General features: G+C 40.2%; 1 protein-coding gene across 1 annotated transcript; it reads right to left on the minus strand.

The window, feature by feature from the left end:
- Positions 1-16,870: 16,870 nt before the first annotated feature.
- Positions 16,871-213,199, minus strand: PDE10A (phosphodiesterase 10A). The gene is made up of 22 exons (XM_068153032.1): positions 212,377-213,199; positions 132,950-133,078; positions 96,603-96,631; positions 83,111-83,231; positions 81,259-81,308; positions 71,755-71,895; positions 69,238-69,393; positions 65,548-65,598; positions 63,944-64,002; positions 60,800-60,851; positions 57,213-57,355; positions 55,057-55,149; positions 54,257-54,443; positions 49,787-49,929; positions 48,948-49,031; positions 44,832-44,982; positions 43,798-43,953; positions 40,531-40,703; positions 38,548-38,659; positions 31,378-31,458; positions 27,134-27,222; positions 16,871-21,552 (listed from the first exon to the last, which is right to left on the minus strand). The coding sequence occupies exons 1-22, from the start codon at positions 213,197-213,199 to the stop codon at positions 21,435-21,437; spliced, it is 3,141 nt and encodes a 1,046-aa protein (XP_068009133.1). The 3' UTR covers positions 16,871-21,434.
- Positions 213,200-288,358: the final 75,159 nt, after the last annotated feature.

Genomic DNA, 288,358 nt, shown 5'->3' on the forward strand with positions numbered 1-288,358 from the left:
TGATGGAGAGGGGTGGGAGCGTGTTGGGGAATATATGAATATGTACGTTTTAATATATTAATATGTATGTTTGCTGTCTATATCAGTTCACCTCGTGTTGTCGGGGTGCGCCTCTAGCAAACTTGCTATGCAGCCAGCGCTGTGTTGCCTTTATTTTATAATAAACTTCAGCAGTGAGTTCATTTCTCACACTGGGACAGTTGTGTTTTATTAGAAGCATCCACAGCCTCTGTGAAAATTGCAGCTGAAGAACCTCTCCATAGCAGGCAAAGATGCAAAAGCTGCCAAGCCCTGATCTGCAGGGACAAGAGCTGCTCAAAGCCCGAGCACCAAAGATACCTCAAATCACAGCCTGCCTGGACAGCCATATAATCTGCCTGCCTACCACGTGCCAGGGATGGATCCTTCACATGGAAGCCTCTCCCCAGCACAGCAACATCTGTGCTCAGACACCACTGCCGGCTGGCGTGAATTCAAATGTGCCACACATTCTTGGGATTATAAACGTAGTAACTGAGTATACTGGACTGAAGCGATTTGCAGTGAGTAACCCAGCAAAACTGATTTTTATAGGCATCTGTTAAAAGCTTCTGTTGCCCTAGTGAGTTCTAGAGCTCCTCCCGCCTTGTGGGCAAAGCTGGCATGTTGCCAAAGTTGTTTTCTATACAGTTTAAATTACTGTTTGTTGTTTCTGGTTTTTCTTTTGCTAATATTGTTTAAACTGTTACATGTTTCTGGTGGTGAGAGACCTTTTCCAGGACCAAATATTTCAAACAAGTAAATAGGTTTTATTAATACTTTCTGCAGGAATTTTTTAATTAATAATGTTATTTATATTTTTATTCTTTGTTCTGCCTATTAAATATTAATAACCATAACACCTCTTCAGAACATAAACTGGGATGGCCCTGAAGGGAAGTCTAGAGCTGGCTGGGATAAGTTCATACTCAAATGCTGTCCTTTCATTTTGTTTCTGGGAAGATCATGGTCATCTGAAAACCTTGACACAAAAGCAGCCTTGAGTTCAGCTGTCTAAGCTGAAGCTTTAAGGTCTAAGTGGATGTGAGATTAGGTAAAGCACAGAGCAAAAGCAAGCAAATTGTTTGCTATAAAATGGTTTTCTTGAGCAGAGGTTTCATAGTTTCATAGTTTCATAGTTTCATTCAGGGTTGGAAGGGACCACAAGGATCATCTAGTTCCAACCCCCCTGCCACGGGCAGGGACACCCCACACTAGATCAGGCTGGACAGAGCCCCATCCAGCCTGCTCTTAAACACCCCCAGGGACGGGGCCTCGACCACCTCCCTGGACAACCCATTCCAGGGTTTCACCACTCTCATGGTGAAGAACCTCCTCCTCACATCTAGCCTGAATCTCCCCACCTCCAGCTTCATTCCATTCCCCCTAGTCCTATCACTACCTGAGATCCTGAGAAGTCCTTCCCCAGCCTTCCTGTAGGCCCCCTTCAGATACTGGAAGGCGACAATTAGGTCTCCTCGGAGCCTTCTCTTCTGCAGACTGAACAGCCCCAACTCCTTCAGTCTGTCCTCATAGGAGAGGTGCTCCAGCCCTCTGATCATCCTCGTGGCCCTTCTCTGGACACGTTCCAGCACCTCCACATCCCTCTTGTAATAGGGGCTCCAGAACTGGACACAGTACTCCAGGTGGGGTCTCCCCAGGGCTGAGTAGAGGGGGAGGATCACCTCCCTCGACCTGCTAGCCACACTTCTCCTGATGCAGCCCAGGATCTGATTGGCTTTGCGGGCTGCAAGTGCACACTGAGAGCTCATGTTGAGCTTTTTGTCCACCAGCACCCCCAAGTCTCTCTCCTCAGGGCTACCCTCCAGCCAGTCACTGCCCAGCCTGTATTTGTGCCTGGGATTGCCTCAACCCAGATGCAGGACCCTGCACTTGCTCTTATGGAACTTCATGAGGTTGGCCTGTGCCCACCTCTCCATCCTGTCAAGGTCCCTCTGGATGGCCTCCCTTCCCTCCAGCGTGTCTGCTGCACCACACAGCTTGGTGTCATCAGCAAACTTGCTGAGGGTGCACTCAATGCCACTGTCCATGTCCCCCACAAAGATGTTGAATAAGACAGGTCCCAGGACTGATCCCTGAGGGACTCCGCTTGTCACTGGCCTCCACTGGGACATGGAGCCATTGACAGCCACTCTTTGGGTGCGGCCATCAAGCCAGTTCCTTATCCATCTAGTGGTCCACCCATCAAACCCATGTGTCCCCAGTTTGGAGACCAGGATGTGGTGTGGGACAGTGTCGAAGGTTTTGCTCAGGTCCAGGTAAACGACATCAGTTGCTCGCCCCTCATCTATTAATTTTGTCACCTGCTCATAGAAGGCCACCAGGTTGGTCAGGCAGGATTTGCCCTTGGCAAAGCCATGCTGACTGTTCCAAATCACCTCTTCACTATTCTTTTGAGCGAGTAGTGACTCCAGGAGGATCTGTTCCATGATCTTTCCAGGCACAGAGGTGAGACTGACTGGCCTGTAGTTCCCTGGTTCCTCCTTCTTGCCCTGTTTGAAGATGGGGGCAATGTTTCCCCTTTTCCAGTCTGTGGGGACTTCCCCAGACTGCCATGGCTTTTGAAATATAATAGAGAGGGGTTTAGCAACCTCATCTGCCAGTTCTCTCAGTACCCGTGGGTGTAACCCGTCGGGTCCCATGGACTTGAACACTTTCAGGTTCTTCAGATGATCACGAACCTGATCTGCACTTACAATGGGCAGTTCTTCCTCCCCGTCCCTGGCTTTGACTTCCATAACATCAGGAGTGTGGCTAGAGGCCCTTGCAGTGAAGACTGAGGTAAAGAAGTTATTAAGTACCTCAGCCTTTTCCTCATCACATGTGACCATGTCACCATTTTCCTTTCTGAGGGGGCCCACACCTTCCCTAGTCTTCTTCTTCCCATTAATATACCTGTAAAAGTTCTTAGTATTCCCTTTAATCTCCCTGGCTAGATTCAACTCAAACTCTGCTTTGGCTTTCCTAACCAGGACTCTTGCTGCTCGGGCAGCTTCCTTGTATTCCCCCTGTTCTACCTGTCCTTCCCTCCACTTCCTGTAGAGTTTCCTTTTAAGTAATAGTGTGTCCAGTAGCTCCTTGCCCATCCAGGCAGGCCTCCTAGCATTCTTACCTGCTTTTCTCTTTGTTGGTACACAGAGCTCCTGGACACAGAGGAGGTGGTCCTTGAATACTGACCAGCTGTCCTGGGTCCCTCTTCCCTCCAGGGCCTTGTCCCACGACACTTTGGCTAGCAGATCCCTGAAGCGATCAAAATCTGTACGCCTAAAGTCTAGGGTCGTGAGCTTGGAATACTTCCTCCTGATTGCCCTGAGGATGTTAAATTCAACTGCTTCATGGTCACTGCAGCCAAGGCCATCTATGAGCCTCACATTGCTTACCAGCCCTTCCCTGTTGGTGAGAACAAGGTCCAGCATAGCACCATTTCTTGTTGGTTCCTCCACCATTTGGAGGAGGAAGTTGTCTTCTATGCAGTCCAGGAACATCCTGGATTGCTGGTGCCTTGCTGTGTTGTCCCTCCAGCAGATGTCCGGGTGGTTGAAATCACCCATGAGGACCAGGGCTTGTGACCTGGAAGCTGCTTCTATTTGCCTATGGAGGGCCTCATCTGCTTGGATCTGCTGGTCAGGTGGCCTGTAGGAGACCCCCACAGTAATATCTTCTTCCCCTGTCCTGCCTTTAATTTTGACCCATACACTCTCAACTAGCTTATCATCCCTCCCCAGTTGGAGCTCCACTGATTCCAGCTGGCTATTGACATAGAGGGCAACACCTCCTCCTCTCCTTCCCTGCCTATCCTTCCTAAAGAGTTTATACCCATCTATCCCTACATCCCAGTCATGGGATTCATCCCACCAAGTTTCAGTAACAGCCACTATGTCGTGGCATCCCAGCAGCACAGTGGCCCTTAACTCATCCTGTTTGTTGCCCAAGCTGCGTGCATTCGCATAGAAGCACTTCAGCTGGGCTGGCCCTGTCCTCCTCTTGTGCCAAATCCCCTCGGTTTCCACAGAATGTCCTGGTGGATCATTCGTGGCTTGCCTCAGGGTAGCAAGTTGAGAGCCCTTACCAGCTCTCCTTCTCTCTACTGCTGGTGAGCTGCCCCTCTGTTTGTCACCAGCCAGCAGGAGACTATTAACCCCTTCCCCCTTCAAATCTAGTTTAAAGCCCTATCAATGAGCCCTGCCAATTCCTGCCCCAGGATTCTTATCCCACTCTGGGACAAGTGTGTCCCATGAGTTGTTTTCAGCTCAGGTGCCTTGAAAACCAATCCATGATTGTGGAACCCAAAGCCCTGTCGATGGCACCAGCCCCTGAGCCATGAATTGATCTGTCGGCCCTTCCTCAGTGTGTCCTCATCCATTGCTGACGTTAGAGGGATGGCAGAGAACACGACTTGAGCCCCTGATCCCTTTAGCCTTTGCCCTAAGGTTCTGAAGTCTTTTTTAATAGATTGTGAGCCTCTCATTGTTACATCGTCACTGCCTACCTGAAAGACCAGCAGTGAGTAGTAGTCCGAAGGACTCACGAGGTTGGGAATTCTATCTACAACGTCTTTTACTTGGGCACCAGGGAGGCAGCTGACCGCTCTATGAAATGGGTCTGGTCTGCATATTGGGCCCTCTGTTCCCCTCAGTAGGGAGTAGGTTCTGCAATTTGTCCCCTTAGTGACTGTCAATGAGCAGATAGCAAAGGTGAACACCTCACGCTTGTGTTTCCTGCTATGGGATATGTCAACATCCTGCCACTATCAGTTCCATTGGTAAGTGGGAGGCCAATAAGAAGGTAGAAGTTTCTAAAAGCATTGGGCAACGTGCTGCGCAGCACAGGCCTTTCCCTTTCTAAGGCTATCTCCACTGCATGTAAAAGCAGTCTGCCTCAAAAGCTCCATCCTACCATGCCTCTAGAATCAATAGTAAAAGAAAGTACTACTCTGAGGAGGAATTATGGCTTTCAACATGTCTGTATAGCATCAATACAAGTACAAGAGGATGAGAAACAACATGCTTAACAAAACACAGGGTATAGAAAAAGTAGTCTGAGGGATGCTGAAAGGATGGTGGAATGGGCCAACGGAAACCTCATGTAGGTTGTCCCAGTTTAGGCTGGATGTCTTTAAGAACCACCACAACTATGACATAGGTTAAAAAGAAGAAGTACAGTGTGTACAGCTGGGATGGTCTAACCCCACATACTTGTGCATTCTAGAGGTAAACTGAATAGGTAGCAGCTTTGTGGAAGAGCATTTGAGGGAGCCTTTTGAGCAAGTTGTATAAGAGACAATAGTGTGGCTTGCGATGAAGGCAGCTAATCACATACCAGGCTACATAATCAAGTGCACAGCCAGTAAAGTGGTTATTCCCCACTACTACACATTGGCATCACCACACCTTAAACAGTGTTCACTCTCAGGCCCTACAAACCAAGCAAGACATTGACAAACTGAAGAGAGTCCAGCAGCAGAACACCAAGATTGCTGAAGGGCCTGGAGCACAGGCCACCATATGAGAACCTTTTTTGTATAACCCAGAGATTAGACCAGCAAGAAAAGGCGTGAAAAAAATTGCAATGACTGATAGAGAAGAGAGTGTCTTCTCAGTGGTGCACAGTGAAAGGGCAAGGGGCCACAGCCACTGGTTGCAACAAGGGAAAACCAGGTAGGATGTAGGGAAAATAATCTTCCCAGTAAAGATGGGTCAGCACTGAAGCATGTGCCCCTTTCACAGAGAATCTATGAAATCTCCACTCTTGGAAGTACCTGTATCTTCGCTCTGTAAGGTCCTGAGCCTCAGATCAAACTTTCTTAGCACAACATGGAAGAGGGCTGGACTGGGTGAACTCAAGGTACCTTTCAACTTAACTTTTTCTGTTTCCAAGAGCATCTTCAAGTTTGCAAATGAAGCACTATAAAGTCAGGAACTAGCCTGATGCGCTTCTCCCTATCTTCTCTCTTGTGCATTCAGTCTTTGAACTGCAGGTGGCAGAGAAGCAACAGGAAAGAAGCAGCATTTATGTAGTTACAGTGAGGCAAGGTCTGTAGGAAGAGGTAAGCTCTTTTATCAGACCAATTGATGTAGTTAGAAGAACTTGTATGGGATTTCAGGCACACAAATGCTTCTTCAGTCCAGAAATAGAATCAGCCCACTTCAGTGCTAAATTCAGGTTGACAACAGTTACTCTGAATTTAGCTAGCTATATTTATCAACTAGACCATCTGAGAAAAAGCCCACATGATTGGTATTGGCAGAGTAGAAGAGATGTTAACTATATTTTCATCATTCCTCTTTACATACCTTCTGAGAGAGGCAGGGGGATAATTTTGCCTATAGAACATGAGGGTGGAAGAAAGGTTTGAAGGGTGACAAATCAGCTCAACATGGATGAGCACAGCTTCCCAGGAGTTGGGGAAACTTGGGATGAACAAAGCAAAACACATGCACATATATCAGAGCCTAGTGTGAGGTTTTGGACAATGTCACTGAGAGGGGCTGGCTCCACAGCATGTCCCACACCAATCCCTGCTGGCCAGTATGAACCGTAGAAACAATGCTTAGCTTTTCCTGCCACGATGCACTGAATTTAGGGAGTAGAACCTCAAGCAATGCTCAGCTGATAGTAGGAAATGTTTTAGCTCTTGTAGGCCACAGACCTTGGGAAAAACTGCAACTGTGTAGAGAGAAAAAGCCTTTAGCTGATTACCGATGGCCATTGTAACTCAGGAAGCCACACAACTACCTGAGAATAAGAGCTGGTAAACATTGCAAGAAAGTCTTTTGTCTTCTCTCTGAACTTAGATAAGAGATGCTTGATCGTTTGCCTTTTGTCTAACACCTGCCTGGGCCATGCCCGGCGATGTGTGTTCCCTGGTCTTTTCTCGGCAGCCAATCACGAATCTGTAACTGTCGGACGGACACATTTAATTGCCAATCACTAGTTGCTTTTGATTATGTTACCCTATATAAAGAAAAGACTTTGTACAATAAGGTAGACACTTTGCTTGCATCAAGCATTGTCTCCATCTCTCAATCGCGGTACTGCCACACAGAAAGTCCATGCATCAATTGCAGGCTAGGCAAAGGCCTCACCCACTGCATCCCTGGTAGCTTCTTTACGATACACCAAATGCGCCACCTGGCCCTTCAGACACAACTAACTGGCTGATAGGAAACAATGCCTCAGTCCTGAGGTGCTCATCTGAGCCTCTATCAGTTGAAGTACAGCAAGAGATGAGTTATAATGGGAAACAGGAGATTTCGAATTTATGTGTAAAGATAGCAAAAAACCTACCTTATTTTTAAAAAAAACTAAGAATAATGATGCAAACTTATAGAAACCCAGGCTTCATCAACTCTGTGAGGGAGAGAAATACCTGTTTGGGAACATAGCGCAGGCTCAGGCCCTTTGGGTAGGATTTCACATCAGCTCTTCACCTGTGGGTTCCACCAGTTATTATCAACTGGAGCAGACATTAGCAACACCATGGACTCTTCTCTCAGGGGTGTGTTTGGTTTGGTTGTTTTGGTGATTGCCACAGATTTTCTAACCGTTGGTACTTACCTCTTCCTTGTCAAACAGAGGGAACTTGCAGTCATACTGAGCACACTCAGATCCTACTAACACAGTGACAGTGACATGGGTTAGATTGCCCTAAAAAGACAGTGCTAAGTGAGGTGCATGAAGTACCACATAGGCAGATACAGTTACAAGAGAGAAAAGTGACTGCAGCTTTGCTAAAGCTTGCCCTGCCTGCACCCCATTTCCATCAAGCTAGGGATCTGCCACTGTTATGGATTTATGGATTTATTAATATTTAATAGGCAGAACAATTAATAAAACATTTAATAACGTTATTAATAAAAAAGTCCCATGGAAAAATATTAATAAAACCTATTCAGTGGTTCTAAATCCTTGGCTGTGGAACAGACACCTCACCAGCAGGAACATGTAACAATGTAAACAATATTAGCAAAAAAAACCCAGAAACATCAAAGAGAAATTTGAAGTGTAAAGAAAAAAAAAACTTTGGGAACATGTCAGCTTTGCCCACAAGGTGGGGGGAGGGAGGAACTCTAGAATTCTCTAGGGCAACATACCTTATAACAGATGCTTATGAAAATAAAATTTCATAGATTACTCACTGCAAATCTCTTCAGTACATTCAGTCACAATGTTTATAATCCACAGATCATGGTACCACGTGGCGTGTGTGGGTATTCAAACAAAACCAAAAAGGCATCAAACAGGTGAAAGCTGCAGGAGTACAGTTTCACTTTCTGTTGGCTTCCGCAGCTTGTTGCTGTAGCACATAGGGTTTTTCTCTGAAGGCTTTATGGCTGAAGGCTTTGTAGAAAAGTGGTTACTTGCAGGGCTTCTCAGCTTTGTAGCTTTGCCTGTTTTGGAGAGGTTCTTCCAGCTGCACAGTGGTTCTTGTTGCTTCTTCCAATAAACCAAAATTGTCCCAGGGTCTTGTCTCCTCCAGGATTTGTCTCTCGGCCTGGCAAGACACATCTGTCTGCTCTTGGGCTTTACAATGTGTTCCTGCGAGCAGCACTTGTTCCTTTCTGGGTAAAGTGGGGCACAGCATGGATTCCAAATTGAAAGGCAAGAAAGGCTTGGCTTCTCAGGCTTGCAAAGTAAGGCTCGTGGCTTCTCTCCCAGATCTTGGACAAGGCAAGGCAAGGCAAGGCACTCACTCTTTGGGCTAGTATTTATAGATTTCCCGAGACAATGATGGCTAATGACAACAAAGATTAAGAGTTAGAAACCTGATACCTTAACCTATAGAATCAGGTTTTCTCCAAACGTGGCCAAAGGCACATACACCTTGAACCCCTGGGCATGTTGAGACAAGCCTGGGCAACTATAGGCAATCTCCTGAAAAACCAGACCTCCTGGCTCCTGCCCCATTGTCTGGTTCAGGGCATATTTGAGGCTTTGTCCCTTCAGGACAGGCATATGCTAAAAGCAGTTGACAAAGTTATTTCTAAACATTTCATCATTTTAAACCACCAATGTTCTGCTTTCTGTATTTTTTTTTCTATAGTTTATCCATCTCTGTATGTTCACAGCCTCATGAGATTACGTTATTTCCAACAATCTTCTGATAGCTATTTGAAGTCTATATTATCTGGAGAAGTAGTTTCCAGGCAGCTTAATATCAAGTTAAATGCAACTGTCCTCAGAGGTTTTTTTTCTCACAACATCACTCCATCTAATGGAGTTTTCACAAGCACTTCCCTCTCACCATATTTTGTCATGTAGAAATTGTAGCCTGTTACATTTTCTCATAGGCTGCTTGTGTTTGAAACATACACTGAATGAAGCATAGGTATAGTGCTGGAGAACTGTACAGGTATGGGATCTTCACATTTTTAAATGTGTGCTTTTTTTATACATACACACACACACGTGAAAAAGCACACAAAAGATTTGGCTCAGCATCACGTGGAGAATTAGAAACCTAGAATCATAGAATTGTTAGGGTTGGAAGGGACCTCAAGGATCATCTAGTTCCAACCCTCCTGCCATGGGCAGGGAATTACACCATTCCTGTTTGGTTTCTCATCTTATGTGCATATTCTATGTATTTCATTTTTTTCCCAAGGTGAAAGTAACACCAGTGAAACTGATCATAGAACCATTAGAGGACACAGTCTCAAGCTGTGCCAAGGGAAGTTTAGGCTCGAGGTGAGGAGAAAGTTCTTCACAGAGAGAGTTGTTAGCCATTGGAATGGGCTGCCCAGGGAGGTGGTGGAGTCACCATCCCTGGAGGTGTTCAAGAGGGGATTGGACATGGCGCTTGGTGCCATGGTCTAGTAGTCATGAGGTCTTGGGTGACAGGTTGGACTTGATGATCTTTGAGGTCTTTTCCAACCTTGTTGATTCTATGATTCTGTGATTTCATTTGTAAAAGACCTCTAAGACCATTGAGTCCTTCCGTTGACCTGACACCACCCTGGCCATTAAACCATGTCCCAAAGTAACATTTCTACACGTTCCTTGAACACTTCCAGGGATGGTGACACCACAGCCTACCTGGGTAGCCCATTCCAATGCTTGACCACTCTTTCAGTAAATAAATTTTCCTTAATATTCAATCTAAACCTCCTCTGATGTAACTTGAGGCCATTTCCTCTTGTTCTATGACTTCATGCTAAGAAGAGACCACTACAACTTTGTTTCAGGCTTTATCCTCAGCCTGCTCTTCTCCAGACTAAACAATCCCAATTTCTTCAGTACCCTTCATAAAATGTGTTCACCAGGCCCTCTACCAGCTTTGTTGCCCTTCTCTGAATATGCTCCAGCAACTCAATGTCCTTCTTGTAGAGAATGGCCCAAACGTGAACACTGTATTCAAGGTGCAGCCTCACCAGCGCAGAGCAGAGGTGTAGTATCACTTCCCTGGTCCTGCTGGCCACACCATTCCTGATACAGGCTAGGATGCTGCTGGCCTTCTTGGCCATGTGAACACATTGCTGGCTCACATTCAGGTAATTGCCCACCAGCACCCCCAGATCCTTTTCTGCCAAGCAATTTTCCAGCCACACTGCCCCAGGCTTGTAGCATTGTATGGGGTTGTTGTGATCCAAATGCAGGACCTCGCACTTGTGCTTGTTGAATCTCACACAACAGACCACAGCTCATCAATTCAGTCTGTCCAGATTCCTCTGCAGAGCCTTCCTACCCTCAAGCAGATCAACACTCCCACCCAATTTAGTGTTGTCTGCAAACTCACTGAGGGTGCACTCAAGCCACTCATCCACATCATTGATAAACATGTTAGAGAAAACTGGCTCAACTACTGGGCCCTGGGGAACACCACTTGTGGTCAGCTGCTAAGTGGATTTAAGTTTATTAGCCACCATTCTTTGGGCCAGGCTTAAATAAGTTCAGAAGTGCTTAGGAGCTTAAATTAAGTTCACAAACCCCAAATCCAGTGTCAGGCTATTTGCACAAAGTCATAATGGAAATCTGTCATGGAAAAACTTAGTTCCCTTATGTCCAGAAGTAGTATTTAAAAATATTTCCATTGTCTTTCTAAATGTACAGTAAACATTATTCTCTCAAAGTTTCAGTACTGAATATTTATTTTGTCTCTACAAGCCAGCAGCAGAAAACAACTTGGACATTGCTATTTGGATATAACTTAATTTATCACAGGATCACAGAATGTTAGGTGGTGGAAGGGACCTCTGTAGATCTTCAAGTCCAACTCTCCTGCCAGAGCAGGACCATAGAATCTAGTGTAGGTCACACAGGAATGCATCCAGATGGGCCTTAAAAGTCTCCAGAGAAGGAAACTCCACAACCTCTCTGGGGAGCCTGTTCCAGTGCTCTGTGGCCCTTGCAGACCTGTGCTGTAGTTTACTTCCATTGCCTCTTGTGTTATTCCAGGGTGCAAGTGAGAAGAGGCTGTCCCTTCCTTTCTGACACCCAGCCCTCATATATCTCTATATATTTATTAGATCCCTTCTCAGTCTTCTCCCCTCCAGGCTAAAAAGCCACAGGTGTCTCAGCCTTTCCCCATAAGGCATGTGCTCCAGTCCCTTAATCATCCTTGTAGCCCTCCGTTGGATTTTCTCAAGTAGATTTCTGTCCTTCTTGAACTGGGGAGCCCAAAACTAGATGCAATATTACAGGTGGGGGCCTCACTAGGGCAGAGCAGAGAGGGAGGATAACCTCCCTTGATCTGCTGGACACACGCTTCTTAATGCACCCCAGGATACCATTGGCCTTCTTGGCCACAAGAGCATATTGCTGTCCCATGGATAACTTGTTATCCACCAGGACTCCCAGGTCCTTCTCCACCAGGCTGCTCTCCAGTAGATCACCTCCTAACCTATACTGGTGCAGTTTATTATTCCTTCCCAGATGCAGGACTCTGCACTTACCCTTGTTGAACTTCATTAGGCTCCTCTCTGCCCAGCTCTCCAGACTGTCCAGGTCTTGCTGAATGGCCACACAGCCTTCAGGTTTATGAGTCAAGCCTCCTAGTCTGGTATCATCAGCAAACTTGCTGAGTAGACACTGTCCAGTCATCAGTGTCATTGATGAAGATGTTGAACAGGTCTAGACCCAGCTCTGATCCCAGGGGAACTTCACTAGTTACAGCTCTCCAGCTGGGCTTGGCATCATTGACCATCAGTCTTTGGACTCTGTTTTGTAACCAATTCCTAATCCATCTCACAGTCTATTCTTCTATCCCACACTTCCTCACTTACTCACAAGGATGTTACAGGAGGCAGTGTCAAAAGCCTTACTAAGGTCAAGGCAGACTACATCCACTGGTCACCCTGCATCTACCCATTCAGTTACAACATCATAGAAGGCTATCAGACTAGTCAAGCAGGATTTCCCCTTGGTAAATTTATGCCAAATGCTCCTGATCATCTTCTCTTCCAAGTGCCTAGAGATGACCTCCAGAATGAGCTGCTTCATCATTTTTTCCAGGGATGGAGGTGAAGCTCACTGGTCTGTAGTTTTCTGGAACCTCTTTCTCACCCTTTTTGAAGACTGGAATGACAATGGCTTTCCTCCAGTCCTCAGGCACCCCTCCTGTCTGCCAGGATTGTGCAAAAATTATGGAGAGTGGCAGAGTGACAACATCAGGCAGCTCTCTCAACACTCTTGGGTGCATCTTATCAGGGCTATTGGACTTGTGCATATTCAATTTGTGTAATTGATCTCTAACTCCATCTTCAACGACTAGTGGAGAGTCTTCCCTCCTCTAGGCTTTCTCTCCTTCATCCAGGATCTGAAGTTCACAGGGGCCAGTCTTAGGAGTCAAGACTGAAGCAAAGAAGGTATTTAGCAACTCTGCATCCTCAGTTATCAGAGCTGCCACCTCATTCAGCAGTGGGCCCACACTTTCCCTATCCTTTGTTTTACTAATGATGTATTTGAAGAAGCCCTTCCTGTCCTGTTTTACTTCCTTTGCCAGTTTTAGTTCAAAGAGGGCTTTGGCCTTCCTTGTTGCCTTTCTACATGCCCTGACAACCTCTCTATAGTTCTTTCAAGTGACAAGTCCCTTCTCCCATGAACTGTTTCTTCTTCCATGAGATTTCCTTCAGAAGCTCCTTGTTCATCCATGCAGGTCTCCTAGTACATCTATCTGAATTTTAACTCAAGTGAATGAACCTATCTTGGGCTTGGAGAAAGTGGCATTTAAAAATTAACCAACTTTCTTGGGCTCCTTTACCCTCCAGAGTCTTAGACCATGGGATTCCTGCAAGTAAATCTTTGAACAGTATAAAGTTAGCACTGCAGAAGTAGAGGGTCCTAGTCTTACTTACTGACCTGCTTCTACCTTGCATAATACAAAATTCCACCATGTCATGATCACTGTTGCCAAGGCTGTTCCTAACCTTAATGTCCCCAACCAGTCCTTTATTAGTTAATACATGGTACAGCAGTGTACCTCTCCCTGTCAGTCCTTCCACTGCCTGCATCAAGAATTTATCATCAATATACTGCAAGAGTCTTTTGGACCAAATATGCTGTGTGGGCTTTATCACACTGCTTCTCCTCTTGTCCAGTAGCACTAATTCCAAACTACCCATCTTGACCACTGCACCACTTTCACTGATAACACTGACACAAATTTCAAAGAATTCTGAGAGATACTGACTCTTTGGTGCTTCCAAAAGTTTTTCTTTTTCTTTTTCTGTTTTTTTGTTGGTTTTTTTTTAAAGTATTTTACAAGATCTGTTTTTTTCACTTCTGTATGCATATTAAAGAGTATTCATTAACAGTTTATGTTACATTATCACAGTATCGCCAAGGTTGGAAGAGACCTCGAGGATCATTGATTCCAACCTGTCACCACAGACCTCATGACTAGACCATGGCACCAAGTGCCACGTCCAATCTCCTCTTGAACACCTCCAGGGATGGTGACTCCACCACCTCCCTTGGCAGCCAGTTCCAATGACTAATGACTCTCTCTGTGAAGAACTTTCTCCTCACTTCAAGTCTAAACTTCCCGTGGTGCAGCTTGGGACTGTGTCCCCTTGTTCTGGTGCTGGTTGCCTGGGAGAAGAGACTAACCCCTTCCTGGCTACAACCACCTTTCAGGTAGTTGTTGAGGGCAATGAGGTCTCCCGTGAGACTCCTCTACTCCAGGCTAAACAATCCCAGCTCCCTCAGCCTCTTCTCATAGGGCTTGTGCTCAAGGCCTCTCACCAGCCTTGTTGCCCTTCTCTGGACACATTCAAGTGTCTCAATGTCCTTCTTAAACTGAGGGGCCCAGAACTGGACACAGTACTCAAGGTGTGGCCTAACCAATGCAGAGTACAGGGGCACAATGACTTCCCTGCTCCTGCTGGCCACACTATTCCTAATGCAGGCCAGGATGCCATTGGCCTTCTTGGCCACCTGGGCACACTGCTGGCTCATGTTTAGGCAGCTGTCAATCAGTACCCCCAGGTCCCTCTCCGTTTGGCAGCTCTCCAGCCACTCTGACCCCAGCCTGTAGCTCTGCATGGGATTGCCGTAGTCAAAGTGCAGCACTCGGCACTTGGACTTGTTGAATGCCATCCCACTGGACTCCGCCCATCTGTCCAGTCAGTCGAGTTCCCTCTGCAGAGCCTTTCCACCCTCTAACTGACTAACATCTGCTCCTAACTTGGTGTCATTTGCAAATTTGCTGATGACTGACTCAATCCCCTCGTCCAGATCATCAATGAAGATGTTAAAGAGGAAGGGGCCCAGCACTGATCCCTGGGGGATGCCACTGGTGATTGGCCGCCAGCTGGATGTGGCACCATTCACCACCACTCTCTGGTTGCTTCCATAAGCAGAATAACTCCAACTCAAGGAACAGGAGTAGCTGCACAAGTATCATATTCTTAACTATATTCACAGGGCTTACATTGCTGTAGGAAAAAAAAAAAAAAAAAAAGAAAAAGAAAAAGAAAAAAAAGCCATACGAATATTAATAGACAAAGTGGTGAAAAGCCTTTAGTCCCTCCACCAGCGGAAGATGGAAAGTATTTCCTCTCCAGTATAAAAGGAAAATTTGCCTGGTATAATTTATCTTTTCAAAATTCTTGAGTGTCAGATTTCCCCTTTCTTTCACATGACTTTTAAACCACAGGTCTTACATAGATAGTAAGTACCTTCTGAAGAATTTCTTTATACCTCATTCTTGACCTAGGCAAGCAATGTTCACAGTACAGTAGTACTTCCTAGAGCACCACTGAAACCCACTTAACAAAATCTTTTCATGCTAATCTGAGGAAATGGGACTACAAATGGAAGATTAATTTCTTCTTCGTAATTGTCTTCAACAAAATAAGTACAACAAAGTGATTTCCAACACCTGTTGAGTTGGAGAAATCCTTTGAAGTCATTTCTGACAATTCACACAAATGAGTACAGGATCTTACAGAGCACTTGGACACTTTCAAACAAGCCTAATTCAAACCTCCTCAAAACCAAGAGAAATACTCCTTTCCTCCTCAAACTTCAGTGAGCTTCAGTTCAGGTTTCTATTTCACCACTGAAGTTAGGCACAGCGGCACATCCTTGCAGCAAACAGAGCTTTCTGAAGGACTGATCACAATAGTACAAACTGAGGTGCACTCTGCAAATTTTTTTGACAATTCTAGGCAATAGTTAAACACTTGCCCTGGAAACTTGTTCTAGCAATGTTGAGTGCATTCAGCGAGGAAGCAGATTAGCAACATTTGGAGGCCATGCTGAGAAATAGAGACAGAGCTCAGGTTAAAATCTCTATTCAAGGCTCAACACCTTTCTCTGAGAATGAAAAGGTCATACAGAGTCCTAAAGATACAAGGCCTCTTTGAGGTCTATAAACAGCAAATACACTACTTACTGAGCATGAGCACTGCAAGAGATCTTTGATGCAAATCATTGTATTAGGTAGCTACATAGGAATTTATTTTTGCCCCCTTCCCCACCCCCCCCACCCCCCCATTTTATAAATCATAGAATCAGTCAGGGTTGGAAGGGACCACAAGGATCATCCAGTTCCAATCCCCCTGCCATGGGCAAGGGCACCTCACACTAGATCAAGCTGGCCAGAGCCTAATCCAGCCTGGTCTTGAACACCTCCAGGGACCTCAACCACCTCCTTGGACAGCCCATTCCCAGGGCTTCACCGCTCTCATGGTAATGAACTTCCTCCTCACGTCCAGCCTGAATCTCCCCACCTCCAGCTTCTTTCCATTCCCCCTAGTCCTATTGCTACCTGATATCCTGAGAAGTCTCTCCCCAGCATTCTTGTAGGCCCCCTTCAGATACTGGAAGGCCACAATTAGGTCACCTGGGAGCCTTCTCTTCTCCAGACTGAGTAATAATCTGATAATGTGTTGTTCAGAATTTTGCTTTACATTTCCCTGAACCTACCTTGTATTTTCAGAATATTGGCAACTGCCAGAGACCTACATTACTTTGGACTACCAATATTTTAAAAAAATCTGGGTGTAGAATTATTTTTCTGCAGTTCAGCATCTGAGTATCTCCAGAATTTCCAAAAGGTAGCAAATGATTCTGCAGTAGTGCGTGACAGTAGCAAAGCACAGATATGTGTGGAAGTACCTGTCAACAGCAAGGCATCAGGAGGGCAAACAGGAAAGTGGAATCCCTTTGCAGTTTGTGATAATGTGAACTTCCAATAAATGATAAAATAGACCTATTTTTTAAAAAAAGAAGAATGACCTTAAGCTGGGAAAACACAACATAAACAGAAAACTGCAATGACAGGGAAAAGCAGGCACTGCATTGTCAAAGCATTCCATTATGGTTTGAATCACTTTCTCCTGTGGTTTACTTGTGGTACAAACACACATATATGCATACACACTTCCCATCCTTCACTTCCACTCCCAATAATAGCAAAAATAAACATGGAAAATAATATTAAAAAAAAACTCTGTATTCAGTAATATTCACACCAAAGTATGTATAGATATATCCATTAAAATTATGAACATTTCTAAATATATTTTATGTATCATACATATATTTATATGTATAATTACATATCCACAGAAATAGTCTTGCTGTGCTAAAGCCAGCAGTGAAAGCAAAACCAGGTTTCACAATAGGACACCCATATATGCATATTTACTGTCTGTTTGATTTGTGAATTTATTTACAACTGAACTATATCATAATAAATGCTTACTGTTCTATTGTACAAACGTAATAGTAAAGGTTCAGGTTTGTTGTTTCTTTTTTAAATACAAAGACTGCAAATGAATACATGAAAAAAATTACACACCATGTACAGTATTTATAATTTATAAATGCAAAGTTAAGACCTCTTTAAATTATTGCACTTGCATATTTTTGTTGTGATTTTTTTTTTTACAAAGACTGTTTATATGTATCATATATACGTGTGTGTGTCTGTGTGTGTGTAAATATATATATATAAAACAAATTCTTCAGCTCACTAAATGTAGTAAAGTTGAATGTTGATACCTTGAAGTCCGTTCTTCACACAACAGCCCAATCTGAATTTTGAATATATATGAATCTACTCTACAAATCAGTTTGATCTATCCCACAAAGCAGTCTGTTATTTCAGGGCTTTTTTTGATGGAGTATACACCCGTATTACAACCAAGCACAGTTTTTGGTCAGAAAGCAAAATGAGTTACGATGTGCCTTTGCTAGATTGGGACATATAACCTAAATTTGGTACATGAACTAGCTTCCTTGTAGTAGAGTGTGCAGAAAGTCCTTTCCGTGTTTAGAATGAAAAAAATAACTGTTCACTTCACAGAACTGCTCCTATATCACAGTGTTTGAGGCAAATGCATTATTTCAAGAGGGTCATAATTGTTTTGAGCATCTAACAATCTCTGGTTTTTAACACGGTATTTGCTACCCCTACAAGTTTAACACAATGCTCTAAATACAGTCACAGCAAACTGATTGTATTGTTCTAAGTTTAAACATAGCAAAGAAGTCTGTGCCATATAAAAAGATGATGTCTACACTGCATGTCCCCTCCAATGTAAATGTTTTATCAAATAATCCAACTATAAAAACCCAACCAATTAATGATTACTCACTAAAAAATCCCAAATTACTACCATGAGTTGAACCATTACAGGAGAATGTTGCATTACAACACAAAATTCATAGATTAACTATAACAACGGTGTTTCTGTCAGTGCTGTAATAAAATATGCAAGATCCCAGATGATTATCATGCTATGTCAACTATTTTTCTCACTTAGTGCATACCTTTCAGGCACCATTTCAGAATACATGAGAAATGCTCAGCTATGGCTTCAAACAGTCCTTTTATATTTACTGGACTTAGAAGGGAAATAAGAATTGTTAACAAAAAAAAATGTATTTCTGGGAGTAACATGGGTAAGGAGAAGTCTGTTTGGGTTTTTTTATGCATGCCTGTTGATGTTGGGTAAGATCAGTTTTAGCAGGATAAAAACGTAAGAAAGAATGGCTTTTGGCAGTTTAACTTAATGAGCCAGATGTCTTACAGATCAAGATCTCTTACTCTGTTGAGTTCAAGCATCAGGTTTCAATCCTTGGTGGTTTTGACTTTGAAGTTTGGACACATCTGCATCTGACCTCTGTAAATGGTAAGACAGACTAAATTTGTTTAGAAAATACAGCCCATTGTAGCCATTTTTGTTGATCTAGGTACTAATAATGAGTAATATTTTGTTGGAATCTTTCTCCTTTTATACACCAGGAAAATAAACCAAACCACAAACACTGGAACTAAACGTTTTAATACTAATGGACATTATACTATAGCAAGCATAAATGTTATGTGGTTTGGCTAGCTCTATCAGAAACAACTTGATTGACTTGGGACACTAACAGAACTACTTACTGCCAATATGACAAATTTGCTAGGGCAACCTGCTCTGTATTACTATTAACAAACTTAAAAACATTAAATATCATGTGATACTGCCAAATATTTTGAATGGTACATAACAGAAGTAGTAACATTATGTTTGCTCCCACTAAGCACAAGACTAATTCAAATCTTTCCATGACAAATACCATTTGATAAGGAATATTTCTGCAATACTTGTAAGATCAGCATCCAAAGAGAGAGAGTAACAGCAAATTTACTTAACCCATGAAGGGAAAACATTCTATCCAGTTGTTGGGGCACCTGAATTTCAGAGACCATTTTTATAGTCAGCATAGATGGTGTCACCATGTATGATGTTTGAAGTACTTAGTGGATGAAAGGTTGCATCTGTGCTTTTTAGTTTAAAACAGAACTGCTAAGGAGTAAAATTGAAGACACAGCATGAGATACTATTTATTCTGCTTTGCTGTAATTGTTTCCTGACTGTTTTGGTTTGTTGGATTTGTTGTTGTTTTGTTGTTGCTTTTTGGGTTTTTTTTGGGTTTTTTATGTGTTTGGGTTTTTTTTATTATTCCAAAACAGTAGTAACGATGAATTTCTGCACTTTGAATTCAAAAGGCAAATTGAAAAAAAATTACAGGGCTGCTGCTGTGTGACCTGTATTGTTCAAATAAGATAACCTCATATTGAAATCTCAGCCTCTGGAATATCTGCATTACTGCAAAGGCTTGGGGGCATTTATACATTATGCAATTATGTATCACATATTGTACACATGTATAGATACTGATATGTGCTTGACCATAAGAAGGCAAAACTCGAGAGGCCAAGTCATTTACACAAAACCTGTAAGATGTCATGCTTATAAGAGCAATACAGCTCAACACCCTTGAGATGGAAAATGATAAACTGTGTCCTGTCTTTAAGTCAACACTATAATTTGTTGCAGGTATAAAAATGGCCTTTTTATCAAAGAACCCTACATTACCTGTGAAAAAGCATATAATGCAGCATAGGCTGTATGTGAAAGGTATACAAAAAGGTTGTGTTTTCACTTCCTGTGTGGATCAATATGAAGATTTTTTTTTTCTCATTATTTTAAAGAGAAAAATGAAGGCAAAGTAATTGTGGTTGAAACATATCCTGCACAATTGCACTAAATTTAAAAGAGTAGCATTAAATGTAATGTTTTAAAGTCTGTGCCTAAGTTTGTAAGGCTGAAGATGAAGTCAGCACAGAACTGTAAACACAGTATTTTTAGAGTACTTCAGTCAGTTATTCTTTCACTAAAAAAGGCAGTTCAAAGCCTGGAAATTTTGCTGAACTAGGGGGAAAAAAGCCAACAGACAAAATAAGTTTCCTAATTTCAGTCATCTTGGGATGGGGAAAAAGAGCAGTAGAAGACATGCAATGCTACTGTACAACACAAAAACTAGTCAATACAAAACCAATTTTGATTTATGGTGTCTTATTGTATTATTATAGTATTTGATGGTATCGTATCTGACCTGACTTTTCTAAAAAGGCTTTTGCTCCTAGCAGATAGCATACTTCAGGTATGTCTCTAATGCCTTTTAAATTACAACTCAGCAGGTAGAAATAAAAATGATGACTTGATTGTGTGCTACACAAGGAAATCTTTGCTGTCACATTTAAATTTTGATTCTTCTGTCATTATGGATACAAAAACTCCAACCTGAAACTTAACTCTCATATCAGAGATAAATATGCAGTACTTCCAGTGTTTTAAGGGAGGAGTTTGTCTAGGTTTATAAATCCTTCTGAAGAACAAAGCACTGTCACTAGTTCTTTCAACACTTGCCTTGTGAATAACAGACAGTTTGCATCATGATGCTTAATAAAGTACTTTAAAACTTTAACCTGAATGTCAGTTATCCTTTAGTTTGCAGCAAGAGAAATCATTGTAATTTAAGCATGAATTATAGTCTCTAAGTATTCTGCTGGAGTTCAAACTGATTACAAGTAGATCACACATAAACATTCACAATAGCAATGGGTATATTTTCTATTTATAGCCAAGAACTCCCAAGTGACACTGGTGTTAAAGCCAGCCACAGTATGGTATAATAAAAGTACCATTGAAACCTCTACTAGAAAGATACAATTTAGAAGTACCCCCTAAGATTCCACACCCCTACCTGTCCCATCCAAACCCCTCCCTCTACCCCCTCCCCCCAACAGTTTTAAATTAAGGCCTCAGCAATGTAGCCCATGAGATAAGGCCAGTCTTTTAAATTCACAACTTCTAAGTTCTCTTTTGATAGCTGACTTCAAAACATTTTGGTTGTCGTTTTCCCTCTGATCACGTTGTGTCATTGGTGTAGGTCAGGAGATTGGCTGCCACAGTCATTCAGCTGAGGTAACTCCATGGGTGTTACCTCCCTTAAGCAGATCTGCTTCTTTGCTAGCATTTTGTAGCTTCTCTTCTTCCTTTTTTTTCCTTTGTTTGTTTGTTTTGTTTTCAAATAAAAATGAAACAAAAGAAAAAAACATCTTCAAATCAAGAAGGGATGCTTTTCAGGTTAAAGAAATCTATTGTTGCTGCTTAGTCATCAATCTTCACAGGGGGTGAATCCGAGGTCCCAGGAGCAAGGGACTGAGAGGAAGTCCATATAGAGGCCTCCTCACCTCTCGTTACTTTCTCCCACTGGTTGAGATTGTCCCTGTAGATGCAAAAAAGTCAGAGGTAAAGCACTAGCACACAAGAATTAGGTCCCAACAATAGTGTCTGCTGCACTATACTTTGAGGTTAAAGGCTTTTATCACCTTTACCATATTTCATCTGTCACCTTCAGTTACCCATTTTGTAATTCTATGCAGCTCATATATATGCTCAATATGTCTAAGCCTACAGCACACCTTCCCCAGAACAAGCCCGGCGCTGAAGGCCAGCATGCATTTCCATTACAAAGTTCTTGTCCTCATGGCTGAAAAGAAAATCAAGCTGTGACCCTGAAGAGACATGCCTGTGGAGATGCTGAAACAGCAGTCTAGAGACGAGCAGCCTTCCTCAATGGGGACTTGAGGGATTTTACCTCAGCATATTTTGGACCTTTTCAAAACCACCGAAGATCAGGCCTCTTGCCAGGAAACATCCTTCATTGAAAACCACAGAAGGACATTAAGCCTTCCTGCACTTAAGTGGCCTAACAGTGTATAAAATGTTGCATGACAACTCCTCAGTGTAAATTTTCAATTACAAATGTGGTGATCATACTATATGTCCACTACATTTAAAAAGTACCCCTTTCTTGAGAAATGTGGTCATTTATTAATTATTTAGCCAACTCCCAAATCCAAGCTTTGGTTCAGAAGCCATAAAATGATGATAAATTAAGATGGTAATGGTCTAACAATCTGAAGGGAGTACAGATTGTTAGACCCATAATCTTACTTGCTTTAAACTAGAACCACTCCAATAACTTGGAAGTCTATGTTAATGATATCAAATAGGAGCTCATACTTGGAACCTATTGCCAAATCTAGCATTCAGCCTTCAAACACAGAGATAAAGAGAGCAAGCTCAACTGTTTCATTTTACCTCAGCATATCAGATACCTAGTTCCTAAACCAACAGTTTTTAGATAACTTTAGTAAAAAAACCAGGATGGTGAAAGTACTAAGGCCTCATGTGGCGCATGTCATATTATCGCATTACATTGGAATTTATGTGGCAGAGCTCTTCTGATTTCTATGTCACAGCTTTGCCAAAACAGCTGATAAAACAGCTACTACTGAGCTGAAAGCACAGAGAACAGGCAAGAAAAGAAAAAGCTGAATTATCTGTGAATGGGTGAAGGCAGGATCTGATGAGTGTACTGAAGGAAGCTGGTGCCCTCTAGGGGACCACCTACACCATTTTCTCCAGGCAGATGGAAACTGATCTGCCTGTGAGCCAAGCCAACTGGAAGTCCTGAAGCCAGCGTTAATATGGCACCCCATCTCAACTAACAGAATCACAAAATGGGTTTGAAGTGACCTCTGGAGATCATCGGGTCCAGCCCTAAGCCTACCGCACCAGTACAATCTAAATTAAAGAACACACAAGAGCAAGGCAGGGAGTTGTCTGTACAGAGTTGTGCCCAGTCTGAAGACTGCCAGGGTAGCTTTCAGAAGTATCATCATTTTAACTACAATCAGAATTCCAAACAAAACCCATAACTTCTAGAGCAGAAAAGGTTTATATAATCTCTGCCAGAAGTCTCACTGCTTATACTGGAGACATCACACCTTCTGCAGAGAAATTCACAGTATCACAGTATCGCCAAGGTTGGAAGAGACCCCGAGGATCATCGAGTCCTACCTGTCACCACAGACACATGATTAGACCATGGCACCAAGTGCCACATCCAATCTCCTCTTGAACACCTCCAGGGACGGTGACTCCACCACCTCCCCGGGCAGCCCATTCCAATGACTGATGACTCTCTCTGTGAAGAACTTTCTCCTCACCTCAAGTCTAAACTTCCCCTGGTGCAGCTTGAGACTGTGTCCCCTTGTTCTGGTGCTGGTTGCCTGGGAGAAGAGACTAAACCCTTCCTGGCTACAACAACCTTTCAGGTAGGTGTAGAGGGCAATGAGGTCACCCCTGAGCCTCCTCTTCTCCAGGCTAAACAAGCCCAGCTCCCTCAGCCTCTCCTCATAGGGCTTGTGTTCAAGGCCTCTCACCAGCCTTATTGCCCTTCTCTGGACATGTTCAAGTGTCTCAATGTCCTTCTTAAACTGAGGGGCCCAGAACTGGACACAGTACTCACTCTTGAAATGGTGTTTATGCTTAATCTTCAGAATCATGAAGAAATTTTCATCTAGAACACATATGCATTTGTTCGTTTTATACTCTACAGTACAACATTAAATCTCTGCTGAGTGGTGTAAGATGGACCGTCAAATATCACAAGTCACTTTTGCAAATAAACCTCATTTGGATATCCATCTTTCCAGAACTCTGGTGCTGAAATAGATATTGTTCAGTCTTAATCACTCAACCTAGTTCCCATTAAGTGGAAGAACAATGCTAACTTCTTACCAAAGGTTCTGGTAGGTTTATGCAAATGGTCTACAGTAAATACAAACCCATGTTTAAGACCTCCCATACGACTGTGCTAGTAACAACTCTTCTGACATCCAGTGCTGAAGTTGCATTATTAATCAGACTCTGCAAATCATGTTAAAAGTACATAGATACTGATCTGGGGAGTTAAAGTACACTCAGATGTTGACAAACAGTAATTCAAAAAAGTAAAAATTGTCACATATATAAAGCAGTTTCACAATGTTTGTTAGCTTGAGCAGAAACAAGTAACTGAAAATACTCATGTTAAGTCCCTCTGCCTTCCTAATGATGGATATTATAGATGATATGCTTAGACCACATAATATAAAACTCTGACTGAAAACAGTTTTGCAAAGGACAATCTGTGTTCTGGTTAAGTGGGTTGAATAATTAATTGACCATTTAGCTTTCAGACATCAATACAGCTGAAGCCACATACCTTTAAGCAAGGATTACAAAGAGAAAGAAATTAGAAAACTTTCAAGACCTCAGACTACATGTCTGTAAATCATTTGTATGACTCACAACCTTCCTTGGAAAGACTGGAAAGACTACAAGCAGTTCTGTAGTTTACTTCATGTTCTCTGATTTCACACTGAAAGCAACTCTTCTTTATTTGTCAGACTACGTATTACTCAGTTCTCTAAAATCAAACTATCAACATGTATATGTTAGGTCAACACAGCTCAGGAAGTACACATTCCCGTAACTCTGAATTCCAAACCAGTATTTGGACTTTGATACCATTTGACAGTAACACACTGAAGCCATTTTGAAACTAGAGAAGAGTTTAATGCTGTATTGCAACTGATGGAACCAGTAAAATGTGCACTTCAGAGTATTTCCACGTTGTAAGTTAGTATCTATTATTTACCAGACATTGTTACTTTCATAGCTTCTAAGGCAAAAAGACACTACTCTAAGGATCACCTAGCCCAATCACTTGAAAAAGACAGGTCTTGGCAAATTTCATCACAATACTAATGTACTTAATTTCATGTTATTTTGTATAGAGTGGGAACCCTTCTGTTATTTCACACTGCATATATTCTACATAAACAGAAAAGTGACAAAGTAGGTAGATCTGCCATAGAGGGCAAAGAAAAAGCTCAATGCAATCTGGAATTTAAGGACCAAGAGAAAAAAAAAAAAAGAATATGAGATGTGCTAGTAAAAGCATACAGATCTCCTTCTACGAGCAGGTGACCTGCCTGATGTGGGGAGGCCTGTGGATGTAGTTTACCTGGACTTCAGCAAGGCCTTTGACACCGTCCCCCATAGCAAACTCCTGGCCAAGCTGTCAGCCCATGGCTTGGACAGCAGCACTCTGAGCTGGGTTAGGAACTGGCTGGATGGCCGAGCCCAGAGAGTGGTGGTGAATGGTGTCACATCCAGCTGGCAGCCAGTCAGTAGTGGAGTCCCCCAGGGATCAGTTCTGGGCCCCATCCTCTTTAACATCTTTATTGATGATCTGGATGAGGGCATTGAGTCTATCATCAGTAAATTTGCTGATGACACCAAGCTGGGGACAGGAGTTGATCTGCTGGAGGGTAGAGAGGCTTTGCAGAGAGACCTCGACAGGCTGGACAGATGGGCAGAGTACAACGGCATGAGATTTAACACATCCAAGTGCCGGGTTCTGCACATTGGCCACAACAACCCCATGCAGTGCTACAGGCTGGGGTCAGAGTGGCTGGAGAGCAGCCAGGCAGAGAGGGACCTGGGGGTGCTGGTTGACGGTAGGATGAACATGAGCCTGCAGTGTGCCCAGGCAGCCAAGAGGGCCAATGGTATCCTGGCCTGCATTAAGAACAGTGTGGCCAGCAGGAGCAGGGAGGTCATTCTGCCCCTGTACACTGCAGTGGTTAGGCCACACCTTGAGTACTGTGTCCAGTTCTGGGCCCCTCAGTTTAGGAAGGATGTTGACTTGCTGGAACGAGTCCAGAGAAGGGCAACGAAGTTAGTGAGGGGCTTGGAACACAAGCCCTATGAGGAGAGGCTGAGGGAGCTGGGGCTGCTTAGCCTGGAGAGGAGGAGACTCAGGGGTGACCTTATTGCTCTCTACAACTACCTGAAGGGGGGTTGTAAAGAGGCAGAGGTTGGTCTCTTCTCCCAGGCAGCCAGCACCAGAACAAGAGGACACAGTCTCAGGCTGCGCCAGGGGAAGTTCAGGCTGGAGGTCAGGAGGAAGTTTTACACAGAGAGAGTGATTGCCCATTGGAATGGACTGCCCGGGGAGGTGGTGGAATCGCAGTCACTGGAGGTGTTCAGGAGGAGACTTGACAGGGTGCTTGGTTACATGGGTTAGTTGATTAGGTGGTGTTGGGTGATAGGTTGGATGCGATGATCTTGAAGGTCTCTTCCAACCTGGTCTATTCTATTCTATTCTATTCTATTCTATTCTATTCTATTCTATTCTATTCTATTCTATTCTATTCTATTCTATTCTATTCTATTCTATTCTATTCTATACAGTCCTCTCTTTCTTTCCTCTGCTGGCAATTTATGAATCAAATACTTTTCTTCAGAGAATAAAAATTAAACTGAAACTGGAATATTTTCAAGTTTTGTCAGGAATGTTTGCTAAAATCCAGGATATAATTATTGGGCTGAACTATTTACAAAGAGATCCACCATCATACCAGGGTAACAACAGCCAAGCAACATCCCAGCTGGTGGATAGGAGATGAAATTATGTGTGCCTCTCCGACATCCCAGTGGTACTACTCTTATTCTCCCAATTACTGAATATTCTGGAGATCTTCTAGTTTTTAATAAAAATGTTTTAACATGAAATAAAGCCACATGTCAAACCCACATTTTTTTAATTGAAGCCAAACTCTAGCCAATCTTATTTGTGAGAACTATGCTAAAGTAAAAAGGACACAGAGAGAATTTGCACTGAACCAGACTAGACAGGGATACATAAGCACTGAACCCATTTATCTCTAAATGCTTTTAGCACCAAACACATTTTAATCAGCTGTGTCTGTAGATCTGCACCAGATAGTTCCAGCCAGTACTTACTGCCTCTGCATTTCTGAATAGATTAAGGCAAGATGCAAATCCCTACTTATCTGCATGCAAATTCTAAAATCAGAAAGCTGTATTTCCAGACAAACTTGCAAAGCATATTTGCATGTTTCTTTCACCAAGCTATGTGTTCTGCAAAAATCTGCACATTTACCCACCTGCATGCTCGAAGTAGTGGCCCAGTTGGAGGAAAGATCTGTGCAAGTGTGGTGTAACATGGGATGGCTACAGCATTGTAGAAACCAATCTATGAGAAACAACAATGAAAAAAAAAAGAATAATTAAACATTGCCATACTACAACACTAACAGTTAAGAGACAACTAGCCAAAAGTTGTTGGCTGCTTACTTAATTACTACATATGTTAGTACTTCATATTTCTGCATCTTCACTTAATATCTGAATACTTCACAATTATAAACCAGAAGTGAAATCTCTGGCAATTACAAGTTGTTTACATGTCTCTCTTTTACAACTAATATCACTGTTTCTAACAGGATTTTCTAGAGAAGCTCTTAATTGATTTGACTGATTTGATCAGAATCTGTCTTTTTGGTGTCACTAGTGGCAGAAAGTAGGTGCAGATGGTGGGGCCATTTCTGCAAATATTATTCTTGTGTTGAATTATTTCCTTTGAAAAGGAAAGTTGTGCAGCATTGCTAAACTATGGTTAGATTCTGGACTATGTCCTCCAGACTACGCCTTTCATAGTTAAATTTACTTGAGATGCTAGGAGCTTGGCACTTTTGCAAAGTTTCTAAAAGGTGTGCACTGTGATCAATAACTGGTTTGTAATCTCTTCTCATGTATGTGGTTCAATTATGTATTTTTACCATTATCATACAAATCTATTTAGAGAACATCAAATGAGCAACTTTTTAAGGATATGTGCTTCATACAGGCTTAGGGGCCTATGACAGCTACCATGTTGCAGCTCAACTGTTGTGACACAAGGGAATTTTTAGAAAATGCTACTTATATTATCAAGGATAACAGGTTACGTTCAGATCCATTATAACATCACTCATTTACCCCAGACTTTCATTATAGTTACAGTAGTGCACTGTGACCCTTCTATTGGTGTGGAGTTTTTACATGCCTTTTAGTGAATACTATGCATCACACCATGACTAAACACTGGCCCTTATTCAGAAATCAAAGAGCAACTTTTGTCCCCACCTCCATCAATATGGAGATTCCTCCCATATTGCTATGCAACCAAGTGCATTCTGCACTTCAGAAAACAGAAGTCTCATCATGATGAAAGAGCAAAATAGAAATATAAAAAGAAACAGAAAGAAACTGCAGCTGCTGAGAAGGTAAGGCTGCACACATCTGTGATGTCAGCTAATCAACAAAAAGTTTGCTGGTTTGCATAGCACAAAATATATATTTTGTGAGAATGTCCAGTGGAGTGCTATAAAGGTGACTAGGGGCTGGAGCATCTATCTTAAGAGAAAAGGCTGAGAGACATGGGCCTCTTTCACATGGAGAGGTTTGAGAGGGTGCCTTATCAATGCTTGCTGGTGCGGGTAGGTGTCAAAAGGATGGGCCCAGTCTTGTTTCAGGAGTGCCCAGTGATAGGACAAGGGGTGACAAGCACCAACTAGAACACAGGAAGTTCCACCTAAACATAAGGAAAAGCTTATTTGCCTTAAGGGTGATTGAGCACTGGAGCAGGATCCTTCTCTGGAGACTTTCAAAATCTGCTTGGCTGTACTCCTGTGCAACCTGATGTCAGTGAACCTGCTTTAAGCAAGGGGGCTAGATGATCCCTAAAGGTCCTTTCCAACCCCTTCTACTCTGTGATTTTCTTTTCTTCCTACATGCTTTTTTCTTGTGGTTTGTTTTGGGGTTTTTTAAGGGTTTTTTTAATTTTTTTTTTTTTTTAATTTTGCAAAATGCAAAAGTTTTCAATCAAACTAAGTTCATCTGCAATATATTCCAAACAACCTTCTCTTTGTAATTCCAGTATTTAGAAAAAATGTTTCATTTAAGGTCCTGAAACTTTTTAAGTTAAAAAGCACATCAGTCAAGGAGGAAAAACCCTAAAAGGCTCAATGGATTTAGGTTTTGCATAAAGCCAAGCTTATTAAAAATGTTCTCTTGCAGGAAATTCCGTATCTGGCCAGAGAAAACTCACTGAAATCCACTTTGTAAAAGGTCTAGATTATCAGGATAAATTAATCCTGACTGATTTTTCTGTTGCTGTGGCTTGGCAGAAAGCCTGGAGTTCACACAGTTACAAGCAAACTATTGAAGTCACTGCAGGAAAGGCAGTGTACGTAGATCTGAAAGATGCATGAGCAAGATGAATGGAGAAATTACCTTTTGTTTCTGAAATAAATTGTTCTTGTTTCTCCAAATATGCATCCTAAACATGATAGCTTTAAGAGGGGGATCTTTAATGTTCTGATAATCCTAAACATTTTAATCCTTGCTGCATAAGAATAAACTTTATTTTCAACTTGAAAACTTTATTTCTGGGATAAGCTTTGGCTGGCTGAAGCACACAAACCATTCCTTTCTCCTTTCATTACTCAGGATGGCTGGATTTGTTTTATTAAAAACGGCTTTCAGTTCACTGCATAAATTTGGCATTTCTATTTTTCCTCACAGGTTCCAAAAGGAGAGACAGAAAAGAGGGTGATGGAATACTACAGTGCAGGCGCCACAGTAGCAAGACACCAAACTAACAGACCTTATATGAGCTGTGTTGCAAAGAGTAAAACAGAACCAGCTACCCAAGTGAGACAAACAGCTAAGTACAAGCTGTTCTTACCAGAGATGAGTAGAGGCAAAACTAGTTCCTTATTTTTTCAGAAATTACATTTATATAAATCCTCGTTTCCTACACATTGTCATTTAAACATGGTAATAATGTTTTCACTAAAATCCACATAAAAATACTCATTAATTCCTTCCCTTAAAGGCCAAGGAAATGGATGATAATGCTATACATTAAATTCTTCAGTGTCTACATAAATACAAGAATGGTTACCTTCACAAGGTAATACATTGTGTAAATCTTGTATTTTGCTGTCATACTGTAGGATAAAGCAATTACAACTATAGTAATGAAGTTGGCTTTTAGCATTCTATTTTGCTTAATATTTGTTAATACTATTAAGAAGAACGAAACAGAGCACAAAGTAGAAAAGGCATTACCTGGAACAACACTTATTGTGCTTTCCAGTTAAAAAATCCAGCTTATTTCTTACATCTGTGCTTTCATCTCATTAACAATTCTTTGACAAATGTCACAACGACTATGCATTATAATGTTGTGTACATTTCAAGATGTTCAAAGATAACTAACACAGTGCCTGGAAAAGTAAACCAAATGCAGAAAAGTATTTCTTCTTTTTTAGGCTTAGACTAAACACACACATTTAGTAAATTAATTGGTAATTCTTTACCATAGTAAGGGTAATAGATTTTATGCTAAAAAAAATGGTAGTGTGTATGGAATAAAGTGTCAGAATATAAAAATTTCCAGAGTCTTGCTTATCAAGTAATTAATCTAGAGTGACTTTGTGACACATTGCAATTTCTGATTTATTTTAAATATCATTAATTTCACAGTTCATTAAATGCCTTGTGAGTGCAAACTACTGACCATTAAGGGATCAGAGGTCATTGACATAAAAAACCCTACCTTATATCTATATATGCATAAGAATGGACAATGGAGAGTTTAAATGCATTTTATCTGCTCAGATGACCAAAGGTCAAAATAGCTTTTGTGTTTACCCTCAGAAGTTAGTTCAAAGACTTTTTTTCCCCTCAAATTTATGTTTACAAAATACCAATTTTCCCTAAATGAAAGCACACACACACACAAAGATCAGACATTTCTGCATATTTGTGCACAAGAAAATAAGTAGCAAAGATTTTGAAAAACAGACCATTGAGACACACTCAAGAAATTCTTCATGTTATTATTGCTACGAAATGAAGAAGTGTGGGTCAAAAATCACAAATACTTTGACATTTGAACCTGCGTATTTTAACCAGCAACAGGTGATGAAGTTCATTTTGCATTACAGATAGAACAGAGGAATCTTTCAGCTAAGAGCTGAAGCCACCACTTACTAAGCTGAAAATTTGTTATTGACACTTCCAAAAAGTGTAGACAACTGCAGTTTTAGCTAAAGTCACGAGTCCAAAGAAAGGAACAGGTGCAAACAACAAAGAGCACATTGTCATTTAAGTAAATATTTGAAAACAAGTTTTCCACTGCTACTTAAAAAAATAAACCCCGTTTTACACGCAGAACATAGAATTCAGCAGCCCACACATCCCGAGGTCATATGCAACATTCATTAATGTATAAAATGTTTTTCCATACATGTTATAGCAATGCCAGACACATGGATCATTTTATTGAAAGAGCTCATACCTGACCCTGAGGGACTTCATCTTTCTTATCTCTGTCCATCATAGGAATAGGTTGAATACCCGTTTTCTTCATTTCGTCACCCTGGAAAAAGCCATAGAGAGAGGTCAGGAAAACAAAAATTAATCTTCTATTTTATGCCAGTCTAAAAACCCAGAATTTAAAACAGTGTATGCTATCAGTCTAAAGCAATAATAAACCCATGGAGGGACTTATTTTATACATTAACATAAATGAATAATTTAAAAGCAGATCCTGAACATGATATTTTTGAGTCAATATACACACATTTTCCTTGTTTCCAAGGGCTTCTCCAGAATAAAAAAGAACTGGAAGAATAAAGCCAAATAAAACAGTTCATTTTGTTCTGTTCTATTCATAGTTACTCTCATCTTTTAAAATATTACTTGTTTAAAACACTGTAATACAACGACCAGTGAAGCACAACTCACCTCTCAAATGAAAAGCTGAGTAAATTAGATGGATTTCTAATGTGCCCTCTTTGTCAACAATCCAGTCTTTTTGACCATGCTGCTTTGAAGAAGCTGCCTGTCAAACAGCCTTATTTTATAAGTACATTATCCCTCTACATTAATAAGAGTATTATCAGGAAAGATGCAGTACATTCAAAGATCAGATAAATGTAATGTAGAAGAGAAAACAGTCTCCTTAAGTTTCACCTGTCACCAGGAGAGCAGCCAAAACACATTCCTGAGCACTATGCTGGGCCTGAACAAAATTGCTCCTTAGTAGCTGGCTACTTTCTGTAACAAACTGAAGTTTTCCAATAGTCTTATGCTTCAACTACATTGTCAAAACATGTTTATACTTGAGGTTATAAAAGCAACTACAATAACAGCAATCATTTCCTCTGGCCACTGCTCATGGCCAAGATTCCAAACTCAGTGGGATCTTCAAACTGCTAACCTTATGCATTGCGTTTGCAGAGTAAGGTTTTGGTAGCCAAAGATATTCAGGGGTGTCTTCTGTGAGAAGACAACAAAAGCTTCCCCCATGTCCAACAGAGCCAGTGTCAGCACTATGAGGGCTGGTATAGGAAAAGCTGACTCCATCCCATCCATATCCAATATATAGCTTAGTTGGGAGAAAGTTTATGTGGGATAAGTGCTCATACAATATTTTCTCATCTGTGTCCTTTAATGTGAGATTCAGATTACAGAGCTTTAGCTATCTGAAAGTCAGGACATTTCCTAAATCCATGTCCTTTGCTTTTGCTACAGTCAGTGAAGGTCTCTCCTCATAGAAAAACTCAAGAAATGAGGCATAGATGACTGGTCAGTGAGGTGGGTTGCAAACTGGCTCAACAACAGAGTTCAGAAGGTTGTGATTGGTGGCACAGAGCCAAGTTGGAGGCCTGTGGCCAGTAGCATTCCCCAGGGATCAGTACTGGGTCCAGTTTTGTTCAATATCTTTATCAATGACCTGGATGAGGGGATTGAGAGTACCCTCAGCAAGTTTGCTGATGATGCAAAACTGGCTTTGCAGCCATCCAACATGACCTGGACAGACTGGGGAGCTGGGTGCAGGCAAACCTCATGAAATTTAATAAGGACAAGTGCAGGGTCCTGCATCTGGGGTGGAATAAAAACAGGCACCAGGACAGGTTAGGGGCTGTCCTGCTGAAGAGCAGCGCCAAGGAGAAAGACCTTGGAGTGCTGGTGGACAGCAAGTTCTCCATGGGACAGCAATGTGCCCTTGAGGCCAAGAGAGCCAAAGGTATCCTGGGGTGCATCAAGAAAAGTGTGTCCAGCAGGTCTAGGGAGGTTCTCCTCCCCCTCTACTCTGGTGAGACCACACCTGGAAAACTGCATCCTGCTTTGGGCTCTCCAGTTCAAGAGACAGGGAGCTGCTGGAGTGAGTCCAACGGAGAGCCATGATGATGATTAGGGGACCTGAGCATCTCCCTTATGAAGAGAGACTGAGACCTGGGGCTGTTTAGTCTTGAGAAGAGAAGGCTGAGAGGGGATCTCACCAATGTGTATAAATATCTGAGGGGTGGGTGTCAAGTGGAGGGGGCCAAGCTCTTTTTGGTGGTGTGCAATAATAAGAAAAGAAACAATGGGTACATACTTGAACATAGAACATTTCACCTCAACATGAGAAACTTCTTTACAGTGAGGGTGACAGCGGTCCCTTCCAACCTCTAATGTACTGTGATACTGTGATCTCCAGAAGACAATTTATTACATCTTTCTCATATTTTATCAAGCCATGTTTCAAGTGCCAACATGCCCTTCCAAGGGGCACCTTTACTCAAAGAGAAGATTGCAATATAACAAATTGATTCTGGTCTGAACAAAACGTCTTTCTCTTTTAACTGCCTTGCAACTACCTTGAACACAGAAAAGATAAGGACTTCCGAAAGTCAGTTCCCTCTTGCGTATTTGGCCTCAGCATCACTTATTAACTACGAATCTGCTGAATTAACTAACAAGACATATAATCAGGAAGCTATTTTTTAATTGCTGCCTGTACTATTGTCTCATATCACATATTTCTTTCAGCAAGTAGTAAGGCTAGAATCACTTAAACTAGACTCTTTTAGACATTCTACTGAAAGGAACAAATCAGCTCCTACCTGAGCTGATTAAAAAAAAAAGATTCCCGTAACAATTCCAAACACAAAAATTCAGTGGATTGTTATTTAGGAAATCTAAGCAGATTTTCTTTTTATCTGTCCCCAGTAAATAACATTTACTTTTTATTCCATTTGCTTGAAGTACTGCAATTGATCGATCCAGGACTGCCTGCAGCTACCATAGTCTCAATGATAAAAATATCAACACTAAACCATTTAGTATCTTACTTTTTTAAGCTCTTCAACTTACATAATATCAAATACCAGAGAAGCACTTGGAAGTCAGAGCTTTTAGAAAACTGTTCAGCCTCTGACTGATTATACCCAAACTGAATAAAGCTCAGATTTATGTTCACCATTTCACCTTACAAGCAAAAGGTAATCACAGAATGGTTAGGATTAGAAGGGACCTCTTGGGATCATTTAATCCATCCCACACCTACCCCAGCAAGATCAGCTACAGAAGGTAAACCAAGGCTGTATCCATGCAGGTTGTGAGTATCTCCAGTGATGGAGGCTCCACAACCTCTCCAGGCAACATGTGCCATTAGCCAATCACCCTTACAGTTAAAAGGTATGATGTTTACATGGAATATATGCACTAGAAACACAAAAGTTTTCTTGTGTTCAGTATGTGTGAACACATATGATACATGGCTGTAAAAAATACTGCTTTTATCCTCATAGCTATGACCATAATCAGAAGCTTAAAAGTTGACATTTTAAGCAGTTTGCATAGTAGTTGTAATACAGCTATAACAAGTGGCTTACAAGTCTCTCTAAAAACACTGCAGAAAGAGTTTAACAATTGCCCAGTGTGTCATATCTCAAAAAAAACCCAACCAAACAAGCCCACAAAACCAAACAAAACCCCAACAATAACAGCAGATAAATCTTATACAAGCTTGCAATCATATACAATTGATTAGCAAACATATTTTGCTTGAGTCGCAACACTGTGGGAGAGCTTTATGCTGAGTGGTATCAAGGTAGATCTTAGCTGAAAACACTAGGTATACTAGGCTTTGTTTAATCAAAAAGATCAATGTGACATGACATAAAATTGTTACAAACTCTTCTGGCGTTACCACTGTAGTCAATGATTACAGAAAGAAGGAATATTATGAAACTGTTCTGATTAAATCATTCAACATATTATGATTACAAACTCAAGTAGTAATTGGAAGCAACATTCTAAACTACTTTTCAAATGACCATTCAATCTAGCCAAATACATTTTCTAGAGTTTACCTTTTTACCAATTAAATAACATTTTCTCCAGTGAAACACAGCATACGCTTTCTGTTACTTTAGCTTTCTCAGGATTTTCTCTATGTCTGTTTCAATCTTTCCAGCTTCCACAAGCATTTGGACCTGTGACTGGCTTTGTCAGCCATTCTGACTGGATCACAACATATCAAACTTCTGCCACGTACCAATTAACCTCTTCTTAAAAAGGATTCAGTAAAACACCAATTACAGAATTGAGTTTTTATCAATACCTTCCAATTTACATTTGCTTCATAAAGTAACAAGATCCACTTTTATTAACTCCTCCTTAGATTACAAAACCGGTTAAACTCTACACAGGCTCAATTGTCATAGAGGTAAAGAATCATAGAACGGTAGGGGTTGGAAAGGACCTCTGGAAATCATGGAGTTCAGCTCCCCTGCCAAAGCATGATCACCTAGCACTGACCACACAGGAATGTATCCAAGCAGGAGAGTCTCCAGAAAAGGAGATGTCACAACCTCTCTGGGCAGCCTGTTCCAGGGCTCCTTCACCCTCTCAGTAAAAACATTTCTCCTTCTTATCTTCCAGATTATGTCTGTCATGCTATCACAGGCACTACTGAAAAGAGACTGGCCCCTTTTTCTTGACATCCACCCTTCATATATTTGTAAATGTTAGTTAAGATCCCCTTCTCAGCCTTCTCCAGACAAAAGAGCCGCATGCCTCTCAGCCTTTCCTCATAAGACAGAGGTTTCTGTCCCTTAATCATCCTTATAGCCCGCCATTGGACTGTCACCAGTAGTTCCCTCTCCCTTTTGAACTAGGAAGCCCAGAACTGCACAGAATCTTTCAGATGTGGTAGCACTAGGGCAGAGTAGAGGTGGAGGGGAACATCTCTTGACCTGCTGGACACCCTCTTTTTAATGCACCCCAGGATTCCATTCCATTTGCTGTGCCATGTAATCAGTGGGGTACATCAAGATTATACATCTGTTACAGCACTCGTAAGGACACTCGCTTTCCAGTGCTGGTATTTTAGAAAGCAAGAACTGAACTAGAACTTTGCGCCTGTACAGTCTACATTGAAGTCTGAACTGTTCATAATTAAGAGAAAGAGAACATATGAGTACAAAAAACACCCACAAGCCATGCACATCCTCCCTTTCCTAATGAACATGCAACAGCCAGAACAACAGTCTCCATACTAGATGCATGCTACATGAACTCTGTGGGTCTGATTTCCATTTTATACCTGTGTAAAATAGAAATAGGCCCACTGAATACTGCAGACTTCCATAGGGCACTTAACAGAAAAGAACATTTTATAATACACATGCACAGTAGCAGTTCTGAAAATAAAGTGTTGAAAATAGAGTTGAACTCTGTATTTCAACTCTATACAACATCCTCAGAATTTGTCCTTTATTCCTAAAGTAGTCACTCTCATTTTAACAATGGAACTATTCAGACACTTATTCCTCAGTGTAAGACATGTGAGAGACTGTGTGTTATTTATTAATGTGACTGCATTAGCACAACTCAATGCCTTGTTTCAATTCTTAGTACACCTTATATCCTTCTGTGATCAGGTACACCTGATCTCCTTATATGATCAGGAGACCCACGTGGTGGATGTGGGGGGGCCTGTGGATGTAGTCTACCTGGACTTCAGCAAGGCCTTTGACACCGTCCCCCATAGCAAACTGCTGGCCAAGCTATCAGCCCATGGCTTGGACAGGAGCACACTGCGCTGGGTTAGGAACTGGCTGGAGGGCCGAGCCCAGAGAGTGGTGGTGAATGGTGCCACATCCATCTGGCGGCCAGTCATTAGTGGTGTGCCCCAGGGATCAGTACTGGGCCCCATGCTCTTTAACATCTTTATTGATGATCTGGATGAGGGCATTGAGTCCATCATCAGTAAATTTGTGGACGACACCAAGCTGGGAGCAGGAGTTGATCTGCTGGAGGGTAGAGAGGCTTTACAGAGGGACCTCGACAGGCTGGACAGATGGGCAGAGTCCAACGGCATGAGATTGAACACATCCAAGTGCCAGGTTCTGCGCATTGGCCACAGCAACCCCAGGCAGAGCTACAGGCTGGGGTCAGAGTGGCTGGAGAGCGGCCAGGCAGAGTGGGACCTGGGGGTACTGGTTGATGGCAGGCTGAACATGAGCCTGCAGTGTGCCCAGGCAGCCAAGAGGGCCAATGGCATCCTGGCCTGCATCAGGAACAGTGAGGCCAGCAGGAGCAGGGAGGTCATTCTCCCCCTGTAGGCTGCACTGGTTAGGCCACACCTTGAGTACTGCGTCCAGTTGTGGGCCCCACAGTTTAGGAAGGATGTTGACTTGCTGGGACGTGTCCAGAGAAGGGCAACAAAGTTGGTGAGGGGTTTGGAACACAAGCCCTATGAGGAGAGGCTGAGGGAGCTGGGGCTGCTTAGCCTGGAGAGAAGGAGACTCAGGGGTGACCTTATTGCTCTCTACAACTACCTGAAGGGAGGCAGATGTTGGTCTCTTCTCCTAGGCAACCTCCAGAACAAGAGGACACAGTCTCAGGCTGCACCAGGGGAGGTTTAGGCTGGATGTTAGGAGGAAGTTTTACACAGAGAGAGTGATTGCCCATTGGAATGGGCTGCCCGGGGAGGTGGTGAAGTCATTATCATTGGAGGTGTTCCGGAGAATATTTGATAGGGTGCTTGGCTGCATGGTTTAATTGATTAGGTGGGTTGGATTAGTTGATAGGTTGGACGCAATGATCTTGAAGGTCTCTTCCAACCTGTTCTGGTCTATCCTATGCTATTCTATGCTATTCTCTGTGGAGTAACTTTCAATATATTGGAAAACCATCTATCTGACGCCCAGCTGCTGAACTGGCTCACAAAGAAGATTCAAATGGTCAGATCAGAACAATTTTAAGGTTTGTTATATTTGTTTCAGCATCTCTTGGACTCATACTACAGCATCTCTAAGTGTGTTTCAAGGCAGCTGACACAGAGACAGGTGTCATATTTTTGATTTCTAGAATACAAATAGATCCTTCACAAGACTACAGTTAGAGACTCTAAAAATCTTACAGATCTATATTTTGTTGCTTGGTCATTTTATGCTACGATATATTTTATAAACTTGTCTTTAACATAGAGGAAAAACACTGCCTGAAAATTAGGAAGTTAACTCAGACCTTTACACAGCTTCAGAGTAACCAACAAACACGTGCATGCACCAATGAATACTCTTTACATCAAGCACACTAAGGTAGTAATTGAAAAATATTTGTAGCGGTTTTCTTCTTCTTGGGTACTTCCATTTGTAAAGACAATAAACAAAAGAAACACACATACCTCAGCCCAGAACTCCGCATATATATCATTGGCTGTCAGTCTGGTAACCGGCCACAACTTTGTTACAGAACACAAATCACAAGCCGTCATCATCAGACCAATCACTCTATCCCTAAAATGAAATAACATGAAATTGTAAGTTTGGTAAAGAATTAATCATCACACTGCAAAGCCTTTATTTGCCTTTCTTCAGTTCAATTGACAGTAAAGCATATATACCACAAAATCTCTCCCACTTTGCTTGTTTCTTCCTTACTTGTTTATGATTCACTGGTCAGGCATGGCAGAAATTGTGTAATATATTCCCTGCAGTATTCCCTGCATCGTTTGCAACCAGAGTTCATCGACCACCTTCTGCACAATCACATTCATAGAAAAGCACACAAGAATGCCTGCCTGTTAAAACACACACATGCCCCTCTCTTAATTTTCTGAAAATACAGTGCAAGTCTATAAAAAAGAAAGACAGAATAGCCTGTTGCTGCATTTTTTTACGTTCTTTAAAGAGAGAGGAGCATATGTTCCAAAAACAAGAGAAGAAACTATTTCTGAGACTCTTGCAAGGTATTCTGTAATTTCTTTGCTGGAATAAATTCTAAACCTGACATAACTCTGTCCTACACAATGATGAACCCATTCACAAAGTAACTGCATAAGTAGGACTATAATCATTACAAAGAGGCACACACACACAAAATCTCATTTAAACCATTTTCTAGCACTCATCTACTACCTGAAACTATACTTTATTAATTTATGTTTACAAAAAATATAAATGAAAACCAATTAATGAATTCATGTGTTTTCCACTCAATACAGAATTTAAGATTACATTTAATGACACCTGCACCTTTGTCAGTAATGCCTCTTCCATTAAAAGAAACCCAAGCATACAACTTGCTAAGTTGCAGACCAATGTGATGGCAGTCATTAGAACTGTACCAACAGACAAATATACCAGGAAAAACACACATATACACAATACAATCAAGAGATAAATGGTAAAGTGCAATTTCCCTGAGTTAAGAAAGAGGATTCATCAGCCATGTAAGGGTCAAATTTAGCATTCCACTGCATGTACAGATACCAATTAGAAGTCTTGGGTTCTTTAGCCACATTACAGACTGATGTCTTATCTTTGGGCATGTGGCTTTGCACTTTAAATATCGAGGGCAGGTAAGATTAAAACACTTCAACCAAACAGATCACAGAATCTCACACTTAATGGCTGTGACCTTATTCAAATTTTATAAACCCTAATTCAAAATTTCTGGTAAATTTAATTCTGAGGCTATCAGAAACTACTCTATCTTTTGGTTTTTAAGATGTTGAGGTTAATTTAAGTCTGATATGCTTCAGTTCCATACTTGGAAAATATGCTTTTAAAAACTGCCCTTCCTACAGTGTTGCAATAATTTATTAAAAAACCTGTCCTTTTGAAATCAGAGTCATGACTCAGTATTTTCACATTCTACCCTCTAATTTTTCCCTGTGTAAATTCATGACAGGATCCACTTGCCAGTAAAGAAGCTCTGAAGCCTGCTATGAGACACATCTCTCACCCAGAGTGCACATTTTGCTTACATGGACTAACAGAGTCATGTATTTATGAATAAGAGAGTATATGCACATAGGTTTTTTTTAAGCTTAGAACTATCTTAATTCATAAGAAAAATATTGTCGTGAAAATAAAACTAATGATTATTGTGCTGTATCTTTCCCCACCACTACCTAACTGCCTTTGTGCTAATTTTCCTCTGCAAATGATCTGTCACTGAACTGTGCAGATGACATTCAAAGTGAGTGACATGCAAATATAAAACACTAGAAATTACTGTTACATATTTGGAATTTTACACACAGATGATCTTAGAAATCTCATATGTAAGAAAATCACTGTGTACACAAAAATTTTCTATAAAAAAGTGGTTTTCCTTCCTAGGACTAATGTTATTATGAGCTAATACCAGTTTGCTGCTTTACCTGTGTGCTTGGTTCTTAAGGTTTAATGCTCCTGTCTGATGAAGCTCTTCAAGCTGCTTTCTGTTTCCAAAATATAGGGCCAGGTCTGTAGCAATGATGGCTTTCCGGATGATCTCAAGTACTTGCTCATATTCACTGGAGCTCAGATTGGAGAAGACATTGTGCCCTTCCAGCTATGAAAAAGTAAAAAACCAATAAAAAGCACAAGCTCTAATTCTGAGATGATTTCAGTCTTTACTTCACCTGACAGGTTACAATAGTTTTACGCCCCAATGACAATTTTTGTTGCAAATTCAAATGCTGATAAGCCTTAAATTCCCATTTTTATCATTCCCTTTAAAATACTGTCACAAAACCTATGACTAAGCCACTGATTTGGTTTTGAGACTGCTCCTTCTGAAGCCTAAATATATTAATAGCAAAAAATGACAGCTTTTTCTTCCCTGACTTATAACAACTACAGACACAGCACTTTCAGAAAGGAGTAGTCCTGATCCAGAGTGCTGTATTGCCAGGCTGAGAAGCTGAACATCTGATTTACTCTTAAGCATAATTCCAATACTAGGTAACACATAAAATGGATAAGAAATTATCCACAGAAACTTACTGAAATAATTTTGTGTTCATAGTGTTCCAAATGAAATGTGCCTCGAAATACTACATATATTGTTACAATTTTCTCTATAGAAATAAGTTAATTACACTATTTTAATGTATATGAAAATGTAGGGGGAAAAGGCTGCTTTGTTCAACCTTGAGTGGACTGACTCGTGAACTAAAGACAGTGGTTTCTACCAAGGAGACTCTGGCAACTGTCATCCCTTTTCAATTCTCATTATGTATTATTGAACATTTAACTGACAATATCCACGTACTGTGATCACTGCTATCACATGTACTGTGAGGCTGTATCACATTTTGAAAAATCAACACTATTTGCTGATTCTAAGATTTGGAAAACAACTTGTCAAAACTTTACCTACAGTTGAAAGGAAACAGAAAAATAAGAATGAGCCAGCCACGTCAAGGACTTCACATTCACAAATAGAAAATATTATTAAAATATACCAAATGCAGATGTGTTTTGACATTAATTGTCAGTTAGGCTGAAGCTCATAAAAAATTCCCTTACTTTTGTCAGGCATTTACATAATTTGTTAAAAATAAATCCTCTGTGGTATGTAAATATCATTTTCCAACATTTTTTACTTGGACAACTAGATTTATTTTTGTGATTCCATGAATATAATGGATAGAAAATACAACCTATCTATGCCTCAGTGCCCCTTTGACAGACTCTCAAGTCATAGAACGAGATGTTTGAAAAAATCATTCATAACATTTTAAGCCATGAGCAGCAAATTCCTACTAGCAGTTGTGATTTTGGGAACACTTTCCTTGCCAAGCTTACTGACTTTCATACAAGAGAACAGGCTATTAGTCCTAGTTTAAATTCTGTTCTTTAGGCTTTAGAAGCTTTACTATTAGAAAGACCACTATGACAGCTTCTGTTCATACTACTAGAAAAGAGCTGATTCTTTTATGCACTGATAGAAGCTGCCATTTCAGAGTATGTCACTCAGGCTTTTGAGTAGTATATACAAAGTATAGCTCCTAAGATTTTTGTTCTTGATCTGCTGAGCTAAAGCTAGTGAATGCAATCCCCTGTATTCTTAAGTATGGAGCACACTAGAACTGTAGGTGGGTGAGCAAAGCATCTATAAAGTTTCAAATAGTGAAATGTACTGCAGGTTTCTAGCACAAGAATAAGATTCACGGACAGAAACCCTAAATAGTTTGTTGTGTCCATTGTTTGTTTTCTATTTTTTTAACAGTCCAGAAATTCAGTACAGCTTTTTGATTCAAAATTAAAAAAACCAGTAAGTCTAAGGCCACTCTAATCTGTTGTCATTGCTTATCACCACCCATGGGCACCTGGGTAGCCTGCAACTAAATCCACTCTACAGCTGATCACCTATCTCCCTTTCCTCATTCACAGTATGGGAAAAAGCCAGGAGATAGCAGAGAAGCAAGAGTTCTCTTCCTGCCTAGCAAATGGGACTTGAACAGATGACAACATTTCTGCAGGAAAAATGCAAAATGCTTTTTGAAGAATGACTGAAGTAAGCTTCACATAGCCATAGTGGGACAAAGAAATTTTAATGACTGAGGGACTTGCTCACTGTGCACAAACTCAAATGGAGAGTGAACACTCATAATCTAATACCATACCACCACTGAAGGATTCAATTACAGCCTCCTACATGGAGGAATATTCAGAGATAAAGCTTCCATTCTCTGATGAAATGTATATGATACCTAAAACCATAATCACAAGATGTGCTTCTGAATACAACACAGAATATGTATTTTTCCTAAAAGGTGATTAGGTATTTAACAAAATAAATATCTTCCCCCTGAAAGACCAGAAAGAAAGAAAAGTTAACAATGAATTAGTGGCACAGCAGCATGGCATAGTTGTGCATTGAGCATGTGCATGGTGAACTAAAACCAGTGAGCATAAGTATGTTATGGACTGGCAGTGGTTTCATAGGTAAGAGTATGAAAAAAAAAATTCACTGAAGAGAAAATATCTGTGTGTCAGCAGCATAGATGAATTTCCCAAAACATGTCTGCATGCTTTCTGGTAGCTGTGCATTCATTAAACATACAGACACCTCACTCATTTCTCTTTTGAATTTCAAAGTGAGTAACACAAAAGCACACAATAACACAATGGAGCAAGTTTCAGCTCTTCATGCATCCACAATTAACATTTCCTCCTTCATGCCACACATTTAATGTTCACGGAATTTATTACAGCAGGTTTTCAAGCTTGCCACACAAAATTCTGCCAGTACTTGAGATTTTATTCAGAACTTGAGGATGGTAGAAGATTTTGCTGAAGCACATTATTCTGGACATATCAAAGTGGGAAAATGAAAAAAGTTCCTATCCCATAAAGCCATAGAAAGACCACTCACTGACCTAGAAGCTAAAAGCTCCAAAGGAAGGCCATAAGTAAAGACCTTCAAACACACAATACATTTCAATAATATCAACATTTTGGAAAAGCTGTGCTTTGCACTATTACTGAATGTTTGGGTTGCTAATTGTGGAACCCATTTTGCTGTAATAAATCTTCCACACTTCTAAACAAGCACCACAATCCAGAAATTAATTAGGCATGCTACATGGGTAATGATGTGACTGCTATATTCACCAGTGGATTCTACTGTGCAGAATACACAATTTCAATAATCCTACCTGCAGGATGGACACAGTCTGTGAGAAGTGGTGCTGTTCCATTGTTGATGTGGAATAGAGAGCAGCTAACGGGTGATCAAATTTCTGAAGATAGCTGTTGCTGTAACCTCTGTGATCCAGGTCATGGCACAGGCATGCAACTAAAAGACCTTTTCGCTACAAAACCAAAAATTGAGACAAACGTTGTGAAAGCAAGATTTATTTCCTGCCTCTAGATGTCACTCTCTTCCCAAAATACGGTAAAAGTTGTACAATGCTCACTCACACTGTCGTAAAAAAGTACATAAACATCCATAAAATTGTGCAAAACAGCATGATGAGGACATGCTGAATTAAAATTCTCAGTCATACTGCAATTCAAATCGTTTCTATATTACAAAAGCATCACTGCAAAGTCAAATGCTATTGGAGAAAGAAATTGGTTTCAGGACAAAATCTGAATTTTAAACAGCTAGTCTGGTCATCCACTGAAATCCTACCATGTTTATTTATTTTTTTTTTTAAATACAGTGATTTCCTGTTCAAGGTAGTTACACTAAAGTCCAGTGCTAGACCTGCCTCTGCAACAGTATTCAAATACAATGACCATGTGCTCTGAGTGAAACTTTTCCTGGGAAGTAACTGATGTGAGCCACAGAAACAAGAGATAAACTCTCTTCATTCTCACAGGTTTCAAGATCCAGGGCATTTTCCTCCTCTGCCTTCAATACAGATCTGACAGTTTGTTAAATAATTAAAGAAAGACTGTGAGAAAACCTCAAAATGTGGACATGGACTTAAGACTAAATCTGCTACTGCTTCTTTAGCAGGCAGACCTGGAAAATGTGCAGGAAACAGGATTAGAGAATCTAAGTAAGATTAGGAGTCTAAATAATCCTACTTCCTTGTAATTTCCATGCACATCTGTTCCTCTGGAGGGGTCTTTATATATACTCTGTCCAAACTGACAGTGAAACTTGAGCATAGAAAATGTAATTCTATGATGGCTGCTACCTCTGATGAGATATGGTAACTGAGAGAATCATCTCACCCACCTCTAGATCAGTGAAGAGTCCCTGGTTGTTCTGAAGTATGGCATACATGCAATGTGCAACAGTAACTGCATGCTTCCAGTTGTGATAGGGCACACGACGATAATTCTTCTTTACAGACATTGTAAATCGGCACAGCTTTTCAAGTTCAAAGCTAAGAAGATATCAATTTGGATGGAGAAGAAAAATAAGTACAAGAGAAAATAACCAACAAAGAAGAAAATATGCTCTTTGACTTACTCTTGCTAGGATTGATTTGCACTGCACATGACTCATTGATTACAAGTGTCATTAAAGTTTTGGTAAGAACAGTTGAGCATGGATACCTGACAATGCTTATAGTTTAATCTGTAAATTTCTAGAACATAAGTCAAGCTACCCAGCACAGACAACACAACTGCATAACTTTACACTTCAGTTTCTGGAAGCAGAGAGTTTCTTTGGATCATTATCTATTACACCTGCCAAATAGTGAAACTCTGCATATAATGGGCAATTTGGTAACATTATTTGAAGCCAGAACATAAAATTAGGGCATTTTAAGCAAATGAGACAGAGGAAATAATAACAAGATTTCACCTTTTCCAAGATGTTAAGATTACTTTTTTCTGGTTTCCCCAAATGACCTGAAATTTACATTTCACCACCAAACGATATTTTATTAAGTAATTGCTGGTGAACTGTGAAAATGCCTCAAACCTATAGCATCTATGGCATTATTTCTTAATTTATTTATTTATTTATTTATTTTTTTTTTACATTTTGGCTGTTGACAAGTAAAAGATCTATTTATGATGAAGAGTATTTTCACTAAGACAGTAATAAAAAGCAGTAATAAAGTAATTGTTATGTTTGGCTTATATGCTCATCAAAAACACCTCTGAAAGAGTTCATATCCTGCAGTAGCAGAGCTATGTACAATCTTGAACAGATTTTATCTAGTGATGTGCCTTCAAAAGGAAAGCTGAATACTTTTTGTTTACAGATGGGACATGCAGGCCCGGATTACATATCAGGTAAAACTTATTCTACAGTATCTAACAGGAACTGCCCAGGGTGAGAATGGAATATTATTACATTTAAGCCCAGAACTTAACTGAAGATAACAAAGCTCCAGGTTGCTTTTTCCCCACACAAATGGATCAGTTTTCCTCTATTCTCCTTTTTCCTGTTACTGTGATTCAATTTTTTTTCCCAAGTTTCATGTTTTAACTACTTGGATGTGTCAGCCAAGTGGTATTGTTGTTATACTTTTGCAGTAACGTAAGTTAAGAAAACGAAGTTGAATGTCTCTAACCTATATGCAAAAATGTAAATGCATCTACTATATGGAGCCAGTTAGAAAAACATACTTCTATGGTTGTGTGCTGAGCAAGGTAATTATTCTTCTTAGCTTTAGTATAACATTAGTAAAAATGGAGGTATAGCCTTTTCACAAAATCTTTAGGCTTTCTTTTTTAATTCTAGAGACTTAAGTCAGAGAGCTCTAGAACAATTGTTTAAAATACTGTTTAAAATAGTAAACTGTAATTCAGAATATCACAACAGTCACTTCCATCTACATCCAGTATCATCTCAATGGTAACTACAGGATAGTACAGTCATAACCACTGTCAACATAGAATACTACTATTTCCTACACAGTTGTATTTTGTATGCTTGATTAAAGCAGTAAAGATAATTTCTTCATGACATCAAAGAAAATGTAGCCCTGATTACTATCCAGTATAGATCTTTCAGATTGGCAACAATTAAGTAGCAACAAAACGTCTAGAGGCAATGAAGAAAGACTTGAGGGCCATGGGACAACTGCTTAAGGGATCAGCAGCACAAGCAGTGCTCTCCTGTGTCCCTCTGGTTGTGGGGAGTGATGCGGGAATAAACCAGAAAAGACAGCAGATCAGTGCCCCACATTTGGTGTCGTTGACAGGACTTTGAGTTCTTTAATCATGGTCTGCTGGGTTACACCCATCCTGGGGGGAGGAAGGTTGCAAGAGCCCTGCTTCCCCCAGGGGACATAAGAAACCTGATCCAGGTGGACTTGGCTTCCCCCTCCCAGGAGAAGGGGTCCCCACAGGTCTAAGTTGGTCTGTTCCTCTCCCCCTTCCTGTCCAGCAAGACTATAAAGGGGTGGTTGTGGCAGCCATCTTTCTCTTTGCTCCTGCCTTGTCTGTTTGAAAGGACCCACAGCTGCTGCTGACCTCCAGTTCTGCCACACGGTCAGGTCTGATCTTCTCCCTGCCACATCCATGCCTCTCTAAAGGACTGAAATCCACATACACTGAGGGAGATACAGGGCCATCCAAATTTGGTTTTGTCTATTTTCCTATTCATCCTTACTCCACAAGGATGATCAGAGGGCTGGAACACCTCTCCTATGAGGACAGACTGAAGGAGTTGGGGCTGTTCAGTCTGCAGAAGAAAAGGCTCCAAGGTGACCTAATTGTGGCCTTCCAGTATCTGAAGGGGGCCTACAGGAAGGCTGGGGAGGGACTTCTCAGGATCTCAGGTAGTGATAGGACTAGGGGAAATGGAATGAAGCTGGAGGTGGGGAGATTCAGGCTGGATGTGAGGAGGAGGTTCTTCACCATGAGAGTGGTGAAGCCCTGGAATGGGTTGTCCAGGGAGGTGGTTGGGGCGCCGTTCCTGGAGGTGTTTAAGACCAGGCTGGTCGAGGCTCTGGCCAGCCTGATCTAGTGTGGGGTGTCCCTGCCCATGGCAGGGGGGTTGGAACTAGATGCTACTTGTGGTCCCTTCCAACCCTGAATGATACTATGATACTATTCCTTACCCTTGTAAACCCTCCCTGTTACTACTATATATATATAGTTAAAAAAAAAAGTTACTACTTCTACTTCCAAACTAACTCCAGATTATTTTTTGGTAGATTAAACTCCAGTTAAGGTTTAAACCACCACACATGGGTATATTTGCAGGACACCAGGCCTGCTGGCAACAGACAGGATACACCCATCTCAAAGGGAAGAAGGATTCTGTCCCAGGAGCTAGCAGGGCTCACGAAAAGTATTTAAACTAGATTTGAAGGGGGAATGGCACAAAACTAGGCTTGCTAGAAATAAGCCTAAGATGCACAAAGGGAGGTTTAGATTGGATATTAGAAGAAACTTTTTTGCTGAAAGGGTTACCAAACACTAGAAAAGGCTCCCCAGGGAGGTGATTGAATTCCCATCCCTGGAGGTGCTTAAAAACACACATAGATGTGGTGCTAAGAGACATGGTTTAGCACCAAACTCAGTACAGTTAGATAGAAATTGGACTCTATGATCTTAAAAGTCTTTTCCAACCAAAATGATTCTATAATTCTATGATTCAGTTAGGAATGGAAATAAGCTAACCATATTGACATGTACAGAACTGTATTTAGAACAGACACCCACTTCACAGTATTGAAGGAGACATCAGAAAGACCCTCAGGTTTGACTGCATCGTTTGAGGGCATGGAGATTCATCCAGTGAACTAAGAGAAAACAGTCACCAGCAGACATTTCCCAAATGTTGCTCCTTTGTACAGGGATATACTTCCCCTTTCAATTGTCCACCTGTAGACTTTTCCCATAATTCAGAGCAGCTCCTTTCTTTCAGCAAAATGCTACTGATTTTAGCAACAATAATGCATACTGAGAGAAAGGACAATCAACAAAACACTTCATTTGAAACTCAATCACTTCCAATGACGTCGACACCTGATGCATTTAGCAAGGTAAGATCTAACCTTGGGTTATTTTAACCATGTAATATATTCACTTCAGTAACTATATACTTGAAAAAAGAGCATTCACGGACCTTCTCTCCTTTATGGCAAGAGTGTCTCTAATATCTTCTGTCAAAAAAGTAATCTCATCTCAGAAAGAGACAATACTTCTGTATATTAAAAAGACAACTGTTTGGATGATAACCTGAGTTCTACCTGGCTGTTCCCAAATTTTATTAACTGAAGACCAAGAAGTTGCAGCAAGAAATTCAGGCTGCTTATTACAGTCCTGTACAAACTAGACACAGTAAATAAAACCTAAAGAAAGTAAGACCTTGAATTAGACATTTCCTAATAAATAAGCACATAAATAACATAATTAAAGCAATAAATCATGACATTCATACCAGGCTGTCCCACAGGACTGGTGAACCATGTAGACAAAAATGGCAGGCCAGACATCTTCATACGGACTTATATCAAAGTGGTATCTATGGAGAAAGTTGCAGCAAACAGAATTCATTTTTGGTGAGGAGGCAGGTTATGTAATCTAACAAAGCACAAGAAACTTAATTGCAAACAACATACTTCTATCGGGGTGGAATCTTGCAAACTTCTAATACTCTAGCTTTCAACTAGTCACTACAAGATGTAATGAATTTGAACCGTAAGCAGCCTCTGTTAAGCATACACGTGTATGCTTTGCTTGCTCACAGCTACAATGCTCGGAGCCTGACAGAAGCAAGCAAGTTCTAGAGATTAGGTTTACAAAGACAGCTCATATTTTTTTTCACTCCACTTAGGCACCTGTTCACTACAGTTAAGCTATTGTCCTGGGCCTGAAACAGTGACTAAAAAATAACATGACTTACGGTGTTAGCTTCGAGTAGGGACTGACTGATACAATACAGGTAGAGGTACATCTATATTAGTGATTTGTGACTGTCAGAAAGCAAGCTCATCTCTACAACATTTAGATACAAACTAATTCTTAAAGCAACTATTGTAGCTACACATGCCTCAGGAAAATGCTAACATTCTGAGTAGCCATTTGACAGATATATTTTGTTTGTGGGTCTTTAGCTAAGCATAAGAAAGCCAAATCCCTATGATTTTGAAATAGTACAATAATAAAAAGTGCTTCCTACAAGACTCTCCACTATACCTAGAAGGAAAAAACCAAAAGAACAGCTCTTTCACTGACTGATAAAAGATGCGACTTTTGCTGTATGAGAAAAATACTTACAGTTCAATTTCTTTATAAATATGTGGAGGCAGTGTACAGTGCATGAGGTTTTGCCACTCTTCTGCTGTACAAACACTGTGGTAGGACAGCTTCTCCATTGTTACACGGTAAATACACTCTGAATGGCGAATTCTGTGGTACATCTGAAAAAGCAAAGTCATTCATTAATGTAAAATTTTAATTAAGGAAAAACTATTTCTTTCCTGCATTAAAGCACTTATTTGTTAAATACACATGTGCAAAAACATTAGTGCTTTTGGTTGTTCAACTTGTTCCCATAAGGGGACAAGAATCCTTGCACATGAGTTGGCTGGGCTCATTGACAAGGCTTTAAACTAGTTTTAAAGGGGACAGGGACATAGCTGGCCTTGACACTGAGAATTCTGGGTGTAGTAGCCCAACACTTGTGGAGCAGTGTATTGACATCTTAGACAACCAGAAGGTCTACTCCCACTCAAAGCTGGAAACTATGTACTCAACTCCCTGAAATGTTTATACACCAACGCATGCAGCATGGGCAATAAACAGGAGGAGCTGGGGGCAACAGTGCTACAGAGAAACTATGATATAGCAGCCATCATGGAAACCTGGTGGGCTGACTCCCACAATTGGAGTGCTGCAATCAATGGCTACCAAATTTTCAGAAGGGATAGGCAAGGACAAAGAGGTGGTGGCATGGCCTTCTATGTTAGGGAGACATATGAAACCATTCAAATCAATGAAGGTGATGACAGGGTTGAGTCCAAGTGGGTAAGAACCAGGAATAACGCCAGCAAGAGTCGTATTGTGGTGGGAATCTGTTATAGACCACCCAACCAGGAGGATGAGGTAGATGACATTTTTTATAAGCAGTTGAGAGAGATTTCACAATCCCTTCCCCTTGTTCTTATGGGAGAGTTCAACTTCCCAGATGTCTGCTGGAAATACAATACAGCAGGGAGAGAACAGTCTTGGAGGTTCCTGGAGTGTGTGGAGGTTAATTTCCTGATACAACTGGTGAGGAAGCCAACCAGGGAAGGTGCCCTCCTGGACCTGCTTCTCATGAATAGGGAAGAACTTGCAGGGGAAGTAAAGGTTGGAAGTAAAGGAAGTAGGGCTCAACGATCATGAGATAGACGATTGAGTTCTCTACCCTTGGGCAAACAACAAGAGGGGTTAGTAAATCTGCCACCTTGAACTTCCACAGGGCAAACTTTGGCCTGTTCAGGAGACTGATTGACAAAGTCCCTTGGAAGGCCATTCTGGAGGATACAGGAGTCCAGGAAGGCTGGACATACTTCAAGAGGGAAGTGTTAAAGGTACAGGAGCAGCTGTCCCTGTGTATCGAAAAACAAGTCAGTGGGGAAGATGTCTGGCCTGGGTGAATAGGGACCTTTGGCTGGACCTCAATAACAAAATAAGAGTCTATGGCCTTTGGAAGAAGCTCTGCAGGGAGAAAATCAGGAGAGACAAAGCACATCTAGAGCTCAACCTAGCTACAGCTGTTAAGGATAATAAAAAATATTTGTACAAATTAATTAACAACAAAAGGAGGACTAGGGAATATCTCTATCCTTTATTGAATGCAGAGGGAAACATAGTGACAAAGGATGAGGATAAGGCTGAGTTGCTCAATGCCTACTTTGCCTTGTTCTTTAGCACTGGATCCAGCAGTTCCCTGGACACACAGCCTCATGTACTAGGAGTCAGGGAAGGGAATCAGAAAGATGTCATCACAATAAATGAGGAAGTGGTCAGTGATCTGCTACACCACTTAGATGCACACAAGTCTATGGGGCCAGATGGGCTGCACCCAAGGGTGCTGAAGGAGTTGGCAGCTGTGCTCGCCCAACACTTTCCAATATTTACCTAAAGTCCTGGCTAACTGGGGAGGTCCCAATGGACTGGAGGGTAGCAAATGTAACACCTATCTACATGAAAGAAAGAAAGGAGGATCTGGGAAACTATAGACCTGTCAGTCTGACTTTGGTACCAGGGAAGGTCATGGAGGAGGTCATCTCAAGCACCATTACACAACATATAGAGAACAAACAAGGGATCAGGCACAGTCAGCATGGGTTTATGAAGTGCATGTCCCGCCTGACCAACCTGATCTCCTTCTATGACAAGATGACCCAACTACTGGATGAGAGAAAGGCTGTGGACATTGTCTGCTTAGACTTTTGAAAAGCCTTTGATGCTGTTTCCCACAGAATTCTCATGGACAAACTGTCTGCTTGTGGTTTGGATGAGCACACTGCTGGATAAAGCACTGGCTGGGCAAACAGGCCTGGAGAGTGGTGGTCAGTTGAGTTAAATCCAGCTGGCAGCCAGTCACAAGAGCTGTTCCTCAGGGCTCAGTGTTGGGACCACTTCTGTTTAACATCGGTGCAGGTATCTTGATGAAGACATAGAATATGTCATCAGTAAGTTCACAGATGACACCAAGTTAGGTGGGAGTGTTGATCTGCAGGAGGGTAGGGAGATTCTACAGAGGGACTTGGATAGATTGGATCCATGGGCCAATGTTAATGGCTTCAACAAGGCCAAATGCCAGGTCCTGCACATGGGTCACAACAACTTCAAACAATGCTAGAGGCTTGGGGAAGTATGGCTGGAAAGAGGTCTGACAGAAAGGGACCTGGGAGTTCTAATCAACAAGCAACTGAATATGAGCCAGCAGTGTGCCCAGGTGGCCAAGAAAGCCAATGGCATCCTGGCTTGTATTAGAAATGTTGTGTCCAGCAGGAGTAGGGAGGTGATTGTTCCCTTGTACTCAGCACTGGTGAGGCCACACCTCGAGTATTGTGTTCAGTTTTGGGCATCTCAATACAAGAGAGATGTGGACCTGCTGGAACAAGTGCAGAGGAGGGCAACAAATGTGGTGAAAAAGAGCAGGCTGAGGGGAGACCTCATGGCTGTCTACAACTACCTAAAAGGACGAGAGTCAAGAGGCTGAAGCTGGTCTCTTCTCCCAGGTAGTTAGTGATGGAATAAGAGGGAATGGCCTCAAGCTGTGACTGGATAAGTTTAGACTGGACGTTAAGAAATTTTTTTTCACAGAAAGAGTGGTCAGGCATTGGAATGTGATGCCCAGGGAGGTGATTGAGTCACCAGCCCTGGATGTGTTTAAAAGTCATTTGGATGTGGTGCTTGGGGATATGGTTTAGGGGTGAGCCTTGTAGAGTAGGGTAATTGGTTGGACTTGGTTATCCTGAAGGTCTTCTCCAATCTGAATGTTTCTATGATTCTGTAACTCTGTGAACATCACACATTAGAGAAGTGACAGATCACATGAAAACTGGGCCTTCTATCACATCATTCTGCATGTACTCACTCGGGTAAACATCTAAGATGTATCACTGTGTATGAGCTCTCCCAAGAAAAAGAATCAAAGTTTAGGAGTTAGAAACAGAGCTTAGTCCCTTGCAATATGCTAACAGGAAGAAAACTGGTAACAGGGCACAATTCATATTTTGTGACACTGCATGACTTCAGCTATCTATGTAGTTAATGGTACATGAGATGTTTATCATATTACAATACAATACTGTGAAAAATAAACACAGTTAATTATTGAGGGGTTCAGACAGCTGTTGCAGACACGTGAGAACAGAACATAAAGATAATCACCTGGAGCACTATGCCCTGACAACTAACACTCACCATCTAGGAACAGTGAATTCACACACAACTAATTGCATAATCCCAAATTTCATTTATATGCAGGCCTTTCTACTTGTCTTGAGTCACATGGAAAAGTTTTGAGTACTTGTTAGTAAAATTTGCTGCCCCATTAAGACAACAGCATGATGTTGGTAAAACGACTTAATGCAAATCACCAGGCTTAACTGGCACTGCATTGTACCTTACCTGCCATGAATATGATGCATTTCTTCTGCACTGTGTTTTTATTGCATTTATTGCATTTTCATACTTATATAGTAATGCTCATTATATTGCTTCTACTTCCTATAGGAATAGTAACTTTTGGAACAAGACAGGGTTTGAAAACAAAAATAGCTAACTACTCTTTATCTAGAAGCAGGGTTAATTATGAGTATGTGGCACAGCATATAAATGTATACACTTGTATCTTTAAACATTAAGCATATGGAATCGAGAGAAAATACATCTCCATCCCTCAGCTGAATTTGCAAAACATGTGATCTGAAATTATGAAAGTAGGAATCATATTTTCTAATTGAAACAGAGAAAAAACAGATATTCACAATTCAGAGCTTGCTCTTTCAGTTCAGTTACACACAACTGATGTACCCAGAGTACAATTATTTCAGAAAGCATCAACTGAATCCCTATCATCCTCTTAAAATACAATTATTAAGCAAAGAATTTAATTATTCCTGTTTCCTTGTTAATTCAAAGAAGCAGAGTTACAAATCACTTTAATAATGTAGACCAAAACCTTAAGTAGGATTCTATGTCTTCCCATTAAAAACAACAGCTTACAAAACTGTAATTAAAACTTACATTAGCACAGTGTAAGGCTAAAGCACAAAAGACTGCAAACATTTTAAAGTTGTTCTCATCAGTTTTAGAGAAGGCACTTCCACTTATTTTGTTCACCATCTGCACAACACCTATTACACTTCCTCGGCTTACAATAGGCATGCACAGGATATTTCTGGTTGTGTAGCCTGTGTAGAGGTCTACATCTCTGAGGAGCCCAAAAAGAGAAAGGAAAAAAAAAAGAAAAGAGTAAGATTATTAATATCTATTTCTTCTCAGAAATGTTGATGTACAATATACACATTTTTTTTTACAGTAGACATAGTTAGTACCCACAAGAAGTTTACCTCCAAAGCTCTTAAATATTTCCACCTACAGTAACATATTTAGAAAGAACTTCCTAATCCTTTAATCTCCATAGAGATAGAGAATTAATACCTCCTTAAATGTACAGTCAGTTTGTTCATAAACATAGATGCGCTGTTTGTTAGTGAATTGGCTTTTCTCGCCCAGGAAACTAAGCAGATTGACAAGGCAGCTAATAAAGAAAAGCAGCAACAGCCTGCCTAAATGAGCAAAGTTCTATAATGGGAAAAATAACTAAATTTTTCTGCATTATATTTATATGTGACAAAAGTAATACTTTTTATTTGTGTCTTTAAAATATCTATGATGGCTAAAGCATTTAAATGTATATCTATAGATTTCCTCCTCATCAAAGGATCACAGCTCCACGAATGCATCCTAGTACAAAATTTAAGTGGTAAATTTAAATAAAAGGTTTGGTGAGCTATTATCCCCACATGCAAGTAACATCCTACCTGTTAAAGCGTGGATCTGCATAGGCATCAGGGATGTTAAGTACTTCTCCTGTTCTTGCCACTTGACCAGCAATTCCTTTTTCTATAGAAAATCTGTGGAAAATAAAAATGTGTGTTAGCCACAATATGAGCTACATGCAAAAATGTTTTTCCAGTGGAGTCTGTCTTGGGCACAGTAATGGATACTTGTTCCAAATCAGCGTCATTTTGATGCTCTTAGGAGAAAACTCTTACAGGACAAGTAGAAGTAATTAATAAAATAGAAAAGCAAATTCTAATAAATACTTTGTGAAAACATTTTATAAAGCTGTATAGTTTAATGCAAAAGATGACACAATATGACCATTTTAATGACAAAAATTGAAAGCCTTCAGTTACTGTGGGGGTTATGTCTAATAAACATGACATTTGTACAGAACCAGAGACTTGTGTTTACATTTAGAAGCTACTGATTTTATCATTGGCTTTTGCATATTCATTGCTTCATTAGATCTGCCATAGGCAATATGGAGCTTGTTTCTTCACGGGGGGCAGGTCTATTGAGTGAAAAAAACTTTGGAGAGGGATCGGCGGAAATTTCAGAGCTTAGCATTACATACATTTGCCACGTACACTTCAGAAAAAAACAGCTCATTTCAACTTAAACACAAAAATTAGATGCTGGAGTTGAATTGGAAAAAAATGAAAGTTTGTCCAGCAAATAAATTATTTTCAATTCTTTGACATAAAACAGTTATAACATGCAAGCACAGAATTTGTAGAGGAAAAATATTTAGAAAGAAACACATATGGAACACTTTCAAGCCTAAATGTACCTTGGTAGTATTTTGCCCCCACTGAAGTTAGTGAGAAATTTGCAGGATTTCACCCTGCACACCTAATATTAAGTTAGTTTCTTCTGATGCTTCTTATATGTACATCACACCAACTTAAGGCCTCCTGATGACTGATTCAGTGTCACTTTCCTATAGAAATTTAGGTTGTACTTCTCTTTCCATATAGAGCACTCCTAAAATGGCTCACACTCTTACACAATAATTTTCATACAGAAAAGACAGAAAGATATAACCAAGAAAAAAAACTACAAAGTATGACAGTGTATGTTAAAGCAGGCCACATTCTTTCACTTAAACCACCTCCTTACTTGTCAGTATGCAAAATGCATCAATTTTGACACCTTTGATTTTCATTCATACAATGTAGTTAAGTAGAAATAAGTTTGTCTAAAGGAGCGTAAGCAAAGACATGAACCACAACTCATATTGGCTCAGAATTTTAAAAGTATAAGGAGGAAATGAAAAATACTCAGAAAACTGGTGCTGAGTATCTTCCTCATTTACTCATACTTTTATTTTTAAGAAGCTACAGCTTTTAAAACCTGCACATCTTTGAAAGCCTTGAGGATCCATAATGGTTCTAAAGTGAAAAATATTGTATTTCCTTTGTTGCTGTGTCTCTTTCACTAAAAGAACATGCATATATGTAAGAATTATATAATTGTGACATTAAACAGAAATAGACATACATTTTAGGTAGAGAATGCTGTGTATACATTAGAAGCCCATATACATTTTCAAATTCACCACTTCTAGCACACTTCAGAATCATAATGAAAGTTTGAAAATACTCTACATTCACATGAGAAAGATTTAAACGAAATTACTGGACTTGCAATTTTCAAAACAAATGACCAGTCCATACTAGATTCTACATATGCCTAATACATATATAAGAAGTACGCATTGTGATTTCCTTGCTTTGGATGTGCTTAAATTGCACAAATTTGAATTCCTCTTGGGAGCCCTCTTGGGATAAAAAGTCCCATATTGGCAGACTACAGATTAGGTGCACCTTTACCTGCACCTTTACCTACCTCAAAACACCTCTGTTTTTTTCCCAACATGATTTCCAAAAGGACCGCCTCCGGAAGACGGCATTTCCAGGAGTGACGTTATAGCTTCAGAGACGTTGTTTCGATGGCACTGCAATGTCATTCCCAGAAGTACTACCTTCTGGAGGCGGGTCCTGGTGGGAATGATATCACAGTATGACAAGTATTGTCAGGGTACCTGCAGATAGTCACAGAGACTGGGTAATAAAATGCCTGCACAGCCGTAGTTATAATGAAACCGTGTTATTCTGCTAGCTACTCTTACCTTATTTCTTTGGTCTTCTTGAAGACAGGTTTCCCATCATTTTCTTCTCCAATATCAAAAAGATCTGAATACAGTTCCTTATTTTTGTGGTCAACCTGGAAGAGTGCACACCTATCTGCATTCACGAGGTTTTTTGCATATATCTATAGACAAAAAAAAAACAAAACTAGAGTTAACAGTCATAGGTTAGATTATCTTGAGTCACTTATCTGCTAAAACCTTAGGTCTCTAAAAGATGAAAATTTTGAGAAATTATCCAGTATCTGTCTGAAAGGGCATCCACCTTCACAGTAATCTTTTAGGATCATAACTCAACATGAAAGCCTCCCTTTTATTCAAGATTTATTTGCAAATGAGTGTTCCTCTCTTTGAGAAATACAGGAATATCTTTAGAGCCTTGAACTTTTGCTGAAAGAAAAAAGCTTTCCCATTGCACTGTTTTTCAAGTATAAGGAATGCTTTTCACAATGATACCTTTCCTCTCCCTATGCTTACATATTATTCACCTATACTTGATTTTAAATAGATAGATATGACAAGATCTAAGAACATTTTCTGCTTTTTGTCTTTATTTTCAATGCAAATATATGGATATTGAAGATCAAGCAAATAAAAGGCCTAACATAGAGGCTAGTGTTTGTTTCCCAATAAGGCTAAAGTACGTGTAATACATGACAATGAACTAATAGTGAAGAAGTGTCATTATGGATTGCCCTATGCAATGATGTAGGTAATGGTTGTGTTCTCCTTTTACTAGGAACTGTTATTGCACAAAAGATGAGACTTAGTAGTTTTGCACAGGCTAACCAAAGGCCACAAGGTACCATCCCACAGTACAGCAATAGACTTGCACAGTATCATGCTTTCAACCAGACAGTTTTATCTTAGTAAAATCAACTGCTAGCTAGCACTGATTGCCAGAACAGAACTTTGTCCCCAAAACACTCTTCACTGAAATGTGTCTCAGATACACAATGCACTTTCTGAGAACAAGAGGAAAGAGCGTGCCAAAGTCAAACAAAGATTATTGTGTTAAGATGATGTATAGTCAGGTTCAAGAACCTGCTCTATCCAATTCAGATATATGTCCTGTTTCTTATCTGCTCAGAAAGTATAGTAACTGCATGGTAGAGCGTGAGCTAAGGTGGATCTCCCTCTGCTTTTTAAAAGTGTATGTAATAGCTATCTAGGCATTCAGCCATAGGAAGAGGCTGACTACCTTTTGGTGTGCAACGGCTGCATATCATATGTCTTAAAAATTCTCAAGCCTTTCATATGAATGAATTAACCTCCCCCTCACTTCCCTTTTGGTTTTCAAAACTAAAACCAGAAACTTAAGATACTTTATTTCATATTAAGGTAAATATAAGAATGTCACCCTTTGTCAGAAGAAAAAAACCCTAGGAGACAATAAATCATCACATGGGGGATTCTAATCCCATGTCATATGAACTGTGTAACAGGAACTGCAGAGAAAACATCTAGATCAACTCTACAAAACTTGGGAGAACCCTCCTATGCTGGCAGTATCTGTGGCTGGAAAGATTCTGTTACTTTCTACCCAATTTGCTCCATCACAATAGTAGAAAATCAGGGAGACTGCAAACTAAGAGATAACTTATGAGAACCACTTCCCACTTAGCGCACTAAGAACTGTAAAGATCTTGGGCCACTCACACCAAAACAAAGTGAATATAAACTGTGCTGAAAAAAAGATAAGAGGTCCAGTAAATGCCTCTCTACAACTATTCAGGCTCTGTATCAGATTTCTTTATAAGATCAACAGCATGGTGTTGATTTTCTACAATTAAATTTTGTGTTCTAATGCATATGACTCAAGAACTTACCTTGGTCACAACTCAGGCTTTTCAAAAATAACTACTTCAATATTAGTAACTGAGAGAAGTAGGTAATGGGACAAGAGCACCTTACTTCTCTAAAGCCCTAGCTCTAATCCAGACCAGTAGCTGAAGGGGAATATCAGTACAAAAGATGTTTGCACTGTCAGCAGGGAGGCCAGGAACCACCTTCTGGGTAGATAGCTTTTATCTGCTCAAGCATACTGGCAAGAACATTTGTGAGGCAACTTAAATTCTGCTTCCCCTATTTGCATCTGTATTCAAGAACACCCTTATAGCATGAACTTTGCAGAGGGATTTTAATGAAAAGTAAACTGAAAAGAATGCTAAAACCCCTGTATTTTTTTTCTTTATTATTACAAGAATAAATTAAACTTTAAGTGCAATCATCAAATGGTGAAGTAGTGAGGTGAAATTGAGTTCCACTCTTTTCTCACTGTGAGACACATGATGATGGTAAAATCATACTCCCATCAGACGACAGTGCAAACATGCAATACAATTACTTGCCCCCAAAACCTGCCAACTGCTACAGCTTACAAGGGAGGCTGAGTGTGAAACATCTGCAAAGGTTAAAATGAAGAATCATGATGCAGCCAAGCATTGGAAGAAATAATGACAGAGTAAGCATATTTTACTGCCAATTGTGTTTTTGATCAGACCTTTGTTCACAGGGAAGACCAGGGAAGAGTACCAATATTTGTTCTCAGTGCTATATTGCATCAGGTTTTTTAAATGTCAAGCCATTTCTAAGCAGTCCATTTAAATTGGAAAAGTCAATTGTGCAGAAATGTGTCATCTCGTGCAGAATCCTTGGCTGTGTACTAACCAGAATAAGACAAACACTGCGGGATATTTTCCATTACTAAGCTGAGTTTCTAAATAAAACCACGTTAATATTATTTGCATTCTAATTTGGTTCTCTTTGAATAGTGGAGCTATAACATTGAAGACTGAAGCAAGTACTGTTGGAGCATAATTTTTTGAATGTGCAAATTGAAACCATACCCTTACACACCTGATTAAAATTTTACACTCAGGAAAAAGAACTCTATCATGCAATTAATGTGCCTAAAGCTAAAAAACACAATTCATATATCAAACAATCAAAATGTGACACAAGCAACCAGTTTATATGTATTTGTAAATACTATTCAGGAAATAATTCTGAATTCAAAAGTGATTCAGAAAATTATAATCTGTTTCTGAACTGTACTAATTCATTGATTAGTTATTTCAATTGACTTGGCTTTGGTGTTTTTTTTATAAAACAGTGCACTACTCTGTCACTCTAGTTCTGGGTGTAAATACTTCTGCGAAGTAAAAGGGATCTCATGTCTTGCACATTTCATTCAGCAACTGCAACAAATACTCCAGGAGTAATGTTTGACCTCTAGCCCTTTCTACAGACATTAACTTCTTCACTAGTGTTTTGCAGTATGCAGAAAACTGAAGTTAGGGAAAAGGAATCAATACAACAAGCTGACATAAAAAGAAAGGCATATTTCTGTTACATCCATTACTTATGAAAGTTGTGAAGCTGACAATGAAAAAAATCAAGCTGACCTTTGCAGCCTTATTCCACATAGAAGCATTAATACTGTTTGTATTACATGTTCATCAAAAAGATTATGTATTTCAATGAAGTAACATTTACTTCACGAGAAAAGGAGAATGAAGGACTTTAATAACAGACTAATAAAGTTAGAAATTAAAAAGACAACTTACCATTATATGTTCAAGTAGAGAATCTATTGCAACTATATTATCAAAATATGTTCTGCCAAAAAAGAGAAGTCAGTAAACATTGGCATTTAGTCAAACACCTCTCAAATGGCTGTCACAGGTTCCTGTTTCACAAACAGTGGAGACTGAATAGGTGAAAACATAAACCTCTTGCACGTTGAAAATAATTGACTGACTGGCTACAGGACAAGGGAATTGAGACATGTTCCTAGATCTGCTCCTAGAATCCATTATTCTACAATGTCAGAATCATAGAATGTTCTCCATTATGTGCATAATTTTCTCTGTACAAAAGGCAAGCATTGCCTACCATGAACCAGACAGGCACCTGATGAGCAACACCAAGAATGTATCAAAATGGCTTTGTCACCCTTTACACACGAAAAAAATTAACAAAGAAAATCAATCCAAAAGAAAAAAAATCAGTTGTTGATATATATTATCCTTATGCTTTAAAAATAACTCCTTACGTTCATGCATAGAGGATTATGTGCTGAGAACTACTGAAAAATATGTATTGTAGATAAATTCACATATTATCAAACCCTTAACACTTTTTAAAAGGCAACAATTTATAAAACTCTTAATTAGTTTTCTCTATCAAGCCAGGTGCAGCATGTTGAAATTGAAGAAAAAGACTGATTTTGTGACTTAAAAAAAGAAAGATATCTTTTTCATAGCTAAATGGTAACTGTGCAAGGACAGTGAACAATATTGAAGGATAAAGGTCAAATTTATTAGTAAAAGAAGTCTAAATCTTCCACATTCCACATCTTAATAACTTTCAGATTACAATGTCCCAGCAGACATAAGGACATTTGTTCTATGCCCTTGAACATATATACAACTCAGTTCTGCATGGGTGTAGTGGAAAGAAAATATATAATACACATGAAGAGATGGAGTACTGTATAGTATGCCCTTGCTAGAATGTTACAGTGACATGGCATGCTAACAATTTCTTCACTTATTAGGAAACCTTCTTTCCACATAAGTAAAGGTACAGATAATTTCTAAAAGGGAACTATTGATTTTTTTGCTAGTGCAAGTCTTCATCTACAAGAAGTTCATAAAGTTGTTATTAAAAGGTATCCCAGCTCCATGGCTAAAAGCACAGGGTTACTTTTTTGATGTTGTTAATCTAAACAATTCTAGCTATTGATAATGCCATAGGAGAGCTATTTTTAATAGATACACATCTTAACTATTTTCAGTATGTACTGTAATTTTTATCTTAATGAGGGGTTTTAAATTACAAAGATCTTTTAAACAATCTTAGTACCATGTCCCAAAAGTAAATTGCCAGCCCATAAATCCAGGTAGATTAATCCAACTGCTTAGGTAAACTAGCTTAGTACAGTGTTAGTAACATAAAAGCACTCTAGAAAGGAACACACTGGTGCACTGGCAAGGTAATGATGAAAATGTCCTTCAAGAGATACATTCTGAATCTAAACTGAAATAAAAAACAAACAAACAAGCAAACAAAAAATAAGAGCCACAGAAGTGTTTGTGATGGTAAAAATTCAGGACATCTCATTTTTCCACAGTGTGTCAGCTGGGGTCAGAGTGGCTGGAGAGCAGCCAGGCAGAGAGAGACCTGGAGGTGCTGGTCGATGGTAGGCTGAACATGAGCCTGCAGTGTGCCCAGGCAGCCAAAAGGGCCAATGGCATCCTGGCCTGCATCAGGAACAATGTGGCCAGCAGGAGCAGGGAGGTCATTCTGCCCCTGTACACTGCACTGGTTAGGCCACACCTTGAGTCCTGTGTCAGTTCTGGGCCCCTCAGTTTAGGAAGGATGTTGACTTGCTGGGACGTGTCCAGAGAAGGGCAACAAAGTTGGTGAGGGGTTTGGAACACAAGCCCTATGAGGAGAGGTTCAGGGAGTTGGGGTTGCTTAGCCTGGAGAAGAGGACACTCAGGGTTGACCTTATTGCTCTCTACAACTACCTCAAGGGAGGTTGGACTCTTCTCCCAGGCAACCAGCACCAGAACAAGAGGATACAGTCTCAAGGTGCACCAGGAGAGGTTTAGGCTGGAGGTTAGGAAGAAATTCTACACAGAGAGAGTGATTGCCCATTGGAATGGGCTGCCCGGGGAGGTGGTGGGGTCACCATCATTGAAGGTGTTTAGGAGGAGACTTGATAGGGTGCTTGGTTGCATGGTTTAGTTGATTAGGTGGTGTTGGATGATAGGTTTGACGTGATGATCTTGAAGGTCTCTTCCAACTTGGTTTATTCTATTAGTCTATTATTCTTTGTGATGCACTCAGAAATTCTTCAACCAATAAAATACTGTTTGATAAAATACTGTTAAGCACCACAAACTGATTTACCAAAAGATCAACTCTGGTATGTCTTTTAATTTATTGTCTATCTCTACTAGTTAAAGATACTAATACTAGCACCAAAAAAGGGGGAGGGGGGATGAAGGAAGAGCCTGCCACCTTAGACTCTAAGATACTTTGGAAGTCTAAGACAAATCTCTCATACTCTTACTAGGTTTTCAATTTAATTTTACACGAATTAGACAAGGAATTAAAAGAAAACATACTATATGCAGTTGAGGTCTCTGAAAATGAAAACAGAGTCACCAGAAAATGCAGGGGAAGAAACATTACCCAGCAGTCCTGATTATTCAAGGACACATCCCTAAAGTGCATATACTTATGTGTGCATGTGTGTGTACATACATGTCAACAATGGGTGAATGAAGATGAAGTAAACTAACTTTTCATTAAATCCTTTCAAAGCTTCTAAAAATGGCCATGAGAAGAGATGACAAGCCTATTTGTCACTGCTCAAAAGAGGGCCATGTTTAACAGGGACAGAAAAGGCAGAGGGTGAAAAGGCAAAGAACAAATGCAAAAACACCCACATGAGTAAACAAATTACACAAGGTATAGTCAGATGTTACATTTTTTTCTGCACTACCATAAAACTGTGTTTAATAGGTATGCCCCACTGCCAGCCACATCATTGTCCCTGTGCTGAAATTTGCATACACTTCAAGGTATGCCTTCGCACCTGCTTGTGAGCTAGTTCAAAACATAATTAGATAGGAAAAGTCATGTTAGAAAAGCTCATTAAAATGAATTGATGAGATTTTAGCACAAGTCACACTTACTTTGATACATCAAGCAAAAAGTCATTCAGTTCAGTCTGCTTGGCAAGGCCCCGGCACACCTGGAAGCACAGATCACGTTATCATTTGTAGCAGAAGAACACTGAAGTCACAGGGAAGCTGACACCACACAGTCTACCCATTTCATTTTTATGAAAATACACCATTAGTACACACATGTTACACCTCTATATATAATTAAAAGCTGGATTGCTGGGCTTCAATCTTGACCATCAAAGCTGCTGAGTTAAAACTGTTGAATGCAAGTAACAGTAAGACTCTGAAAGATGTTGGTTGTTACACTTCTTCATGCTGTCTCAAAGGCTGTCATGAATATGGTTATGGAATTAGCTGCTTCTCCTCATCCAGCCACTCAGCTCTTTCAAGAATGTCAAGCAGTTTATTTGCTTTCTTCGTTAGCATACTTTTACAACTTTTTTTACAGGTTGCAAAGTAGCAAGTAGACAGAATGAGAAACTAACATCAGTTAAACTGGTAAGTTTAATCAAGCTAAGAGATGGATGATAATACATTCAACTATGGGAAAAATCACCATGAACATGAACACAAAAGGTAGTATGCATTCTACAGTTTAGAAGTGGAGTGTTAGATGAAGTAAAGCCTTGAACTGTATTTTTATTTCACCTAACTGCAAACTCTGTATCTAAATTACAGTTGAACACCTGTATATTACTAGAGTAAGCACTGAGGTGAGTATCCAAAACTAGAGACACTTTCATCTGTGAAACACAAGCATAAATAAATATGCAAAGTATGACAAACTATGTCCACAAGCCTTATTATTCTTGCCTATTATAAGGTAACCAGGTATACCTTCTTGAAATATAATAATTCCTAACAGCCACCTGTGAGTCTGGCAGGTACAGCCCAACACCAGATCAAAACTCTTGCATTCTTCTTATGCAAAATACTGGCAAGGACAAGCCTCCTGTCTAGCAGAAGGGAGAAAAATTAAAACTACCGATGCACAGGCCTGAACTAAACCTTCCACATTTTGTTTTCGTAGGTGTGAAAGAGAATCACAAAATTCCTCCTGAGTTGACAGAAGAACCTATTCTACCATTTCCTATGAGTTGAGGTAACATGCTTAGTTTCAGTGTTACCTTCTTTTACCAGCTGATCTAACAAAACCTATTGGCAAAGCTGCTAGAGTTTGCTATAGCAGCTTGCACTGTTTGGAGGTTCATAAGGCACTTGACTTCTGACAGCATGACGAATTCTAAATGGGAGTAGTTACAAGACTGTGAAGCAGCCAGCAAGGATAGCTTAAAGTAGGTTTAGCCAATAATACCTAATAATCTCAAACAGAATACCAAAGCAAGAGGAAAGCAACCATTTAGTCTAGAAGTTGCCTTCTTACCAGAAAACAAATACAGTTTGTTATTTGATCCATAGTTACAAGTAAGGAAAACTAGCTCAATGCACAACAAAAATGTCAGTGTATTTTTCCCAGGTTCAGGGAAGGGGTTTAAATCAGTGTTGTAGTAGTGACTTCGACTTAACTTTGATCCTAATTCATGTTCCTACTAATCAAGTTCTGGCAGAAGGGTTACACAATGAAAAAGTGGAAAACCACCCACACTTACTTGTACTTGATGTATTGCTACTGAAGCCCATGCAAGATTTGCTGTTGCAACCTGAAATAGAAGAAACTAACTCTGATGAAACCTTGAAAACTGAACATCAGTTACATGCTTGTTTTCTTTATCTAGCTGCTACATAAGTTGACTGAGCTGTTTTAGACATGCAGGCAGTTTCAATTTGTGGGAAGATGGCTATATTGTGCAAATCCCAGTATACTTATCAGTGTTTCAATTTTAGTAAGGTACATTCAGTCACAAGAGAACAATCCTCACTTTTTGCATCAAAAAATGCTTACCAATGCTCTTCAAAAGTGGTATTGGAAACTCATCAGCTGAGAAATGCAGTATCAAAACAAACATCCCATAAGCCAAGGGCTTAAAAAAAATTACCTTATATATGCTGTTGAAAGGCATCTGCCACAGAAATAAAATATCCCATAACATCTTTTGGAGATGTATCTCTTAAGCCACAGCTATTTTCAGCTGTAAACAGGCACTACTTCTTTCATTAACATTTTGGTGGCAGAAGAACCAGACCTGATCCCTCAGCTCAAGACTAGTGTTTTAAGTATGACAGTTTCCAGGCAACATTTCAAACAAATGTTACGTAAACTGCAGTTAACTAAGATGCGCTACCACACATAATATCCTGTCCTTGAAACACAGGAGCTTTATAGGAACAGAGAGGACCAAACTACAAAAGGTCTGCTGCTGCATACCCTCCTAAGGCAGTGGGTTTTAATTTTACTTTTTTTTACAAACAGAACACATTGTGCACATTTTATAAAAACTGCTAATGGAATCCAAAAGCTTTCTGAAACCTGAATGTTGAAAGAATGCTTTAGAGCACTCAGAAAGACACCTTAAAATGTTTTTAATTTACTAATAAAATACTTTTATTTAACACCCAGTCTTTTTCGAGTAGACAGCTCATGAACTTCATTTATATTTCATATAATACAAAAGACTCGTATTTGCACAGAACAATGCTTCGCTGAGACCTCTCAGAGCTGTAGATTGGTTAATGTAATAAAAATTAATGAAATTAAAATAAAAGAAACCAAAACAAAACACATTGTCTGTAAGCAGCAGAATATGAATGCTTTTTCTTTTGTCAGGGAGCAGGGACACTGGCATCACAGGCGTCAATCCAGTCTCCTACCATGACCATTACCGGTAAAAAAAATCTGTGGTGCAAAACTGAGGCTGAAGTGACAGTGACTGCCCAGACAATATGCATGCATGGGTAACACATGTATGCTGGGCTACATGCTTTTGATGACCCAAAACTAGCAAATAGCTGTTAACCTAGGAAGAAACTAAGAGACTCAACAGCAGGCATCTCTTATCTACCCACTTCAAGACATCTTGGAAAGGCTACCTGGGTATGCACATTTCTGTGCGCAGCTCTTGGAAATACTGGCTGAACACACTCATCTCGGTGTCCTAAGAGGGTGTGGCTGTAAGAAGATGAATGCTAGTATATGAAACCTCTTTTGCTTCACTTCTGTTTAAAAACAACATCAACTTTCCCCTCCTGAGAGACCTGGTATTAAGACTTGCCATATTGTGGCTACAGCGTGGCAAGAGGGCTCATACCCTTTAGAACCCACACTGAAAATGCCAATTATAAAGACATTTAAAAATCTTGCCATACTGTAAAATAAAGCTTTACTGGAAAGTTAAAATTGAGACTCAGGATAACTCAGCAGTGTCTTTTTTATATTAAGTGATTTTTGTTTCTGACATTTGATTTATACTTATATTTTAATAGAATAGAATAATCAACCAGGTTGGAAGAGACCTTCAAGACCATCGTGTCCAACCCATCAACCAATCCAACCCACCTAAACAACTAACCCATGGCACCAAGCACCCCATCAAGTCTCCTCCTGAGCACCTCCAGTGATGGTGACTCCACCACCTCCCCGGGCAGCCCATTCCAATGGGCAATCACTCTCTCTGTATAGAACTTCTTCCTAATATCCAGCCTAAACCTCCCCTGGTGCACCTTGAGACTGTGTCCTCTTGTTCTGGTACTGGCTGCCTGGGAGAAGAGACCAACATCAGCCTGTCTACAACCTCCCTTCAGGTAGTTGTAAAGAGCAATAAGGTCACCCCTGAGTCTCCTCTTCTCCAGGCTAAGCAACCCCAGCTCCCTCAGCCTCTCCTCATAGGGCTTGTGTTCCAAACCCCTCACCAACTTCATTGCCCTTCTCTGGACACGTCCCAGCAAGTCAACATCCTTCCTAAACTGAGGGGCCCAGAACTGGACACAGTACTCAAGGTGTGGCCTAACCAGTGCAGTGTACAGGGGGAGAATGACCTCCCTGCTCCTGCTGGCCACACTGTTCTTGATGCAGGCCAGGATGCCATTGGCCCTCTTGGCTGCCTGGGCACACTGTAGGCTCATGTTCAGTCTACCATCGACCAGTCCGCCCAGGTCCCTCTCTGCCTGGCTGCTCTCCAGCCACTCTGACCCCAGCCTGTAGCACTGCATGGGGTTGTTGTGGCCAATGTGCAGAACCCGGCATTTGGATGCGTTAAATCTCATGCCGTTGAATTCTGCCCATCTGTCCAGCCTGTCGAGGTCTCTCTGCAGAGCCTCTCTACCCTCCAGCAGATCAACTCCTGTCCCCAGCTTGGTGTCGTCCACAAATTTACTGATGATGGACTCAATGCCCTCATCCAGATCATCAATAAAGATGTTAAAGAGCATGGGGCCCAGCACTGATCCTTGGGGCACACCACTAGTGACTGGCCGCCAGCTGGATGTGGCACCATTCACCACCACTCTCTGGGCTTGGCCAGCCAGCCACTTCCTAACCCATCGCAGTGTGCTCCCATCCAAGCCATGGGCTGACAGCTTGGCCAGGAGTTTGCTATGGGGGACAGTGCCACAGGTCTTGCTGAGGTCCAGGTAGACTACATCCAAAGTCCTCCCCACATCCACCAGGCAGGTCATCTGATCATAGAAGGAGATCAAGTTGGTCAGGCAGGACCTGCCCTTCCTATATCCATGCTGGCTGGGCCTGATCCCTTGGCCATCCTCTAAGTGCTGTGTGATTGCACTCAAGATGACCTGTTCCATAATCTTGCCTGGCACTGAGGTCAGGCTCACAGGCCTATAATTCCCTGGCTCATCAAACCGGCCCTTCTTGTGGATGGGCACCACGTTGGCCAGCTTCCAGTCTTCTGAGACCTATCCAGTGAGCCAGGACTGATGAAAAATGATGCAGAGTGGCTTGGCCAGCTCATCTGCCAGCTCTCTCAGCACCCTAGGATGGATCCCCTCTGGTCCCATGGACTTGTGGGGATCCAAGCGGCTGAAGAGAGCTCCAACTACCTACTCATGGAACATAGGGAAACTATGCTCTCCATTAACTCCTCTAACAACTCTGTATTGATTTTAAAATCAATGAAATTAAATCTGGAACCTGGTGTTGTGTTTTTTTCCCCCACAAAAGAATGCAGGGTAAAATTCTTGATGTGTCTCCTTACTTCTATAGTAATCCTTACCTCCAGTAACTGAAAATATAATTCACTAATTTTTTTTTAAGAAGTAACATTTGATGAGAACAAAAATCAAGTACAAGAAAGGTAATAAATACATAAGAGAAAGAGAAGAAAGTTTGAGAGGGCTGATGCGCTGACCATGGTGGAGACGTGGGCGAAGGCTGGGCATGAGCTCACCTCTTGGTGACTAAGGTGGAAGGCTTCTTTCCCCCAGTGACGGTAAAGCTCCAAGATACCAATCAGATCACCAATTGCAGTGACAATTGGCAAACACAAAACAGATTGGATTCGGGTCCCTGATTCCAGTCCAGTACCTTTGGGAAATCGCTCATCCTAAAAAATGTAAGCATAATCTGATAAAATGTAACATCGTAACATTACAACGAAAGACATACTGACATTTTCCTCCCTCTCCTGGCTGATCAAGTCTGCAGAAAAATGGTAAAATTCACATACAATAGTAAGTCATCTACCCAAAAATGTAATTAAAAATCACAGTGTTAGTCTACATATCCAGTTAACTTTATTGACTTAAATTCAGAATTAGCTGCAATATTAGACACAGCTTGGGTTTGTCACTATAATACATTTTCTCTACTCTCACAGGCAGCATAAACAGCACTTTATTGCTACTGCGAGTGCAGATTAAGTAAAACTCTAAACAAACAGCACTCATCTACAACCCCCCCTCAAAAAAAAACCAATACCCAAGGCATTCATAATCATAAAGTCAGCTGCTCAGATTTCAAAATTACCAAGCAGACAGCAGGGTTGAGGCTAAGGCTTTAGGTTACACAATTATAATCCTCAACCAGCTCCTAGGGAGGAAGATGTGTTCCAAAATATTATGCATGAGAGTAAGAATATTTTTCCTTCCCTTGCTTATGCATCCTGAATAAACCAGTGAAAAAGTTATAGGAATAAGTATTAAAATAATCCTACCAGCTGCTGTAAAAGGTCCAAACACGTAACTTTTAATCTATACAGTGAATGCCCAAGGCTTTATAGCTTCAGTTCTGCATGGAGCAAAACTCACAAATACCTGAGAAACCACCTGGCTGTTAGTTAGTAAGGCAGTAAGTAGCCAATGTGAAGTGCATGAGACCCAATGTGAAGTGCACGAGACCCAATGTGAAGTGCACGAGACTCACTTCATTGTATATCAATCCTTCAGTATTTGATTTGTACCAGATGTTCCCTGCAGGCTGTACTTAGACAAGGCAGACACTCCTTCAAAGATGATCAAAATCTCTCCCTTCTCAAAGAAAAGAGCAAATAATCTCTACCTTAATTACTGAAATGACAATCAATCTGAATAGCTAGGAACAAATGACAGACAAAAGTGAGTGGGAAGTACTCTGCAAAATAAGCATCCTGCTTGCACTTTTCTATTCTATCCTTTAAAAAAAAGAAAAAGAAAGAAAAAAAGGGCTGGCAAGCCTGTTTGCAAGCAGCTCCCTTTCACTGTTGAGATGGCTTCTAAAATCATATGATGGCAAACCATATCACTAAAGTGATTCTATGATTCTAAAATGTATCTCCCTTTTTGATCAGTAATCCACTACTACTGTAAACTGACATAAAAGTTATAAACTCCTCCCCATTACCCTCTCCAATTTTATTATGAATGTGAAATCAAAACATATAGCCACTGTGTACAAGGATATCATGATATTGACTGGAAATTATCAGCAACAATTTAAGCCTTATATGCAACTGTAAAAAACTAGTAACATATAAAATCTTTTTAGTCCAGGGTGTATAGAAGGCACTGAGTGTAACTACAGGGAAAGCGGCTTCTGCCTTTTGTTTTTGTGGTTCTGTTTAAGTGTACTCACATTATGCCTGTGGTACTTTGTTTGTAGCCTGAGTTTGTCCTATAAAGGTCATATATTTTTTAACAAATATTTTTGTCAAAATATTGGTCAGACATATCCAATTTTGGGCACAATATCCAGACATTTATTCTGGGCAGAATTCAAAAGGATAGAAAACACTGAAGAGAAAGGAGAATTTAAACTTCCTTGGTGTTGTCATAATCAGCTGATCACACAGTGTTCTCATGAAGTGCAGTCTGAACACAAGTTTCACACAATTGCATAGATGAACATACAAGATGAAGTTTCAAAAAACTAAATTTAAAGGACAGACATGCAGAGTGTCAAATATTCACAGAGTATCACCTTATTATTTTCTGAATCCTTTTATGGGCAAAAGCCTGAATTTTAGTATCAGTTGCACTGGTGTGCCTTTCATACAGGTCTACTGGTATTTTAAGTACTCTACCTTTAGACCAGTGTTCAGCAAAGATCAAAATCCTGTCTAACAAACAGAATTCTGACTGACATTCCTGTCAATGTGAGCCCAGAATTATAATTAAATCAAACATTGACCATATGGGAGTCTTCTTGTTTGGGATTAGCACACAAAATATTTTATGATGACGAAGACAGGAATTTTGAATGATAGTGGGTTTTCTGACTCTCTGTGTGACTGTGGTACCATCACTTCCCTTCTAAACTCAATCCATCGGGCTAATTAAAACTCAAATTCATTTTCTTTGTAGGAATGTACCAAGATCATGTAAATTCTATCATTATACATTTGTCTCGATAAACATTTGATCATATAAATATTCATGCTAGGAAAATGCTGTAATCATCTTGTTAAAAGGAGAAAGAGAAAGCTTTTTACCCCCAGAATATCTTCTACTAACAACGTTTTTCTGGATCTAGCTACATAAGCAGATACTGTAGTGCCATGTGCAATGGGGCCTGCAGGAATGAGCTGTGGTTGTCCTTCCTTAGCTCCTGGTGGTGTAAATACACACAGACTCTAGTTAGAAGGAAAAAAAAACACACACACACAAACAAAAACACAAACAAACAAACAAACAAAAAAAAAAGAAAAGAAGAATGCAATTAGAATGCATGGTTACTTTCATGGAGTTACTGTGCTACTGATGTAGCATAAAGAATTGAATAAAGTAGATAATTTAGACAAACACAGCTTTTGACAATAAAAAGTAGTTAGATAAATTCTGCTTGACTGTTTTGAAATCTTTGGTAATTTCACTCTAAAATTACCACTCGGTGATGATGTCAGTCATCACTTCTATCAGGGTTGGATTATGTTTACCTTGAATGCACAGTACATGCATAAAGGCTCACAGAGCCTTGTAATTTACTTTTTGTAAAACAGTTGCAAATACATATGAAGGTCAAACCTACAAACTCTTCTGTGTCAAACATTCTTCAGATCTAAAATTTCATTCAATTTTTTTTGGATGAAAAATAAACTTTATGGAACAGTACAGTGCTGGGAAACAATGTTTCTATCACAGTCTCGCTACAATTTTCCTTTCAGCATATTTATTTCATACATCTTACGTGGCTGGAAGGAAAGATACTCCTTCCATGGAGCAGCTCCACTGAACACACACAGTATTTATTCCATTTTGATGTCTTGTGTTATGGTACAAGTGTGTGAAATCATTAAATTATTGTTCTGATATTTTTGTTTGCTTTTTGGTTTTCTTTCTTGGTTGGTTGGGGTTTTCTTTGTTTATTTGTTTGTTTTGTTTTAATCAAAGAAGCTAGAAAAAGGTTTAGGATAGAAATGGCATAGTAATATTGAAATACATATCTTCACAAATGTTTGACCTGCTATACCATATGCTTATAAAAAAAAGGTTAATACTGCAGAGTAGGAAATGAAACACGACATTTAAAGTCTAAATTAGGTACCTACAGGAATCACTCAAATGAAATTAACAGGACACTGGAGACCAAAGTTGATCTCTTCAAAGATTAACACATTTATCCACACCATTCTTCATACTTCTTCCTAAAAATACTTTTTCTATATTTGGGTCCTTATACCAAGATAGTAATGTGTGATGCTTAGCAAAGTAACCACATTATTTAAATTGTGAGCACAAAATGTGCTTTTCCACACCAGTATCCTGAGTCATGCCCATAACTTAATATAAAACAACATATGAATCTTTCACTTCTCAGAAACAGCTTCTCAAAACAAAACACAAGAAAAAAAGACAAAACCTAAAAGCCAGATTCACCACAAAACAAAGAACTCACTTCTTCCACACATACATATATATCTTCCTTCAGAAAAATGCCTTCACTAGGTCTTCAGTGGCCAAAATCTCTGCTGACACCATAACATGTTGCTAGCAGAAGTTGGTTTTGCCAGCACAACCTTTTCTGTGTCCATGTATAAGTATCAGTTTGGTTGACAAACCACTCTGTTGCTGCCACCTTTAAGTACTACTTTAAAGAAGCATCCCTATATTGAAAAAAAGCCCATGAACATTATTCTACTGCAAGTGATAAAAGTTTTACAGAAGCATTCCTATTCTGCTTCTTATACAAAACTACAAATCCCACTGCTAAGGGGTTAAAAAAAACTCTTCAAACTACCCACTAGGTTCTAAATTTGCCACTACTCCTTCAGGCTCTATACAAGTGGAGAACTATAAATGGCCAAAACCAGACATCCACCTAGACCTCAGAAACAATCCTTGATCTCCAAGGCCACAGCAACTAATAATCTAATCCTGACCAAGCAGCACTAACAAAAAGAAAGACAAATTTTCTCATAACCATATATAAGCTGCAATTAGTCCATAAGCTTCTACCACTCCATACATACACCTTATGAATGTTCATGACTGTTGATACATTACATATATGATAATTTAAATCTGAATGGGTGCAAACATTTATTGCCAGTTAAGGACGTAGAAATTTCTCGAGTTTTGTTAGGATTTTGTTAATGAAGATTTTGAGTCCTGGAAGCCATTAACAGCAAGGTCAGCCAAACAAAATGCAGTAAGAACAAAATAGCTTGTTACTGAAATATCTCTGAGGTATGACATAGATACAGCTCTAAAAGAATCTCTTTAATTGCCACTGTCCAAAACTACCAGGTTTTCCATGTCACCTGTGCAGCTCACATTTACTGTTTATCCTTTTGCTTAAAAGAGTATTTTTAAAATAAAATGTAGTAGTAATAACATTTGGGGCTCACTTGGTCTCTTCTATTGATGAATCACTCCAGCATTCTTTGAATTTCCAACAGCATACTCAAATCATCCTTCACCAGCTCAAAGCGTAGTTAGAAATGTTCCCATGCAGACATCAGATACATTGGATACAGCTTCACAAGTAAATGAAGAAATGGGTAGATTTGGCCTTTTAAATTACTTGCATTTCTTTAGTGGGTTTGAATACCTTACTTTGGAAACAGACTAACAGTTTGTGTTTCTACTAATGTCACTGAACAGCGATTACAATGAAAATAAAGAATCGGTGGATTTTTAAACAGAACTTAAGGAATATATTGTCAATACAGTTTTCAGGTGCTTTTGGTCCTCCTCTGATGCTCTGATGAGCATGCACTGTTCAGCATTTCCTGAACTGCTCAGTTGATTCTTCTTATGTTTTGTTTTTTTTTATTTTGATAGTAGTCCTTATAACTAAGAAAATACCAATCATACACTGATTTTCCTAAAAGTCTTCTGTAGAAAATAGGACTGGGTGATGATCAGTTTTAATTAACAGAATGACAGTTAATGCACACAGGACAAGCATTCCATTAACAAACTGTTTTGGTGGCAAGGGTGACTGGATCCTGACCTCTAGTTTCTTCAACAGCAAGTTCTGCTGATAAAACTGGCCCTAAAAATGCTTAAGAGAAAAAACTCACTTAACATTCAACTCACAGTAAATGAAAGCCTTAATACTAAAACATTATGATATAATTTGATGCTTAGAAAAAAAATAGAAAAATGGGATTTAGGCAAGTTGATATTTAGTAATCTTAATGCTTTTTGCTGCTCACATCCCTTTCTGTTAAGTAACAGTAACAGATTTTTTATACTTGATAAAAGGACATAACAACCTACATGACACACCACACAGCCTAATAGTAAAACTATTTGCAGGTAGGTATAAAGGCTGTGTGCTAAGGCCAGGTTTTTTGCAGGAGCAGAATTAATCACAATAAGCACTGATGATCAACAAAACCAAACAAACAGAAATAATTTGGGAAGTATCCACAGGCAAAAACCTTAGGCTTTAAAACTTGCTAAGCCAAATACTACCATGTTAGTATTTTAACAAGGTATAGCCAATTATGTCCTGGGTTTAAACACAAGTGCAGCAATCCTACCACATGAAGCATAAAAGAAGGGACAAAAGAAGAAAAAAACAAACCCAGTGACTACCTCCATTGTGTTTATGAACTTATTTCCTTCTTGATAACTCACAGTATATTTGATGGAAGAGGTGCATTTTTAAGATACATAGAATATACAAATGCTGGATACTTGTGAAATGAAGGTGATGCACCTATACACTGTAAAATGACTAGCAGTTTTGGGGAGTTATTTTTTAAATGTTTTCATCCAGGTGATTGGTATCAATTTCTACCTGCACTTAATTCCTGGAAACTTACCGGTTGATATACACAACTGAAAAACAACACAAGAACTATAACAACTCACTGATGCTAAAAAATAAGTTGACATCCTTTCCATTTTAAGGCATGGCCCACTAAGTATTTTTCTGAAATACATCTCTAATGCTAGTTCAAGGCCACTAGTTCTTGCCCTATACACCACAGGTACGGAGGTGATTCCCTTTCTCTGTTTTACCTAGGCATATCTTAATCCCTCAGTTTTCTTTTCTTTAGACTAAACAACACCAGTTCTTTTTTTCCTGATTAGTCTCCAAGCTCTCTCCTGGACCAGCGTCAGCTCCTCCAGTTTTTTCCTAGAAGTGCAGGGATTAAAACAGACAATCCACCTGAGAGAGAGGAATGGGAAGAGCACTTTCCAGAAAGGCTAAACTTCTGCTTCTGCTACATGCAACAGTATCCTTTTTGCTACAGCATTGATATTGTTGAGTCATGTTTACTACATTCACATTCATTTAAAACCCTTGAACCCTTCTTAATGTCATTGACTGCCCTAGAAAAAGAGAGAAGCGATCTATGGATAACCCAGCACTTGTACTCACATAATCACTGTCCAGTTTCTTCAGACCATTCCCCCAGGATCATTTTGAATTCTAATCTGTCCCAACAAACACATTTCCTGTCTTTCCTAATTTCATGTAAAGCACATTTAGCAAGCCTACATTCTTCCTTCACCCACAATCCTTCAGGATTTACACAAAATAACCTCCAACTCTGACAGTGAACTACAACTAGTCTCTGTTAGGTTTTCTAACCAGTTCTGCATTTACCTACAGTATTTTCATCATGACCACACCCCATAAGTGCATTTACCTGAATATTAAATGACAGGACTAAAATTTCACTAAAATGTATTTTGTCAGTTATTTATCTAATTTCTTTCAATTTGATAATTTATTGACTCAAATTTAAACTTCAACACTGTAACCCATCAACAGCTTCCCCCCTCTGCTGAGTATCACTATTCACTGGCAAATAAGAAAGCAATAGAGTTCTTCCACTTACATAGATAAAAAGAGTATACAATGTTAGAACTGATTCAAGGACAGAGACTAACACTTTCTGAACTGACTTGCAGTTAGTAGGGTTTCACCTGGAAACATTTAAATTTCAGAGATGTTTACACATGCAAGGCACATTAGCCTGGCACAAAAAACTGAGACAGCAAGTAGTAGTGGTTTTTCAATGACTCAAACCACCCATACCATAAATTCACTAGATGGCACTGCACATCAAGCTGAAATAATTTCTGTATGACCAGAAATTCTAGAATAGATTGGTAAAGATACACCATGATGCACAGAATATGTGCACATATTTGTTGTTTCACATAATTATTTCTTACAATAAAGCTATTGGAGAGACTTCTACCTGAATCAAGGATGATCTGTTTGTCAACATAACTTGCAGTTTCAGGAACTAAGTAAAACTCACAAGACCTTGTAAAAGCTAATTTAAGTGTATGTCTATTAAATCCAAAGTCATACATCTTTATATGGGAATCACAATGTAATCATGAGATTAATTACTCACAGAAATAAGGGCTATAAACAAAAGCATCTGAAAAAACAGATAGTATAATAAATCATATATAGCAGTGATAAGACTTTTATAAATACTGTCATGTAAAGGTGTGGGCTTAAATTCATACCCAGTTAGCATTGTACTCAGGCACATTGATTTACACGCACACACCATCCAATACAAGGATTTCAGTAAATCCTTTACAACATGTGTGAAGATTGTATTCAATTAAGGTCATAACATGAGAATTATGAACTATATATTCATCCTGGTAAGGAATAAAAAGGAAAACTAAAAGTCAACTCTTTTGCTGGAGAGTTATGAAAGACTACTGTTCGATTTGGAAGTGTTTCTGGTCTCCAATATACAGTATTTGCAAAATGGCTGTTATGTACCTTAAAAATACATAATTACATTTGCATAACTGCACTAACGTGTGGACAAAGATCATTTCTTAGATAAGGAGAATGTTCAAGAACCACAGACAGTATAGGCATGGATCTGTTCAAATCACTTGCCCCTGATGAGGAAGCTGTAGTGTTTCCAGTACGTCAGTATTCTGCAATGTGTTCTAATACATGTATAGCATATCAAAAAGGAATTCTGATGCACAGGGCAACTTTATGTGGAAGGAAGGAGTTGGCATGTGAATGAAACATACCCGCTTGGTGGAAATCATTTGAAAGTAAGAATCATACTCTCAGAACACCCTTAGCATGAAGTGCAAGGACTGTGCTAGGGCTCCCAGGCAATTTGAGCAACCAGGAGGCTGCTAAAACAGCTGAACTGGCTACACTTTTTCTGCAACAAATTCTAAGTGATACTTGCATAATGCTAAGCACCGTATCCTATAACTGGTCTGGTAACTTTAATTTCAAACAAATTCACTGAAGGCAATCGACCTTATCTGTCACCTAGAAATTATCTTGTACTTAGGCTGTTACTCACTTCCAATACAAGTCAAGATATAGTTTTGCATACGTAATAGAGAGGAAAAAAAAAAGTAAGGCCACAAAGAAATTTTATACAGGGGCAAGTAGGTTAACAAACTCACTTTTGTGCTGTTAAATTCCAAAGGAACCTTATCTAGAACAAGGTCCTCCTTTAAAGGCCAGTGTATCATCTATGCTTTGCAACAAGAAAAGGAAAAGATAATCCAGAGCTTTTGGAAAAGATAATCCAGCGCTTTTCTGCACATTAAAGACATTTGCTTTCAGTTCTAATGCAATTTTTATGTAAAGGACATGTTGTCCATATTAAAAATTACATCAATAATTTTTACAGTGAATTCTTAGTCACCTCTGGAAAAAAAAAAAATCACAATGACATAGCAATTCTCTCAATATTAAGAAGTAATAGCACATTTTCTAATACCTAGAATTTCTATAAGAAGACATTGTCTTCTGCCCTCATATAATAAACTCTATTTAATCTAATGGTAGTAGCTATGGAAATCTCATATTGCAAAGACATTGCTTAGCTGACCATTGGCATGGCATGATTCTCAAACTTGTATTCATTTTAACAGGCACAAGCATACCTATACATGCAGTAGAAGCTAAAATAAAGCAGAGTTAATGTTTTTGCTCCTCTTTTGATCCTTAGTTCCCTCAGAACCATTTTGGAGAATAGTACGTATCTATAATAGGATTCTTCCATTCTGAAACATTCCCTTTCCTGCACCTAATTCTCAAAAAAAAACTTAAACACACTCCACAAAATTCTGTATTCAGACACAAATAGTTTCTTTGAAAGCATGGTGGAAACAACTGTTAGAGCAGGTCTAGCTCTGAAACATGAGGCTGGTGACTGGATAGATAGAAGGAGATTTATGCATATTTCTCAAGCTAACAAACAAAAAAAATTCAATGTCAAAATTAAAAAAAAAAAAAATAAATCAACTTTCACAGAATTTAGAAAACTGAAGTCACAAAATAAAGCATCAAAAAAATTAAGCCTACAAAAAACACAAGCCATTCTTTTACGTGAGGCTGTCAGTGTTCTGCAACTACTTTGTCCAGATTAATGATAGGGGTGTTTATTATTTTTGAAATTCCAGTTTAAAGAATCAGCTCCTTTCTGACATTTACACTATGAAGAATATTTTTGTTCCAATTTTTAAAAGATGTTTAATGAAAAGAAATAGAAGTGCTTTACTAGCATCTGCTGGACGATGGTTAACCTCAGTTGGACATATCCTTTAAATTAAATACTTAAGAGACAAAGGTATCCAAATGAATTTTCAGTGACAAAGTAAGCTAATGCATCACTGCTCAATTACAAGACTACAAACATAAGTCTGGCCCAAAGCCAAATAATGTAAATGGAAAATCTCACATGAACTTCAAAGAATGTAAGATCAGTCCCTATAATAACTACATGAAGAACAGTCCATTTTTGGAGATGCAGCTATACAGCAACAGTTAATAAAGTCAGTGTGTTTTTTAGTGGTTGGATGTTCTTTCAGGAAAGAGTCATACTGGCAAGCAAATAGACCAAACTACCTAATAGGCTGTTAGAAAGGAGAAGAAAAAAGGAAAAGAAAAAAAAAAAGGGGAAAAAAAAAAAGAGAGAGAAAAAAAAAGGGGAAAAGAAGAAAGAAAGGAAACAAACAAACAAAAAAGGCAAAATGTCCTACAGTGGCCAGGGCCTGAAGATATCAAGACTGGAAAGAACTCCATATTACACTCCATTAATCTAATAGGAAAATCATCACCATAGGAAAAAATCTCTAGGTCTCAAGCTATGAAGTTAATTTTAATGTAACCTTTTACAATGCATTTAGAGATGAATGTGCTCAGCTGGAATCCAGTTACTGCCACTCAAGCTGGCCAGCACTGTGCATTCTGAACAGATGGCTGCCCTTACTGCAAGCTCCTGCCTTTGGCAGCAGTGACCATTTGCATGAGACTCCATCAATGACAGTGGATGCTGTCACCTACTAATGAGAACCAAAGATTGCATTCACAATGGATGAAGAACATGTTACTTGAATTACACCCGTCTGTGAAAGGGTTATCAGAAAATCTATGCTATTTACATACTCACTGAACTGAGCCAGACCAGACCCATTTTCTGAATAATAAAATAGGTTGTCTTTATTAAAGGAAATAATCATTAAATGGGGGGGGGGGAAAAAAAGGCAAAACTTATTTCTGTTTCTTTCAGGAAATGTCTGTATGGGCCTGCTTTCACATACTTAAAATCAGAAGCTATCTTTTTGAATAACTAAAAAGTATTCTCGGTCAAGCCTCAAGACAACTGCAGGTTTGTACCTCTTCAATATGTTTCCATCTTTTTCAGAAATGCAGGTTTTTTTCTAGATTCAATTATTTCACAAAGTCAAAGAAAATCAGATCATGGAATATACAAAAATAAAATACTTAAACTGCCTCTGTAAAGTAAGGAAACAAAAACAGTAATTGAAATATTTTCCTCTCTCAGTTCTTCAGTAAGAAAAGCTTAAATCTGTTTCTTGAAAAAGTGAAAGACATAAAATTTCTGACAAAACGTTAAGTTCATGAAGTGACTGAAGTATAAACAGCATTTCCTTCTTCATAGTCAAAGTTACTAGAAAATCCTGTATAATGTAACTGTACACATTAACCTACATAGAAACAAAAAATGTAATTCATCCTAGGTACCAAATTGGAAAAAAACAACAAAGGCAAGTACTGGACTCTGTTATTCAGTGATTTACATCAGAATTTATTTTATGCTGCCTAAAATCTACATCAGAAATTCACATTATTTCACTATCAAGTTGCAGGTGGCAGTTAACAGAAAACATGATGACATTCACAAAAATGTCACAAAAACTAGCTGACAATAAAAGGGTATGATTAGAATAAACCTGAATGAAGTTTTCTGTTTGTTGAAGACAATAGTGTGGCTAAACTGCAAGTTACAGTGCTACCGTCAGAGAAATGGTAGCACTGCTGCCAAATCTTTTAAAAACCATGGATCTAAATGAATGAAACAGTTTTTTTTCATTACCACTACATTGAATAAAATACCAGTTTACCAAAATAAATATAGCATATAGATAATATTCAACAGTTAAGCAATTTTTTCCTGCTAAATGACATACAAAGTAAAAATCAAAGTATCACTGTCAAATTGCAACATTCACTTGTAATTGCCCAGAAAACCAGCATCTTAATGCAGTATACTTACATTATTGCATTCTCCCAGGAAATACAGTGCAAATCCATCAGCTTTTGTAGCTGCCAAAGCAATAATAAAAAAAGTAATTGTACTCACAGGTGGAAATCAAATTTATACAAGATCTCTGAGGTGAAATCACAGATTCAATTCCACTTAGCACAAACATCTACAGTTCTAAAGGTGAAGGTCTATTGCTATGTCCCTTGAAAACATTATACTCCAGAAACATAGAGGGGTAATTGTTGTTTCCTTCATTGTCATTTACTATAGTCTAAAAGATAATGGGAAACAACATCCTTAAGCATCTTTTTCTTATTCCAAGGCTTAATGTCTCTAAATTTAAATCAATATAAAAGTATAGAAGTACATAAGAATGTGTATTTCCAGTATCATCAGCCAAGCAATATTCTCATTTGCTTAAGTAAAATATCTAACATTTGTACACAGTAAGCTACATTTTTCCTTGCCTTAAGACAGAATATTATAGGAAAATAAAGTGTTACAAATATTGCTATAAAATGTATTTCAAAACAAAACTATTTCTATTTTCTGCACCTGCCCTATACTAAAAACACTGACACAAACATGGAAGTTAGTATTTGCCAGACTGAGATTGCTGTATAAAACAGGGTAAAGTCAAGTTCCTTAAACTCTCAAAACTTCAAAGTCAGCCAACCATCATCACTTATTGCTAAAATGAAAACTCTCAAATCAGAGGATATAGCAGTCTTTTTTATAATCTGCTTTACACAACAGACTGATAGTCAGTTTTTATGAATTAACACAAGAATCCAGTTAGTACATTTCAGGGGAGCAATAATTCCTGTGTGTGATCAAATCAATTGGCTTTCTGCATTTTTCTGACAAAAGGAAAGAAGTCCCACTGTGTAGTTACTTGCTTATTGCCAACTGTGCCACATCAGTGAGAACTCAGGGCATGATTAATTGTGCTGTGATTTTAAATCTTTCAGCTGTACCACGTAAGCACATGGAGTTATGAGACATATGAGCACTGTAAAGGAAATACATTTGAAAATCTCATGTGCTTTACAAAAGAAATAACAAACAAAAAAGTGAAAGATAAGCAGAACACATCTCCTGTATCTTCTTGCTTGCTCTGTATTAACAAAATGCAGTCTAATTTGCTGTGAGCTGGATATCAATATCCAAATAGCACCTTAAGTAAAATCGGTAAATAGAAGTGGTCCTTTTAAAACATCACATATATAAAACAGAAATATTACTCATCATTACAAAATTATGAAGTAGCAGGTATGTTAAAACCTTTCTAAAGTGTTGACTGAAAGCTATATTGAACAAAACTACTGACACTTTCTATTGAAATCAGAATTAACCCACTCTAGCTAAAAAGAAGTACAATTACACTTATACTGTTATTTGGAGTATTTTTGGGGTTTGTGTTTTTAAACTTTTGATCATGTAGAATATTTCTTTACTGCAAATAGTTAAACAATGGAATGCAATTTGAGATCATACACAAGATATGCCCTCTCTCAGTAACATCTCAGTTTTGTTTCAAAAGCAGTGAAAACTCAGTGATACTACCGACAGATTTTTCTTTTAACTTTCAATACTGACATTGCAACACCATCATTATCAGAATTGTCTATTCTTTGGTTCATTTAACAGGGCACTCTGATTTTGCAATTGGATACACAACTATCTCCAAGAATTAAATTCACTTAAGTGCAATCAAGGATTCATTGAGAGACAGATTGCGATGCTCTAAAGAAAACACTGTTATCCCCCAGTACCTGTCTTTATTAATTAAACTACCAAGGAAATCTGCTGTGCCCTGATCCTAAGCAAAACGTCAGAGACATCTGATTCTCTTTCTCACCTATTTTAATGATGCTGCTCAGTTCATATAGAAGTAGTTGGTTATCTCCTCCTGTATCCAGGCGCTGTTCTATGTAGCTGTTCAATTCGTATACTACACCTTGCATATTCGTATCCTGGTACTATGGGAGTATAAATCAGAAAAACATTTTGTAACAACTCAGATGCATTTTGCAGCCTTTAAACTTACAAATGTACTAAAAATAATATGTTAAGATTTCAATGCCAAGTCAGTAGTGACTTTCCTAATCCAGCTGCCTGAAGAATTGAGTCATTGCCAAGCAAGAAGCACAGCACTCCACCCTATGTTCCATTAGACATTTGTTGAAAGCATGTTGAAGATATCACTGAACAATTAATAATCACCTAAACTTGGCCAAGTCAAGAGATGTGACAATTATAAAGTAACCTCAACTTCTTTCTTTCAAACTCCTACTCCACCATGAAAGGAGGCAATTAGCTTCCTTTGCCATCATCTTCCACCTCGAATTCATGAATGAAATGAAAGAACTGCATGAAGCACCAGTTTTGAGGTGGTAGCAGCAATTAACACCAACAGACTGAAGACAGAAATCATGTGTCAAAATGCCACTGTGGTCTAATCAGCATTTGCTTCAATGGAAAACAGCAGACAAAACCATGAAGAAACTGCAAATCAGTTATAGTATTTAGACGGGAGCAATGGGCTCCTAAAAACCAGCATGGTGTGGCTACAAACTCCTAGGAAAGGAGGGCTTTAGGGAGCCAGCTGCATTTGGTTATTCAGTTCCTGATGCCTGAAACTAAGACCTAAAGGGCTGATAAAATTGGCAGGAAATGTGCATATATAGCATGACAGCATCACAACCAATAATTTCACAGACAGCAATACTTGGCAGTTAGTAGATTCATTATGCTGCCCAAAACTGGTAATGTGGTAACTGAAGAAAGCAATATTGTCAATTACTTATTGAACCCACTGATGCAGTAAATTATGCTGCTAGAACTGAAAATGAAGCTGGTGATATTTAGATGAATTAATGTTGCTTGAAAGACTAAGACATTCTCCTGATCATTCACACTTTAGAGCCAAATGTAATATAAACAGTACTATCAAAAACACCATTGAAGTTGAGTACCAAAGTCTACCCACCACCACCCACGTTTATATGCACACATGTAGCTCTGCTTCACATCTATCTAGATCTTGTCTATATGTAATTTTGGATGAACCTGTACATGTTGACACTTACTGATGGATTAAGCACATAACTTATATGATATATTCTGAGATTCCACTATTACTTTCATGCATTTTTATGTACAACACACTATGTCATGAATATAGAGTATACAGCCATATATTGAGGATATGTTCAGCTTGTTCACCTCAAAAAATCCCCCTTGTTCTCATGGGGACTTTAATTTACTGAATGTTTGCTGGAAATACAACACAGCAGAGAAGAAACAATCCAAGAGGTTCCTGGAGTTTGTGGAAGATAACTTCCTGACATAGCTGTTAAATGAGCCTACTAGGGGAAGTGCCTTGATAGACCTACTGTTTACAAATAGGGAAGGACTGGTGAGTGATGTGGTGGTTGGAGGCTGTGTTGGGCTTAGTGATCACGTAATGACAGGATTCTCAATTCTTGTTGACATAAGGAGGGAGGTCAGTAAAACTGCAACCATGGACTTCCAGAGGCCAGACTTCAGACTGTTCAGGACACTGGGTAAGAGTGTCCCTTAGGAGACAGTCCTGAAGAAGGAAGTCTTACAAGGCACAGGGGCAGGCTGACTTCAAGAAGGAAGCTTTAGAGGGGCAGGGGCAGGCTGCTGCCACGTGTGGTCAAATAAACGGTCAGGGAAGACGCCCAGCCTGGCTGAACAGGTAGCTGTTGGAGGGCCTCCGGAAACAAAAAGAGAGTTTACTACCTTTGGAAAGACGGACAGGCAATTCAAGAGTTAGGTCATGCAGAGAGAACATCAGAAAGGCAAAAAAAAAAATGGCTGTTGCCATGAGGCATAACAAACAGGATTCTTAGAAATACATTAACAACAAAAAGAAAAGCCAAGGAAAATGTCCACCCACTTATCTGATGCAGGGGGGAATATTATCATGACAAGGAAAAGGCTGAGGTACTTAATACCTTCTTTGCCTCAGTTTTAATAGTCAGATATATTATCCTTGGGTATTCAGCCTCCTGATAGGGATGGAGAGCAGCATCCCATAATCCAGAAGGAAGCAGTTAACAACCTGTTCGGACATCTGAACACTCGCAAGTCTATGGGGCCAGATGAGAGAGCTGGCAAAAGAGCTTGACAAGCCATTCCCTGTCATCTATCAGCAGTTCTGGTTAACAGGAGAGGTGCCAGATGATTGGAGGCTTGCAATGTGATACCCATCTACAAAAAGGGCCAAAAGGAGGATTCAGAGATCCAGGCCTGACAGACTGACCTCAGTACTGGGGAAGATTAATGGAGCAGTTGACCTTGGTTGTGCTCACACAGCAAAGGCAGAATAGTGGTAACATCAGGCCCAACCAGTATGGGTTCATGAAAGACAGGTCCTGCTTAACTAACCTCAGCTTCTATGACCAGGCAAACTGCCCAGTGAATGAGGGAAAGCCTGTGGAAATCGCCTACCTGGATTTTTAATGAAGTTTTTGACATGACCTCCCACAGCATTCTCCTTGAGAAACTCATGGGTCATGGCATAGACAGGTGGACTCTTTGCTGGATTAAAGACTGGTTGGACTGCCTGGCCCAAGGAGTTGTGGTAAATGGAGTTAAATCTAGTTGGCAGACAGTCACAAGAGGTGTCCCCCATGGCTCAGTATTGAGGTCAGTTCTGTTTAACAACTTCATTAATGATTTGGATGAGGTGATCAAGGGCACCATTGGCAAGTTTGCAGATGACACTAAATTGAATGGAAGCGTTGATATACTTGAGGGTAGGAAGGCTCTGCAGAGAGATCTGGACAGGTTAAATTGATGGGCTGCAGTCAATGGAATCACGTTTACCAAGACCAAGTGCCAGGTCCTGCACTTTAGTCACAACAACCCCAAGCAGTGATGCAGGCCTGGGGAAAAGCAGCCCAGTGGAAAAGGATCTGCAGGTGCTGGTGGAAGGACAGCTGAACATGAGCTAGTGATATGCCCATGAAGGCTGATGGCATCCTGGCCTATCCAAAAGGAGAAGGAGAGTTGTTGTGCCCCTGTTCATGGCCCTGTGGAGGCCACAGATTGAGTATTCTGATCAGTTCTGGGTGCCACAGCATAGGAAAGACATTGAGGTCTTGAAGCACTTCCAGAGAAGAGCAACAAGGCTGGTGAGGCATTTGGAGCGCATGTCATATGAGGAGCAGTTGAGGATGCTGGGGTTGTTTAGTCTGCAGAAGAGAAGACTAAGGGGAGATCTTATTGCTCTCTACAGCTAGCTGAAAGGAGGTTGTGCTGAGGCTGGTCTTGGTCTCTTCTCCAGAGCAAATGGGTTTAAATTGTGCAGGGGAGGTTTAAGATTGGACATTAGGAAAAACTTCCTTACTGAAAGAGTAAGTGCAGCACTGGAACAAGCTTCCCAGGGAAGCAATGGAATTGCCACCCCTGGAGGTATTCAAGCATGTAGATGTGGAGCCTCAGGATATAGTTTAGTGGTCATGGTAGCTGAATTACAGTTGGATTCGATGATCTTAAAGGTATTTTCCAACTTTAATTATTCTATGATTCTATAAATCTTAACACATGGTGATATAATTTTCTCTTGCTCTACAGGGATATATTAGAATATTTGAGATCTAGGGTGTCCAAATTGTTCTCAGTGTTTAACAAACTTAACACTTAATAATTCTTTCTATAAATGAAGATGATAAATTTTGACAGTGACAAAGGTCATATTGCATGCATGCATAAACTGCTGTATGTCTTTAGTCTACAATACAGCATGCCATTTCCCTTATTAGCACCATATGGCAGCTGGCAAGGTTCCATTGACTGTCCTGTATGGTGTCCCATATTTACTACTGCACGATTCTTCAAAGGGAGAAAACAATAGCATCATTTCATAAAGGTGGAAATTTTATACTTATGATACAGCCATAAGTAGTTTATATATAAAGGGAAAATGGTGAACAAATGCATGTATTATTCATGCGTTAACCAGTATCTTCACAAGTATCTGTAGCCACATACCCTAAAGTGGCAAATCAGGCATACATGCACGAAAGCCTTTATCACACAGAAAAATGCCTTCTCAGAACTTGGAAATGAATATGTATCTCTTAGCCTGTGGTGTACAGTCAAGATTTAAACAAACTTCAAAGGTTAATGCTAATACCTTAAGAGAACACATCATACAAATGAGCCCACTGGTGTAATAGTCACAGCAGAATCTTAACTTTCCCTGCAATCAAGTAGCAGTTCCATATGCACAGTAATTATGTAAAAAGTTATGTGCCCTTTATCCTCACCTCTGCAACATATGCTTGCAAGAATTTTGTGAGCAGGGCAAATGATTGCATGCATACATGTTACTGAAAAGATGGCAGCTTTGTAATTCACAGTTGTAACACGACAGACTATTACTGACAATCTGTGAATCCACAACTGGCCAGATGAATAGAATTTGTCCAGATTCACAATTAATAATTCTATGCCTTAGATTAATCCCCAGCAGAGAATTACTCTGTCATGCCATAAAATGGTTCTATTTCTATTAGAATGGAGTGAAAGAGGTTTATTTATTTGGTTCCAGGCATTTTAGATTAGATAACCACAATTATGTTTGGTTGAAAAGCCACAATATTCTTTTTGAAACCATGCATTTAAACACTGAGTAAGTCATCAGCAAACCTCAACACAACCACTATCCAATGTGCTTTTTAACTCAGACCTGTGCATATTTGTTGTAAAATATATTTTAGGAAGGTGATTCCTCAAAAAAATGTAACACTCAGTTGGAAAAGTGTATTCATTTGTCATCAGATACAGTGCAAGTGCTGTTTCTTAATTTGATAAGGTACTTTAGTTTGCAATTTAAGAATTAATATTAAACTTGTTTTAATTAATTCATTCTTCCCATTGCTGATATTTTTTTATTTAAGATTACAATTATTTTGGTGTATTTACTATAAAATTCTGAATTTCAGTAACATTACATCGACACAATTCAAGTGGACTAAAAAATGGTTCAGCACTATCTTACCGGCATCAGACTTCTAGTAGTTGCATATATTATAATGCTGTGAAAAAGTACTAACCATTAAGAAGTCAAATCCTCTTATTAATCCTCACACGCAAATTTATAAAGGCAACAGGTGGAAGTTTTGCAGGATTTATATAAAGACATTTCCAGGATTATTTGTCTTTAGAATATTGTGGCGCGACAGAAGACAGCAACTCATGAGAGGTGATTTAACAATAGCACCGTGACTTAGATCTAAATAAAGAGGCTAAGAATCACAGTTTATTCCATGAAATGAAATACTGAAATATTATGAGTGAGATAACTTGTAAGAATTCATCCTGAACAATTAAGACATACACACACACACACAAAATTTAGTATCTAAAGTCGATTTTATGTATGACAACATGAAATAAAGATTAATGTCATTGCTTTCACGCTTACAGGATAGCTGTGCCAGGGACATTTTTCCTGCAGAAAAGAAAAAGCCCTTCTGCTACAACAAAAAGTCTTCATTGATACAGCAGAGCAACAGTAAGTGCCAACATAATCCACAAACTGATCCATTCTCTAACTTCTTTAAATACCTTCTAAATGACAACAAGAATAGCAGGTTTCTATGTAATACTTACTCCCTACTACAGAGCTCTTTCTCCTCAGCAACAATTGCCTGGTTCTGCAACAGAAACATGTCCTTTTACAGACCTTGCAGTGTACGACATTATCACAGGCTAGAAGGGATTAGAATAACTCAACAGCCCCAAGTCCATGTAATGCAGAGAGAGATGGCCAAAGGTACTTTGGGGATGCAGAACTTCATTGGATGAGCAGAGAAACAAACAAAACAAAAAAAAATTTGTGAACTTAGATAAAAGTCATAAAACATGGTGGCTACACCAGCAAGATTCCTCTCGATGTTGTTAATTTTTTATGTGTAATTTAGGCATGTTAGTCTGATTTCAGAGGATGTCAGACAACCATAAGATAGAACTCTGCCAATTGATGCAGGTAGCCTCTAGTGTTATCAGTATGCCTTGGAAACAGACTTTTTGGAAAGTAAGGACCAATTTTTCTAACAAGCTCCAAGCATTTTCTTAAAATTTTAAGGCTCCTTACCCAGCCTTTCAAGTATTACCAAACTAAAATGTAGAGAGGTCCTGGGAAAGCAGTATGAATCTTCATAATCAGTGCTTCAGGTCTAACCCTTGGTGTAATCCCAAGCCCTCCCTCTTTTTTTGCCATATGAGATGAGCTGGAAGGCGAGGGGCCCTTCCTGTGTCTCACCATCATCTAGGCTGTATGGAAAGAATGTGTGATGAGGACTTACATATGTAAGTTCTTGATGCCATTAATACTGCATTTATAAAAAGAGTTAGAGTTCCCAACATCATCACTATTGTACTGCTGGAAAACAAGCACTGCGGTAACAAAAATAAACCAATTTTTTTATGCTTTAGTTGATTTTATATATATATATATATATTATCATTCCCTTTCTTTCAGGCAGCATTACTAAAAAAAAACCAGATCAACAGTCATCACACTGATTTAAGAGATTTGCCCTATATAATTTTCTGGTTCCCTCCATAGCTTATATTCTGGAAAGTAAAGCCTTTCACACCTTGGTCTCTTATCCCTAGCAACTAAAGATAGAACAAGAGGAAATGGCCTCAGGTTGTGCCAGGGGAGGTTTAGATTGAATATTAGGAAAAACTTCTTTACTGGAAGAGTGGTGAGGCATTGGAACAGGGCTGCCCACGGAAGTGGTGGAGTCACCATGGCTCAAGGTGTTTAAAAAATGTGTAGGCATGTGTACAGGCCTTGGCTGACATGGAGTTAGTTCTAGCCATACCTTCTTTTGTTGTGCTGTGTTTTACAATAGTAGTTGGTGTTGATAACAGACCAGTGTTTTGGCCACTGCTAAGCAGTGCTCACACAGCACCAAAGTTGTGCTTTTCACAGAATCACCGAATCACCAAGGTTGGAAGAGACCTCAAAGATCATCAAGTCCAACTTTTCCAACATTCTTCCTCTCTCCCCAATAGCAGGATGAGAGATGGGCAAAATCTTGGCACATAGATGGTCCAGCTGACCCAAGCTGACCAAAGGTGTATTCCACACCATATGATGTCAACCCAGATGTAAAACCTAAGTGTAAGAAGGAAGTATCTGGGCATTCATTGATGGTGTCTGTTCCCCAGGGCAACCACTAAGTGTGTTGAAGCCTTGCTTCTTGGAGAGCAGCCAAGCATAGCTCTTGCTTCTGAACCCAGCCTCTGCTTTCGCTTTTCAACCTATTAAATTGCTCCTATCCTGACCCATGGGCTGCACTTTATTTTCCCTCTCCCCTGTCCATCTAAGAAGGGGAGCAATAGAGTGGCTTCAGTGGGCATCTAGCCCCACCCAGGGTCAAACCACCACAATATGGCACTTCAGGACAAGGTTTAATGGTCATGGCAGTGTTGGGTTGATGATCTTAGAAGTCTTTTCCAGCCTGAATGATTCTATGATTCTATCACACTTTTAATAATTGTGGGGCAATTATGTTATTTGCCCACATCATATGCAGGTTTTAAAACTGAAGTACCTTCTTGCCTCTTCTCTTTCCTTTTTCCCCCTCTAACCCTAAAGGGATGCACAGAGAAGACCATATCAATAACCAAATCCAGACCCTTGTAAGCAAAGGCAGGCTTGTAAGAGACAACTTGTTTAAAAAGTACCTATTCTAGCTATCACTACACCTTACCATAATGAGCATTCAGACATTGAATTTACAAAGAAAAAAGGCTGGATCTTGTATTACTATAGTCACCTACTTCTTTAAATGCAAGAAATCATTGTATTTTAGTTGCAGTAATGTTACTGCATTTCTGATGACCAATGGGCATAAAGGAAGAAATGCTTATAAAAAGAAAGCAAAAATATTTAATAAGTAATAACTAATTTAACTAATAATGGGCAATAGACACAAACTTTTTCAGGTCATTTTGATGTGTATGTAGGTTAGATGATGTACCTGTTTGATACATATGTGTATTTACATGTACCTTCTGTAGGTATGGCAATTATTTTGCATTGTTTAGCTGCACTGATGGCTAGTTCACATCTTGCAATGAAACTAATGTTTCTCCTTTTTGGGTGCATATGATTAAGAAATAACTGTGTCCTAATAACACTGAAAATATGTCTAAACTGGACATGTGAAGAACCAAAATATGCATCTGGACTTCATAAAAAACACCAAACCAACAAAAAAACAACAAAAACACAACAAATGAAAAAAAACCACCACCAACACCCTACAGAAAGGAATAAAACTGCTTGCTCGCTTCAAGGTGGAAATGCTGAGCCAAAGGACATCAAACCCTCAGACTGAAACATAAAGTTAGAGGGAATGTGGTTAGGAAGCTTATAGTACAACGCTGACTTTCAAAGAAGCTGTGAATCTGGAGAGGAAGCTCAGAAAAATCTCTCACCTCCAGAAAATCAGGAAAGGTAACCAGAGCTGGCAAGAGTAACCGGTTTTGTTTAAACTTGGTGATTAGTTTCAATGCTTGTATGTAGCCTCAGAGGAAACTGCTTCTGCACGCATTTGCCTGACATCTATTATTCTTGTTTTGAGTAGGGAAAACATGCGTCAGAAGCTGCTCAGTAAATAGGATTTAGCACTGCTGCACCATACACACAGGTATTTGTAAACTGCTGGTTCACACATCAAATGCTGTTCACAAAAGCAAAGGAGGGAAAATACGAGATGGCATAATGCAGGAGAGGCCCTATTATATCTAAAGATGAAGACCACTTTGTATGGAAAGGGTTCACTAATTTTCAAGGCACACATTTACAAGCCTGTTTTTGGAACTGATTTCTAAGCCTTGAAGATGGTGAACATCTTCCCTACGTGAAGCTTTTTGACAAATAGCCCCCATTTACCAGCAACCAATTCTAATCTTTCCCTCAGTTCCTTCTCTGTTACCAAACAGTAACACTGAAATAAATTACTTCACTAGTAATACGAAAAAGACATAATAAATAGTAAAGGCTTGGTTTACAAGAAAAGAATATTGGATTATATAGAAGTAACAATATAAACTGTTAATAACGATAAGGCTCATAAACTTCATAATTATCTCAATTATATCACCTCTCCCGATTATATAATAAAACAGCGTAAGTTTGATTTCAAGTTGACAAGGCTGAATACTGCTCCTCTTTTTAAAAAGCTTTTTATAAAATCAAATTCCTTCCTAATACTTCACTTGCAACCACTCTGAAGACAGCATGTACAAAATTAAAAATAAACCTCCTCATTTTCCTACCACTGTTGCTTTTTACTACCAAAGTATCCACAGGATTTTCTTTATAAAGAAATCAGCTTATACAAGCACCATGATAATGGGTGCAATGCCACTTGCATCACTTCTAAAGGCTAAATATATATGTTTGTTCTAGTTCCTCTAACTTTTTGATTTATTTGTCACAGTCTTCAGTTCTGGGACTGGGTGAAAACATGCAAATCCCATCTTTTGTAAAGAAATACTACAAAGAATGAGCTTGCTTTGACAATGTGTCACAAAACCCCAAACTTTTATTATCAGTTGGATGGTGAAGATACATGCAATTACTGCAACTTTGTACTGAAAACACACTTGCTAATTCTGTAACTGTCAGTGACATACTGTGCTGGGTGCTAGCTGCTGCCAAGGCAGCTGCCAAAAGCTCCAAGTCCAAAAAGGGGAAAAGAAAGGATTAAAGTATTATTCCTGTTTCCAAGAATAAAGTACTGTAAATGAGCTAGTCACTTGTTAGGTAATAATTTTCTGGTGTGTATATGGTAAACTTCTGCAAAGTCAATTGCTGTTGGCATCACCAGAGTTTACAAAGCAAAGGAACTTGCCAAAGGGCAGCTTCACTGAAGTCTTGTTTAAGTAAACATGGAATGGAAAGTCATTAAGCTAAATCAACAACAGCTAATTTCACTGTGATTGTATCAGGAACAGAAAATATTTTCTTTAAATTTCAGAATCAGGTACAAAAGAGCAGGTACGAAAGAGCACATTGTGATCATGGGAGCAGCATGCAGAACAAAATCCTGTCTATAGTTCATGTAGGAATGGGGTCATTTTTGCCAGCTGAAAAGAATAACATGTCTCCAATGCACAGTTTTCACTAGTACTATAAAAGAAATGTATCTTTAGTCTAGATATAAATGATACTGCTTCTTTTGTGGATAAAACAGCAAAAATGGAGTAAAAAATTCAGCTAAAGTTTTCTTCATCAAAACAGTACAGTAGCTGGAGTTATTTTGCAATCCCCTTGTCCAGAAAACCACTCTGTAGCTAGAATCAGTAGGATCAGCCAGCATACATCTGTGCAATCAGTAAGCAGAAGAAATTCAGCATTTCCAAGGATGTTCCCAATACAACATCACATGAAAAGGAGATTCTGTCCCCAGTTACATATATTTCCTAAATACTGGAATCTGGCATGTAGAAAAAAGGTCACAGGTTCACTGTTTGGTCATAGATGCTCATGAGGTATCTTGTAATCAGAGTTGCCTTTATGCCAAAAACAGTATACAGAATTTGTGAAATTGTCCTTTTTTTCTCTCCTCCCACTCTCCCCGCACCCCCCTTCTCCCCCCCCCCTTTACCCTCCCCCCCCACTGCCCATCTTTCAGCTACTATGTCAGGTCTTTCTGAACACCAAAATGTTGATGAATTTGCCATTAGTAGACCAGATTTTAAAATAACAAACTCTGAAAAGCTCCTTTTCAGTACAATTCCCAATTTTTAAAATATGTGGAAGGTTTCTCCTACTCTCATTTCAAAAACATGCAATTTAATACTCATAGCTACTTTATTTTCATTCTTCTGCTAAGCTGCTAAGAACGCAAAAGATGCAAAATGCAGTTCAGGTGCAACAGGAGTTTTCAGAACTTCTTCAATATTCAAAGACTGAAACTTCAATACAAATAGTTTAAAATACTGAAATTTCCTTCTAATAACTCAAGAATAAAAAGATTTTTAAAAATTTGGATGCCACTCATCCCACTGCATTTCGCTGACTGAAAAAAAACAACACAAAAGGGCAAATGAATGACAGTTCGGTATTCAGAGGCCCTAAAACAATCTTACAAACTTGCACGTATATAAAGAAAAAAAAAAGTGAGGCTTTTTGGGAGGGAAGGGGTTAAATAAATTTAACTACAACTATCCTACCCCAATCTAATTCTGTTGAAAAGGAGTTTATTGAAGCAACTGATGTCACAGCATATGACTATGAATGTTTAAATGTTTTCACTCTACCCAGGATTGAAAGATGGAAAAAAATTAATCCTGTGACAAAAATCCATCTTTTTTTTAGCAAATTTCTATATTGTCTCCTTACTAATATAGTGTTTTAAAACAGTTGTTGATTAAATTCTGCAATAAAATTGCACTACTTGATGACTTCAAAGCTCATCATTCTTCAGTCGGCATAAACATGTCTTTTTGACTGAAAAAACATTATCCACGTATAGAACTTTCCCAATTTAAATACTAATTTACATTCAGTTTTTAATTAAACTGACATCTGTTTGAGCTACTGCTGAAGAAAAGAGGATGCATTACAATGATCTAAATTATAATATATGGCATTATTCAAGAAAGCTATAACAAATATTTAGTACATTTGCAGTATTGTGCAGTACTGATTGCCCTCAAGTAACTCAAATATTGCACATTAAAAAAAAGAGGAAAAAAAGTAATGTAACATGGTATACACAGCAAGTACACAATGACTGATAGCTAAAAGAACTAAGGGAGAATATCTTAAGAACATCTTTAGTATCATCTGCACTCCCTGATTCCAGGACTCGAAGGTGACAGCCCAGCCATCTTCTGGAAAACTCTGAGTCACTAGGTATATGAAAGGGCTGAGACAGCTGGGACCAGCATGTGTGAGACTCAGAGGGGGTGATTGGCAGGGCAGATTCAAGAGGCATCAGGGTTCCAGAGCTTGGTTTTTTTGCATTGAAGGACTCAAACGTGGTAACCTAGATTATTTTGTTACTTCATTTTACAGAGTATTAGTTTAGGTAAAATGTGAATCTATTTACCAAATGAATGAAATTTTTGGGCAGATGTTTAATTATTTTGAAATCAAAACAATATAAACAGATACACTGATAACAATAATCTGCAGTTTCACCAATAGGTATTTACTCAACTGCCATAATTGTTGAACAGTAAGGAGTGACCAAAAAGCATGGTATAATTTAATTACTAAATCATTCATTTTCACCTACATTCCATATACATGTGTAGCACATCACATATATTGAGACCTTCTGCTTGAAAACAATAATTTTAGACATCACATAATCTTTCGTGTAATCTCACAAGAGGTGAACTTCAGTTCTTCCTTACACCAACCACCTGCTCTCAGGGCTACCAGAGGTTTCCACCACTAGCATTTTCTCACTCCTTCTATACCCTAATGTGTTCCATATGACTTCTACTGAGAGTAAGACCACTTAAGACAGCTATTACAGTGTTTCAACCAGCCTTATTTTTAATATGTCTGACACTACTGAGTTTCTTCTGAAAATATTAAATTGTCTATGCAAGATAGTCGAGAAAAGGAATAATACAGGGATGTGATTCCAGTTCAGGAAGCTGTAAGTGGCTCCCTCCTCTGCATGAAATAACATTTGGGTGCTTCAGGCTGAATGGACGTATCTGTGAACAACAGTGTCCTGTACTACTGTTTTCCATTCGCTGCAAAGGCTGTAGTTTCTAACAGATCCCCATAACTATTCTCCAAGACAGAGAGCCAATGACATGTGAGGCTAGAGTCAGGAATTTATTCATGCGTATGTTTATCTTAAAGATTTTACATTACATTTCATGCAGTACACTACAAAATATTTCAAATTAAAGACTTTAGCTCATCTGTACCCACAACACATCTCAAAAGGAATTATTAGATAGGGTATATTCTTTCTTTTCTTTCCTCTTACACTTTTGAGGCAGTAGCGCTGATTAACTAGTCTTGCTGCTGTGCCCATGATTTTCTGTGAATTATCTTTTTAAATCTCGATCAGGAAAGTAGAAATATAGGAAATCCAAATTTGTTAATGTAAACTTTCTGCCAATCAAATGTTCTTGATACTTATTTCCCTTATTAACTGTTCTCTTGTCAGTTTGCATTTCCCCCCACCCCCCTCTCTGGAGATCCACTATGTCTAGGGAAGAGAGTCAGATCTTAGCCAGAGATTGCACAAAAATCATCTCAAGTGAACAGTGGGTCTCAGAGACTCAATTCTTTTTTAGAGAGCAGCACTTACCCTGCTGACTTCTTTAGGAGTGGGTTCATCTAAGAGGAAACAAAACAAACAATTAGAATGAATGAAGAATGTGACACCAGACCGTTGCACAACATTCAATAAAATGTCCTGAATTATTAAGAATACAAAATCTCCTACCTACATTTCATAAATCAGTTGACAGACTAACTAAACCATTAAGTCCTATATCAATTACATTTATATTCCAATTCAGTAAGACGACTATCAGTATGGCATAGTCTGAGAAATAAAAGCCTTGCTACAAAATACATCACCAGCATCCTATATATACAAGCAGTGAGCAGACTTAGACATTCAGTTCTGAAGATCAAAGAACCTCATCCTATTTTCTTTGGATGTCAAAAAAAACACCTTGTGACCTTAAGACTAACAGAATATCAGTGATGTGATCTAGCAAAATACATTAAAAGAAAATACATTACAAGGTGTACATGTATTTATGTGAATTTTGTTCTTTCAAATGCAAGCAGGCATGCATGTATTTTTTGTAATTCAACACAAGTACAAAAAAGATTGAGTCATATCTCTGAACATAAAGGGAAAGCAGCTATACAGAAAGAACACATCTACCAAAGGAAATGTTTCCAAAGTCCAGTTTGATCACATCAAAAGTAGCTTTAACACATCCTTAAAAAGCTCCAGTTGGTTACCTGTTTCTGAAAACACAAAGGGAACTATTTATAACATTTTATTTGATAATAGGAATAAAATTACTGTGTTTTGGAAATTAATGTTGTCACCAAAACTTTTTGGAAGATTGATGACCCAATTTCCAATGCAAGAAGTCTCAATAATTGTACCAATTTCAAAATTGGCTGATACCAATATTTCTAATATTTCATATTTTTGAGTGAATATTAGTCTTCTCTTCCCCTCAGTTAAATGATATACCAGTAACTTGCACATGCAGAACAGAGAGATAAACTTAGTTGATCTATTTAAGGTATTTCTGTTGTTTGCAATGCTATGCAAAGACATAGCTGGCAATGCTCAGTGATCACAGAATCATCCTTGACTAGAAAAAAATACATAAAAGTTACAAGAACTACCAAAGTTAGACTTTAATTCTATCTCCCCTATTACCTTATCTTTCACGGTGAGCAACAGAAGACATGAATGACAGAAAACACCCCTGCCCATGGCACGGAGGTTGGAGTAGATGACCTCTAAGATCCCTTCCAACCTATGCCATTCTATGATTCTATGAAAACCAAGTCATAACAGATATAATGATGGAGTATACTCTTGGCCTTCAGTAACCAATAAATTAAACATTTCTTGAATCAGTAGTGGTATTTTTCTTTTAAAAGACTAGCATGTGGGTTTCTTCCTCATACTTCAGTGGGGTAGGAGGGCTGTTAGATTTTGGTTTATAAACCTCAGCCATCATCCTTTAGGATTCACAATATTCTCTGAGTTCCATTTTTAAAGACATATTGTAAGAAAATTTATTTTATTTTGGATCTGTACAGTATGAATTTAATCTGATTACACCTGTGGCATCCTGTGACCTGTGATTCTACAGATCTCTCAAACAAGACTTTCTTTGCTTCACACCCCATCAAAGCCTGGTCTGCCTTGCTGCAAGCCATTCTGCACTGCTGGTTGCCCACACCACTCCTGCCAACTCTTATCTGTCTGCATCCTTCCAGGATGGGAAATCCAGAACCACAGGCAATACTGTAGCTCAGTAAAACACAACATGGACTTGCAGAATGGCATAGGAATGATTTAGGAGTCTGCTTTCTGTTTGCAAGGAGTAACTCATGTTAGCTGTTTTGTGACGGTTGCTAAATACCAAGATAACATTTTAAAACACTCACGCTTTGTAAGACCAGTATCTTTCTCCAGGGCAGGAACAATTAAGAGCCCACTACTGTACATGTAAAATTAGAAACTTTTTCTCCCCATGGAAAGAAGGCAGCATTTACCAATATAAACCTCTTTTCATACCTTGAAAAAAACCCTATCTTATTTTTCAAATTACCTCCAACCCTGCATCCTCATACCCAAACCATGTATTTATATGCTGAAAACCATGAGAACAAAATCAATTTACTGTAACATACCTATTAGAAATTACTACCATCACGATCTTGTGGATTTCACACCACTGCAAGACACAATCACCACTGCAGCTTCCAATAATAGTAAGAGAACAGATTAAATGCACCAAATCTAAACCTCAGTACACAGTATAAAAGTCTACATAATCTCTATTCTAATACAGATTCCGGTAAAAATAAATTCAGTACTCCAATATCAGAAAGAGTAATTAATGACAATATTCTTGAAGATCCTTCACAATGGAATGCCATCAAGCCAACATGAAATTTCTGACACATATATAACGCTGTGGGTTTAATTTTTATAACGTGAACTACATAGGTGATACTCCTGCCCTGTGACTAATTGCTAACTACTTCCTTTATAGGAAAAGAATCATTCTTTTATTAAGAAGCTGTAACACATGAAGCCCCCATCCAGGTCTGGGTCCATTTCGCTGGATACAGGACATGGAAATGGACAGACAGTCATTACATCACAGAACTTTTGATTTCTTTCTGTGAGGAGGTTAAAAAACATACGCTAACAGATCAGGAAGTAAAAAAATATTTTATGCAACAAAGATAACATTTATCACACAATTATTAGAGACAATACTTTTTCAGAATAAAGAAGAATAAATCAACATGTCATTTCTTCAGGAGAAAGATTTTAAAAGTATTTGAGAAGTTTGGAATTAGAACTCCATGGACAAAGTTTGTAATTCAATAATTCTAAACTGATAGAAAAAATGGAAGATATTTTTAGGGGATGGAAGAATGCAAAGAATGAAATAAAAACATAGCATCAAATACTTTTTTAATAGATCTAGATACAAGTTAAATTACTACATAATGAGGTAGAAGATAATTTTCTTATTAAAAGAAACAAATGGCCTAACAAGAGGCTGTTTTCCCCCAAGAATAAAGGAAGAAAAGTGACCTCATGAACCTCAAGTGAATCAAATTGCTTTTTTGAAGATGCAGTCTTTAAGGCCCAAGTATATGCAAACTAATAGCATGCACATAGACCTCAGTGCAAGTAACAGTTTGCTGTGGTTTTATCCATAGCACAGAGTACCATTCTTCCTTTACAACTTTGTTTCTATAATCCAAACAAAGGGAAAATCATTGGAACAGCAGCTTTTCCCACAACTTACTGCGACAGCCAAAACACAGGCTGGATTGATGGGCTGAGGCTAACTGTATGAGATTCACTGAGGCCAAGTTCTGGGTCCTGCACTTGGGTTACAACAACCCCATGAATGCTCCAAGCATGGGCTGTCTGGAAAAGCTGCTCAGCAAAGACCTATGCACGTTGATGAGCACCCGGCTGAACATCAACCAGCATGTGCCCCGGTAGCCAAGAAGGCCAACAGGATCCTAGCCTCCATCAGCAATAGTGTGACCAGCAGGGCCAGGGAAGTGATTGTTTCCCTATGCTCTGCACTGGTGAGGCCACACCCTGAAGAGTGGGATCAGTTTCAAGCCCCTCACTACAAGAAAAATATTGAGTTCCTGGAGCCTGTCCAGAGAAGGACAATGAAGCTGGTGAAAGATCTGCAGAACACGTCTTATGAGGAGAAGTTGAGATAACTGAAGTTGTTTAATCTGGAGAAAAGAAGCTTAGGGAAGACCATATTGCTTTCTTCAACTACATGGGAGGATGTTGTAGCAAGGTGGGCATCTCCCAAGTAATAGAACATGAGGAAATAGCCTCAAGTTGTGCCAGAGGAGGTTTAGATTGGACATTAGGAAAAACTTCTTCACTGAAAGAGTTGTCAAGCACTGAAGCAGGCTGTCCAGGGAAGCATTTGAGTCACCATCTCCAGAGGTATTTAAAAAGGTATAGATGTGGTGCTGAGGCACATAGTTTAGTGGTGGACTTGGCAGTGATAGATTTTAGGTTGGATGCAACGATCTTGGCAGACTTTTCCAAGTGAAGATTTTATGATTCTAGTATCATGGCTGGATAAAGGAAAGTGCTATCTTAGTGTCTGAGCTGAGGGTAATAAACACCTCGGGAGAAGGCACATGTTTGTGAAAGAGATCATACAAATGCTCCAGAAACTTTTCAGTTGGAGTTCACTTTTTCTTTAGACATAACGTACAATCAATTGTGATACATGAGTAAGTACAATCCCCCCAATCCCCTTTGTTTGCAGTATTGTCATTCACACAACTAGGAGAATTGTATTGTATTGTATTTTTTTAATACCTGACATGATTAACACAGAGCACTACAAGAAAGATATATGATTTAGTTCTGAATCTCTGAATATGGCAAAATTGTTAACAGTTTCAGAACTAAGGTGTTACAGTTTGAGCTGGGTGCCCCCCTGCAATGTTTACTTCCTGTGTCCAGAAGTCCAGCCCAGAGGGGTGGACACAGGAAATTATGTAGTATTTCATACCACAATCCTTTGCACCACTATAAGATGCAGTGCGGAGTCTAGCACGTTCTCTTTTCTTCCTCCTCCGTCAGCCGGTAACTGGAGGAGATGTCTCCTGGCTTTGGGCCTGGCTAGGCCCAAGGCCACGGGGGGATGGGCAGTCTCAGATCTGGCCAGCTGAGACTAGCCTAGCAGTGGGAGGGGGAAGAAGGAGCCCTGAGGGTCTCGGGTGTACCCTCAGGTAGGGATGGGATCTCTCTGGGTCTGTTTTGGGAATTTTTTTTTTTCTTGTCACTGTGCTTTTGCTTTTCTGTAAAAGTTCACTGCTTTCTATTTAAACTTTCCATCACTTTTGCAATCCGTTTGTCTGAGTGTTTATTGTTGCCAGGGGTGGGGAAGGGGGCTGCCTCAACCCAGCACATTCTTGGTAGCAGAGGATGGTTCAGGTGGGCAGAGGGTTTGCCCCCAATCCCTTTACATAAGGTGATAAACTCTTGAAAATACATAGAATCATAGAATTGTTAGGGTTGGAATGGATCACAAGGATCATCTAGTTCCAACCCCCCTGCCATGGGCAGGGACACCTCACAACTAGATCAGGTTGCCCAGCGCCACATCCAGCCTGGCCTTAAAAACCTCCAGGGATAGGGCTTACACCACCTCCCTGGGCAACCTGTTCCAGTGTCTCACCACCCTCATGGTGAAGAACTTCTTCCTAACATCCAGTCTGAATCTACTCACTTCTAGCTTTGCCCCATTCCCCCTAGTCCTATCACTACCTGACACCCTAAAATGTTCCTCCCCAGCTTTCTGGTAGGCCTTCTTAAGATACTGAAAGGTCGGTCTCCTTGGAGCCTTCTCTTCTCCAGACTGAACAGTCCCAACTCTCTCAGTCTGTCCTCACAGGAGAGGCGCTCCAGCCCTTATGGCCCTTCTCTGGACATGTTCCAGCATGTCCTGATCCTTCCTGTAATAGGGGCTTCAGAACTGGACATAGTACTCCAGGTGGGGTCTCACCAGTGCAGAATAGAGGGGGAGAATCACATCCCTCAACCTGCTGGCTATGTAGGTCCAGGTAAATGAAGTCAGTTGCTCAGCCTTCATCTATTAATGCTGTGACCTTGTCATAGAGGGCCACCAGGTTTGTCAGGCAGGATTTGCCCTTGGTTCTGATTGTGCCCAATCACCTCATTATTCTTTTGCTTCAGCAGTGCCTCCAGGGGATCTGCTCCATGATCTTACCAGACACAGAAGTGAGACTGACTGGCCTATAGTTCCCTGCATCATCCCTCTTTCCCTTCTTGAAAATGGGAGTTATGTTTCCCCTATTCCACTCAGTGGGGACTTCCCCGGACTGCCATGACCTTTGGAACATGATGGAGAGTGGCCTAGCAACATCATCCACCAGTTCACTCAGCACCTGTGGGTATTTCCCATTGGGTCCCACGGACTTGAACACTTCAGGTTCTTCAGATGGTCATGAACCTGATCTTCACATCACTATAAACATATACATTACCTTGGCTGCACTCAACTGAGGGTGTTGCAAGCTGTATTTTTGACACCATGATATTCAACTTGGCGTGATGCAGTAAGGCAGGTATTCAGGAGCAATGTGATGTGAGAAGCTCAGGAGAGCACTCTAACCAACCAAGAGGTAATTTTGTCTTCCAGAAGCAGCAGTTATGCATCAGTAGTCTATCAGAATACCCTAGCTGAGTTGATGTTATAAATCCCAATTTTCTGTTAATTTGAGCATAAACATGCACTGATACTGCAACTGGAAAAACAGGAAACTGTGGGGAGCTATAGTTCAAAGGCTTTCCTGTCTCCATACACTAAGTTTGCTGACCAAACCCCTTGCACCAGCAATAATGTTGTTCGACCCCACAGTGAGCTGGTTCAGCCCACTAAATCCACAGAAAATGTTTCACTTTCTAAACTTCCAAAAGCAGGTAACAACCCTAGATCACAAGAAAAAAGTTACACTCAGTTTTATTTTGACAGCTTTGAAAACACTATGATTTTAAAAGCTCTCCTCAGAGGTTAGTGACATCAGGAGGCAGCATGGAAGACTGAGAAGAGAGTTCCATAATAAAATTTTACTTTTAAGAACTAAATTACAATTTAGCAGACTTTAATACCTCAGACTTACTACCTGTACATTTTCAAATAACAAATGCACAGCACACTACATATAGGTGTAGAAATTGATATGGTAATTAAAGACAATATTATCTGGGAACGCTTCCATATTAAACCACAACAAGCAAGATAGGAGAAAGCAGAAACCAAGAAAGGGGACAAACAGAAAGCAAACTCCACAGAAGGTTTTGGACTTGACACAGTAGAAATGAGGCCAGGTTTGCCATTTGGCACAACATACATTAGACCAGGTTTAGTTTGGTTTGAGGTTTTCCTTTTAAGGGTGTGTTACATTGTGTACTAGTTAATTTAATAGGATAAATTTACATTTTGTTTTGTACATTAAAAAAAAAAAAATCTAATTTCATGCTTGTATTTCTACTCTTTTTTTAATGGACTAGATGACCTCTACAGGTCCCTTCCAACCCAGTGCACTCTGACTCTACAAAGAGCCAAAAGTGAATGATTTTCTGACAACTCCAAGATGCTAAGGTAGCCAACAAGGACAACTTCAATGCAAAGCAAGCTTACATCATCTCAGATACTATATTCTGATGTATTTAATAATTCTAGTGCTTAATTAGTTTCATCACAGGAATTCTTTCAAAGAAATAATATTGTACTTGCTCCCTTTCTTATGCTGCTGTTTGTTCTGTGCAGTTAAGTACTACTGCTGGTCCACCACTGTTGATGACAGCAAACAAATGCTTAGGCGTAATTCTCTTTATGAGATCCCAAATAGCTGTACAGTCACATTTTCCCAAGGAATGTTTTCCCACACAGCAGATGTCAGACTGACCTAATAATTTCTCTTTTCAAAATTCTCTTTAGGCTCCTTTTCCTTGTGCTAATAAGTTGTTTGGAATGCAATTAGACCAGCATAAATATTTTTGCTGCTTTTTTCTTTTTCCTTTGAGAAGTGGCATACACCCACACATCAACAGAAATTCCACATCAATAAGTCTATATTGGTTAAAGATTGATCTCACCATCATGAAATAAAATTTACCAGGTTTAATTTATTTCTGTAGCAGAATGACATTAACCAGATGAGTTGGTCAATTTTAATTGCAATCTTTGTTTAAGACAGTCCTCATTTTAGACACCTTGCTTCTGGCAGCTTATGTCTCCTCTGGCAGCTTAATGTCTCTGCTGAATGTGTATGATCTTTCAAAGATACCTTGGCTCAGGGCAAGCTTTCTAAAGCAGCAACTACCACACAGCCATCATTCAAAAATATTGTTCACAGAGCCATAGAATGACTTAGGTTGGAAGAGACCTTAGAGATCATCTAGTCCAACCTCCCTGCCATGGGCAGGCAGGCCTCACAACTAGACTCAGCTGCTCAAGGCCTGAGCTTTGTGCTTCTTAATGTGAAATCTCTCTGAGAACATCTGTAGTCACTATCATGACTTTCAACTGTCTGGATTTATTACACAATTCAGAGGTACTGGTAATGTTATTTCACAGATAACAAACTTCAGACAGTTAGCTTAGACATAGACTTAGGCATTGAAAAGGAACATTCACTAGTATTAATGGATAATGTCACACTAGGTTTCTTTTCTTGAATCAGGACAAAACATAAATCCTAACTTTTTTTACATCAACAGTAAGATCCAAATTTTCAAAAGTTCTTGATGAAGGTTGTTCAGTTCTTCCTCTTCTTAAACAACAAAGTCACAAGGATCAGAAAATAAATAAATCTTGAAGGAAGACTTCATTGCAGATGGCAAGCAGAGAATCATATCATCTGCCAAGCATCCTGAAATTTTTATAGGCTCCTTTGCATATAAGTAAACAGTGCACTACACAAAACAGGAGCCAGGAAACAGCTGCATTTGTCTCTATTACAGTAAATGTTTCTCATTCTTTTCTACATTCGTAGCCCTCTGATGAAACAAAACTGATTACACATTTGGAGCAATTTTGCAGGACAACCTATTCTGGATAAAAAATTTTGAAAGGGACCCTTTGGAAGTATCGCCAGCCCTTGTGAGAGCAGAAAGTCATACAGAAAATACAGATTTTGCTTGTTGCTGAAACTGTTTTGCAGTGCCAAAGTATACTGATAGTACCTCTGCAGGTTCCACATCTATGGACAAAAATTCTTAACTGTATACTTGATGTGACAATTTATGCTAATCTAAGAAGAGTATTTCCACAAAATTATGATCAAGAAAACTGCTTTATAATTAACTTACCTCCTCCCTTCTGCTTAAATAGTGGCATGATGGCTGTGCCTCTGAACTTGTGGAATGATATATTCCTCACATCAGCTAAAAGTTTCATAAAATCCTGCAGAAGACTCTCAAGTTGAAGGCATCTCAGCAAAAAGGCATCTCATCTTCAAAAAGGGCAAGAAGGAGGAACCAGGGAACTACAGGCCAGTCAGTCTCACCTCTGTGCCTGGAAAGATCATGGAGCAGATCCTCCTGGAGTCACTACTCGCTCAAAAGAATAGTGAAGAGGTGATTGGGAACAGTCAGCATGGCTTTGCCAAGGGCAAATCCTGCCTGACCAACCTGGTGGCCTTCTATGAGCAGGTGACAAAATTAATAGATGAGGGGCGAGCAACTGATGTCGTTTACCTGGACCTGAGCAAAGCCTTCGACACTGTCCCGCACCACATCCTGGTCTCCAAACTGGTGACACATGGGTTTGATGGGTGGACCACTAGATGGATAAGGAACTGGCTTGATGGCCACACCCAAAGAGTGGCTGTCAATGGCTCCATGTCCCAGTGGAGGCCAGTGACAAGCGGAGTCCCTCAGGGATCAGTCCTGGGACCTGTCTTATTCAACATCTTTGTGGGGGACATGGACAGTGGCATTGAGTGCACCCTCAGCAAGTTTGCTGATGACACCAAGCTGTGTGGTGCAGCAGACACGCTGGAGGGAAGGGAGGCCATCCAGAGGGACCTTGACAGGCTGGAGAGGTGGGCACAAGCCAACCTCATGAAGTTCAATAAGAGCAAGTGCAGGGTCCTGCATCTGGGTCGAGGCAATCCCAGGCACAAATACAGGCTGGGCAGTGACTGGCTGGAAAGTAGCCCTGAAGAGAGAGACTTGGGGGTGCTGGTGGACAAAAAGCTCAACATGAGCTCTCAGTGTGCACTTGCAGCCCGCAAAGCCAATCAGATCCTGGGCTGCATCAGGAGAAGTGTGGCTAGCAGGTCGAGGGAGGTGATCCTCCCCCTCTGCTCAGCCCTGGTGAGACCCCACCTGGAGTACTGCGTCCAGTTCTGGAGCCCCTATTTCAAGAGGGATGTGGAGGTGCTGGAACGTGTCCAGAGAAGGGCCACGAGGATGATCAGAGGGCTGGAGCACCTCTCCTATGAGGGCAGACTGAAGGAGTTGGGGCTGTTCAGTCTGCAGAAGAGAAGGCTCCGAGGTGACCTAATTGTGGCCTTCCAGTATCTGAATGGGGGCCTACAGGAAGGCTGGGGAAGGACTTCTCAGGATCTCAGGTAGTGACAGGACTAGGGGGAATGGAATGAAGCTGGAGGTGGGGAGATTCAGGCTAGATGTGAGGAGGAGGTTCTTCACCATGAGAGTGGTGAAACCCTGGAATGTGTTGTCCAGGGAGGTGGTCGAGGCCCCGTCCCTGGGGGTGTTTAAGAGCAGGCTGGATGAGGCTCTGTCCAGCCTGATCTAGTGTGGGGTGTCCCTGCCCATGGCAGGGGGGTTGGAACTAGATGATCCTTGTGGTCCCTTCCAACCCTGAATGAAACTATGAAACTATGAAACTATGAAACTATGAAAATTATGTTGGAAACCAATCTCAGACTACCAGGAAGAAACATAATAGTTTCAAGCAGTGAATGTACTTCACCAAGAAAGTCTTCAATTGTGTTATATGGGAGCTAGCCTATGACTTGACATCTTATTCAACATGACTACTGAATAAAGGGAGTGTAAAATTGGTTAGGTCATCCATCTTGTCAGTCAATAAGGTACAATCACCTTGTCTATTATGGGCTGAAGAACCTGTATAAAAAATTTAGAATTTTTTTGATACTTACTATTTTACAGCTACACATTTTTGTCAGTAGCTACCACTTTTCTTGCCTGGCACTCAATTCTGTTTGACATTTACTGCCAGTAGCTTTTGTAGGCAGCTTGCCTTAAAAATTATTACAGGACTGGTAAAAGTTTGGTGAGGGAAGCCTCTCACCAAGTAGTAACACAATTTCAGTATCGCTCTTGTTATCAAACTTGATTTTTCTCCTATTTTTTTATGCCAGAATGCTGCCAGGTGCTGAGTTTAAGTTATCCTTGAAGTTTACTGCAATCGATACATTTCAGAAACAGCGGTAATTCTTTTTAGCTGTTCTCTCACTATTTGATAGAGCTGTTCCTCCTCTTTTGAATGTGTTTCAAATATACTGCAAAAAGGCTGAAGTTTTGTTGTGTTCAGCAGGTGTTCTCAAAAAAAAATTTCAAAAAGAAGGAAAAAATTGCATTGCTATTGGCCCAAATACTACTCAGACACATACCTTAAGCAATTCCATTCAAACCAATAGAACTGCTACAGTATACAGCATTGTAAATCAGAAATGCTTTTAGGTATTTAATGTCACATCATTCTTGTTATCTATAGTGATCCAGAGCTGAAGAAGACTATTAAAAAGAGAACACTACTTAAAGCAGGTCCTACAAAGCTCCAACAACCTGAGAAAGCCACATTATATCTTGCCCAAGGCACAATATTTGGATATATTAAAAATGTGTTATAATGCATACTCTTTGGACCCTGCCAGCCTTCTTGGAGTTGGGTAGTTCATTCCTAGTACATGAGTATCTCTTCCTGATTGATAAACTGTGTGGAGTATTTCAAGGCAAAGCACTTCTTCCTCCTTCCCCACACATGTAGCCCACCCTCCACTCTCAGTCCCACCAGGCAAGGAGTGGGATCATAGAAGCAAAAGAGTTCAGTTCAATGAAATTCCCATCTCTGGCATGGAGTGAGGCTTCAAAGGTTTCTTGGCCCAAATAGGTTGAAAAATTTCATCAGGTTCTCAGATCCTGGAGCAGGAAACAGTCCATACGGCATAGTGAGAGCAAAAGAATACAGTGATCCTACATTTGTTTGGAAAAACATAATCTTACACCTACCTAGTGGAAAAAAAAAGCACCAGATACCAGTATTTTTCCTAAAATTATTCCCTTTAATTATTTCTGTATTTTCCTCATCCCTACATTTATTTACTGTATTCCCACCTCTTTCTCCTTAGAAACATACAGAATTTGGGGGGGGGGGGGGGGGGGTGAGTTTAGGGAAAAACATGTCCATGTAATAAAACTGCAAGCTATTACAATCTTAAGAAGTTGTTTAAATGTCCAGATACCAGTGTTTATCTGCTATAGAGGATCTAAAGTAGTTTTGCAGCCTGCTTGGTTTTCTTGTTTGTGTGTCTCTAACTACATTCAAAACAAATGTCATGTTACTGAATTTTGCAGTAAAATCTTCAACATCTGCAGTAAAAGCAAGACTGAGCAGCTTTCTTCTCTTTAGAGCAGCTGACTTAAAGAAACAAAAGAAAATGCCCCAGAGGAAAAGTTTGCTAACGTCAACAAGGGTACGGGATCATTAGAGCTTGAGATGATAGGTTACCTCATGGGAGGATGTAGTGATCCGGTGTGAAACACATTTACGTCAGGGGAATCATTTCAATCCCTCTGAAGAAATCCTACTGTAACTACAACATACGTGCATTTGTATTAGAGAGTTTTTTTATTTTACTCTAGAGATTGAGAACTGAGGAACCGAGAAAAATGTTCAAATTCATCTGGATATAACTGAAGAAAAAAAGTGACAGAATGAAATTTACAAATTAATGCCTTTTAGGATATTTCAGCTGATTTGTTTGTAATCATAATCAAGCTCTCAGTGACTGTGATTTGAATGTTACAGAAAATGATGTGCAGATAATTCAGGACTTTGGAGTCTTCAAAAAAATTACACATTGCACTAACACAACAAACAGATTGAAACCAAAATACTGAATTAGCCCCTACTTATCAGTACCACCACAAGTCAAACATGTTTCTTGCAAGGCAGAGATTGTTAGAAATAAAATAATTATAAATATAATTACAACTTTAGTGAGTGTAAAGGAACAGAACACCTATCTACAAAATTATAGATACCTCTCTGTAATGACATAAGCTTTTGAATTTGGAACTAGACAGTTTTGCTATAAAGATGATTTGTAACAACAGATAATTATAAGCCACAGGACTTATACAAGGAAAAAAACCAAAACAAAACCCACCCCAACTAAACATCTCCCCTGCCCAAAGGTATCTTTCTCGCTGCTGTGTAACAAGTCCACACATTGTGGAGTTCAGTATTCTTACAATGGCAATCCAACAAATGCAAAATTTTAATTTTCCCTAGTGGCAGATACTAGGCCACACTCAGAAAAGTTTTCAGGCAGCAACAGATGCATCAGGATTTCAAAAAATTTCTAGACACACTGGACACCCAATTCCTTGAAATGAAAGGAAGTTAAATATTCCAACTATGAGTACACATAATGATTTACTGTGGCTTAAGTGGGAATGATAATTCATTAATTTGCAAGGAATCAGTCAGTTGTGAACCTCTACACCATATAAAGAATCTCTGATTTAATTAATGAACTAATTGATGAAGGTTGTAATGATAGACAGTGAGCTTACTTAAAAGCAACATAAATAATGTGACATGTAGCAGTTCCCAGCAGAAAACAATCATTTTCTAAGTGAAACTCTGTTTATATACCTCCAACTGGCCTTCTGTAAACCTTGAGGACACTGTGACAGCCAACATCACACACTTCAGCACTTGAACACAGTAAAATCATGGTACCTAACAGTTCACATACATCAGGAATTATGATCATTAAGCACTCTGGCATACTGGCATCCAGTCCTTTCATCCACAGTGGATAACAGGCAGAACTCAGTCCTCAGTGGACCAATTATTTTCTCATTTCTGACTATACCAGCATGTATCTCCACATTCCACTGTCATCAAATCTGCATACCAACTTTAAGTACAGAAGTTTTGGCATAGGCTTCAAACAGAAGACTGGCTGTACTATCAGGCACAGGTGGTTGTTCCACTGTAAGGATATAGCTGACATTCAACCATAAGCAGTGGTACCTCTGTAGTTAGGAATATGAGAACAAGATTTTTTGGAAGTTACAAGTGGTTTGGAACCACACAGAGAACAGATTACACTGGCAGTTTGAGAAGGAAATCTCTGCTCATAGCCTACCTGACAGATAGATATCAAGAAACAAGTAAAAAAAAAATAATAAAAAAGTGGAAACATCTAAAACAAAACTACAAATGCAGACATACAAGCCTAGAGAGCTTAGAGTGAATGATGTGTTCATGCAGGACAAAACTACTTTTATGTACTTTTGTATTTAACTAACAAAATGCAATTTAGATGGTAAATTAATTGAAATACTAATAAGAACTCAGGAAATATATAAAATCAGCTGGGAAGCTAATAAACTATACCTAACACAGCAGTAAGAGAGAGTGGAAGTACCACTTCTCTTGCTGGAATAAAGGGAACCAGAGTCAACTGCACCACTTCAGAATGGCTGAAGTTGCTACCTGCTGGGATAAGGAGCTGTGTCTATCTCCCAAATTGTCATTCTAAGAGAACTACTAATGATCACACACTGAGAGAAAGCAACCAAGCAAGAAATCTATTCCTTTGCTATGAAAAGGGTAATTCATAATCCAAGCCCCTTCTCCCTGTGCCTTCAAAACAGTTTTGAAACAGTAGCAATTGAAAAATCTCATATTTTGTGAGTTACACCATCAATCTCTGCAACTTTCTGCATCAGGCCTGCTCTACAGTTCTGTCAACATCAACAAATTTCTTACATAACAAGTGACACACGACTACCTGGAAGAGAAATTTTGAGAAGCAACCCTGTGACACAACTGTTTCTTAGACACCATCTTTATTTTCTGCATCTATTTAGTTAAGGAACACAAAAGCTGAGTTAGTTAATCCATTTGGGTCTCACATCCAAGTAGGCATACATATAAAGTCATCTGATTTTCACAAGCAATAAATGTCCAGTAACACTAATTTACTTATTCATTGATGATTTGACGCCTAATTGCAGCACTGAAGTTAGAAAACAGTACACCAAAGAGAACAGCCTATTAACTATATAATAAGCTTGTGGTTCAATAAATATACAAAAACCAAAATAAAGAAGCAAGACTGAAAGTGGAAAGAACAGCCAAAGTAAAGAGCATTAAAACAGTTTCAAAAGGAGGAGGTGTAGAGAGGGAGGGTCAGGGATGCCATGACGAGTAAGGAGCTTGGACAAAGACGCTACTAAATGCAATATATTTATCATCTTTCTAGGATTCATTTACTGTCTGCCATAGTGAAAAACAAGTTTAACTAAAAGAAAAAAATTACTGTTTATTATTGATCAAAAAAAGAAAGATAAATCTTACATGTAACTCACAAAGTAAGATACGTGCAAGACCATATCCTTTTGTTTGAAGTATTTTTCACTGCCACTGTTAAAAGAAAAAAATGGGAACTTAAGCTTTAAAAATACAGCTGTCAAGAAAAGAAATGTAGTTGCTTCAATGTGCTTTGCCATTTTCCATCAAGTGAGCAGATGGCATTATTAAAATTCTAGTAGAATGAAGTATTTATAAGTTCATTAGACAAGACTAACTATATAAAAAAGACAGCAATATTGCAAATAAAGCTGCAGGATTCAAAATAGCATAGAAGTACAAATTATGGTTATAAACACGCATTTTTGAGTTAGTATATAAAAACAGTAATGACAAATTAAACAAAAGCACAGAAGAAATGCAAGGGAAACTCTGTAAAACAATAATTTAATTTTCAGGGTCATTTTCAAGTTATTCCATGGATTCTAGGGCTCAGTTCTATACACAGTTTCAAGTTAGACAGCATATGAGACAGCTGACAGGGAAAAAGCCTGCTGGCTTTGCTACATTTACTTTTTCTTATACCTCTATGTAAAATTCACATTACAATATCTAATAAGTAACAATTCAATTACTCTTGAAATAATCCCCACAGAAATTTCAGTCTTATTCTCTAAGGTGATGTTCCCAGGAAATAAACAAAAGGTCAGCCAAATGAGTCTCACACATGTGTCAGCAATTTCAAATACCATGCCAGACTGGCTTATTTGATACCTGAGAAGCTTTATCTGCTGTTCTCTTTGTCGTCTTGAATTATTAGCCTGCACAGAATTCACTTTGGAATCATATGATTTGTACTCTACTTGTTTTATCTTCCGCCCTCTTTCTTTCTGCCACATCAATGTCCCAACTTGCTAAAGTGGTGTTTGCTAATATTCTAATTTACTTGAAAAAGTTGTGGAGTCCTGTAACCTTCAAAACATGACAAAATGGATTCACTATAAATAGAGATAGCCAAAACATTGAAAATTCATCTTTTACTCCAAACCAATACATATCAGTTCATACATGTGCCTAATCATTTAGGCACTTCTCCCTGAATTTTTTGTTAGTACAATCTGTGTTAAGGTTTAACTTCTTTAAGCATTGTGTCCACTTTGAGGATATTTTATTCAGTCTAATGTGTCCTTATTGGAAAGTCCTTGTCTCTATACCTATATGGAAAATTATTCAAGGAGGGATGTATATTAATCCAAAATGTGCATTATTTTAAATTTTAAAGAACCTTGAGGGATTTTTTACCCACATATTAGCCATTGTTTTGCCAATTTGTGCCTATTAGTTTAAACTACAACTGGTGCAATCTCAGATTAAAATATATTTTGAACTGCTTCTTCCTAAAGATGTGAACCTATCTAAAGAGGAATTGCAAAGTGTAGGTCTGCATCAAGCAGAAACCAATTTAAGCCTGAGCTGCCACCTCTGCACTGTGCCGGGGGCAGTTTTCAGATACAGCAACTCAGTGAACTGTGGCTATAATCTAGACTCACGAAGGCACAATGACCAATGCAAAGGAAAGGCTGGATATACACACCCAGGAATGAAAGCTAAAGGAAGGCAGTGCAGGCTTAGATTGAGCATGGAATTATTTTCTGGGAATCAAGAGGTTCTGTCTTGATTGAATACTGCTTGAGCAGACAGGACTCATTACCCTTTCAGTTTCTTAATGACTAGGCTATTCAAGACTACTTGGTGCCTAATAAAATAGTGTGAGGTTCTGAAGACTCTTAAGGAGGTAGTGAAAGTTATCTTTCTTAAAATGAGTGTTGATTTTAATATTTTTTTAGCATAACAAGTTACTGCATATGTAAAAGTTTCATATTTAATTTTAAAAGTATGCAATTATGTCCATAGAACAGAAAGAATGGAATGGAATGGAATGGAATGGAATGGAATGGAATGGAATGGAATGGAATGGAATGGAATGGAATGGAATGGAATGGAATGGACCAAACCAGACCAGACCAGGTTGGAAGAGACCTTCAAGATCATCGCGTCCAACCCATCAACCAATCCAACCCACCTAGACAACTAAACCATGGCACCAAGCACCCCATATAGAGTTATGTTAGTCCTGGCTTGTGGAGCAGGAGGGTGGAACAATTTGGTGGGACCCATAAGGCTACATTCTCACAAAAGCTTGCTCTCATCTCTCCTGATTCACTTGAGAAAAATCCATGCTCCAGCAATAGGCCTTCTTGGTCTAATTGGTCTTCTTGGTCTGAAGGAACTGGGATTATTGAATCTGGAAAAGTGAAGGCTGAGGGGAGACCTCATTGCGCTCTACAACTACCTGAAAGGAGGTTGGAGCAAGGTGGTGGTTGGTCTCTTCTCTCTAGTATCAGGTGATAGAATGAGACAAGGTGGCTTGAAATTGTGCCAGGGAAGGTTTAGGCTTGATATTAGGAAAAATTTATTCATGGAAAGAGCGGTCAGGCACTGGAATAGGTTGCCCAGGGGCATGGTGGAGTCACCATCCTTGGAGGCATTCAAGAAACATGTGGACGTAGCACTTCAGGACATGGTTTAATGGCCATGGTGGTGTTAGGTCGATGGTTGGAGTCAGTGATCTCAGAGGTCTTTTCCAACCTAAACAATTCTATGATTCTATTCTATGATTCTAATTCTAATTATTATATATATTATATAATATTATGAGTATATTATTATTATGATGTTACATTATTATTATATTATATATTATAGAATAATTAAGTTATTAACATAATCATGCACCTTCAAGTAGGAGATGCCAAGAGATATCCTTGTTAGTGAAAAGTAGCTGGTGCAAACGTATAGATTTAATGGCTCCTTCCATTTCAAGGGTATGGTGATGGGGCCTCTCCAAATGAAAATGGAGACCTGGTCATGATGGATACAGAGAAGGCTGAGGTGCTCAGTGACTATACCTCAAAGATCACCAGCAAGGGCTCTAGGTGTACCACACAAGCTCCAGTAAACACAGGTGGGGAGTGAGTAAACAAAGATCTGCCCACCACAAGTGAAGAGCAAGCTCGAGACCATCTAAAGAACCTAAAGTTGCACAAATCCATGAGGCCCAATGACATCCACCCATGAGTCCTTAGGGAACTGGCAGATAACCAACCACTGTCCATCATACTTGAAAAATCATAGCAATCTGGTGAGGTCCCTGCTGTCTGGAAAAGGGGAAACATCTTCAAAACAGAAAAAAAAGAAGACCCCAGAAAATATAGCCCAGTCGGTCTCACCTATAAGCCTGGCAAGATCATGGAGTAGATCTTTCTGAAGGCCTCGCTAAGGAATAAAGAAAATTAAGAAGAGATGATTGGTGTGTTCCAAAATGGCTTCACTTGGTGTCTTTCTATGATGGAGTTAGAGCATCACTGGATAAGGAAAGAGCAACTGATGTCATCTACCTAGACTTGTGCATACTATCCTGGTCACCAAATTGGAAAAGTATGGACTTGAAGGGTGACATCATGGATGTGAAGGGAAACATCACTGTTCAGCATGAATGCTCATGTAGCATTTCACTGTTTTTCATAAACCTCAATTTTCATAGTAGAATTCATTGAATTAAAAGTCTATATGGAATCCAGTATCTGGAACTCAACATATACTTTGTGCAACTACTAAAGGAAAATTTGTGATGATTAAAGATGTCAAATGGAAAACATTTAATTAGGTATGATTTCACTTGCAACTAATCAGATGTGTTTTCAAAGTAGAGGTCAGAATGAGACGATAACATGATTACTGGAAGGTCAGAATAGAAATTCAATACTGTTCTCCAGATTCCTCATCTGTCTCCTTGAGGAAACACAGGAGTTACACCAAGCCACTTTTCACAGATTCCTCCTCCAGGTTTAGATCCTGAACATGTTCTAAAAACATTTTCAAAGCAATTTGCAAAAATCCTGAGAGAGGTCCTGGTAAGAATGAAGAAATGCCTGCCCTTCTTTTACTTGATTGCCCTTATGGAAATGTGTGCACTTGTCACTTGCTGCAATAATGGTTTTCTTCAGCCTTTTGAGAAATACTCATGAATCTTCAGGGATATGAAAAGAGTAAAGGCAGGAGCCCTTGTTAAAGATTTTTTTTTCCCAATAGGTAGAATTAAAGTCAGAACTCACCAAAGATTTATTAAACAAAGCTTCCTATCAGTCAGAAAGCCACTGACAGCCTGGCTCTGAGACAAATCTCATCTAACTGCTCTACAAAAAAACCCAACACCCCCCCCAAAAAAAAAAAAAAAAAAAAAAGCAACAACACAAAACTACAGACAAGAATCTCCACTTCTGCACTCTTTAAGAAAATCCATCTTCAGAAAGAGCACTGGAAGAAAGACAATCAAGATAGGAAGAACCTTGAAACCATGAGAAATTGTTCCATCACTGTGACATACAAAAAGAAATGGAAGACCCTGAAATGAAAATCTACTAAAAAGTGTGTATTTCCCAATAACTATGCAAAGATATTAATGTACATATAAAAAATGACAAGCCTAGGGAGGAAAAGGAAATTGAGGAAAACTAGGCCTTATCCTGCCCATTTCTATAAAGGCAAATAAGGTACAAATACAAGCAAGCTGATACTGACCTAAGGAGGTGTTGGTTTCAATGCCTGAAGAGACAGTCTACATAGAGGCAATCACTCAGAAAAAAGCCAATCATTTCTTAACAGTTTGTGGAATACAGAGATCTTTGAACTCCACTAAGAAATTCCAGAGTTGAGAAAACTTCTGGAATAAGCTGTTACTGTGTATTTTAAGATGTGTCACAAACGTACAGAAAGACAAGCATAATATCTCAAGCACTCAAGACTTTATGCACATTTATTAAGCACGAAGAAAAGGTAAATCAAATCTCTTTAACTACACATTTACAAAATGGAAAAAAGTAGAAATAAAAAACAACAAACTGAACTTCTACCTGACATTCCTGAAAATTCTGCACACAGAGCTTTGCATATTCCAACCTTAGTTATACTGTGATACTGTGATATTTCATTGCTCCTATTAATAAAAAATTATTACTACTAAAAACCAGAAACCTGCCCAACAAATCTGTTTCAGCAGACCCCAGAAGCACTTACCGATTCTATCAGCACTTCTATATTCCTAGTAGTGCTCCAGAAGCACCTCCAGATAATTATGCTGATAGACAGCTACCATAAACTAACAAATAGCAAGTTCAAAATGCTGACTAGTCATTCACGTCTATGAACAGGGATATCATCACCACTGCCACACTGAAAGAAACTGTTTGAATAACCTACACCATCCAGAATAAAAGCACAGGTTTGGACAGTCTCCTTCAAGTGCGCTTAAAAGCATTTTATTAACGTCCTTATCTCAAAGGGCCAGTCTTGGCAATACCTATTAGATCTGCCTGTGAGGAAACATGCAGTTGTAGTATGTATTCCAAAATTCTATCCAATTCCAAATTATAAAGATGCATTTGTGAAATACAAAAGTGCAATCATGGGCCAGTGGTCCCATTAATCAGTATTCAGGTCACTAAAAATTACCTGACTGGATCATGTCCTATAAAAATGTTCTTGGCCAGAGAGCAGTTGGAAAAGGCAATCTGGTAACAATGCATGCCTGTAAAAACAGACTCTCTTGTGGAACTGCTTAAGTAAAGTAACAGACAATAGGGAAAATTCAGATTACTCCTCAAGCACATTTATATGGTATACCATGAAATCTACACATGACGGTAAGCCAGCAGGTGTCACAATGGCAGGGCTTCGTAGGCTACACAATGCAAAAAGAGCACATTCTGGTAATTTATAATTGCAGATGCAGTAACCTCCTCCTGTCCTAAAGAGGTACTCACTCTGTCAGTCATGACAATTCTGATTCAAAACAATGGGTCAGTGTGTAGTTATTAGCTTTAAAATGCTAAACCTCTACAGGTTTTATACAGCAAATTTCAAATCATTGACCAGCAAGGCCCCAGGAATAAACATCCCTCTATGGCCAGACAAATACCTTATGCACTGCAAGAAGATATTTCTGAGAGTTCACAATGAACCTACTTTAAATGAGTTAGTATAATTGTATAAAGCCTGTTATTACTTTCCCACCCCAATTACTAAAACCTAATGCCACTGTTACACCCAGTTATTATAAATCCTTCAAAAACTCACACACGTTCCTCCTCCCACGTCTATTACTGTATTCTGTCTTATTAATTTCCTAGTCCTTTCCCTCATCCACACAATAATATCTCTCCCTTTCACTTATTATACTTATTTAATGACAAATGAAATGAACCCACAGCAATTTGGAATGAGGACCAAGCACTCTGTAAGAGAGCTCCCTTCTCTTATCTGAAAAACCAAACAAGAACACAAAACATTCCAGCTTTGCATTAAAAAAAAAAACCTAAGAAACACATTCTATTGCTCAGTGTTACTCAGCAATTTCAACTGGATAAAGACAAGCCTCCTTGTTTTCTGCAAGACAAAGGAGGTTCATATTTGTCACTTATGGGTATCTCTGCATAATGCAGGTTGGAAGAAAGGAAAAAATAATTTAGCTCAGTACCACAGCTAAGCAACAAGAGCCTAGGTAAGGTGCTGTCTCCACAGGGTTTGAACAATACCTTAGCGTTACAACTGAAAAGATGTCTTGTAGCTCATCTAAAAAGATCCCAGAAACATGTTATAATGGGGGAAAACAAAAAGCAACCACCAAAAACCAACCAACCAAAAAACAACCCCACCAGAACCCCACAAATAAATAAATAAATACTTTCTTTTTCAGCATATTCAAACTTAAGTCAACTTGACTCACAATTCTAACAGGCTGGTATATAAATCCCAGAGGGGCAGCAGAAGTGGAATGACAGAGAAGGGCCCTACTCTGTTAAACTAAATATCCCTCTGCTCAAGTTCATTGCCTATGACAATGACTAGTAACAGCTCATTATGGCAAATCATGAAGAAACTGCACTATATGAAAATGAGAGCACAGACTATAGATGCACAGAGTATATTTACTCTGGTATGTCCTCAGAGCAATCAGATGCTTATGAATTTTCTCAGCTGGAAGCTGCATAATGATCATAGTATGTAACAGCTCTTGATGAAGTATTTCTTCCTTGGAATGTGTCTAATCAGTTTTAGAACCCATTTACATTTTTAACATCTAAAATACTTTATGCTAATGAGTTCACAATTTAGACATGGGTTGTGTGAAAAGGGATGCCCTGTTGTTTCAAATCTATAGCAAATTAATTTTGCAGGGTGCACATCAGTTCCACTGTCATGCAAAAAGTAAATCTGTCAGCTGTTTCCCTATGACCCTCACAATTATAAATCTTCTGCCACAGTTCTGGTCTTTTGCATCTTCCTCCACTTGGCAGCAGAATCACAAAAGTCACAGTAGTGTAAAGGTAACAAGCAGAGCAGGCTTTATAAAGTTATAATAGCGTTATCAGTAGTGACAGTCTTTTCAGACCTTGCTCATCTCCATTTAGCACAAGAAACCCCCTACAAAAGAGCAGAAGATCTATGGGCAATAGATAAGCATTCTCAAATGTTATGTATTTAGTACAGTAGATGTAAATGTCTTACAAAGACATTTGTTGAGTAAAGATTTTTCTTTAAACTTTTCAATCCTGATGCTTAAAGTCCTTCAAATGAAATGTGTACCTTTTATAGACTCAGCACCAGTTGACACCAGTTTTTTAACCCTATTATAATTTCTCCCAAAACTACCTTACACTTGAGCTTTAAGTGTTTCATGGATGAAAAAAATATCCATTCCTCACAGACCCAGAGATTAAAATCTACAATCTTCTCCCATTCTAAAACTGTCACTCCAATTGTTTAAATGATTACAATAATATAATCAAACTCAGCACACTTAGTACATGACAACATTAACAAAGTCAGGTTAAGTGCTGCTAGTCAAACAGTTCATTGTCACCCTCGGCTGCACTGACAGGACTGGTCGTCTGTCACGTTTCAGGTCAACAAAAGATCTACATTTAAAAAAAAATACTTCCTTTCTTGTTTGTTTTTTGAACTTTCAGAAATACAGATTGTGGAACTCTATACATCTGGGTGTCTGCTCTTCTATGTATACTGTAAGGTGATATAATCCGTACAGAGTATGTGAACTTCAAATTAAGCACAAATTTCCACAAGACTTAAAGTTTCCTGTTTAGTTGTATTTGGCTGATCCATCTATCATTACTAAGCTCTGACGGCTGATTTTCCCAGCATCTCACTTTGAGCTGCACTAGTTAATTCAGGCTACTCATAAAGGAACAGAGGAAATAGGGTTGGATACTGGGCTTGAACATCACTGCTACCTGATTAATTGTTTGCACCCACAGCATGGCTTGGACCTTGCCAATTTGCACTTTCCTAAAACAACATTTGGGCTCAGATGAGAGGACCAGCACCTGTCCAGGACCATTCCAGGAGGCAGTTTGAGTGCAACATCCTTGAGAAGGAGGTAAAAGTATTTTAGCCCTGTAGATGTGACCTGTGCCATGCAACTTGACCTCAGAGGCAATGATCACTCAAAAATTATTTAATCTAGTAATTTATTCTTCAGTTACTCAGCTTTCTGAGATCCTTTTCAGCCCCTGCACATCTGGGTTTAAATTTCAGTATACCTGAAACTTTATCATTCTAATATGAACCCATTTTTCCACAGAGCTTATGAAAATAAAAATCCTTCTCAGGACTACTGATGACTTCTGTAGTGAAAATTCTCTAGGCATTCCTATAGTTTACTTACCAGGTCTTAGCAACTTTACAATCTATATCAGGATTTTTTTCTATAATACCAGCATCTTTCAAGATAGTTTGTCTGAAAGCTTTCTGTTTGGTTTGGGTTTTTTGTTATCTGAAACTTGAGTATACATTTTGACCAAATAATTTCTATCTATGGAATATCTTCAAATCTATACAATATCTTGAAAGTATATGAATAATATTTGTGGCATACAGCTTCCCTCAACAAAAGACTACGGTAGTTACATAGATTTATCAGTGCTTATTTATGTGCAATACACGTCTCCCTGTGATACTCCCAAGTATCATCACTTGAAGCAATAAATTAGGGAATGTATAACACTATGCTTTAGGTCTTCCTCTTGCTGAATGAAGTGGGAATGTAATCTAACACACAGTCATAAAACATGTCCAAAAAAAAAAAAAACACCCAAAAGTTTGTTATATTCTAGTTTAAAATTTAATTCCCAGAATTTATTTTTATGCATAGTATGACAAAGTCAGTTTTGGACAAAGCTACCTCTGCAATGCATTTGACCTACCAGTGAACACTAGGACAAATCAAGTGAGCATTTATGACTCACCATGAAAAAAAACAAAACAATTAAACAATACAACACTCCCCAGAAACCATCTCAAAAGTTATTCTGTATCTGGACTTAAACATCATTTCCCATGTAGATACACTAACAAATTTTCAGGACACATGAAAAATGGCAACCTGTAAACTATTCCACACAAGAGTGGACTGATCAATTTTATCTCTGCAAAAGCAATTACTATACCAAGTACATGGAGAAACAGAGTTTATGTAGTCAAGCTTCCAACTTCTGAGAACTTTCACAATAAAGAAAAATCTTATCAGACTGGATACTATCCTAGAAAAGTAGCACTTTTCAGTATTATAACACTGGTTCAGACCAACAAGACCACCTAGCCCAACATCTTGTCTCCAACTGGCCTTTAACTAATGCCGAAGTAAGAACAGGGCAAGCAATTATGCCACTTGTACTGGTGGGAATGTCTTGTCTTATTTTAAAAATACACTCAAAATTACACACAAAATTAATCAGGATATGTAAATACTGGGGTCTGGTAGTAAGAAGCATTAAGAGCTACTACCATGGTGTCAATGATGCAAGTCACACATTACTCAAACCATTGCCACATTCACTCTTGCTTCTTGGCATTTGTTGCCTGCTTGGATATCATAAAGCTGTGTCAGGATGAAAAAGCACGTCTGCAGCACCAATAAAATACTACGACAATCTAATTATAAAATGGGGAGGTCAAGAAAATGCTGCCCTATCAGTTCCTCTAACCTAGGTCAGGGAGGTGTCAGAATTGCAGCAAACTAGAGTATCTGTGGTGTATCACAACACTGACCATCTCCAGCATCTGAGTATCCTTCATCAACAGTGCTGTAACTACTACTCTACAGTATAGAACAGGTCTTTCTGATTCGTTAAGTGTGGGAATGCACAGTCCTCAAAAAAACATAGGCACCATACTTTTTCCCCTCAATCCTGACAGCAAGCTGACATATATTTAGCATACACTTACTCTTCCTCTGCCTTTATCTGAGGAAAGACTGAGGGAGCTGGGGTTGCTCAGCCTGGAGAAGAGAAGACTCAGGGGTGACCTTATTGCTCTTTACAACTACCTGAAGGGAGGTTGTAGACAGGCGGATGTTGGTCTCTTCTCCCAGGCAGCCAGTACCAGAACAAGAGGACACAGTCTCAGGCTGCACCAGGGGAGGTTCAGGTTGGATGTCAGGAAGAAGTTCTATACAGAAAGAGTGATTGCCCATTGGAATGGGCTGCCCAGGGAGGTGGTGGAGTCACCGTCATTGGAGGTGTTCAGGAGGAGACTTGATGGGGTGCTTGGTGTCATGGGTTAGCTGTTTGGGTGGGTTGCATTGGTTGATGGGTTGGACACGATGACCTTGAAGGTCTCTTCCAAACTGGTTTGGTTTATTCTAAATAAATAAGGGGTTTTATTCTAAATCTTTTCATGTATTCTGTCTCAGCTTACAGAAATGCATGTAAGCCATCCACTCCTATGTTTAACAACTTTAATCAAAGTGCAAATAACACCCTGCTACACAGTACCATTTAAAAACAGAAATTAATTACCTATTTAAAGACTTTTAAAAGGAATTCCTGTTTATTTTAGAAATGTGTTCTTCAGAATCATTTAACAATAAATATTTCAATACAGGCTTGCTCCCTAAGCAGAGACACACATCAACATTTCTCCAAAACTCACTACTTTCTCTCACAGGATTGTACCAAATTTCAAAGCACATTATGCTGATATCTTAATATCTGAAACTGCAGCTTATCACAATTTTTCTTTTAGCACTAGCCTTAAATGACTAGTAAACAAATTCTCTCTCAGTATATAGTCTCAAAGTCTGGGTATGACAAGTCTTTTGCCACAGATCCTATTTAGAATAGAATAAACCAGGTTGGAAGAGACCTTCAAGATCATCACATCCAACCCATCATCCAATACCACCTAATCAACTAAACCATGCAACCAAGCACGCTATCAAGTCTCCTCCTAAACACCTCCAATGGTGGTGATTCCACCACCTCCCCGGGCAGCACATTCCAATGGGCAAACACTCTGTCTGTGTAGAATTCCTTCCTAGCATCCAGTCTGAACCTCCCCTGGTGCAGTTTGAGACTGTGTCCTCCTGTTCTGGCGCTGGTTGCCTGGGAGAAGAGACCAGCCCCTGCCTGTCTACAACCTCCCTTCAGGTTCCTATACTTCCAATCCCTTCTCTAGCTCAGAAAAACAACACTTCTTTGTCTAAAGACCACAGAAGGTATGAGAATTAAACAAACTAGCTCAGGCACCAGAACCATTCCAGTCACCAAAACCTTCACCTCAGTGCAGACTGTATGGAAAAAAAAAGAAAAAAAGAAGTGTTCAATAAACCTGAAGAGAGCTCTACCTGTTCCATACTCAATTAGCTCACTGAAAACTGTCACACATATTAAAGTATATTGATATACGTATCTAAGTATATTGGGAAGGCCTAAAGGAACATGTCAGTGAGAGATTTATGCAGATCTCTTTGCTTGTGAAGCCTACTCAATTTTCCACCAAACAGAAGTGACAATGATTTTCCAAATTACTAAAGTGAATTTATCCAGAGATTACTTTGTCAATCTTAAAGCCATCCAGTGGGCCAGATCTGACTGCCATCTTCACTCTCTTCTAGGGCATATAGGAAGGGAAAATGGTGACAAGCAGAATGGCTGAGGTAGGAAAAAGGACACAACTGGAGCGTAATGTGACTTCTGAACCCACACACAGTTTTCTGATTTGCTCCACAAGAAACAACACAAGAATGAGATATACCATGAGAAAAATCACACATTTAAATGACTAATGCAGAATTACATTTCATACTGCAGTCAGCTAGACTGCTTGCAGTAACTACACAAAAGTAGCAATGAATGCACTCTGATTTTTTGTGTAATGCTAACTAAAAATTAAAAAGTACTTTGAATGTTTACAAATGTCCTTTAACTGAAACAGCCAAATGCACTCATTTATTCATTTGCATCATATTAGCACAGCACATCTATGGAATAGCACTTAATATAACACTGATGGAAAATTAATGGATACAGGAAGGCACAACAGGAAAAAATAAAAAAGTCCACAAATGAATATAGGTAAAATTAGTTAAAAAGCCACTTCATATTCTGTTTAAAAAAACTGTGTAAGGATATATCAGACTATGCTAAATATTTTGGTCACATTACATAATACATTCCCTTCATGCTTGAATGTACTGCAGCTTATACCATTGTATCACATTATGAAGCTCATAAACAAAAACATTAGCATTAAGATGGCAATACCTTGCCCCAAGGCAATCTTATGATTTTTCACAGCCTAGAAAAATTAGGTGATGTCTTCTTGATGACTATAACCCCTGAATAGACATTACAGCATTAGCAGACTAACATTATTATAAAATTCATAATTTCTTCACTTTTTTTTTTGTAACAGGGATCAGCACCGGGTCTGGTCCTGTTCAATATCTTCATCAATGACACTGACAAGGGGACAGAGTGTCTGCTCAGCAAGTTTGCTGACCATACCAAACTGGGTGGCTTGGCTGAGACACCTGAAGGCTGTGTGGCCATTCAGTGAGACTTGGACAGACTGGAGAGCTGGGCAGAGAGGAACCTAATGAGGTTCAACAAGGGTAAGTGCAGAGTCCTGCATCTGGGAAGGAATAATAAACTGCACTAGTACGGGTTAGGAGGTGATCTGCTGGAGAGCAGCCCCATGGAGAAGGACCTGGGAGTCCTAGTGGACAACAAGTTATCCATGGGTCAGCAATGTGCCCTTGTGGCCAAGAGGACCAATGGGATCCCAGGGTGCATTAAGAGGAGTGTGTTCAGCAGATCAAGGGAGATCCTCCTCGCCCTCTACTCTGCCCTGGTGAGACCTCACCTGAAATATTGCATCCAGTTCTGGGGTCCCCAGATCAAGAGGGACAGGGATCTCCTTGGGAGAGTCCAACAGACAGCTATCAGGATGATCAAGGGACTGGAGTATGTGCCCTGTGAGGAGAGGCTGAGAGACCTGGGGCTTCTCTTTGAGAAGAGAAGACTGAGAGGGGATTTAATAAATGTCAATAAATATCTGAAGGCTGGGTGTCAAGAGGAAGGGCACAGGCTCGTCTCGATTTCACCCTGTGAAAGGACAAGGGGCAATGGATATAAACTACATCACAGGAGGTTCCACCTCAATGTGAGGAGAAACTTCTTCACTGGGAGGGTTGCAGAGTGCTGGAACAGGCTCCCCAGAGAGATTGTGGAGTCTCCTTCTCTGGAGACTTTCAAGATCCATCTGGATATGTTCCTGTCTGAGCTGTGCTAGATTCTGTGGTCCTGCTCTGGCAAAGGCGTTGGACTCGATGATCTCCTGAGGTCCCTCCCAACCCCTAAGATCCTGCAATCCTGTAATTAAGAAATTTTGGGTTCTTATAAAAGCACTTAACAGACATTAACTCCTAACTGTGTATAGTCAACATCATATTGTGTACTGACTGTACTATTCTATAAACAGTTTTTCTTTTTTTTGGTTGGTTGTTTTGTTTGGGTGGGGCTTTTTGGTTGGTTGTTGGGGGGGTTTGTTTGTTTGTTTTTATTATTTTATTTAAGAATTATCACAGAATCATAGAATTTTCTGGGTTGGAAGGGACCTCCAAAAGTCATGAAGTCCAACACCCTCTGCAGCAAGCAGGGGCATCCTCAACTCAATGAGGTTGCCCAGAGCCCTGCTGAGCCTCACCTTGAATATCTCCAGGGATGGGGTCCCTACTACCTCCCTGGGCAATAGCTTTTGTATGGTAGCAAACCACCTTAAGTTCCCACTATATATAGCTGTACATGGCTTTGCCAAGTATTGCTGAAAGAAAATGATGCATAAAGCTGTTGTGGATGTGTCCATATGCAGCAGTAACTAAGCAAACTATCATGCACTTTGATGAACATGAGTGGGGAGTATTCCATTAGGGAAGCGGTAACTGCTCCCACAGAGCAAGAGATGATACAGGCAGCTTTTCATGTAGCAATTCTGTGTACAGTTTCTCCTTTCCTCCAATACAAAAATGCCATGAAAAAATTAGGAAATAATCCTGTGAAAATTCAGTGTAAAACATGCACACCTTGTTTATACTTAATATGCTTAGCCTCTTCTTATTGCTGTGGTGGTGAAGCTTCAAATAATGTAATTACGTTAATGAACATTTTTCTGAAAAATTTATTGGATGATGAGGATCTATCCAGCATAAATTCTGTAATCTAACAGCTCTTGTTACAATCATATATTACTTTTGCTTGAATTTTATGGAAGAGGACAAATGGAAGACACCCTGTTCTGTATTATATCTAGGCATCTTTTACAGTCCATGGGAAAAAACCTTCTATCAAGATGCATCTTTAATGAATCTTTAAAGCAATATCATGTATCTTATTGGTGCAACTTACACCAGCACCTCAAGTAAGATTAGATAAAGGAGTCAAGGCACTTTTTACTGTGTCTCTATGAACATGTTTTTCTGATCTATAAAATTCATAAAACATCCCATGAGGCCATACAGCACGAAGTACAGATTACAGCTCAGGCTACAAGCAGTAGGCTTAATCTATCAACAAATTTCTTCTATAGCTAATATGTAAACAACTTTGAAGAAGAATTAAAATTAACCCAGAAATATCTAATCAGTTTATTCAATCAAGACACCCTCTTACTTGTTTAAATTTTGCTTGCAAAAAACAATCAAAAATATTTTGCATGAAAAGCAGTCCAATCTGTGCTCCAATTTCATTCAGAGTCCTGCCTAACTCAGCCATGATCTGGATATGATAAAACTAAAACTCTAGCATTAGTTTATGACAAATAGAGTTTAGAAATGCTGTGTGTAACAACACAAGGTTCAGGTGTGTTTTGAACACATACGTTACTGGTAGATAAGTCAGGGCTCAAAAAGTTGCTGTGAACACCCAAATATCAGTCTGAGCAGCATTCCTTCCCAGTACTTCTCCTCTAGTAAAACCTTCCCAGTAGATTTTCCCCCTTATACTCAAAAAAACAATAAAAAATACCCAAACAAACCATTTAAAAAAAAAAAATCAAACATTGTATAATCCCAGGCACATCACCATCGACCTGTCATAAGTGACTTTCAATCCAACATTCACTGTGATAGATATGAAATTTATCTGTGACTCACAGATACCTCGCCTTCGACACTGTCCCGCACCACATCCTGGTCTCCAAACTGGTGACACATGGGTTTGATGGGTGGACCACTAGATGGATAAGGAACTGGCTTGATGGCTGCACCCAAAGAGTGGCTGTCAATGGCTCCATGTCCCAGTGGAGGCCAGTGACAAGCGGAGTCCCTCAGGGATCAGTCCTGGGACCTGTCTTGTTCAACATCTTTGTGGGTGACATGGACAGTGGCATTGAGTGCACCCTCAGCAAGTTTGCTGATGACACCAAGCTGTGTGGTGCAGCAGACACGCTGGAGGGAAGGGAGGCCATCCAGAGGGACCTTGACAGGCTGGAGAGGTGGGCACAAGCCAACCTCATGAAGTTCAATATGAGCAAGTGCAGGGTCCTGCATCTGGGTCGAGGCAATCCCAGGCACAAATACAGGCTGGGCAGTGACTGGCTGGAAAGTAGCCCTGAGGAGAGAGACTTGGGGGTGCTGGTGGACAAAAAGCTCAACATGAGCTCTCAATGTGCACTTGCAGCCCGCAAAGCCAATCAGATCCTGGGCTGCATCAGGAGAAGTGTGGCTAGCAGGTCGAGGGAGGTGATCCTCCCCCTCTACTCAGCCCTGGTGAGACCCCACCTGGAGTACTGTGTCCAGTTCTGGAGCCCCTATTACAAGAGGGATGTGGAGGTGCTGGAGCGTGTCCAGAGAAGGGCCACAAGGATGATCAGAGAGCTGGAGCACCTCTCCTGTGAGGACAGACTGAAGGAGTTGGGGCTGTTCAGTCTGCAGAAGAGAAGGCTCCGAGGTGACCTAATTGTGGCCTTCCAGTATCTGAAGGGGGCCTACAGGAAGGCTGGGGAGGGACTTCTCAGGATCTCAGGTAGTGATAGGACTAGGGGGAATGGAATGAAGCTGGAGGTGGGGAGATTCAGGCTGGATGTGAGGAGGAGGTTCTTCACCATGAGAGTGGTGAAACCCTGGAATGGGTTGTCCAGGGAGGTGGTCGAGGCCCTGTCCCTGGGGGTGTTTAAGAGCAGGCTGGATGAGGCTCTGTCCAGCCTGATCTAGTGTGGGGTGTCCCTGCCCGTGGCAGGGGGGTTGGAACTAGATGATCCTTGTGGTCCCTTCCAACCCTGAATGATACTATGATACTATGATATACTATGATAAGTCCTGATACAGTGATACCTTAAACACTGCAGCATTAACTGTTTGACTCCCCTTTTTAATACTTTGAGTTCTGAGAAAAACAAAATCCACCTCAAGTAACTAATTTAGTGAATCTCAGCCACAGACACTTTACACAAATCAGACACTTCAGTTTATGTTCTTGATAATGAAATTCAGGTAAATTACCCTGGCTGCAGGCCCACTGAATTCTGGCAGAAGAGCACACACAGCTGGATGCCTGTCAATCAGGTAGAACAGAATTTCTGCATATAGGTTAATGACTGTTCCACATCACCAAGATACATGATTGCAGACACTAAGCCATAGATCTCATAACAGCATTTTGCCTGCCTAGAAACTTTCTTATAAAATCAAAGCTCATATTTCCTGTCTGTATTACATTACATGATACGAGCATTTGTAAAGGAGCCTATCTCTATCCGCCTTGCTTCTGTGTAAAAATATACCTCTACTGATGTAAAGTGACTTAGGCTCCATATTCACTTCTAATCACCACAGATCCACGCTGACACCAAAAAAAATCAGTTCTATCTTTTCTTCACATTTCACTGCCACCACTACTCAGGCAGCAGGATTTGTGCATAACAACAGGAACTGAGTAGATCATCTATTAAATTTCTTTCCTAAAAATGTTGCATTCTGACAAATGAAGATGTCTTGTTATCAGATATTTTATATAGCTGTAGCCTTTCTATTTCTAGAAGAAAATCACAGATAAGGTTAATCAGTATGTTTCATTCTATAAACAAAATATAATCAAGTTATTCTGGTAAGTGTAGTTTTAAATCTGGCTCTGCTTACTTTTATCCAAAAATCCAACACAAAAAGTCTTATTTGCCTAACTGCCTTTAATGTAATCAATATGGCTACCTTGAAAATCACTGTCAGTAAAAGGGAAGTAGCAGAGAAGGCAGGAAGACCTGCTTGATGATAACAACTATAAACCTGAATGATAATGATAGCATAACTAATGTTTGATACTTTTAACTTCACAGTTTGAGGGGAGTTAAACAGAGAAGTTTTAAAGTTTAAGAAAACAACAGACAAAATCACACTATTGCAGTTATTCATGTTAAAACATCACTAAGACAATCATATAATGGTTTTGGCTGGAAAGAACCTTTAAAGGTCTAGTCCACCCCCTCTGACCTTGAATGTTTCTAGGGATGGGGTATCTACCACCTCTCCAGGCAACCTGTTCCAGTGTCTCACTACATTAATTGTAAAAAACCTCTTCCTTATAGGTAGTCTAAATCTACCTGATTTTAGTTTACAACCATTACTTCTTGTCCTGTCAAAGCCGACCCCGCTAAAAAAACCTCTCCCTATCTAGTGTCATCTGCAAACTTGCTGAAGGTGCACTCAATCCCACTGTCTATGTCATGATGAAGATATTAAACAGCACTGGTCCCATCATGGACCCCAGTCCTCTGAGGGACACCAGCTGTCATTCATCTCCACCTGGACATTGAGCTGTTGACTACTACCATCTGCATGCAACCATCCAATCCATTTCTTATCCATCAAACAGTCCACCCATCAGATTAATCTCTCTCCAATGTAGAGACAAGGATGTTGTGGAGAATTGTGTCAATGTCTTACAGAAGTCCATAATATACAACGTTGGTAGCTCTTCCCTTGTCCACTCCCAGGGTCTTTCTTTACAACCTTTTTAAAAATGGATGCAATGTTTCCCTTTTTCTAGTCACCATGGGCTTCACCTGACTGCCAGGCCTTTTCAGAACTCTGGGATGTATCTCATCAGGTTGCACAGACTTCTGTATGTTCACTTTCCTAAGGTGGTCGCAAACCTAATCTCTTACAATGTGAGGATTTTTGCCTCTCCAGACCTCATTTTGTGGTCTATCCACTTGAGAGGGATGAGGAGAGAGCTTGACAGTAAAGACTGATGCAAAAAAGTTGTTTAGCACTTCAGCCTTCTCACCTGCTTTTAACAGTTTGCCAGTCTTGCTCCTCAGAGGGAGTGCACTCTTTGACGTTTCTTTTCTGACTGACATACCCAAAGAAGCCCATTTTGTTATTCTTCGCATCTCTTGCCAAGTTCAGCTCCAGTCATGCCTTGGCCTTCCTGACCCCATCCTTACAGAACTGGTCAACATCCCTATACTCTCCAGGATACCTGTCCCTGCTTCCACTGCCTGTGCAGTCCTTTCTTGCCCTTTAGCTTGATCAGCAGGTCTCAATTCAGCCATACCTGTCTCTTGCCTTTCTTGCCTGATTTCTTACATCTGGAGATGGAGAGCTCTTACGTTTTATGGAAAGCTTCCTTAAAGATTTGTGAGTTCTGTTCTGTTTCTCAGTCCCTGAGGGCTGTTTACAAGTGGGTCCTATTGGCCAACTCCTTTAACAGCTAGATGTTTGCTTTCCTAAAATCCAGGATCCCAACTTTATTCTTTGTCTGACCTGTATCTCCCAGGACTGTGAACTCCACCAATAGGTAATCACTGCAGCCCATGCTGCCTCCAATCTTGATGTCACCAATTAGCTTATTTGCATTAGTAATACATCCTCAGTGCATTCCAAGAGTCCCCTGGATTGCTACAGCTCACCACATTACTTATCCAGAAGATGTCATGGTGGTTAAAGTTCCCCAGCAGGGCAAGGACCTGCTCAGAGAGGTTGTGGAGTCTCCTTCTCTGGAAACTTTCAAAACCCACACAGACACATTCCCGTGCAATCTGATTTAGGTGAACCTGCTTTAGCAGGAGGGATGCACTAGATGACCTTTATAGGTCCCTTCCAACTCCCTAACATTTTGTGATTCTGTGAGTGTCCAGCTATAGTTGGAGGTAGAAGAATTCATCAGGTCCCATACAGGTGGCCTGCAGTAAATACCATCCAGATATGGCTTGGATTATAATTCTTGCCCATAAGATTTCAACTTGCTTGTGGCTATTCTTAAGGGATAGCTCTTCACACTCTATCCATTTCTTAATGTAGAGGGCAACACCTCTGTCTCTCTTCTTCTGCCCCTTCAAAACAGCCTATAGCTATACTCCAGTAACAGGATTTGTCCCACCCAGCTTCAGTAACACCCATGGTGGCTCCGGCTCCAGCTTCCATCTCCTTGTGTTTGCTGCCCACACTGCATTTACTGCACACAGAGACACTTCAGCTGGCTTCATCTTCTCCAAGCAACACCTCTTAATTACTTTGAGGTACTTCCCCAGTGTTTCCCTGTTGGTTCCCATTAGCTCAGAGGCTTTTGTAACTTTGCTTTTCCAGTTGGCTCAAAAAATTGTCAGAGGAGTACCATAAAAATCTATTTTCATGTCATGTCTCCCAAAAAAGGGAAACTGAGCAACCGGTACTAAATTACACTTAGGAATATGAGATTCTTGAAGTTGAACTACTAGGCAAAGCATTCATTCAGTTTTAGCATCAAGATCCTTGATCCAGATGATAAACTGTATTTCAAACAAGCAGGGATTTCATATAGTGATTTCGAGCACCTTAGAGAAAATCATCATTTTCATAGGAAGAGAGCTCTTCAAAATGATAGCATTTGTTTCTCATAACATCAAAGTATTTCTTTACTCTGTCTACAAAAAGTATTGTCATGATTTACTCACTGGATTCATAGCACCATTTTTCTGACTGTATTTGTGGATTATAACACTAGCTATCCTGCAGTCCTGCAGCTTGTAAACCACAAAGAATGCGGTAAATAGGTGATCTATTGCTACATACTTTCACTTTCTCATTATACCAACAAAAAATCTACTACCACCTCAGTATCAGATACACGGTCATCACCACTGAAAATGTGGCTCCACACAGACTTTTCTGTCCCTTTCCAATCATTTTGTTTTTCAATAATTCTGCAGAAAACAGTTACCTTCTAGGAAGTAGCAATGAACACAGAGTAAAATCTGTATTTATTTCCTCATCTTCTGGGTAATCTCTTTCACCTTTTACCTGTTATATGCCAGTGTTAAAACCACATAAATCTTATCTTTGCACACAATTTAAAAAAATGTAAGATCATAACAAAATTTAAGAAAACAACAGGTCAACTCATAAGGAACAGTTTTCTGGGTTTAGTGATTGTGGGATTTACACCTAATGCAATCCAACAGAAATACCTTGAAACTTCAACACACTGTTTTATAACCTCTGTGTCAATGTTTGTATCTAAAATTGACACAATATGTGCTGCAACTAGGAATTTTTGAGATGGCATATCCAGTATTTTACCAAGGCTTACATCCTGCATGCAAGACGACCATATTACACTCTCAAAACATACACTAATTTAACAGGTATTACAGGTTGGTGGAATAGTATTTCCAACTCAAAGTGGGTAAACAGAACTTCCAAAACAAATGTTAATATATTCCAAAACAGAAATGTCAAAGGCTGAAGATTCTAAAAGAAAAAACAAATTGTTAACCTCTTTTGCCTCAAAAAATGGTGGAACATAGACATAAAATTATACCCACCTAGTTTTACCAAAACTAGATTTCCTTTTTAAATTTAAAAGCATGAACTGAGTTGTTTAAAGCTGAATATTAATCAAAATTGAAAAGGACTTACCTTCCTGTCTGTTATTTTTCCTTTTTAGCCATTTTTCCACCGTTTCCGCACTTACACTTTCTGACACAAACTCATCCAGTACCTGGGGGTGAAGAGAAAGATAGGCCTTCACTTTTTCATCTGTTAAACCTGAAAGAGAGAATATCGATTACATTATTGGTATGAAATTCCTGACATGAAGCAATACCTCAACGCCAATAACAATCAATATTCTTTTGAATTGAATACATGCCTACTCAACTTGCATCCTTGCAGAAGGAGTAATATCCAGTAAACAACAAAAACAATGAACTGGAATACAGAAAACAGTAGAAACAAAGAATATCCATGTGAGACACTGCATAGAAAAACTCCCCTATGGGAGTATGCATAAACATTAGCAGGGAGAAAGAGCCAGGAAGGCATTTATGACTATGATTACGAGTCTAAAATTACTTCTCTCCAGGATATGCAAGGTAATATATTGATGAAGGAACATGACAGAAGAAGACAAAAGAAAGTGAACTGGTATTTCTCATGTAGAACGTGGCAGCAAATGTAACAAAACTGTTACACAACACCAAAATCAAGTGCAATTTTTAAATACTGGAGTTACTTAAGCAACTTTAGAAATCTGAACTGCTTTCACATGCATGCCTCCATGATTTTAGTAGCTCAGTTAACCAAAATAATTTTAGTAGCTCAGTTAACCAAAATAAAGTCATTGTAAACAAATGTCTTTACAACAAAAACTCCAGCACACATGTCTGAAAAAGCAAAATTCAGAATCTCAGATTCCTGACACAACCATAAATAAATTCCCAAATTAATAAAATTACAATCTGATCATACTTTTCACAATGTCCCCAAACAAAACCACTGGCCATAGGGAGGTGAACACAAGAGTGTGGAAGCTTTCCAAGGGAGGGCACAAAAGAATCAAAGTATCGAGAGACTGATCTACAGCCTGCCCCAAAAGGTGCACGCACCCTGAGTACAAAAGCCTTAATGAGACCTGAGTAAGTAATGACTCTAAATACACCTTCTTCTCTTGTGTGTGCATAAATGTAAATTCTCCACAGAAAGCAGCCTAAGTTCAGTAAAGGTGAAAATCATCTCCAAACAATAGTGACCTCTTTTGGAGAGTATTCATGCTACCAAGTAAGATCAATTTTCCTATGTTATGTTTCACACAGTATCAGAACATGCCAAAAACAGCTACAGCATAATTCAAATGCTAGTGAATGTCTGAAACATTTCAGATGTCTTACAAACATTTACTGTGAAAGCCTTCCAGAAGCAGTACCAGAACACAAACCAAGAACTCCCACATAGAGAGTGCCAACCACACACACCACTCTCCTCACACCAACTGCACTACACACAGCCTAAACTTGGCTTAAAATATCATTTCTCTTAATAGGCAGCATTTCTTAGTGGATATGAGAGCTTTCCTACTTTTGCACTTTGTTTTTTCCCACAACTTTCCCACTTACAAACAAAAATCTCCAGATCTTAATCCCTTGAATTAAGAGAGCTAAGTGAGAATCCTGATTTTCATCAGAAAAGAAAAGGTTCTTTGTAAACCAGTAAGAGCAGGAGATGATAGGCAAGTGGTAGAAAAACCAACAAAGCCCTATTACTTGGACTGTTTAACCACAGGCAACAGTTTGCAAACTTAGATCATAATGCATCTATAAAGGAGTATATGTACCACATAAATTATTTTTCAGACAATACAAGTATCACCTCACACACTTTAAAAACTGACTAATATAATTTTATTTGCTCAACTAAGAGAAACACAATACCTTGAAAAATTGTCTTTCTAATATTAGAGTAATAGAATTTGAAAACATGTATTTGGAGAATCATCAGAAAGACTATAGCATTTTGAAGATTTAGCAGTTTTAACCATCAGAAAGTAAACATTTATCTGTCTTTTACGTCCTGGATGAAAAATAATCGATACTGGCTTGTTATAAAATACCTGCTACATCTAGGTTGTCACCAGACTGAAGACAAACACCTTTCATTTTTACTAAGAAACTAGACACTGAAAAGTTTGTAAAACTAGCAACTAAAACTCTACGAGGGTCGATTTCAGTGAAAATAACTTTCTTGTGTGCTGCAGTCTGTATTCCTTGACTTCAATGGAAATATTTCTTCCATTCAAAACTTTATGGGTTGTTGCTTTTTGCAATATACACATAAAAATTCAATAAAATGTCAATCTGAAATAAGACTTCAGTCTACACAAGTTTCATTTCTATTCCATATATTTGCTTTAGTCTTACATAGATGAGTGATTCACGGAGCTAACACAAGAAATCCTACAACAGTCTTTCAATTATCCTCCTTTATTTCACTACTTCAGTGTGCAGATATGCTTTTCCAATGTCAGATTTACAGATGGGAGCAAGCGGATCAGGATTTACAACTACATTTGCAGAGTTAAAAATAAGTAACTTAACATCTATTTTATACATAGATTAAAGCAGATTTATCAGTCCTCCTAATTGTTATACTGCTCTGTGGAAGAAAAGATACCATGCAGAAAATACAACATTAATAGAAAGCTGCCTGCTAGAAGAAGTGCTTTTTTTGGTGGTTCACATACATGAAGTCAAAGAAGAGTTGTGAAGAAGCCTGACTGCAAGAGCATTTTAGAGCTGTGCATAATCAATTATTTTTTTTGCATATATAAAGCCTTCTGCATTGCAAGATACACATAATAACACGATTTTTAAATAAGAATATGCACTAAGTTCAATGACAGACATAACTTAGTCTCTTGAATATTCACACGTTCCTGAAAACATCTAGTACAAGTATTTTTGTTAAATATTATGAACCTCTCTATTGAACTGCTGCAATTTTAAAATTCTGAAATATGGAAAAAAATTGTTGATAATTCAGAGACAATTATTAATGACATTTGAATTAACAGAACAATAACACTTACACACAGGCTCAGGAACAAAAAGGTTTATCATACGAGCAGGTATCATATACAGAATTAGAAACAATGAAACACAAGCCAGTGCTGGTCATTAATTTTTTTTTGTTACTAATGCATTGGGTGCAAGTATTTGGGACAGTAAACTCTTCTACATTCATTCATATTAGAAGTATTTCTCCACAACCCTCTTGTTCTCCCCTCACTACTATTTGATCTGTACAGTAGAGAAAGCGATATATGTCCACTACTTCCATGGCACTCTCTAGGTAACAGGGAGCTTCCAATCACCTCATGTGACATCAGGACTTCTCTCACTATGGTTCTTGTGTGGAGTATAAAGCATATACATCAACAGTGTCTAGCAAAGGAAAAGAAAGTGCACCTATTAATAAACTATAGGCTTTCTCCTAAGTAGCCCAAAGAGAAGTCCCTTTGCATCCCTGGGCTTAAGCCTGGATTCCCCTTTTCATCTAACCAGTAAAGACTTCAACAACTGTAGTATTTCATTAGTGATAACATTAGGTAGAATCCTAAAGGAGATCAACTGAATTCACAGAGCAAGCTCCCACTGTCCAGTGTAAGTAAACCAACAGTTCATAAATGGCAATCTGTAGCACTAAAAAAACCACTAATTAAGATAAGAGGAAATCAGGGAACTTTTGCTGTGGCTGGGTGTACTATACAAGCGGATTACTTTAGAGGTACTGGCACAAAAAAATTTCAAGCAGCCTCAAGTGAGTGATAACAATCTCTAAATTAAATGCATATTTGAATGACCAAAAAATAATAAAGCATAATAGTGGACACAGCTTATGGAATAGGAAGATTCATGTAATAAATGTGTTCATATTAATCCTGTTGATTATTATAATCTATTTGTTAGGGTTTATGAGAGACAGAAACTGTAAACATTGTAAGTTTTATATGCTGCTGTCCCCTTAAGATACCAGTAAAACTCTCTTTGGAAAATAACTGAGTATCAACAATTTAGGGGAGGCGAAGGGTGAAGGCTGGTCTTGGTTGGCTGGTTTGGGGCTTTTGGTTGGTTGAGGTTTTGGGTTTGTTTTTTCTTTTTAAAGATTAACCACTATTACTTCTACATTAAGGGAGAAACGGCTCTTTGAGCAGATGTGACAAAGCAGACCAAAGTCAGCATCTTAGAAATTCATGTTAGTGTCTTAAATTATAATGGTTCTTCAAGGCAACGTTCTAAGTCTGTCTACACCAGTAAACTGAGTATGCCTAGGGATGTTCACTGACCTGAAACAAAGTGGCTTATGACTTCCTCCACCCTTGCTATTAAGCAGTCTTGACCTCCAACTTATGACAATGAGGGGAAACTAGAATACATGCCAACTGCTTGCTTGAAACCATCCCTGTCCTCACCCTGCTCCAGAGCAATGCCCAGGACCTGCCTATGACATCATCAACTGGCTTTGACCAGTCCGCTATGAAGAACTATTCTAATAACAGAACAGACCAAAAAAATTCAGTGCATAAAAATGCTCTTTCACATTGTTTGTTTACTATCCCAGGTACAGCAGAGCTGGATTCAAAAATAAACAAAGAAAAAAGATCTCCTTTAAACTTCAATTATCATTGATCAGACTTCGCCTTTGAGTCAGTCTCCGACAGTCTTCCTTTCTAATGAAAAAAAACCCATAAAAATAAAATTAATAAAGCCAAAAGTCACTTAAAAATTTTATTTTTACTTTCAGCTTTTTATGCTAAAATATTCAAAATATTTCTTAGACATTAGATAACCTGTGTTGTACTGAATCGATTAATGGCTCCTCTCTGACTCTTAATCCACGTCGTACTGCACTCTCCTCTGCAAATAGCTTCACTGAACTCAGTATAAAGCAGAGCTGACTGTGAATGAGCTGAAAGAATTGAAGTCTAGAGCTATGTTTAAAAATCTGCTCCATTTAGCAAGATGACTCAGTCATATCATTAGCAACTCTTGCAATTTTTTCATTGCTGTTGTGACATTTGGTCTTTTTTCCAAAGCCACTACCTTACTGAAATCTCATGATTAAGTAAGAATTTTAATTTTCACCTAAAGTTTTTGGTTCCCAGTCTGGGAGGCACATGGGCACGCACAGCAGACTGGATAAAAATTGATGAGCCAGCCCAATACTTAGCAAGGCTCAGCATTTTATCCCAGAAGAGCTACACTCTGAAAGATTGCAGTCACTGCTTTCCTCAAAACCCTTGCAACAGTGTTCGACACGTATGACACAGCTTTTGCCCAGTTAGACAGGATCCAGTCCTTTGAAAACAGTGTGAGGGTATATATTGTTCAATATAAGAAACTGGGTGGACTTGGTACCAAGCAAACTTTCATAAATAAAAATAACAAGGAAATTACTGTGTCACAAATGCTGCATCTGTCAACATTGAAAATAATAATCATCATTTTAAAACAAACAAACAAGCCTCAAAAATGAAATTAAAAAAAATTAAAAAATGAGCTTGTTTGGTTTAATAAGCCATTCTTCCCCGAAATTAGAGTGGCCACAAGAGCCACAACAAGTATGGGCAAAGTCGTAATTTTTCCAAGAAACACTGTATTGTACCACATAGAGCCAAGGGGGCAGGGGGGAAATTGAGAATGTAATCATGACAATAAACTCTTTCCAGATAAGCTATTATCTGAAACAGAAAACAACCTAACCTCAAATACAAGTGAAAAAATGCATAATATTAAAATAAATCTTCTCATCTGGAATATATAAATGACAAAAAGAAATGTGTAACACTTTCTCCAAATCAGCACTTGAAAATAAATACCTTAAAAGTACCTGGAAGTAATCCACAAGAGCTAATTTGAACCCAATTTTACCTGTGTTGTCCTTTATTTAAAGCTGTCTTGCCCCATCTCTTTCCTACACAAAGATCACCTCTCTGTATCTTTCTACAGAACCTTATAAATTATATTTGTAGTTATTATCAAAAGCATTCAAGGCATGTGTGTACATTGCTTCATTTGGATTAAGCATTAATCCTATTAAATCAATCCCTTCTTTGTTCAAAGCATCAGGATTCAAAACCACAGGCACAGTCAGTTTTGGAATATCCTTTTCAAGTCAGTTTTTTTTATCTTAATCCATTTAAGTATACAGGAATGTAATGCAACCAAGTGCTCAGAGTCTGTGAACCTTGACATTACTGGCCTGGAAAAAAAAAGTATAATCACTAACGAGAAGCACTCAGAATGGTCACACCTCTTTTTAATTTCCCTTCTCTTAAAAATCAATACACATACTCATTTGTGAGCAGCTCCATTCACCTTTTTCTCCTCCTCCTCCAACTCCTGCCTGCATTCCCAGAAGAAAAAACAATACCCAGCTCTGGCATTCACACAATAATGCTGTACACAAAAAAACACTACCCCGATTTGGGTATTTTAAAGAGGCATACGTTTGTTTCACATAAATATATTCTATCATTAACATTTCAAATCTTCATATAAAGATGTTTACTTATGCCAGCCCCCAGTCACTGCATATAACTGCAAGCTCTATATACATTTAGATCATAGCTGCACTCACAACCCAGTGCAGTCACTCATGCAGCAGCTACAGCAGCCAGCAGTATGCCATACAACATTTCAGCCAGGACACCAACAGCACTGCTTAAGCATTAGAGAAAATAAAGACCAGCACAGCCAGACAGCAGGAATGCATTCACATGGAAAGAATACCAATAACCACACAAACTTGTGTCCTGTAATTCAAATTGCTTATTCCTGATGAAAAGTGATGGATGTATCCTTGCATCTGAATATGCCAGATGCTGAGCAAGATGTGGACATAAGCACCTTCAGTTTCCACCAACTTCCACAATGTTTTTTATGACATGATCAGCACCCTGCAAGCTCAAGCCCTAGACATCTACAGATAATCAGCTGGTTATGTCTCCCAAACCCTAGACTTCAAGAAATGCACTGTACTGGCAGCCCTGAGCACTGCTTCAGTATTAAGTTAAAACCCAATAAGCCATATAAGAGTGTTGACAAAATCAGGTTTTATTATCTAGACGTGAAAGGCCTATAGTATTTCCACAGAAATTATATACATCAGTTTAATGGGGTAAATGTGTTCCTAATGACAATCATCATTTTTCATAGAGCATCCAAGCATATTTCAGATTGTCTGAATGGCATCGTCCTGCACAGCATGTATAGCACTATGCTGCAATTTGATGTATGAAGCTTTTAAAAATTCTGTTAATTTTCTGCTTTGAGAGTAGCCTCTTTCCAATTCTAACCAGAACACTAGACTAACTCTTTTTTTCTCCTTACCAGTTCATGATGAGACCAAATTTGGGAACTCAATTAACACCCTGAAAAAAGCTAACAAAAGGAACACTTTCAAATTGTAATCAAATTAATTTCAAGTCTTTGCTTGAGAAAGCTATGAATCATCTTAAGGTTACTGGTAAAATTATTCAACATACTCAAAAATAACACATCACATTGAAGTAAGTGAAAATGTACTTGTAAATATGATATAAGGAACACCTCAGTATGACTTACATTTATTTGCTCTTTTTTATTCTCTTGTGCAGCACACAAACAGGGTACCTTGTTTCCTGACCAAAATGTACTTGACCTGTATGCTCAACTCAATGATAACAAGCACCAAAATACGGTTCTTTCATTACTCAGGTCACTCAGGACTTGCACTTATCCTCTGGGAAGACCATACACAGCTGTAAATTAAACTACTTAAAATCTAACTATTAAACAATGTAAGAATGCCTTAATTCTTCCTTTGGGTGGTGGAACCAACTTCTTGATTCATGACTTCTTCTGTAATACCTTCTGTCTTCCTCCCACCTAACACCTAATCCTAGAGTAGTTCTCTCTTGGAGTAAGCTCTTTTGGCTTTAGAGTACTTCTACTGTCTTTATTAGCAAAGTTTTATGCTGGTTTGTTTCTTCAAATGAACTCCTATGAATAAAGTTCCATAAATCCATTATAATGTACTCATCAATACAGACATACAGTGTTGTGCACCAAAATGCTACTTATTCCAGAAACAAGATCCATTTTGAAGAATCCTCCTCTGAAAGATACTACGTCTCTATCATGTCTCACTGGTATTTCACTAACTAGGAAACAGAGAATGTACTTCCTTAGGAAAGGAGCATCCCACTTCATCTCAACACTTAGATTAGTAGACATGTTAGGATAGTTTCCCAGAGCACAGGACTCTTCTCAGATAACCATTACACATAGTCAGGTAACACACTACTTACCAAGAAGACTGGACACCTGAATGTTCTCTAATTTGGTAGTACTAGGACTCTAGGTAGCAGCACAGAGGAGGATTAGTAATTCTTTTTTAATCCACTCTCCATCCTTACAGACTTAGAAAGCTTAAAGAAAAATATAGTAAACATCATTTACAAAATGACAAGGTACAAAACCCAAATTTGTCACTAAAAAGCTCATTAGGAAGAAGCCATCTAACAGCATCCAGAAAGATTTCATCTGGTTCACAGGAAGTGAGCACTTCAAAACCAAACTTTACTAGCTCAGTATTTTTCTAGACATCAGAGCTAAAATAAAACATACAGAAAAATAAAAGCCTCTTTTAGTTTAAGTGACGTATTTCACAGATTCTGTAACTGTACTATGCACAAGTCTGCTGAGATGTTGAATGGAAGATGTCAGAGGGGATGCAATAAGGAGGCTGCAAGGTGCTATTCTTACCTGATCTAAAGCTCAGACATGGTATTTATAGGCTTATTTAAGACAGAGAAAGTACAGTCAAGATCCTGACCTACTGATTAAAATAAATGTCATCTACTAGTTCTACATTAGCCTAATAAATGGAAGGCTGAACTGCTGCATATCTTTTAAAACAAGACATCTCATTTTAAACAAGACACCCAAGCTACAGAGAAGTTCAGCACATTTCCCAGATAATCTCTTCAGGTTTCTAACGGGCACTAAATGGATGTACCTATTTAAATTACTAAATAAATAAATAATATTCTAATCCTGGTAGCAACTTTGTTTACTTCTGCTTCCAGCACTTAAGTTTTCTTCATATTTTAACTATTAGCCAAAAAAAGTAGTTTTCAGCATCAGAGATTATCTGTTTGTAAAGATACCACTAGTCTGAACAAGTAACATCTATCCTTTTCAAAACCAAAATAGGTTCACTTTTTTTAATTACAATACTATATTCTTACAGCCTTTCACAATTCCAAAGACACTTTGTATAAATTCTATCTTGCAGTAGTTTCAGAAATGTCTCTACCCTAACTCAAGCACCTTGACCAAATTTCAATACTTGCAACTGAAAAAGTATTAAAACAAACAAACCAACCAACAAAAAAAAAACTAGCTTCCTGAAGTCTAAGTCTTTGGTATCACTACAAAATACAGATACAAGTTGCCTCTTCATACAAAACTAAACCTTGGGGGTTTATTTTAAATGTCAGACAAACTATTTAATTCTTTTGTGGGGTACAGAAAGCCTACCTTCAGACTAATTAAGCTCTAGAATTAAAGCACTGACTTCATCAAACTGTCAGAAAGAAAGGTAGAAACCTTAATTTACTTAAAACACAGTCAAGGAAGATAATTGTTTTCTTTTTCTGCCACCCCATTTTTTTCAGCTGTATAAATGAACAGAAGAAAGGATGATTTTTCAGAGATGATATCTCTGCTCAATTTTCTGGTAATAGATGTAACGATTTCTCAGTGTTGGTAGAACATGGTCTAGGAAAAGCAGTGTAATTTCAGATATTTAAATTAATATGCCACTGAGGTAAAAGAGGTTCAAAGTTATAATTAAATACCGTGTTACATACACTTGTATGTTACAAACAAGGACACATTGTGCAACCCTTACTTGCACTGGTGAACACTTACAAGAGTAGTCCTACTGACGTCAATGAGACTACTTACATGGGTAAGAGCTCACTAACATAGGAAGAGTTGTGCAACAAAGCCCCAAACATTTGATTCTGCATTGTTTCAAGCTTTGTTCCTCAACAGTAAGTTCTTCCCTAATAATGTTACTCAGAAAAAGGTGAGTACATACAACTTGTTCAAATGTATGTGAAATCACATTTCTGCTAAATACCAAATCAAAATCACACAAGAATCACAGATTCACTGAAACTGGCAGGAACCACTGGAAATCGTCTAATCTACCACTTCCTCAAGCAAAGGTCAGTACAGAGGGTTGCTGAGGGACCCGTCCTATTGGCTTTTGTGTATCTCCAAGGACAGACACTCCACATCCTTTGTGGGCAGCCTGTGCGAGTTGTTCAAATCACCCTCAGAGCAGAAAAAGAGGTTTCCTGTGTTCAGAGATTGGTGAAATAAATTCAAATACCTTCTACTGACTTGGATGCTGGTACAACAGAATATAAGTCAACATACAGGGTTGGCTGCTTTTCCACAAGCTTTCTCTGGTGTAGCAACTCTTTACTGACAAAATCTCATCTGGCAAAACATCTTGCACCGATACTATTTTAGACAAGAATTGAAATAAACTATTTGTTACTATTTTAATATTTTCCTGTTGGCAACCACAGCAAAACAAGGATGCAGTGTTTCTGTCTGGCCCTTAGGTTTTTTTAATAAATCTTAAGCAAATGCCACAGAATTCAAAGGCTAGTTTCAAAAACTAAAAATGAGCAGCTGCATCTTTCCCCTCTCCTCCTCCTCATCTCCCCACCCTCTTTTGTTTGTTTTAGAGACAGAGTAGCTCACTAACACATGTTCACCTCCGAAAAGCACCCTTAGGAAAAATAAATAAATAAAACCATAAAAGGATAGTTGGAAAGAAAAGAAGTGAAAAGAAAAAATAGGAGAGAGCTTGTGTTTGTATAGGGCTCAGGAAACACCATTAAAGAAATATAGTCTACATTTCCACATACACAGGATGCACATTCTGCAACATGTTTTAGCTAGTGATTTATATAAACTTTCCACAGTTGATGATAAAGTACTCAATGCAAAAAGAAAATATTTCATCTTTCAGTATAATTCTGCTGTGTAATAACCCACAAACATACTTGAATTTCACCATTGGCTACACTCAGAAAACACTTTAAAACTGTAAAGAGGTCCATAACAGACAGGAAATAAAGGCCCATTTGCACAGGATCTGGCTGATCACAGTTTCATTTTGGTGTCTTACAGTCCTGGAGGCTGAAATTGCAATCGGCGCACTGATCAACCAAAATAGTTTTCATGAGACTGTAATAGGCCCATTACAATAAAATGACAAAAATTCTAAAAACACACCTAAAATTCAAACTGATAGCACATAAACAGACTGAGTCACTGACACAAGTAGCCAGCTAAAAACTGTATTATAAAATAGAAGTTAGGAAAATTTGAAATCATACAAAATAAAGATATTTAACAAATAGGTAACTTTCAACATTTTTAAACTCCTTCAAATTCACTCTGGGAAAGCCTCCAAGACTGCAACTTCTGTAAGCTAAAGAATAGAAATTTGAACACTATTCAGTTTAATTGACAGTAACATCAACGATCTGGAGAAAAATATGGAAACTTTGCAGGAATTGCCTTAATGGCCTTGGAAACAAAACATCTCCAGACACCTGCAACACAGCAAGACAATACAAATGTCTCTACAATCATCAGAGAAGTCATTTACAACTGTGGGACTAAGGCTTGCAACTCTTGGTCAGTGATTAGTATCTTTAAGCTCTTTTGAGAAATAACTGTTCTACCAAGGTCAAGGCATCTATCCTAAGATTTAAGCTGATCAAAGTTATTGCCCCTGTACCTCCCTATCTGCTTTCCTGGAAAAAAAATTTCATTACTCTCTTCTTTGTGAAATCTTGCGGCAGGTGCAAGTTGGGGTTTGTTTTCTTCAGAAGGTCTGCAGGTCATTTAAAATAAATACACCATCTCCTGATCACTTACAAAAGGATGAAAACTGGGGGGCGGGTGGGGGGTGTCATTTTCATTTTATACATCACAACAAATTATTCCAGTCACATTAAAATCATATACTACTTAATACTTATTTTGTTTAAAATTCTGACAAATGTGATCTGAAGTATGAACTCAGTCTTTCTAACAGTACCAACATCAGTATCTTTATTTCAACAAAGCTGTGCTTTCCAGAATGTGTTAAGTGAGTAGTGAGAGCCCATGACACACAAAATCACTCTGTTAGGCAGACACGTGCTTGTTTCTTTAACTTCTTACTAGAAGCACTAAAATGAGTTGAACATTACTAATCAACTTATTAACAAATCATAAAATAAAATAAAATTACAAATAGTATGGTCTCATAGAGACAAAACCACAGCTGAGCTTCCTTAGAGTCTGACAAAGGAAAAATAAGCTGAAATCAAGCAATGTTTTTCAACACAAACAGGCTACCTAGTCAAGCAAAAGACTCAGACACACTGGAGTCAAGACCAATGTTCAAGAATTGGTTTGTGCATAACTATTCCTTGTTGAGCACTTTTTTAATTTAATTATGAATTTTTTTTAACTTTAGCCCACATATTAGTAAAGGCCATAATTTAAAAATATAAAAATATTAAAATTCAACCCATGTTTCCCTGTCCACAGAAGGTTTTACTAGCACAGTTGTGTGTAGGTTAGGATTTGCAGCTTTTCTTCAGCAAAAGAGCAGGGCAATAGCTAAAAAACCCTACTTATAGGTGCTTCTGCTAAAAAACAGCTCCCAAATATTAACACATGTGACACACGAAAAATTAGTGGGGTTTTTTCCTCATAGCCCCACAACTGCTAGATTAAACTAGGCCTTAGTTGCTTCCAATCTGCAATTATGTCTAGAAGTAGAAAAACACAGGGTAATTTTTAAACATTATTATTGTTATTATTGTTATTGTTGTTGTTATTACTATTATTATTTTAAGAGACAAGGGACAATTACCATTACCCTCCATAGCCAAAAGTTACCAGAACCCACAACACTTAAAGCCCTGCAGACTGTCTTGACCAGTACCGAGTGAGGAGCTCCATCTGGATACAGGTGAAGTCCTTCCAAACACATTCACTGCCTCAGACCTCTCTTTAAAAAAACTGAAATACAGTTTTTCTATGTTTCCCTAAGACAGTTTCTTCTTCATTCAGGAATATCAATTTTATGATCCTATAAAAGCAACAGAGAGGTTAAATAATTCTTGAACTGTTTCCCTGTAAGTTTGGAGGCGTCCAAATTTCTACTACTTGGTTATGTGAAATAAACTTACACAGCTTTAAAAACTTAAAATATTCCTGACACTCAGGTGTCAGATGAACTCAGGACAGTATTTCAGTCTTAATGTTATAGCTATATACCCATATCAAGTAAGAAGTATTTCAACATCAATGTCTCTTGCCAGAAAACATGTATTATTTATGACTCCTAAAACATCTAACAGTATTTATATTCATGTACACAATGACTTTGCTCTAGATACACTGCATAAACATTTTCAAATGCAATTTGTGTCGGGTCCTTTTAATCATCTGAAGTATTGTCTGCCTTCCATATTCCCAAACAAATAGTTCATGAAACAAGAACACTGGCTGCTCATAAGCACCTGTCTCCATTTATTTAACAACATGCTGTTACTCACAAGAGAAGGACGAAATGGTTTTGGACACATTTCTTGCACCACAAACCAGTTGGATTAAAAAGCTACAGTGTAGCCTGGCCCCAACCAGAAATAGTAGGTGCTGACTTTGGTCTTCAGTGTAGAAAAAGGCTCAATAAAATTCACTCTCTCTTGAAAAGCCCTTCTACTGGCACTCAGCATAGTGGAGACAAATTTTCACTCTTTTTTCTTACTTTGCCATCAAGTACACCAGTGGGACTGAGTTCCAGCTTCAGTAACTCCCTCACCCTAGTTAACTCACTTCCTTAAAAAAAAAATCCAGCATTTATTTTATTCATGTTCTTCTGCTTTCCACATTACTATACAGACAGTAATCCATCCTGAAGACTCAACACCAGTCATTCATTGCAACATACATTGTTGCATGAAAATACATATATCTCACACTTCAGAGAAGCATATTTTTTAATGGTGTGTAAGAGGCATAATGATTATGATTCTAGCATTTAAAGAACCTTGTCTAAGTAATCTTATTTTCAGAAGTTCAAAACCTTCCTCACTAGCTGTCACTTAGCTGAATGGGACTAAACCATAATGTTGCCCACTTTTTTCAGTGCTACTTACCGAAACCAGTCTAGTATTTTTCAGATCACCTATAAACTGAGAAGTAATAAGTTTTCACAGTTCCCAGTTCACCCCTAAAATAGGCATGTATCTAGCAAAATCAATGCAATTGGAAGTACAGCAATGATTCTAAAAGATGTTTCTAGAATTTAATTGCACCAAATATAGAAATACATATAAAATCTTGTTTGTCTAAGCTTATGAATTTACTTATAAATATTACTGAATTTTACATCTGCAAGCAAATTATGTATTCTCAAGGGAAGATCCTCATTGATGAGAAAAAGTAATATGAATGAAAAACATTACACTAGGGAAATTCTTACTGTTTCTGGAAAGACCAAATTGTTCACACAGATGTCACATCCACACAAAACTATCCTGATGCTTTCAGCAAATAGCACACAGAATGACAATAAAGGGGATTTAATTTGGGACATGAAAACACAAACGGACAACATGTCAAATTTGCAGAGGTTATACCCTCACATAAAGATAGCAGAGGCTTTAAAAATATTTTTTAAGGCGGTACAGCACCATAGAAGCCTAAAGAAGCATCTATTTCTGTGACAGTCATCCAAACCTGCTTCAGTTCTTTCCCACCTGTTCGGTCTAAAGAAAAAACTGTACATATTTGGATAATTCATACCAAGTTATAACCAAGTGCTGTAATAGCATTCTGGTTTTCAGGTGATAAAAGGAGAACAGTCAGTTTAAATTCATTTATATCACGGGCATCCAATCACAGGTGCTTCTATTTGTTGTACCAGCAATGAAAAGCAACAGGTAGAGGCTCTAGGCAACAATTGTCCCATCAGTGCCTCCCTCTAATCCGCACAGTAACATTCCTTCAGTTCATGAAGTTTGCACTTGCCTGCCTTGAATTGTAACCTCATACCTTCTTTTGAAGTGAAAACTACTATTACCCCTTTTTTTTTTTTTTTCCCAAGGTAATTTTCCTCAGTATTTAGTAAAGGAAGAAAGAGTGTTTTGCAAGACACTGGGGGAAAAAAAACAAACAAGCGTGGGACTGCACATTCAGGTGCTGCAACTTGGTCCAAGTTATCTATAGATCGTCCACCTTGCTAAATTACTGGATCCTAATTTGAACAGTTGCATTATAGATACTGGCACCCCATCTACCATGCCCACCAAGATCATATGCAAAAACACATTTTCACCAAGGCTCCTGATTTACACTTACATCCATTATTTTGTATCAGCATAGAAGAAGTAACACACCACAAACATGCATTAGCTGTATCGCCTACATTAGTCCTTCTTGATTTACCTTTACTCACAAATAAATTGTTTCTTGCCCAGACTTAGCAATTCCCTAGACCCCATATTAAATGCCTGTATTTTTCAAGAAGTTTGAGTGCTGTAGCTATATTCTGCTGTCATGCTGGATAATGTATCTCCTTCCCCTATATCACACTCCTCTTCCACGTCCAGCACACACTTCCTACAACCATTCTCAGGCTGACAATTTTAAAATTACATGCTGGGCTCCAGACTTTGCATTATTCAGATTCTCTCATTTTCTGAAATTCAAATGCTTCACCTAATCTCTTTGCCTGTTCATTTTGCTGCTGCCCTGTCTCTTCCTCTGTATTCATCTTGCATTTTTCTAAAACTGAGGACAGATAGATTGATCTTTCAGTTGTCTTTACACGCATACCAAGCATACAATGTCTCTTCTGTAAACCACAGGTTTCTAACTGAGGTAACTTTTAAGTAAATACTGCCCAAATTCTTGCTACCTCCTAGACTACAAATGATTCTAATGGATTTTTAGAAGATACCTCATAAAGAGCAGAAAGTAAAAGCAAGCTGAACTGCGTAATCTTATTAACGTAACAACAGCACAGTGTTCACCTATCAAGTGCTGTTTTGGAAGAACTGAAAAAGCTGTGAGAGAAGTTTAAACTATTGTTCTTGGAGAAAGAAAAAACAAGAGATTTCTAAAATCTCATAAATCTTGCATTTTCCTACTTGCTAATAAGATTCAGGGGAGAGACTAAAGGGATAAAATGCAGAATGCTCACTAATTGGAAGGTTGTGCTTGGGGGCTTTCTTTTTTTTTTTCAAATTAGCAAAAACAAAGCCAAAAATTTCATTTTCATTATTAAAAATTTTTTAGATTTAAATTTTTGGTTTTGATTCAAATTTACAAAATATATGTGACTAAAATAGTTTTAAAAAATAATCCAATTACCTGGTAAACAGCACAGAAACAGAATATGAGAGCACTTCTAAGTCTCTCTGCTCATAATCAAGATCAAGAAAGTGTACTCCTTCTCAGATATCATCTGAATGCTGTTCCTAGAAGTCTATGCTACCAAGCATTCCATTTCATATTGTTTCACTCTCAAAGTACGTCTTATTAATTAGTCAGTATCTCCCTGCAGTTTTCTCTTTGTGATAACATGATCCTCTATGGAAAATAACTGACTGCTATATCCACAGAATGGTAGAGGTTAGAAGGTACCTTTGGGGATCATCTACTACAACCCCTCTACTAATGCAAGTACATCAAGATCAAGTTACACAGGAATGCACCCAGGTAGGTTTTGAAATTCTCCAGAATAGACTCCACAACCTGTCTGGCCAGCTTGCTCCAGTGCTCCATCAACCTCAAAGAAAAGTTTTTCTCCATGATTCCATGGAACTTTCTGTGTTCTAGTTTGTGCTCACTGTCTCTTGTCGTATCACTGGACACCACTGAAGAGTCTGCCCCCATCCCCTTGACACCCACTCCACATATTTATAATCACTGATAAGATCCCCTCTTTAGTCTTCTCTTCTACAGGCTTAACAGTCCCTGGATCTATCAGCTTTTCCTCATAAGAGAGATGCTCCAGTCCCCTCAGCACTTTTGTGGCCCTCCACTGGACTCTTTCCAGTAGTTCCCTGTCTCTTTTGAACTGGAGAGGCAGAACTGGATCCAGTACTCCAGATGTGTTCTCCCCAGAGCAAAGTAGAGGAGGTGGAGAACCCACTTTGATCTGCTGGGTCACGCTTTTCTCAATGCACCCCAGGATACCATTGGCCTTCTTGCCCACAAGAGTGTGTCACTGGCTTGTGGTTTGTCGCTTTCCAGCACTCCCAGGAACTTCTCAACAGAGCTGCTTTCCAGCAGGTCAACCCCTAACCCATGCTAGTGCATGGGGTTACTCCTCCCCAAATGCAGACCTCTACACTTTGTTGAACTTCATGAGGTACCCCTCTGCCTAACTCTCCAGCCCAACCAGGACTCACTGAATTGCAGCACAGCCTTCTGGGACTACTCCTCCCAGTGAACTTGCTGAGGGCGCATTCCACCCCTTTGTCCAAGTCATTGACAAGTATGTTGAGTAACACTGGATGCAGTACTGAACCCTGGGGAATACAACTTGTTACAGACCTCCAACTAGTCTCTATGCCACTGACCACAACCCTCAGAATTTTGTCATTCAGCCAGTTTTCAATACACCTCAGTGTCCATCTAAGTGATGAGTAATTCTATATCACTATTTTTAATTCATATTCTATTTCTAGACAGATCAAAATTTATTGTGTTACATAGCTCTCTTACAATTTATTCCTTCCCTTTTGATTCTAACTTGTTTGCAACTCCAGAGTTTGGTCTTCCAACACAGGCATGTTACTTTGGCTACAGCCTCACCAGGGGTGAACAGAGGGGAAAATGGCTTTTTTGCCTTTCACTTGTAATTTTTCTATTGCTGAAACTTCAGCTATACTTTGCTGGCTTACTCATTTTGCTATCCACTACTATCCCAATATCTGATTCTGCAGTACTATTTTTACATTTACTTATGTTGTATTTAGAATTATTTATCACGCTTTGGTTCTGGGCCCCTCAATTTAAGAAGGACATTGAGACTCTTGAACATGTCCAGAGTAGGGCAACAAGGCTGGTGAGAGGTCTCAGGCACAAGCCCCATGAGGAGAGGCTGAGGGAGCTGGGGTTGTTTAGCCTGGAGAGGAGGACGCTCAGAGGAGACCTTATTGTTCTCTACAACTCCCTGAAGGGAGGGTGTAGCCAGGTGGGAGTTGGTCTCTTCTCCCAGGTAACCAGCACCAGAACAAGAAGACACAGTCTCAAGCTGCACCAGGGGAGGTTTAGGCTCAAGGTGAGGAGAAAGTTCTTCACAGAAAGAGTTATTTGCCTTTGGAATGGGCTGCCCAGGGAGGTGGTGGAGTCACCGTCCCTGGAGGTGTTCACAAAGGGATTGGATGTGGCAGTTGAAGCCATGGTTTACTTAGTCATGAGGTGTTGGGTGATAGGTTGGACTTGATGGCCTCTGAGGTCTTTTCCAACCTTATTGATTCTATGATTACAGATCACTGTTCCAGTTTATCAAGATTTTTGAATGATAAACCTTTGCAGCTTCTGTCTTGCTTGGTGGATTCTTGTACACATATCTTGACATTTTGTACACTATTTCATAAAAGACAGGAAATATATGTAGCCTCAGAAAAGGTCCATATGTGTTGACAAGTTCAAATGACTAATAATTATTGAGTACATTGTTTACTTTGTAAAGTAATACCCTCACAGTAAGTTAAGCAAGACTTCCCTGTGTTACTTGTGATCATGCACAAAATGGCATTGAAGTTGAAATACAGTTCTCTAGGTCACTGCAGCAGCTCTCAAACTGAGAAGCGGAAAAGCCTGAAATGCTCTAAGAGGAAGAAAGGCATGGGGGGACCCAAGCACAAGAAATGTTGAATTTATCATCAGAGTTCACTGCCAAATACAAGTCACAGTAATGATGGACAGCTATTATTAGTATCCCTTCTGAATGCCTAAGGGGTGATAATTTGGGATTGTCTTTCGGAAGCACAGAGGAAGCACACAAGAGCACAGAATGAAAATGTACATCCCATTCCCAAGCAAACTTACTGCCTCACAGGAAACAACTCTTCTCACTTCACAGGATGGCAGTACAACAGACCCAGGCAGAAATACAGGCAAATATGCCATATTTGAGAGAAAGGCAACCAAAACCCTGTACTGACCAGCAGGGAGAAGGCAGCCCCCACAGAATTAAGAGCCTCGAACAAAGAGATCAAGAAGAATTTAATCAAATCCTACTGTTCAGGCTGCATCTAACTTCCAAAAATGTTTTTTGCCTCCTATGTTTCTACTAGGTGTTAATACAGCTGTATACCATGTTCATTCATAGTTAACTTTCCTACAGTCATTAGCTCAGTCTTAAGTGAGTCTCATTTATAACTTCCCTCTAGCTTTAACGGCTAGGCTTTTTGTAAGGAACATCTTAGTGTTTGTTTCACACAAGCTATAAATCATTTTACATCCCACCATTTCTGACATTTTTCTGGTTTGTTTTTAAGAGTGGTACATTTCTCCAGTTAGTCTGTGCAATGTAACTTTCAACTTCCTTCTTTCATGACATGGCTTATGTCCTGTATTAAGATTGTAAATCTAGAATGTTAGAAATACATTACTAAACTACCCTTCACACAAAAACCCGTCTTTTTAAATAACTGAGTTACCCTAAAAGGGGTTTGATCAGAGATAGTCACTATCTGTTTTAAAGCTGGTTTTATTCAAAAGAAAATTATTTCATGAATTTTAAGTAATATAAGCAATACAAAAATCATTACAACAAAAACAAAAGAAAAATACTACAGAGCCTGGTGCTTCCTTTAAAGACAATGAGATCATGCTACTGACTATTATGGAATACATTTCAGGCTCAGAATTGCTAAAGGACCAAAATTATATAATTACTCACATTAAAACATAATTATCTTTTCATGCTATTATTAAAATTATGCTGACAAAATGAGAATTTAAGTTAGTCAGTATAAAGTGTTTAGAGTCACATTACAAAGGACATTAATACTATGTATGATAGCTTCCCACTGAGAACTCATCTCATGTTTTTGACTTCAAAATAATTTTAATTCTTTTCAAAATTATCTGGGAATAATCATTCTTGAATCCCTAGGGTGAAACATCATTCTGCTGAAGTTGGGTGGTAAAATTTGGCCTCTATTTATTTGGCCTCTGTACTTCTTGCAAAGTTTAAGCAGAAGAAAAAAATTTGTCAGAAAGGCTCTCTCTAAATGTGAAATCCACAGATACTCATACAATATATGGATCTCTTCATATTTCTTAAGTAGTTAACTTAATGCTAGCCTTTTAAGTCATGCTTCATAATACAGTGTTTTTAGGAGAATTCTACAGTCTCTCAAAACTAGGAGCAGAGGACTAAGGGAACACCTCTACTTTCTTTTCTATAAATAGGATCCAGAAAACACTTTCCATGGACTTAATTTTGAGAAACAATCACCACATTGAGAAGGGGAAGAGAGTTAAGAGAAACTCTCACATGCAATCAGGAAATAATAACCACTAACATGAGACAGAAGAGGGTAGAATGGACAAAAAGACCATTATCACAGAATCACAGAATGCCAGGTTGGAAGGAACCCCAAGGATCATCTGGTCCATTCTTTCCAGGTCATAGTGTAGTTTAAATGAGATGGCCCAGCACAACGTCAAGCTGAGTCATAAAACTATTTAATGGAGGGGAATCCTCCACTTCCCTTGGGAGATTACTCCAATGTCTCATTGCTCTCGTTGTGAAGCATTTTCTTACGGATTTCACCCAGAATCTCCATAGGAGTAACCTGCACCCATTAGTCCTTCTCTTTTCCATGTGACTCCACATCAAGAGGGAGTCTCCATCATCCTAGTAGCCACCCTTTTGATACTGGTATGTGGTAATAAGGTCTTCTCTAAGCCTTCTCTTCTCAAGGCTGAACAAACCCAGTTGTCTCAGCCTTTCCTCATATGGCAGGTCTTCAGTCCTCTGATCATATTGCTGAAAATTTAATGCACAGTTTATTTATTTCCAACTAAAAAAAATAAATCAGATCTGCACATAATTTAAGTCATACAATATTCTTTCTGGCTTCTCATACAGTAAAGAAAAGCCTAAAAATAATGGATCACTTGATACCAAATTTCACTTCAGGATGATTTAGGTATCTCTTTAAACAACCACCTACTTGAGAAGTAACACGGTCTTCCACAAGTAATTGTAACTATTATTCCCATAAGAACCTGCATAAACTACCAATAATAAGAAGCTCACAGAATCACCACGGTTGGAAGAGACCTCAAAGATCATCAAGTTCCATCATCTCTAACACACTTGTGCATCCAATTCTTGCAGAAATTAACCATGTTTATATTTTAAATGCTGAGTATCCAATCCAATTAACAGCTACAGAAGTATGGGTCCTGTAAACTCCTCTTGATTAGAAATTCAGCTGAATTTTGAAAGCATTGACTATGTAGCCAGGGGAGTGCCAGCCCAAAGAGAAGTTGTATTTGGAGATATTGAAAACAGTATTTTGAGCAGCATGATAAGTGAGCATAATTGTGAAAACCCATTTGGCAACAGACTTTCACATTTGGCATTTCAAATATATATAGACAGACATGAACACACACTTCTCAGGCAATTTCTGGTCACAGTATCACAGTATCACAGTATCACTTAGGTTGGAAAGGACCTCGAGGATCATCGAGTCCAACCTGACACCGCAGACCCCATGACTAGACCATGGCACCAAGTGCCACGTCCAATCTCCCCTTGAACGCCTCCAGGGTCGATGACTCAACCACCTCCCCGGGCAACCCATTCCAATGCCGAATGACTCGCTCGGTGAAGAACTTCCTCCTCACCTCGAGTCTGAACCTCCCCTGGCGCAGCTTGAGACTGTGTCCCCTTGTTCTGGTGCTGGTTGCCTGGGAGAAGAGGCCAACTCCCTCCTGGCTACAACCACCCTTCAGGTAGTTGTAGAGGGCAATAAGGTCACCCCTGAGCCTCCTCTTCTCCAGGCTAAACAATCCCAGCTCCCTCAGCCTCTCCTCATAGGGCTTGTGTTCAAGGCCTCTCACCAGCCTTGTTGCCCTTCTCTGGACACGCTCAAGTGTCTCAATGTCCTTCTTAAACTGAGGAGCCCAGAACTGGACACAGTACTCAAGGTGCGGCCTAACCAGAGCAGAGTACAGGGGCACTATGACCTCCCTGCTCCTGCTGGCCACACTATTCCTAATGCAGGCCAGAATGCTATTGGCCCTCCTGGCCACCTGGGCACACTGCTGGCTCATATTCAGGTGGCTGTCGATCAGCACACCCAGGTCCCTCTCTGTCTGGGAGCTCTCCAGCCACTCCGACCCCAGCCTATAGCTCTGCATGGGATTGCCATAGCCAAAGTGCAGCACTCGGCACTTGGACTTGTTGAAAGCCATCCCATTGGACTCTGCCCATCTGTCCAGTCGGTCGAGGTCCCTCTGCAGAGCCTTTCTACCCTCTAACTGACTAACATCTGCCCCTAACTTTGTGTCATCTGCAAACTTGCTGATGACTGACTCTACCCCTTCATCCAGATCATCAACTAATATGTTGAAGAGGACAGGGCCCAGCACTGATCCCTGGGGGACACCACTGGTGACTGGCCTCCAGCTGGATGCGGCACCGTTCACGACCACTCTCTGGGCCCGGCCCTCCAGCCAGTTCCTAACCCAGCACAGAGTGTAGTGGTCCAATCCACAGGCTGACAGCTTAGTCAGCAGTTTGCTGTGGGGGACAGTGTCAAAGGCCTTGCTGAAGTCTAGGTAGACCACATCCACAGGCCTCCCCACATCCACCAGGCGGGTCACCTGATCATAGAAAGAGATCAGGTTGGAGAGGCAGGATCTGCCCTTCCTGAATCCATGTTGGCTGGACCTGAGCCCTTGGCCATCCTTCAGGTGCGCAGTTATTGCTGCCAGGATAATCTGCTCCATCACTTTCCCTGGCACTGAGGTCAGGCTGACTGGCCTGTAGTTTCCAGGTTCCTCCATCCGACCCTTCTTGTGGATGGGGACCACGTTGGCCAGTTTCCAGTCATCTGGGACCTCACCAGTGAGCCAGGACTGGAGGAAAATGATGGAGAGTGGCCTAGCTAGCACATCCGCCAGCTCTCTCAGCACCCTAGGATGGATCCCATCTGGTCCCATGGACTTGTGGATATCCAAGTGGCTCAGCAGGTCCCGAACTAACTCCTCATGGATTTCCAGGGTATTACTCTGCTCCCCGACCCCAACGCCCAGCTCCGGAGACCACTCGTCCTGAACTCCTGCCTTGCTGTTAAACATTGAGGTAAAGAAGGTGTTCAGGACCTCAGCTTTATCCTCATCCTCAGTAACTGTGTTCCCCTCCAGGTCCACTAGGGAGTTCAGGTTCTTCCTGCCCTTCTTCTTATTGTTAATATATTTATAAAAATGCTTTTTATTATCTTTGACTGAGGTGGCCAGCTTCAGTTCCAGCTGGGCCTTAGCCTCCCTAATTTTATTCCTACATAATCTAACAGCTTCCTTGAACATACCTCGAGAAGCCTTCCCCTCCTTCCAAAGGTGATACAGCCTCCTCTTCCCCCTTAAATCCTCCAGGAGCTGCTTGCTCATCCAGGCTGGTCGCCTTCCCCGCCGGCTTGCCTTCCGGCACATGGGAACCGCCAATTCCTGTGCCTTCAAGAGCTCCTGTTTGAAGTAGGTCCAACCCTCCTGAACCCCTTGGTTCATGAGGGCTGGTACCCAGGGGACTTTGCAGACAAGTTTTTTAAATAGGCTGAAGTTCGCCCTTCGGAAGTCCAAGGTGGAGGTTCTGTTGGTGCTCCTCCCAATCTCCCTGCATATTGAAAACTTCACTATCTCGTGGTCACTGCACCCTAGGCAGCCTCCCACCATCACATCTCCCACCAGCCCTTCCCTATTGCAGAACAGCAGGTCAAGCAGAGCCTGTCCCCTGGTAGGCTCGCTTAACAGCTGTGTCAGGAAGCAGTCCTCCATTCGCTCCAGGAATCTTCTGGACTGCCTCCTCCCTGCTGAATTAAGTTCCCAGCAGATATCTGGGAGGTTGAAGTCACCAACAAGGACAAGATCAGATGATCTTGAGACAGCCTCCAGTTGCTTGTAGAACAACTCATCAGCCGCCTCATCCTGGTTGGGTGGTCTGTAACAGATTCCAATCAGGATGTCAGACTTGTTAGGTTGTCCTCTGATTTTGACCCACAGGCTCTCAACTACCTCATCTTCCACCACAAGTTGTGTGGCAGAGATTGACTCTCTAATATACAGAGCCACCCCTCCTCCTCTTCTCCCTCGCCTGTCCCTCCTAAAGAGCCTGTAACCCCCCATTGTAGCACTCCAATCGTGGGTGCTGTCCCATGGTCTGTGATAAACGTATGAACCTCTACAAATGGATGGCAAGTAACATACATGGCTTTACTCACAAAGTAGCCCACAATGAGCCCACAATGAGTCCAAATACATCCAAATACATCAATAACTTGTGTAGAACACCTGTAAAATGGCACATATACCACAGACACTGGTGCTCACTTTAATATTACTAAAAATGATAGATAGATGTTGAGTTACTGGAACGTGTCCAGAGAAGGGCAACAAAGCTGGGGAGGGGTTTGGAGCACAAGCCCTATGAGGAGAGGCTGAGGGACCTGGGATTGCTTAGCCTGGAGAAGAGGAGGCTCAGGGGAGACCTTCTTGCTCTCTACAACTCCCTGAAGGGAGGTTATAGACAGGTGGGGGTTGGTACCTTCTCCCAGGCAACCACCAACAGAACAAGCAGACACAGTCTCATGCTGTGCCAGGGGAGGCTTAGGCTGGATGTTAGGAAAAAGTTCTTCACAGAAAAAATGATTGGTCATTGGAATGGGCTGCCCAGAGAGGTGGTGGAGTCATCATCACTGGAGGTGTTTAGAAAGAGACTGGATGGGGCCCTTGGTGCCATGGTTTAGTTGATTAGATAGTGTTGGATGATAGGTTGGACTCAATGATCTCAAAAGTCTTTTCCAACCTCATTAATTCTATTCTATTCTATTCAAATCAGCATCAGCCTTTCACTTTGCAACATATCGACACATCCTCTTCAGTTGTAGCACTAAAGGTAGAGCCCCAATAGGTGTATGAGATATTCCCTTAGGCCATGAAGCTTCCCAAAAAGCTCTGGATAAGGGTAACTATGTCAGCATCATTCTGTCACTGTTTTACTATCTGCAGCAGCCACCTCCAGGAGCCTTAGAGGGGCTTCCATGACAGTAGCCTTTGCAGTGGCTACTCAAGCATTTTAAACCTCTGCTCTGAATTTGGTTGTAAAGCAGCAGAGAATAGAAGTGTCACTGCATATTCCCATAAATACATCTGCAAGTACACTGAAGTGGGACAAAAATAACATAAAAATTGCCAATAACAATGCCAATTTTAAAATATTTATAGATGAATGGACCATTTTAAAACAAAAGACTTCTATAAATATACAAAAAGTATGTGCTCTTGAAATAGTTTTAATTTCCTATTTCCAAGTCACAGCTTTGAAGTCATGTAAGCTAATGACCTTATATTATTTCTAAAGGCATTCATTCTTCAATATTCAGCAAAAAGTTATTTTGTTACAAAAGATTAACAAGAGAAACTGTAATACTTTCAAAGCATAAGCAGATCTTTCACAATCTAAAGTATTAAAACTACATTTTAACACTGAAGGAACCACAAAGATTAACAGAAACGACAAAAAAAGTTAAGGACTTCAAAGAGTCCTATTCACAGATTCAGAGAATCACCAAGGTTGGAAGAGACCTCACAGAGCATCAAGTCCAACCTGTCACCACAGACCCCATGACTAAACCATGTCACCAAGTGCCACATCCCCCTCTTGAACACCTCTAGGGATGGTGACTCCACCACCTCTCTGGGCAGCCCATTCCAATAGTGAACAACTCTCTCAGTGAAGAACTTCCTCCTCACCTCAAGCCTAAACTTCCCCTGGCACAACTTGAGACTGTGTCCTCTTGTTCTGGTGCTGGTTGCTCAAGGGAAGAGACCAACTGCCTCGTGGCTACCACCACCCTTCAGGTAGTTGTAGACAGCAATAAGGTCTCCCCTGAGCCTCCTCTTCTCCAGGCTAAACAATCCCAGCTCCCTCAGCCTCTCCTCTTACTACAGAATCATTTTGATCATTTGTCTGTGTTTGTTTGTTTTTTAAAATAAACTATGTAGCCTTAATTTATTTTTTTTTTTTTTTTAAGGTTTGGGGTATTTTCTATTTCTGCTCCAAGGTAAGATACTAGATTTCTGAAAGGCATACTTCACATAGCTTTAAGCAGCATTGTAACTTGGGTTTGGCTATCATGCTTTATAAACACTCCACTCTGCATTGTGTGTCTGATGCTGCAAATACAGTCAAATATACATCATCCATGATGAATTAAACACACTTTTTTGGCAGACATCTATTCCTGCCAAACAATTCAGAAATAATACTAAATCGTTTAAACAGACAGAACTCTGGCCTGAATTCAAGAAAAGCAGCAAGATGTTAAAAAAAAATAAAAAAGTCTCAACAGACCTGCCTTTTTCAGACAAAGAGCCTTTTTTTCGTTCTTGGCACAGAAGTTTGGGACCAGAGCCAAGGTGCTACTTATCAGCTGTTTGACATCAGGGGAGGACTGTGTGCGTCAGTGGACCCAGTAGGGTCCCTTGGCTTATGGCAACGCACCATGTGGTTCTTATCAGTTTGCAGGGTCTGGCACTTCAACCTCTGCAGTGCATAAAGAAAGTTTTAAAAAGGGGGGAGGGTGGGGGGAAGGAAGGAAGGTGTGTATAACTAGGAGGGAGGAGGTCAAAGGGGACCTGTGAGTCAGGTTGGACTGCTGAACAGAGCCCCGATTATACTTTGGCCTACTGTGCCGCATATGGTTGCAGAAAATTGTAACAGAGATTTCTTCCCCTTTGCCCACGGTCATTAGGTTCAGAGAAGACAGAATAAGGTGCATGTCAGGCGGACAATGCCCCCTTTCACATACAGCTGATAGAGGGGGCTGCCAGAGAAATGAGGAATAGGATATACTTCATGAAAAAGCTTATCAAAGAATGCGCATCCTCCAGCAAATCTCTCAACCATTGCAGTTTCTTATTGCAAACAAGATTTAAACAGCTCGGATTATTTCTTCAAATGTACAGCTTCAGCAAGATTTATTATAACAAACTGTTCTCAGAGACAAACAAGACTTAGGATGCAGTACAACACTAAGCTTAATATTTCATTGCACAAATGAACTTTCACATTCAGAAAAACATTCACCAAGGAAAGCAATCATCAAGTAAAATATCTGCTTTCCAAGGTTTATTCCAACTGAAAAATTAATTATTCAGAAATTATCTTACCCTACCCTTCCTACACAATGTGTATGAATCAGGCAGCAAAAGTCACCTCCTTCAGATTAATTTCCTTAAATTAACCACTATTCTACTTCTAAAGCTGCATCACAAGGTATAAATTACAAGAGAAAATGAAAAGCTGTTGAAGTATCTGTGAAAATTAGTGGGTTTGTGTCCCTGACGAATCTTCATAATTATTTCCAGGAATGTCCTTACAAAAACTTTTCATCTTCTACTGCAATGAGCCAGACTAACATCAGTACAGAACAGAAGAAAACTGCTCAATGTTTGCACAGAAACTTTGTTTGATAAGGATTTCTTAAGAGTTCCATGAATGCCTCCTTGCTGAGGATAAGGATTGGGCAGCCTGTCACGGATTTCTGCTCACTGTAATGAAGCTCCTACTCTTCTTACTTCAAAACACTGTTTTCATAAACTGTGTCATCAAAACCTGTTATGTTTTGCTGCATACAACCATCCTGTGCTTCAAGTTCTGTTATTCATGTTGTGTCAACTTTCTCAAACACAGTAATACTGTGTAGTCTGTGGCACAACTGTTCATCTGAAAAGGCAATGTGCTTTTATGGTCAAAATACACCAACAGAAATAAGAATTAAATTAAAACACATCCTAAGTCTTTGTCAACATTTCCAGTAGAATACTAAAATCTTCACTGTCAGTTTAGTGTATTTTGGGAAATTTTCCAGTACAAGTAGTACACTTTCTTCTCCAAATATGAGCTGACTATTTATTAGGTAAATAATAATTATGTATTTTTATATAAAAGTTTATGATCAAAGATCTTGACCTTTACAAAACTGCCTATAGAGTGAAACACTACATATGCACTGGTTTGCTATGGGGAAAAAACAACATTCTATGATATTACCATGCGATAGTTTTTATGACTGTGATCTGTTTTCTTATTTGTTACTTTATTTTGGTCAAATAGGTTGTTAATGAAATTTAGGAGGCAAAGAGAGAAAAATAGAATCATATACCTGAAGAGAAACATGACTTTTAGGTGCCAATCTACAACCTAACCTTTATCAATGACTTTCTGAACATGGGTGAAGTCACCACAGCACTCAACTCAAAGGCCTGTGCACAAAGATTGAGATACAGAAACGGCAGCTTGCAGAGTGTGTTGTTTCCCCTTGATAACTGACAACAATAGAAGCTATTGGCAGCTTTCAAGGATGACTTCGTGTGGGGTGACGTGTCACCATGTGTCATATGATTTATAGAACAAGGTATATTTAGAATTGTAGAATCTCTCTGGTTGGAAAAGACCTTTAAGATCATCAAGTACAATCACAAACCCACCACTGCCAGGTCACCACTAAACCATGCTCAAAAACACCACATCTACATACCTTTTGAACACTTCCAGGGATGGTGACTCAATCACTTCCCTGCACAGCCTGTTCCAATGCTTGAAAACACTTTCAGTGAAAAAAAAAAAAAACACAACAAACCAACTAATAGCCAACCTCCTGTGGCACACCTTGAGTGCATTTCCTCTTGTCCTAGCACCTGTGACTTGGCAGAAAAAAATGACCCCCACCTCACTAAAGCCTGCTGAAAAGTGGTTGCAGAGAGCCATATACTTTCCTTTCTGAGTTCAGGCAGAGCTGTCTGTTCAGTCAGGCTGGTCATCTTCCCTGTTGGCTCATCTTAAGGCCCATGGAGATGGCATGCTCCTGCACCTTAAAGATTTCTTGACAAATGTCTAGCCTTCCTGGACTCCTTTTCCCTTCAGGACTGCCTCTCAAGGGACTTTGTCAACCAGGCTCCTAAAGAGGTAAATATGTGTCCTCCTGCAAGGTGGCAGTTCTACTGACCATTCTCTTTATTCCCCCAAGGACTGAAAACTCTACGACTTCATGATCACCATGCCCAAGATGGTCTCCAACCTTCATATCACCCATATGACCTTCTCTGTTCACAAACAGGCCTAGCAGGGGGAGCCTTCCCTAGATGACTGCCCACCAGCTGTGTCAGAAAGTTATCTTCCACATACTCCCAGGAACCTCCTACACTGTTCCTTCTCCACTGCATTGTATTTCCAGCTGGCATCTGGTAAGGCAAAGTCGCCAGCAAGAACAATTGGTAGTGACTGTGGAAGTGGTAGTGAGACTTCTCCCAGATGCTTACACAATACTTCATCTGCCTCTTGATTCTATTTTGGTGGCCTTTAACAGACTTCTACTATGGTATCTGCCCTGCTGGCCTTTCTCTTGATTCGTACCCATAAATACTCAATGCTAAGAAACCTGTGATTTCTTACATCATGTGTTTTTTCAAGAAATAGTACTCTTTCCACTTCAATTAGAAAGCACAACAAATTAATTGTAAGTGTAGTTATAGATCTATGACACACATACATAAACACTAGATGTGATGCTTCATTAGCCAACATGCATAATCATTGAAGACCATATCTGTCACATTACATGGCTGCTCAAGTACAAAAAAGGGCATACCTTTTATCTGTATTTTGCAACTCTCCTTCTTCTGTTGTTTATTTTTTTTTTTTTTAGAACAAGACAATCATCAAGACCTCAGTGCAAATATACAATACTATGTAATTTCATATAAGTTGATTTAAGTGCTAAACTTAGGTCATATACCCATGTTTTGCCAGATGTTATTAACACAAGTAAGTTTTTACATAATTAAATCAGATTACAGGCTCCACACCATGAGTATATGTATCATGTACTATTAGTGTGGCTTATTTCAAACATTAAAAGCATATTTGTTTTTATAATAATGAAAACTAAAAGCTACTTTCAATTAAGTCGAAGACCACAATTAAGTCAAAGACCAAAGTAGTATTTGGACAACATATTCCCCTGCCCCTCAAGTCCTGCAGAACCAACATAGGCAGTGAAAAAATAGAACAGAATAGAATACACCAGGTTGGAAGAGACCTTCAAGATCATCGTGTCCAACCCATCATCCATGGGTTAGCTGTTTGGGTGGGTTGGATTGGTTGATGGGTTGGACACCATGATCTTGAAGGTCTCTTCCAACCTGGTTTGGTTTATTCTAATAGAGGTTTATTCTAAATAATCAACTAAACCATGCAACCAAGCACCCTATCAAGTCTCCTCCTAAACACCTCAATGATGGTGACTCCACCACCACCCCAGGCAGCCCATTCCAATGGCCAATCACTCTCTCTGTGTAGAATTTCTTCCTAACCTCCAGCCTAAACCTCCCCTGCGCAGCTTGAGACTGTGTCCTCTTGTTCTGATGCTGGTTGCCTGGGAGAAGAGACCAACCTCCGCCTGTCCACAACCTGAACCAGATGAAACTCTTTGAACAATCCTGCTGAATTTATTATCTAAACTGCTGTTAAATCCTAATTAATGAAAATGTTATAATGTCTACCAAAGATGTGACATCACAACAGGCACACTCACCCACCAAGCTTCCGTTGCTTGTACTGCGACAACTTACAATTTCATCTCTAGATTTTTAATTTGCTGTCAGACACAAAGAACTTGTTTTAGGAATTCTGTTGTTGTTTTAAGGTTTATTTTAGGTTTACACTCATGTTTGTGGAAGATTTTTTTTTCTTTTTACAAAGAAAAAGAAGAAAAAAGAAAATGAGGGAGAAATGGAAAAGAATAAGAAAAAAGTTGCAACGTTTTCCTAGAAAATAATAGACAACTGGAATTCAAGCTATTTACAGGAATGGAGTTACTGTTGATGCAACTCAGTAAGTAGTTTCCCCCATTTCTACCCAGAACAGGAAAAACAGAGACCTTGGATTTGGACTGGAACTCTGGATCCAAACTCTGAATCTATCATGGAGGTAATGCAACCCTCCAGAAGGAACCTCAGGCATTTCTTACTATATCTAAATTCCTTTTTCAACTGAAGAAATGTACTTCTGCCAATCACAACCCTGTCCTAAAGGAACAAAATCTGATGACACATTAACCTAAACACCAGAAAGGGCAAAAAAAATCTGGCTGCTTGGTTAAAAGTCTGACATGCCAGAATCATACAGTTTTGAAATACTTGTTGAAAAGTAGCACCCAAGGTAGTGGTGGAAGGATACTTTTTTTGAAGGAACAAAAATTGAAATTGTTTAATCTTCAATTTTAATAAAGAACTGTAAAAGATATTACACTAGTTTCCCTGAAATTTTAAACAGACAAGAAACTAACAAGGATTATTTTATAATTCTCCATTATTTAAACAAAAATTATAGATGGATAGCTAGGTATTCATTCTTCCATTCAGGTGACAAGCTACGTAAGAAGTGTGACAGTGGAGAGCATGTTATTTACTCAACTTATATGCAACAAAGTCAAATTTCAAACTAAAAATTGTTAGTTCTTTGCTAACCATATCAGTAATCACCTGAGAACTAGAAAAATTAAGTTTAATTTCTCAACTCTTCTGTTTTACCATGGAAATCTGCTTCACTCTGCACACCGTAAGATGGGTTTAACTCTTTTCATTCAAATTTCACCTTATTTCTTAGTGTGATGTCCCAATACTTCCATGTTATTTCTACTCATATATTTTGTATAATCATGTAGATAGGGTCTGTTCACATGCTTAAAGATAATCACATTTATGGTCAGCAAAATTAAGGACATCCATTTGCACCCTGCACAGGCTGAACATCCTGTTTAGCAGTGTGGCCTTCATCCTGACCATGTCTAATGAAAATACTCTCTAGAAATAAATAAATTAAAAAAAAAACACTCAACCAAACACCTTGCCACTTAGTTTCTCCAGTTTTCAAAACACTATGTAAACTGGGGATAAAATTAAGGCTTCCAGCACCTACATGACATGCAAGAAGTGATTTCCAAACTTTCCTGTCTCCTGCCAGGCAGAGAGGGACCTGGGGGTGCTGGTCGATGGTAGGATGAACATGAGCCTGCAGTGTGCCCAGGCAGCCAAGAGGGCCAATGGCATCCTGGCCTGCATCAGGAACAGTATGGCCAGCAGGAGCAGGGAGGTCATTCTGCCCCTGTACACTGCACTGGTCAGGCCACACCTCGAGTACTGTGTCCAGTTCTGGGCCCCTCAGTTTAGGAAGGAGGTTGACTTGCTGGAACGAGTCCAGAGAAGGGCAACGAAGTTAGTGAGGGGCTTGGAACACAAGCCCTATGAGCAGAGACTGAGGGAGCTGGGGCTGCTTAGCCTGGAGGAGACTCAGGGGTGACCTTATTGCTCTCTACAACTACCTGAAGGGGGGTTGTAAACAGGTGGATGTTGGTCTCTTCTCCCAGGCAGCCAGCACCAGAACAAGAGGACACAGTCTCAGGCTGCGCCAGGGGAAGTTCAGGCTGGAGGTCAGGAAGAAGTTTTACACAGAGAGAGTGATTGCCCATTGGAATGGACTGCCCGGGGAGGTGGTGGAGTCGCCGTCACTGGAGGTGTTCAGGAGGAGACTTGACAGGGTGCTTGGTTACATGGGTTAGTTGATTAGGTGGTGTTGGGTGATAGGTTGGACGTGATGATCTTGAAGGTCTCTTCCAACCTGGTTTATTCTATTCTATTCTAATAAAGAAACTCTATCAGACCTAAGGCAAGACTGTTTCTGTGACATTCTGATGTAATTCAGTTCAAGAGGAAAGCATTAAGAAACAAAACAAGTACAAAGAATGTAAGTCAGAAGGAAAAGAACTATGCAAGTTAAAATGGACAAAATTAAGCATTAACATACTCCACCTAATGAAGTATCATGAGAAAGTTAACATCTCCATATAGTGTGAATTGTTATCTTATCTAAAGATAAGACACGTCTACAGCTAGAATTATGATTCAGCATAGACTGAGGGAGAACATCGTTTCCTTAACTACAAGAAATTTCTTAAAATACTTCTTAGCAAAAAATCCCTCAAAAGATCATAGCACAGAAGGTATGCACTTCAACAAACATTAGCTGAAAAACTCAAAAGCACTCAAAATATGTTAAGAGAACAATGTAAGAAATCAAAGTATAAATGTGTGCTTCCTTTAAGGCTAATGTAGGTTTGGAGGCAAAATAAAAAAAAAAAAAAACAAAACCAGCCATAGGGTTGTAAAAACTGACAAAATACTCTGTGTGTTGAAAGAATTTTGAGTCTATTATGACCAAGTTTTTACTTCAAGCAACTTTAAGCTTTTTTAAAACATTGATTATGTAAAATCATCTACGATCTGGAAGCACTGAATGTTTTTCTCTTCTTGCATTCTATCACGGAAAACACTACAGAAGTAGCAAAAAAAAAAAAAAAAAGTCTACTGTGCTGTCATTTTAAGAACTCTAGCAGCATGAAAGTCTGCAGAAAAATAAACTTGAAATAAAGCAATATAAAAAAAGAAAGCCTTTTATGCAGACTCAGTAGCCTCTATAAAATCTTATGTTTTTATCTTCATGAAACAAGCAAGACTGCCTCACAAGACATTAGTATGGAAAATTAAGCATATTATAAGGAACATATAGATGCAGTAAATCTTCTATCCTTTGCTGTTTTAGAATAAAATAGAATTAACCAGGTTGGAAAAGACCTTTCAGATCATCAAGTCCAACCTATCATCCAGCACTATCTAATCAACTAAACACGGCGCCAAGGGCCCCATCCAGCTTCTTCCTAAACACTTCCAGTGATGGTGACTCCACCACCTCCCTCGGCAGCCCATTCCAATGACCAATCACTCTTTCTGTGAAGAACTTCTTCCTAACATCCAGCCTAATCTTCCCCTGGCGCAACTTGAGACTGTCCTCTTGTTCTGGTGCTGGTTGCTCCACAAAAGTTGGTAAAACTACCTGGAGAGGTTACTTTCAAGAAACACCATAGACATTTTCATAATTATAACCATTGTTTTTAGTTCTAACTAATAGAAAACCGCAGATTGTCTTAACACCCCTTCCTATTTTGTCATAGAAAATTACAGTTTAAAGTTGAAACTCTAAACAACACCTCTTGCCTCAAGACAATTTAAAAAGTATTGAAAGAGCACTCATACCAAAACTACTGTCTGTTAAGCTTTATAGTAACTCATTTTTTCCACTTTAACAAAATCTCTTATAAAACAAACAATGCTGGGTTTACTTCACTGCTGTCAAGTAACAGGTATGTTTCCAGACCTAGAGACTGCATTACCTGATTTTTCCTCATCTTTAGTTAAAATATTCCCCTCCAAGTCCAATAAAGAGTGGAGGTTCTTCTTGCCCCTCTTTTTACCATTAATATATTTATAAAAATGCTTTTTATCGTCCATCACATCCTGCATATTGAAAACTCTACTATTTCATGATCACTGCACCATAGACAGCCTCCTAACATCACATCTCCCACCAGCCCTTCCCTCTTTGAGAACAGCAGGTCAAGCAGGGCCCTCACCCCTGGTAGGCTTGCATAACATCTGTGCCAAGAAGCTGTCCTCCATACTCACTAAGAACCTTATGGACAGCCTCTTCTCTGCTGTTTTATGTTCCCAGCAGATATCTGGCAGGTTAAAGTCACCCACAAGGACAAGGGCTAGCCATCTTGAGATGACCTCCAGCTGTTTCCACAATACTTCATCTACCTCTTCATCCTGGTTGGGTGGTCTATAACAGACTCCAACCAGGATGTCTGCCTTGTTGGCCTTCCCTCTGATTTTTACCCATAGGCACTCAATCTGTTCATCCCTAACCTCAATTTCTGCAGCATCACGAGATTTCATAATATACAGAGCCACCCCTCCTCCTCTTCTCCCTCACCTATCTTGCCTAAAGAGCTTGTAACCACCCAGTGCAGTGCTCCAGTCGTATGAGTCATCACACCACATTTCTGAAATGGCAACTACATTGTAGTTTTCATGGTGTACCAAGGCTTCCAGAGTCTCTTGTTTGCCACCCATACTGCATGGATTGGTGTACATGCACTTCAGCTGGGCTTCTGATTTCACCACTGACTCTAGTTTACCTCCCTTTGTCTCCTTTCCGGAGAGACTGGTAAAAACACAATGGCACACTGAAAACCATAAACTCTCAAAGAAGTGTCACAACAGTTGGCTGATCTGATGCCATTTTTATTTACAGGCTTTTGCACAGAAGCTTCAGGCTAACTTCAGTGCATCATCTAGTGCATTACTGGATGCCCATGGTGATATCATCATAATTCAAAATGACATTGAGCTGCTTGCTTTAGAGGCAAAGGCAGTGCTACTATTTACTCATTCACATTTTTGAAATACACACAGGGATTGCACTGTTCACAGTTATCTGTGGATTGAGAGTTTAAAGTTTATCCAGAACACTAATTCTTGCAAGAAGGTTGCACTGCTTGTTCATCACTGCAGAAAAAGGTTTTACTGACACAGGTACATGAACATTCCCAGTGCTAGTTCACTAGAGAAAGGCTTCAGTTTGTTCATAAACCTGTCAGCATATTTGCCAGCAAAATTTAGCGGATTTTTCTTCAGACTCCAACTTTTGAGTGGGGTGATGATGATGGTTATAGACTAAAATTTTTGCTCAGAAAATGCTTTCTGTGCTGAAGCCTTGAACTCAGAACCTGCAAACATGTCACCATGTGTCCAATTTTAAGCACTGCTGATTGCAGTAGGCATATTCACAGATCTATGAAACTTTAAGTGACTCCCACACACAAATGTCTACAGCAGCAGTGAAATTGTGAAAGGGATCAAAATTGTTGTACAAAGATAACTTTTCACCTTCAGGTTTTAAAAGGAGAAACCTTGCAAGCTTTTTAAAGTATTTTTAAAATAGAAACATAAGAACTTCATCTATTTGAAAGCTAGCAACAGAACTGCAATGTTGCAGTTCTGCAATAATACCAGGGCATTTTGCTTTTTAAAGCTGCCTTGCTCTTGGAGAAGAGTAACACTTGGTATTTCACCTGGCTTTGTTTTTTTATCAGGTTGGCATTTCATCACAGATCAAACAGGGTCAGATAATCCCAAACTGGGCCAAGGTATGGGTGTGGAGATTTTGCTCTGAAACATAGGCTTCCTCTTACACTGCAGTACTCTCTCTCTGCTTCTCCAGTTAGACAACAAGGCCTTGTCAGCAAGAGGTTTGAAAGCTTTTGGTCTTCCATTCTCAATGAAACTAACCCTTAGCCTTTCACACCTGGAAGTTCTGGTGGTTTCTCTTTGATTTCTGGGTTGTTTTTCTTTAAGCTGAGTGATGATTAGGTAGAAGTAATCAACACATTTGTCATGCATCTTTCAAGTAGTTACCCCAGGCTCAAGTGTCTGTGGTTTATCCAAAAGGAATCCAAGGCAAGCCACAAGTGTTTGTAGCTGGGAACAAACATTTGACATGTCCAGATGATCCTTTCAAATGTGTTGACAAGCTTGAGAAAGTAGCACATAAGGACTCACGTTGCAGGCTTGGTGAGGACAAATAGTGTACTGTTCTGGGAAACAGGCTTTGGTAATGGCTTGGGCCTCTCTGCAAGACCACTCATGCAAGTGGTAAGACATGAGGAGACGCCGAAGTTTCACGTTAACTCTTACTGGACACTTCAAGTTGGTCGTATCTTTGATTTCACATACCAACTCATTCATCCATTTTAAAGCCGCAGCCCTTTACACGGCAGAAAATACATTGTGCTAAGAAATCCTAGACTGGTATAGGGACCCCCCACACACACACACAAAAATGAAAGTTAGTCTGCAGAAGATTTTTAAATGTTAAAGCTATCAATATCCCCACATGAACAAGGGGGAGGCAGCTGAGCTGAATTTAGGCCAAGTACTGCAAACACTTGTTGCAATTCCATACAAACCAGTGTAAAGTACAAGTAGAAAATGACAACAGGATTCAACTTCAAACACCCAGGATTTTACACACAAGATGAGCTTTAATTTTTAGGTTATTCCTTTTTGAATATAACACAAAGAATAAAAAGAATACTCAGTGTGAAAATCCTAGGACCTGTATTTTATTCATGCTAACAAGGTCTTTTTAAAAGAGAGCAAAGCTATTCCATAAACTGATAAATGGTCTGTTACAAGAGATGGATTTTTCATTCTTTGGACTCAGAAATCTTAGCTAATTGCATGCTTGGTGCCATTCTGTCCTTTACAGGTTATGCCCACCGAATAGTCTTAAATTAAATTCCTTTTCTCTTTCCATCACTATATATTCTTCTTCTTCCACCTATTTTCCCCTTCTCTCCCTAGCAGATAGACTTCTAGTATTATATGGGGCGTTCAGAGCTTGGATACTCAGGAAATGTGAAAACTTGACAAAAGGGGAATCTAGTAAAGGGTGCAAAGTAACCACACAACTGAGTATCTTCAGGTGAGACCACCTACAGTCTGGAACAACATCTGGGACACCGAGTAACTAGAAGAGACATACATCTTTGCAGTAACCACCTCTATACATGGCATCAGACAGCAGAAGGTGAAAGGAGCCTCAAATGAGACACACAGGAGATAAATGTTCATAAATACAGCTCAGTTGTGTTATTATAAAGTGTAATTTCTGTGCAATTCTAAAAAATTCCAAAGATGACGATGTGACCTGCTTGAGATTTGTTAGCTGAACCATCCTTGAAACGCAATTTCAGAAGCCAGAAGTAGTCCATCTCTGAATCCTGCCTTAACAATTACATAGATACACCAGAAAACACAGCAAATACAAGAATTTTAAGAGGTAGACACAATTAACTGATGTAGTACAAGCAAAGCCCAGGTTCTTAGAAGCAGCAAAGAAAATGATGTACAGCTAACTTAATTTTAGCCAAGCTACACGCCCCTTGCTTTCCAAACCTCAACATTTTAACAACACTAAGGTTCTACAAACATTGTTGTCTACTCAAAAAAACAGTTCAGTCTGAGCGTATGTAATATAAGTAGTAACTTTCAATTCCAAGTCTAGGCTTACCCCAGCCTCAAGCAAGGAATGAAAAGCTCCTTGCTGAACACATGTAAGTTTCCTAAGTATTAGGCATATGTGCTTAACTACACTCAGACACATTTAGACTCATTTTAATCAACCTTCTCCTACACAAATGTTCCAACTCTCATAAAAAAATTATCACCTACAGCATGCTCAGAGACAGTGGGTGCCCCTGATGACAGAGGATAAAAAGAAGGCAGAGATACTGAATGCCTTGTCTCCATCTATACTGCTGGAAACTGTCCTCAGGAGCCCCAGAACATGTCAGGATAAAGCTGGAATTTGCCTCGGTTGTTGAAGACTGGGTATGGGAACAGTTAAGCAATAAATCCATGGGTCCCGACAGGATGAATTTGCAGGTGCTGATGGTGCTGTAAGAAGTACTGCTAGGCCACTCTCCATCATCTCTGGTAAATCACGAGGAACAGGAGAGGTACCTGAGAACTGGGTAAGAACAAATGTCACTCCAGTCTTCAAAAAGGCCAAGAAAGAGGGCCTGAGTGAATATAAACTGGTCAGCCTCACTTCTGACCCTGGAAATGTGATGGAGCAACTTATCCTCAGTGCTGTCTCTAGGCATATCAAGGATATGAAAGTCATTGGGAGCAGTCAACATGGTTTTACCAAGGGGAAAGTCATGTTTAACCAGCCTGAGCGCCTTTTATAAGGACATAACCAGGTGGATAGATGATGGTAGAGCAGCGGGTGTGGTTTATCTTGATCTCAGAAAAGCATTTGACACTGTCTCCCACAGCATCCTTGCAGCTACACTGAGCCAGTGTGGTCTGGATAATCAGGTAGTGACCTAGCTTGTGAACTGGTTGAAGGAAAGAAGTCAGAGAGTTGCGATCAATGGAACAAAGTCTGAATCTAGTGGAATCCCTCAGGGTCAGTACTGGGACCAGTGCTATTCAATATATTCATCAATGACCTGGATGAGGACACAGAGGGCACTGCCAGCAAGTTTGCTGGGAGGAGTGGCTGACACACCTGAAGGTTGTGTTGCCATTCAGTGAGACCCGGACAGGCTGGAGAGCTGGAAGGGGAGAAATTGAATTAAATACAACAAGGACTAGTGTAGAGCCTTGAATCTGGGAAAGATGCAGTACCAGTATAGGCTGAGGGTTGATCTGTTGGAGAGCAGCTCGGGGGTAAAGAACCTTGGAGTCCTGGTGGACAACAGGATGGTCATGAGCCAGCAATGTGCCCTTGTGGCCAAGAAGGCAGAAGCAGTTCTGTGCCACTCAGTTCAAGGACAGGGAACTGCTTCAAGGAGTCCAGCACAGAGCCACAAAGATTCTTAAAGGAGTGGAGGAAAGGCTGAGGGAGCTGGGTCTCTAGCTTGGAGAAGAGGGGCTTGAGAAGTGACCTCATTAATGTTTATAATTATGTGAAGAGCGAGTGTCAGGAAGACAGAGACCGTCTCCTCTTAGTGATGCCCAATGATAGGACAAAGGGCAACAGAAGCAAGCTGGAGCATAGGAGGTTCCATATGAACATAAAGAAAAAACTTTTTCACTGTGGGGGTGGCAGAACACTGGAACAGGCTGCCCAGAGTGGTTGCACAATCTCCTTCCCTAGAGACATTCAAAACCCACCTGGATACATTCCCGTGTGACCTAGTCCAGGTGATCCTGCTCTAGCAAGGGAGGTTGGACTAGATCTTTTAAGGTCCCTTTCACCCCCTAGCATTCTGCAATTCTATGATTATTTCTAAATAAAAAGGTATTTGGTTTTATGCATTTTAATAATAAAAGTGAGACTCTTTCAATATTAAAAATGTGCAAGAAGTTATACTTTGACCTAGTCTATATTTGCCACCAGTTCCACTTCAGCTTACATTCTTAAGGTCTCATATTAATCAGTCCTATAAAACATTACTGATAATCCTTGCGTACACACACAAAAAATTTTAACTATCTTTGGCATAGACCAGTATAAAACAATTGTTTCTAACTCTTAGGATTTTGTATTTTAATACTATTTGTATTTTATTTATTTCAGGACTTATGTGTTTAACAGGATAATTAAGTAGCTTTAACAAATATAAAGTTGGAGCCCACACTGACAGCACTGTTCATCAAGTGTCTGGAAAAACAGTACAGAAAGATAACCACAGAAGCAATATTCTAAATTTGGCCACAATGTCTTTTTTTTTTTAAATATAAAAATAATTATGATCTCTAACTCATATGTTCTCAGCATAGTTGTACTACATTTTAACCTTCACAATGTCCAGTCCTTAAGTCCAGCAATGACTGTCCTGCAACTGAAGGGCACAACCATTGTACAGTCTCCTAGAAATAGCCACCTAACACCAACCACATTTCTCACATAGGAATGACCTGCCACTAGCATTCAATTTTTGGATACCATAGTAAAGTTCCCATTACATACAGAAAACTGAAGATTAATAATACTTAGAATTCCAAAGTTCATCTATTTTTGCAAAGAATGCACAGTGAGCATGTAGAGTCAGAGCACGCATTTACTGTCTAGCACTATGGATTAGGAGGAAGGAATGCTAAAAAAAATTCTGTTGAAAGATACTGGCTGTTTCTCTACAAAGTGCATTAATACTTTTCAGTCAATGTTCCTAAGCCTCCACATGTACCCCAGTAGTGACTAACAACTGCAGAGAGAATCTGGAAAACAATACACTTCAAATCCTAAATATATTTTCTGTCCTGACCCAAAGATTTATGTTATTATGGTTAAATCCACAGAAACACAACTAGTCCATGCTGCTTCAAGAGAATTGCCAATAGACCACAAGAAAATTAAGCATGAACACTCTTGAAACAGTTATTTAAAACATAAAACATGATCTCAGTTGAAGTTGCTGTCAATTAATCAAAAAGAGAAACTTATTACAAAGAAATGCATTAAAAACAACATGAAAATAGCTTCTGCCACCATATATTGTAAATATTTGCATTCAGGGCTCTGGGTTCCAGTGTTGCTTCTGCTTAGTTGGCAGCACCAGTGCAACCTAAATCAGCAAAAACAATGCAATTCCCCATAAGTTAGGTATACATGATGTCAGCAGTTGCAAGAGAAAAACTGTACCTTGGGCCTAGCTCATGAGAGGAAAGTGTCTTTCAATTAACATTTATAATTAAAAGCTGCAGCACTATTTAATTAAAGCCATGTGGCTATTCCGCTCCATTCTGGCTATCGTTTGTTAAAGGTCCTCTCCTTTAAGCAGTCAGCAGCTTTAGTTCATATGCATCCTTCTCACAGAATAAGGAGAAGGTATAAACATTTAAAACAGAATGAGATACAAAATTAACAATCAGCAGAAAGATACAGTATGTTTGGTCTTTTGGGAGGGCTGAAATTATTTTCAACTCATTAAATGCAAATTAGGTCCCCAAGTGACAATTCTTAAGATAAATCGCGACACAAATAAAAGCCTTTTTCAGTTAATTGCAATTTTCAATGTTCAAGACAAGTTTATCCAAACATTTTCAGCCAGTGAAGATTAGACTGAAATAGTTCAGTTTGTTTCTGGAAATGGTAAATTAAAGTATACTTGTCTTTTGGGGAGGCAAAATAAAAACAACACACACAAAACCAACCAACAACAAAGTCAGTCATAATATATACATCTATTTTAGTTTTTTCCATTAGTAGTTTCTTAACTAATTTGACAAAAATGTAATCACACTGGATCACACTCACATGTTATCCTTTTTCAATGCCTGGTCTTGAGATACGAAACATGAAAACACCCATATGTAAGACAAAGTTATTGAAACATGCAAGCAGCAGATCTTCTCCAGCTACTTGCTTTACGCGCTCAGAATTGTCTCAGAGTGAATCCTGCACATTCATTGGTTTTCAAAGTCTATATAGTAGTTAAATCAAAACTTCAAACACTTCAACAGTTCTGTCCTTTGTAAGTACAAGCTTTTATACCCAACTCAAAGTTGGGTATAAAAAGGTCACTGTCACCATTCCTTGTTTCTCAACTCCCTCAGAAAAATCTGTTCATGGAAAATCCCAAAATAACTATTCTCAGCCAGAAGAAAAGCCTGGGAATTGCTACCGAAGGAGCACTGAATTTTAACAGGGCAAGGAGAATTTAAACCAGGAAATTTGAATGGAAACCATGATGAAGACTTAATTAAAAGCTTTTTGTTTATAAAAATAGATTTGCTTTAGAGAACAAAATTCAGTCTCTACTTTTGACATCATTCTCCCAGGAGGTTTTGAGGAAGTTCTACAGACCAAACCACTCAGGAGGAATCAGCAATTCCAGATGTTGCTTCATTCTGGTACCTATCAGAGACTTCTCCAATCCTTGTCAGAATGGCTAGTTTGTTTTGGGTTTAGGCTCACTCTGTGTTATGAAAGCAATTTTTTAAATCCCAGAATTTTCAGGAGTGATATTCTAACACAGAGAAATGGAAAATTTGTGGCTACATTTTACAACACAGGTCTAAATGGCTCCGTTTCCCATCTGTTAAATAGCCTCTATGCTGAAAGACTACAGTAACCAGAAAAACACATGTATAACAAACTAACACAGTTATGATCTTCACTGCATTCCCTCACTTTTAGAAATATTTCTTGGAACTTTTTCACATGGACAAGTGGCTGTTGAAAACTATGATTAAACTATGGTGAATAATTCCATTAGTCAATCAGCTAAGCAAGAACATAAAAGCAAAGCAAAGTCTTTGTATGCCAGTCAGAATGATCAAATAAGCTGTTGCGTCAGGATGCAAAAATCCCTGCCATATTTACAAGGTTAGTTGAATTGCTTTATTGCCAGGAATTCAAGGCTTTAATTTTCATTTTATTTTTAATCAAAGCCTTTTAAACCTGGAATCTTTTGATAAGTAAGCAATAATCAACAGCTCCTGTGTCACAGCACAGATCAATTCTATAAAAAAGCTGCATGTTTGATTCACACTCATTACATACTAAAAATCTTTAAAAATACATATTATTACCTTATTTAAGGTTATCTTCTCATAACTATTTAAAGCTGGATATGGATAATATTAGTGAATGACAGAAATCAGAACTCCTCAAATGGTAGGTTATTTAGGAAAATTTAATATACAACCATTATTAAAAATACGGAAAGCATTTTCCCTCTTCACTACTTATATGGCATCACACAGAATTTGTAACATGGTGTCATTTTTATTTTGAGCAGCTGTAATTGTCTGGCTATTACCTCAGCTTTTTTTTTTTTTTTTGAACACACATGAATACCAAACCCTGTTACTAATCTCCTAGTTTGTATACTTGATGACTGAAAAGAAGCAACATTTGTCTAATGTGATACATCTGTATAAATTCTTAAGATTAACATTTAACTGTGAACTGATAATCAACAGGATTTATGTTTTACTAACATTTCTTTTGCAATTATCAGCACCCAGGTAAGTGCTGTGCTATCTCTGAAATTTGTTTCAAGACAGCTGTGGAGCACGCTGACAAATCAAGGTGGGAAACCTGAGAAACATTAGACAAGCCCTAGCTGGAGAAAAGTGGCTGAGGCATTAACTAGTATATTATTCTTCCTCTCTAACAAGCATGAATTAAGTATGCTTGATTTAGTTTTCACAGATGTACTTATTTAAGCTTAAAGTAGTCCTCCGTGGAAAGTGGTTAAGATTCTCTCCAAAGTGTCATAAAAAGACAGAACTGCAAACAGCCAACCCATCAGGAAAAATAAAATGAGGCAGTATTTTCATATGGGTATTTAGTGTAGTAACTCTAGATAACCAAAAGAGCCTTCTTAGAAAGAGTTATTCCTCTCCGGTTGTAGATTCAAAACACTAAATGTACTCCAAGGAAATTAATACTCTCCTTAGTAAGGCTTAGGAAAATGTTGTTTGATATCCTGTTTCTATGTCATAGCACTACGTTTTGGTTATAAAATGCAGAATGCATAATTCTAAAATTCCCATAACTCGTATATACGCATTTGTTAGTAAAGGAAGCGCTACCTCTACCCTTGCATCAGATTAGACATGCAGTAGTGCCCTAGCAGTGGCAAACTGCCACTGAGTAAATAACTCAATGTGTAATCTTGATGGGAATGCCTAGAAGCATTAATATAATTATCACAGTACAACTAGAAAAACTAAAAACATATGAAGGACATCCATCTTCTCCATCCCCACCTAACCTCTACCTCTTAAAGTGGTGCAGGCTGTTCTCTTGGTACTGGTTTGTCAACACACACTAGGCCATATATTGTCTGGCTTGGAAACATTCCCTCAATATTTTAATTATGTTTTTTTATGAGTTCTCCATTCTGCTTTTCCATGTGTACATGCAGAAGGTGTGCACACAAAAATAGTATAAAACCTCAGACATAGCATCCAAAAGTACGGACAATTAGTTTTCATCTGGCCTGTGAAATACAACCTTGCCTACAAACTTTCCTGTATCCAGCATTTGCTTTCTTGTACATTTGATACTGTTGCCAGAAGTTTATGAAATACAGTATTATAAACTAAAACACCAGTGGCACTCCTTTTTAACCAGAAGAGTACCTGCAATCAATAAATTGTAAAAAAGAATGCTACTTTATCCTCTCAATTATCAGACACTTTTTCTTAGATCATTTCTGAAATAATAAGCTGAGGGCTTCTTTTCACAGTTGAATCTGCCTTGTATCTATTATCTACCTCAGGAGTGCAGGAGAGCCCCCCAGGAGGCATACTAACATTACTCCAGAACCAAACTTCATGGCTTGGACAAACCTAGGAAAAAAGAAGTTGTGCCCTTGTTCTAATACTAAAAGCACCAATTCACTCTGTGATACTCCTGAACACCACACAATGAACAGTGAATTGTATTCAGATTCATTAAACTGCCATTTTTTCTGCCTTTAGCCAAAACTAGAATTACTAACTTTAAATTTCTTAATCAACGTTTACAGCTCTTGCCATTGTCAAGATGATAATGCTAATTTCTTCTATTATTACTAACATGCCAGATCCCAGCTGTTGTCTTAGTCAAAGCCCAAGTTTTCCAATAACTAGGAACTGCAGCTGCTCAGAATTGGTCGCCAGGGATTTGAACCACCACAAACATTACTCATCTGGGCCTGCCCTGATCTGACTTCTCTGGCCAAAAGGCAGGGTCAGGCCTGCCCGAGATTTCAGACCTACATACTAAAAGCTTTTTTTCTTTTTCTTCCTTTTCCTGATCTTCAGAAAAAATTACATTTCTCATTCAGCCTTTGAAAAGTTGTCTATGATCCTCACCTAACACACATCCAATCTGGTGAGGTCTACTTTTTGTGGAAATTTTACACTAACTGTTGATAAAACCATCATGAATTATAATTGAATATATCCACTAAGCAATTGCTCCCATCTATCACTCTATCAGTGCAAAAAGTTTAAAACTAAAACTGTATTTTCAAATACATTTACTTAAAACAATTTAGACCTATAATTTCCTATGCTATGCATCTGCCAGCTGCATGTAACAGGTGGAAACCCTGACATTAAAAAACCAAAAACGAAAAAGCTGCATGTTGATGGGCAAACATCCAAAGTGCTGCCTGATTGAAACATCCCAAACTGGAATTGGTTTTGTTTAACAAATGCTCTCATGTGAGGTTACTTTCAACAGAGACACGGGAACTTATGGGAAATTACTGTTTAATGCTTAACATTATATTCACTTTTTTTATTTTTACTCTCATATATTAGTTTCAGACAGGAATTCTCACCAAAAAATCCAAACTTTCCATTCCTCCAACTCTTATTTACTGTTTCTCTTTACATTAATGACATCACACGTTCTAATTTCTTCCTTTAGCAAGTTTCTCTCCAAAAACACAACCAAGCTGTCCTGCTCCCTGAGCTTTGCAGACCTCTACCGCTTGTCCTTCCTCCTCCATATTTTCTTTCCTGTTACTATGGCTTTAACTCCAGAATACCATTCTCCTTATATTTTCCTACCATTTCTGCACTGCATAGCATAGCAAACTTTCCTGAAAAGTAGAAGCACTTGCTAATGAGGAATTAATTGGAGAAGTCAGTGTAGATTGTTCAAACTCACTAAAGTGTTTTAACCACAGACAGTATAAATAGGTGTAGTCCCTATGGCTCTTGAGATAAATGTACATGCATTGTACATAGCAGAGGACAGAGATCACCCAACAACTGGAGACCGTTCTTCCTGCAAAGGGAGTGAGTTCCACAAAGTATCCTGAACACAGGTTAGCAGACTATAAGCAAATGGTTTAGAAATCAAATATATTTTCATGCAAAGTCATATTAATATTTCTCACCTAATGGGCTGAGCACTCAGGTTTCATCTAAGTAATTTCAATATTCAACAGCACATTAGCCTTTAATATTATGCTAAGCTCCTGGTCCTTTGCAGACAAAGCAGAAAGCAAGCCATGCACTGGCCAAACCAGTTCAAACCACTTCAGTCAGTGGCCTTTTCTCTTCAGCATTACCAGACTTTCCATGTTTAAAAGCTGCATGACTACAAGTTGATTCTGTCTTTTGCATCTCTAAGACTTTCAGGTTCTACAGAAGAAATAAATTATTCATTCATCTCCACACATAAGTAGGCAATTGTCAGTGATGGAAGTGACAGGTCAGCCGAATATGTAGGCAAGCTACATCTTGTCCAGAGACAGAAGGATGAAAAGGGTACAGGGACAGAAATCTCTTTTGGAGTGGAAGTTTGAAGGCATTCCCTTTTGTGATGTTTACTTGCCTTTCACTTTTTTTTAAAGGTCAAGTAGAAAAAAAGACTGAACTGCAGATTTCAAAATACATCTGTCACTGACTGTAGAAATTGAAAGAGAAACTTTGTAAATTGCAAAAGGCATTAAACTTCCTCCTGCAAACAAGAGCTAAATACTCTTCAGGAACAAAAAAAAGGCAACCAAGAAAATCCACCAAACCACCAAAATCTGTCACAAATGAATCAGGCATGTTTATTAGCAATGGTTTCTTGCCTTAACTCCCAGAGTCTCTACAAACACTGCCAAAATTTTTAATCCTAGAAAAGCGGACAATTCATCCCACTCAGCTGACCAGCTCTACCTTTTTCTCCTGGAAAGAAGCCAACACCTTCCCTGTACCTATAAAACTAACCTCTCTCTAGTAGAGGCCAAGGACATGAATAGAATTAGCAATAGCTTATTTCTCTTCACACCAAAGACTGACCTTTGCATCCACCAAAATCTGTCTCACTCCGGTTTTTTGTTTCCCTTTCACTAGATTTTTTTCCCCCGTGCACCTCACTTGGCACTGCTTTTCTCTTTTTTATCTTCTCGGTGGTCTACAAATACCTGCCAAAACCTGCCATCAGTTGCAGTGCTTATAGCTCTAGTACTGATTTTGCTGCTGAAGACTAAACACAACTGGCATTAATCTTTGGATTCCTCAGAACTACTGAATTTCAGAAGTTTTTAGTTTGATTTTTTAATATAAAAAAATACTTTAAATGAGACATGAAAATATTTCTTTTAAATTCACAGAAGTAGCTTAGGACCTAGAGAAGCTTCAGACAGCTAGCATGCATTTATTTCAAACATCTGTAACCTCTTCTCATCAGCAGATGTGTTAATTTTAAAGCCAACAACCAACCAAACCGATGAAAGAATTTCCAAATACAGTAATGCCTGCCCACTTGGGCAAGAAATGTATATACAAAAAAAAGCAGTCCTGGATTTTTACATATGAAAGCTTTCTTCTCTCAAAAATAACTTTCCATCATCTTCCACTCAGAAGGCCAGTCCTAACCATTCCATGATGCTCACAAGCCCTGGCTCCCAAGCATTCTTTCCTCACACATTTCTCCTCTTGTTTTTTTGTTGGGCATTTTGTGGTTTGGTTTGGTTTTTTGCCACCTTGACCATTGATCCAAGTGTCACTTTTCAGTTCCCTCTGACACACTGCTTTATACCACACTGGTGGATCAGGGGTTGAGAACATAAATTATGCACAAGCTATCATGGCTGGTGCCACACTCAGCTCACTTAGCTGACAGCAACGACAAAGGATAGGGTGGTGTGGAACAGCAAGTGCCCCGCCCCTTGCCTGGTGACAGGCAACACATTGCACTGGCCTTCAACCCACCATTTCTCTCTGGAAGATTTTGCTGTGGACCTTTGTGAGCTACCTGCAGCCTAAGGCTCACCCCTGCAGCCCATCACACACTGGAAGGAGGGAAATCTGAAGCAAAGCAGTACAGACAATTCTAGGGGTATATTCTTTCACTGAGTTAATAGCACTGTCAGGGTGCCTATCCATGCTGGCACTGTGCTAGCACACTGTCCATGCATCATGAGCTCAGAAGTTTGCTTCTGCACTAAATCTTCCCGCTTCCCTTACTCACCATACCTTGGTTCCCATGGTGGAGCAGGCTCAGAGCACATGCATGGAGGCCTCCCCACAGGCAGATCTGCAACTGAAGATGCACTCCAGGAATTCCAAGGGTACTATAATGCACAGAACTGAAGCAGAGCCAGGCTGAAGTAAACATCACTAAACCATAGAGGATCAATGCTGAATCCTTAGCATAAACTGTTCTCCCCTACAAATCTATTTCTCATCATAGTACTCACTCTCTTTTCCACATCTCCTTTACTGCCTCATTTCTGTGTATACCATTACATACCATGCTGAAAAGGACTAAACTCCCCAACACTTGTTCCATTGCTGCTGAGCACTGACTCCTGGTTTAAAAGGTTACAGTAGTTGTTATCAGGAGAGGGGCTACAGGCCAGCTGCTGGGAGAAGCTTCTAGATGCTCGCCTTCCCTGGGCCAAGGCTGAGCCAATTTTTTATAGAGGACGCACCTCTGCAGTAACAGATTTAAAAGAAGGAGAAAACCTGAAGCAAAGGAGTGGGGAGTGAGAGGGAAAACTCTGCAGGCACCATCATCAGTGAAGGAGGAGACTGGAACAATGAAGACCACGGTGAAGCAGGCTGCCCCTCTGTATTCCATGGAAGTTAATGGTGGAGCAGATGTCTCCTCCCTCTGAGGAGGAAGGAGAGGCAGACAACATGTGATGAACTGATCACAACGGCCAATCCCTGTCCCCTTATGCTGCTGTGGGGAGAAGACAGAGGAAATCAGGAGTGAAGCTGAGTGAAGAGAGGCAGAAACTGACTTTGAAATTTGGTTTTATTTCTCATTAGCCTACTCTGATTTGGTTGGTACTAATTTCCTCAAGTCGAGCCTGGTTTCACCCATGATGATAATCGGTGAGTGAGCACTCCCTGTCCTTTCTTCCAACCTTTGCACCTCATGTTATATCTTCTCCTCCTTGTCCCACAGGGATGAGGGGAAGAGCAACCATGTGGTGCTTTGCTGCTGATTGAGCCTAATCAATGACACCATTCTTCATCAATAGATTGGGAAATATTGCATATAACCAATAGGTTTTACCTGAAAGAGTTCTTTGTTTCTGATAAAAAAAAACAAAAGGCACTGAAACAGTACTATGGACAGGCTTACCTCTCAAGATTGCAGATTTCTAATCAATTTGGTCATATGTCATACAAGCCCTCAGACCAGTCACATTGTAGGCACTCCTCTTGTAATACTGGGTTGCAAACCAGAGGAGGAAAAATACATTTGAACTAGTTATACTGCAACACAACCACATCCACTCAACATTACACGAACACTCAGTCTGCTGCCCTGCAGAGTTTGGCATGCTACCTTTTCAGGCAGGAAGGCAGTGACTGCATGCTGCCCTGCACCTGGAGATCAGGAATACAACTGCCACAACACAGGAAAGTAAAGCAGAAGCAAGAAGAAACAGTGAACTCAGCACTTGCACCATGAGACTTAGGCAAGTCTGGAAACATCCTGTGCAAGTAAGAGCCACTTCTAGAGAAGACGACACCCAGGCTCCACACCATTCATACCCTCAGCTCAGTTCCCATCTGACTGGACAGATCAGCAGCTTCTCTGATTTTGACTCTCAATTTCTGAGGTTATGAGTCAATTTCAACTATAACCAACACAGGACAACAGTTATCCAAAGATAAATACATTCCTGAAAGTTTTATGGCCATTGGCAACTGGATAAACTGGCATGCCCATGGTTAAAGTAGGTTCAGATTTTCTCATCTGGCCAGGGTTTAGCCAAACAGCACACTGGTAGCCAGTCAAACCACACCATAAGTCGCATACATCACATCATCTCCACCTGGCCACCACCAAGGGCTATGGGAGGAACAGTATCTGGGGACACAGGCCAAAAAACATTGCAGTGAGCAAGTGGTAAGTCTAGAGATACTAAGCAATGTAATTCAGCTTTGCATGATTTTCAAAAGGAATAAGCAAATTTGACATGTGCACCCTTGCATACGTACATGAAAAAATTCTATGTTCTGTTGATTTGCAAATAAAAGTATTCACTTTCAGGGATCTGTATGAGGTCACCATAGAATACTTGTATTAATGAGAAACCAGGTAGAAAAGAGGATGTATCTGTGCCCACTGAGAAAATGGCTGCAACATCAGCTAAATCCTTACAACATACAAGAACACTTACAAAGAAGAACTAGCCACCAGACAAAGCCAGGGCTGGGGGAAGCTTTATTTGCCTCTCTTCCCACAGTGTCATCCCTGTTGTTCTTGGGGAAATATTTTGCCTTGCCCTTCTTTGAGCTGGCAAATAGAAGATCTCAGAATTGCCAGCACCAACTCTTTTAGCAGCAGTGCTGGCATATGCTGGCTTGAAGTATTTGTCAGACTACTCTAGAACTTCAAAGGAGGTCTCAGTGTTCCAGCTGCAAAGTTGTGTTGTTCTCTTCTTACTGATATTTGACTTAACAGAGCTTAATGAACACAAGCAGGTATTACAACTAATTATTGTGATTATAATTATTGCTAAATCATTAGGCAATTTTTCAAAGCAAAAAAAAAAAAAATCTACAGTTAATAATTTTTCCAAAATGGATGACTGAATAACAGTGTCTGTCTTTATAGAGAAGACTGCCCAACACGAGTCTTTAAAATCATCACTTCATAAATCACAGATTTTAAACAAAAGTCCTGTGACTGTTTTTAATTCAGCTGGACTTACAGGGATCACAAAATCAGCAAATAATTATTTCAGAAAACAGCGACAGAAAATGTACAGATTTACCCACATCAGTAAGCTCTGCTCATTTGCACACTTGTCCAGTGAGTTCTAGTGTCTCAGGGATTAAGAACAGGAAAAGAGATCACAACAGAAGGCAGAGTGGTACTGAGCATAAAGACTTCACCGAATATGAAGAGTAACCAACAGATATTCTTAAATGACTATGCTCAGAAATTCAACACTTGTCACTGAAACTTTGTGATGTTCTATCTGCATTAAATAAGTTCCTAATGTGCAGGAAGAGCATCCAGCTCCATAAAAATCATAGTAAAATTGGTAGCTCTGCATTTTATAACAATGTTGTTTAGCCTCACAGCGTGGTAGAGCATGCTCTCATGGAAATCCTCACTGTATGATGTTCTGCTCAGCTTCCCCTCATACCCAAGTTGAGGCTTCATATTCTTTGTTACTGAAAAACATCACACATGCTGCTCATTTAAGAAATCCCATTTTACAAGTTGGATATCTGAGTATTTGTCACAAGGGGAATATAATTAAATTTTGATGGTTCTTCAGTTTTGGTGTTTTGGTGTTTTTTAAAAGGGAAATTTAAGACAAAACCACTATTAAGACAAAACCACTATTTTAAGTAATCATTTCTCACTTGTGCAATGCCAGAATTTGCAAGTTAGAATACACCAACTTCAGGCTCGTTGTTCAAACTTAGCCCCAACTTCCTATGCCTGAGTAGTATCACTATCATCATTAATTACATGAGTGTATATTACACTGTCCTAAGACTGTCACAGTGGGCACACAAAGTACACATTTCTTCTGGAGACAGCTCTGCATGCTTATTATTCCCTCTGAAAGCGTGATCTCAACACCTACCATGCTAAATATCATTATACTATAATGATTCATGTGTGCATTTGTTACAGCATCATTTGTTCAAGCTCTTACAATAGTCAATCTGCCTCAAGATCAGCCTGTAGAAACAGACAGGATTGAGTAACTATAATTTTCAAGTAGCCTAGCCTACCTCTTGCCCCCTTTCCAACCCCTCAGCCCCCAAATCAAAGAACAGTGTTATAATACAAAGAAACTCGCATAACCTAATGCTTCCATGACTACTCCTTGCATAACAGCTCACAGAAAGAAAAACAATTATTTTCCCCTTACATTTATTTTCATGGTAATGGTCAACTGTAGCCTAGCAGATCTGTCTTCTGCAGTTGACAGCAAGAGCTGCTTTGCCTTGAAAATGACTTAAGAATACTGAATAAAACACAGCCGCTAAGGAAATTAACATTAAACAAGATCAAACACACATATTTTATATGTTGGTGCATACAAAACACATTTTTCTTCCAGTTTTGTCAGCGTTAAGAATGTATGCCCAGCTAGCCTCCTTCATCACAACCGATCATTTCAACATCATTTTGAAACCCATTCAGTCTCCACCATAGTTTTTCAGAAAGAATTTTTTTATTTTTTAAATAAAGACAAATTCACAGTAACTGTAGCAACTATTACAACTGGGAACATCCATCTCAGAAACAGATTCTTACACTGCTGGTTTAAAAAAAAAAAATAATAATCCTTGGAGGTAGGATTCAACACATGTCTATAGTGCACAAATCTTGCTGGTAACTATACAGATAATGGAAATAGGTGGGTTGATGCTTCAATTCATCTCAAGAGGGCATGTAAAGTTAGACACAAACCCTTTGTGATTTATGTCCGTTATGTGCACAAGTATGTCCACTCACAGCATTTCATCCACTACTTAACAGGAGTGCACTCATGAACTCCACTCTGCCATTTTTCCAGCTAACAGACCAGAACCTCATGTGACAAACCACATAGCAAATGCATGTCTGTATTTTTAATACAGAATCTTAGAACAGTTTGAGTTGGAAGGAACCATGAAGATCATCTAGTTCCAACAGCCCTGCCATGGGCAGGGACACTTCCACTAGACCAGGTTGCTAAAGGACAGGTTGCTCTCAAACTATTATAGTCCTGTATTTGCTGTTTGCATAAAGTTATGAACACAGTACCAATGTAAGTAACTTTCCACAAAAGAAAATATAATAAAATCACCTTATCTGTGGATAAAATATTGCTGCCAGTGTCCCCTGCATGACCTACATGATACTACTAAAATTCAAAAATGTCTAGCTAGTTAGCTTATATTGTTGGAGTCAAAGGCAGCATTGGGTAACTTAGCCAGGACCAGCATTTATCATACAAGAGTACAGCATTTATCATGCAAGAGTTTTCACAGTTTAATTCCTAAAGCAACTTCACATCAGAATCTCGATACCCAAACCGACTAGTAAACAGGTAATGTTGCCACAGTAGCACTGAAAACTTAAAAGAACAAACTAAAGCAATGAGAACCCCAATATACAGGGGGGGTTGTTGGTGGTAGGGGTTTTTTTGTCTTGTTTGACATTCCAACAAATGTAATTAAAAAAGCTTCTCATCAAAACACCTATTATTGAATCCTAGCAAGACAGCTACCACCAGGCCATTCAGAGACGTAAGAATGGTCTCAGTGCACCAGACCTGGAAGTAGCTTTCAGGAGTCAAGGAAAGTTTTGCTAGAAACTTCAGCAAGAGGAAGGTACAGCTCTTGCATATTATAATACTGGTTCTGCATTTCATTGTTGAGACATGCACTTTCTTGACAGCAAACAGAAATTCCTCTTAGACTTACACTCTTGCATTGATCAATGGCCCAAGTTATAAATTATACTAGTCTTAAATAGCAATCTAATTTAAATTGTATCAGCACAGCCCCCAAAAGGTACAATGTTCAATTTTATTTTTTAAAATACAGATGTTCCTATGGTCTGTCAGTGACACTGTGTAGTCCAAATGGAAAGTCAAGTCTGAAGCTCAAAAGTGGCCTTTTGTTTTTCTGCTGGGGAACACAAAAGGAGTAGCTCCTTGTACGTGATCCAGATACGTAACACCTCAAACACTACACTCAGTCTCTTACAACGCCTCTGTATGATTCTCATTTAGCTTACATACCCAGAAACAACACTAATACAAAGATGAGAGAATGCAAAGTGAACCTTCTTTACACAAAGGACAGCATGGAAGTTAATAGAAAAGATCTATTCAAAATTAAATTGTACCACTGAAAACTGAGAATAATCATCCTGGAAATAGTCTATTAAGAAAAGTACAGCTCACAAACACATGTTCTTCAGGTCTTCCTGATTAAGGCTATTTTACTTTTACCTAGGCTAGATAGTCAGAAAAGGGGGCATAAAATTGTCCATTAGCCATTATGAGGTTAGACACCAGAAAAAAAGGTTAAAAAAACCCAAAATATTCTTAAACCACAAACATCTACTAATTTTGTCACAAAAACTTTCAGTATTTGGTTTAAAGTAGGACTCTTCTATAGGATTCAATAAAGGTGTTAATACAAAAAAAAAACCACAAAGTAGCTCAGTCTACAAATCAGTCATAAGCTAGAAAGAACATTAAGCAGCACACCTTTAAGTGTGAGGAAGACCGTAACACTCCTCTTTTGTCATTTGTGTTTTGAAAGTATATTGGACCTTTTATTCCACTTCCTATTTCAGAGTTACAGCATTTCATAGCCATACTTATTCAAGCATTCCATAACTACATCTGACAGTGCAGAATGCTCTTCTCCAAAATAAAAATTGTGATTTTCCTTGCAAGTAGGCTCAGTTCAGCAGGATCAAATTCATAACATCAATAAATCACCAAAACACAGGAAACTGTAATATATAAGCCTTAGCTATGTTTTACAAACACATTAATCTTGATAAATTTTAGTAAACCCATGTTAAAGTGATCCTTCATCCACATCCATATGATCCTTTCAAAAGCTTATGAAATACTCTTAAAGCAATATTCTATACTATTTCCACCACACTTTGTCAAAGCTCTACAAACAATCCTGGTCTTCAGAAGTCAATTTTCAGACACTTAGTAGCAAGCAAAAAATCAATCAATGCATGACATACACCCTGGGTCACCTCTTCTGCCACCACCACCTGCAAAGGATTCCTCTAGCACTGCTGAATTTTCAAAGCAGAGTGAGCTGCATATCTGTGCCTAGCTAGAAGTAGATTTCCAGATGAAACCATGTGACTTTGAGGACCCAACATTCATAGTTTTAATGATTTGGTGGGTTTTATTTCAAACTAGATCTAATCTGGTCCTATATAACAAACCTGCTTCCAGGTTGAATGTTGTAGCTAACATTCCAGTTTTGTGTGGTCTGGAAATAATCCAGCTCATGGATGGATGCTCTGTTGGGACTATTTTCGGATGTGAATCAAGAAATAATGAGAACAATTATAGCAGTCACCTCAAAAGCACACTTCTAACCTGAACACATTAATGTGCACATGCTCTCAGTCACACCTCCATTTAAGTTTACATCTTGATGGCAGCCAAGGAAGAACAGTCCAGCAGGTGAAGGCTTCAGCAATGGGCAATCTAGTGCCCTGTCATGCTAAAAAAGGCAGAACTGAGCCTCAACTACAAGAAAACTATCAGTAGTTCTTCATAAGCAGACCAAATACATCTGCCCCAAACCTCTGCTTTTCTCTCCATTTGACCATGCACTTCCTTTGACCTAAGCTGAAACTGCTTCCTCCATGGCCTATTCACCACCCTTTCTCACTCAGCCCACAGCCTGAAATGCTCTTCCTCAGCAACCTCTCCACTGACCTTGTTACTTTTCTCCTTGAACTAGCTGTAAGTACAGCCAACATTCAGGGTGATCTCTCACACAGGTTTCCTACCAATACGCACAGTCATGTAACACTGATTCTTCCAAACTAAAACTGAGGCTCCAGGAGATGAGTACACACAGTCCTGAAGTACAGCAATAATGCTGAAAGAAGAGATGAGGGAAAGGAGTCATTTGCCTGTGGCAGCCTGCAAAGAAAAAGGGTCTTAATTATCCGGATAATGAAAAATCTTGTTTAAGTTCAACAGTCAGGGAATGGTACTACATTTGAGTTGGGAGATCATCAGAAGGAAGACACTCAAAAAGCTGTCTTATAAAACACAAGGGGAGAGGCACTCCAGGGCAAAGTTGCCAGGGACAGAATGAAAAAGGATCTTGAAAAATACTGCATGCATTGCAGAAATATTAGAAAAAAAATGAGAAAGTTAGCATATAGGACAGATGTAGATAATTCACATGTCTACATTTTTCATCTGAAATATCTAAAACACTATTATGCTATTCTTTAACAAAGTCTCTCTCACTGGTATGTCCTAAAATCTTCAATTTAAAGCTACATAAGCTTATTGAAGAGCTTGAGCTGGAGTGGAATGTAGGCAAGGTATTGCTCAGTAATTGTTAACACACTATTTAATTGATCTCTTTAACACAAAGAATTAGTGCAACGTGTAAAACAGTATATGTTCTATTTTTCTTTAAAGTACAGTGAAATGTAAAAATAAAACACAGATTTTATTCATCAACATTTTCACATTCATTCTTTGAAAAATTAAACTATTACTGTAAACTTCACCTCCAAAGGAAAAACAAAAAAAAAAAAAAAAATCTGAGAAGAAGGGAAGAAAAAGACTTCATTTTATCTGGCTCAGTTGGTTAGCTGAACCTAACCTCAGTTTTTCACCTGGTAAAAAAGCCCAAAATCTGCCATTAAACAAGAAAGCAGGCAGTAGTAATAGACTACTTTTCAGTGTAAACCCTCTTTTTGCTTTCAGCAAAAAAGATAATAAAAACAAGAAAAAGGTTACACTAGCTCAGTTTAATGCAAGAACACACAATAATAGTTTTCGCAGCTGAAGATCTATGCAAGAAGAGTTCCAGTCTCGAAGAGGAAAGAACTGAGTATGACCTGGAAAGTGAAATACTCACTTCCAAGTTTAAAAGGCAAAACAGAAACAAAATATTTCTTTTCTTCAATTAAAAAAAAAAATTAAAAAAAAAAATCACAAAACACAAATCAAAAGTCATTGTTGCTCAGAATACACATATAAAATCCTGAAAGGAGCAAAGCACTTTCCCCACATCATCGATAAAAACAGTTAAAATTTTAAGCCAGAAATGGCGAATTCAACCCACATCAATCTGCTGTTGAATGAAGAAAGTTTTAAGCTTACAGAATCCACCACTTACAGACTATGGAAACTGTGTTATTTGATGTACTGCCCAGTAATGAAATCTGAGCACTACTCCTTTCTAACACTTAAACACCCTGGTCCCAGAGACAGGATACATGCTGCTCTCTTTACCTATATCCATTTTTCCTCCCTTTCTTGAAGCTTAAAAACTTTTCATTAGCCAAAGATATTTTTGCAATTGTCTGACTCAACCTCTAATACAATGAAAACCATTTAAGGATATTTCCCTACTTTTGGGAAGATTCCTTCCTACTGATGAAAAGAAGATACAATTGAGTTTCAAGCATCTGTCACATAAGTAATCTCCTGTACAGTATTTTATTCGTGTGTTAGAAATTCCAATGAAATTTTCAGTGATGCCTGAAGCAGATAAGTTGCTGTGTTCCCACTACCTCTAAAAAAAACCAAAACAAGACAAAAAAGGCAAAAGGCAAAAACCCCCAAACAACAAACATACAAACAAAAACCCCACAAACACACACAAACAAACCCTTACCTTATTTCTGTTCTATACCTTCTCCTTTCAGGAACAACAGGTAGGAGGGGGAAAAAAAAAGTAAAAAAAAAAAAAAAAAAAAAAAAGGGAGAAAAAACCAAACCAAAACAAGCTGCTCTAGGCTTTCATGTGCCAAAAAACATCAGTATCTTCCAGGCTGTCAACACAGCTCTAAGTGAACCTCCAGGGCAATATAACAGTTTTAAGGATGATTTTTGCTATTCAGTATTCTCTCTCCTAAATGAGAATTAAACCAATGTCCTAACCAAGGCGCCTGTAGGCTTGTCAGCACAAGCATTGGGACATCCCTTATCAAAGACTCTATGGTCCCTACTCATCAGGTATCAAGGTCACTTCTTCTACAACTGGAACAAATACATTAACCAGTTGTAACTATGTAAGTAGATACAACAGAATCCTACAAGTGTGGCATATTCTTCCCACCATTTCCTGTCCTCAAGCCTGTCATCTGATGAAACACAGATAAGGGCTAAAAGAAGCTCATTTTGAGGTGTTTTACCAACCATCTGAGATCCATCTGTTTCAGTGCATCCCCACACACACACTCAGTATTTCATAGTCTCTTTGAGTAAAAATGGGGGAGGGACTCCTCATAAAGCCCAAATTCTTGAAAGACCAGAAAAATAACACCACAACTCTGTCTCCAACTCAAGATTTGATTCAGTTGTTCTTGGATCCCCTATGTGATAATGATCAGCTTAATCCTTCAAATCAAGAAATATTACTAAAGGTTTTCATACAACGATAAACAAGTGTACCACCGAGCCACAGATGGTCAAATACCAAAGTAATCTCTCTTATATTTAACTTCTCCTTAAATATTTTCCTAGTCTTCAGACCAAAACTAAACAAAAGGGTAGTTAAGTCTACGGTATAGTCTGATCAATCTTCAGCAATGGTCCTCAAAGCAAACATGGCTAAACAACTACGGGAAGCATAAAACACTTACAGGGTTAATATCTATAGCAGCAATTCTCTTCCACGATACAAACCTGAGCCCCTGCTGTTTTGAAGTGCACTGAAGCAAACAACCATCTATTATTTTATACTAGACCCCTGCTTATAAAAACTTCATTTTCTGAAATCTTTTAATATTCTATTCTTTCCTGAAAGACGACTGGTTTTACTCAGCCCGTGAAAAGATTTGTCCATATATGGACAACTTTGAAGACAACAAATGGCTCTTTTCCCAGCCTATTATCAAGCCAGGAAATTAGACTGCCTGAGGTACTCTGCCTTACTTACTCAGTTCAGAGCCCAGAGGAAACATTCACGAGTTCGTCAATCATCCATTTTCACACGAAGGTGAACGGATCCTTTTCCTTTACAGCTTTAGCAGCAATCACCACCACCAATTACATAGAAGATTAAAGTCCTCACAAAGCCCTGTGAGATAACAGAGCGCTAATGACAACGGCTGAAGTTACAGGGCAGACAGCTGTGTCCCTTAGGGCTTGGGGAAGCGGGGGGGGGGGGGAGTTTAAAAAAATCAAAATTAAAATTAGAAAAAGAAAACACCACCAATATATTCAGCAACACTTAAGGAGTGGAAACAGGAAAAAAAGCAAAATCCCTTGTCTGTTTTTTAATAAAGCCTCAGAGAGTTCCTTGCCATTGCTAATATTTAAATCCTGTTTTATATAAACCTAAAGTCTGAAGAATGCTACTGGTATGAAAGCACTTTGCCCTCTAATATCCAGGTGTCTGTAAAGCTCTTTTGCCTTTCCATGCTTAACTTGCAGTTGATCTCTCTTTAGTAAGAAAACTTCTATATGAGTAATCTATACCCTGAATAGCTCTGAAAAAAACACATTCAATGCCCAAGGAGGTTAAGACTCCAAAAATGACCAAGATCCTCCTGTCACATTGGAAGCTCTGCAGAGAAAGAAAGCCCTCTCACAGCATCATCTCAGCTGTGTAGAAACTTAGTGGCAGGTCATTTGTTGCCTATTTAAGCCGCAGCAAAGGAAATTATTAAGGAAGCATTAAAAACTAACTGCACTATAAAAGGAATCAAAGAGAAGTCTGGCCGGTATTTGCAGTAAAGAACTTCCACAATAAAAACAAACAGTTCCTATATCCTCCTAACATACAGAGGAAGAAAAAGAAAGGAAAAAAAAAAAAAAAAAAGACAGACCAGAAATTATAACCAAAGGTTGGTATTTCAGTACCTCAGACTGGCAAAAAACTTGAGCAGGTAAGGCTGTATCTCCTCAATGGAAAAATATGAACTGATGTGTCATAATCTATTTTTGTTTTGTTGGAAATTTTTACACTTTCTTTCCTGACAGAAATTCCTTATTGCCCCTTCCATTTCATGATGCCCTAATTGTCTTTCCCTCTATGTTTATTTTCTGATTGGCAAGGAAACTATGAAATTCTATCTTGTCTCATTTATATGCTTTCTTGCTCTTTTCCGTTTTCCTCCTAGTAACACATCCTGCATACGTTCATCTCTCAAAGTACACTTCTCAGTAGAATCAAGAAGCCTTTTGGGTGGCAAGCATTGTTCAAAATGGCTACCTACAACAGTCACAGAACTGTAGCTGCTAAATATCCACTCCTGATATTTCTCAAACAGATCATGTGTATCTATAAAACTACCAATCACATTCATTTGACAGCTGCTCTCCCTTGCTAAAGCTGTCAGTATGGGGGCAGATGTTTGGTCTTTCAGAAAAAAGTCTCTTCTGAAATGGAGCTGTGATGCAATGAAAGACAAACCAAATAAAGAAAACCTCTTCTTGAAACACTGCAACTGCTTGGAGGCTGTGGTAGGAATCATGTAACAAAACATATGAGAAGCTTTGGAAGGAGGCAAGGCCACCAAAAGCTCTTTCAACCTTTTTCACTGAAGAGCCCTACTAAGGGTAGGGAAAGCCATTATTTTATCCCACCAGGAATAAAGCCTCAGTATTTTAGAAGACTATGAAAGATCAGTTTATGTTGTTAAATATACTGTTACCAGTACTTGGTAGTACTCTATTACCTTGCCTAAGCTTCCATCAGCTGCCCACCTTCTACATGAATAATACATAGAAATTTGACAAAGGTGCAACACATTAGTAAAGAAAAATATATTTACCATAAATCTACATCTAAAGCACGCACAGCTAAAATCAACAGAGGAAGGGAGCAGGTGAGTAAGTGAAACTACCACAGCTCGACCAGTTAATTTAACAACAGCATTTAAAAAATAGTGTTTCCCTTCCTGCTACATCAGTCAGATGAAGGGTTACTCCACCTGCTCATCACAGCAGATCAAAATGTCACAGCACTGAAAAACAACTGCTGTCTACATACAACTATGTGAATACCAAAAGAAGAGCTGTAAAATGGTAAACTAGTTTACAACCATATTTTGGACTCCAGCCTCCCAACCACAACCGCAGAATTTCCTCACCACTGCCTCAGAAACAGTAACTAACATCCCTTCTCACAAAGCCTGATGATTTTCAAAGGTGGCACAAGCCCATCTGTTGAGTCAAAGAAAGGAAAGTCTTCATAACTTATAAAAAGTCAGGAAAATGAAGCTGAATTCAAGCCAAATGTAGCAAGTGCGTGAGTATTAACTACTGATGTGAACAAAGCTAGAAAGGTAAAGGGTCTTAGACATTCCAGAAGCTTCTTGCTTTCCGCTTCCAAGAGAGACAAACTCAGTTAAATATAATGAATTAAAACATACTCTAATGTCAAAATATACTGACTTGGCCAGTTCCACTGTACTTTCTTCAAAACCTGAAATTAAATGAATTATTCGTATCAAAATCATTATCCTAGCAGCTTTTAAGTGCATTTGTTAGGAGGAAGCTTTGTCAGTCTGCTTCTGCAAGTATTGTTGTCATACCTTCCTAAACAAACAAACACACACCAACCACAAGTTGACAAACTTTCAACTCTGAACTTTCCACAGCTGGCTGAAGGGCAAGAAGGGAGTTGCCTGTCTGCAGCGTCTGACAACAAGAACTGTATCTGTGCTCTAACATTCCAACTCTTACATGATCAGCATTGTCCTTAACTCATTTTTAATACTTGCCACAAATACTGGTGGAACAAAAATCCTGTTTCAAGTCCAAAATTCAAGTTATGATTGAGAAACACAGTCCTTATGTATTTTATGACTCCTGTCCCTCTGTACAACAGCTAATTTAATGTTTTGTTTTCTTAAAAACTTCCATGAAAACTTCTACAAAAACATCACAATCTTTTCATCAGCAAAACATGAGTCACCATCCCCACTCCCCCATGTTGCAGGCCAGCAAGGAAATAGGCCCCATTTTTTCCAATCATGAGCGAGGTGAAGTAAAGGTGTTTTCCATTTTCTGTCAGACAAGCATAAGGAGAAATCAGCAGCAGAGCTGTGTAGAAGTTTCACTAGAAAAAACTCATCACTGCTTCCAATTCTCTCCTTTCCCTTGATTTCAATTTTCTTCATAAACACAAAATGAAGTTCATGCCCTTGAGCTTGTGCCAATGCATGATGTTACAGAAAGACCATGTGAAAAAAATACTAGTTCAATATAATTTAAATTATAATTAAAGAAAAAAGAAAAGGCAACTAAGAGAACATCAGTTGTTTCAGGTGAGATTGCTATGCAACAGGAACTGAGTGCAACAGCATCTGAGAAGAAACAACTTTCCTTAGTTTAATATTCATTAGTTCAGATTATTCAAAAGTGTCCTTTCCCAAAATCTGACACTAAACCAGTCTTCATTCAATTCACAGATGCATTTAGAGACACACTACCCCATTTAAAAGGAAAACAGTTGTTTGAAAAATGAAACAAAACAAAAAAGTGCGTAACATTCACAACTGTGAATCCAGCTCTTGTTTAGAGAGTTTTATTGGGATGACTTCAGCTGTAAATACCTCTTTGGCCCAGAAAAACAGCAGCAACAAAATGACCTTACACAGAATAAATATCTTCAAGGTATTACAAAACCTGTATTTTATTTTACAAAATCACCTTTTTTAAACCACTTGTACCAGTTTCTTCAGCAAGTTTTATGCAGAGTTAAGTATATAAAAATGCAATCAAGTCTTCTGCCTTAGGCCATACAGAAAGAATAACTGTCTAGTTACCATTCCCTTTCTATCAAGGCTGCCACGCAGCTCAGACAGTTGCTTGCAAACTTCCTTCAGATCATGGGCTATAAAACAGCACAAGGAAATACCCACATTAGAAACAATTATCATTATTTTTAATAATATTGAGAGAGGCATCAGAGCACCATTATGACCAAGAATGAGAGGAACTTTAGCAAATAGTAATTTTTACTCTCATACTTGAGTTCATAAGTAACGAAAAAAGTGCCATAAAGGTTCCGCAAGACAACATCACAACAGCATCACACAAGTCTGGCTGTAAATTCTGAAAATACCTCTGTGCTACAAAGTGTCTGTCCAAAGGAGGGACTTCAGCACTTTTCAATTATTTTTTTTTCCTGTATGCTTTCCCACCCCCTATACTACCATTGCCTCAAATTAATAATTTAAAAAAAAACCACAAAAAAAAAAAAAAAAAAAAAAAAAAACCCACCCACAACGCCACCACCCACCATACCGCAACATCTAAACTAAGCAACAAACCTCTCCTCTACCCCCCCAAAATTAAAATTAAGGACAAACAAGCACAACTAAGGGAAGACTCTCTCCTTTGGTGTGTTTTTGAAGATTTTTCTATCACTAATGTAAATTTGTGTGCTGTATTCTAGAAACTGACCAGATAAAAACATTGGACACACCAAGCATTCAGACCAACCGCTCGTATGACATGGAACTCGTGTTCTTCCATATACTGCCAATAAATAACTTTTTCTGAAGTCAACAGAGGAAGTCATGTAAAAAAACTAGCAATGGTCATCATTATCCAGAGGCCAAACAATACTATTTAGAAGCAGCCACTGAACACTTCCGTTTCCAACCTTAGACACACAGCATTTCTGCAAGTGATGAAATACAATGTATTTCTACTGCAGGTTAAACGAGCTTTTAAACAAAACAGTTAAAACTGTGTACAATACAGCAAAGTGATTTGACTGTTACAACAGACAGGATCAAGGTGATACTGTTGCAACTGAATACATTTTAGTTTCCAAGACAGACTAAGAGGAAACTGCATCTTCATCAGAAAACATGCTCCTGACACAGGTAACACAAATTAGGTAAGTATCTTCTATGTCATGGATTAAGTTGAATATTTGCTGCTGTTGTTCATACTATGTTGCTGTCATGCCAGCTTGAAAATGGAAGTGCTGGCTGGAGCAAAGTAGTATGGGGCTTTATGTTCAGATTGCAACAGGCTTCTTGTTCCAGTTGCTGCATTTGGGTTCCAGGGTTTTTTTGGGTGTTAGCCCTCTTGTGCAAAGATGGCAGCAGGACAGGGAGGGATGGGGGAAATAGCTCCTGGGTTGGGCTTTTAGCTCACTTGCTTCTGCTTGCTGCTGCTCTCTCCTGTGCTTTTTCTACAAACAGGCTAAGGTGATTATGTATATCATCATTATTATCTCATTTATTCAGTAAACTCTTATCTTACCTCAAGTCTTTATCTCAGCCTAGAGAGGTTTTTTGTGTTACTTTCCCCTCATTTCAGTTTCGGAGGGAAAAGGCCAGTTAACCCATTCAGGTTCACTTTTACCTGTTACAATCTATTTGAAGAACCTTTCAAATCCACACAGTTTTATGCATCTAGCTTCTCCTGCTGTACAAATCATGTTGATCCCCTGTTTTAGCACAGTCTGTGGAGGAAGAGACTAGAGTTTTTGTTGAAATTAAGATTCAGTTGCACTGTACTTCATAATATTTTATGGAAACACTCGTCAAGAATAAATACTTCCAACACTGTTTTAAGGGGCTGATGTCAAGAAATTGGATTCATAAGGCATGGACAACCCATTACAACAAAGAGATCAAATGATAGGAGCAAATATCACAGTAACTGAAATCAATGACAAACCTTGCATTAAACAGAGTGGAGCTGTGATTCTGTTCTGTTTCCAGGAAACACAAACGCATTACATCAGTTGAGATGTGCTTCCCATCACAATGACTCGATTGCCAAATCCCTTGGTATATTACACTTGAGAAGGAAGAAGCTACTGAAAACATCATTGACCTCTCCCCCAGAAGCTATGCGTCTCTCTGCCTTGTGCATAAAACACTAAAAAATATAGGAATACAAAAAAAAAACCCCAAAATAAATAGAGCCATCATTAATAGAACCTCAGTGCTACTGAGAGAACTCAGAAAGATGTAGCAATAACAAAACCACAATAAACTTTTAGAAGGTCAAAAGAAACAAGCCATGAAATTATTTTAACAGCTTTTCAGCTACAAAATTTGTCCCTACAAATGCCCTTTGACCTTATGACAAATTACAATCAAATCTGACCAAGCAACAGGTGTATCAGGTGAGTTCATGAAATTCAGCATCTAGGAAGACCACAGAGATATGAACAAGAGGCCACTAAAACAGAACAAAAGTTCAGCCTGCTTCATGAGATAGCAGAGGTTCCAGGCAGCAAAAAACAGGTGAAGGAAGCAAATAGAAAAGAAAAAGTGTCACAAACATTCAGATGTCAGACGGAATGCCCACCAAATTGTTTGGGTTTAGAGGCTATTGTGTTTTTTTCTTATGTAATCTCAATTGCTCTGCCACAGTTGCAGGGTTGAGCAGATTCTTAATGTTTCTGCAGAAAAATCATGCAAGCAAAGTAGCTGGAAATATGAAGACACACATGTATGGAATGTATTATTGTTCCTTAATTCATAAACAATATGGCAAATATTAATAAAAATATTGATAATGTTTTGTTAGCATGAAAAATTGCTACAACTGAAGTAGGTTCGATGTACAGTTAGAATATATAGAATGTACAGTATTTAGGCAACTACAACAAATTTTTACAGTTTTAAACAAACTGGGAGGAATAACAGGAAAAGAGAATTCCCCAGTGCAAAACAGTGCTTGACCAAGGCGGGGGAAGACTCGACAAGAACCGTTAAGCCAAAGAGGCAATGAATTAATTATTCACAGCTAATTCCACCTAAGTGGGGAGTGCTGCTGCTGTGTATTAGAGACTCTGGGGCGTTCTCATGTGCCAGGTACTGCAGGTTGCTGGCAGGCATGCCACACGGTCTTCAATGGCTGGTCTGGCTTCAGTGGACAGTGGTCTGTTTATAATGTTTCTTGCAATGGGTGCTTGCCTTGTCCTGGGGAAACTGAGGTACAGCAAAGCCCTGGTTGCAAGGGGAAGTAGGCTTGGCTCTGAGTCCTAAGCTCATGGTTTCTCTCATAGCTTGTGGTGTGTACACTCATGGCTACATCCCAGGAACTGGACTGGGCATTCAAGGCAATGCAACTCGAGACAACTTCAAGCCAGAGAGGTCCAGGCAGGTTCTGGCAAAGCAAGGTTTAAGCAAGGCACAGGCAACTAGAAATCAGCCTGTACATAAACCTTGCCCGAGATTCGGTTGGGCCAATAGGGCAATTGAAGCCAGCACACGGCTACCCAAAGAGAAGGTATTCTGCCAGGCTGTGGCCATAAAAGGCAGAAACATAGGCCTGGTCAGGCAGGAACAGTGGTCAGTATACGTGCCCTTACCCCAGATACAGGGTTGTTTACCAGACATGCATGGTCCTGTCCCCTTTGCTCCTTTTCCTGCATTACCTTGGCTTTCTGCAGGAAGAAGGGGAGAGAGGGGGACCATGTCTAGATACTTCAGGGCCTACCTGGGTTTGTGCTGGGGCCGTTTGGCCCTACCATGACAATGTCCCTACTTTGAGGGACACCATGTTGCTGCAGGGGAGGACTGTGCAAAGTTTTCTCCCCTGAGAAGAAAGAAGCACCACAAATAAGATGGGACCGGAAGCGAGAGGGAGGAGGAAGGTGTATTTAAGATTGGGTTGTATTTATCACTGTTCTAATCTGGTTCAATTGTTGAATTGGTGGTGATTTAGTTTAAATTAAGTTGTTTCCCCAAGTAGACTCTGCCTTTTGCCAATGAGCATATTTGGTGAGTGAGACCCTCAGTCCTTTTTCCCCACCCCTTGAGACTTTTGTTGTATTTTCTTCTCCTTATCTCACCAGAGTGGGGTAGGAGCAGCTGCATGGTGCTTTGTTGCTGGCTGGGTAAGCTCAAACCATGACAATTATGAAAATATCCACAAAAATCATTACATGAACAAACTGCATCTCTCCCTCAGTACAGCTTAATACTTTACTCTTTAAGCAACACCACTGATTGAAGCACAATTGGCTGTGGCCAGACTGTACTACTAAAAACACAGAAAGAGGAAACCATATTCTGAAACTCAGAGCAAAGTTTATATCAAAAGATGAAATAACCAGCTGCAAATTCTAATAATTCTCAAGATCATTAAATGAGGCAGAAAATAGTAAATGCCCAGAAATCTATGAGCTGCAAATACAGTCTACAAGCACTTGAAATGCATCTTCTCTTCTGTCTTCTCATTCATCTCTGCCCTAGTGAGGCCCCACCTGGAATATTACTTCCCGTTCAAGAGGGACAGGGATCTACTTGAGAGAGCCCAACAGAGGGCTACAAGGATGATTAAGGGACTGGAGTACATGCCTTACAGGGAAAAGCTGAGAGACTTGGGGCTTATTAGTCTGGAGAGGAGAAGACTGAGAGGGGATCTAATAAATATATATAAAAATATAAGAGGGCCACATGTCAGGAAGGAAGGGACAGCCTCTTCTCACTTGCACCCTGGGACAGGACAAGGTGCAATGGATGTAAACTACAGCACAAGAAGTTCCACTTCAACGTGAGGAAGAGCTTCTTTACTGTAAGGGTCACAGAACACTGGAACGGGTTCCCCAGAGAAGTAGTGGAATCTCCTTTTCTGGAGACTTTCAAGACCCTTTGGGATTCATTCCTGTGTGACTTACGCTAGATTACATGGTCCTCTGGCAGGGGGGTTGGACTCGAAGATCTACAGAGGTCCCTTCCAATACCTAACATCCTGTGGTCTTTTTTCTCCCCCCAGTCTTACTGACACTGGCAAAGTAAACTTGTTGCTCATCTCAGAGTTCTAAAACCTATCAAAATTATACTAGTTTAAGACAATATATGTCTTTATACAGCCTTTCAAATCAGTTGAAAACTGTTTTAAGTTCAGAAGTTCAGCACAGGACATTTCTGTATTTAAACAAAACTAATTTATGTTTTCGCAGAAGAATTTCAACATTCCAATATTGCTCAATAGAAGTGTGCAACTGCTCCCATGTTCTCCTTTACATTTTCATAAACATATACACACACACAAACCAGATTTCAACTTCCTCACCATTCCTCCCATCAGCTCCATAAACACCAACAAATAGCTGTCAAACAAGACAAACAAAAAACTCCTTTTTCAAGTCAGGAAAAACTGTTTCTTGGCACAGCAGAATGGCTAGTTGCTTTGATTCAAACACCAGTTGTCAAAAAAAGATGTTGCAAGGTGCTAAGAGTTAAGTTCAATATATTTTGGAAACAAAAGTACACACAGCTGAATGAAACAAAAATAAAAAGCCTTGCATTCAAATCAGAGGGTAACAACTGCAACATCATCTTGTAAACAAGAACCAAGGGTTGTCACAGACGAGTAAGAGGTTAGCATCAGCAAAATAACCAGCCACAGTGAAGTTAGACATACTCTTAACACATCCACAGCTAGAGCCAACCAAAGCAATTCATGGTCAGAGAAGGACAAGGAACACATCCTCTACATGCAGCCAAATTTATGCTTTAATGAACTGTTAGAAAACAGGTGGATAAATTACAAAGTTTTAAAACAAACAAAAAAACCAACCCACAGGGCAGAACAAAACCTTCCACTGATCTAGTAAGATAATGCTATAAAGACATAGCCAGCCTGAGACTGTCAAAAAGCAGTTGGCTGATTGGTGAATAACACAAAGGTACAAAAAGTGAGACAAATTAAAAGATTATTTGTGAGTACATTCACAAAGCACATAAGATTCACTAGGTACTATTTATGTTGCTACTAAAATATGAAAAAAAATATAGTTAGGCATAAAGAAAGCATTTATGACATGAAAAAAAAAATAAGCCTTACACTTAAAAACTTGTGACCTTACACTTCGATGAAATCTTATGCTTCAGTGAAAAGATTTCTTCAAAATGTGATGATTTGCTGTGAGATATTTACATATCAAGTCTTTCATCTACCCCAAAAGAAAACTCTGTTTATGAACAGCTTTCCCTACATGGATGAATACTTTCTTCCGCTATAATTGCATTCCTCTGAGCAATAAAAAAAGTTGAATTTCTCTTACTATTCCAGTCTTTCTATGTTTCTAATTTCTACCCCTTCAGTACCACCACCATAGATGGATAGCCCTCCATCACTTTTCATTAACATAAGGTATGATATCACCACATACTTTATTCTAGTCAGCTGACAAACTTTGTATCCTCTGATTCCCCCACGAACATTTACACATTTTAGCCACAAATGTTAAAAAGCCTTCCAAAGCAGCAAGCTGAGGAAATAAGGACAAGCTTAATAACTGCAATAATTAATTATTAATATTATTGTTCATAATTAATAACTATATAGAGTTAATAATTATCAATACTTAATAATTGTCAGGCAACAAGTCATGTCCTCCAGCAATGGTTCCTTGCTCACTAGACCAGTCGTTCATTCAGGAGTTTGAGGACTTAGTCTATAGAAAAACGATCTGTCCTAGTGCCACAGACAGCATAAAGACTTCTCTGCTGGTCCATATGACTATGTCCCTATAGAATGAAATTAAATAGCCCAGAACCTGTTTTATAGCCACAAAGTAAAGGAGCATGACACAGTTTGTGTTCACAAACCTAACCTCTTCTCCTTACACAAGGGATAAGTACCATTACCACTGCCTTTTGGCAACAGTTTCCCTTTGCTTCTCCCAACACACATACAGGCAGCTAGGCATCAGTCTAAACTGGACCAAGGAGCAGACTAAAAGTGAGACAGAATGGACAGGGCTAGAGCTCAAGCCCACATTCTCTCTGTGCTTAGTTCCAAAGTATAAACACTGCATATAGCTCCAATGCAAGTCCAAAAAAGGTCTGAAAGAAACCAGCAATCTGTGAGCACATTCCTACCCACAAACAGCCTATGAAATTTTCTACAATATGACAGCTGATTTTGTTAAGCTGTTAAGGGAAATGCACTCATCTACAGACTTTGAGACTTCATAGAGTATGGGTACATACTCTTTGACCTCTTGAAATAACTTCTCAAAACGACACCTCCAATTCCATAATCAGAAACCGAAGGCCAAACAACTATATTTAAAACTCATGATTCATGAAAAAGCTGCTTGTCAAGGGTAGGTATCTCAAGAGTCTTTATTCATGAAAACTGAAGAAATGTGAATAGTAAAACACATCCACACAAAAACAATTCGCTCACAAGCATGAGACACAGGAGCCTGGCACAATGAAATCTGAGCATAACAGCTAAGGCAGTGCCTGTTTTGAGAACACATTAGTTTAGTTTCCTGTTACATCAAACAGTAACTTTCATCAGTCCTAAGTTTGCTTAAAAGAAAGCAAAGGAAAAAAGGTCTACTGACATCTCATTTTGGGCTGGGCAGACAGTGACAGATTAGGAAACACAATGAGTCACTGCAAATACTGAACACAGCAAGAGTTTTCAAACTGCCGTGCAAAATTTAGTCTTATCAAAAAGTATGCAAAACAGCCCAATTGAACTACACAAGAAGAGCAACAGCATTGTGCCTTCATACAATCAAAGCAGTTGGGGAAAATAAGGACATCGTAGAAAGGACAGGGTAAGACACAGGCTCACTGCAGGAAGAAACAAAATTAACACAATCCAGCAATCAAGAAGGAAACATCAGCTAAAATAAGCTGATGGGTGGACAAGGAGGAAATAATAATTCAAAAATACAGATACAACTGAAAGACAGAGAAAGCAATGCAAAGAAAGAATGGTTGACAGAGCTATGTTCCAAGAAAGAATTCACTCTGGCAAACTTGCCAAGGCATCTGTACATGAATGAAAGAAAACCAAAATCTAAACACACACAAAAAAGGAGTTATCATAAACTCAGCTGCTGCTGTGTGGTGGTGGTGGGAAATCCTCAGTGAAATACTAAGGCATACAGTATTTTATAGTTTTTTTTTTTCTGAAGAGAGAGAAGAGTAACTTTACCTGCTTTGTGAGTAAAATAAGACACTAGGGAAGAAATGCAACAGGGAAATAAATGGCAGTGAGAAAACTACAAAAGAATAAACAGGATGGATGCACACTTAACCATCATAGTTCAGGCTAAGCATCATATTCTCTGAACCAGCACAGCACCCCAATGTTACACAAATGCTACTAAAATATCTAGGACAAAGAAGGTGGCATCTATCCTTGCCAACTAGGAAATTTCCCCACAGGGTGAACATGGCAACACTTGTCAGCAGCTAGAAACATCTGGTATTTTGAGTATATATGAATCAGAAAAACTCGACATGTGAGGTTTCTTTACAAAGTTTTTAGAATTTCAGTTCCAAAAGATTTATTTTCTTCAGGAACTATTTCAGCCTTAATATTAGATTTCTTTTTGATACAAGTGGAAGAACAAGAGGAAAGAAAAATGTTGGAACTATTAACAGCTGAATAACCTGGTTAGGCCACACCTCGAGTACTGTGTCCAGTTCTGGGCCCCTCAGTTTAGGAAAGATGTTGACTTGCTGGAATGAGTCCAGAGAAGAGCAACAAAGTTGGTGAGGGGCTTGGAACACAAGCCCTATGAGCAGAGACTGAGGGAGCTGGGGTTGCTCAGCCTGGAGAAGAGGAGACTCAGGGGTGACCTTATCACTCTCTACAACTACCTGAAAGGAAGTTGTAGACAGGCGGATGATGGTCTCTTCTCCCAGGCACCCAGTACCAGAACAAGAGGACACAGTCTCAGGCTGCACCAGGGGAGGTTCAGGTTGGATGCTAGGAAGAAGTTCTATACAGAAAGAGTGATTGCCCATTGGAATAGGCTCCCCAGGGAGGTGGTGGAGTCGCCGTCATTGAAGGTGTTCAGGAGGAGACTTGATGGGGTGCTTGGTGCCATGGGTTAGCTGTTTGGGTGGGTTGGATTGGTTGATGGGTTGGACACGATGATCTTGAAGGTCTCTTCCAACCTGGTTTGGTTTATTCTAATAAAGGTAAAGGTTTATTCTAACTTTAAGCAAAGTATAGCTCAGCTACACAGGAGTTAATAATAGAGAAATCAGGAATCAGATCAATAGGTGCTAATGAAAGCATTAAATCTTCACCATTTCCAGATGGAAGGTGAATTAACTGATGTCAAATCCTGACAATTTCTTTGAGTCCCAACATCAAAGAAGTTGAGATTACTACTGCTGCTTCTAGGCTGATTATGTTATTATGTGTCTGTGTTTATTATAATTATTTTCATTAGAAACCATTACAATTAGTTCTCTGAAGGTAGTATCCAAAAAGCCTTCCTTCTGGTATTCTTGAGCCAGAAGTACTTTAGAAAGCCTTCAGCAGATACAGCACCCCCAACTCCAGTCCTGTTGAGCCATAAGGCTTGGTGTCCCTTAACAATGTGATGTTTTATTGTTAAAAATCTCAATTTGCCCAGACTAAAACCTGCTATCAATGTGTTTTCAAAAGAGTACGATATTTGGGGGGGATATATATATTTTATTTTTTTTTCTTTTCTTCTTAATGCCCTCACACATGGTCCTTAGGAGATGGGAATTGATGACATTTCCTACAGCAATAAACCATTGAGAAGTCGACACATAAAGCCAACTCTGAAACAAAAGAGTCCCTTGTAAATATGTAAATAGTGTACTTTTTAGAACGGATTTATACTCTTACCAAGCTTGGGTTTTGTTGGTTGTTGTTGTGGAGGTTTTTTCTGAAGAACATAATTAGCACACTTGTAAGTTGAAATAAATTATTCTCAGTGTGTACTAACAGTAAAAGTGAATTTATCAATTTACCATAAAAATTTAGAACTTGTTAACCATATTGTCCTTCTCCAAGGCAAAAATAAACAATACATGAGCATTTTAGAATATCCGTTTGTTAATAAAGTCACAATTGCAAATCTGTTACCTGCCTTTTGAACTGTCTTATTCAAGTGTGCAACATCAATGCATTTTCTGGCACAGCAGAAGACAGTGTCTTCTATAAACATCAGCTAAGCTGGTTCCTCCTGCACTAACTAAGACAGCTTGAGAAGTGACATGAAACCACAGAAATACACCACTTTCTCACAAGCTTCAAAAAAAAGGGAGAGGGAAAAGGAAAAAGATCACCTCCCGGGATGAAAATCGTGTTTCCTGACTTTGAAACAAATTACAAACAAAAACATAGCCTCGTTTAATAGAAGAGGTCAAAGCTGAGGCTGGATTCCAAACAGTTGCCACGTTCAACCACATCAACCTACGATGATCTGCGACAGCATTCAGACGGCAGACACGGAAGTACTACAAGGAACTGTCAATCAGTAGGTGGCACTCTTCAAACTCTGACAGTGGGAAGCCAAGTGGCAGCACAAGTGAGGACGTTACATAGCTAAGTCTAGATCTGCAACACAAATATCAAATGGAAATACTAAACACTTTTTACCATAACTGACACTCACTGGGAATATGATGGCTTCATTTCAATAACATATACAGCAATCCTTTTACACAGTCTCTTAAGATCCTAAGATCCTATTTCTGAGTGTTATAAATACTTTGGATGAACACTATTATATACTAGTATACTAAACCCAGTACCTTAAGAATTTATCCTTAGCATCTGCAGAATACTTTGAGTGCAGCCCTGTATCTACCTATCTATTCCTAAGTCAAACTCTGATACTGAATGATTTTTATTTTTTTACCATTAAAAACACAGCATAATTATTTTGGTTTTGCCACAGCTGTTCTTCTAAGCTGGGCAATAAATTAGTTACAATAACTGGAGGAAGAATATATGAATTGCCATTTCTGTGATATTTACTGGTGACAATGTTAACCACCAATAAAAGACTTGATTGCTTTTAGAGTTCAAATCAATGTAAGGTATTATTTTTATAGAGATATATATACACACACACAAAATTTGATCCACAAAACAGATGTCAAATTTTCCATTCCTGTAGTTTTTCTTCATTTAACAATCCTTTTTTGGTTTTTAATAGATTGAAATCAATACATGACTGCTCATTTGACAAAAGAGTAAAGGAAGAGTAGATTTAGTAACAAAGTTCGAGTACAAGTACTTGTAATTGAAACAACCAGCAGAGGGAGTATAAAAACAAAATAAAGAAAATTTAAACAAACACCAGCCCTTTTAATTTATAAACATATATACACACATATATGGTTGTATTTGGGGTTTGGGTTTCATTTTTACTTATGATGTTAGATTTTTAGGGTAAAAGTGCAAAAAAATAGAATATTGTGAAAAGCAATGAATTTTAAAGTATTAGACATCATGAATGGAAATTAAAATACTTTTAAGAGTAGCATTAAAAAAATAGCTCATATTAGCCTCAAACTGAAATACAATTTTAATTATAGACAAAGTTAACATTAACCAACAAGCTGCTGTTTTCAAGTTATAAATACACAATACACACAGAGAGTCTAATTCTTATTTTCTGAATCTAAAACTATGTTTTAAATGTTGAGAGAATCTTAGGGACAATTATTTATATCATAATATAGCACAAAAATCTTAAAACTGAACAAAAGGTACTGTTGCACTGATCTGTACAATAGAAGATTTTAAAAGCAAGTAAGCTAAGAACAAACTTTAGATCATAGTGGAAATAAGCACTTACACAACTGTTTCAAAATCAAGTTATCAAGTCATATATATGCTGAAATAAAAACTCTTTACACCGCCAGATTTTCACCATATGCTGTTTGAGTAGGGCTTAAACACAAGGAAAAGAAAGAAGGACATGTACAGAGTGATTGGAGCTGCCAGGCTTATGTCAGAATCTTAAACGAGCTGCCATCTTCCCTGTGTAAGTGACAAAAACAAACCATCTCCCAAATCATCTACACCAGTATGTGTAACCACACCTGCCACAGACCAGTGAGGCTCAACAAGGCTCTGGGCAACCTTATCTAGTTGTGGATGCCCCTGCTTACTGCAGAGGGGACTGGACTAGATGACCTTCGGAGGTGACTTCCAACCCAAACCATTCTCAGATTTTGCACAACATGTAAGCTTACTGAGCTAACAGTGAAGACACTACCTTCGTTTCTTAAGGTCTGTGAGCACCAGGTACCTACAAATTACCAGTCAAATTTGGGTGTCAGAGCTGAGAAGTCAAAGGGACAGAGAATTTGTTATTTCTGATGTAAACTGTGCGCTTTACAGACAACCACTTGTGAAAAAATACCTGACTTGGACAAACAAGCCCTCCTTCACCGTTAACTGATTGCGCCCACACAGCTACTGCTCCCTTTCCATGCCATTCTTTGTTCTGTGCCCTCCATATTGGTCCATTGCCCTTCTACACAGAATGGTAGTACATGGTGTTCCTATGCAAAACGCAGCATTACAAAACATCAGTCCTGATGGGAGCTGCTGAATGACATAAGTTTTCATCTTAACTATGCACCACTTCAGTGACAATTTTGTTTTCTACTAATATGGAGTCAGAATCCCTGGAGTGAAAAATCAGAGACAACTGCACCTTTTGCACCAGCATCTAAATTTTAAGGATGATTTAATTGTAAAACCAAACTCTATCCACCTTTACACACGGGATTCATTGCTAAAGACCAGCATTTGGTTTACAAAACCCTGACTGCAAGTAATGAATTCCCCTGTACTTAGCACAGGTGAGACGACACCTACAGGTTATCAAACATTGGAATGGCCTGCCCATCCCTAGGGGAATTCAAGCAGCGTGTGGACCTGGTGCTCAGAGACATGGTTTAGTTGACCCTTCATTACTGGGTCAAAGTCTGGACTACGGGATCTTGGAGGTCTCTTCCAACCAGATACATTTTGTAATTCTGTGAATACACTGACCAGGGGAGGGCGAAGTCAAGCCGAGATTAACTTGGTACAGGTAACAGGAATTTTGTTTAAATCTTAATTGCTATTTCCTTCCACAACTATAGATCTTACTGCACCTACTCTTTTTCATAGCATTACTTAGTCAGAAAGTCCTAGCATCTCGCACATGAAGGTGCAGGATAAACTTGCTGCATCACCAAAAAAAAAAAAAAAGGGGGGGGACCATTATACTACCTGTATTTTAAAAAGCAGAAAGCCCCCATAATGGAATATACTCATACTCACAGGACATAGGTGGAATATGCTACACAATGTGCAGCTTGAAAGACCTTGAGTGCAGAAGGAACATGGGATGTTCCCCTGAAGGCAAGACATTTCACAGAAATTTGAACTATCTGGCAGCTTTCATCCTAAACATGGTATAACTCCAGTGGAGAACTGATCCAAGATGTCAGATACTAGACGTTATTTGAACCAAGTTCAAATAACTGCACCAAGTTACAGATTTTAAATAGTTAAGAAAAGCAATGCACAACACACAAGGTTCATATAAACTTCTGCAGCCCAGTCTAGTGCTTTATTAGGAACCTTTAAAACAGCCAGATACAGCACAAATGGTGTTTTGCAAAACCTACAATTTTAGTACTATCAAGAACTTTATAACAAAATCCTGACTGAAGAGCATGCAAGCTGCAAGAGCTCAGACAGGAAAGAAGAATACATCCCCAGTGATTTCATTGTTTTCCAGTCTTGAGGATTCTGTTAGGTCACTTTTAAATCTCTGTTCCAAAAGAGCTCATCTCAGTTCTTTTCCCTATAGCACTCATCTCTGCCCCTGAAAAAACTATCTACTTTTTTGTCTTTAAAGTCAAACAGTGCATATATGCATATATATGATGTAAAGCCTAAAATACAATTCAGGAAATGAAAGCTATGAGATGCAGCACATTATCTTCATTATTCTACATGATCTCATCTGCTTCAAAACAATAATAACCTTCCGGCTGCACTGTAATCAGGACTGTGCACAGTACTCCAAACAGTTGGACAAGTGCTCCCTGCAGTAGCTGCACTAGAACTGAATAGTATTTTGTTTGACTTTCCTCCATTCCTTTTTCAGCCTGGTTTCCTAAGGAAATCAGACTTAGGCAATCACACCAGGACAGAGGAAAGTGTACGCAGATGTAGATATGCATACACATGGATGTCTGTTCATTTGACCTCACTGGTACTTTTTGAGCCCATTGGCCAGTTTCATTCACATTCAAAAGAAGAGTAGATACTAGACATGTAGGTTCCTAAAAGTTTCAGGAGAGCAGATGCAGAGCACAGAAAACCATCTCCACAGAGAGAGAGGCTGCATGTTGTCTTGGATCTCAGTAGACTCACAAGGGAAAGAGCCACTCTGCTCCTTACCTACTTACAGGAAAATCTTTAGTCAGGGGTCACAATCAAAGATGAGCAGGTTTCTTGTGTTCAAGGATTCCTAAGATAGCTTAGGTTGAATTCACCACTACTCTTAAGATGGTGCTTTGAACAGAGGTGATGTTTTCCATATAATTTTTCTTGGTGTAGCATAGAAACTGCCCTACATGACACACATTCCCTAGCTGGGTCACTTGCTCCCAAAGCAACTTATTTTAAAACATCAGCTATGTATCACATGCAGGACGGCATTCTAGCTTAGGATTCCCTTCAAGCCTCAAAACTAAACATTTCTGTGGCTCTGTGAGGTAAGTACTGAATAAAGTTTCAAAAAGACAAGCAGCAAACAGTCATCTTTATTCACCTCTACCACAGAACAAGTACTACTACCTTGCAGGCTATTGTGCTAAAGACAGCTGTAAAGCAGTAAGACAAATAATGAGGTTTCAGCTGACAACTCTAGTTCTTCTCACATCCTTCCAAAATACATACATATGTGAACTATTTACTATTTACCTGTATCCAAAAAGCCACCAGCCAAAGTATGCTAACAGATTAAAATGTAAGTTTAGCGACACTTTAAAGTATAAGCCACTGAAACTGACACAAAAGGAAGAAAATTTAAACAGAAAACCTGTAAGAAAAGCCACCACAGCTGATAGAAGTAACTCTAAGCATCGAAATAGTAGGGGAGAAAAAAAGAAGCTTCTGATTAAAAAATTTATGTATTTCAACCCCAATACAGGCGTCGCTTAGAAATTCATCAATCCCACGACCAAACTGAACCCCACAGTACTTCCTATCGGGGCGCTGGAGTTAATGGCTGGAGGCAGGGCACGGGCAGCCCGACCCCGGGACATTCCACCACGAAGCCTCGGCCGCTCCGGGGACGCCCACGCAGCGAGGTGCGGTGTACCGACGAAACGCCTCGGGGAGGGGAAGGCGGCAAGCAGCTGGCTCAGAGAGGGAAACCCGAGGGGGAACCCGGCCGCGTCCCTTCGAACGGGGAGTTTTGGCCATACGAAACCCTCCACACCCCGCCTCACCGGGTCAGGCCGGCCAGCAGTAGCGCCGCCGAGCATCCCCTTCCCAGCGGGCACCGAGAGGCCGAGCGGCTGCTCGCTCGAGCGCGGCCGCTAGCCCTTCCCCCGCCTTTGGGTTCAGCGGGAGCCGGGAAGGGAGCGGTTGAAGGGAGCGGTTGGAAGCAGCGGTTGGAAGCAGCGGTTGGCTTCAGAATGCCCTTAAAGGGGCGCCTCCATGCCCCCTTTATTCCGTCCTCCTCGCCAGCCGGTCACCATCCCCGCTGCAATGCCAGCCCCCCCACCCCCAGCAACGAGCACATGTTTCCTCTACGGCTTCTCGCCCGCCTTGTACTGAGTCTCGGCCAGGGGAAGGAGGCACCGGTACCAAAGCCGGCTCAGAAACGCGGCATTTGCAGGCATGTGGCGGAGCTGACAGAGGATGCAGAAAGAAGCGATGTTTCACCCTTTTCGATCATCCGCCGCCGTTTTTCTGTCAGCTGCCGATACCACAATGCTTCCGTATTGCTACTTCAAGTAAGTAGGAAGGAAAGTCTCCCTTCCCCTACGTACCATTCCTGAACAAATTAAGCATGCACCAAGAAAAAGGCTGACACACATCTGATCGCGAAACGCTGCCGAATTCCCCGAGGCGTTAACAGCCAGCTCCCACAAAGAACACTCGTTTACTCTGAGCATCCCCTTTGTCCGTGCATCCTCAATACACACCCAGCCGCTCCTCCATGCGTCCACGCACGCCCCACGTATACGGTCCCTTTGCGTCTTCGCCTCCCCGACACTCACAAAGAAATGCCCTTTCGTCAGGGCACGCACCCAGCCTCCGAACACAGCACTCCGGCAAACCCCAAGCAAGCACGACCCGCCACCGGGCACAGCACTCCGGTACCTACTTGTGTTCAAGAAACAGTCCGTAAACCTCCTAAAGCAGCTTGCAGAATTAGATCCATCTTCCATGTCTGGCCCTAGGAGTAGGGGAGACGAGAAGGAGAAGGCGCCTTTCTGCCGCTGCTGCAGCCTAGGAGTCCTGCTCCCGCCGGGACCGTCACCTCCTCGGATCCCGTCGCCGCGAGCTGCTGCTGCTGCAGCACCGAGGGAATTGCAGGACCACAGGCGAGAGGCGGCTGGAGAGAGGAGGAGCCGGGAATGGTGCTGCCGGGGGGCGCCGGCTGCGGAACGGAGCAGCAAGCCCTGGATGGAGGAAGAACAGAAGAGTCTCCTCCTGCTGCTGCTGCTGCCGCCTGGATGGGCGATCAAGTGAGCTGCTGCTGCTGCTGCTCCGCCAACATCTCTTCCTCCTCCTCCTCCTCCCCTCCCTTGGAGACTTGTGAGGTTATAGGAAGACAAGGAGGGGAAACGAGGAGGCGGCAGCAAGAAGTAAAAAGATGGAGAAGCGGAGGAAAAGGAGGAGATTGGAGCGAGGAAAGGAGTCGCAGCCGCTCTGGAGACGATGCTTGCGGAGGCGGCGGAGGAGGCTGTCCCTGCAGCGCGGCTCCTGCTGCTGGTGGTGGTTGTTAGAAGGAGAGAGAGGGAGCTGCAGGCAGCCGAGCCGCCTCCAAGAGCGGGGGGAGGAGGAGGAGACCCGCCGCTGCTTCCACCTCCGCTGCTCTGTCCATGGGAGTGGAGAGGGCGGCTGCCGGAGCTGGGCTTTTCCCCGGGTACTACAGCCAGGGGGGCCGAGGGGCGGGATAAGATCCGCTTCTCCGGGTTGGACATGCTTCCGCTCTTCCCTCCCTTTCGCGGTAGTTTAAGGCAGGACGTCTAAGGGAGATACAGGAGTAAAGCGAAAGAGGAAGCCGAAAAAAGGACGGACCCAAACAAGGGTCAACCGCGGTTCAGTCCTTCGTTCCCGTCAGTACCCCCGGGCAGTATTTCCTCCGCACCCCGGCTCCCCCGCCCTCATAAAATCCTCACATTTCTGTTCCCCCTTTAGGCCGGAGGGAACAGGACGCTCCTGACCGCTAAGCGCTTGCGATCCTTTTAAAGTCCACTTTTCCTCATGCGCCCACCTTGCATTCAAAAGCAAGAAAACTGCAACAATCTGTGTTTTCTTCTAGCGAGGCAAATATTGCCCCGTATGTGCGTGCTCGTCTGCAAAGAGATAAAATCACTGCAGTGCCGCTTCCAATTCCAGCCCCGGCCGCCAGAAACCGCCCACTGGCGGAGCCAGCTCTTCCCAGGCTGCCTCCCTTGCTCGCATTACCAGGCGCGCACACAGGAGCTACAATAGAGCGGTTACCTAAATGGAATGCAAAGAGATGATACACAACAAAAAGATCCTCCCTATGCGGCCTCTTTATTTTAAACAGACATCTCCAGCCACCAAGATCAAAAGGCAGACGGCCTGCGGTGCCTGGCATGAAGATGCCAGAAAGCAGCCCCTCTGCTTCTGTGGGGCATCAAATCCCCGCTCCTATACGGCGGTGCGTTGACTCACCTCGGTGCTCTGCACCACAGATGTGCGCTTCAGCTGCCCTCTGCCCCCGAGCCCCAGTCTCAAATTGGCACACTTGCAGCCAACCTCCCCTCAACCCCAGCCCTCCAAGCCGCCTGCCTCACGTAAGAGCTAACTCAGACTCTAGCCTCAGGGGCTGCCACCGGCCTTGATCCACAAGGCAGTCGGGGCAGCGCACCAGCGCAACTCCATGATGGGACTCCCGTACAGGCGGGGTCCTGCTCCATAGCCCCCCGGGACGCCCCGCGCCACTCATAGCAGCGTCCCGACACCGACGCCAGCCGCCCGGCCGACACCGCGCCATCCAGCCCCGCCAGCCCGGCAGTAGCCTCCCCGTCTCGGCGGCGCGGCGCCTCGACGGGCCGCGCTACGGCGTTCCCTCAGCGGGGCAGCCGCTGAGGGAACGCCCAGCCAAGGGAAGGCCGAGGACAGTCTCTGAATGTAGCGGGACCGAGGGCGCGCTGGAAGCCCCCGGCTCACATATTTCGTTTTCGTCCCAAACTCGCTATGCCTTGGGCGCCAGACGCCGCCGAGAGGTGGACGGGGAAGTCCCAGTCCGCCAGAGTTTACCTCCGACAGCGGGGAGTGGGGGCTGGCATTGCCAACACGTCGCGGGACTCCCCTTAGCCCGGACGTGGCACTTCCTTTTGGCTTGGGCCGAGCGGGACGCGGCTACTGGGAAGCTGTTTCCCGAGCACCGCCTATCAGCTTAACGGAACCCGAGGGCAGCGAGCAGTCCGCTGCCGGGCTCCCGTCACAGGATAACCTTTCCCCTCTCTCTGCCAGTGCCGTTAATAGGCTGAAATTGTTCGCGACGCAGGTGGCTCATAGAACCGTGAGGCTCCTGCCTCCGCCCTTGGGCGGTAGCGCTTACCTGGGTGGGGGCCCCCTGCCCCCCTCTTCCCTCGGCCAACTAGCAGCTACTGAGAATCAGGGCTCGGTCCCGCTCCCAGAGGGGACGCTGAGGCTCAGAGAAAACTGTCCGAGCACAGGATTGCCAGCACCCGGCTCCGTCGGGGCAGACTCGACACTAACCGCCAGTTGGAACCTCCAGGACTCCGCCGCTGGGACGGCACACGTTGCAGTGCCACCTTGCCTCGGGCGGGCGTCCTGGCCGAGGCTTCTTCCCCTCAGCCACCTGAACCACGTTCCTCAGGTACACGGCCGGTTCTCTTGCCAGTCGCACCTGCCAACGGGTGGAGAAGCGGCCGCTACGGCGGTGGCCGCCCCGCCGAGGCTTGCACTGTAACCCCAGCCGCAGATTTGGTTGCGGTGCTGCGGGGACACGGCGCGTGCTAGCGCGGGAGCTGCCCTACGCAGGGGGCCGGGAGCAGGTACCGCGGAAACCGTGGCAGGCGGTCGCGGAAAAAATATTTCCTCTGCTGTTGCCAGCGGGGCATCCTAAACGCGGGCGATTCTGTTTTCCTTCTCTACCTTCCGGGAGATCAAATCTCAGCGCGGTCCGATGTGGCGCCAGGGGATGCGTTAGCAGTTCTGCGGTCCCAAGTGTCTGCGGGGATCCTCCTCGAACTGTTGCAGTCTTCCTATTTCCTTTCAAAAGCGGTGTCTTCTCTTTCGAATTTCGACTCCTGCTTTGAAAACAATATAAACCTACACTTCTGGGGTTTATTTGAAGTCGTTCATATATTTAATATATGTCACTTCGAGACTTCTTTTAATGCTGGAATCCACACTAACTCTTGTTAGAGTCCTCACGTACCACTTAACATGGAAAGCTGCAAAACATAATGTTCTGAAAATAATAAAGCTTCCAAAGTAAAACTGCGTTTTCAGCCATCTGAATGTTCTGTGACGGTGAGAAACAATCTACAGCTTGCAAAAAGGTTAAAGATTTTCATTAAACAAACAGAAAACCCATAAACAAAAAAAACTCGGAGAGGGCAGGTTTTACTAAACTGATTTTACTTGCATGGTTCTTAAAATCTGCTGTTGCCTAAAAATCCTGAACCGAAATACAGAAAACTGTACCTGCTTTTGTGGTCCATTTTCTCTGAGTATATTTGACTGTATCAAAACCGTTTAATAACTTCTGCTTCATAAATCTATTTGTGTGAGATGCTTTTATTTCTTTAACTCCAATCATTACCTACTTTAGAGATAGAGCTTTTCTCACACAACTGCTGCAGGATGACTAGAGATCCATCAAGTATTTAAATTCTCTGAGAGAAAAGTTAGCTAACAGAAACATAACTTCAATTAATTGTATTGTTGCAGCCTATTTCTTCAGCAATTAACTTATTAGAAAATTTGATACTAAAATGTTTACAGTGAAAGAGATAATCAGACTGAAATGACTGACAAAACACAAGCTATTTATCTGGAAAAAAAAATGAAAGTTGCTCCATTAGACAGTCCCAAATTGTTCTATCAAGAGTAAATTATTGAAATTTTACATTGACAATTTATAATTGTGGTAATCTTGTTTAATTATGCTAATGCATAGTTAATTCTTCAGTTGCTGTTCATTCAAACTACAGTTGTTCAAACATCACTGTCTGAAAATGGGTCTCTGTGTATTTGTACAAGGAACGTGATTTGTGCATGTATAAATATGTACTTGTATATTCAGTAAACCAGGGAAAATACATTTTGATTTGTAAAAAAATATCAGATGTTATCATTTAGACAGATTTTAGGTTAAGGGTTATTCACGAGCTGTTAATTTGATTAGCCATTGGTAATTCATACCTGATTGGTCACCTGCTTCTTGGCTGGGCAAGCAAAAGCTATTACAGGAACAAAGATAGATGACAGACTAATTTTCAAGCTCTGTACATGAAATATACAAATTTGCAGACCATTCAAAAATGCTCAGTGGCCATTTCAATACCTGGTGATAAATTAAGGACAAATCACATTTGCTTATTCCCCAATATACCTGTCAATCCTGGTTTTCATTGCTCAGTCAGCATGACATTTCCATTGCCACAGTGTGATGATGTCACTGATGCTACTAACCTAAACCCATGTCATTTACCAGAAAAGTCTCACCTACTCCAATAGGAATTGCTTATGTGAAACACTGAGGTTTGCTACATCATCTTCCCCCAAAAAAATTGTAGAAACTCTGAAAGACAAATTTAAATACTCCCATGCATCTACTGCAAGGGTTTTGGTATGAATGCATCATGTCGGTGCAATGATGAGCAAATGTCTTTGGTTGCATTTGCAGGGGTAAAAAGTGACTTTGGGAGAGTTCAGGAGTCACAGTGCCCACAAAAGCTACACTGAGGTCTAGCACACATCATACTTAGAGGAACAGGCCTGGCTTGAAAGCAGAAAATAAACCTATTTGGTAATAACTTGAAAATATTAAACAAGATACTTGAAGGAAAACATTGTGGGGAAAAAACATTGTGGGTTAAATCACATTATAAGAACAACTGCTTGGTATTAAATGCACCTTAAACCCAAACTCCTGTTCTTTCCAAGTTCAGTTTACTGTGCTGTAAGAATGACAGCAACTCATCCTTTATATGGTCCCATTCTTTTGCCTGGTAAATCTTCTTATCTCACTCATCACCCTTACATCTTAAGTCTCCTCTAGTTTATATGAACATGTAATTAAAAAAAAAAAAAAAAAGAAAAGAAAAGGTAAGACAGATTATGCAGAAAGGGAGTTTAGAAACATGTAGGATGATGTCAGTAGAGGAGCTGAGGGAACCAACCGCCTGAATATGGGCAACGCAGGAGCCATGACGAAATACAGAGAAGGCAAGCTGTTGACAGGTGGGGCAAGCGAAAAAATAAATGCAGATAAAACTCAAGCTCTAGAGCTGAATAAATACAGCTCCAAATTAAATTCTTTATGAATAAGTCCTGTGCAAGTTAGTAAAACATTGCATATTTTTTTTTTTAGGGATCTAAATGATCTTACAGAATATAGTAATTGTTACCCAGCTACTTAATTGATACCACAAATTAGAAACCTACAGGAACGTCACTGTTTCCTAAAGCCTTATTCTATGAGCCTTTAGAGTAGTTTATAGAAAACCCCATTTCATAAAGAATTCTTTTTAGTTACTCTCCAACACTTTATATACATGCAAGGAGGACATTTATTTAAAGGGTATTTATCAGCTATTTTATTTGATTCCCACAAACACTCATACAAGCCACCTCTTTTCCACAATTATACTAATTAGTGTTGATAACATGCAAACATGTGCTAGTAGCCATCCTGAAAGTGTTTGGAAGAATCACCTGGTCCAGATGCAGAATACTGTGAGATCAAAAATTAACTGCAATTTGTTCAGCAAATCAAACAACACTTTCTTTTTTTGTTTGTTTGTTTTGAAAGAGGTTGAGGTCTGTTCAGAGATAACTGACAAGCTCAGCAAGGTGGCAGATGAAAGGTTGTGTGGCTGGGACTATAAATAATAACATTTTCTCTAGAAGTGCAATGTTATGTGATGGATGATTGGTACATTAATAAAGCTGTGAAGACCATGCCTTTTGTTGGCATTTTCTTTTCCCCTTTTAGAAACACACAAAGCTATGCAAATTTTCCAATACTGTTTTTCAGGGGGAAATTGCAATTTTTCCTTGAAAGAAGATACTTCACGTGCAAGGGTAGGATGTTTTTAATCTCAAAATTTTCAGGTAGACATATAGCTACATATTAATTTGTAATAACAAGCAAAATATATTCAATTTTAAAAGGACAAAAATAAAGCTACTGCCAATGTACAAATGAAAATACTTAAAATAAGTGCACTCAGATTTGCCTTCCAGCCTGGCATTCTGTGATTCTGTGATTTGTTTCCTACAAAAGACTACGAAGGAAGCAACAGAATACCTTATGATGCCATCTACTATTTTGTGCTGTCCTATGCAGCACAAAGATATATGATATTTATTGGTTTTATTTAAAGGATGTTCAGAAAAGGAAACAGCTGCTTTAAGTTGCTTTTGTTAAAATAGAGGACCTACCCTCCAGAGAAACTCTCCTTTAAGTAAATTAAAACTCCAACTGCAGCTCTCTACCAAGAAGCTATATTATAAGCCCAAGCACCACAAACACTGTGAGCTCTTTGATAAAAAGACCATCTTTTGAATCATGTCCAGCACAACAGGATCCTGGCTTGGGACCAGGGCCTCTGAGGCAGTAATGAAACACAAACAGCAAATGACATAACAGTCAAAGTGGTAGGCAACAGCACTGTTGACACCCAATAGTATTGGAATAGGCATTTTCATTTCAAGAAAAATAAATAGGATTACCAAGATTTTTGTAATTTTATCCATTTTCATAATGAAATCCAGACTTAATTTATGACAGAACAATATTGTTATAATTTGCTACCTGCTGGAGACAAGTTATTTCAATTCTGTGATCAACTGGAACACAGAAATTCTAAGCTTTACAAGAATTAAAGTTGTTTATTATATGTAACACATTAAGAAAAATCCAGGATAAAAAGTTAATACTAACTTATCTTTTTATCTCTTCATCATGAGCTGTGCTTCTTGTTCACAGGTAGCAGACCATACACTGCTACTGTCACAACCAGAATGCCAGCTTTGTCCCATCTCTCTCTTGCAGCCTCCTTCGTTAATTTCCCATATTTTTCTAACGACTGAAAACAAGCAGGTGTTTTCCTAATACAGTTTGCACAGATCATGAAGAATCCTAGTGCTCCATTACTGTCAAGTTCTTTCATGAACTAGCGATCTCGGCTCTGAGTTTAAGTGTAAAGCTTTGTTCTAGCCTAAGCCTACAACTGATTCCTCTTTGTTATTAACAGTAGATGCAAAAATACATGGAGAGACTGAGTCCAGCCTCTAGAGCTATCTACAAAGAACTCAAATTTATGTTGAACTCAAGCACCTTTTTGTGACTTCTGAGCATTGCTCAGAGGAAAGCAAGTTTATTTTTAGAATAATGCTTCATCCTTTTCACTTCAGTTCCTCATTTGTTTTAGTTTCTGACAAGTTCCATTTTGCTTAATTGCAGTAACTACCAAGTTACCACCTGAGAAGAACAGGACTTTTGCACTCACTCCATCTGTTAAAAATAACCACAGCTAGTCCTGAAACTGTGGTTGTTGATAGTGAAATACAGTTGTCAGGCTTCCAAATTAACATTCTGATGAGACAAAAAGTGAAAAAAAAAAAAAAAAAGGAAAAAGAAAAAAGCAGTATACCTCTAGCTATTTAATATATTTTCTTAAATGTTTTGGTTTCAAAACTATGGCTTGTTTTTCAGTAGAAGCATACTTTACAATCCTGAAAACTAGAAAGCTTGATATTGAAATGAAAGCTTGAACTCTTCAAGTTTGATGTGCAACAGCCGCTCGCTCTCTTGTGTGGACTCTCAGACCATTGACACTGTAACATGCATTCATTCAGCACCACAATCAAGCTGGCAAAATTGAGCTAAGTTTATTATTAGTTTATCCATCCTCATTTTAGGCAGCAAAAAATTCAACCCACCTTATCTCTATACAGCAGCATAGGCGCACAGACACTGTGAATGTGTACCTGCTGTCCTTATATCCTACCCTAGAACATACTTGCTATCTTTTTCTTGACCATTTTTCATATTTCACACACAGAGCCACTATTTCTCTAGCTACAGAATCAACATCATGGTACAGATTTCCTTGGGAAAGTAATATCAACATGTGAAGAACACCATGTAGAAGGCTGGGGTATTACCAACATCATCCCTGAACAAAAATTGTCTCTCACACACAACCCTAGACCATTGCAGACAAGCTTATTTCATTCAATTACTTTTTTCTCTAGAAATGAGATACCACTGCTGTGTACTTTTATTCATTCTCTTTTATGTTTATTTATTCCTCATTATCTCCTTTTCCATCATCCAGCAGTCCCTGTTACTCCAACACCTTTCTCTCCCTCATATACGATCCATTCTTCCATCTGTCTCTCTGGTTCACCATTTCTCTCCATGCTATCACATCTGCCACATCTCAGCAAACATAGTAATAGCTGTCAGCATCCCTGCTGTTTCAGCTGCCACACTCTCTTCACCTGCTTTCCCTTCTCTGCTTCTGAAGCCTTTGCCCAGGAGAAGCACCTCCTCCTGCCCCTCTGCTGGTCAGGTCCCACAGAGAGCTCTGGTACTCACTAGGGGAGAGGGATTCATCCTAAGCCTTGTATCTATAAAAAGCTGGTAAAGCAAAGGAAAACAAAGGATAGAGACTGCTTGTTCTCTACCAGAAGCCTGTGGCTGCCTATGGAGGAGCCTTTAGGGTGGTAGAAATGAAGCAGAATTATCTTATCAGCTTGGCCACAGAGACAGGGAGTCACTCATTTCTCCTGTTTGCTATGGGTTCCCTAAATGAATGATTGGAAGACTAAGAACAGACCATGGAGCTCAAGCAGAACAAATAGGGTACATCCTACCTCCAAGATAATACACGACCAGCAGCTACTCCGAAACAGCCTAGAAAAAAATAAGCACAAATAATTTCTTTATGAGTTTGCCCTACAAAGAAAATTACATTCCATAACTGACATGAGTCCTGTTCAGGTTATGAAGCTGTATATTCATGCCAGCCAATCAGGATGGGGATTTAAAAAGACATTGATTGCTTTATTACATAGAAAATTAGTACAGAGCAGTGTACTGCAAAATACTGCAATTCCATTTGGAAATGACATACCCATTTTTCTAGCAGATCTTTGCAAACAGTTTATTTGAACTGATCAGTTTTTCTGCAGATCTGCAATTTCATGACAGAAGCTGAAGAGGTAACAGTGTAACACAGTTGAAGCAATCTCTGCAGTATCTTTGGTTCAGCTTTCTCTTGATGGATACAGTCTGCAGAGACGTAAATGCTTCACCTGTGGGTTCAACTATTTTCAAATCAAAGCAGCAATGTGACTCCCACCAAATCCCATAACTCAGAATCCCGACACTGAAACAACTTCTGGCAAACCCTCTATTTGTGGTTTCTAAGAGCATGCTGGCTCATGCACGCTCAGATATAATTCTCTATCATTACCCTTTTTTTTTTATTAAGTATGGATTGACATGCAGACTAAACAATGCATTAATGCAGAAGCAACTCTGGGTTTATTTCTGCAGAAAAGGCTCCTTTGTGAGACTACAAATCTCCCATGTGTGAATTTTCACCCGGGGTTACTCTAACCTAGGTTGTGGTTTGACTGGATGTGGCTTCACTAAATACAATCTGAAGGATTTTATTAGACAAGCAGAATCCTTGCTGCAAATAGCTTTTGTTGCTTGACAGCCTGTGTCCTGCACATGGCTTATTACGATATGGACTCAAAACTGTAGACTATTTTTCTCACTTACAAAACAATCAGAGTTGATTTTCTAACTATTTCAGCCCCATGGAGGTCCAAAACCATCAACAGCTTTAAATGATCTGTGGACAGTCAGACAGAATTTTGGTGTGAGAGAAAGCTTGGGAAAGCCACAGGAGGGGAGCCCACCCAACAGCCCTCTCGCCTGGAAGACAGGCTCTGGCTGCAGGTGCTGCCATGTGGATCTTGTCACTCTTTCCCAGGTCAGTGGAGCTCTGAATCAGAGCTCTGAACTGTGAGATCCTCAGATCCCAGACGTCAGTCCTTGATCACACAGCAAAAACTCAGTTACACAGCTTCCAGTGATCCAGTAAAAAATGTCATTCAGAATCTCACTGTTCCTCTTCCTAATTTTCAACTAAAATAACTTTATGGCTTTTTCTTCTAGATTTAAATATCTTTTCTGCTTTCTTGACCTTTGCTATTTAAAAGCAGCGGTAGTGCCTTTCTCAGATTTCATTTTCCTTGACTGATTTAGGTACAATCTCTAGTTCTTTCATGTAACAACAGTGGCTCTAGTCTCACCTTACAAGCTCTTCTCTACAGTGCTTACACTTGGAATTCATCTTTCCTCGGTACAGGTGACTCCAGTAAACACTTTCCCACTGCTTTTGGAGAAATTTTGCTTGATATACCATGGTTACAGTACTGTGCCAGGGTGGCAGGGGATCACTGTTGCCCAAGTCATTTTGTGAAGAGAGCCATCAGGATTGTCTTTCACCTTGGTTGTTTCCAACTGATGAGCTCAAAGATGAAATTTGTATTAGTCCCTAGGTGAATTAATTTGCACCTTGTACTGCTACATTTCATTCCACTTCCAGCAATACAGACTTCAGAGTTCTCTGAAGGACAGGTCCTGCCTCTCCAACCTGATCTCCTTCTATGATCAGGTGACCCGTCTGGTGGATGTGGGGAGGCCTGTGGATGTGGTCTACCTGGACTTCAGCAAGGCCTTTGACACCATCCCCCACAGCAAACTGCTGGCTAAGCTGTCAGCTCGTGACTTGGACCACTACACTCTGTGCTGGGTTAGGAACTGGCTGGAGGGCCGGGCCCAGAGAGTGGTGGTGAATGGTGCCACATCCAGCTGGCAGCCAGTCACCAGTGGCATCCCCCAGGGATCAGTGCTGGGCCCTGTCCTCTTTGACATCTTCATTGATGATCTGGATGAGGGGGTCGAGTCAGTCATCAGTAAGTTTGCAGATGACACCAAGTTAGGAGCAGATGTTAGTCAGTTAGAGGGTTGAAAGGCTCTGCAGAGGGACCTTGACCAACTGGACAGATGGGCAGAGTCCAATGGGATGGCATTCAACAAGTCCAAGTGCCGAGTGCTGCACTTTGGCTACGGCAACCCCATGCAGAGCTACAGGCTGGGGTTGGAGTGGCTGGAGAGCTCCCAAACAGAGAGGGACCTGGGGGTGCTGATCGACAGCCACCTGAATATGAGCCAGCAGTGTGCCCAGGTGGCCAGGAGGGCCAACCGCATCCTGGCCTGAATTAGGAATAGTGTGGCCAGCAGGAGCAGGGAAGTCATTGTGCCCCTGTACTCTGCTTTGGTTAGGCCGCACCTTGAGTGCTGTGTTCTGGGCCCCTCAGTTTAAGAAGGACATTGAGACACTTGAACGTGTCCAGAGAAGGGCAACAAGGCTGGTGAGAGGTCTTGAACACAAGCCCTATGAGGAGAGGCTGAGAGAGCTGGGATTGTTTAGCCTGGAGAAGAGGAGGCTCAGGGGTGACCTCATTGCCCTCTACAACTACCTGGGGGGTGGTTGTAGCCAGGAGGGGGTTGGTCTCTTCTCCCAGGCAACCAGCACCAGAACAAGAGGACACAGTCTCAAGCTGCGCCAGGGGAGGTTTAGTCTCGAGGTGAGGAGGAAGTTCTTCACCGAGCGAGTCGTTCGTCATTGGAACGGGTTGCCCAGGGAGGTGGTTGAGTCACCGTCCCTGGAGGCGTTCAAGAGGGGATTGGACGTGGCACTTGGTGCCATGGTCTAGTCATGGGGTCTGTGTTGATAGGTTGGACTCGATGATCTTCGAGGTCTCTTCCAACCTTAGTTATACTGTGATACTGTGAAAATCTGCTCTAGCTCCCCTCTGTGCAGACCATGGCCTCTCAAATTTTATAATCTATAAACTCTGCTAATATATCACAGTATCACAGTATCACAGTATCACTTAGGTTGGAAAGGACCTCGAGGATCATCGAGTCCAACCTATCAACACAGACCCCATGACTAGACCATGGCACCAAGTGCCACGTCCAATCCCCTCTTGAACGCCTCCAGGGACGGTGACTCAACCACCTCCCTGAGCAACTTGCATGGAGAACAGAAAATATGAAATCAGTTCAGTTTTCAAACAAATTCTTGCTAAATTCAACTCATAACCTCCCTTATGCTGGTGGGGAAATCCTTCCTTTAGCTATAAGCACTTCATTCTTAGATGGTCTACAGCACCCAACATTTCTGCAGACTTAACAAATACTGAAAACACTGCCTGACAGCTCTGCAGAACAGGGAAGTATTATTCATAGATGTTGCCTTACAGAGGAAGAAACACAGAATTTTCATTTTTTTCTCCTAAAGTTATGCAGGAGATTTAGAATCAGAGTTATAAAAGACTATTGAAAAAATGACATAAAACTATCCTGGTACCCTCTGTTTTTTTATCCATTGCACATATGAGGAAGGAGTCCAGGCTGGGGCTGGCTTCAGACAGAAGTGAAGTAAGAAGATCGTGAAAGCTGCAGACTGCCAGAGGGCACCTGGCTGCCTGCTCTGCCCTTCCAGGAAGGCAAGCAGACAAGCTCTTTCAGCAGGTTAGCAAACCAAAGTGCACAGCTTCAGCTTTGCCTAAAAAGCCTTCTGCTGTCTCAGCTACCAAGTGTATGATGGCCATGCATGGCTTGTCCTTTGTGCCTGCTGTCCTGCTTTTTTTAAGGAAGACAAATTTCTGCTCTCCTTTGTTTTTCCTCTTCCCATGACCATTTTTCTTTCTTATATGTGACACTAAAGAGTTTTCAAAACAAACCCTTATATTCAATGGAAGTATAATTTTTCAAAAACCACAAACACTGCTGAGATCAAAATATCCCTTCTCCTCTCTGAACTACCAGCCTTGTAGGCAAGCCTGCTCTACCGTACAGTAAGTTACATAGTGTAACTTCATGACACAACTTAATCTGGGAAGAAATTTAGATACCCCAAATAACAGTAACTGACCTATTACTTGATTAAAAAAACCCAACAAACAAACAAAAAAAACCACAACCAAACCAAACACACAAAAAACTAAATCAAAACCCACCAAAAAACACCCAACAACAAACAGAAAAAAAAACCACCACAGACACAATTTTCCCCCCCTCCCCCCAAACACTCCTTCCCCCCTTAGTTTATTTGTTTGCTCATAGTGAGATGTCAAAAAGCCCACACTTCCTCAGTTATACTTAACTCCTTCTAAGTGAAAACTTGTTCTCTGTAATCAGGTATCTGGCTGGGCATAGAAGGAAGTGTCACACCTAGAGGTTAGTGTCTTGTCAATACTAATAGCTTTCGTGAGATTGCTGTATTATGCTGCCAAGCAAAAATATTTGATCCACATGACCTATGTTGAGATGTGGTGCAGCTTCAGGTGCTTCTGAAGTTTTTCTTATATTGGGTTCCAGGCAGCAATATGAATGTAACTGACATAGCCACAGCTGCTGCAGTTGCACTGACCTGTACTCCTTTTGGGGGCACAAACTAGGTGACCGCAGCAGGATTTATTACAGCTGCTACTTCTGTGTACACCGTGTGTCAGATTAGGTTTTTCAAAAGACATTTTGAAATTACTCTTGTTTTGAGGAACACTGGGGGAAAAAAAGTAAAAATTTAAATCATACTCCTCCTCCATGAAAATCAGCATAGCTGTCTTTCAGCAAAAGTATTTCTCTATAGAAAATACATCTTAGTATATTCTACTTACCCAACTCTCTCTAGTACTTTACAGAAATGCAAGAATAAATGTAGAAAGGAGTGAAAAAGATCTAGAAATCTGATGCATGAAGGTATACAAAAGAGATAGCCAGCTGTGTTATCAGATGGCAGGTTAAAATTCAGAAGGAAGGGAAATGTAGAGAAAGGTAATGGAAAAGTAAATGGAGTCAAGTGATGTCACCATATTGGAGCTCTGAAAGAGCCCCAGGAAAGGATGCATCACTGTTACTGAAAAAGCAGAGCTGTTTTTTTAGCAGTTATTGTAAATCCTACCACACCCATGCAGTAGATTCAGGAAATTGGAAATAAGTTTGTCCTGTATGTTCATGTTCTTACTCCCCTCTTCTTGATGAGAAGATCAATGATCAATGATAATTCGCTCATTTACCAACAAGATAAGAGATTGAGTCCCTTTCATTCTAGCCCTTCCCTTTCCTGCCTGCCTGCCTGCCTTATTCACTCTTTCTAATACCTTTTGCTGTTTTGTTTTGTTTTTTTTTAATTCCTGTTTCAAAGCCTCTCCAACTGTGGCTCAGAGGATTCTGACTGAGATTAGCTTCTCTCTCTTTCTAGGGCAAAAAATACTAGGAGGTCTCTAAGCCTTATGTTGCTGTTTAGTACTTCCTGCAGTTAAATGAAACAGGAAATAGACCCATTTAGGGTTAAGCACTGGAAGTAGAAGGAAGTTTAGGAATCTCTATTCAGGTAACACTGTTCAAATTGTGTGAAATGAACAGTAGTGAATTAATTCAAGCCCACCACTCCAATTAGATGAATCTACCAGATGGAAAATTACTTAAAAATCTAGCAAGACTGTCATCTTTTGCTGATTCGTCAACATGTGCCTTCCAAGCATGTTTGAAAACAAAGCAAAACAAAATCCTCAGAAAGCCAGGGGAAGCAGAATTACAACTGGGCTTTTGACACATGAGACCAAAATAAACTGCCCACATTTACAGGCTCAGTCTTCACTGGCTACTTAGATGTAAGGTAAAATGGTCAAGCTCTGCGTTAACTGCTGAATGACAGGGATTTGTTTCTATTCTTTACAGTAAGTACATTTTCCAAAGAAAATCAGGTGGGGCAAAAGGAACAGAAGCTATAGGAATAACCATTGAATACACTAAAGAAATTGCTTAAGGTTACTTCCTGGTACCACTGTCTGCTTAGGTAACTCATCATAGGTTATGATGTGGATAACTGACTTTGCAGATATCTTCAAAACCATTATGTCCTGCTGTTTGGGAAACACTTTGTTTACTTGGGGGGGCGGGGGGAGAATAAAAGCTTTTCTGATTTTTTTTACTTTTGGCATATTTTTTCGTTGGAATTCCTGTAAGAGCCCAATGGAATGGGCTTTATGACTCCATTTGTACACAATATGATCATGGTTATATTAGAGGTTTGCATATTCCAAGCACAAACATTCACTATCCTTGGGTGCCAGGTCATTTCAGCTCACTTTTAATACTTGGAACATTTTACTCTTGTATGTTTGAGGACCATGTGAATGCTGTGTTTATACAAATAGCTACACACAAAGAACTAAATAAATAATTAACAATAAATTCTGAGGTATACCTAAGGACTTGTGCACAGTGAGGACAGCTGCTTGTTTCAGAAACTTGAGGAGTCTGGGTAGTGTACTGTACTTAATAACTAAAAAGGTTTGCTTGTTTTCCAGAAATGCTAAAACTGTATAACTGGTTAAAAATACTTAGAATATGCAATGTGTAATCATGCTGTTGGAATCACTGCTATTTTAAAAGTGAGGTGCTTACAGACAGCTAACAAGGTTAAGCTTGAAATCAGAAAAGACATTCACCTAAATTTCAGAATTTAGGCTGGCAATTAAATGAATGAGACTAGAAAAAGCCCTCTCCCATGAGCAGTTCATTCCACAGGTGCCTTCACTGAGACTCCTTGCAGATGCTTCCAAAGTTCTAGGAGTGGACCCTCTCAAAGCAAGGCAAGACCACAAGACAGACTTATCTGCAACAATTTCTTCTCTGTTTCTAGAAAACCTAACTTTGGGGAAAAAAATAATAATTAAAAAAAATGCCTAGGGAAAGTGGGATGCATGGATTAGCCAGATTCTCGGAGCACTTCATATGTAAAAGAAATTTAGCAGAACAGAAGATGAATAAGGACTTCAAAATACAGCCCAACAAACATACTGCATTCCCAAACAGTACCTGGATGGAACAGTTGGTTTAACTTGTTCTGTGTGATGTAACAGTACCTAAGAGTAGGAAGCAATCTAAAAATATTAGCATTCATATGTTAGCAATAGTGTTTTTGCAAAACATTAAAATATTGTCAGAATGTAGAGATTAAAGCATGCAGCATAACTGTAGTGGTAGCCAAATGTTACTGTCCCATATTGTTAGAAACTCTGAAATGCACCTGTTCATATATGCCTTCCGGACATCAATTTTCTGCCTCATTGTCTCGTTCCTTACCTTGCCCTCGTTGTCAGTTTTCCTTTGCAACTCCATGAATCACAAACCCGAACACATTCTGAATCACCTCAACATTTGTCCAAAAGGTAATTCCCCAAGCAACAATTTGCTTGATGCGGTAATTGCAAACAACATATACATGGCTGAGGTGCAAGGAGCTGCATGTTACCACCAGACAGCTTTGGCCACCAAGGCCAGCTGAGCTCAGCTGGGAAAAATACCTTTTAGAAAGTTTAGCTATTTCCTCTTTTTCTTTTTTTCTTCAGTTATTTTAAAGTTGTCTGGAATTATAAAATATTAATAAGAAACTGAAAGGGACACATAGCTGTGCACACATAAAGGTCCCCAAAATCTCTGGAAATGACCTCATCTTCATGTTTAAGAACCTGCACTTCAGAGTCATGCTGGGAAACGTTTTCCTGATCACACATCTCAACACAGATTTTTTAAAAGTTTTTTTTGTGTGATTTTGGTCTTACAAATTGTAACAGTTTTAAAATGGAAATAACTAAATTTTAAAATCTGACTTTTTCTCCCAGCAGAATAGCCTCTCTTGGGGGTAGATAGGCTAAGAAAGCATATTCAGGGGGCACAGAGGGCTCTCCTGGGGTGGGGGGTAGCACTATGCTCCACAATTAGCTCTTCCTCTGGCAGCTCAACTTTTTCCTGCCTGCTTTCTCAGTAGTTTCAATGGAAGAAACACAGGGCTGAACTGGCTTGCAAACTTAACTCCATTCATTTGTAAGAGTCCTTCCACCCAGAGGAGATGAAAACAGGGCCATGACTATGTGCCTTAATCTCACTTCGGGCCTGCCAGTCTCAAAGCCATTGGTGAGGAGCAGCACCAACTTCCACAGCTGAAAAGACTTCAGCATCTTGGTGGCATTCTAATGTCTCTATTGCAAACAGAAATCCCAGCCTCCCATCTGGAAAAGATCTCTAAGATCATCAAGTCCAACCATCAACTCAGCAGTACCATGCCTACTAAAACATGTCCCGAACTATCATGTCTACACGTTTTTTTAGCAGCTACAGGGATGCTCACTCCACCACTTCCCTGGGCAGCCTATTCCAATGCCTGACCACTCTTTCAGTAAAGACATTTTTCCTAATATCCAATCTAAAACTCTTATGGCACAGCTTGAAGCCATTTCCTTTTGCCAGATTACTAGTTAGTTGGGAGAAGAGACCAAGACTCACCTCACTACAGCCTTCTTTCAGGTAGTTGTAGAGAGAAAAAAAGTCTCAGCTTTCTCTTTTTCAGAGCAAACAGCCCCACTTCCTTCAGCCGATCCTCATATGAATTGTTTTCCAGACCTCTCATCAGCTTTGTCGCTCTTCACCTGATCTGCTCCAGCACCTCTATGTCCCTGTTATACTGCAGCACCCAAAACTGAACAGAGCACTTGAGCTGCATCCTTATCAGGGGTATGTCATGGTAGGGACAAACGGCCCCAGTACAAACCCAGACAAACACTAAGGTGTCTAAACATGGTCCCCTTCTTTCCCCTCCTTCTTGCAGAAAGCCAGGGTAATGCAGGAAGACGAATAAAGGGGACAGGACCATGCATGTCTGATAAACAACCCTGTATCTATGGTAAGGGCATGTGTTCTGGCCACAGCCTGGCAGAACCCCTTCCCATTGGGTAATTATGTGCTGGTTTCATGCCCTATTGGTCCAATCAAGTCTCAGGTAAGATTTATATACTGGCTGATTTCTACTTGCCTATGCTTTGCTTAGCCTTGCTCTTGCTTTGCCTTGCTCAAGCCTTGCATGCTTGAACCCTCTTGGACCTTGTCTGTCTTAAAACTGCCTCAAGTTGCATAGCCTCAAGTTGCCTGGTCCAGCACCTGGGATATAGCCACAAGCATACATGCCACAAGCTATGAGAGAAGCCACGAGCTTAGGAGTCAGAGCCAAGCCTGATTCCCCTTGCAACCAGGATTTTGCTGTGCCTCAATTCACCCAGGACAAAGCAAGCACCTGTCATGAGAAGCACCATTAAGAGCTCACCATCTGCTGAAGCCAGACCAGCCATTGATGACCACATGGCATTTCTGCTGGCAACCTGCCGTGCCTGGTGCATGAGGGTGCCCCAAAGCCTCTAATACACAGCAGCAGCACCCCTACCTGGGTACAACCAGCTGTGAGTAATTAATTAACTGCCTCTTAGGCATAACGGTTCCTGTCAAGTCTCCCCCCCCACTGTGGTCGAGCACCATTTTGCTCCAAGGGTATTCTCTTTCTGTTAGTTCCTCCTGGTTTACATAAAATAGTTAAATTGTTATAGTTGCCCAAATACTGTACAGTCCCATGTAAATATATTCTAACCATACATCAAACCTTTTGATAAGTTTTGGCAATTTTCATATTAATAAAGGTTATTAATATTTTGATTAATACTGCCACATCGTTTATAATAAAGGAAAAATTATAGATCCTTTTTTTGACAGGGTACAACCACTTCCCTATTCCTGATGGCACACTATTTTGGATACTGTCCACCTGCATATCCAGATCTTTTTCTGCCAGGCAGCTTTCCAGCCCTCTCCCCAAAACCTTTAGCATTGAATGAGGTTGTTGTGACCCAAGTGCAGGACCCAGCACTTGGTCTTGTTGAACATCATACAATTGACATCCATCCAGCCTTTCCAGAGCCTTCTGCAGTCTTCCTACCCTTGAACAGAGCAACAATCTTGCTCAATTTAGTGTCATCTCCAAACTAATAAGGGTCCACTTGATACTCCCATCCAGATCATTAATAAAGATGTTAAATGAGACTGGCCCCACCCAAATCTGAGCCCTGAGGAACATGGCTTGTGACTGAATGCCAACTGGATTTAACTGTTCACCACAACTCTCCAGGCTCAGCTATCCAACCAGATTTTTACCCAGTGAAGAGTACATAGCTAAGCCATGAGCCTCCATTCTTTAGGAGAATGTTATGTGAGATAGTGTCAAGGGCTTTACTGAAGTCCAGGTAGACAACATCTACAGCCTCCTCCTCATCCAACAGTTGGATCACTTGGTCATGGAAGGAGATCAGGTTGTTCAAGCAGGACCTGCCTTTTATGAATCCATGACGTCTGACCTTGATCTCTTTGTCCTTCACATGCCATGTGAGCACACGCAAGGTGAAACACTCCATAATCTTTCCTGGTACCGAGGTCAGACTGGCAGGCCTGTAGTTCCTTGGCTCCTCCTTCTGGCCCTTGTTGTAGATGGGCATCATATTAGCAAGCCTCCAGTCATCTGGGACCTCCTGTGTTAACCAGGACCATTGACAGAGGATGGAGAGTGGTTTGGCAAGCTCACCCACCAGCCCTGTCAGAGTTCTTGGATGGATCCCATTCCTCTGACTAAGAAGAGCACTGAGTTGCAATGCTATGAAGTAGCAGTTGCATGAATCTAGCTTTGCATGATGTTCTGCAAATTTCATTTAGGCTATGTATTTACTAGTTTGCTTCTCAGGGCTTAGAAGACAGACTACTGTCCTGCATTCAAGCAGTATGACAAACTGGCATGTTAGATCTGTGTTCTGAGTTAGTCCAAAGCAATTCTGGAGAAAAAAACCCCAGCAGTTAGTACAGAGGACACAGAGTAAGTCCTTTAAAAGCACTATGCTCAAATTCTCTTTCTTCACTGCAGTATAGGGGCAACCTTTGCCCCTGGGTTGCAAACGGTAGCACTGTGGTCTCCTCCCAGTGTCTACAGTACCATAGTCACAAGACCTTGACACAAGCCATTTTTTGCTAGGCCACTCTCCATCATCTTTGGTAAGTCATGGGGAACAGGAGATGTGCCTGAGGACTGGAGGAGGAAAGCAAGTACCAGACCAATCTTCAAAGAGGCCAAGAAAGAGGACCTGGATGAATATAGACCAGTCATCCTCACCTTCATCCCTGAAAAGGTGATGGAGCAACTTATCCTCAATGCTGTCTCTAAGCATATCAAGGATAAGAAAGTCATTGGGAGCAGTCAACATGGTTTTACCAAGGGGGAGGAGGTCATATTTAACCAGCCTGAGAGCCTTTTATAATGACATAATGAGGTGGATAGATAATGGTTGTGCAGTGGATTTGTGGTTTGTGCAGTGGTTTGTCTTGATCTCAGTAAAGCATCTGACACTGTCTCCCACAGCATCCTTGCAGCTAAACTGAGCCAGTGTGGTCTGGATGATCAGGTAGTGAAGTGGATGAGGAACTGGTTGAAGGAAAGAAATCAGAGAGTTGTGGTCAATGGGACAGAGTCTAGTTAGAGGCCTGAATCTAGTGGAGTCCCTTGGGTTCAGTACTGGGACCAGCACTATTCAATATATTCATCAATATCCTGGATGAAGGAACAGAGTGCACTGTGAGCAAGTTTGCTGGGAGGAGTGGCTGACACACCTGAAGGCTGTGTTGCCATTCAGTGAGACCTGGACAGGCTGCAGACTTGAAGGGGAAGAAATTGAATAAAATGCAACAAAGGCAAGTGTTGATTCTCCTATGCCAGAAAGAACAACCCTGTGGACCAGTATAGACCTGTTGGAGAGCAGCTTTGGGGAAAAGAATCTAGGAGTCCTGGTGGACAACAGGATGATCATGAGCCAGCAACGTGCTCTTATGGCCAAGAAGGCCAACAGTATCCTGGCATGTATTAGAAGGGGTGTGGTTAGTAGGTAAAGACAGGTTCTCCTCCCCCTCTACTCTGCCATGGTGAGGCTTCATGGAATACTGTGTCCAGGTTTGGGCCCCTCAGTTCAAGAAGGACCTCAGAGAACTGCTTGAAAGGATCCATCACAGAGCCACAAAGATGATTAAGAGAGTGGAACATTTCCCTTATGAAGAAAGGCTGAGGGGGCTGGGTCTCTTTAACTTGGAGGAGACTGAGAGGTGACTTCTTTCATCTTTATAAATATGTGAAGGGTGAGTGTCAGGAGGATGGAGCCAGGCTCTTCTCAGTGATGTCCAATGGCAGGACAAGGGGCAACAGGTGCATGCTGAAGCTTTGCTGTGAACATAAGGAAAAACTTTTTCACTGTAGGGGTGACACAACACTGGAACAGGCTGCCCAGAGAAGTTGTGGGGTCTCCTTTTCTGGAGACATTCAACACCAGCCTGGATGCGTTCCTGTGTGACCTACTCCACGTGATCCTGCTCTGGCAAGGGGATTGGACTAGATGACCTTTTGAGGTCCCTTCCAACCCTTAACATTCTGTAGTTCTGTGTGAAAACACTGAAGTAGAGAGACTTCACTGTATGTACATACAGGGTGTATGAATGTCAGGGAGTAGGAGAGATTAATTGAAACCTGATTTAAAACACCTTGTTGCTAGACAGTAACAGTCCAAAATGCTGTAGCCATAACACAACATCAAAACGTGATTGGGTTAGCCACAGCTGCGAAAGACTAAGTTTTATTTTGGTGCTTTTTAATAAGAGGGAAGGAAATGCCTCACATTGCTCAGCAATGATTCCTTTGGGCAATTAGGATCGACATCAACAGGATAGAGGGAGGTTTGCCCAGAAAAATGAAGGGTGTGGGCCAGAAAGGAACAACAGTGGACCCTTGGAGGTTTGAAAATAACATGAAGGATACCCAGAGGCAAGATCAGGAACATCTTAAATCAGAGAAAACAGCAGTAGCTGCATAAAGCCCATACTGTTTTCTGTTTTCAGGTTTACAAAAGCTTTTGCAAATGAGGAAGCCATGTGAAAACGTCAAAAGGTTACAGATAAGATGTGGAGTAAACTCAGCTGCATCTGTGTCACAACCAGCAATATGCAGCATTCCTAACTAGAAGATTCTTGATACATTTTGGAAGGGACTCAAGCTATCAGGCTCAAAGCCAACACACTCTGTGGGTGGATGCTGGATGCTTGCCTTGAAATCCTCTCCTTGCCAGCTAACCTATGGAGTAATAATGGCATTATTTTTGGCGGGAGATTTCATAGTGTTTAAAGATAGAGGAAAGGACAAGTTGATCTGCTGTGACCTCCTGCTTATCACTAGCCATTAAATCTCACAAGTGCCATTTCTATTGAGAATAATGATTTTGGTTGTAATAAAGGAATTAATTCTTTGGTCAACCAAGCCATGTGCACACTTCAAATCGGTGAGCAGGAATGGAAGAAAAAAAAAATCCTTCCAAGCACAGGTGTGATATAACCACACCTTGACAAAAAGTCAAGATACTTCTGAGGTCTCGGCTAAGTGACCAGCAGACTAATGTTTTTTCCCTGGCTGATCCAAATCTGATCAGCAGTTTCACATGGGGTATAAAAGTATAAGACACAAGCAAGGTATTTTAAAATGAGAAATCCCTCTCCTACCTACCCTACCAGGTCGCTCCTCTACAACTGTGGCCTGTCTTTAAGGAGCAAAATACGGTGCAAAACACCCCAGAACTCATCTTGCTAATTGTGTCTCAGGGGAAAATATCCTCCTGACCCCTGTGAGTAGCCAGTTGAAGTCCTGGAGCATGAGACTTCAACACCAGGATGTCTAGAAAGGAAAGGAGGGAAGACAATAGGATGAAAAAATGAAGCACAAAAATACATCACTGTCTCAGTTTCAAAAAAACCTGCTGCCTTCAGACCTCTGTACACTATGTGAGAGAATTACAGAGTAGGCATTTTTGAAGATCACACTCAGAGGTAAAATCATATTTTATCAGTCTCTTCTTCTAGCCCCATTCAACTTTCTAAAAGCAGCAGCAGAAGGAATTTCAAACCAAGAAGTTACAAGAAAGTATACTACACTCACTGAGAAGATAGTATCATGAAAAATAAACATAACAAAAACCTGAAAAATGAGAGAGGAAACTAAGACCCATTGAGGGATATCAAAGAAAGCATTACTTTGAAAGTGTGGAGGATTGAAACAGTTTATTCTGCATGTGAGGAAATAAATACTAGCAATGCTGACAATATTCTCAAGCAAACTAACAAGCACAGAGTAGGAAAATGGTCGTGAATGAGGGGTAAGCAAGCATGTTTTAGGGATAGAGGGAGATGAAGTACAAGGTCAGCATGAGTTACCTAGAGATGAAAGATGAAAAATATGACTCATTCACTATTTGTAGTTTTCCAAGTATTTGGAAACCAACACTATAGTTCCAGCATTTAGTGAATAAAGATTCTAGAAGTTAGGCTGCCAATATTTTCCTAAAAGACTAATACCTACATTTTTTTTAAACCTCTGAGATATTTATGAGTAGCCAGGGTGTGCACTTGGAATTACAAAATTTAGTTAGTGAGGCACTAGGCAATTATGAAGTGTAAATGAGGTCAAATTGATTTTTATGCATTAGATGTTGGTCTTGATTCAGGTAAGGAACCAGCAGATTCAACCTAACAGATCTTCAGGGTTATTTGCTTTTTAATCAGCTTCCATGTACCCTGGATTGCCAAATAATCCACTTCATTCATTAACAGAAATGTTAAGAAGTGAGCCTGAATCTGTAGCTGGCATGTTAAAAAGTCCATTGATTTTCATCATGGGGAAAGCCTTCTATTTAAAGAATAGCATCAAGGAGATAAAGATCTAATCTGGAGGGCCTGTACCCTGCCCTGGGGCTGGTGAAAAGCAGAGCACCAACAGCATTCTATCTTCATCATTTGTTGACTACTTATTTCAAACAGAAGTGCATCACTGTCCCTTGCACTATATCCTCCAAGCAAGGCTTTCCTGGCACTTCACAAAGGGACCTTCTACACACAAAGAATCAGAGCTGGGAAAGGCTCTTTAAATCACACATGCAAGTGTCTCGGTTAGTTCTGAGGAACTAGTCATGGTTTGGCCAAAGGCAACCGTGAGCACAGACCATCAGCAGATTTCAAAGATGTTATAGTGAAAAGGTAATTGGGAACAGTCAGCATGGCTTTGCCAAGGGCAAATCCTGCCTGACCAACCTGGTGGCCTTCTATGAGCAGGTGACAAAATTAATAGATGAGGGGCGAGCAACCGATGTCATTTACCTGGACCTGAGCAAAGCCTTCGACACTGTCCCGCACCACATCCTGGTCTCCAAACTGGTGACACATGGGTTTGATGGGTGGACCACTAGATGGATAAGGAACTGGCTTGATGGCCACACCCAAAGAGTGGCTGTCAATGGGTCCATGTCCCAGTGGAGGCCAGTGACAAGCGGAGTCCCTCAGGGATCAGTCCTGGGACCTGTCTTATTCAACATCTTTGTCAGTGACATGGACAGTGGCATTGAGTGCACCCTCAGCAAGTTTGCTGATGACACCAAGCTGTGTGGTGCAGCAGACACGCTGGAGGGAAGGGAGGCCATCCAGAGGGACCTGGACAGGCTGGAGAGGTGGGCACAAGACAACCTCATGAAGTTCAATAAGAGCAAGTGCAGGGTCCTGCATCTGGGTCGAGGCAATCCCAGGCACAAATACAGGCTGGGCAGTGACTGTCTGGAAAGTAGCCCTGAGGAGAGAGGCTTGGGGGTGCTGGTGGACAAAAAGCTCAACATGAGCTCTCAATGTGCACTTGCAGCCCGCAAAGCCAATCAGATCCTGGGCTGCATCAGGAGAAGTGTGGCTAGCAGGTTGAGGGAGGTGATCCTCCCCCTCTACTCAGCCCTGGTGAGACCCCACCTGGAGTACTGTGTCCAGTTCTGGAGCCCCTATTACAAGAGGGATGTGGAGGTGCTGGAGCGTGTCCAGAGAAGGGCCACAAGGATGATCAGAGGGCTGGAGCACCTCTCCTATGAGGACAGACTGAAGGAGTTGGGGCTGTTCAGTCTGGAGAAGAGAAGGCTCCGAGGTGACCTAATTGTGGCCTTCCAGTATCTGAAGGGGGCCTACAGGAAGGCTGGGGAAGGACTTCTCAGGATCTCAGGTAGTGACAGGACTAGGGGGAATGGAATGAAGCTGGAGGTGGGGAGATTCAGGCTAGATGTGAGGAGGAGGTTCTTCACCATGAGAGTGGTGAAGCACTGGAATGGGTTGTCCAGGGAGGTGGTCGAGGCCCCGTCCCTGGAGGTGTTTAAGAGCAGGCTGGATGAGGCTCTGTCCAGCCTGATCTAGTGTGGGGTGTCCCTGCCCATGGCAGGGGGGTTGGAACTAGATGATCCATGTGGTCCCTTCCAATCCTGAATGAAACTATGAAACTAAGAATAGAATAGAATAGAATAGAATAGAATAGAATAGAATAGAATAGAATAGAATAGAATAGAATAGAATAGAATAGAATAGAATAGAATAGAATAGAATAGAATAGATGAGGTTGGAAGAGACCTTCAAGATCATCGCGTCCAACCTATCATCCAACACCACCTAATAAACTAAACCATGCAACCCAGCACCTTATCAAGTCTCCTCCTGAACACCTTCTATCAAGGTCATGTTGAGTGCTGTTGCTATCATCATTCATACTGCAGCAACAAAATGTCTTTCCCAACACTTGTCCATTTCTAGATCCTTTATTGTGGAAAATAAAAGAAAATAAATAAAGATGTGGTCTTGCACTCATCATCGCAGATGATTGTCTGTGTTCCTATATTCCCTGTGCTCACCCATCTTTTCACCTCCCTCTGTCAGTCAGTCCCTGATCTGATGATTCTGGCAGGTTGCGCCTCTCATTTTCTGTCCGGAGAAGAACAGCATTAATGGAGGCTAGCTGCTAATTGTTTGCAACAAGTACAGCATGCTTATAAATTCAAGTAGTATTCAGGCAGCATCCAATCACATTGTGCTGTGGTAATCTGGCATTACAAATGGAGGCATATAAAATATATGAACAAGGCAAGGGCTATTTCAGCTTTTCATATGTGTCCACTTGATTGCTCAGAATCTTTTATTGTTTTGGTAAAAGTGCTTGTGCTGCAGTCTAAAGCTGATCAGTCAAGTTTTAAAATCATATTAAACTTGGTGATCAACCAAACAACCAAGAAACAAAACCACAGAAACCCACCAAATTTCAGAAGACACTATTGGTTTACACCAAGCTGTGAATAATTGAAGCTAACATCCCTAGCTGAATGGCAGCAAGTTTTTCTACAGAGCTGGAGGACAATATGATATACACCAAAGAGATCTGCTGGAAGCAGACAGGCAAAAAGCCTTCCTTGTGAATTTAAGTGACTTTTGCTTAGTTCTGCCACTCAGCCTAGCCTGGCTTCTGTCTTATTTCACGTGGCATAGTTTCTGCAATCTTTCTTCCAGAGATGCTCTAGACAATTTGACTTTCTGTTGATGGCTCATTTTACTCTCTGTCTACAAGGCATCAGCACAGGGTTCCTGTGTTTGGCTTAAGAAGATTAAAGGGAACATTTCTGAGTTTTTAAACATAATTTCTGGCCCTCCCCCCATTCCCTGAAAAATGAAGACTTGAAAATATTTTGCTTCAGACTAGTTTTATAAACTAACACTCTATATTAAACTCAACAACTACATGCTAGGCCCCAGCTAAACTGGCACTGTCTTTTCTTAAGTCTTTGTAACTACCGGTCCCAAAATAATCAGGAAGTTATAAACAATAGTCTCAAGCTAGAATGTAGTTAAACCTCAAAACACATTACTAAACCAACACCATTTAAAAGCAACTTCAACAAAAAATCCCTAAGGCATTTGCATTTGTAATCAGCAGATGATACCGGAATTGACTCAAAAGTATTAAACAAATTAAAACAAAAAATCACTTGAGATCCCTGCATTTAATAACAAACTGTAGGCAGATTGTGTTTGATATTTTCAGTTCATCTGAGTAATTCTGTTGCAGTGAAATGAACTAAAGGTTGTACATTCCTGTTTAATCTGTAGCAGACAAGCACATTCAAAGATGATATTCCTGGTGAGAAATGTGAAAGATTCTTTAGGTTTCCTGAATTCTTGTTAGAGCTCATGCATACTGTATCATTATATTGGGGTGTCACTCATAGAATCATTAAGGTTGGAAAAAAACTCTTAAGATGACCAAGTCTAACCATCAACTCAACATTGCCATGCTCACTAAAATGTGTCCCGAAGTGCTTTTTGGAACACCTCCAGAGGTGGTGAGTCCACCACTTCCCTGAATGGCCTATTCCAATGCCTAACCACTCTTTCAGTTTTCCATAATATCTAATTTAAACCTCACCTAGGACAACTTGAGTCCACTACCTCTTGTCCTATTGCTAGTTAGTTGGGAGAAGAGACCAAGACCCACCTAGCTACAACTTCCTTTCAGGTAGTTGTAGAGAGTGATAAGGTCTCCCCTCAGCCTCCTCTTCTCCAGACTAAACAATCCCAGTTCCTTCAGCCACTCCTCATAACACTTGGTCTTCAGACCCCTTACCAGATTCACGGTCCTTCTCTGGATCTGCTTCAGCACCTCAATGTCTTTCTTGTAGTGAGAGGCTCAAAAGTAAACACAGTATTTGAGGTGTGGCCTCACCAGTGCCAAGTAGGGGGACAATAACTTCCTTCTCCTGGTTTGTCACATTGGTACAGGCCAAGATTCTGTTGGCCTTTTGGCCATCTGAGCACACTGATGGTTCATGATCAGACAGTTGCCCAGCAGCATCCCCCATATCCTTTCCTACCAGGCAGCTTTCCAGCCACTCTCCCCAAATCCTTTAGCATTGCATGGGGCTGCTGTGACCCAAGTGCAGGATATGGCAGTTGGCTTGTGCGTCTTCAATCCATCTTTTCCAGATCCCTTTGCAGAGCCTTCCTACCTTCAAGCAGATCAAGAATCCTGCTCAATTTAGTGTCATCTGCAAATGTACTGAAGGTCCACTTGATACCTTCACACAGATCATTGATAAAGACATTAAAAAAGACTGGCCCAAATCTCAGGCCTGGAGAATACCACTTGTAACTGGATCCCAATTGGATTTACCTCTGTTCATGACCACTATTTGGGCCAGGTCATCCAACCAGTTTTTTACCCAGTGAAGAGTACACGTCTAAGCCACAAGCAACCATTCTCTAGCAGAATGTTATATGAGATGGTGTCAAAGGCTTTACTGAAGTCCCAGGTAGACAACATCCACAGCCTTCCCCTCACCCAACAGTTGGATATCTTGGTCATAAAAGGAGATCATGTTGGTCAAGCAGGACCTGCCTTTTATGAACCTTTTATGAGCTTGATCCCTTTGTCCTTCACATGCCATGTGAGCACATTCAAGGTGAACCACTCCATAATCTTTCCTGGTACCAAGCTCAAGTTGGCAGGCCTGTAGCTCCCTGGCTCCTCTCTCTTGTCCTTGTTGTAGATGGGCATCACATCTGCAAGTCTCTAGTCATCTGTGACCTCCCATTTTAACCAGAAGATACGACCCACTAACTGACCCATGGTTACCTATCACATACATTAACTGGTGAAATAACAGAAGTTTTTTAGGTGCAGGTAATACTTTTCAAACTTGTGAAGGCACAAAGGGCTAACTTGCCTCCATCAGCGTATAGTAACAATGTTGAGAAAAAGCCCATAGCAATACCTCCTTTACTTCAGCAACACAGGCACAGACAGTAACAGGGCAGTCTTTACCTGCAGAGATTTATGTGCTACAGGAGCTTTGCAACCCAGATATAGTGCAGACAGGAGCAAAACATATATATTACCTTCTTCTGCCAGGTGGAAGGAAGCCTGGGGAAGGAAGAACATCTGACAGTTTTATTCCCACATATATTTGGTTGGTTGGTACTTCAATTTCCTCTGCACCATCATTAGCTGATTTCACCAATTACATCAGGTAGAAAGATCATATTGTTAGAAATGGCAAGTTTGAAGTTTTTCAGAAGCAATTCAGGTGGAAGTGGCTTAAAAGTCAGAACACTGAGGAGAAAATAGATTTGACACCTAAGGCCTCAAACTAGATCCAGTTATTGGCTCAGCAAGAGACTTCCAGTATGATTTAATCCCTCTTTTGACATCTTTTACAACCAGGCTAATGGCAATTCTCAGCCTTGTACAGATGATCTCAGGATTAATCTTCTAGCACTGGAGGTACTCAGATTTGGTGATGATGGGGAGCCTCAAGCAACCTCCATAATGAGTGAAAACCTGCAGTACAGTATATTCACCTATTTCTTCACAGGTATGTTATTAAAAAAGGCAATCCCTTTGCATCACCTCTGAATCCTAAATGATTCCCATACTTTCAATATACAGAGTGTAAACAAGCTTCATTCATTTTAGTGGTCATAAAAGTATAATCATTAAGTGGCAATATTGCACTAGGAAATGAAAAAAATAAAATAAATCTCAAAAATCTGAATTTGCTCATAACAAAAACTCCCTTCCAGTCTGGTACATTCAGGACTTTGTTCCCTTTTCTACTAATGAATTAAATTGCAAGCAACCTGACTATTTTCTGCACTCTTAAGCTTTAATGTTATTTCCCCTTGGCTGGGAATTTGAATTGCAGTCCCAGCAGTGCACCCCACTGAACTTAAAAATGATGATTCTGCATCTCCAATGATCAGAGAATTGTGAATGCTGTGGGGTAACAGGTCTGTGCACTCCAGTGTTCATTGCTTGTATTGCTCTTGATAGTCAGGTAGGAGCTTTCTATACACATCTATAAACATCAATAGATGCCAGTCCTTCAGAAAAGCACTCTGGCTCTAGGTATCATATTCAGCACCTAACCCAGAGTTGGAGTGGTCAAACACAGCATTGGCTAATATCATGCCATCACTATGGGGACAGAACTGCATGGAGGGGTCTGAAAACCATCTCTCACTTTTAGTTCAGTGAAGATTATATTAAATTCACTTGCAACTTTTAATATTCCAGAAGGCTGCTCACTTCTATTCCAAACAACACTGAGTCTGCAGTTCAGGAAGAAAGGTAATTTACCTCATACTTATTTACTACCTAATATTAGAATTATTTTTGAGCTCTAGTCAGTAATTCTGTGGATGAGTTAAGTTACCATAGGAGCAGAATGCTAACTGGTTTCATACCCTCATAAACCAGAACAATTTCCCAGTAAAAATTTTCAGAACAAAACCAATGACAAGCCTTGCTCACAAAATATTGTTTGTAGATTGAGTTACTTCCCCAATATTACTCAACATGCAGACCAAAAAAAAAAAATCAAAGCAAAATGCAAGCAAACAAGTAAAAGAACTTACAAACAAAAGAACTCTGTGAGAAAGGAGCCTACTATTTATGAAGACAGTTAAAAATGCAATTGCCTTTTTCCCACTGATGGAACAAAATACGAATCAGCCCTGGGATCACCAGACCATCACATGGGTGAGCAGAGCTCACTGACAGAGGCTGCAGTAGTGTCATACTAAAAGGAAACAGGAGGACTCAAGTCTCTATAATTTAATAGAAAGAAAGATCATAGCCTGGGTGAGAGAGATTCCTGAACCATTAAGCTGTGGCTCAAATAGGAAAAACACCCAAGGCAACAGTAAACAGGAGCTCACAATTTAAAAGGTCAGTTGCTCACTGTGCAGGAACTGCTTTCTCATAAGAAAATAACACAGAAATACAATGACAGTGATCTGCAGCTGCATGCAGCTCTGCAGACACTATGTATACAGCCACAATGTTCAGTCCTCCCACATGTTGTAGACTTGCTGCAGTTTTAGAGGTAAAGACTGTATCATGGTTTGAAAATGCAGTACAGTCTGACTTTCATGAAGCAGAATTAGAGAACCACAGTAGTCTTTTGGCCTTCATCAGCTATGAATCACCCATGTATGATGGGATGTTACTGTATTTTAGCCTCATGAAAGCATGAGCACTTTGTATAACAAACTGGACTAATACCCCAACAAAGCAGCCAAGGTCATGTTCACCTTCTGTGCACACAGGGAATCATAAAGTTAACATAAAAAATGTATGCACAGAAAGGTGGATTTCTGTCTGAGAACTACGCAGAATCAGGACCTGGACCCATAATACTGTAATGAGCTTTTACGTATCTATCTTCCATACATCACACTAAGGCCAAAATGCATGTGATTTCCACACACGGATCCAGCACATGTATTTTGTATTAGGGCATGACTAATGCTGACTTGGGCACTTCCCTTTGTTTTCTTCCATTCATTTTTTTTCATATGACATCTTTGCACTTGGTCCCTAGATGTTGATCTTCCTTTGGAAACCTACACTTCGTTGCTCATTAACCTTCTGTCCCTGACAATAGAAATATAGTCATCTTCATTCCTGCTCTCAGCTAAAGTTAGATTTCTTTGTGGAATACACTGAATTTCACCATTCTCTTGCATCACCCAGTAAGTGTGACCAGGACCTTCAGGAGAAACCACCCCTTGGATAGGTTTAGCCTCTCCTAAAGGAGAAAATACCCAAACAGTTTTGCCCAACAGATTCTTTTCTCTAACAGCAACTCTATCACCTTCTACCTTTTGTAGCAAATCTGAGTGTGCAGGTCCAGCTCAATCCACTGAACCTCTACTATTTACCAGCCAGGTTGCTTGTGCTAAATGTTTCTCCCAGTTTTTCAAAGATCCACCCCCTATGGCGTTAAGAGTGGTCTTCAACAAACCGTTGTAGCGTTCAATCTTCCCTGCAGCTGGTGCATAGTAAGGAATATGGAATATCCACTCAATTCCCTGCTCTTTGGACCAGTTTTTCACAAGATTGTTTTTGAAATGAGTTCTGTTGTTTGACTCAATCCTCTCTGGAGTTCCATGTCTCCACAGGATTTGTCTCTCCAGACCAAGAATGGTGTTGCATGCAGTTGCATGTGGAACTGGATAAGTTTCCAACCATCCAGTGTTTGCCTCTACCATAGTAAGCACATATTGCTTACCAGAACGAGAACGTGGTAGAGTGATGTAGTCAATCTGCCAAGCTTCACCATACTTGTACTTGGACCATCTGTCACCATACCACAAGGGCTTAATTCGCTTTGCCTGCTTAATAGCAGCACAAATGTCACAGTCATGGATGACTTGTGTGATAGCATCCATGGAAATGTCTATGGATCTGTCATGAGCCCACTGGTATGTTGCATCTCTGCCTTGATGTCCTGACGAATCATGAGCCCACCGAGCTAAGAATATCTCACCTCGGTGTTTCCAGTCAAGATCAAGATTAGAGTCCATGTTTACTTGAGAAACTCTTGCAGCTAGATCTGCCTGATGGTTGTGGTGCTGTTCCTCAGTAGCTTTGCTCTTAGGAATGTGAGAATCGATGTGTCTCACTTTCACTGGAATTCTCTCAACTCGCTCAGCAATGTCTTGCCACAGATCAGCTGCCCAAAGAGGTTTTCCTTTCCTCTGCCAACCATTCTTTTTCCAGTCCTTTAGCCAACCCCACAGAGCATTGGCTACCATCTATGAGTCCGTGTAGAGATAAAGCTTTGGCCATCTCTCACGTTCACCTACGTCAAGAGCTAGCTGGACAGCTTTTACCTCTGCGAACTGACTGGATTCTCCTTCTCCATCCTTTGCTTCTGCAACTCAGTGTGTTGGACTCCACACTGCAGACTTCCACCTTCACTTGTTTCCAACAAGAGGATAGGAACCTTCTGCGAACAAAGCATATTTCTTTTCATCATCAGAAAGATCTCTGCAAGGAGGAGCTTCCTCAGCATGAATTACTCTCTCCTCTGGAGGTCTTGTGCACTCAGTGCCTTCAGGCCAGTTTGTGATCACTTCCACCAGACCAGGTCTTTCAAGATTTCCCATTTGAGCTTTCTGTGTTATCAGAGCTATCCACTTGGACCATGTGGCATCTGTTGCATGATGTGTTGAAGAAATTTTACCTTTCAACATCCAATTCAAAACTGGCAATCTAGGAGCTACAAGAAGTTGTGACTCAGTTCCAATTACTTTAGAAGCAGCTTTTACTCCTTCATAAGCAGCTAGTATCTCTTTCTTGACCCAGGATTGATCCTTCTCAATCTTAGCAGAGACACTGTGGGAAGGGAAGGAACTGACTGTGCCATTTAGCATTGCATCATGTTAAGATCTCCGTCCAAGGGCCCATGCTAAGTAGGGAGATGAAGCTCTTCTCCCACCCCTGGTCCCATTAGTGGAAAATTGTTGCCCAATGAAACCCTCCTTGCTGACCTACCTTTCAATAAAAGCAGCAAATTATGATGTGCTGTGAAAAAACAATCACTGTACCTTCAGAATTACTAACTTAGCCACCTCAACAATACACACTGGCAAATCCTCCACCTACAAGAGGGTATTTTACTATGAACACAAGCATCATGAATCACAGACCATGAATCCTAGTCTCAGTTCTGCTCCACAGCAGCACCAGCCTTCTTCCACTCCAATTACCTCTTCTTCCTGCATGCCATCCTTTTCTGCTCCAACCCAATGTTGTAGTCAATATCTGCCATTGCCTATGTTTTGTGTTGGGAAGGAAAAAGGGCTAATGAAGAGTGCAGAAGGGTGGGCTAACTAAATGCATGGTGTTTGCACAAACAGTAAGGGATGGACATGTGGGTGGAAGGTATGCACTGCTTTTGTTTTCCAGATTCTTCCTTTTCTTTGCCTCTGTGTCATCAATGATGAATGTAATTGATGTGCTCTGTGTGGTGGTGTTCATCATCTCAGGGAAATGGCTTAGAGCTATGTCGTTGCTGTTGTGCTGATTACTGGCATATTATGTTATGGTTACTCCACTAGCTGCTTGGTTTAGATGCAATCTCACACAATTGATGAGCCACATTTTCTCCAGAGCCATACAGGTCTCTCCCAAGACTACCACCTTGAGATCTGACCCAAAGCTGGATAATTATGAGTGGCAGGGTGTGTAGGAGAGTATAGGCAAGTGTCTAGGCCAGTAGTGACCTCTGGTGTTTTGGAATTTCACCCCTGAGCAAGTGCAAAATCCTGACAAGACGGTGAAACGTTTGGAAAAAGTCTGTTAGCCCAGAAGATCCCAAGAGACAGAAATCACTGTGATGTACTGGGGTCTGATTCATGCCTATCTAGCCCTTCTGATCATTGAGGAGGGCAAGAGAAGGTCTCTGGGCCCATGGACAGACCAACAGGCATGGTAGCTGCACCGGAAAACCATTCTGTGGCAGTATCAGCTACCCCTGCACAGAAAAAGAAACACAGAAGTAAAGCAGGTCATCTGGAGCGTGTCCAGAGAAGGGCCACAAGGATGATCAGAGGGCTGGAGCACCTCTCCTATGAGGACAGACTGAAGGAGTTGGGGCTGTTCAGTCTGCAGAAGAGAAGGCTCTGAGGTGACCTAATTGTGGCCTTCCAGTATCTGAAGGGGGCCTACAGGAAGGCTGGGGAAGGACTTCTCAGGATCTCAGGTAGTGACAGGACTAGGGGGAATGGAATGAAGCTGGAGGTGGGGAGATTCAGGCTAGATGTGAGGAGGAGGTTCTTCACCATGAGAGTGGTGAAACCCTGGAATAGGTTGTCCAGGGAGGTGGTTGTGGCCCCATCCCTGGAGGTGTTTAAGGCCAGACTGGATGAGGCTCTGTCCAGCCTGGTCTAGTGTGGGGTGTCCCTGCCCATGGCAGGGGGGTTGGAACTAGATGATCCGTGTGGTCCCTTCCAACCCTGAATGAAACTATGAAACTATGAAACTATGAAATCTGGCAAAGGATGAGGATGAATCAAAGTCATCACAGAAAAAGGGGGAAGAGCCAGAGATAGTCACTTGGTCTTTGGAAGATGGCCAAGGACAAACAGTGGATGAAATGACTAGCAGGCCCCAACAATGCAAGGGAAGTTTCTCTTCCTCTGTGTTTCAGCTGGGAAGGAACTATCCTGGAAGGTCAAGCAAATCCAAGAGAACCTGTTCTATCCCCCACCTGTATGGTCCCATGTTTCAGCCATGAAGAGCAAGTGTTTCCCTGTCAAAAATAATTAGAATCTGAGAGGTATACACTATCATGTACTCTATGGCTTTACTTGTGTGACCATGGGGAGGACATGAGAAATTCGGATGGAAAACCCACTTCAGTCCTAACTGCAGCAGTACATGAATTACAAGGAAATTCTCCCCAGAAGAATGCTGCCTCAGTTTCCAGTGGCAAATCACCCCAAAAGAGCAGAAGAACCAATACTGCTTCTGATCCTCCTGAAAGGATGCCCAAAGCATCTTCACAAGACACAAGTGATTTTAGTCAGAATTAGAAGGGCCCTGCCTCCAACCACAACAGTATAAAGCTTTAGTAGATACAAGAGCACAGTGTACTCTGATGTCATCAAACTACAAGGTGTGGAACCCATCTGTTTGTGGTATGACAAGGGGATCCCCACACCTGGATGTGTTGAAAACAGAGCAGCAGAATGCAAGACATGGTTTATTTTCACTTGGAGGAATGGAATGAGTCAGTGGAATCGACTGCCTCAGGGGTGAAAAGACAGCCCCACCATCTGGTCTGGTCATGGACTGATCCATGGTCTGTACTGGAACAGAGTGGAGCTCAGAGCATCTGCAGTGAGAAGTCTTTTGTGTACCACAAAGTGATCTCATTTTGAGTGAGAACAGACAGTGACTGATGTATGATATAGACTGTTTGATGTTAATTGCTGCTGGGTATGACATGGACAGTATAAAATAAGGAGCAAAGAATGTCATGGGTTGAGTTGAATCTGATGATGATATTCAGAGGGTTTGCCATCAGAAAGTGCAACTGAAGACTAGAATACCAGTTCTAGCAACACATTGATACAAAGAAGTGTAATTTAAAACACAAAGATAAGAAAGGGAATATGAGGAGAAAAGGAATACCAAATTCATTTGCAGATCTTTATTAAACAAAAGGACCACTCAAACATACTTGTCCAAATTATTTTATGATGTAATTTCACAGGCTTCAGAGGAGGTGTGAGAATTAAAGTATCTGCTCTTGAAAGGCTTTGTCTGTTCAGCATACTCATGTAGGTGGGCATGTTACCTTTATAACTATAGTTTGTTGGGTTTTTTTAATTGGATGAGTGAAAGCAGCTCACTTAACATCCACTTGTCTACATTAATCTCATAAATGAGTCACTAGAAACTGGAAGGTTTGTTTCATGGAACTGAAAGAAATTCAGGCATGATTCTAGAAAAACATAAAATTTAATTTAAACAGTTCAGACTTCTGCCTGCAAAACCGGTCTGATTTTGCAGATGAGTTAAGTTTCCTTGGATGTCACTTATGACAGTAAACAGAACCATGTGGAGAAAAAATAAAAAAGAACAGAGTCTCAGATGCACCACCATAAATGTCTTCTCGTTTGCCTTCATGAGAGAAGGAATACTGCCCACACTGGCTTCTGCTTATTTTTCTTTCACCCAAGTTCACTCATGTTCGCCTAACCCTCAGATACCTAGCTGAGGCTCATCAAGGAGTCAGATGAATGCAGAGGTATTTTAAGGACTGTCACTACAAATTTCTATTTGTCCTGTCTCACAGAAGGAAGACCACAGCAAATTTAACAAGTCAGGAAACATAGTCTGAGATTTGGATCACTTTTTATTTCGTTTCCACATTGCATGTGACAATGAAAGGTTGTGACATTCTAAGTGGTTCCAGACTCCATCAGGCTGTCTACAATGAATTAAAAAAGCAATAAAATGCAGATGCTTTCTCAAGTAACACTTCCTTTCTCAGCAAAGTGAACCAAATGCAAAGGATTCCACTGAAAGTTTTCTTCTAGCACATTTATTTTATATAAAGGTATCTTATATAGCACAGAAGTCTTCTAATGCAGTAAACTTCATGGCACTCTTTTCCTGTAATTCTAGTGCTGGAAGCCAAATTCTTGAGAAAATCTCTCACTTACATGAATGATTTAAATTTGCTTGCAGATGTTTAATGAAGTCTATTTCTAAAACAACACTGAAAAGTTAATTGTCTCCTGGAATACAGTTTTCAGTAAACTTCAGTTAAATAAAAATATTATTTCTTTGGAAAAAGATACAAATTATGTCCCAAACAAGGGACATGAAATTGCTTACTAGTAAAACTAATATATATCTACTTTTTATTCACAAGCTGAGAAGTAAAAAAGCAAAAACTAATAAACTCACAAAACACTGCAAAGTAAAGACATTGTGTTAAACCATTTGTTATAATCTTCTAAAACATTTTTTCTAACACAGGTAAGGACTTTGAAATTAAATATAAATACTATCCCTAAGGGTAACTGTGTTCCCAGGAAACACTTCAAACGTGAGATTCTAATTGCAATGCACTGTGATTTCCTTACTAAAAAAAATAATATCAAAATCAAAACAGACACCTCCAGATACTGGCTTGCAGATGGCAAGCAACAGTTTATCAAACCTGGGTGTACTGAAGAGGAATAAAAACACCTTGGTACTGATGCCTTCAATACCTAGAACTGTTCAAAGAAAGATGTCACTGCAGGCACTACTTTTAGTCTTTCCTTTCTGTCATGAGGATACTTCCATTTTCACTCTCAGTGCTCCTGGGCTGTAATGAAAAACAAGAAAGATGGTGCTGACTATTTGCACAGCCAGTCTCTTTCCACTGAACTCCAGCAGCACAGCAGACAGACACATCTGGCCTTTACCAGTAACAACCAGCATCTGTTTGTCAGAAGACAGTGACTGCGCTCCTCTTCACAATACATACAGCTTTCTATAGATGCATCCTGGCCTCCAAGTGAACTTCAGCAGTGGCTTGGTAGAAGGCAAAAGAACTAGGGCAGATTTATTCTAAGGACTTTACAAGGCATTGCTTGACCCAGAAGAAGCTGAGAGGTATCAAACATTTTTTTCCTTCCAATATAAGGGTGTATTTTCAAGCTTAAAAGGATTGATAGGATATATATTTGCTTTTTGATTTAGGATCTTCACCCACCTTGCCTTGGGGGGAAACCCCACTCCTCTCTCACCATATCTTATCCCTGATCTTGTTAACTTGAAAGATGATGAGAGATTTCGATATAAAGTGATAAAAAGGATCCAACTCTATTTAAAATAAAGCATGTACTCCAACAACACTCAGGGTGATCATGGTAACTAACCATAACTTTCCTTTTCAAAGGTCTTTTGTTTTTTCCCTTTTGAAGAAATAAAAGAGAAAAGGAAAAAAAGCCCTAAAACAACTAAAAAACCCAAAACAACCAACCCACAGAAAATAAAACAAAAATTTAAAGAAATACAGAAAATCATGAAAACCAGCAACAGCAAACAAGATGAACAAGGTAATCCCTGACAACAACTGAAATTGTGGCTAGCCATTGCTCTACACCTTAAGATGTTAGAAAAGCTGAAAATACTTTTGTGTGCTAAAGCCTGCCATCATAGCCCCATGTTTTGGTTTGTTTCGGGTTTTTGTTTGTGTGTGTTTTTGCAGTTGCCATTGCTTTCACTAATAGCCGATCACTTACTCACACTTTCTCTAGTTTTGGGTAGTACTGAGACAGGTTATCTCCTCCCTTCCACCTGTGTGAGTCCATCACAACGATACAGAAACTAGTGGAAGGGTACTGGATGCTCACCTTTCATGGAGGTATTGGGTATCAGTCCCACCTGGACTTGAGAGTGAGGAGACTTTGAAATTACTTCATTTTAGCTGTTGGATGCTCTCTGTTCTGAGAAAAGGGTTTTTTTAGGCCTGCAAACTGTTGAAAACACAGCTTTTTAACTTATCACAAGTTCTGATAAAGAGATTTAGAAAGTCTTTTAAAAAAGCCTTGAAAGGAAAAAGGGGGTGAAACATTCTTTAAAGATGGATTAGATAGAATATAAATTTCTTCTGACCAGGCCACATCACAGAGGTTTACTTGATAAAAGCAACATGTTGATTTATTTTCCCCTACTGCCTAAGCTGTGAAATACAGGCAGATGATGCAATTCCTCTGAGAGAGAAGAAAATGAGAAAAGAGAAAGAAAAGAAAGGAAAAAAAAAAAAAAAGAAAAAAAGAAAAAAAAAAAGAAAAAAAAAAAAAGGCCAGCAGGCAGGCAAGAGACTATTTCACAGCACAGCATATTGCTGGCATGTCCAAAGTTATGTAAGTTGTTCCTGAAGGGACTGCAAAAGCTCCCAAGTTCACCACACTGCAGGCAGGACTGGAAACAGGGTGTTCCAGATCCTTCAGGCCCCATGGGGCTTGGAGCCTACCCCAGCAATGCTTCCCTCTGCCTTCAGCCAAAGCAGGAAAAGCATCTGAAACAGACTGACAATCTTGAAACCAAACAAAGCTGTCATCACCATTTGTGTTTATTAAAAACAGAATCAAAACCAACACTGGTGATTTCTCCTTACTAAAGATTAGCAGAAATCTTTTGTTCCAGTGTCTGAACTCATCAGACATGCTTACCCTTTCACAAAACAACAACAACAGAGGCAGGAATTACAGTCTCTTCTCAAATTGTGTGTGCTCTTTACCAATTTCTGCATAATGTGCTTTCAAGACTAAATCACCAAGATTTACTCAAACTCAAGATCATTCTTTCTGTTTATGAGTGAGAGATTGATTATACAGTCAATTTGTACATGAAATAACATAAAGATAGATTAACATGAAGTTAATGCATGAAAATATTTTATAACATGATAGGTTCATTTTTTTTCAGCATAGCAGATTGCTTTAGTATAATTTATGTATTTGTTATCTACACAACTCTACAGATCTATTTGATCTACAGATCTATTTGATCTTTGAGATCAAATTCTCTGTGAAGTCTGGAAAGGTTTGCTTTATTTCAATGTGGCTTTGAATTAAACAATATCAAGGGTATTGCTAAATTCTCCCACTTCTCTCATTCTCATTTTATTGCAACTCAAGCCTCATGATATTTAGCCTTTTGGACAAATTCACTGGGTTCTGGTTTGAAAGAAACAGCTTAGGACACAGCTTTTAAATAAAAGCTACATTAGCTTTTTGATTATCAGGGATTTACTTAAAATGTGGGATAGTTGAGTCCTTTAGTTTCACAACCAGAAGATAAACCAAAAAAATCAACACCCATTAAAAAAATGAAATTCTCAGGAAGTTTCTTTACAGTAGAAGAATAATTAAAATACAGACAATTCAGTTATTTCCAATCTCAAGCTAAGTGCATTACTTTTCAAACTATAGTGCTTCCTAAATTTCATCTTGCCTGTCAGAGCCAATTAATCAAAGGTGATTATACGCAAGTGCAAGCACATCATGAAAAATCAAGGGGTGGTTATAATACATAGAAGAACAGTAATACCCAGATATCAATTACAGTTTCTCTTAGCTTCATACACTCAGAAATCCTTCCCCTTGGTGGATATCTGATCTGCACTGAGAAATGGCTAGAAACACAATATGTCAGTCTGCAGCAGGAAGCAGAGACGACTGTGGTCAGCTGAAATAGCAAAGGAAAATAAGGTAGAGGGAGCACAGTGCTCAGCAACACTCTTGCCTTAGAATTTCATACCAAAAGATCTTGCTAAAGCACATAGGTGGTATGTCCTAGGCTGTCTGAAAATACAGTATAATTCCAGCTGTGGACAAACATTTTTTATTTTAGTACCTATCTTCTCACAAAGGAGTCAGCCAAGCTCTCTCAAAGTTCAAATCAGTGGAGGAGACAACTCTGGAGGGCAACGGGTTCAGTTGTTCCATAACCACTATCTGCTTCAGTCCATCCTAAGCTTCCCCATTGTAACTGCTTCTTCAAAATATTTGTAATGCATAGGAAGAAGCTTGCACAGATGAAACATCAGCTGAAGTACTCAGATCTCATTTTGCTGAATGTACAAATATGGTGGGTTTCAGATCTGTTCTGTGAACACAGCTAATGGCCAACATCCACACAGTCTGACTGGTAGGTGTGCCAGTCCAAATAAACCTATCTGAAGGAACATTGTATTGTACCCTTCTCAAGTGGAATCAAATCAACACATAAAATAAATACTGGTTTAAAAGAAAGCAAGGTAGTGGCTGGACAATAGGATTGTGAATGCTCTACCTGCACTTCACTTGGACTCTGTTCTCCAATGATAACCAGTTTGGACATGTCTAAACCTTTTTGGAAATAGTACAGCCAGAACAACTAATTAGAACTGAACAGTGGGACCTGAAAACCTATTCCTATACTTTTGAAATACTTCTCAGGTCTGGAAAGATTAGCCCTGCTGAATCCATCTTCAGATACTGGATAAACACTGTAAATTGTCTGCCTCCACCCCATGATAGAAACATTCATCATATCATCACCGCAGCAATTCCAAAAGTCTTTGGCACTGAAATGGCAGAGACAACCTTAAGTGACCCTGACCCAACCTCTGCTACCTCTCACATTACCAGGAATGAAATGGCTTCTGTCTAACTTGCAAGCTTGGAGGACAAGCTTTGTTCCTCTGCAAAATCATAGGGTAGAGGCTCAGCACCAGCCCTCCAGCAGTCAGGAAAGTGGGAACACCAGCAAGGACCTCTGAAGAAGAGATGTTATCTGTACTCTTGGTTACCCTCTTATTGGAGGATAACCCTCCCTGTTACCTACATGCTTGAGCTAATTGGGTCACAAAACATTAAGCAGACATCTCATTACTCAGAATAAACACTGTTAAAAGCATGAGTATTTCTGGTCCTCCCAACAGCCATGCCAAAACTTACCTAAAGATGATAATGAATGTTATTAATAACAACAGCAATAATGAGAAGCAGAACATAGGCCCGTATAGTTCTTGTTTTATAGCCTCCCAATCTGAGATTTAACCTCATGTCTTACTGAAATAAACAAATTAACAAATATTTAATGTTTTTAATTTGCAGCTACAGCTTTAGAAATATAAATGGATCAGTGGTGGCAAACACCATCACTGTCAGCTCAAGTCTCTCAATGTCTTGAAGACCGGGATGCCTTTGGAAAGATGGTGTTAGGTGTGGACAAGACATTTTCTACCAGTGTAGCCCAAAGCAACATGTCTACAGAGCTGAGGAAAGTAATTTAATGCAAAGGATTTATGTAACAGGTGTTAACAGCAGAGGAAATACTCTGGCAAACCTACATATTCAGACCAAAACCAATCACCAAGACAATAAAACCAAAGAAAATAAACAGGGGAAAACAATACCAGTAATTCTACAAACATGCTGACTGCAGTGTTAAACAAAAACGCCAAATCACTTTGCAAATTACCAAGTGCTGTACCACTAGGTTTCCTCCTGCACAGTGTTAGTACTACAACCATAGGTCTGGTTAGGATCACTTCTGTGAAAAATGAAACTTGTGAGATAAGCCACACAGTCTCTTTGAACAATAAATTATCTTCAGCTTGGTTTGAACATATTAAGGAGTAAACAGAATTCAACACGGAAATTTCAGACTCTCTTGAAAGGCAATGACTAAAATCTCATTTATGTCAGCATGACCAGGTTTTAACCCAAACCTTATGTTATGCTTCTTACAGCATCAAAAATAGTGATCTCAGATAAACCTAACAAAATGGCAACATATGCATCAACAACACAAGAAACATCCTCAGCTTGGGAAAACTGTCCTTCAGAAACTGTAATATTTGTAAGGTCAAACCATGTTGTGCTCTGCTCCCAACACTGATTTTGGACCACTTATTTCAGTTCTGAGTGCTTTAGTGATTACAGCTGCAATGGGGGGGATACCATCCCCATGAGCACATGTTTTTTTAAAGCTCATCCAAACTGTGGAGAGGAAAAGTTATACCCAGAGTTACAGTATGGTATCATAAAGTGTTGACACAGTTTAATATAACTAGCAAAACTTTTCCACTTCCACCAAATTCTTTTCCTTTCCATTTGTTTTACAGCCTGCTGAAGCAGTGACTGTCCACATCTGTTCAGTGTCTGGTTCAAGACAGACACCAAACAGAAAAGTCCATGCTTGAGATTAAAGAAGCAGGCATTCACTGCACAGGGCAGAAGAGCAATTTAATGCTTTTCCACACAGCAGGGGGAGTGGGGGTGGGAGGGGGGAAGCGTGCTGTAATTTTGGAGACATTTTGTTCTGCTTTCTGAACCCCAAACATTTAGTTCAAATTTAGTTTTCTTGATCCTGCTTTTCTCTGAATGGCAACTGTGTCAAAACCTATGAAACACACAATAAAGATTAAGCTATTTCAAATGTTTCCAACAGCAACCACAGAACATATATATAGGGAAAGCAAGAAATTCTTCAGTAACAGCTCTATCATACCTAACAGCCCCAAAGACCCCTCAGTGTAACCAACAAGACATGGTAGCAAAACCAAGCTGTAGCAGAGGGCATCAGTAAACAACAGAAATAACCATCAGATAGGCAGACTACTAGAGAGACAGAGACATCCAGTGAGGAAGTGATGAAGGCATTAAAGGAAGAATAAACAGAGATCAATGGAGGCTACAAATGAGGATGGAAACTACATTATCCATTCAAAAAAGTGAGAACAGCAGGCTAAACTGCTATTTCCTGAAGTTTCCCTATCTTCTACATTATCAACAGCTGCTCTTTAAGTGTCATTTTAATCAGTTTACTTATTACAACAACAGATGAGTAATTAATGCTATAATAGATTATATTAAATCTCCTTCAAATGTGGTGGGCATAACAGAGACCTGGCATGTGAAAAAGCATTAAAAAAAATCAACATAGCCTCATTTCTGGAAGAAGGTATCAAAACAAAGGCAATCTCCTCCTTAAACATGGCCACAGAACAAATGTACATGCTCTATATGTAAAGGAAGAAAAGATCTCTTGGTGACTATTCCTGTAAGAGGAGGATATATGACCAAAAATACTGAGAAAGAAAGGGAAAAAAAAAAAACAAAAAAAAAAAAACAAAACACCCAACCAAAAAACCAAAACCAAAGTCAAAGCAAATCCCTACAGAGGCAGACAAGCAGAGGGAGCACAGCATGACTAAGCACTGGGCTCAAGGACCCCACCCCCTCAGGCAATACTTTGTTTTCCAAGTAAATAGCATCTATTTGGGGTTCTGTCCCATTCCCTTCATCATCTCGAACATACACACCCTGCTGAGTGCAGCAATACAGGACTTTGCATACTCTTTATTGACATGCAGGGCAGTGGCACAGATATACAACTCACACCACCATTTGCTTGTTCTCATTAGTACAGATTGCCTTGCCTTGAACTTTTGAGTCCAGGACAACAAATCCTGTTATTTGGCAACTGCATAAAAGATGCTCAACGATGTGAAAATTACAAGAAATTGAAAGTGTTTCATAGCCATTACAATAGTGATTTTTTTAATGTTGGCGGGAAACTTTGGATGTCTGAAACGTATGTCTTGCATGAAAAAAAAAACACCACCAACAAAACAACCCAAAAAACAAATGCAGCTGCATAACTCATAATGTGCTCAGAAACAAAACTCATGATTTTAACATGTCTCCTTTAGGATGTCATTACAGGTACTTGAGGAACAAATATGTGGCCTTAAGACAGAACAGCTCTGGAACCTGCCTATTGCTTTACAATGAACTGCATTGCACTGCGTTCACAATTCTCCATAGCACCTGCTGACTGTGATCCTGTTAACATCACCTTGCTCAGAAAGGACAGACAATCAAATGAATTGCAAGAACAAAAAAATCCCATTATAAAGGAAGCATATCCATACGAATATTCAATTTTCTGCCCATGCAGACAAGAACTGGGTCAGAGTTTCTTCCAGAGATATACCTGTCAAAGCTACGTTACAAACACACAGCTATAAAATGAACTAAGCAAACAAAAGAGGTAAGATCTAAACTTTGTTATTCCTGTTACAATAGAGAGAAGAATGCAGGAAGAGATTGATGCTGCTGAATGAGAGACACATCATCTTCTCCTGTACTATTCTCCATCATGACATACCACAAACAGAGATTAAATAGAAGCCCAGATAAGTTAAAATGATACAGCTATAAAAATTAGGTGTTTCTAATAGGCCTTTTACAAGGGCATCTGGACTATTAAAATGAAGAAACGCAAACACGGTAAAACGGGCGACAGAAGAGAGCCAAAGAAAAGGAGCTACTCTGAAACGCTTAATAGGATAACGACAGAGAAATAGGGATAGGAAAGAAGAGGCAAGACTAACATTAGGCTTAATTTTGTCTCCTTTCAGTTAGCAAAGCACATAAGGATTGATTCATGTCTCCTTTATATCAATGTAAGTGACAGGGGGCTCATATTACTCCAGATTGTCCAAATTACATTCGTGCTGAAATGAAAGGTGCTTTTCTCCACAGGGGTGAAGAAAACTTGGCTTTATTAACATGCTGTCCTGACCATGATCTAGGAGACCTCTGCACAGTGAAACTGGAGGAAAGCTGAGCTACCACCCTATTAGTACCTTTTGTGACAGCAAGCATATTCTCCAAGTATAACCCTTACTCAGAGATCTGAGGGCTCACCAAGGTGCAGACCATGTCTGACCTTCCCCAAAGACACAACTTCACAGGGAAGCAGTCTTTGTTATTGCAAGGGTTGCTGCCTGTGGATCCATGTGTCCTTTTAAATGGGAGGGCACAGGAGCCCATTCAGAGCCACTGTTCTTCCGGTTGCAGTCACTCTTCAGTATTGCTCTCAGTCATAAGCAGTAAAAGAAGGGCATGCCTCTGAGATCCTGGGTGCCAGCAGAAAATTAACAACAGTCTGGTAGTCTGGCATTTAATACCAACCCTGCTTGTAACTACAGGATATGGTTCTTCCTCTGTGAAAAGGGATTTCTTTAGGATAGAGATTATAAAGCATTGTACTTGTTAAAGAACCACCACAGTAATAAAAACAATAATGTAACAATAATGTAATACAGCAGTTAAGACTTTCCATTTGCAGATCTGAAGTTTAATGACTCAAACCTGGCAGTACCCTGCCAGACTGGGAAAAGGGCAAAATGAACATACACTGGAAGATTAAACGACGATCTCTTCAAATGCAGAAGAATCTGTGGCTAAAGTGGGGAAACTCCTGAATTTCAGACCAATGGTTACATACCACCCTTCCCAGTAGTGTCATTTTATCAAGGAGACTGTATTACTGAACACCTCTATCTCCTACCCAGAAAAGTTATAGATGCATAAAACAGAGCTGAGTTAGGCAGAGATGTTCTAATGTGACTCCTTGAGTAAAAAGACAGTTCTTAATTTACTTTTGTCACCTGAAGATCCATAAGCTCTGTCAAATAGTCACTATGACACTAGCATAAAAGCATCTATGCAAGGAATGATGTTTCTAACCATCCTGATATATTTATGTGTGATGGGTTACACCCATTCTGAAAGCAGGGGGGGCTTGTGAGAGTATTGCCCTCCCTGGAGGGAGTTTTCCCCCTGGAAAACTGAGTTAGTCTGTTCCACTCCCCCTCCCTGTCCAGCAAGCCTAAAAAAAGGAAGACACTGCAGCCATTAGCTCTCTTTTTGGCTCCTGCCTTCCCTGGATGAGAGCTACTGCTGCTGGCTCCCTGCTTTTCTGCTATGTGGTCAGGCCTAGTCCTCTCCCTGCTAGATCCACACCTCTTCAAAGGGCTGGTTTTATGTTCTTATTTTCCCCATCCATCCTTGTTCCTTACCCTTGTGAACCCTTCCTGTTATTGTGGTTTTTATATATATATATTTTTAAATAAATTTTTTTTTCTTCTCTACTTCCAAACCAACTCCAAAATTATTTCTCGGTGGATTTGCCCCCTTCCTTTCTTTTCTCTCTCTCTATTGGGAAAGAGAAGGAGGGGGAACGGGGGAGGGATTCTCAGTCTTGCCCCCATCTGAGCTCTTAAATCCCAGTTAAGGCTCAAACCACCACATTATGCAGGCACAACTGGCAAAATTTCCCTACATGAACAAGTTCCTACTGCCTCTGGTAATAAATTTAAGGAATCAGCTAAATGGGAATTAAATTTATTTCCAGGCACATTACTTTTAGCAGAGAAGCATGAGTATTAAATTTGAGTATTTGCCATTGTATTGCACTTCTTTGATAAGTATGTATTTTTATATATGTATATATTTATGCAGTGCCAAGAGCCACCAGCAAAACAAACTTTCACCTGCACTTGCTGTGAGCTGAAACAAGTTAAACTCATGGGGCACCTTGCTTGTCCTTGAGCTTCAGTAATACTGTTGTCATGGGGCTGAGCTACTCCAGCACAAAACAGCAGGAGCACATTTCCATTCCAATTACACATACTCTATCCACAATGCCTAAGTTCAACTGCAGCACCATTTAAACTCTTCTGTTTATAGGCACCAACCTGTAACTTGAAATGCTGAGAGCCTATCCCATGTGAAGCCAACTGATGGAGAGCTTCTGCATGTAGGATGAAGACATGATACATATGAGGAGGATGTGTAGTTACATCTCATAGCATCATTTAGACTTCAATACATGTCACCACAATGAGCCTGATTCAATAAAGAGAAAAGAAGAAAATACTTTTCTGGAGATATTTCCAGCTGATGCATTTATGTCTCCCACAACAGTTCATAAGCTGTGAATTTCATAGCAGGAGAAGAGAAATACTGAGGGGGGTTTCTGGGCTACTCCCTGCCAGAGATGCAGGTCAGGGTTTGCAGGGCTGGGTTAGATGCCAACTTCTTTCTGCTTAAAGCCACAGCAGCCCCATTGCCAGAACGCAACAGCCCAGGAAAAACTGTCAGGAGAGGAATCTTTGGAAACTTTCAAGGTCAGGTTGTGTGGGGCTCTGAACAATCTGATCTAGCTGAAGATATCCCCATTTACTGCAGGAGGGTTAGACTAGGTGACTTTTAAAAGTCTCTTCCAACCCAAACTATTCTATGATTCTGTGAAGGTCAAAGAGGACCTGCAACTCCCTGTCATCACAGAGAGCACACCACACTACACTATGCCACCACAACCACTCCAATACTCACCCCAAATAGTCTTGCAGTAGCCACAGGGAATGGCAGCCCAGCCACACTGTCAAGGAAAACCATCTCACAGAGCACAAAGCTGACAGCAGTGTGGGGGGCTGTAGAGAACTGCACATGGACCATCACATTCATCCAAGCCATAACTTTGTAGGTCCAAGTCTGCTGTTTCTGGGTTTGAAACCACTTAAACCCTCCAATACCAAGAGACATTTGTCACTGGAAAGCAAAACCAGCTCTCAGAAAGAGGAATCTATGCAAAGCACTGCAAGTACAAGGAATGCATCTTTGTGCATGTGTGAAGCAGTCTGTTGTGATCCATTACCAAGTGAGAAGAGGTTTGGTGGGTTCCCATGGGCAAAGGCCAGCTCATGGGCAGCTCAGCATGGCAACAGACTTCCATAACTTGCCTTGGGCCAAAGTGTTTTACACCATGTCTGTGTTTCCCAGCCAGTGGGGAGAGAGGGTGCACTGCAGGAGAAGTGGAGTTACACCTTGCTTCCCTAAATTGGGAAGGTATAATGTGGGGGTTAATGTGGGGCACAACTGGTTTCCCTGAAACAGATCTCTGCTTTCAAGCACAAGTGAAATACTAATAAGCTAAATACTGCATCAGTAAGCAAGTACCCCACAGCAGTATTACCTGCTCCATGAATACTGCCCTAAGGGAAGGTGGTCACTCTTACTCCAGAAAAATCAGCTGGCATCAGAGTTAGACATCCCCTGAAGCCAGAGGCCCAGACTCATTAAATTGATCTCAGGAGGCTGGATCCCATCAATTGGCACACCTGCTTGTGCCAGGGAGCTCTAGAGCTGATTTTGGTATGATCATGCACAGATCTTGGCACAGCCCACTGTGCTGAAGGGGAACACAGGAAAGACAGGGAATTTGAGCTGAACAAGTGACCTAGCAGCTTGGTCTTCAGCAACCAGACCTGCCATTCACTTTAGAAAATATGGAATACTAAGGCAGGGGACTAGGATTTCAGGAGTCTTGGGATTGACAATACCCCTGAGGCAAGACTCCATGACTGCTTTCACTGCTCAAACTCAGAAAGCCAAGAGTAGGAGGAACAATCACAAGGAAGACAAAGCAAAGCCTACATCCAAATAGCTGCAACCATGGACTTTGAAACAAAAAAAACCCTCATATATTAAAATGACTAAGAAAACACATCTGTGACCTCTGGCCTTTGTGAAAGCAGAGATCAGTGAACAGAGACTGCACCACTGATTACTAGTTACAGAGCTATAGCAGAAACTTATTAATGAAGTTAGAAAGTTTCTATTCTTAGTCTGAATTTGGATGGTCTTCTCTTCTGCACATACACTGTGGTTAAGAAAGTTAAATAAAATCTTTTTTCCTTATATAGTAGAAAGCTTACAGTCTACAAATATCCCATACCAGAAAGATTTTCAGCCTTGTATATTGAACAGTTCTTTAAACACAATTCTTCTAATAAAAACAATAATGGAAAAGAAATTCAGGTGTATATACAACAGGTTTATGGAAAAGTCTCTTTAGGAGGGAGAAAAACAGTTAAACTTTAGAGGGAACTCACAGTATTTTACAGCTCATGATGCATATTTCTACTATTTTTCTTTAAGCTTATCCTACAGAATAGCAGGGACTTTGTCCCCTGCTACTGTGCATTGCTCAGAAATTTCTATACAGGTATACTTTTGTGCAAAGGTTCACCTTCCACGAAAACCCATTTTTTAAAAAACACAGCTAGAAATAAGAACCAAAGCCAGTCAACTTTCTAGAGATACAGCCGAATGTGGAAGGTTATACACCAGGAAACACTGCTTCGGTAATGTTTTTCTGCAGGATGTACCTACTTAAGTTCAAGTGTCAGTAAACAGAGGAAAACACCCTAATTAATCTGCGAGCCACAGTCTCTACCCATTACCTACAGACTAGTTGGTTAGAACTCTTTTTCTCTCTAACACTGGTATACTTGACAAAGAACATCCATCTGACTGAAAAAAGGCTGATCTGGGCTCTTTAGAATCTGAAGAGGTGCTCTAACCCTAACCTTCATCCAAAAAGTAAAAGATTGTCCCAGAACAAAATTCCTCAAACTGTGCTCTCAAGAAGAATAATTATAAAGGCACTGAAAGGTTAGACAGTTTGTTCTCATTTTTATACTGAATGTACAGCAATCTGAAGCTAGACTTCATGGTCTGTCTTCTAGACACCATACTTACAGGCTTACTTGTTATGCCAGGTGAGCTCTCACAGATATATATTCACTTGTAGGTGTGCATCAATAACAGCTCAACAGCTCACCAAACACCCCCCCCAAACCAAAACAACAACAAATCAACCAAAGAACTCACAACAACACAAACTCCCATCCAACCTAAACATTAGCTCACAGTCAGGCGCTCCACTCACACAAATGCAGCTTGCATTTAATTCTCAGCAAAGGAAAGTAATTCTTAAACAGTTCTGCTTAAGAAGGCAAATCTGCACATGTGAATGCTTTCTGTGATAATCACGACTTAAGGCATTCTCCAACCTCTACATCTCCATACAGCCACTACCATCACCTGTGGTGTCAAACTGCAGGGCTAATCCTGTCTATACATTTGATGGCCAGAAAAGAAGAAGCTTTTAAAATGGGATATATATATTTTACATGGAAGAACACTGGGAATGTTTTCATGGAGTGGTACAAAAGGTAAGAGGCAGTTCACATGACAAAGCCATGCTGGAGTATAATTGACCTCTAGATATGCACATTTATATTGGGAGGACAGATCCAGCACAGGGTACAGCCATGTGTCCTCTTGCAAACAAAGATACTCTCTTCTGGCATAGCCATCATGGTGGTCACAAACAATTCGGAAGAATCCACTATTTGTGGGCCAACTTACCAACCTTTTCCTGGGAAGGAGCAAATACACAGTGCCATGCTCTATGATGAAGTTGCCTAGTGGCCCCAGTTTGGGCTGGGTCTCCCTGCACCAGGAATTCTTTGTGCCAAAGGTGAGTTCAGAGAAGTAACAAAGAGAATGTGTTGTTCACAGTTAACATTAAAGGACACATAAAGTGGGTATCATGGTATTCAAGCACTTCATCCTAAGAACTCTCCCTAATGGTTAAATTCCTAAATGTGAATTTGTAGCAGGTGAGGAGCCCTGGAAGACAAAGCTGGTGAGAGCACTAGAGATTGCACTGTTACATGCTAACACCTGCAGGCATGAGGGTGAAGAATATCTGTCCAGCAGTGCAATGGATCTTCCATTTTTCCTTGGCAATAACACAAGCATGAGCGTAGAAGTCATGTAGAAGGCCCAGAAAGTCATCCATAGAACATAAAGTTACACCAACAGTACCAGATGCTGGAGAATCTTTCATCAACATGAACAAAGAAAGCTTTATTTTAGTAGGTATTTTATATTAAATCAAAGTAGTAAAATTCTTTTAGTGTGAACATTTAGAACACAGGCAAAAGGTAAAAGATTTGTCCTCTTAAGAACAGTTTTACTGAATAAAAGGGAACAAACGGAGAAAACCTGTGTCTACTAGTCCTCTCGATACACAGGAAATCTGACAAAACTCTATGAAAATTTAGTATGGATTTCTACAGACAAATTCCTTAAATAATGCAAGTCAGTTGGTCTGAGATTAATAAAGACAAAGACTAAGGAACCAGGCTCAGTTCTTTGGCAAAGGGACATTGTTGGTATACTTGGCTAAAATCAAGATGATCTTAAAATGGTGATATGAGCTTATTTATTTTGGTATGGCAATGACCTAGGAACTGAGACCAGAATAAACACAGAGTTCAGCCTCACAACCTTATGTAATGCTTAAGGAAAGCAATTTAGTACTAGGGAGATGTTTCACATTATTCCTATTAATTTTCATTAAAAGACACAAGAGTTTAAAATTAGGTGAGAAAGATTGAACCCAATGCAGCATATGGTTAAAAAGATCCAGTTACCCCATTATCGCTAATAGCATCTGTGAATTTTTTGAAATTGTCATTTCTGCGGACATCTTAATTAGCCACTGGAGGTGGTAAATAAGATGATTTGCCACAGATGTGAAGAATCGAATCACAGAACTGCACACAGAACAAACAAGAGCTCTGTCTGAGCCACAGAGGAGTCTTCTTTACTTCCCGTTTGATGCCAAAGGCACCCACAAACAGCTGCAATAAAGGCATCACATCAGGTACAGCCCTATTTGTTGCTGGGGAACTGCACAAAGTTGCATTTACTTGTTAAAAAACAATTGGTTTTAGCTACCCTCCATATCCATGCTCTGCAAAATTCCCCTGCATGCTATACCATCTACAGCTGCGGCATACCATGACATACAAAAATCAATCGAAACGGCTCAATACGTCAGCATCCCAGGAAGAAGGGCCACGTGTGCAATCCCACCATTTGTTCTGTGGTGTAACTTTGCTGCCTGCTCAGCTAGTATGGAGACAGTACATTTCTCCCCTTTCCAACAATGTGATCTTATCACAGGCAGCTGGCCTGCACTCTGCACTTTCATTTTTATTGTGTGGGTTCTCGAACTCTGATGCAAATAGTCTGCTGAACATCCTCCCTCCATGGTGTGTGGGGTTTTTTTTTCCTCTTCAACCTCCTTCCACGCTGCGCACTCCAGCGTCAGGCTGGCTCCGGCCAGCTCCCATTGTTCACGTTGTTATTTTCATGTCAAGGGCGTGAGGAGCTTTTTTTTTTTTTTTCCCCAGAACATCAATTTAAAGCCTAGGCCTTGAAAACACACTTACCATTTGCAAGAAACCAGCTACCAAACTCACCACAAGGCCAAAGATGAGAGAGAGAGACCCACATGGTTTAAAAAGGTAGACGATAATTTAATTAAAGGAGGACCTAAGAAAGAAGCCTTTTGCATAAGAAGATGAAGACACCAAGTATTTAATTTGCTCTGCAGTGGCCTACATAGAAGAAATGCCACAGCAGATTAGATGAGTGGTCCGCTGGGGCTGCTGTGCCAGCACTGCCAAAGCTGTCTCTAAAAGCGTGAGAGAAATGATGCGTGTGAGCAGGAGTGACAAAGGGGAAGAGGGAAGTAGCCAGCTAATTGTGCCGGGCTGTACAGGAGCTGCTTCCAAATACCTGCTTGTGAGCAACACCACCACTTACTCCTTCAGGTACTGCAATAAAAATGTTGTGTTCTGCTGCAAAAATGCCAGGCTTTCAGCAATAAATCCACAGTAGGTTTTTTTTATGTGTCTCCACCTCTTGCAACTGCAGGCTGCAGCAGCTGATGAAGTGTTGGGAAAGGAAGTATATTCTCTGATTAGCTCTACATTTACTATACCAACTTTACAGTATGGAGTGTGCAATCTTTTTGTTTTCTTCATTCAGCAGGAAAAACAGGAGGAAATTAACATGTTTCACTACTCCCTTCACCTTTTGGTTGGTTGGTTGGTTTTTAAACAATATTTTTAGATATTGATCTCCTTCACAGTTCAGAAAACCTCAGGCCTATCTCCTGTAACCTTTCTTCTTTAAAAACTGTTACACACTGATCCTGCCTTCTCCCGTGATGGCTTTTATCACATCTTTTCCAATTGCTGCCACTGAAGGAGATTACAACATTTCACATGGTGTTCCACAGCCTGCCCTCAATTCTATACTATGTACATTTACATCTTCTAGTTGAATTTTAAGGTCTTTTCCAACCTGGTTAATTTCTTTTCTATTCTATTCTATTCTATTCTATTCTATTCTATTCTATTCTATTCTATTCTATTCTATTCTATTCTATTCTATTCTATTCTATTCTATTCTAAAACTGAGTGTCCCAGCAACTCCAGTGGTTATTGAGGTTTCCCCACAATAACCCCAAGCATCTGGAGAAAGGAAGCCCTTGAGAATTCATGGGAACCTCTATACTTTTGTGGGTTTCCAGCTAATATGACATCACCTTGTTCTCTCTGTACTTTCAGTACCCTTCACCCTTCTCCTCCCTTTTCTGTCTGCACTGGTGTTTGCAACCCTTCAGGTACTCTTCATCCTCTGTACTTATGTTTTTACCTGAAGCCCAAGGGATGTCTTTCAACTGATTTCATAGGGCTTCAGGCCAGGTCCCAATTTACTTACCACTCCCTTGTCTAAACCCTTCAAATCTCTACAATGCTCTTGGTTCAAGTACCAACTTCTCCTAATGATGAGGCCCCTCTTAACTTTGCTCTGCACTTGAGCTGGCCGCCAATCATCATTTGCTTATTCTGTGGCTTCAGAACATGTCCCTTGTTTGGCATCACAGATATCTACACTTTCAAATCTTACCTCAGCAGTTTAGGATAAATGTTCTTTGCCTAGTAGATCTGTATTTGCTTTCAAAGCTTCTTACAAAGGGTTACATCAAAAAGGTTATTAAAAATGGAGGCACTTGCCCAGGATCTGGTTCTCTAGGACACTATGCTGGCCTTTCCTCTCCCTAATTATGCTCTGAAGTGCCTCAGCAAGCAGTCAATAACAGGCACTGTCAGAACAACTTCCTCTCACCACAACCAACCAGTCATAACTTGCTAAAATACAAAAATTATTAATAAAACTGTCTGGTCCCTTAAAGAAGCCAACAACTCTATCACATATTTGGGATGTCATTCTCCACCTGAAGAAGCATGCTGAGACTTCTCTGGATTTCACCAGGCTCGGAGGGAATTCCACAGTGATTCCATACTATTTATTCCACCATCACCACACCATCAGTCAGTGTGCAAGCATCACCACTGCAACAGTCATGTCTCTCAGGGAAGCCTCCCTGCACAGAGCTTGTGGAAGTGATGCCATTTGACCCAAGAAATGCCCAGGAGACTAGACACTTGCACAGACGCATACAAGAGTACAACATGGAGCCACCAATGCTCTCTCCTAAAACCTCCTCTCATGCTGGGGTAAGAGTGACCCAGAGACTGACTGTAGGAAAGGAGCAGCAGGTATGGGTAACTGACCTGTTATTCTTATTAAAAATAAGACCAGAAATATTATGAGAAAAATTTAATTCCTCCAGAACTTGAAGAATTTATCTGATGTGAAAAGATCGGGTCATCCACCTCAAGTTAGTACATGCTACATAGCCTTTGAGTGAGATGTACTGAGACATCAAGGCAAGCACACTTTAAACATACAAAAATACATACAGTTTGCTTTTGAGACTTTGCTTAATAAACTATTGCTTTGTTTTACAGGCTTTGATTAATAAATCATTGCTTTATTTTACTTCTAGGCCTACCTAGCACTGTGGAACAAGATGAATTAGGGTAGAAAAATTACATGGGAGGAGGACAGATATGACACAGGAATGATCTGTACACCAGAAATATGCTGCGGGAGCTTGGGGCAGGAAGATGGAAGGGTAACAGGAGCAGGAGGCCTGCTCTTTGCTGCAGTAACACAAATCTCATATCGCTTGTGCCTCCTTTCTGCATTCTTCCAAAGCAGATACTTGGGTGAGAACACAGAACTTGTAAGGGCCATCTCCACACATCTTCCTTCACGTCTCTTGCCATGTTGCTGGCAGAGGCAAGTCAGGATATCAGTTCACCCACAAACCTTAAAGAGAGGTACCTATTTGGGTAGGCATCAAACCATCTATCCCTCACGCACCTGGTCTTAGTGACGTTTCTCTGACTGAAGGATGTCAGGGACACCAGCTCTGTCCCATACCCACTAGCTTAGGACACATGTACAGAGGAGGTGCAGAACTCTACCACCCTATTCAATTCCAGTAAACTTTACTGCTTCTTTCACCCCTAGGCTCTGTTGTGATCATAGAATTCACTTGTAGCCAGTGTCAAAGTGTTAGTAGTTACTTAATAGTAATAAACCAATAATTGGTACAGGTCCCCAGTGAGTCCTCTTTTTGAACACTGGCATCACTGAGAAAGAGTTATTTCTTAATAAAGCGGGAGGTAATCCTTCCCACAGTTTAACTCATCCCCCCAAGTTTTGATCACACAATTGATCAGATCTGGGGAAAAAAAACCACAACAGAGACACAACAGAAAAAGGTCTGAAAAAAGCCATAATAGAAAAAAGTCTGAAAATAATTAAAAATAAATCACTAAAAGACCACTTTCAAAAGTGTTATAAAATACTCTTTGGATTTCTTGGCTGTCCCAAATAGCTTGGTCTGAAAATTTCATATTCTTCTTGATCCTGCTGAGGAATGGTGCCCTTGACTACTCTCTTGCATATTTCTTGGTTTTGTTGAGGATTACAGGAAGAATTAGGCAAATTTATGAACTACCCAAAGAACACAATGATTTACTTGCAAGCCATTTAAATGACACATGCAATCAATCTGATACATTCACTGCAGACTTATTCCTGTCTAGCTGATTCTTGGGAGGCCTAATTGGCAAGGGTTCCCTAATGAGCTACAAAGACAGAAGACTGAGGATGGAGTGGGGAGTGCTTTGGAGACAACAACTCTATTTCTTAGGAGGACTGGGTTTCTGACTCCTGAAACAGACACAAGGGGTGAGAATGTGAAAAGTGAAGAATGAGGGTGGACTTGACCTGCTAGGTAAGGAAGTTCTCATGGGAAGCCAATGAGCTCTCTGGTGGGGATTTGTGATTTCTCCCAGGTAACACAGCACTACTAGAAGCATGGTTATGCCCATTCTAAATTTTCTTCTCATTTGATGCAGAGGACTACCTTACTTAGACTTGCTTTCTTGACCTCTGCATTTTATTAGCAAGACTTCAAGTTTTCTGTCAAATACAGATTTGATTTGGAAGGGTTAAATTCTTCTGTAACAGATGCTGATATAATCCTTAAAGATCATATCCAATCCTTAATTGTTGGTGACAAAGAGACTATTTACAGCACACATAGAGGCCAGGAATACTCAGTGTTGCCAGCAAGGAAAGCATTGGTCAGCAATGATTAATTTTCTGTGGCACACTTTGCACACACTGCTTTGGCTGACAGGGATGGTAACACTGATGAGAGGGGTACACAACATGCCTGTCAGAAATACGCCTCTCCCTAACCTAACTATACAAATACAAAACCACATACAGAATAACTAAGTCCAGACACTCCAACCCAATGAAGCTGAGGGCTCAGGAGTGCATCTAATCAAACTGCTTAGTCTCACTTTTCAAAAGCCAGCTGCTAGCTACAAGGGAGCTTGGGGTAGGAAGGTGAAGAAATGGGAGGAGGTGTAACTATATATGCAGACCACACAGTTGGAAGGGGAAGGGGAAGGGGAAGGGGAAGGGGAAGGGGAGGGAAGGGAAGGGAAGGGAAGGGAAGGGAAGGGAAGGGAAGGGAAGGGAAGGGAAGGGAAGGGAAGGGAAGGAAGGGAAGGGAAGGGAAGGGAAGGGAAGGGAAGGGAAGGGAAGGGAAGGGAAGGGAAGGGAAGGGAAGGGAAGGGAAGGGAAGGGGAAGGGGAAGGGAAGGGGAAGGGGAAGGGAAAGGGAAAGGGAAAGGGAAAGGGAAGGGAAGGGAAGGGAAGGGAAGGGAAGGGAAGGGAAGGGAAGGGAAGGGAAGGGAAGGGAAGGGAAGGGAAGGGAAGGGAAAGGGAAGGGAAGGGAAGGGAAGGGAAGGGAAGGGAAGGGAAGGGAAGGGAAGGGAAGGGGAAGGGAAGGGAAGGGAAGGGAAGGGAAGGGAAGGGAAGGGAAGGGAAGGGAAGGGAAGGGAAGGGAAGGGAAGGGAAGGGAAGGGAAGGGAAGGGAAGGAAAGGAAAGGAAAGGAAAGGAAAGGAAAGGAAAGGAAAGGAAAGGAAAGGAAAGGAAAGGAAAGGAAAGGAAAGGAAAGGAAAGGAAAGGAAAGGAAAGGAAAGGAAAAGGAAAGGAAAGGAAAGGAAAGGAAAGGAAAGGAAAGGAAAGGAAAGGAAAGGAAAGGAAAGGAAAGGAAAGGAAAGGGAGGCACCCACTTTATAGAATTCCTTTTTTGGCATCATTTGTCCTTTCAAAATTTCATCTCAGGAAGTTTCTGTAAGGACTCAGGCAAACACAAGACCCACCTCCTTTCTCTCATCATCGTTATCCTTCAGTCTTTGTGCCACATCCCCTCTCCCCATACCCTTTCACAGCAGGCTAATGCTTTGCCAACAGGTAGGACACTCCATAGATGTGAAGCTTTTGGAAATGATCATTAGCTGCCTGCCTTTGCTCAGGGTCATTCTTTGTCCTTTTGCATGGTTTTTCCTGCCTCCTTTCTTGCTTCTAATCCTCATGGCCTCCACTTTAGCCCCTTTGGCAGAGCACCAAAGAGTGTTCCTGGCCTGCATGAAGGTGTCCTGCATTCCATTTCTGACCATGGGAACCCTCCTAATCCCTTGTACTCAGATTACAAAGGTGAAATGCAGATGGAGGCCTCCCATGGCATCAGACTAAACATATCCTCTGACTTTCAGGTAACCTTCCACTAAGTGGTACTGTAATACTCACTTGCAGGTACTGTAAGTGCAGAAGCACTTTTCAATAGTAATAAAAAGAATGTTCTTTTCACTCTGCTGAAAACACAGAAGATTTCCAGAAACAAATGAGGCAGTCAGCCTTCCCTCTACGCCCACTCTTGCAGGTGCTGCGTAGGGAAGAACTTCACTTTCTGACATGGAAGCCTGTCATTCCTCCAATCCTCTCTCTTCTCTGAAGCCCACATAGGCACTCTTACACTTTTTTCCTGGATGTCTTTCCTTCTTTGGAGCTTCACTGAATCCCCCATCCCAATCACAAGCCTCTATACTCAAGGCATAGCTCAAAAAGTAAAAAGAGCATCTTTTTATAAGGTCAGAGTAATGTGCTAGGCATTGTTTCAATGAAAGAACAGACCAGTCAGCTTCTCCACACCATCATACATTCACTTTAAGTGGCAAAATTATTCAGTCAGTCTTTAACATCTCCTCAGAGAAAGACTGTTTCAGCCAAGTCTTTCAAAGAATGCCACATCACAAATGGGAACTCATTCACTGAATTTTGTAGGGTAGTAGACATCAATTTTGCATCAGTTGTTTTGCTTTTAGAGCTAATTTCTAATCCTAACTCACATCACAGACACGTACCGCTGCTTAGATTAATTATGATCTCAGAGAGAACCTTCTGCTCCATTACCCTCTGTTACTGATTTATAAAAGAAGCCACGAAGCAATGTTTTTAATGATGATGAGGAGGATATTTCATCCTTTAATGCCATTCCCAGCTCCTGTGCCTAAAACGCAAAGAAAAAAGAGGAATGGACATTGCAGGGAATGAAGATAAAATATTTCCTAGCCACGTGGCATTCTTCAGCAGTACCTGCAACTCTTCAGCAGATGATCTATTTTTCTTTCCAAAATGAGCATTTTTGGTCAATGACTTCTCACCTTTTAAAACAGTAACTGTAGAGAAAAGAAAGGCCACTGTCACCCAGCACTAAGGAGACAGACCACCAGCAGCAAGAACTCATTTATAAAGTGAATGACATGAAACAGGCTCAATAGGATCAAAAGCAGTAAGAGTTGAAGGAAGACAAAGCTTTCTTTGAGCAAAATGAAAGCCAGTGCTAACAGATGGAGACAGAAAGACCATGCAAGCCCTGTGGGGTAAGGACAAGAGGCATTTGGGAAAGCACTGAGAGAAGACCCCTGGCCAGGTGACTTCTCCTTGGCTGAGAAAAGATACTCAGACTGATTTTACACAACCAAAGAAAAATGCTCACATCAAGTGTGACTCGGTGACCAAAAAAGTTCAATAAGGTGGGTAACAATAACATTGAGGATTTGCCCTTACCAAGCCTCCTACTGTTTGATGGGACAGAAACCCAGCTCCTGGCAGGAGAAGACACAAGAGGAAATGCAGAAAAGCTGAGTTACAGAAATAGGGCTGGCTTTTTGAAGTGACCAAAACAGCCAGGGTCCTGGCTCTCAGGACTTTTCCTTTATTTTAACTGTTACCCAAAACAATCCTAGTCCCAATAAGAATTTCCCCAAACCAGGAAGCAGCAGTGAACCTGACAAAAATGACAACTTCACAGCACTGTGGAGAGACATCCTGTGCTGTTCCTCTAACAGGCAGTCACTGCTCTGCAAATGCTGGAGAGCTGCAGACCTTGGATGGACAGATGCTGTTTCCAAGGGATGAATCCTTGGTAAAGAGACACCTTTTCTCCCAGCGTGCCCTTCACTGCCTTCTTCTCCACACCTCCCAGAACCTCCTACAGTTACTTTCACTTAGAAAAGGAGACTATTAGAAAAGGTTATCTTCATTTTAAATAATTTACTTTATCTCATGCGATCTCAGGTGCATTTTTGCAAAGTTGAGCAGCACTGGAAAAGCAGAAGTGTTTGTCTTTGCCTTACCTACAAGCTCATCATGCACAACATATGCTATTAAAAGCAGGTCTGCTTCTTTACAAAAGCACCAAGGATCTAGCTGGATGATGATAATTTCTCACACATACTCTGACAAGATGGTCCAAAAGCCAGGCAGAAGAGCAACCAGAGCTGAAAACACTCTCCCTGGGATTGCTATCATATTGTAAGAAACCAGTTTTTCCTCTATTATATTCCAACACAAACACTCTGAGATTTTGTTCTGTTATTTTAAGAGGAAAAGTATTAAGTGCTCTCTTTTCCATTAATTTCTTTACAGATGTATTCACCAGCTGTTCCAAATTCTCACCTCTTCATTCAAATCTTACTTCCCAAAGACAAAATTATAAGAAAAATGCCATTTACTGTCCTCATGTTTGTAGCATTTCTAAAGCTGACAGTTTGTTCTTCACGATCGATGAGGGGTGACGTGGGTAGAGAAGTTACTTGTTTGTTTTAAAATGAAAATAGGCAGGCTTGGGAAACAGAGAGAATGAAATCTCAAAGGGTTTAAGCACTCTTAAAAAAATTCCACAGAAGCAGTTTAATAGCACTAAGGGTTGATTCACATAAGAAAGGATGCATCGCATAATTTTTACTGTTACATCAAGAGCTCTATCTACATGTATGTCCTCATGCACAGTCCAAGTCTGCAACACAAATACGGCTGAGTCAGACTGCAAAAAGGCTGTTTCTTTCTCTTAACATGAAACATTTGTAAAGAGAGCATGCTTTTAACACACTGAACCTAAAATATTGAGTATGTTGATGTACTTCTGACATCAAATTCCTTGAAAAAGATATCTCTATTTGTATCTTTATAGCCTGTGCTCTAAGCCAAATAAAGAGAAAATGGATAGCCAAGTTTGAATTCTAATACCAAAAGTTTCAAAGTATTTAGTAATTTTACATGCCCTCTCTAAGATGCTTTGAATATGCCATGGTATCAGAAGATGAGAGCTCAGAGCATTTCATACATGTCAAGCTCTCTCCAAATTTGTATGTAAAAGCTTATATACACCTAGTTCTGTATTTGGTCACATTAATGTTTAAATACGGATAGTTCCAGCACAGAGTAATAATTTGCATTCTTTCCTGAGTTCCAGATTCCTGTAGTCATTACAGTCACTTAAATGTAACGAGTTTGATTTACTAGGTATTTATTGGCTTCTCTTTCAGTTCAGTTACATTTGCTCACCACCTTTGAAAATCATGCTATTTCTACTTAAGAGTCCTAACACAGAATTAAGTGTAGCATGATATTTAACAGCTACTCAAGTGCCACTGTCCAGCAGTCTTGATACTTTACAATAGTAATGAAGTGGCACAATTCTTCCACAGATGAGAAAATTTAAGTAACAAAGACATGTTATCCCAATGGAGATGGTCTAAAAAATTATACTGCTTTAAATGGGAAAGTAAAACAAGCTTCTCCAAAGATAAGACATTGGAGACCTTTCAATACACAAACATGTCACTGAAGTTAGGAAAGAAATTAGCCAGATGTTTAATAGGCTTTCTTAGAAGACTAAAGAAAGCTACAATTTCATAGCAAGAAATCTGATGATTACCATCTGAAAGCAAAAGAGCAAATTTTAAACCATTTATCTTCTGACAAATTGTCCTAACTGTGAATTTCCCCCACCAGCAAACTTGTGAACCATGAGGTAGTGCACCACTTAAGTGGCTCATTTAGGAAATGTAATCTTTTGACAGTACTGGTGTGCAACAGCAATTTCTGCAGTGGCTGAGTGCTAGCAAGTCCTATGCATCACTGTCTTAGTTTAAAGGCCTCAAACTACCACAATCACTGAGGACTCTGATTTAAGAATCTAAGGATGAAATACGGTATATGGAATTTCCAAGAAGTGGGCATCCTCCACCTTCAAACAAGAATCCCTGAGGTAGCCATGATTCAGTGAACAATTTTCCACTGCTGCATATAAACCAGCAGCCAAAGCATTATCAGTTTCAGTTAAAGCTATGTTGAAACGGCTAAATACCAGTTCATTTAGGCATTGCTGATTTGCTTTCACAGGATCTTAGGATGTTTCTGCTTTCTACATTTCCAGAAGCTGTACTTTTCCCAATGTCTCTCCTATTTCCTGCATAAAAGCCGTGCTGGGCATCACACCACAGCAATTTTATCTTTCTTTTCAAACTCTAGTCCAAGGTTCTGGTTTTGAATGTTGATAAAATGCCTTTTACAAGTATAAACAGCAACATAAACTGAACAGGAGCCTGCCATCCTGATGAAAATTTGCGACCATATGAAAGTAACTAACAGAATTCAGGCAGAGACAATAGTCACAAACATGGCTTCAATAACATTTCCATTAAGGAGTTTGTTTTGGTCAGGGTCTTTAGAAAAGAAAATGGCAAACCTGAAAGCAGCATATTTTACACAGTTGTCAATAGATTGCTGCTGCTTCTTGTTCTGTTGCTGGTTTGTATTATAAAGAGTGATTAGTTGGGGAAAAAATGCACTTTCAGGGTCAAAGAGGATGCCAAGTCCCTGTGGACTATATAGGATGGGGAAATACCATTTTACTTGTAACTATACAGTAAGAGATTAACAGGTGGTTCTTGTTTCTACTAACCTTATTTCCTGCAGTGCCACCATGCCTGTGCAGGGATTCTTCCAACTTCACAGGCTATAAACTACTCAGAACAGAATTAAGTTTCTGCAGTAGGAGTGCCATCTTCCCACACTAAACAACAAGTTCAGTTGTTAATTGGACTATTTCACTCTAGACTCTCAGGACCTCAACAAGTGAAGATTGACGTTGACAAATGCGAATATGAGATTCCTTGCTCTACACAGATAAACAATTTATTAGAGAGAATGTAACAAAACAGACATAATGCCTTAATTGCCTGTTTTCTCACACAGGTTTTCACAGTAAGTCTAGCCTTGACATCTAACTGAGTATTTCTGCTCAGGAACCCAGGTAGGTAGATTGGTTGCTTGTTGGCTGGCAACCCCACTGCTGTGTTTAAAAGTCTTCATAAATTAACGTCAGTGCTTCATGTAATTGTTTTTTCAACCTGGTCAGGTTTCTGTGCACTCTAATTGTTCTATAGCAATGTGGTAAACACTTCCTGCAGACCATTTGTTAGGAAGTTTGGATTTTATATAACCCAGGAAATGAAGTCACCAGACTGTGGGCTGCCCGTAATGATTCAGTCCCCTGGTTCCTCCAACAAGCAAGCACTTTAGACACAAAAATTCAGAGGGAATGATGAACTAGTGGAAAGAAAAAGGGTGCATTACAGTTTCTACATTCACACTACTCATATTCAGAAGCTCAGAAAATTGCAAAGAACCTCCACAGACTTCCCTCCTTTATTTTTATCCTTAGTGCCAAAATTATAAATAAATTCTGATCCCTTTTCTCCTGTCTTCATTACACTGAGGAACAGAAGAGTACATGATATGTAGAAGGGGACTGAAGTTTCTGTCCACATCTTTTCACTAAAGCAGCACTGCTTTTTTTCTTTACTTCATATTTTTTTTTGGATTACAAAATACACGTGTCCCTTTCTGTTAACTTCCCTGCTTCCTCAATGCTCTGAAAAAAAAGCTATATAGCTACAGCTAGTGCAGAATTCCCCAAAACGGCATTCCCCAAAGTTTTTAGAGCTTCCCAGTTAAGAATAACTTTAATTTGACCATCTCTGGAGCTTTTTGCAGGCTTTGTTTCAGAAAGCCTTCAAGGAAATTCAGGGAAGTGTAAGATCCTTTCTGACTTGGAACATTATTTGCATTTCACCTGAATAATTGTTTCTCAGGAAAATGGATAATAAGATTATGTTAAATATTGAAGAAAGCAGTGGACTGCTGGGATCCTCCAAATAAGTGCTTTCCTAGTGCACACCAAACTAATTTCCACATGATTTGCAAAGCGGTGCCACTTTCTGATTATATTATGGCACTGTCCTGATGCTGACTTTTGTGCCTATTCCATGACTTCTACTTCATCAAACATTAAAACTATCTTTCTAAAAATTAGTTTCATAAAGCAGTGTGGTGGGTTGAAAGGCTGATCCTTCCTTGCCTCCCACCAGGGCAGTAAAAATGAGACTCAGACAGACTGCAGAAGTGGTAGAAAGTTTAAATAGAAAAGCAGTGAATATTTTACAGAGAACCACAAGCACAGTGACAAAAGGAGATCCCAAAGCATACCCAGAAGCATAGCATCCCAACACTCCCCTCTCCCCACCTAAGCGTACACCCAAAACCCCCAGGGCTCTTTCACCCCTCCCCCCCCCCCCCCCCCCCCCCCCCCCCCCTTCCACTGTTAGGCTAATCTCAGCTGGCCAGATCTGAGATCGCCCTTCCCCCTTCTCCTCCAGGCATTAGGCATGGCCAGGCCCCCAAGAGGCCCAGAGATGACTACCCCTCCATCACCAGATAGGGACCATCTCCATAGGAGCAGTGAGAGAAGAAAGAGTAAGTGTAGGACTTTGCAAGCAGATTTATAGGGAGTAGGACATTATGGGATGAACTATGCAGCTTCCTGTGTCCACCCACTGGGCTGGACCCTCAGGACACCAGGGCTGTGTCTTATGTGGCAGCAGCAGGGGGGCACCCAGCCCAAACTGCTACAAGCAGAAATATTAATTTTTGATATAATAATCTTTCTTTAAAGATTTTCTGTCTATGTTTATGAAATGTATAAATTTGTCTCTTTCACTGTGAGTCTATCTTCTGAGACACACTTTCTGCAGCCATGGGAGCTGTTGTCTAGCCTTCACCACCATGCAGCTGATGCAGCTGCAGTGCTTGACCTCAACATAGACTTACCCCCCAAGACATCTAACTACATACTGGGAACCAAAATATCTGTAAGTAAAACAATGATTCCTCCCAATGGTCACAATTAAAAAAAAAAAAAAAAAAAAGAAGATTAAATTAGGCAATCTGCTCAATTCATATATGTTCAAGTGGTATGGTTAAACCACATCATCATCATCTGCTTCTGAATCAGCTAGCTCTTCAGGACAGCTACTGGAGCCTGAGGACTTATCCAAGTCTTAGCTTTCTACAAAGGGAATCACAACTGCTCTGCAAACCTGTCAGTTCTTGTCATAGAATCATAGAATGGTCCAGGCCAGAAGGGACCTCCAAAGGTCATCTAGTCCAACCTCTCCACACTCAGCAGGGACATCCCCAACTAGACCAGTCTGCCCAGGGCCTTTTCAATCTTTACGTTGAATATTTCCAGGGAAGGGGCCTCAACCACCTCCCTGGGCAACCTGTTCCAGTGTTTCACTACCCTCATAGTAAAGAACTTATTCCTGATATCAAATCTGAATCTGCCCGTCTCTAGTTTGAAGCCACTGCCCCTTGTCCTGTCACTGCAGGCCTTTGTAAACAATCTCTCCCCATCCTTCCTGTAGACTGGAAGGTCTCCCCGAAGCCTCCTCTTCTCCAGGCTCAACAACCCCAGCTCCTTCAGCCTATCCTCATAGCAGAGATGCTCCAGCTCCCTGATGATTTTTGTGGCCCTGCTCTGGACCCTCTTCATCAGGTCCATGTCCTTCCTATATTGAGGGCTCCAGATCTGTAAACAGTACTCCAGGTGAGGTATCACCAGAGCAAAGTGGCAGAATCACCTCTCTGGATCTGCTGGCAACACATCTTTTGATGCAGCCCAGGATGTGATTTGCCTTCTGGGCTGCAAGCACACGCTGTCTGCTCATGTCCAGCTTCTCATCCATTAGCACCCCCAAATCCTTTTCCACAGGGCTGCTTTCTAACACCTCATCCGCCAGTCTGTATTGACAGTGAGTATTGCTCTGGCGTGGGTGCAGAGCCCTGCATTTGCTCTTGTTGAACCTCATGAGGTTCACCTGGGCTCACCTCTCCAGCTTGTCCAGGTCCCTCTGGATGACATCCTGTCCCTCTGGTGTACCAACACCACCACACAGCTTGGTGTCATCTGCAAACATGCTGATGGTGCACTCAATCTCACTATGTCATTGATAAAAATATTGAACAGTACAGGTCCCAGTATGGACCCCTGAGGGACACCACTTGTCACTGGTCTTCATCTGGAGTTCAAGCCATTGAGCACCATCCTCTGGACATGACGATCCAGCCAATTCCTTATCCACTGAATTCCTTATCCTTATCTCTCCATATCTTCTTCTTTAGCAAAGCAATTTAAACACTATGTGACCTTCACTGATGCAAGTGGATGCACTTAAGTAAGTTCCCCCTCACATGTCAGATGCACAGGCAAAGGGTTGAATGGGTACAGCTCCTATCACCAGCCATCCTGTTGCTGCTGCAGCACTATTCTCCCAGAGTTATACCATAACTGCATATCTGGGTCTGCTGCTGGCATGCAGTTTGAGTGCTATATTATTCTCACACTGCTGCAAACACCAGTATTTGCCTGTGAACTCTGATTCTAAATTCAGCAAAATGTTGCCAGTCTCTTATCTGGCACGTTTCTTTTCTGGCAGGGATGCACAGAAAACTGAGTTGGAGAGGTGAAGAAGGAGAAATCTGAATGATCATGTTGGGACTAAACAACTAGAGTGGCAGCAAGCAGATGAGAAGAGATAAAGGAAAGTCTGATTTAACCTTTGTGCACTTGAATACTGACAGGTCAGATCAGGCTTTGTAATATATCCATTTCAACACTGCATACAGATGGGAATGAGTACAAGTCAGGTATTTGTTTTCCTGGAAAATATCAGCAGATAAAAAACAGGTGAGCCTAGAGTTTGTGGAGACAGAAAACAAGTAGTGAATGATCCAGCAGCAGTAGTCTGTGAAGATAAGGAAAACAGGAGAATTTTGGCTCCCCCCATTACAGGCCATAATTGTGTACCATTAAATGTCATTTAGAGGTACGTAGCTTACTTTGATTAAACGTAGATAGCATCTTGCCTTTTATTGACTTTGATGTTTCAAACCTGTTAGCTATACTGCAGAATTTATTTTGTTCAGTTTTGCTCTCACTAAGGTTATTCAGTGAAAATGTCACTTGATCCTGAAGCCAATGATAAAAATGATCTTCAAAAGAGAAAAGGAAATAAAATTGGAATGAGTAAGTAGATAAATAAATTGATAACCTTCTGGACAGCATCTTGCTGACAAGTCTGTCCCACTGAATCTGATAGGAATCGCCGTGGAAATTAAGCTGGCCTGGTTTATCCTTTCATTACCCTCAATGGTGACATTTATTAATTCTCAAGCATAACAACAATTCTGTTGCATGCTTTTACATATTATGCATGCACTCACACTGCTAAGTTCTTCACAGTGGGAAAATAGATTCAGAGCTTCAAATGAGTAAGAGAGGCAACAGTCATAAGTAAATCCCAAGGGAGAAATAAAAGGACTTAATAGCAGGCTATTATTAAACTCTATTTGATATATTAAAAAATCACAAGGAAGCCTGTCAAAAAAATTACCATGATCAAATAAATTACAAGGCAAAGTTGCCAGTCATGTCTTGCGAACTAGTGTGGCAGAGACAAGACAGGAAACAAAATGCCAAGAGCTCAGCACCAAATCAGGCTTGCCCTGTTAAATACGCCTCTCCTGCTCAAGGCCCCCCGCCCCCTCCAGCCCACACCAGATGCCATCTCATCGCCTCTTCCCTCCCTCCTGGATAGCCATTCAGAGGAAGAGGGTGCTGCACAGGTTTAGCATTGGGGCTGGGAGCCCCACTCCCACTTCATTCCACCTCCTCCCCAGTGAAATTGTTCTTCCCAGCTCCTTGTTATCTCCTGCCTACACACCCACTGTATTCACATGTACTTTGCCATTTTGTAAAGTGCTCTTGGGATTACTTAGGTACTGCACCAACCCAATGTTTCTTTGCTTTACAGCACCACAATCTTAGCTTTATAAAACTCAACCTCACACAGCAGAGAACTGCCAAAGAGAACATCAAAATGTTCCCTTTAAAGTGCATGGTGTCAGAACTTTCTGCAGCGTATCACAACCAGTGCTTCTTCAATGAAAAAGCCGTCCTTCCTTCCAAGGCATTTGTCCAGTGAAGGACCTAAAGGGCAGGCGGGTAAAAAAACAAGGCCCAACATGCAGCCTTTCCTCTCTCCTTTGTCATGACAGTATCACCCAGGTGGCTTTATAACCCAAATTTCTCTTTCTGCCATCTTCCATACACAGACTCCCCAGGGACAAGTGACTGAGTTTAAACCATAACAGTATTATAGCCTAATGGCATAAGAGTACAGCAGGGGAAAGTTTGGAGGAAGAAGCAACACTTTTCCAGGTCAGCTGACAAAGAGAAAAGAAAGAAGCATCTGGGCCCCTGAGGCCTTTTTCAGTTTCCTGGCTGCACCAGAAGAATTTGAGAGTTAAGACAGATTTTTTTTTAGCTTTGGTTTGTAATCTCTGGTAATTTTTTCCCCTTCATTGCATTTACTTGACCTTCTGCTTGCCTGACTGTTTCCCAAGTTGCAATTTGCAAGCTGAGCATCTGAAACCCTTACAAATCCTAGTCAAGAAATAGCAGCCAGAAGCCTGAGTGGCTCCAGGGAATGTGTGTGCTTCCCCATCCTAGTGTGCCTGTGCACTTCTTAAATTATTCCACTTAAATAAAAGTCTAGAGAGCAAACCCATTGCTCTGTTTACATTTTCAGATGTTTCTTGCTGTCCCCCAAAAAGCACTGCTTCAGTTTAAGAGACATCAACAGCTTCTGTTTGGTTGAGCCTTTTGTTTTTTTTTTTAAATGCTTTAAAATCTTGATAACCTCTAACCTAGCTGTCAAATCCACTACACTTAAGTGAGAAAATCAACCCACTGACGTCAATAGGACTACTCATATGAATAGTTACAGCTTGACTTGGCCTTAGGGCTTTAGATGTGTTTAAATCATTTAGATCAATTCTGGGCCTTGGTTTGCTTTTGCAGTTTCAACCATTTAAACAAACAGCCAAGAGGATGCCATAAAGGGAGCACAGGAGAGACAGCAGAACTGCCACTACTTTATTTGCCATGGAATATGGTTCACGGTGGTGCAGGTGCACTCATACCAGCTAAGCTTTTCCAAACCTGCCCTGAAAAGCTGTTCTCCCACAGCACAAAGTCAGACAAACCAAATCGTACCAGTCCACAGTCATTTTGCAAACGCTCCTAACCATCTAATTCACAGCACACAAAAAGCATTCAGTGACCAACCACAATTCACAACACTCCCAGAAATGCCAGCTCTGTGCAGGCTGCCAGGAGAAAGTGTGCTAGCAGTGCTGCAAGGCACAGAGGCACTCACTGCAGCCAATTCAGCACTTCCCATTGTAACAGCTTCTACAGAAAACAGCCATCTTCTCCCAGGGAAACCCAAGAGATTTTAAAATAATAAAAAAAGACAGCCCTGCACCATGTGACTGGTGACCCAATCTTTGGAACACAAACCTGTTTTGAAGAGCAACTTTTGATATCCTTACTTCCTTCATTTGTATTGAGCTGTCACTGACATTTATTTGTCACTCACAAACCTCAGGACAACTACTATAGACAACTACTAGCTCACTGCAAATGGGTTATATGCAATATTACACAGAGAACTTGTCAGAATACTCATCCTTGCAGGTCCCCCCAAAAAAGAGTCTAAGATCCTAAAAGAAAAGATTATGCTTGTCAGTAGAAAGTCTGTTTTGCCTCAGGGTTCTTCTTCCATCCATTTATCTTTCCCACTGCATTCAGCTACAGCACCTATACCACAACGATTCACTAGGTACTATGCAACCTGGCTGTCACCTGATACTTCAAGACAAAACCATGAAGCAGAACTCAAGAGTTATTGATATCTCTATGTTATATTCCTGTCTGCAGGGAATTATGTATTTTTTTTTAAAGTCAACAAAACCCCCACACTCTAGAGTAAGCACAAATACTGCATTTGTGAATGTGCAGATTACTTGTCTACCTTCATCCCTACCTCAATAAGCCTCACTCCTGCAGTACCCCTCTGTACCCCCAAGCTATATCCACAGTTATCTCCAGCTCTCTGTCTCAGCCCTAACCTTGCATGCTGGCACTCTATGTCCTTTCCCATCCTCTATACATCCTCCTGCACACTCTCCCCTGTGTCTCTAACCTGTTCCTGGCCCATCAAGCACACATGAGGCAGTACTGGTCATGAAAGCTTCAGAGCCAACAAACTCCTTGTTCTCAAATACACTTTTGGCCACCTCTGCTTCACTGGCAGGGAAGTCCCAGCACAAGGAAGAGATGAGCCCTCCCTGCATTCCCTACAGCTAGGTATTACAGGGTGGCTACCTGCAGCTGAATCCTGCAAAGCCTTCAGGAAAATCTTGCTGCCATGTTGCTTGAACTTGGCACCTGAACTGAAAAAACAAATAGGGGACCTAATGAGAGACAATCTGACTCTGGAAGCTTTTTCTCCTTAGATACTCTCCTTGCAATCAGTGAGATTGTAAACTATTCCCAAACTAAGCAATGCAAACCCCAGAAATTCTCAGCTAATATGCTGCATATTGAGGAACAACTACATCAATGTATTTGAAAAACATCTAGCAATAGAAGTGTAACTTTATATCCAGACTGCCCCAAAGGAGGCCCCAAAGTGATGCTTAACAGTAACTCTAGGATGATGATGTGGATATCCTTGTGTCCAGGTGACAGAGAGAATAACCGTGACTACCTCAAAGTACAACCACCTTGTGTAGTCTCTTCTACCTGGACCTATTTATTGTAACAGAAAGTGGGCCATGAAGCCCTATTTTAATATGGTCTCACTGAAAGGCATTCTTCTATCCACTTCCTCTTGTTTATTATTCTTTCAAATATCTGATAAGATACTTTTCAACTGTGGCTATTCACTTTCTATTTGTGTAAGCCTTGGGTTCATCACAAGCTACAAGGTTAGCATTAATTGAAACAATAGTTTGTTGGGGGGGATTTTGCCAAGTGGAAAACACTCTAAAGGCTAGATTGTTATCATCAATAGGGCAATGAACAGGCAGTAGAAACGAGCCCTACATACACATATTCAGATGAAGCAGAGCTACTCAGATGCCAGGCCATGGGTGTAGCACACGCACAACAAGCCATGGCTCCTGCCAAGGGATTGCTAAGAAGGAAACATTAAGAGCATGTCAGTATGTCCAGATAGTCAAACATCTGCAAGGAGGATGCAGAAGCCATCCAAAAGTTCTGGGAAGCTATTTGCCTTCTACCTGCAGAATATATTTCGATCAATGAAATAACTTGCAAAGCATGTCTTTTCCTGCTGTGCCACTTGCTGTCATCCAGCTCACAGCAATAAGAAAATTCAAAACCAAAAACTCAGTAAAACAAGCACAATAGTGTCTGCACAAAATCTTTGAAAGTTGTTTCTTTGAGGACTGCTGATTGATAGCAGACACAAAAGAGTAAAGCTTCATTGGTTTAGAATATCAAAATATTATAACTGTATTTCCAGTTTAGCACTTGTAGAGCCAAAACCTTCCAAAACATACTCCCTGAACCTGGAAAGCATGCAGTTTATCTCTTGTCCTGCTTCAAAAGACACCCTTTCCTGCAATGTTACCAGCAGTTACTCACAACACCAACCTAATGAAAAAAAAACAAGGAAAAAAGAAGATGAAAATCTCACATATTTAAAAAAATACGTTTTCTGTAGGTCATCTGTCCATGAGACACAATGTGCTTCCCCTTCCCTACATGTATGTTTTTCAGCATGATAAAGATTGTAGAAACAATACCCATCTGTGACCGTTAATGGACCAAACTGCAACTGACATTTGTTCTCCAGGTTCTGTTTGACCTTCAAATTGGCAGAGGAAGGCAGAATTACAGGCAGCACTGGCAGTACAGGCAGCCAAGCCAAAGAGTGGTAACCCTGGCTCAGGAAAACAGCAACTCAAGAGGATAAATCTCTATGGCAATGTAATTGTTGGTCTCTCTAAGAAGAATGTCAACTAGCACTTTTCTGTGATTGTTATTTTGTGATGAGAGTCAGAAATCAATTAAATAATTTCTTTCCTCTGCTCAATATTCATGGTGTGCAGAAGATGCTACCTTAAGAGAGATCCAATCTGGAGGCCTTCAAGGGAGCCATTCCTAATTTTCTCATTAAACACCTCTGAGATAGCCTCTTCTCTATATTACTTTTACAAACACCTTAAGTAAAAATATTTACATTATTAGTTAACTACTCACACAGATTGTGCAGCAACCTCGGGCTGACAATCCATATTGTGGGTTTTTTTAACCCCATTTTGTTTGGCAATTGTCCAACACACAATATCCTCATGGCCCAACTGTAGCCAAGAAGCATACCACAAAGCTGAGAAAGAAGGCAGGTACCCAAAACTGATTCTTTGTCCATTGTCATCCCACCACTCAATTACCATGACAGTTATCTAGTCCCTCTCAGACAGACTGCCAACAGCTCCCAAAGGTCCAAAGTTCTGCTGGGAATGGCAGGGCTCAGAGGAAGTCTTCATGACTTTTGACATAATGAAGAATAGTAGAATAGGAGCTGCTGATCTAAAGTTTCTCAACCATGGAAGATTTTCATAAACTGAGGCAAGCCTCCAGAGGATGAGGACTCAGCTCTCACAACATCAGTTATTGTATTTGGGGTGATTACTTTGAAATTGTGAACTTTGAGGGGAAAAGGTTGAGGGGCCAGTACAGTCTGTATTAGAAGCAGTTTGCTGCTTTACACTTCTGGAGCTATACACATCTTCACATACTTTCAGCACACTCACTAAAGCAAATTTCCTACAAAGATATTTAATCCTGTTCATCAAGAATAAGGTCAATGAGGGAATCAAGATTAGGTATTTCAAAAGATATGTGATAGTTCTCTTGTGCTGCCATAACAAAGAAAGGTACTTTAAATCAACACTCCAAAGCTGAATTCAGATTCAAGCAATGCTTTCTGCGGAAGAATCATCCCCCTGCCCCTCAGTGCCTCTCTTTTGTTAGAAGATGAGCTGCTGCAGTCAGGGTTACATCGTGATTATACATGGCCTTCCCCTAGCAACCAGCTTAACTTTATTGATTTGATAGTTGATTATTATGGCAACAAGCTCAGTTTTTACTTTTAGAATTTTTTTTAAAGGTCATTAAGAAAACAGAAATAAAAAGCTGTTTTTCTTGACTATTTTTGTGGCATGAAGAACCCATGAAGCTTTGAAAGAAAAAAACAACAAAAACACACCATGACAAAACCTGAAAATCCCCAAGTAGCAAAGGCTGTGCCTGTGGCAGGGGTACCTGTATACTCTCTTCTCTGCTCTGCCATAAGTTCCCCTAGTGACCCTGGGTGGGTACTGTGTCTCCCACTATCATTTGTGCTTTGGAAAGTCTCTCTTCCTCCAGCTCTGTTGACTTTACCTTAAGTTTTTCACTTTAGAGACTGTTTTGTTGCTGTTTATTTTTAATCTCAGGAAGAAGTCATGAATAACTTCTTAAAAAGAGTTAAGAAACAAAAGAGAGTCTAATACTTTTAAAAATTACAAGATTTGCAGGCAGATGGTTGCAAGATTTCATCATGGCAGAGAAGCCTCTCCCCTAGCTGTGTAGATACGCAAGTAAAAAGTGCATATCCCATTTGCATTACCCCAAAAAGCAATGATCTGGCTTTCTTCAAGTCTATTCCATAGCTGAGTCAACACAAATCATGTCAGAGAACTACAAGATCACACATAATATTCTGTTCCAAGCAGTCAAAGCTGATATTCCTAAAGCACACTGCTGAAGTATATACAGCCTAATTCCACCGGTAGGCAGAGTCCTTCTTAACCTCACAAGAAACAGGAAATCTGTAAAACAAGCAAAGACCAGACTATATGGTAGCAAATTTCTCATTCAGAGGTTTGTCTGGGAAGAATTCCAACTCATGTGATGTGTGAGACCCCATCTTACTATTAAAAGGAACTATCACTTAGCAATATTTTAAATTTCAAGACAAAGAATAGTTAACTCAATAGCAACATTTTAAAATAAAAGACCAGCACTTCCTCTGCTTCACCTGAGTTACTCATAGGTAGCTCACACTACTTGTGCTTTCTTGTAGAGTTCTGAGAAAACTTTTGATACTGTTTTTAAAATTAAAATAATGGCTAGTTTAATACCATCATTTGAGTTAGATCTATGTAAGCAAACTACTGCATTTCATGAACAGCATGAATATTATCCTTATGAATGAATCAACTATTTCCAAATATGGGCTGGAAAATACTCAGCTACCAGACATTTGGAAAAGCAAGCACCAAAACAGGCTCAGAAGTTTGATACAGATGTCTAGGACTCAGAAAGCATTCCATCCAATCAGTTGCAGGATTTAGAGTCAGTCATTTCTCTGAGTCACTCATTTCATTGCTGTTCTTCACTTATTTTGGGTGCGGACTGAAAGCAGTTGCTCTTAGTTCCTGAAAACTCTGTTGTGAAATTCCAACACCCTAAAGCAAACAAAATAGAGAAAAAAGAATCACAATTTTCTTCCACAATGATCCTGCGCCATTTTTGCAGCAGCTTCTTTTCTACCTCCCCTATTATTGCTGATGTACCCAGAAAATGCCTGCTGTCAAGCAGTACTGCCCATCTTCTAATTTTTCCAAGTTCCTACTTCTCTGCTCTAATCAGCAGGAATTATTTATTGCAGAGTTTTGTACTGCTGCCTGTGACTGTAGACTTTGAGGCCTTGCATCTGTTAACCATGTTCTCTCATTAAGGTTCCCACAACAAACAAAAGCCTCCAAAGTCTCCTTTCTTCCTGCTCTTTTCATAATGATGCCCTTCATTCTCTGTCTATCATAGCTCATACTTTATTCATCTTATTTCCATTATAAGTTCAAAATCTCAGCATTCCAAAACAGCATCCAAACAAAAGACTCTCCAGATACGAATGCCATCTCAAATCAATTACCAGGGTATTCATCCTTCACAATAATATCTCTATTATATTCTCTTCCTATTGAATTCAAAGATTACACTGCTGACATGCTTTCTGGGATTATAGTGGTGGTGGTAGGGACAGAAAAAACACCACTCAGAACTAGTCAAGAGAACTGTGTTTTCCAAGTCCTTTAAAACTTAAATCCTAAGCACGAGGAGCAAGGGACACCATTTTTGTTACATGTATATACTGAAAATAACAAAGAAGTGCCTGACACACCTGCAAGGTGCTGCTAGGTTGCAGTTATCAACAGACAAAATCAAATTCACTGTTAGGATGACATTTCCACTGGAGAAAATAAGAACTGCACCTGCCCTTTCTGAATCACATTACTCTGAAACAAATGCAGAACACAGAAAACACTTGCCTCTCAAGAAAAGCAGCAGGTTCAACAAACCATCAGCAAGCAAACACTAGTTCTCATAATTAACAATTATCCAGAGGTTTATAATTAAGGGATGGATAGTTTTGGTTATAGCAAACTAACCAGAAAATTCAATATAATAGTCTAATAATGTTCTGTGCCGGGAATCTCTATTTAATACTTTGACTATGGTTGAAATTTTGATAGACACAATAAAAGCAGTTTAAAGCACTCAGTGTAAACACAGTAACATTTTTGTATTATAATCAACATAACTAATCCCCTGCTGTAACATGCTGAACATGAGCAAGACGATGCAATAATTCATCAATACAGGTAACACTGCACTGATGACTGAATTCAACTTGCCCTTTTCTAAATA

Source organism: Melanerpes formicivorus, unplaced genomic scaffold, assembly GCF_026170545.1.
Source record: "Melanerpes formicivorus ecotype bairdi unplaced genomic scaffold, bMelFor1.0.p_v2 SCAF_2, whole genome shotgun sequence".
In the NCBI taxonomy this organism is placed as follows: Eukaryota; Metazoa; Chordata; class Aves; order Piciformes; family Picidae; genus Melanerpes; species Melanerpes formicivorus.

Excerpts from the sequence above, each read along its gene's own strand:
- PDE10A (XM_068153032.1), bottom strand. The coding sequence starts at position 213,199 with ATGTCCAACCCGGAGAAGCGGATCTTATCCCGCCCCTCGGCCCCCCTG. Across the intron at positions 81,309-83,110 it reads GAGCAGCATCATTAAAATAG|CTACAAAAGCTGATGGATTT; the intron begins GTGAGAAAGAGA and ends TTGCTTTGGCAG. Across the intron at positions 31,459-38,547 it reads ATGCGGAGTTCTGGGCTGAG|GGTGACGAAATGAAGAAAAC; the intron begins GTATGTGTGTTT and ends GGCTTTTTCCAG.